Raw genomic sequence first — 215,105 nt, 5'->3', positions numbered from 1 at the left:
TGGTAACGGGCACAACTATTAGAACAAAGCCAGAAAGTTATGCTCACAGTTTATACTCTTATAGGTTAAGGTTTAGTAGTGTAGTAAACCATAAGAAATAATCTTGCTGCTTCTGCAATAACGCAAACGCACTGCATAGCATCCACAGTGCTTAGTCTAAAAATAAACATGTACAAATTAAACAGGACATACATCAAACATATATATGTATCCACGATTCATTTATGAAAAGCAGTTATTTGTTCTGAGAAGAGCAAAAGTCTAGTTTTGAGCTACTCAAGAATAAAGACAAAACAACTTAAGCTTAATTATTATTATTTTAACATGTTAAAAATACAGTCACATCAAAATAGGATACACAGTTATAAAACTGTTGCAGATGACATAAGAAAATAGGGTGTATATATTTTTATATATAAAAATCTACAGTATTTACTAATGCTGATACATGTTTTGGAGCCTTGTGTTGCTTGCACAAATAAATTGTACAGCTTTGTTATGAATTACAGAACCATTAAACATTGAGATTATTACACTTAGCCACAATATTATATACATACATTTCTAAGCTGTTGTAACCAATTAGAACTAAGGTAAGCCCAAGTCATATTTTCTTCACAATTTTAGTTTAGAGTTTCATTGTAGTGCTTTGCTACTGTTACTTTGCTGCAGTTTGCAATTTTTAAAATATAAAATTGCCCAGTTCATTAAAAATTACATCAGACACATTATATACAGAAAAAAAGGTTTTGAAATATACTAAGTAAATGTTACTTCCATTTGTAAAAATTGTTTTACTTCTGTACCTTAAAACTTAGAGCCAACCTGCAGCAATAATAGGCACTAAAGCTCATTCTTTAAAGGGAAAAAAAAAAAAAATCTATGTTTCAGTTAACAAATCTTACAAAACAAAAGATACAGGACAACCTTCCAAACCATCCAAAACTGGTGTTGATACCAATATTTGGTACTTCAGTATTAGAAAAATCTCTGTTAAGCACTCCAAGGACCTCTTCTGGTGAGATCCTCATCCGTCTCAACTCCCACTGGTTTCAACAAGAGGTCGGTGCATTCAGCACTTACTACGTGGCACCCAGCAGCTCGCAGGACTGCATCCCACATGTGCCACTTAACCTGCTTTTTTTTTTTTTTTTTCCACCCCCATTTCACAGTCAAGGAAAGGAAAACACGAAGTAGAAAAGGCTGCAAAGACCAATTAAAAATACTTACATTACCAGGAGTTTAAGCTTCCTATTAACAGTCATTTTATTAGTGTAAAACACCGCATGGTCTTTCAGCAGCCTGATAGCACAGCAGCACATGTCCAATCACAGACATGAACCTACCAGCTCTTCGGGGTAAAAAAGGGCAAAACAAAATGGAATTGACACGACAAAACTTAAGAGAAGGGACACTGCATACTCACACAGCTCAGGGAATATCAAGCCTTGACCAAATCTCAGACTCCTGCATGTACTTTACAGGAGTGTCAAGGAGCTGGTCATTCTCTGATACCTGTGAGATTTGGCCCTGCAACTAGTTTATTTAGTTTGACAGCACAGCACAGCAAAAAGTGAAGGGTGCAGCACCATTTCTGTATCTGGCATGACTCTCACTGTGCTCCAATATTTTGCATATAGGACGACATTCTGAAGGTAGATTTGGGTGAGAAGGTAAAAATTCTCCATTTCGATGCACCTAAAAAATAAAACACTGCCCTGAATTTTAAGCACCATTTCTTAGCCAGATTAGAGAGACATTTTTGGCTTTCCGTTTTTGCCTGCCTGCTCCTTCTTGCTGAGGAAAGTGACAACAGTAGTCAAAGGAGAGGAAATTAACTCTCACATAAGATTAAATTAACAATCCCAAAGCATCTCTCCTGCCCAGAACAGATACTGGGATGCTGAGGCAGCTGTATAAAAATGACAGAAATCCCACTCAAAATGAATGGCTTCTCAAATAAATTAAAAAAAAAAGAAAAAGAAAAAAAAAAAGTTCTTCACAAGCTTTGCCCAAAGTTAAATGAATTTACATTTAAACTCTTTAGCTCTTTACCATACGCGTTTGTGTATTACAAGTGCACACTCACACGCACGCATACACGCATCTATACAGTGCATTAACAATGTCAGTCAAAATAAAACTGGTAAGTGTGTTACAGGTTTTAGGCAGAAAGATTGTAACACGAGTTATTTAAATGTAAGGAACAATGACAGTATTAACCACATTGCGTATATGATCTTATTGCTATGTCTGTGTGCATCAGATCACTTCCAATAGCTTCAATGCAAGTCTAAGAACTCAGCTAGCCTCCAATGAAAGTCTGAAACATCTTTGAAATAGTGTTGTTGCTTTTGAGACTCATGTGAAGTGTCCGCATTTCACAGAAGAACTGAGGTGGACTACTACTAACATAGTAATGTTTAACTGGTTTTGGTTCTTGCCATTTTACTTAGATTCTCAGAGAAGCACGGATTCATGCATAGACAATCCATCATTTCTATTTCGATAGTGTTGGGCTTGAGCTGATGGGCTTGAATATTGGTATTGTGGTGAACCATGATCTTCAAAGGTTGGTGAAGTCCTGTATCTTATTGGACTATCCACAGAAACAGCAGGAAGACTATGGTCTTGAAAAGGTGTTGACTGAAAATGCTGGTGTTTCTGGAAATTATCCATGTGGCCTTTGTTAACATCTTGGCTCCAGGGCTGCCTGTAGGGTTCATGTCTGTAAATATATGCAGCATCTGGCCACTTTCTATCTTCTGGTAAATAATCCACTGGAGTGATTATGAATTTGACACCTGTGGGGGACCTTGAGTTGCTGGTATAAGCATCAACAGGGGCTACTTCTATCTGACCAGGGGCTGGTGAAAGAGGATTTTGGCGACTGACAGGATAGGAATTCATTTGTAGTTTATCTGGAGAATAATCCACTGACATAAAAGAACCATATGGCCTACCAGAAGGGCTGGTTCGATTCCCGTGATAATGCAGAGGTACAGAACTTGTATTGCCTATACTGGAAACATGCTTTGGAGAATTTCCATGGTAAGTAGGTGGATTACTATAACATGGCAGTGGCTGTTTTACATTCAGTCCATGAGGTGGTCCCTCAGATTGTGATGAATACTTTGGGGATCTGGGTTGTGAAGTGAAGGTGTAATTACTGGGTATTTTTAACGGAGTTGGTATTTTTTCAGTTTGCTTTCTTGGACTATTAGAATATGCTACATGCCTAGGACTCTGCGGATGAGCTCTCTCAAGCATCTCTTCAACAAGACTCTCATTTTCATTCTCAACTTCTGGAACATTGTCATACTGAGATGCATTAGACCCCCTCTTACCTTCATCAGCATCCAAAACCCTCATCTTTTGCTTTACATTCAAAGGCTGCGTTTCTCCAGGACTTGGTGGTGGGCCCAAAACTGAATGGTTTATTGGCCTTCCTTTTACCTCTGCAGTAAGCTTCATTGTCTTTTCAATCATTTTGATATCAGATGGCTTATTCCACTTAGGTACAAATTCCCTTCTTGTATTTGAAGTAGCATTTGAATTTTGATTAGCAGCTGCATTATTATACTGTCTCGAGTTGTCTTGCTCTGTTGGATGAGGCTTTCTTCTAGTATCTACCTCATTCTTAGACATACTACTCTGTGTCTCTATTGGTCGAGTTTTCTGCTGTTTTAAGGAAGGTTTCTTTTCCAGTGAATTAATTCTTTTTCTGTTATTTGGTGAACTTTCTGGTTCTTCTCCTGGGGACGGCCTCCTCTCTGTCCTTCTTGTCTGTGTACCAGTGCTGTTCTGTCCATTAAGCACTGGAGTGGAGTTAAGTATAGCAGGCTGAGGTCCTGATGGAATCTGCCCCAATGGCTTCTTTGGAAATTCATCTTCTTTACCTAAAACAAGAACAGTAATAACATAAATTCACCTTTGTACAGAAGTCTTCTTTGATCTGTTGGTCATGAAAGCAAAACCAGCTACAAACTCTATTCCCTGGGCCTCTCTCTGAGTCACCATTCTGCTAAACACCTCAAAGGTTTTTCTTTATACTGACATGGAACAAAGATTTTGTTTAGACTCTCATCTCAACCAGTTACTCTAGTCTTCCTTTCTACACGTCTTGCAATCTTGCCAAACTCTTGCTCATTCATGACACTGCTGCAAAAAATCATTTACCTAGAGGACATTTTGGTTACAGTACCTACTCTGTATATAACCCTCCTCACAACCTCCTCGTCACATTAAGTAATCTACTTTTTCCACTTTAAAAATCCTTCCCAATATCCCCCTCCAAATTACTGTCTTCCGTTCATTCACCTTTAAACGTTCACCTCTGGTAAGCTATACTATTAGCTGTTCACTCACATGCACAAGCTTCCTAGCAGACATCTTTGAACTTTATCTGACTTCTTATTCTGGGTGGAGCTCCTCGTGAGCATCTGCACAGTTAAGTCCTTAGTTCCCTCTCAGCCTCTGCCTAGAAATTTAAACTTTAGCATTAAAAGGCTACAGTATAACTAAAAGGCTCTATGCAGAATCATATTTTTTTCAATTCTTTTTTTTTTTATCAGTTATAGAACAACGGAAGTAGCTACTACTAATACTGGCTACGTCATGACTTGTACTGAGTGTTCAATGGATGAGTTTTGCTGAACACAAGGACATCATTTACAGAACTAGGATACAAATGGAAAGTTCTCCCAGACTGCAGCTCAACACATTGCAACAACCAGTGCTAAACATCACTTATGCGGGGACCCAGAACAATCCACACTGTCACTACAGAAGAATAAGGAAGTGTTTCATTGTTTGATGCCGCTCATAGAACAGTTTACATCGAATTTTCCACTGCAGTCTTTCTCCTTAGCAGTCAACACCCTTCATATTCTCAGCCAAAGTCTTATCATATCCACTTGCACATAACTTATTTGTGTAATACATTACTTTCCCATTATAAGCAGAAAAGGTCACATACTTCTCATTAAATATATTAATCTAAATTTAATTTATGTGATGTTCAGTATTTCCCAAAAAATAAAAAAACTTTTGAAGTCATCATAACCAAACAAATCCTACTCACTCTGTATCTATTTATTAAACAAAAGCTCTGCTCTCAGGGAAAAAAAAAAAAAAAAAAAGAAAAAGAAATGGCTACCCTTGCTTCAATGTTATGCAAAATAAATTATATAAAATAGCTGTTAGTAAAATAATTTAATCACTGCTTCTTCCTAAGACAAGAACTATAGAAAATTTCACCATCATCAAAGATCATAAAATTAGCACCTCACCCTTTCTAGCTATATGTAATTAGAATTCCTTTTCTGTGTGTATATGGGTTCACAGGAGCGAATACATACAAATGTCTCTATCCCTGACACGAGTGCTAAGTGAGCTATGTTCATTTTTACAGTCAATAGTATGAGTTCAATCTTTGATGTCTGGTTCATGATAGAGATACAGAGAGGAAAGCCAGCAGCCAAGGTCAGTATTATTTATTATAACAGAATAACAAACTACCATCACGGATCAGTTGCTATATAAACTAAATGAAAACTTACAGTTTGTGCCAGCTAGGACAGAGCAGGAGGACAGCAGAGAAGAATACAATGACACCATGTGCCATGACAAAATAACTAAGTAGAAGTACTGAACAGAAACAGTCTGGTTTTGCCAATCAATTAAACTAGACTTTTCTTGATTTTCAAAGTCTTGCTGAGGCCAAAGGTCATGCAGAAACCTACTCTTTCCTTTAGAAATACATAACTTCACAAACCTCGGATTACCTATAATAAACACAGCCTACTCAGGCTTTCTGTAGAAAAACCCTCCACTTAATTTTCCCCTAGTTATACTCTGCTCAATTATGACACTATAATTATTTAGATACACAAACCTATGCTTTTACACTGAAGGTACTCACTGTCTACCTTGCTATGACTTGGCAAAGGAAGATACTCATGCTGAGCTCTCTCCTCAACTCCTTGTCCCCAAAGGGGAGATTCCACATATTAAATCATTTTACAGGATTATACACTTGGCACACTATACTCCGTGATGGAGAACACCTACACACATGGTTGTGAGACGGTGCAGCTGGTTACATGTGGGGTAGGTCCTCAGCACTGGGCTCCAACAAGTGTCTCTTGGAATTACAAGTCTTGTGGTTTGCTCTCTTTCACTATGGGGCCACGCTATTCACAGACTGGGCTAAAATCTGGAGCATGGATTTGTAAACTTGCACTCCCCAGCAGCGTGCCATTGGAAGAACAGATGAGGGGACAGAGGAATGAGTTGCATGGATGCTGTATACTAAAGATTTAACAGCTCTGCAATGTGCTGTCTGCTGCACCAGTCTCTTCAAAATTGTTCTTTATTCTTTATGAAGAAGAGTTCACTTTCTGAACTTGCTTCAGTTTGGCAAAAGGCATTTGTACTGCTTAATTCCATTTGCAGCGTCAAACAGTGTCAGGCAAAGCTGAAGATCTTGTCTTCTAAATAAAAGTGAATTTTGCCCATAATAAATATTCCTGATACTGGAACCATGTATCACAGTGCTTTCAATCTGACTAATTTTGAATGTTAAAATAGCACGAACTCTGAATGAAGAAACAGTATTCAGAGTACAGACCAAAGACTTGTCATCTAAATCATACAGAACTAGTCTTTATATGCTACTAACCCATTTAATAACCTTCATGTGATCCATAGTAGTTATGGGGTAGCATAATAAAATGGCTCCTCGACATCTATAAATTATTTAATTTCTGTCCTTGTATGCAATAAATGTTTTAGAAAAACCATTTATTTTCTTTCATGCTTGAAATTAAACTATTTAAGCTCTCTATATAAAAAACCTGAAGTTCCTCTAGTAGCTACAATGCTTCCTTCATTTGTACAAATATGTTAAAAGCATGAACTGATTTCCTTTCTTCCAGCTTTTACTCTAAGAAATGCACACAGAGCAATACGAGATCCTTTGAAATATACTTGGTTGTACAATAAAGGTGGGGTTTGTGTGGGTTTTTTGTTTTTTAATTTCACACACTTAAGGTTTCTTAATTACCATTAAGCTCTAATAAAACCCAAGTGAGAATACTACAGACATTTTTATTGAATTCTATCTAGACTGCTTTGAAGATTACTTTCTGTCATCTTTCCTTCACATTTCAAGGTAAAAAACACACTAAAACTAGGCATATGTGGGCTGCACTGTCTAGATGATGTATGCTATAACATGAATTACAGCTGTAAAATTAATATCAGAGAAGTCTTACCATGTCTGCTGTGAAACTGTTAAAACTCAACATTAATTCACGTACTGAGTAACAAGCGAAGTGTTCCGAGAGAATAGCTCATTTAGAAGAAAACCTCTGCATTCTAACAGCACGATACCATGTTTATAGGCTGGTAATACCGGAGCTTAGTGCTTTCAGGGAAAACAAAAATATGGAAGAATGAGTATGAGTGGAAGGAGGGTCAGTGGGGAAAAGAAGAAATACAGCTTTAAATCTTAGCCACAGGGCTTCCACAGAACTTGGTTTAACTTGACCTCAGACAGAAACAACAAACACAGCTTGCTTCATCAACCACATCTGCATGTGAAACTTTAAGAAAGGCCACATTACTGAGTTGAGTACCTCTAGAAATCAAAGCTACAAAGCACAGGCCTTGTTCTGGTTCAAAAATGCTTGAGCTCTCATCACCTGCTGCCATAAAAAGCACTGGAAGGAAAGGAGTTATATAAGGATCTACAGTGCTGCAGCACAAAGACATCCTGCAAACCGGTCACCTTCTACAGGAAAACCAATTCGTTTTAAACTGTAAAACAGGATTTAATTCTGATTTAAGTATACAGAACATACATACATATACACATACACACAGAGCTGACACTTCCAGTGGAACTACGAAGTACTTTAAAAACAAATTAAAACCTCCCAAAAAAGTCCACAGAATTAAACAAGTAGAGGATAACCAAATCCATCACCATGCACATTAATACAATGAGACATTCCTCAAATGCACAAAATAGCATGCAAACTACGTCCGTGAATGCTTTAAGCAGTCCACAATCAGCAAGCACAGTGAGAAAACCGTGATGCTGCATGCTGGCAAGAAAGAAAGAAATTAATAAAAGCAGAAAGCTGAGGAAAAGAAACCACAATGCAAAAGCAAACAAAAGAAACCAAGTCACAACAAACATCTCTATGGTTAAGAGGCACACAAAGAGCTCACCTGAGAAGCATGCAAGAGCATCAATTCTTACAAGCCACGTATCTTTTTTCTACTAATTTTCCACTCCAGATCTGCCTAAAGCCTCACACACAGCCATCATCTCAACCACCATCTTTACTACTTCAACAAATCTCACTATTCAAACTCCTCAGATCTGAGCATGCAGAAATTTTATTTGGATGTTTTCAAGGACATTCAATTTAGTATCTGTTTGTGCTGTTGATCCAAAGTCTGAGTTAATTCACTTTCTGGATCTTCCTGCCTGACTGAGGAACGGAGAAACTTTTGAATTCTACAAGTATTTCTGGGACAAGTGCTTTTCTATACAATCTATGACGTTTACACACAAGATTTAAAAGCATTTTAAAACTAGGAGTTAAGACAAAGCTGTCCAGTTCAGCTGTGATTTTTTTTGGCAGCATCCTCTACAGTCATCGAATATGCCTTTGTCTTCTGAAGCAAACTAGGCAATCAGATTTTTCCTAGATTGCCAGTATTTGCATGAGATGCAGAACTGGGTAACTCTGATCCTTCTCTCCCACTCTTCCTTCAACAGAACTGGTTCATAGACAGAGTTTAGTTACTGGCTTTTCCCAAAGACAAACATAATAGCTTACGTCAGAATTTACAAAGCAGGGACTATAGGATTTCCTATTTTTCCTTTAAAAGAAAGGTAGGTATTTATTGGCTTGTATGTAGTATAGCATAAAATAAACAAAAAACAAAGGAAAATACGGTGAAAAATGGGAGAGAACAGAGAGAAATGGAAGTAGAGGGAGACAATTTAAGCAAAACAAGAACAATCAGGTGCTTTTTTGCTGCTGACAAGCACATTACCTCATATGAAAAGGAGAAAAACAAGTATGAGCTGATCTGATTCTTCCCAAAGAGATCAAAATTCAAGTCATATTTAAGAAAGTTTTAGTCTACTGACTTCTTCCTGCTCTAACAAGTCTTGGTCACCACCCAGTGGAAGTCGATTTCAACTACAAGACCTTTACAGATAATTGCTTCAGGAGGCACTAACAGCCTCATGCATTGAATAGCAGACATATAATTGGAGTAAAGTGCTTTAAGTGCTCTCTCCGGTGAATAACAGTCTAGTCCTTAATTTCAGCACCAGAATTCATGCACTTTGACTGTTCTAACACAATTTTCAAGGATGGTAATGGTCAGAAAAACAACTCTTAAAATGACATCTTGATATTTTGTGTTTATTTTCCACCGGTGATGTCCCATCTTACTTGTTCAGTTTATAAGTCCAACAGAATTTTAAAGAAATTTAAGTGCCTGCACTAGAAGCTCAAGCTGCTGTCTGAAAGTCAACCTCTGCTCCTCCTCTTTTATATGCCATCATCGGCAAAGGTGTTACTAAAATTAAATCTTGTCTGACAACTTAAGGGTAGAACAAAATACACCATTTGCCTTTCTGCTGCTATGTCACTTTAGTAGTACTGACAGTAAGGAAAACTTACTTTATAAACATCTGCATTTAGATAAAAAATAAAAAAGTTAACACATTTGGCCATCAACAGAAGATACAGGTGGCCAGATGTAAGTCTGTAAGATGCCTTTGTAAAAAAAAATGTCTAAAATTAACCATTTTGCTTTACATCCCTAATTCCACAGTTCTTCCAGAAAACACACTTTCTTGAAAAGTCAGTTTAAAATAGGAATATGAACAATGACCAACGTAACTATCTGGTTCATATTTTTAAAAAGCATGCGTTTTAAACATTAAAGATTTTTAAATGATGCAAAGCCAATGTCTAAAACTGCTGAAAATAATTATTACATTAATATAATTCCATATATTAATTTCCTTCATAACACCTCAAAGTAGTTGTATCACACAAGAAACAAGGCAGAAAAATTAGTTTAGCTGATTAAAATATGAAGTGCATTGTATGAAATAGCTACTTGTGTATTCTTCAAGCACAAGTGAAAAATCCAAAATGTCTCTGAAACAAAACACAACCAAAAGAGAGACACCATCAGAAACAGGAAAGTCAAGCTGATTTACATATTTCTATTGTTTTGGCTGTCAAAAGGTGCATTAACAGCAGAGAATTGACATTATTTAATAGATTATCAAAGCAGTAGAGACTTCTGCACTGTCACTAATGAGTATTTAAAATAGATATTTGAATCATTGATAATCAATTTAATAAAATACACCTTTAGAGATAAACAGCAGATAAACATTTAAGAATCTGTGGTAAATGCAAGATTCAGATTTTGCTAGGTTTCCTTGAATACAGAAAACTGGGAGAACTAGAACTGAGTTGGAGTTTAAAGTTGCTGTTATGGCACACAAATATAGTTAAGATGGCCCAAAGGGCAAGGGCAGATTCCAAATTTGCCAATGCTGCTTTAAAATGAAGGTACAAGACATTTGATTTAAGGCCTTCTCAGCTGCTGTAAAGTTCCAGTCCGAAAAAAACTCCAACCTATTATAGAACCACTCCGCCCTCCCTTTTCAGGACACCCTATATCAAAACGCAGGTGAGAAACTGTCTCGAGTACAGACCTGAGAGCCTTCCGCCTTGAAGGTGAGCCTGTCTTGTTTATGAAGCACTAGATGAATAAACTATTTCCCACCACATATTTTTAAGTAGAATATGAAACTTTGGTTTATTAAAGTCACTACTAAAAAAAGTATTAATATATAAATATTGCTTATTAAGTGTTGCATTATTTATGCAGTCCTACAGGAATAACTTATAGCAAAGCTCGAAATTCTATCCATACCTTGTGAGCATTAAAAGAATTTGGCTGCTGTTTAAATAACAGCCAAGGAAAGAATCTGCATCAAGAAATTTTGGAATTCAGTGATGTATAACAAGAAAATTCCTTTCACTATGCTCTAGACACCATCCTTGAATCAAGGAAGAGACTGTCGCTCTGTGTCAGATCCAGCTCCTTGAGAAGATGTAAACAGGAGTCATACAGCTTTAGAGGAGTGTGCTGTTCAAGAACCTGCTGGGTGTGGACACCCTTCATAATGTTCCATGCAATCCAGAAAATACCAACTGACTTTTCTACTAAATTTGCTTGAGGATATGTCAGAGAAGTACTTTAAAGGACAGTTTCTACTGTACAGCTGTACCAGCCTTCCTCTCTGAGGGCTTGATAACCAAGCAGCTTGACAGTAAGAAGTGTGCTTATCCATACATAGTCACTGGAATAGGGATGTCTACCTGGGGGTTTTGAGAACAACACTTACGTTGCAAACACATCCTCTGAAGGTTGTAGTTGCTAAGTACAGGCTATCCTACACTGGCCAGCTGTTAAGACTAGAAATTACCACAAAGAGGAATGCAAATCCGTAGTCTGCTTTATGGAAAATAGCCCTAGCATTGGCAAAAGCATTTCACTGACATCCGAAATTAGCATGATCCCCTTAATGTCCATGTTCTGGCTGAGCATTTTAAGGGTTTTATCACTGAGAAAGTGTTAAACGAAGTCCCTTCCTTTCTCTCTGCTCTGAAGGGAACAAGGAGCTCCTTAATCCAGTGGGAGAAGACATAGAGGAAGCAAGCCAGAGAAAGCTACATCATACATAAACAGACATCCTCTTTAAAGCAATGCAAGTTACTACCTCTTTTAATATCCTACTGCAGCTTACCCTACTAGGGCAGAAAAATCTGTACAACCTAACAAAGGATGCCAGATGGAAAATTCCACTGAGCTTAATTAGCTCACTGTTATTCCTAGATGATTGATACTGATGCAACTGTAAAATGAAGATTTTCTTTTTCTTTTTCCTAACATGCATTTTTACTTAAGTTCTTAAAGGTGTAACTGTTGCTCAATGAAAAAAAGAAAGTACAAGATAGAAAATAGTGCTTTGATTTCAGCTGAGAAAACTAAAATAAACACTACTTTCTCAATGGACACTTAAATGAACAGTCTGGTATTTTCTGTGTGTTATTACTGCATGACATACAATGGTTTCATAAATTTTACATGAAAATAGAAGAAAAATACTAAAGAGAGACTGAAGGTAGCAAAGACAGAGTCAGACAGACATGCATATTGGTTTGCATGGCAAGGTTTTGGTAGCAGGGGGGCCACAGTGGTGGCTTCTATGAGAAGCTGCTAGAAGCTTCCCCTATGTCCAGCAGAGCCAAGGCCAACTGGCTCCAAGACAGACCCACTGCTGGCCAGGGCTGAGCCCATCAGAGACAGTGGCAGCACCTCTGGGATAACATATTTAAGAATCATAGAACAGTTTGGTTTGGAAGGGACCTTAAAGATCACCCAGTCCCAACCCCCCTGCCATGGGCAGGGCCACCGTCCACCAGCCCAGGTTGCCCAAAGCCCCGTCCAACCTGGCCTTGAACCCTTCCAGGGAGGGGGCAGCCACAGCTTCTCTGGGAAACCTGTTCCTGTGTCTCACCACCCTCACAGTAAAGAATTTCTTCCTTATATCTAATCTAAATCTGCCCTGTCTCAGTTTAAAATTATTACACCTCATCCTATCACTGCACCCCTGATAAAGAGTCCCTCACAGGTTTCCTGTACCCCCTTTAAGATATGGGAGAGCTGCTCTAAGGTCCCCCCAGAGCCTCCTCCAGGCTGAACACCCCCAAGCCTCTCAGCCTGTCCTCACAGGGGTGGTGCTCCAGCCCCTGATCATCTTCAGGTCCATGTCCTTCTGATGTTGTGGGCCCCAGAGCTGAACACAGCACTGCAGGGGGGTCTCCCAAGAGCGGAGCAGAGGGGAAGAATCCCCCCCCCCCTTGCCCTGCTGGCCACACTTCTCTTGATGCAGCCCAGGATAGAGCTGGCTTTCTGGGCTGCAAGTACACGTTGCTGGCTCATAGCCTGATTTTCATCCACTACTACCAGGAGGTCCTTCTCTGCAGGGCTGTTCTCAATCCATTCCTCACCCAGCCTGTATTTGTGCCTGGGACAGCCTCAACCAATGTGCAGGACCTTGCACTTGGCCTTGTTGAACTTCATGAGTTTTGAATGGGCAAAGGGAAAAAGTTGCTGTGCAACAGCAATTGCAGCCAGAGAGAGTGAGAATATGTGAGCGAAAGAACCCTGCAGCCGCCAGGTGAGCGCAGCAGGAGGGGCAGGAGGTGCTCCAGGCCCGGAGCAGAGGTTCCCCCGCAGCCCGCGGGCAGCCCATGGGGAGGCAGCTGTGCCCTGCGCCCAGGGAGGGGAACGGAGGAGCAGATCTCCACCTGCAGCCCGGGGAGGGCCCCGCGCTGGAGCAGGGGGTGCCCGAGGGAGGCCGTGACTGTGGGAAGCCCACGCTGGAGCAGGCTCCTGGCAGCACCTGTGGCCCCGTGGGGAGAGGAGCCCACGCTGGAGCAGGTTTCTGGCAGGACTTGTGGCCCCGCGGGGGACCCACGCTGGAGCAGCTGTGCCTGAAGGGCTGCACCCCCTGGCAGGGACCCACGCTGGGGCAGTTCGTGAAGAGCTGCAGCCCCCGGGAAGGACTCACGTTGGAGAAGTTCATGGAGGACTGTCTGCTGGGGGGGGGAACCCCAGGCTGGGACAGGGCAGGAGTGTGAGGAGTCCTCCCCTGAGGAGGAAGGAGCGACAGAGACAGCACATGGTGAACTGACCACAGCCCCCATTCCCCGTCCCCCTGTGCCGCTTGAGGGGAAGAGTTAGAGAATTTGGGAATAAAGATAAGCCTAGGAAAAAGGGAGGGGTGGGGGGAAGATGTTTTAAAATTTGGGTTTATTTCTCATTATCCTGCTCTGTCTTGACTGGTAGTAAATGAGGCGAATTTCCCCAAGTTGAGTCTGTTTTGCCTGTGATGGCAATTGATGAATAATCTCCCTGTCCTCATCTCGACCCACAAGCCTTTCATTGTATTTTCTCTCCCCTGTCCAGCTGAGTTGGGAAGTGACAGAGCACCTTTGGTGGTCACCTGGCATCCAGCCAGGGTCAACCCACCACAATACATGAGCAAAGCTGAATGTCTAGAGAATGCTGAGAACCTGTAGAAAAATATTATTGCCTGAAGACAGTGATTAGTAAAACCAAAATGAACATCAGAGTGGGAAAAGAAGAAAAAAAAAAAAAAAAAATCAAAGGCTTGTGAAATTCATATGAAGAACAAATGAGGCAGTCTCACTCAACTACAGATAGCAGCAGACAAATCCGCTAGATTCCCAAGGATTAGGATGAATGCATTTTATATTTATTTTGTGAAAGGTTAAGTAGTGTTCCCATTTACCCCTGGCAAAAATATACCACACAGAGAGGCTTTCCCAGGCTACTTTGAAATTAAAAAGAAAAAAGCTCAGTTCCTCATCCAGCACCAAAATATACTTCACTTTGGTTTCACTTTTTCTATTTTAATATTAAACCTCCCTTATTCACATTGAAACAAAAAACAACACACATTTTACTGTCGTTAATGTTGCTTTAACTACCCAAAAGAAGGAACCAATATGTTTCAGAACAATTACTATTCTGTCAGCCAGTCATATTGAAAGTTACACTTAAGTGTACAAAGTACAAAACCAAACAACTTGCATTCCGTTGCCAAACTGTCCTGGCAAGAAGATACATTTACTACCTGTTGTTGCTGGTCTCCACAAGAAGACTTCTTGTTTCTCACACTTTCTGTTACTGCACTGCAAGGTAGATGGCTCTTATGTCACCTTAAACTTCCTTAATTTTCTGTGAAAATCCAGAGTATTCTTAAATGAAATTTCACTTGAAGGCATTTTACATTCTTCCAAAAGAAAAGCCTTAAAACATAAATAAGTTAGGAACAGACTTTCTGCCTTCATTATTTCCCATCAAGAAAATTTCCAGTAAATTCTGTATTTTCTGCAGAAACTCTCAAAACGAGTTACATGCATGTGATTTTCTAGGCTGGAAGATATATTAACTCCATCATGTAGCAAACTACAAAAGTCTTTCCCAACTTTTCAGCTACCACAGTTTCAAGTAGAAATAACGAACTTCTCACTGATGAAATTTATTATACCATATCCAGGAAAAATCTACCTCATCTACAAACAAAGTTTTTTGGGATAGCCCCCTCACCATTCAAACATAATCACAGAGAACTCTAAATTTAACAGAAAGCATTCCCATGATCTATCTTCCTGTAGCTCAATGGAGTGGATTGATGCTAAAAGACAGAGTTGAGTTGCTCACTGACATATTTGCTCACATCTAGTCACCATGACCAAGCACCTGCGACAAGATGTCTGACAAAGTGCACAGCTGAAGAGTAGTGCTGAAGAGCAACTTGCTCTGAAGAAAAAATCAAGACTGAAACCTGTCTTATGGAAAAAGGATGGAGAGAAGGCAGGATGGGAAGGCTGCGGTTAGAAGATGGAAGCAGCAGCGCACACAGTAACACAGGGAAAAACTGCAGACTCACAGAATACAGTCTGTAGATGAGAAGGACCAAGAACACTGAGCAGATGAGAAGAAAAGAGTGGAAACTAGGCGTAGACCTATTGTGGGTGGAAAAAAGCATGCTGGAGAGATGTTATAGAAAGTCAGAAAGAGGGCAAAAACCAGAAGTACAGAGCAAGAGAAATGGGAAATTCTGACAAGAAGCCAAGATGATTGATAACAAATGTACAGAAAATGTTTGTACACCAGAGGGGCAAATCTGCTGAAGAAACAGATGAAACAAGAATCTATTTGTGATGTGTAGTCCTGAAACAGCCCAGAACTGCATGCTGTAAATAAGGTCTACAGAAACAGAAAAATGAAGTTCATTAATGAAAGATCTTCAGGAACAAATTATCACAACAGTGCCACATAGACAACCTTTATTCTCACACTTCTTAACTTCTGAAAGCTAACCACAGCAACTTAGTAAGGTTATTTTAAAGTAATTTCTGCCATATTTTTTTGTAAATTTTTAAAAACATCTATTGTTTTCACATACTACTTTACATTAGCAAGGATAAAGAAAAAGGACTCTGAATAATCACAAGAAAAATTCTAATTAAAGATTGTGGAAGTAAGGATAGAAAAGATAACAGAATCTTAATACAGGAAGAAGAAATCCTATACACATTTCCTAAGCAGTGCTCTATGAAACAACCATCTCTGCTCTGCAACCAAAAAGCAAAAACAAAGACTGAGAAGAAACAAAATAATTCAGAAGGTCCACAACCTGCGAAAAATTAAAACCCTGGATTTGACTAACAGAAGAAACTATTTGACCTGAAGTTTGTTCCACAGCTAATCAAGATACAGTCTGGATTCTCAGATAACGCCATTGCTTCAAATAATTTGAAACCTTGGTATTTAATCGTCTATCTTAAAGATTTTATTAATGCAAGTTAATAAAATTATCAGAACATGAGATGTTTTAAAGTGCTTTGCCATTAGCTTACAATCAGTAAACAAAACATCAAAAAAGAGCAAATTCATGAAAAGAAAGGTGTTGATTTTAAACCGTAAAATATTTTTTTGAAAAAAACAACCCAAAACCTACGCAGTGATGGAGACGTAAATATTTGCACAATTTTTAACAGCATGAATAAACACTTTAGAAATGGACAATACATTAATAGCTTCAAATATCGAAATCTGCATATGTACAAGTTTCTTACCAGCTACTGGTAAATCCAGCTTTGCTCGTTTCAATTCTGATATAGAATTTTGGAGCTGGTCTATTACAAAGTCATCTTCATAGAAGAAATCCTTGGCTAAAGACTCCTGCAGAAATTCTACAAGCTCTTCCATTTGTAATTTCATCAGATGCTCTACATAAGAAGAAAGTATTATACATTAAAATATCTTTATTATGAACATTGGAAAAGGTACTTAAGACATTAGATGCTTTTTTTTTTTTCCCAAAGTAGAATGCAAAACACATTAATTAAGTAGATAACAGAATTCTAAACCAGAAATTTATAAAATGCATTAAAAATTCATTTGCAAATCAGCATGGAAATGCTTTCTACTTATCATTTTCTACTTAGGACAATGTTTTCCAAGAAGAGGCATCTTCAGAAAACTAACTGTAAGTCACACTCCTTCAGCCTTCTTACATCCAGCAGTTTCAGGTCTTTATTTTCCAGCCTGCATCCTCAACTTATAAAACAATGCTGTAGATCTGTACAACACATATCATCTCTCTTACTAAGAGCTTTGAAAAGCAGTAGAACATTTTTTTAAATTGATATTTACAGTATCCTCATTCACAACTGAATTAACTTCTAATGAAATTACGACAGTTCACACTTCAGAACCATTGCTTCAGGCGCTCTGAAAATTCAGGTACTTTTTGCTACTTCTATCAAATTCAGGTCATATTTTGAAAGTCATTTTACAGTTATCAGATTATTTTTCTTTCCATTTTTACACAGCAGTAAGGCCATGTTTCCCACACAAACCTATTTGGGCTTGCAAGGCTCTAACTGCATACCTATGGAGCTTCAAGCATATGTATGCCATCAGAAATTCCAGAACGTACAATTTATATACAGAAACCATAAACAATGGTTTTGTACTGTAAGAAAATTGCTCTTAGCACAATGCCACTTTGACTGGATAGCTACACCATCAATGTTTTTAAGGGTAGACAAGAGACTGGAAAACAAATCAGAATCCACCTTCTCTGCCGGTCCTCTAATGTTTCCTCTCTTGCCATAAGGTACTTTTGTGTTTTGATTGTGCAGAAAGGTGCTACATACTTGCTAAGTAAGCAAACCTGCACTCGGACTTTTTCCTCAGGTCTTCACATCAAGAGTGGTGAATAAAAAAATTTTCAAGCAGATGTCTACTTGCAAATAAAGAAGAGAAACCAAAATGCTAAGCCTAATGATTTCCCTCTAAATGTTCACCTTTCTTAAGTACAGTAATTAAAAAAAGGTCATCTTTTTTTCATCTTTTGAAGCAGTTTATGAACAAATCAATGAACACACCCCAGTGAGACAGTGAGGTAGTATCACCACAGTTCAAGGAGGCAAATTAAGACATCAATTCTGCAGGCTCCATGAAGACCTCTGAATTTACATAAGAGTTAAATAACTTCACTAAGAAAGCCAAAGTTCCACAGTTAAGACTGTATCAAATTTGAGCTACAAGGTATCATTCTGAGAAATGCTCAAGTATATTTAAAAGCTAACATCCATTCTCAAAAACTTTTTGGATCCTTTGGAACTTAAGGTGCTAAATCCCATTTCCCACTGTCCTCCTGAGGAGGGGGGTGCTAGAGCAGCATGGTGGGCACCTGGCATCCAGCGAAGGTCAACCCACCACACACACACACACATTAATAAAGCAAAGACTTTGACCTTTTTGTGCATAAGGAAAGAAATATACCTGTCAGAAATAGCATAAGGCAAATGGGAAACTCAGATCTTCATACACGGTCAGGCTACACAAAATAAGAACAAAACCAGCTGAATCTCTGTTTAGCATTCAAATGTCTGAGAGATTTCTTACTTCTGTGCAGTTTCAGAATTGTGTAAGACATAGCAGTGAGAATCCGCTCTCCTTCAAGTATGTAGATATCCCATATCCTGAGGCTTAATGTAAAGGGAGTCTGCAATGACAGAATCAGGCAACACCATGAAAACAGTCTGTCCCAAGTCACAACTGAAAACAGAATTAGAAAATGGAAAAACATACTCACACGATCAAGGAAACACTGGAAAAACCACTTCGTTGTGTAAAAGCTAGTAGACATATCCTGGGAGTCCTGTGAAAAACACAGAAGTTAAAAAATACAAAAATCAAGTAATGCCTTGAACTGTCCATGAAAAAACATTTTCACCTTGAAATCGTGTTCCATCCACATCAGTGTACTCAATATTCACCATAAAGAATTAATTTAACTACATGAGACACTGTTATACTTCAACAAATAGAATTTCTGTCTTTTATAGTTTTTCTTCATCAACTTCACTACCCAAAGAAACATGCATTCGAAGGTGCAGAGGTATTAACACATCTTAGACCTCCATCTTATTCCTGGGACAGAGGTAGCAGAGGATTAAATCCTCTCTCAAGAAAATAAATCAATATTCTGGAGCAACCAAAGTTAAGGCACTGGGTCTATTTAGTCTTTCATTTCTCTATAGCAAGGCTGACAATACATGCCAAAGGTTGAAAATATTTTGTGACAAGAATACCGGTCTACCAGAAACAAGCCTGAAACAATCAAATTCTTCAAACACAGGACCTCAAAACAGCACTTAAGACAGATAAGGAATTTCATCCCTTAATTAAGGGGCCTAATTTCCCATACAGCATAGAGGGTCTATCTGGTACTCCACCCCATTCAAAGATGGCTAAAGCTTCTTTGCAGTTTCATGGAACTCTTCAACATTCTTTGCACAGTTAAAGGAAAAGCCAAAGTAAAAGCTAGAAAGTTAAGAAATTCAAAATTTAAACTTTAGGATAACGTCATATTCTATGCTTGCCACATTCAGCTTTTCTAAAAATTTCAAGTATACAAACAGTGAATATGCAATGGACCAAATCCCTCTGGTTTATCTGCAGGCTTTACCTTCATCTTTCAGCATGCTAAAATGGGCTCATCTTAGTGATACACTCACAGAAAGAAATGAAAAAAAGTGATTAATATAATTTAAATAATCTTTATCATATTTTCATTTTGACAGTCTTTAAAAAAAGCAGACAGAATGAAAAACACCTTATTTTGAGATTTTTCTAACCTATAAGAGTGGCCATCAGCCTACTGAAAGGCAGATATAATGGACCACACCCTTCTCTGATAAAAAACCCCAATTGCTGTTAAATTTAATGCCACGAAACTAATTCACACAAAAATAGAACCAAGTTTTGATTTAAAACTGAAAATAAAAATATATAATAGAGATGAAGTGAATGTTTTCTCTGGATCCCTCTAATCAGCTGGCCAAGAGCTCTCTCAAAAGGGACCTATTGATCCATTATATTTAAATAAGCTTTTTCAGTTACTAAAGCAACTTTCTGCACTTTTCTGAAACTTTCTTTTTCAAGTGACCCAAGGTACAGGAGGAGGGGGGGAGATGGGGGATGGAATGACAAAAAAAAATTCTTGGTTATTAAATGCAATAATAATATGTATATAAGTCATATACAAAATTTAATAACGTGCCAGCCTCCAGCAGTATCACCTCAATCGTGTATAATTATTTTTGGATTTTTAGAAACTATAAGGGCCTTTTACCACTGACTGTTAAAACCATCCAATCTTCTTGGGATTATTCTGTATTTTGTTCCTGAAACATGACAACCTCAAAAATGAGAATAAGACTAATAAGACTATTTCTAAACAAGAATCATCATCTTGCATGTACTGTAAAAACTAAATCCACAACTTTCATTTCAGAGTCAGGTTAGTTACAGAATTGGTCTTGATGTATTTCTTTTTTTTTTTTTAATACGAGAAGATCATCTTGCATGATGAATTTTGACTTGACCTTTTAACAGAAGAATGGGTTTTTTTCCTAACCAGATCTGCCTAATTCCATGTTATGAGCAGGTCTTACAGCACGTTGTTAAAAAAAGACATTAAATTCTGTTTTATAATACAACAGGCACACATTAGATGCAATTCATCATTGCCAAGGTGCTAGTCTGCTCCCAAATTGCTTTTTTTTTCTTTTCCCAAGGTGATAAACATACTAAACAGAAAATAATATAATCCTGGGAAGGTAATGTTTGTAAGCAGCTATCACACTTTAAAAGATGTTGCTGCAACTGAACATCTCTTACACTACCTTTTAAGACTTGTAGATGGATTCTGGCAGAACCAATGTAATTGTAAAAGAAAATTCTTGGTAACTATTGGAAGGGCATTTTTCTCCCATTAGAAAAATAAATTGTTCCTTAGAATAAATACAGTCACTATTAGCAAAAAAAATAAAGAGCATATTACTTCCTGTTTAAGAGCATTAGAAGTGGTAACACTCAACATTTAGCTTCACGAAAATGCTACCGAGTATGTGCAAATTTTAAAAGGACCATTAACTCCTCATATAAAGGTTATTTTTTAAACAGAGATTAAAACTGGTTGGTTGCAAAGTCACCTCTGTCCAGAGATAAGCCACAAAGCTCTACATACAATAAGTTCTTGATAAAGTGTTTTAACATCAGCTTGCTATACAGCAGTTTGCACGAGGCCAGGTAGAAGGACCACATATTTTCTTTAACTCAGAGCTCAAAAGTGAGACAGACACCCAATGTAATTACTCATAGGAACAAATTTTATCATAACTCTGCCAAGGTGCACCACAGCTTTGTCTGTAATGAAAACAACAGCACTTCTGCCTCTTAGAGCTTTGCTTTTTTTTCTGAGGTTTGAAGTATTCTTAACCTATTGGGTTAACCTGAACTGAAACAAGGTAGCAAGCTCTAAATTAGTGGTTTTATTGCAGTATAAATACTTACCAAATGCTGCTTAAGTTTGGACAAAAATTTTTTCAGTATTTTGTCATGATGTTCTTGAAACCTCAACAGTTTTGGAAAACCCGGAATAAAAAAACCTGAGAAAAGAAGTTAACCATGTAACAGGTGCATGTACTATAAAAATGATATAAAAAAGGCATTCAGAGCTCTGAGAGCATTATCCTTCTATAAGACCACTGGATCTGAACAGATATTCATAGCAGTATTATGATGTCCACATATGGATATGCACATACTCCTGCCTAAATGACTACAGCAAAACTTCAGTATGTTACCTTAGTGACTATTATTAGATTAGTAATGGTAGATGACAGCAGATCCATCAGTCCTACATTAGTCTACTCATTATAAGACCATGGGGAAACTAAATTTATAACTGTTCTTAAAAAAAAGAACAAAAAAAAAAATCACAACCCATACCAACTAAAACTTTTTAAAGCACAAAGACAGAAATTGGGATTATGCATAGCAAATTCATGACAGAAGGACAAACAGCATAGGCAGCTACTAGAACTGAAGAAAAGACCATAAAAAAAGACAAGAAGGATATTCTACCAAGACAAATATGAATATATAGTACAAAGTAAAGACTATGAGCTCACACAACTGAAAGTAACGGCATATTAAAAACCTTGAATAGTTTTAGTGATCATATACTAGAAAAGGAAAGCATTAAGATCCCCTTCCAATTGAGCTAGCAGAGTTAAAAATAGGCTCAGAGCAAGCATGTAATACTAGTCAAAAAACTTGAAATGTAAAGGAAAACTAGCCCAGCTACCCAGCAGGAAAAGAAGCCATTCAAAGAGGATCCTTCAAAAAGCTGAAGCTGTCTTCAGATCAGAAAAACACAGATGATCAAACACTGGCAGTATAAAAATGTGAAAAACAAGCCTCACAAAAAAAAAAAAAAAAAACCAACTCACAAAAGACATTAAAAAAATACTAATAGACATTAAAAAAAAATACTAATAGACCTATTTTCAAACACCTTGGAAGCAGAAAGCCTGACAGAGAATTTTTAGGTTCAACAGTCTGAAGATTTTTAGAACTGCTCAGAGAAGATAAAGTCAAGACTAATAACAAGTTAAATTTTTGCATGGAAGACACCAGTGAGGTGTCAGAGTCCTGAACAGCTCCAAAAGAATTCAAAGATCACCTAGCTGAAATACTGATTCTGTGAAACTTCTTACGTAAAATACTAGGAGTCCAGAAAGTGGCTGACATGATGTCAGCTTTTCTTAAACTGTTTTTTCAGTACAATATCTGTCCAATATTCAGGACAATCTTCTAAGAAACCAAGAGAAACCATAATAAATAAAGTTGGGGTAGGTGGACATCCAGATGGATGCAATGCAGAGGAGAATCAACGTGGTTTTTACAGAGACATCATGTCTCTTAAATCTACTGAGGTTCCTTGAAGAAATCAGTGAGCATGTAGGCACAGAGAGCAGTGGATATTGCCTCTTTGATTTTCTAAAGATGCTAATAGGTTCTACCACCAAAGTAGCTTCATCTCTTCAGTCCATCTCCTAAAGCAGCTAATCCAATGAGTTAAAAGACAGTAAAATAAAGAAGATAAAAAGGTTACACTCTAGAAGTTGCATAGGAGTTTGTGCTGGGACCTAAGCTATTTAACATGTGCCATGTGTCCACACTGTGAACAATCAGTCAAGTCCTAGTCATCCTGAAAGAGCATGGGAAAAGCTGGAAAAAGCAAGAATTCACAGAGTTAATCAAGTAGCAAGTGGTAGGACAAGAGGGAATGGCCTCAAGTTGCACCACGGAAGGTTTAGACTGGATATCAGGAAGCATTTCTTTCCAGAAGGGGTTGTTAGGGGTTGGGATGGGCTGCCCAGGGAGGTGGTGGAGTCCCCATCCCTGGAGGGGTTTAAGAGTCGGGCTGACAGCACTGAGGGATCTGGTGTGGTTGGGAACTGTCAGTGCAACGTTAATGGCTGGACTGGATGATCTTCAAGGTCTTTTCTCTGAAAATATCACAGTATACAACCATCTGTGTCAAGAACAGATAAAAATGCCATGTCTGATCAGTCTGCAGTAAAGAAACAGCTGATGGGAAATACCACCAAGATATGAGAGATGACTTGTAAAAATAGGTCCTGAAAGAAACAAAGACTGAGAAAAACAGCCTGAGAAAGAGATAAAGGATTGTGGGGGGAGTGAAGGCCCTCCAAAATAAGGAATGTCTCAAACAGTCGCCAGTAACGAAACTATAGTCATGGGGTGGTTAGTGTGGAGGTCGAAGCTGATAAGGCTGCCCGAAAAACACAGGATGCAGCTGGAGGGGGGAGCCCTGTGGAGACAGGTCAGTTCTGCTCTGGGCCAGCTGGTCAGATTTCAAGGGCCATCTGTCTGGTGAATGACCTTTGCTTTATTATCCATAAAATGCATATTAAAGTTAACACCCCTGAATGTGCTAATGAAGACTAACAAGATCACGCTAATTACATCATGCCATGAAACCTTATCCCTCCCCATATATGGGATACGTAGGTATGTGGTGTAAGGAACTGAAGGAAGAAATGCCTCAAACATTCATGGACACAGAAAACCTCATTTCTTTGTATCCTTTTCCCAGTTTAAATTGTTCTCTACCTCAAGTAAAACATTTTAACAGGTCATTCAGTGTCGTTTCACCTTTATTTAACCCGAGGGGATCACAGAACCATTGTGATTGTCTGGGCTTCCAGTCTGGGTCATGACACATGGGTCAACCTAGGGGACAGACCCAAAGAAAGTGTGTATAAGGGGGGTGGGGGTGGGGGGGGTGGTCCAGAGAGTTAAGTGAGGTTGACAGAAGCCTCCTTGAACCCTCACTGGCAGGATCGACACAGGAACCCAGACAGGTGATCTCTATTCCTCTATTCTCTCCCTCTCCCTCCTTTCCTTTTTCTGCTTTTCCTTCACTACCATTAGATAATGCAAGGCATACAGTATTGCTTGCAACAAGTTGTTATATACTTAGCCAATTATTGTGTATCCAATTAGTACAGTTAATAAATGTTTAGACTTGGAGACTTGTCTCACCACTGTCCACTCTGTTGGGGATTTACGAATCTGAGTCACTTGTCTCTCTCATTGAGCGGGACATGACACAAGTGCCAGCAGTGAACAGGTTATGAACATCCACTCAAAATCTAGAGGGCATCACTGTGAAATCATAGTGTGGCAGACCAAAACAAAAATGGAAGAAGACAGTCCATAGTCAAACACAATCAATTATTTAAGGAAGAAAAGTCTACTGGAGACTATTAAAGGCAAAACAAATTTTCATCTCAAGAAGATCCTCCAGAAATTCTTTCAGCCTCTAATACATTTTTCAGGAGGTGTTGATCTTTGGTTGCCTTATTCTCAGACACCACGCTGATCATCTGTTGTTGGTCACTGTCAGAGACAGGACACTGGGTTAAATAGGTCTAGTACGGCAATTCCATAGTCTTAGGATTAAAAAAGGCTACAAAAAACCCCAACAGTTTTAACTTGTAAATGATAGGCAGTATGGAAACTGGAACAAGTATGGACCCACAGAACACATCACTTTAAACAAAACAAAATAATCAGTGAATAAAGTCCCAAACCGAAACCAAAACTCAGTCTATTTATTAATTACATAATTTGGTGCATGGACACTAAGCTGCAAGATTTACTATCTCAGATTCACACAATTCTAGTATTTCATAGGTACAAGTGCATATTCTATCATACTTGTCAGGTTGTCAGACTGCATATTAGGAAAGGCTGTCAGGTTGCATATTAGGAAATTTTGCTAATATAGGCAAGGTGTTGGGGTTTTTTCTTAATGTAAACAGTGAATGACTACATCAAAGTTAATTAGCCATCATTAATAACATTCAGAGGTGTTTTTTCCATAGAAAGTTGCTCTTTCAATTTATATATACCAACTCATTAACTTGAATTTTTAAGACTATAAAAAACCCAACAGAAAGAGCTTTAAAAAACCTATATCATTTTGAGGGTGAAATACCTGTATCTTATTGTTAAGATACTTCACATCATCTATACAATATGAGACATCATATTAATTAATCCCTTGTTTTCAAGTGGTGTTATGCTAGAAATTAGTCTGGCTATGTATCTGAGCACAGGGGTTACACCCAAAAAGCATTCCAGGTTCTAGATCACAGGTAGAAGAGAAAAACAAATGAAAAATCTTGTCTATAGGGGGGAACTTTTAAGCATCCTACTCTTGCCAATATAATTCTGATTGACTTACTCAGCCCACCCCTATAATTTGCATAGAGAGATTCCATTTCAGAGAACTGTCTGATGGTCAGTGGCATCAGGTATAATTATAAAGGTTTTCCTTCACGTGTATTGGCAATTTAGAAGAGAATCATAGAATCACAGAATCATCAAGGTTGGAAAAGACCTCGAAGATCACCTAGTCCAACCATTAACCAGACACTGACTGTTCCCAACTACACCAGATCCCTCAGCACTATGTCGACCCGACTCTTAAACCCCTCCAGGGATGGGGACTCCACCACCTCCCTGGGCAGCCCATTCCAACACCCAACAACCCCTTCTGGAAAGAAATGCTTCCTGATATCCAGTCTAAACCTTCCCTGGCGCAACTTGAGGCCATTCCCTCTTGTCCTGTCGCTTGTTACTTGGTTAAAAAGACTCATCCCCAGCTCTCTGCACCCTCCTGTCAGGGAGCTGTAGAGGGCGATGAGGTCTCCCCTCAGCCTCCTCTTCTCCAGACTAAACCCCCCAGTTCCCTCAGCCGCTCCCCGTACGACCTGTGCTCCAGACCCTGCACCAGCTCCGTTGCCCTTCTCTGGACACGCTCGAGTCATTCAATGTCCTTTTTGTAGTGAGGGGCCCAAAACTGAACACAGGAATCGAGGGGCGGCCTCACCAGTGCCGAGTACAGGGCTCAGATCCCCTCCCTGTCCCTGCTGGCCACGCTATTGCTGACACAAGCCAGGATGCCATTGGCCTTCTTGGCCACCTGGGCACACTGCTGGCTCCTGTCCAGCCAGCTGTCAATCAACCCCCCCAGGTCCCTCTCTGCCTGGCAGCTCTCCAGCCACTCCTCCCCAAGCCTGTAGCGCTGCTGGGGGTTGTTGTGGCCCAAGGGCAGCCCCCGGCATTTGCCCTTATTGAAACTCCCCCAGTTGGGCTCAGCCCATGGCTCCAGCCTGTCCAGGTCTCTCTGCAGAGCCCCCCTACCCTCGAGCACATCAACACTCCCACCCAACTGGGTGTCATCTGCAAACTGACTGAGTGAGGATGCACTCAATCTCCTCATCTAGATCATCAACAGATGATCTAGAAATAGAATGAATAAAAATTATTTAGGCTTTAAACTGTTGGCAAACAGTGCTTGAAACTACTTTCCCCAAAGAAGGACACAGAAAAAGTGCAGTTATATGACATCGGTTAAATCAGTTTTAAAGTTTCTGTTATAGAATCTACAGTGATATTTACAGTAATGCTGCACGGTGGGATACACTCACTTAAAACATGTACATTTAAAGAATCATAGGAAAACTAGGTTAAGAAGGGACTTCTAGAGATCATCTGGTCCAATATAAATGATAAACTGGGAACATTTGAGGTTCTGTCAAAGTATCTATAAATGTAAGCTTCCTTAATAGATGTTGCCAAGACAGCTTCAATGCGTGTATAAACCTGTGGCACGATGGTTCATATGCTGCGTGGAAGAACTCATCAAGCCTTGGGCTACTGAAAGCTCCCTCCTTCCCTCTCTAATCACTTGACAGGTGTGTGCCCTGTAACTGGGGGTGGAAGGAATGAAGGAGGGAGAGAGGAAGATCCAAATGGGGTACTCAGTAAGTTGCACAGGCAGAGCGCTGACTCCCATACATACACAAGCAACATGTCTGCCTGTGTAAGTCCATCACCGAAGATAAATCCTCCTGTTCATCACAGCAAGTTCAAATGATGACTACAAAAATCAGTCTGAGAAATTCATGTTAAGAGTTCTCCGTTAGCATCACTTTCCAAGATTACAACTCTTTCTCATTTTAAAAAAAGTGCTCTGGACAAAACACCAAGACATAAAACTTGGAAAAAGTTTTAAAATCCTGTTTAACAGTTTACAGCATCTTTAAAAGGCAACTACATCCACATGAATCTCCCATGTATCAAAACCACATCAATTGATTTGTTATATTATGAGTTGATTTAGACTTACTCCCCAAAACACCTACAATTTTCTGTGACCTTTGAGGAGCTCCACATTCTGCACAGTTGTATTTGCATAGCTCTTGATTATTATTAAATCTATAGATTTTTTTGTAAGATGCTTTTAGTCTGTGTTAACATTGTGTAAAGCTCCAAGCAAGTCTTTGACTTTTGATGAATTACAAATGTCACTTATGACATTGATCCTCACGTCAGACTGCACTTTTTTTTTTTAAGGCAATGCTTTTGCACAAATATAAACAGAAAAATAACCAACTAACACCTTGTTTTGGTGATGGAGAACAGCCAGGGAAGGAAGATAATCACAGTATGAGAAAGACTTAAGCAGGGAAAAGGAGCTAGAGCTTGTTAGAAATTTGCTAAAAAGCCCACGTTCTAGATAATATTTACTTTTTCAGGCTTCCAAGAACTACATCTTTTCTGAATCACTACATCACTAACATCTAAAAATTATGCTGGAATTCCTGGAGTTGTTCCATACCAGTAGCCCTAGAATATGCATTGATTATACTAAATTAGGCATGGAAAGAGAGAACTAACAATAACATAAAAGTAACAAGACAGAGTGAGAAATGCTGTGCGAGGCAAAGACACAACTAAGAAACCTGAAGTTAACGCCTTGATACAAGTCCATTTTTAACTATAGATTCCTGTCCTGACAACTGACAGCACAGCCACAGTATTTTTTAACATATTCTGTATTAGTTTTCCACTACTATTTTATTGTCATATAGATGTCTATGTAGCCAGTTTTCAAATGGTTACATTCCCTAAGAGATCAAAAGGAAAGGAAACCATTTGATCTTCATTAAGAATTATTTGAAAGATATCACATGTAACAACAGTTACTTACCATTATGGGTGAGAGCTCTAGTAACATCCAATAGCCTCCCAGTATAAAGCTCCCATTTTGACTATACAGACAGTACAGCATAGCCCCATTTTCAAACAATTTACAGCTTAAATAGGGCAGGTTGAAATCTAATATATACCAAGTGACATGAAACTCCATACCATGCATAGCATGCTTTGGACCAGAGAGAAGTTTCACCAAGGCCCAGAAGGCATCTTCTTCATTCATGTACATAAGAAGTAAAGCTGTGATCTGGCTCATTCCCTGACAGTATCCAACTTCCTGAAAATCAGACAGTTAAAATGTTAAAACACTGAAAACAAAGGCCTCACAACCCTGAGCTCTTAGTTTTAAATTGAGCTAGTGGAGGAAAGAGGTGTAAGTTCCCTTATTATGTGACCACCAAATAATATTTAAACATTTAAAATATTGATAGATAGAAGGGATGATGCACAACCCTCCAATTGGAAAGTAAACTGGAAGCCTTGATTGTTCATTAGAACTCTCTGCTGATGCACAAAATCCATGTTGGTACTAATAATTTCAAGTAACTTTATCTTCTTATTCTGTGAATGGATGTGTTTTCCATTTAGTTGTAATTTGGGATTTTTTGGGGGAGGGGAAGGGGTCTTGCTTTGCTTTGATTTACAGTCAGGGCACCATCTGATAAACACAGGACTTTTCAAGAGTGACCTGTAACTATAAACACGCCCATGTTTAAGCAGCCCATAACAAGCAGATACAACAGCCCATAACAAACACAAAGAAAAAAAATTTATTGTTCCAAAACTGAACTTAAGTATTTCCTCTGCTATTAATTTTGACTTTTATGGCAGGAACCAACTGTCATTATCATTTAGCTGCTCAGATAACCCCACTGATAAAGTATTTCTAAGGACAATGACTTAATTGTTGAGTAAATTTTTCAGGTTTACAAGTTCTTAGCAGAAGATAAAACCAAAAGCATAAGAATTGCTATGCATAAAGAGGAAAAATGCAACAAAATAAAAATAAAAACCTCACTGCAGTATTCCCATCACTACAGTTTAACAGTTGATTTTAAATATTATTTTTCATCCAACTTGAAAATACTAGTCCAGTCTTCCATAAGAGAAATATATATATAGGTCCTTCCAGACTTATTTCTCAGTGTGTTAAAGCTGTTTACAAAGAAAAGCTTAAGACAACATAACAAGTAAAAGACAACAAATTCCAGCAACGTAAGTTCTTTTACAGGCCAACAATTGTGAGGAGACAGAAAGTGAAACAGGACAGAAAGGTTACATATTTCCTAGGACTTTGAAAAATGAAACAAAGTGGGATTTAGAGTCACTGCTTGATTTCACTTTCTTCTTCTTAGCTTTACATATTTTGACACTGAATTCTAGGGAGCTGGTGATAGATATAAAATGAAAGATGTACAAAAATGATCAAAATGGGCACAAGAAATGAGAGGATAGTGCATTAAAACCACAGTTAAATGTGCACACGATAGCATTTCTATTTCTTCTATTTTTAGCATGCAGCCAAAAGACATTTCAAAATACACAAGTTTCTAGCTGTTATGATATAGTCTCGAAACCCCACTCTAACAAGTCCTTATCCAGGACTGCAGCCAAGACCAGGGGCTTAAGTAAAGAAGATGCAACCTTTAAAACCATGTTCCATTTGTTAGAATCCTCCAGGTTATGAAATACACCTGTTTACTCCAACATGCATCTTTCTGCAGTGCGTTTTCCTTTCCATCATACAAATATGGAAGGCATACAATATAATGAGGGGGAAAATATCGGTAGTATAAAATTCCAGCACTGCACAAATTCATTATTATTAGACACAATACTTAGTTTCAGTTGAACCGTATATGCACGGTCTGTCCAGTAAGTTACTCATAATCAGGATGATTTATTTTAACTTCAGTTCAAAACATGTCAACAAACAATTTATTTCTATGTACTTTCAAAGGTCTCTGACATTGGTTTTTTGTTTGTTTGTTTGTTTTTAGGGAGAAAGAAGATATAGAATTGCAATTTATTATCAGATTATATGTTCAGAGAAACCCTATTTAAGAGTGACGGTACACAACTTACCGTATTGTATATGGAATATGCAGCTAAAACATGGAATAAAGACTGTTGCCTGGAAAAAATAAGAGTAGAAAAGGAAAGTACTATAATATTATCTTTGGTAAAAACAGAAAAACTTGTAAGTAGTGAACTAAGTTTTGGAGACCTGTTTCCCCAGTTTAACTCATCTAGCACTAAAGAACAGGATTAACCACTCTTTACAATGATATGCACTTCTGATTTCAAACCAACATTATATTTAGCACTTTTCTGATGTTTTACATGTTGAAAGCTCTCAAAAAGTACCTATAATACTTTAAGAAGGCAATGATGTCACACCATAATTTTTACAGACAGGTAAAGTGAAACATAGAATGGGCTACAGTTCAAACATCAATTTATTCTGAATGCCAAACTTTAAACACCTCAGACCTGATTTCTGCGCTTGCAGAACAGTAACAGCTGTTACTAATTTCAAACAGAGACGTAGAAGAGTTGAAATACACAAAGCAGCCACAAAGGTGTCTTAATCTTGGCACCCAAATTAAAGGCCGCTTTAGTGACTGCTACTGTCAAACTTAAGAAAAACAATACCAGCTCTGATTTGGCATCCTATGCTCAGTCCTCCAGAGTGTACTGATCTCCATGTACTTCAGAGCTAGGATTACAACAAAGAGCTTTGTATAGGACCTTCGCTTTCTGTAAAAACAATCTTACTTGTGAAGGTAGTAAGACCAAAAAAAAAAAAAATCAACAAAAAAACCCCCTACTCAACCAAAACATCCCCCTTAGAAAAGATCAGAGTTATATCGAAATAATGGTGGAGAGCTCTTGTAATTAATTTTAAACTCACACCCACTTTTTGTGATTTGTTGGGGAGATAATTTGGAAATCTGAATGTCTACTTTCATCTACAAGTAAAACTGCTAAAATTTAACTGCTGAGTTTTGCATATTGTCCTTTTTCTGTCCAGCAAAATTCTCTCTTGACTGTCACTACTCAAATGTATAGAAACAGATACTAGCAGGTTAAAATAAGAAAGTATAAGCAAAAAGTTTTCTCTTGGGAAGAGGATGCACACTTGGAGAATTTTACCAAAACATCTAGATTATGATACTTTTGTTTGCCCTCTTGCAGAACTGAAGCTTAGCCATTCTCCAGTAAGCAAAGTAAAGTGTACACCCTGAAGGAGCAGATAATATTAACCTGGAGTCTTATTTCACAAGGACAGACTAAAAGGTCCCAAATGTACACAAGAACCTTCTAAATCTTCAGCTGACCATATGAAACTGAACATAAGAGCTCAATCTCATTCACAGTAAGATACATAAAATAATGGTAATTTTAGTGCTATTTACACTAGATGATACCACCAAAGACCTGTAAAAGAACCAACCTCCAAACACATACAGTCTACTTTAAAGTCAAACAAGCTATTGATTTACCCAGGGGACTTTATTTCATTGCTATGTGAAATGATTTCTGAATTTTTCATCGAGGCATCACTGGAAATGCATAATATATCTACAGTAATTCCAAGATCTATTCCAAGTGTGAAATTGCTTTATGCAGCCAAAGGCTTTCTTGTGGACTCTGAGGGCATGCTTACAATGCAGCTACAGAGACTGGAGCTGGCTCTGCCTGCGTTAACCCCAAACTGATGATGTAGCAAGCTTCTGCTAACATCTAAAATGTGTGCATAAAAACTAACTGAGGCCCAGAAGCACCACAGTGATTTTTGCATGGCACTGTGTCAGTACTACCGAGGGGCATGGCACAGCAGCTCAAGCACGGATAGCACTGCACAAATGTATCTAAACTACAGTGGCTGCACAGAATAGCTCTCAGCTTGGGAATCTCCCCTTTGTACTCCACAGTGTGTTGCAGCCATCAGAGAAATTCCCCATATTTAGAATTTGTCCACAAAATACCTGGAATAACAATATACGAAAATTTTTGGTTTGTTATCACATGAAAGTCTCTTTGAGTATTGCTTTTTGAAAATAGCAGACTACCGTAGAATCCACCTTGGAAAGAAAAGGAGATTTAAAAACTGAACTAATACAGTCAGAGAAGGGAAAAAAATACCCTCTTCATCTCAGCAGGGTGCTGATGCTGCAAGCTAGCAACAATACTGGTGTTTGTACTGCTACTTATTTCACTATTAAGCATTTTTTAAAGATGACAGCTGCCTAATTTTCCTCATCTAGTAAGAGTAAAGAAAACCCAACATTTTGAAGAAATCCAAAAGCATTAAGGCCTACATTTGTAAAACATTCAATGCTCACATGTGAAATACTGCTTTATTTGGTTCTGAATTTAGATACCAGGAGAAGAGGAATATAAAAATCCAGAGGAAGGCTAAAATCTCTGGGAAGATAAAAGTTATCAGAGATGCAAAAATTGATTTTGGTTTTGAAAATACACAGTTAAATAAAATGATTGCGTAATCAATCTTAATTTATTAGCTTGAAATTCCTATGCTTTTGCATTTACAATATCTGAGACTATTAAATATGAAACAAGGTGAGAACAGTTTAGAAATGGTTTCCTTCGGAATGCTACTGACCACCTCACAGCGAGGGAAAACTAGTTCATTGGAAGCAACCGTCTGGCTTTGTGGTACTAATGGTAACTACGGCTTTGCACACAGACAACCCTGCTTTTAAAGTCTGGAGTTTGCATTCAATATGCTCGTATAGGTCAAAGAGGCTTGAGGCAGATCAGAAGCCAGTTTTAAGACAAGCAAAACAAAATTTTGCTATTTACTTACTTAACACCGTATCTGTCTCGAAACATGATATGATCTCTGTATGTTCGATTTACATCAAGATCAATTTGCCTAATATCTGGCGAAGACCCTCGTGCTTGACACTTCAATTTCTGGGAAAACAGTAAAGGACAGAAATTAAGTTTAAAATTGTGAACTCTTAAAAGAGCAGAATCTGCCTGACTGTACACATATATTGAAGTATTTGACATCTTACGATTTAAAACACTTAATATAGAATAGCCACTCACAGGACAACACTTCTAACTTCCAAAATAGGCATATACATATATAAATTCTACAGAGTCAGACCAAGTCCATAATACACATTTTTGTGACACACCATTCACTACCCATATTCAAAGCTATGTTTCAGCATTTCAAATTTCTAATTGCCATTTTGCAGACAGGCATATCACTAGAGAAAGACAGAAAATGAATTTTACTACTCAAGAACAAGAACCAAGACGCAAGTGCTCCAGACTGGACTTTCAGTAAACGATTTAATGTAGTTTTCATCATTTTCCTGCCTTTTTCTCTAAGCAGAATAGCTACAGAGCTGCCAGTGGAGAATGATGGATTTTTCTCTAGTCATTTCCTCTGTCTTTCTGTTCTAATCTAATTTAGTTGTAGATACTTCTACTTTAGCACTTGCTCTAATGTTTTATAATTAAATCCAATTTTGCAATTGAATACTTTTTTTGTTGAATTGAATATTTAGGAAGTCCGCACAGGTTAGATTGCCACCTTATTTTTTTGTACTTACAATAATTTTCTCCTGATATTCATTCCTTCATTTTCACTTCTGTCTCTAAAATTTGAGTTTGCAAGAGATTTCTAACTGCATTCAACATGGTATTTTCAAAACATTACATCTGAGTAGGCATTATTAGAGAATACCACAGACAATTAAAAGGCAGAACTCTACAGATTCTGGTTGCAAGGTAAAAAAGGTGCAAAGACAACAATAAGAAAAACAAAGGGATCAAACAGGGAACATAACATCCATACGGTCTGTTGAATATAACCACAAACTTCAGGCACTTTGGGAATGACCTGGAAGTCACTGAACCAACTGGTAGCAGCCATTAACCACATTAACACTAACCTCAGCCTCAGCTTCATGCACCTTTCAGTATAATTTAAAGTACTAACATCCAGAATGATCTGTCCCCCAAGCAGACAGAAAAGTGAGGAGAAAATTTATAGTTTTAAGGTGGCACGAGGACCCAGAGCGTAATATTTGTGGGAATATAGGAAAAGAATCACCCGGAGTCCTTAGAGTTTGAGAAACAAAAAAGGACAGAAGATTAAGAACTGGTAATTGCCCTGCACAAGAAGCTGTTTGACCTACAGCAAATGTGCATATTTTCCTTCTAATTTTAAGTTGTGCAATTTGTAAGTGATACTTGCAATGAGGAGTGTTAATATCACTTCAGGAAATGGGAAAAATGCAGAGCAGTAAAATGAGCTTATCACAAATAAACAAGCTAGGATAATGACGGAAGAAACTCTTTCTACTTCTGTATCTGAACTACAAACACTTTTTTGTTTTGCATTGAGCACTAGATGGCATTAATTATTTCTGAAGATAAATTCACCTATTTTTAAATGCTTCTAGTTTTACTCAGTATTCTTTCCCACAACTACATTATTCAGCATGAACTCTGTTTTATCCCTTTGGATCTGCCACTAGTCTTACTCATGAAGTTAAACAAAATATAACAGTCAGAAAGAGCAGCCTGTCAACTAAAGAGCGATAAATAATTTAAGAGGAAGATCACAGACACCAAAATTTAGACATCAATGCCAACATTGATCTTCTTTCATGATCTTACAAGATTCCTTGTCTACTCAGACCCAAAGTCTCAGCTATTAGAAAATGCCAAAATCAAACAAGCAATGCATTTCCTTGAAACTCCGGACATTATTTCTTTAAAAGGCAGTGAACATTTAAAGTCCTGTAGGGAAAAAATCAAAAACTCTACAGTACTAAATTGCATTTCTGTTAGTTAAATTCTTCCTATAATCCTTTAGCAGAAAGAAAGAGAGACAGAGAGGAGAAGGTAGAATTTTAAAGGATTTGATTCCCCTTTTGCCTAACTTACTAGCCTGCACATGAACCTTACTCTCCACTCTTGGGTCTGAAGTTTAGCTCTGATGGCCATCAGCTGTATTCACACCCATAGGAAAAAGTAGATTTAGTAGGGAAAAATTTAGCAGAACGTAACCACAATAATTCAAAGGTTGCTTTAACTTCTACCCACAGTGAGGACGGGGGCTGGGGGGGTAACACATAGTTATTTTCTTTATATTCTATGTAGGAGATATGCTTAATTGGTCAATGTATGCCTGCAGAATTTTGTGGGGTTAACATCCTGTCATCAGTTGCATCTCTGAGAATACAATCAAGTAACCAGACAGTGCTTTGTAAAGGATATCTAAGCTTCACTTGGAGGTGAGATGGCAGAAATATAGCCACCTTGTTCTGGCTTTTACAAGATTAAGGCACCAACCTTCATCCCCTCCAGAATACCGAAACTCCTCTTATTGATATTCAGCTTAACAGACATTTCTCAGAGAGCTGTAGTTTCAGAGGTTTATGTCTTCTTATTGGAACAGGGTATTTTTTTTTCTGTTTTACTTTGTTTTTAGAAGGGCTTTTGCAAGTATTCACAGATGGGAAAAGAAATGGAAAGAAGATCCAATTCATTACATGAATTACAGAATCAAACAGTAAGCTGAAAAAGTGCTTCTCAATACATATCATTTCTCCTACCTAGAACAAGCAGTAGAGTTCAATGCAATTTCAGATTTTTTTTTTTTTTAAATAATGTATAACAAAAAAAGCCTGTAGTCTTATTGTCTGAAATTTTTTAATTAATAGTAAGTGGAAATTCTAGAAACTCACGTTATAAAAGTCTTTCATTTCTTCTTTCATCTTAGGGACATCAAGTAGTAAAGACCAGACTTGCCCTCTGAACTGCAGTGGGATTCCTTTATAAATTCTCCTGTGAAACTGTAAAAATACAATAAAATATAAATGCAGTAAAATCTACAGCATTCTGAACAAAAGGAACATTAACACACAACATGCTAAAGACAAAAATGCAATTATATCAATTGTCCTAGCAAAAGGATGACCAGCTGGGGTCAAAGTGTTCCAGTGTCTTTTGAAGGACTGGAAGTGTCCAGTGACATCATCTGGGACATCTGTTGACAGAATCAGAAGAGGCACAGGGAACTAAATGGACACACAGGACAAAACACCACTCTATGCAGGTGATGCTTACAAGCCAGGACTTCATCATGGAGGAATGCTTGGCAAAATTGTATCACCTCTGCTGAGAAGCACTTATTCTACCAATATTGGAAAGACTCCAAATTTTGTAATTTACACTCAAAAAAGTTAGATTCTTAGCAACACAGTATTTCAGGACAAGCCACAAATAACTCACTATAATTATAAACTATAAATGGGAATGGTGAAAGGCAATTAGCAATATCAAAAAGCTTTAAAGACTATCAGTTTAAAAAAAAAAAAAAAGCAAAAATGATTTTTGAATTCTTATAAAACTGCAAGTGATGAAATGTATGTATGTATATCAAACAAACACGTGAGATCACCAAAAGAAACAGGACGTGCCGTTTCTAAAACTAACAGATTTCAGACCATATTTCTAAACTAACAAGCAGTTTCCTAAATGTATATTAAAACATTCGCACAAAAAAGACGTATGAAAGATATTCTACCTACAGTTTCTAAGAACACGGAACAACCTACCAAAACTGCTGCAATTCTTAGCTGCAAAACAGAAAATTAAATTCCCCATTCCTGGCACATTCTGTTCTGACACATAAAGCCTGTATTAGAAATGAGTCAGAAGGAGATAACTCAGCACCCGTGTGTAACTAGAGTTGTTATATAAACCATTTACCAGTCTTGCCTCTGACATGTCCCTGCTCTTGCACTCTTATTCAGTGGTTTGGTTCTTACTGGGCTTATTTGAAAAAAATCAAGAGCACTGACAACTGTCTTCCTCAGTTCTCTTCTGATTTGTGTCTCTTTATGCAGCAGCATTTAGGAGCATGAAAAGCCCCTAAACAGGGAAAGATGGACTAGCTGTCTAAAGTCTTGGCTTTACACAGCCAGGAGAGACTCAGGATAAACAAAGCCTCAGAGCAACCGAATCCTAGTAATTCTAAAAACATAGAAAAATTTTAAAATCTTGCAGAAGACATGTCTAAGAAAAGGAAAACCAGAGAAGTCTAACAGAGAAAACAAACCTTTCTGAACTCCTGTTTTTACCATTATTTTAAAGACGGCACAGGGAGACAATCAGATTTAAAAGAGAATAAAACACACACAACCCCTCCCCAAACAATTTATTTTTTGCATTTAACCTACAATGACTGTTAGACCTTAAAAATTTCAATTGACAAAGTTATCACTTCCTTGAAACATTTATAAATAAGTTATGTTTGTAACTTAAATAGTATTTTAAAAGAAATGTCCTCCTCAAAGAGAGAATCCTTTTTTCTTTTTCACATATTTCACGTCTCCAGTTTTGGAAGATTAATGAACTCCTCATTGCAGTATATTTGCAAATATCCTGCTGTTCGGGATATATCAGATCTTTGAAGATGTCTTTAACGCTAACAAGGATTCATGTCTGGGTTTTAGAATGCATAGGTCTTATACAAGTAAGGTTATGACTTTATTTGCTGTCTCCCCTTTTCAACTGAAAATTTTGAACTTGTATAAGATGTAACAGCAATCCTGGAGGCTGTCCACAAAGAAAACGTTGTGCTTTTTAAAGAAACTTTTGCTGCTTTAATATTATTAAGAATGTTAAAACAGCAACACTTCTAGTGTGAGCACAGTTATGACAGTACGGTTTCTTCTGTGAGGATAAAGACCAAGATACAGTGCTACAAAGAACTCCTCTCTATAGATGTATACCCAGACTTCAGCTCACACAGAGAACTTCAGTATGTGTCCACCCAGGAACAAGGATAACTGCTTGTGAGAGAGGGGATAATTCAGTCTTCTGAAAGCCAAGCAAAACCAATTGCAGTGGTCATCCTAAAAAGAGATTAGCCTGTCTACCAGAAAGCAGAATAAGCCAAATGTGCGAATCTTTTCTGGGAACTTGAAAGAAATTTTTTTTTTAAAAAAAAAGCAGTGTTATATGTCCCCAGTGACACATAGATGTTTTCCTGAGACCCATGATACATTAACAGCATACCCTGATAACAAACATTTTTGCCAATTAATTATCATTTTGTAACCTGTTTTCAAAGGCTTCCAACAACCATAAGGCTACTAATGAAGAGAGTTTGTTGAAGAATACGTTGTCAAGGCTACTGTTGACCTAAATGAATATTTTCGGGAAAGGTCAGGCAGACATCAAAGGCCAAAAATAAGCCTTTGTAATAATAGTTTCTTACTGAAATAGAATTAAAACAAATTCAAACCCTCAAAAGTGCGGGGCTATCTTTTTTCAGGAGATTAAACTGAAGAAGAACAACCAGTTTCAGAGGAGTCTATAGTATATACAGTTTTCCCATCTCCTGCACTTCCCAGACAGCCAAACAATAGAAAAGCCTCTGAAGTAGTAAGTAAAAACTGAGATAAAGAATTATGAATGTACTTTTAAAAGAAAAGTCTGAAAAATGAGCTGGCAAATACAACTTTAAAAAGAGTGGAAAGGACGGAGAGATCAGCAGTTTCATTAGCCCACCACAGTTACGTCAAAAAAAAACCAGAAGGAAAGCAAACATTTTCAGTAGCTAAGATCTGAATTATTGCACTACCTGACAGAATAAACCCAAATAACATTCAAAGCTTCTTGCAAACCATTTTAGATCTGTATCCAGCTGACTCTGCTGTTCCAACTATTCTTTTATTTAGGCAGACAAAAAAAAACTTCCAGTCATCCCCAAGTCATTACAAGATCCTGCCTACAGACTCAGCAGAACATGAGACCAAAGACTCACTGTCTACCAGGTACTTGAGAGAGAAATGTTAACTCAAGAACAGAACCTTTCATGGCACAGGCTCCATTACACGAACAATAATGTGGAAACAAGTGTGAATAATTTTATATACAATGGAAAACTGAGAGGAGTGGCTGATATGCCAGAGGGTCATGCTACCACCCAGAAGGACCTCAACAGGCTGGAAAAATGGGATGACAGGAAGTTCATGAAGTTCAACAAGAAGTGTCAAATCTGGCACCTGGGAGGGAACAACTCCATGCACCAGTACATGCTGGGCACACCCAGCTGGAAAGCAGCTTGGCAGAAAAGGATCTGGGGATCCTGGCAAACACTAAGTTGAACTGGAACCGGCAGTGGGCCCTTGAAGTAAAAGACTAATGATATCCTGGGCTGTGTTAGACAAAAATATTGCCAACAGGTTGAGGGAGCTGATTCTTCCCTGTGCTCGTCAGTGGTAAGGCCACACCTGGAGGTCTGTGTCCAGTTCTGGGCTCCTCAGTACAAGACAGATGTGGACATACTGGAGAGAATCCAATGAAGGAGCACGGACATGATGAAGGGACTGGCACACCTCACGTATGAGGAAAGGCTGAGAGAGCTGGGGCTGTTCAGCTGGAGGAGAGAAGGCTCAGGAGAACCTTCTCAATGTATATAAATACCTGAAGGGAGGTGCAAAGAGGGGGCAGGGAGGGCAGGGGGAACCCACACACACCTCCTGGCAAAACTAATTTCTGATAATCAGTCACCAAACAGTTACAGAAAATACAAATGAGCAAACTGATTATTAGATAACTGAATATCTTTACCATAAGTACCACACTACTGCCCTCTGCTGTCTTTTATTTCCTCATGTACTATGAAGTTGAAAATATGTTGAGAAACACTGGGTTGGGTCTATATATTTGCAAAACCCTACTCTTCTGTTCTCTCTGAATTAATAATTAAAACAAAAAGTAGAAAATTCATCTATTAACTTTTTCTTCTAATTGTGGGGAGATGAAATAACGTGTCAATGTTCAACAATTCTTAAGACAATAGCTGAAAATAAAACACAAGTATATAAACACAGAGCTCAAATAATCGTATGAAAACATGCATCTTTCAAAGAATGGTGTTACGGAATCCAGGATGTTTCCATCAGCATAAGACATAGAAAGAAGAAAAAAGAAAACTCATCCTCGGTAGATATATAAGCATAACTTAAATAAAAATACAGGTTCAAGTTCTGTATCACATCTTAGCTGATATTCAGCCAAGGCTAGTTGTCACAAACTCTTGCAGTTATTACTAATTTTGTTGATCCTGTAGAAAGGACAAGTGGACACTAGATGAGGCCCTACCACCTGGGAATTCAAAAGGAGCTTCTCATGCAAAAGGAAATTAGACCTGTAAACTGGACCTTCCCATTGTGACACAAGAGAATATATAATATGAACTAAAAAGCTTACAAAGCAAGAAGAAACAAAAAACTCTCAGATTTGGAATATTCCAATTTAGCTATCATCTCAAATAATGAAGTCCATAACATCCAACATTCAATGTTGCCTCCGTGTAAAAAAATCTAGAAAACATACAACCTCCCTTTCCTTCCCCTGCCCCAATCTCTCCAGCTCATAAACCAAATTAGTTCCTGGACAAGAAACGAGGCCACTATCACGCAGCACTAGTCTGAAGAATGGGAACTGGCATTCTTGCTGCTGCAAGATATAAAACTGGTTTCCTTGAAAATAAAACCACTTTCTCAGTTATGTCAGGAAGAGCTGCACAAGCAGCAGAGGGACTCTGCCACCTCAAAAAGAATCAGTGATGAGAAGCATAAGAATTAAAATCTGAAGTCTCACAAGAAAGTATATCTATAATGAAAAGAAAGTATATTTATAAAGGCTGCTGCCTTTAGAGTTTCTTCAACTTCTGTGGGTTGCATAAAAGGAAGAAAAAGTAAAAATACAAGAGCTGCTCAACCTCATTCAAAAAATCTCAGGAATGCAAAAAGGGTTCTTCATTAAGGTTCTGTGTTCAGACTCTAAACTAAGCAGAAACTTGATTATTATATTCTGTGTGAATGCCAGACAGCTAAAAATTGCCAGCTACCCTGATTGTTTCTCTTCTTCCTTTCCCTCTCAATTTAGGCAACTTCAATCACAGGCAGATGAAGGTAGACAGTGAAAGGCAGAAACACTTTGGTGGAAATACTCAAATGGGAATATAACATATAACAGTTTTATTTAATCTTTCCTGAAAGTTATGATCATACTAAGCCAGGAAGGATTTACTATCTGTGGTGGTTGATTGTACCCTGGATTATTAAGCAGCAGAATACAAATAGGAAATAAAAGCATAAGCTAGAAAAAGACCACACTGAAACACAAAGTTTGCTGCTCTATGACACTGCCTGCATAAGAAATGACTAATGGGGAGATGAAAGCTTTGTTTTGACAAATATCAATCACTCAAAGACACAAGGGCAGTTACACACTTCAGAGACTGGTGTCTGCAAGAATCACGATGCCTCCACTGAAAGAAAGCCTAAATAATCATATAGGAATCAAGGAGTTTTATACACAAAGAGGAAGTCAGGCAAAAAATGCCAGGAGGCCTGCATGGGTGAACAAGGTGCCCCTGGACAAACTCAAACACAAAAACAAAGCCTACAGAGGGTGGAAGCCAGGACAGGTAGCCTGGGAGGAATACAGAGAAATCGTTCAAGCAGCCAGGAATCAGGTTAGCAAAGTGAAAGCCTTGATAGAATTAAAACTGGCCAGGGACGTCAAGGGCAACCAGAAAAGCTTCTATAGATACGTCAGCAATTAAAGGAAGACTAGGGAAAATGTGGGCCCTCCCTAGTACAAAACATGAGACCTGGTTACCCAGGACATGGAGAAGGCTGAAGTACTGAATGACTTTTTGCCTCTGTCTTCACCAGCAAGGACTCCAGGCACACCACCCAAGAGGCAGAAAGCAAAGGCAGGGACTGGGAGAAGGAAGAACTGACCACTGTGGGAGAAGATCAGGTTCAAGACCCTCTAAGGAACCTCAAGATGCACAAGTCCATGGGACCTGATGAGATGTGTCCCTGGGTCCTGAGGGAACTGGCAGATGAAGTTGCTAAGTGACTATCCATCATATTTGAGGAGTCATGGCAGCCCAGTGAAGTTCCCACTGACCAGAAAAGGGGAAACATTATCCCCATTTTTAAAAAGGTAAAAAAGGAAGATCCAGGGATTTACAGGCCAGTCAGTCTCCCCTCTGTGCCCACGTGGATCTTCCTGGAAACTATGCTAGGGCACATGGAAAATAAGGAGGTGATTGGTGACAGTCAGCATGGATTCACTAAGGGCAAATCATGCCTGACAAGTCTGTTGGCCTTCTACGACAGGGTTACAGCACTGGTGGATTAAGGAAGATCAACTGACATCATCTACCTGGGCTTTTGCAAAGCATCTGACACCGTCCCGCATGACATCCTTGTCTCTAAGTTGGAGAGACATGGGTTTGATGGATGGACCATTCAGTGGATAAGGGATTGGCTGGATGGTCACACTCAAAGAGCTGTGGTCAACAGCTCAATGTCCAAGTGGAGACCAGTGACAAGTGGTGTCCTCAGGGGTCGATGTTGGGACTGGTGCTGTTCAACATCTTTGTCAGTGACATGGACAGGGGGATCGAGTGCACCCTCAGCAAGTTTGCCAACAATACCAAGCTGTGTGGTGCAGTTGATACGCTGGAGGGAAGGGATGTGCCATCCAGAGGGACCTTGACAGGCTTGAGAGGTTCAACAAGGCAAAATGCAAGGTCCTGCACATGGACTGGGGCAATGCCAAGCAGAAACTCAGGCTGGGCAGAGAATGGATTGAGAGCAGCCCTGCAGAGAAGAACCTGGGAAGCTGAACATGACCCAGCAATGTGCAATTGCAGCCCAGAAAGCCAACCCTGTCCTGAGCTGCATCGAGAGGTGTGGCCAGAATGTCAAGGGATGGGATTCTTCCCCTTTATTCCACTCTCATGAGACCCCTCCTGGAATACTGTGGCACCACCTTCTTATGTAGAAGGACATGGCCTGTTTGAGTAGGTCCAGAGGAAGCCACAAAGATGATCAGGGGGCTGGAGCACCTCCCCTGGGAGGACAGACAGAGAGTTGGGATTGTTCAGCCTGGAGAAGAGAAGGCTCTGAAGCAACCTTCCAGTGGCCTTCCAGTACTTAAAGGGGGCTACAGGAAAGATGGGGGGACTCTTTATCAGGGAGTGTAGGGATACGATGAGGTGTAAGGGTTTTAAACTGGAAGAGGGTAGATTTAGATTAGGTATTAGGAAGAAATTCTTTAATGTGAGGGTGGTGAGACACAGGAACAGGTTTCCCAGAGAAGCTGTGGCTGCTCCCTCCCTGGAAGGGTTCAAGGCCAGGTTGGACGGGGCTTTGGGCAACCTGATCTTAGGGTAAGGTGTCCCTGCCCATGGCAAGGGGACTGGAACTAGATGATCTTTAAGGTCCCTTCCAACTGAAATAATCCTGCGATTCTACACAGTTATGGAGTTGTACATGGGTTCGGTTTATTGTGTCATCCTTTATTACCTGTAAATTGTGGCGGGCGGAGGAAGCAAGCAGCCGATTCAATGTGAATGATAGAGCAAGCTTCAACTTTATTGAAAGAAATCACACCTTATATAAGCACTCTACAATAATCATGCATACTACTCACAAATCTATTGGATACACGTAAAAGGCTACATTATAATATCCCAGCCCCTTGTGGCATTTCAGATATGTCACAACATCTTCCCTCTTCTGGCCTGCCTTTTCTTTCCCAAGGTTGTTTTTACCATCAAGGCCATTGTGTACCTCAGTTTCTCTCTTTGTTAACATAACAGTCCTTTGTTAGCATAACTGTACCCTGGGTTTTTTCCTTTGTTTACCTCCGATGGCTGCAATCAGCTCCTGCAGAGACCCATGGCCTTGCTCTCTGCAAGCCGTTCTCCAACAGTAAATCATTACCCAAATATTGTAGAGACTGGCACATTTCTAATCTCAATGTGACAACTCTTCCATCTCTTTCCAGTTCCTCATGGTCACATATTGCTTCCCTCCACTCCCCCTCTTCCCCACCCTTTTTGGTTTTAATTAGGTTTAAGTACAGAAGTTCTAATGGGAAAACAGTGTGAATTTCCCAGAGCCCCATCTCTCTCTTGAGATATTCATCTGCAATAAAGATCGGGGAAAGATGTAAATTGAAGCACCTCGCGCACACACACACACACACATCAGTGTTTTAATGTTTTCTCATTAATTCTCCTTGTGAAGTTATGACAGATAAAGATAGGAAGCAGCCTATAGGCAGCTCTGCAAGGGTATTAAATGAAAACTGTATTTTGCAATTAAGCATATGACAATTTTGGATAATGTAATCAAATATATGGATTCATTTACAGTATGTGTACAGTATGAACAGATTTCTTCCAGTCAAAACTCTTTCAGCTGTACATTATGAAGGCTCATTACAAATGGGCTGTCTAAAATCCTGTATTTTGTACATACCTGTTCTATCCCTGAGACCATCACCTTTTCTGACTCTCCCTTGCTCTCTCTTTTTAAGAACACAAGCATCTCTCAAGTATGTCATTTTCCAAAACCAAGCCACTACTACAATTATAATCTATAAGCCTACAACATTATTACTGTTGTTGCTGCAATGTTCCCTTCATTGTTGTTTCTGAACAACACTGATTTTGGGAGCAGCCTGACTGCACTGAAACCATGAGAGTGTCAGGTGAAGTGAGTCTTTTAAAATTCAGGCTGTTCATTTTCCTCACCAATTTGTTTCTCCAATGTTAACCACTTTATCCAATCAAGCAAAGACAGAAAGCAAGAGTCAGGATTTGTACTTGCAACTACTGCTACCGTGCTTTACGAAGGTGAGCATGGAAAGCTGGTGCCTTCTTCCAACACACTTTCAGATAAAAACTGTCTTTATTCGTGAGTTTTGTTCAACCTTAAGAACATCGCCAGGCTTTCCATAAAGAGCAGTGACAAATAATGTCTGACTTTCCACTGCATGCTCAGGGGTGTAGGGTGGAGGGAGGGAGAGGCCGATTCTTTATTCTTCATGTTCTGGTTCACTTACCACATAAGATACAAGAAAGAATAAGGAAAACACCCTTGTTTTTATAGCCTTATGTGCTGTGCCAGGGTTCAACAATCAGTGAAAATTCTTCCTAGCCTCAAGCAAAGTTCATTCCCTTTATGAACATGCTGAATTATTCCCACTACTATTTATAGTTCAGCCTATAATTTGTTTCATGAACTGAAACTCTTTCTGTTCAGCTGATCTGCTATACCTTCTGCATGCTTAGTGAATAGAGGATTATTCAAGTTAAGTCAGTGTATCATGGACTGACGTTATCCGTGGCTGAAGAGGAAAACCACTGCTGCTTAGACAACACGTAGCAATTGTGTTACCTGAAAGGTCATATTCAACATTCTCTTTGCAAATGAAGTAGCTGTAACACAGGTTTTTTGATCATCCCTTTGACTTGGGAACACACTTGACCTTCAAATCACCCAACTGCCACAGTAAAGAAACAAAGCCACAAGTGTTATGACCTCTAGCTTCTCCTTCCAGAAAAGATGACAGGACAGAAAGTAGGATTATAAGAAAAATTTGGGAAACAAATTATTACTTTTTCATGCATTCACTTCATATTTTAAGAAAATGGATTTGCTATCTTCTTAGTTATACCCTGAAAAACATGAACCACTGGCTTTGGTATTTTTAACAAAAGCAAAGTGCAAGACATGGCTGCTAGTCTCAAAACCAAAGGCAGTAAGCAGACATAATGAGTAGAGAACACCCTGAGTAAATTTTTCCCTCTACTTGAATTGTAGTAGAGCAGAGATCTGAGAATCAGGCTAACAAGTATTCTGGTCTCAATCTCTCCCTTTAAAATTTTCCACTTTGCACAGAATAATTTACTAAAACAGAAGTCTAGTAAGGGAGTGAGCTAATGCTGCAGGCAGTTATCCTGGCAGTAACCTGGTATGCATAACAGCTGTCCCCTAGTCCTCAGTGAAATACAGGTGGATCAGCAGCATCAGAAAATACCAACAGAATCCCCAATAGAAAAGGCAAGTTTTAAGCCCTACTGAGGAGAAGAAGGAATTTTAATTGTGGAACCTCATATTCTGTGCATTATTCATAAACAGTCACAGGAACAGTTATGAAAACCTCCCCAGAACACAGTGTTGAGAACATACCATCTCCAGCAAGTTTTTTTCCAGCTGAAATTCTTCCATAATTTTAAGATGACCAAGACTACAATTCCAGCAAATAAACTACTCACATAGAAATCCCTATCTATCTTTTAAAGCAAGTAAAAGCACTTAGCACTTAATGGCATACCTAACATAACCCACTTTCTGTCATTACCCCAAGACGATTATTTGTTGTCTGAGTAGGATAAAAAGAAATCTGTAACTAAAAATCCTGAAAGCAATTTAAAGATTATTAATGGGCAATTCACTTCCTTAAAATTCACCTGCAACTTCACATAGAAAATAATTTTACTTTTTTTTTTCCCCCCCAAGTCAAGAACTGTTGTAGCACCGCTGAGCACTGTTAAGTAGCTGCCAGCAAATTTCAGTTCTTGCATATTGACTCCAAAACAAAAGAGCCCATCAAGGTATAAAGTATTCTATTCAAAAGTAGATCCCATTCATACCATCAAAAAAATGCACTTCTCTTGAGGATTATGAATGCTGCGTTTCATATTATTCACAGAAGCAAACAGACTTATCCCAAGGGGAACAGGGCACTGAATGGTTTCCTATACTTTTTACCTTCTAACTTACAGAGTGCAACTCTCCTTTTAACAAAGCAGCCAGGCATCTTGGGATATCCTAAGATATCTGTGCTGGCAAGTGTGATAATTTAAACATCAAACTATGTGTCCCATGTTATGACTAATCAGTTTCCTTGGAGAGTTTATTCAAGGTCGTTTTCACTGATCCATGACTGTAAGCTATCCTAGGCCCTTCAGTAAACCTGGGCTGCAAAAAGGGGGGCGGAAACCATAGAAAGAAAATCCATAAAAAAACCCTCATAGGTCTCAGTAAGGTGCTACCAGTAACTCGAAAGAGTAACTTTAAATTTAACTATTGATTAATACAATATCCAGCTTACAAAGGAATAAAAAAAGTTAAAATTCATAACCCTTGAAAGAAGATTGACGGTTCCTGAAGAATTCAGCTATACCCATTTAAAGGTGTCTCCTCTTTACAAGTTTATAAAGATTTTTCTTTGTTTCATCCTTTGCATTCTCAAAGCCTAAATAAAACCCAACCTCTAGCTCTCTGCAAGACAAGACAAGCAGGTCTGATGCTTCAGCGCTCCAGAGATTATTTTGTAGACATGAACAGGCTGTGTGGTCCTAGTTCCAATCCCACAGTACAAGTGCAAAGCAGTACAGCACACAATTGTTACTATGAATACATTAGAGAGCCCTCTCGCAGTATTGCCCTTAGAAATTCCTTGCATTTGACCACCAGTTTTGCTGGGTTGTTATCATTATTGGGTTATTATGTATTATTGCATTTTTGAAGAATAAAAAGTCTTTTTCTTTCACTGTGGGGTTTTGGGGTTTGTCTCAGATCTCATAAACAGAAACAATCAAATTTAAGGTTATACATTCATTCCGTAAGTGATAGCTAATGAAAAAAGCATGCATAACTTTTACCTTTTCACTATTCTTGTATTTTTCCCAGCTTTTCAGCATCTTAAGCCATTTTGTAGTTCTTTCAATTTCAATATGCTTTTGCTGAAAAGAAATAAGAATTTTTTAGTCTTTAAAAATTAACACATTCTAAATTCTTTGTTTTCTAAAAAAAATGAGAAAAAGTTTAAACATAGCATCATCAACATTTTATCACTTATGTGAGAAGAGCAACAAAGAGGAACTTAAAACATCCAAAAAACCAGCCAACCAAAAACTGAACAGAAACCCATGTTTTCAGCACTACATAAAGAATTGTATGTTGTAACAGGAGTTTAAGCACAAGATTTATAAAAATTTCTTCTCTACACATTGTTGGCAAGGACAAAAAAACTTGGGTTTGTTTTAACACTTAGTAAATTTTCAGGCAAATAATTCCTGCTGCAAGCTTCTTAAAAGTCAGTTGACTTGGCAGTAATGACTTGCCCTAAACATAATTAAGCTACTTGATCACACAAACCATCCCTTCCTAAAAGGAACAAATTACATGAACAAAAACAAGTGCATGCAAGTGCAACAGTGCAGTAGCAAAAGTGGGAATAAATTCTAACTCTGGACATTATAAACTAGAAAGCCTTGCTATAATTCTTATCCTTGGCTTGGTACATTTTTACCTAAATGGCCCTATATCTTAACTTCAAGGATTTCTTCTGAAAGTAAGACCTACTTGCTTAAATTATATTACTGACACGAATATTTCGGTAACAAGGTGATGAGAATTCAAAACAAACTTCATCTTCTCAATATAAATACTTAAGTAGTAGTATAACATGTAACATAATAAATATGTGAATTCCACACATTATTTATCTTATGTATGGCTTTAAAAACATTGGACAACCCTACTACCTTAAAGATTGCCATACTGTCTATGAAAACCTTGCTACAGTTGCCATCGCCTTCTTGAATTTGGGAACCAAACAAGCAAGTGGAATTAGTCCCCGAAATTTCAAGACACTAGCTCTTCACAGCCAATAATCTGTATTTTGCTGGCTCCAGTGATAAGATTTTTAGCATGTATTTTTACAGCCCATTTTTACATGCTGTAAAGTAGGCAAGGTGTCTCTGATTATGCTAAAAAATTAACTATATATTTTTAGACTTAACACTATTTCAACTCCTTCATAATGCTTTGGAGCTGAGGATGAACACTGGAAACGCTAAAGCAGAAAAACGTATCTGTGTGGCTGTTGCTTTCTCTTCAAAGATGAATATAAACAAATACTTAGGATTTCTTGTAAAGGACAGCTCCTCTACCTCCAACTTCAAATCTAGGGCTTAATAAAAACAGGAAGAACATTCTGTTTCATATGGTTAGTGATGCAACCTGGTAACAATGTAAGAGTTTAATTTCAAAGCTCTGCAGGATACTGAAAACTTATTAATACTTTCATTAAGTATTCATTAAGTCAACTTGCATCTGAAATGTTGGAAGAAAATATAAAATAAAATTATTACTTATTATCTCAATAGAATTCTAATTTTAATTCTAGCTTCTACTCATCAGAATTCATGCTTTTTTTTTCTTGGCTATCAATGCAACAAAATGGGCAAAGCACTTCTTTAATCCAGGAGCCCAAAGCCTTGCACTTGCATAATTACAACCTGATGACTGTTTAGGTCCTCTCCAACCACAATTCAGTCCATGAAGTATCCTGGGAATAAGTTAGGTTTGGTTTTTTAAGTTATTTTTATTTGAATGCAACTGACATAAACCTGACAAAAGTATAAGAAAGTTATGGGGAAAGAAGTACCTCCACTCTTTCAACCTTAACATATCTAACTATTTATGTTGCAATCAACTGCCCACATTCTTGTTCAGGTTCCATGCTGTATTTGGCAATACCCCAACCACTTTCTTTTTTTAAAAAATTATTACAACCAGTTAAGAGTTAGACTAGAGGGGAACAGTAGAAAAAACTACCACTTCCTAGATTTCATAGGTTTCACAACACTGTTTCTGATTCTCCACAATCGCAATCCCATTAAGAAATAAGCATTTTTAACATCTCTTAAAGCAGATGTTCTCTGGACATAGTTTAGATTGCAGGAATAACATTGCTATCAAGTCAGGAAAGGTCTCTGACCTCAACAGTTTGTTCAGATAATTGGTAAGAAAAATAAACCCCTATCTGCTCCCACCATCTCTTTGTATGTTTGATCTACTTTCAAGATTCTTGGTCTTTTGAGCCAGAAGCTCATTTCAACTGTATGTTTGTTCAAGCTTTTATGTCTTCTGTATCAATTTATCCCAGTTCTCAAGCGATGCTACTGTAGTCAAAATAGCAATTATTTCTGTATTCTGCTGTTGAAAACTTTTAGCTATTTTTTCCAAGTCTGAATTATGTTCACTTTCATGTCTAACAGGTGCAACACTGAAAACATGGATAGATCTGATGCAGCCCATTGCAGAGCAGAGGGATACTGCTGCTGCTCTTTTAGGCAAGTTCCATGTAGTTGTCACCAAAAAAGAAAGAAAAAAAAAAAATCCTTTTATCTGTCTTCTGAGTACATTTTACACTTTGAAGCATTTTTGCCATTGGGAATAAACAGAATCCTTAACTGAAGCAGAGAAGGTTTCATACTCTCATGTCAGTAAATAACACACTACCAAACGCAAAAAAAACATGCAGTTGCCAGCATCCATCTTTTGTGCAGCACCCTACCTTCCTGGAGAGCAAGTGTGCTAGAGCTGAGGCATAAAGCAAAGCTTTAGCAGAAGCCTCAGACAAAGCCAGAACTCACTGAGCTGTTCCCTGGAGAATTTATAATCAAGTAAACTAAAGACAAAACCAAACAAAATGAAAATTACTTCATTTTCCGGAAAAAAAAAAAAAAAAAAAAAAAAAAGTCAGACACAGACTCTAGATTTCCTAAGGTCAGTTCTCTGTCTACCTTTCTCCTCTAGATTATTTTACCTCTCCTAGTTTTATCTCAAATGTGCTGGATGATTCATCTGAAGCTTAAGTAGTTCATAATGCAGGACAATGATTCAATGCATTTAAGTCACCAAATTGCCCAGCAAGTTAATAAAGCATCAAAATTACTCTGCATTCACAGCAGTAACAGCCATTCTGAAAGTATTATGCACATGAACACAGACACAGAAAACCCAGCTTAGGCTTTACACTAGAATGTATATGAAGAATGGAGATTCAAAAGTCACAAGGATACGCAACCTTTTACATAAATTGCAAGCGAAATGAAAACATGACTTGGGAATAGTTTTAAAATCTCTAAGGCAGAACTTAACTTTAAGCTACATTAATAAGACACATTAATTATCCTATAAATGTTATCTTGAAAATCTTAAAGATTCAAACACCACTGACAGAAGACAGATAAACCTTAAACCAGCAGAGGTCAGGATATCATCAGGAGTATAACCAGGAGTCTAATACAGGAGCATTATTGTATGGTTATAAAAAGACACTATATTTACAATTTAACATTGATCTAATAAATACAGTTTCTATGCTGACATTTTGTCTGAGACAGCATGAATACAATATGGGACAGAGAACTGAGACACTATTTTCCCAAAATAATTTAAGGCTAACTACAAAGCCACAGTGAATCAGAGCTTCAAAATACATATACCACAACATTGCAAGCTCCCTAATATTTATTCTCACAGACTCAACACCCTGCTGTGTCCTTCTGATGGAAATGAAATTATATATACACTCACTACATTATTAAATGTTATGAAATATGGCAGGAAAATGCACCTACTTCAGGCTGTGTACACAGAAACACACATGAATGCCAAACAAAAGGGACTCAGAAGTTTCCTTCTTTTATGAAAAATGTTTCTTACTAGCCCTACACCGAGGCTCAGAATAACCCATTTTCAGAAGCACTGCCACTCTTAACACTCAGGGAGCTGAACTGCCTTAGAACAAGTCACTCCATCCCTTTTCCATGCACTCTACTGATTTATGCAGCCAAGAGGGCTAACTTTAAATTTACAGCTTTAAATATCTTGAGTCTTCTGATGATACAGAAGATCAATATGGACAACCAAGAAGGATCTGGTCTTGGAGATAACAACAGGCCTCACAGACCAAGGGGAAATACCAACAGTAAGCAGGCCCAGACAAGTAGAAATTTAGTTCCCAATGATTTTAACAGAAGCCTTCCACTTTCCCAAAGCATCAGTTCCCAAACTTCTCCTCCAGGACCCTCCAGCAGCAGGATTTTTGGACTAGGGCCTACACCAGCTGCTGGCAGGGCCTGCATGTCCAGAATATACTTGGCTGGTCCACTCAACATTACAAGGGAGGTCATCACGGTTCAGTGGCAGCCCGGATATCTGTGACCATTTACCAAACTACATTCCTCAGGGGACAGTAACATACACCTCAGCATCAAAGCCACCACCTCACTTGGACAATCCATCCATCTAGCACAGCCGATAACAGCTCATGAGACAGACAATAGTTCTCGCTCATTCAGGGCAGAGCCGGGTGTGATCTCTTAAATAGGTGTTTTCTTTACTAGGCCATGTAATAGGTGACGAAAATTCATGTCTCACTGCAACTAGTAAATGTAAGATCTTGTGGGCCCCAAGGGATCTGTGGGCGAGTTAACATGGCCTCAAGGACCACAAGTCTCTATGGGACTTAGAACGTGTTTCTTAGGGAATCCAAATCATTAAAATGCTTCACCTCCTCATTTCACAATGATTTATATTTTAAAAGTCTTAAATCTGTAAACATTTACTTCCTAGTCAAAAAAACTGGAAGACACGAGACTTACCTTTTCTATTGCTGCATCATGGACAGGAAGCTCCTCTGGACTGAAAACAAAGACAAAGTTCATATTACTCTTAGTTAATCTTGGCACCAAATCATTTCTGTATTATGATGTGAATTCTTACAAGTAATCATTTACAGCAGCAGTATGTAGTAACAAGTAAACAAGAATTCTGCACTTTAGAGAACTAAGAAAACGACACACAAGAACCTTTTTTAAACACAGTAAAACTCAATATTTTAAGTACAGAACTAAATTTTTTTCAGTCTTAAACCTTCTAAATGAAAGTAGCTGCATAGCTTCAAAAGACAAGCACTTAACAGAAAGTTTATTTTTTCTTTACTAAAAGAACCCTGTGCTGTACTACTGGATTGAAACCTAAGTGAACTGTTTGTTTTGTTTATTAGATCATGCTACTGCTAGCTGAAAAACACCTATTCAAGGTTTTCCTCCTTTACTACTCTGTCCTGTGAAAAACACTGAGGCTTTGCTTGACATGGGAGAGTTCACTTCCATTTTCTCAAAACTCTACAAAACTCACTCTGAGCAAGAAGGAGTAGGTGGTAGGGAAAAAGAAACAACAAAAATCAGTTTTATTACTAGGTATTTAAATAATATTAAAAAATACAGTCCTTTCACTTCTTCACCAAACTCTAAAAAGGCAGGTTATGAATTGAAAGTTTGAAAAGCAGCCTTTGAAAAGACACATTTTCAGACTTCATATTATTTTAGTTTCATTCTGAGGGCTCTAACTTCTGTTTTTCTTATCAAAGAAACTTGTGTTTTGCTTATCAAAAGTAACTGGACCACTTTGATGCCAAATGAGCCTCTCTTCCTTTGCCTGCATCATCTGCAGCTCCTGAAAACATAGCAGCTCGTCTGTAAGTAGCAAGGCTCCCTTTTTCTGCTCTACAAATCAGATAAATAACACACCCAACAAAGGCCTGTTTAAAAAGGACTAAAAAGCAGGCACTATGTGAAATCCTTTTTAAAAAAAAAAAAATCCTACTGAGTCTTGATTTTGTGAAAAAAATTCCTACCCACATCGTTACAGCTTTCTATAGTGAGGACATTAAAACCCAGTATTTCAGACCTGTATCAAATCTGTGCAAGGGCAAAAAAACACTGGGGAAGGCTACAAAAGTAGTTGTCACTGCAGTGAATGTAAAAAGAGTGCGATGGAAAATGCTTGAATTATATTTCATCTCGTTTATTTCTTTTAAAAGACGCAGTTTCAGATTCAGAAGTTATATCTGAATAAAGAAATACATTTGAATTACTTCATCTAATGGAAAAGCTTGCTCCAATCAACACCTTCTCAGAGACCACACACACAAGTCAAAGTTTCCAGTACACAGCCTAGAAACCAATTTAAAAACCAAGAGTGTTCCATTTGAACAGCATTGCAAAAAGCACAATCCATTCATTTAGAAGCACTTTCCAGGTATCTGAAAGTTTTCTTGATGAACAACATCAAAATGGGGAAAAGAAAAAATGTGATTAACACCTAACACACTAGAAACAGCCACATTCAGTGCTACCTGAGGTTGTAAAGCTACAAAATTATTGTACACATTGCCATATAACTAAATTAACAAACTGAAAGGAGGCCCTTTGTATGCCAAGTATCACCTAGAAATTAATCTTATTTGAACCGATGTGGAAAAATTAAGCAACGAGGAAGAAAAAATTCAATTTAATAATCTACTTGGGAAGTTTTGTTGTTTGGTTTGAAGGACAAAGACTGGTAAGCCTTTCAAACGTCACTTAAGATTTTCAATTCTTTAATGACATTTGCAGGCACTGTCTATCTCCACCAGAAGCATCAGTTTCACAGAGCAAACCTCATTCTTCATGGCCCTACAAGATCACACCAGCAGCTGGCTGCACACACAAGAAACTCTTTTTTTCCTCCAGTGCTGCCAGCAGCACACAAGAAACCACCGATGTGATGGCTCCGCATCCCTGTGGACTCACACCAGACACAGCAACTCCTCTGCTGAACTGGTACCACTTGACACCTTCTCATTTGCTGATCTGGCATGGAAGTTAATCACATGAGAGATTAATCAAATCTTATTTTGTTACAAAGGAAGAATGAATTGCAACGATTTATTAAGGAATCACTCTTTGCTAATTTTGCAAGTTATCATCGACATGTAAACAAAAGGCACAGCTGAACCTACTGAGCAGTGAAAGAAGGCTCTTTTGTCCTGGGAAGCAGACATCATACTCCCTCACTAAATTAATCCAGCAGCAAATTTATGACCGCAATCCTCGTTATTTCTTTAGCTGCACGGCTATGCACTAATACCACATACCTATACATTTTAAGCACTGAAATTCCACAGAAGCACATTAAGCCATCCCAATATTTTTATTCCCCAAGATGCTGCTGGCCACTGAGTACCAAGAAAACAGCGCAGGAGCTGAGCAAAATGCCCCGAGCTGCACAGTAACTCACTGGACTGGAACGAAGAAGTTCCTGGAGATCTTCCTCTCAATTAATTAGATTGCACTAACTACGCCCACATAGTCACATACATAATATTCAAATCTATCCTGCAAGGACTGAAAGACACAGTGGGCAAACAAGCTTTCTCAAGCCCCTAAAGATATTTTAAACAAATAGATTTCAATTCAGTGTATCTGTTTTCTGTGCATACGCACCTTATGACTTTTTTTTTTTTTTACTAAAAAGGATTAGGTGGAATCAGACACAAAATCAATTAGTCTATTAATCAACATAATTTTATTGTTCCTTTTTTCTTTATAATGATGAATCTTCCCCTTCCTTCCCCAGCCTAGCCAATCTAATGCTGTTATACCTTCATTCTTTCTTTTAGTGTTGAATCTTCTCCCACTGTCCCCAGCCTAGTTAAACTTGTATTTTTCAATGTTCTTTATCTGTGTACTTCACCAAATAATAATGTGAAGTAGTAAACAATATTAACATAATATAGCCACATCTTGCTTTAAGATGACTGTTTTCCTTTTAGTAATGCAAGTAATACTCATTTAGGGGATACAGAGAAGAACAGGACTGACTAATGTATGGTTCCGAGCTAATTACAATACTTGATATCCAAAAGAAGAGTTACAGAGACAGTTTTTAACTGAACTCATGTAAACAAGGTCTCACTTAGCAGAAATGAAATCTTAACACTACTGTCCATAAAGAAGGATCCAAACTTGGTATATTCATCTGTTTAATCATACAGGCATCAAGAATCATTACAGCTGGTATGTGCCTTTGCCCCAGGCATAAAGACTAGATTTTCCCACCTGCAGGCTGGGCGGTGCGCACATTAACCACCTAACAGCAGCCCAAGGGCTCTGGGTGTCACTGCCAAGCAGGTCTGGTGTTACAGCATTAAGAGTCTGAAGATGTTTGTCTACAGGTTTGGGAACTGCAAAACGCTGGGACCAAATCCTAACTCCAATAAGGAGCAGGGTCCATATGAAGGCGTGCTGGGTTTCCTACTAGAAGGCTCCTCAAGACACTTCACTGGGAGGAAGTACTAGACTCTCAAGATGTGACTGGAACTCAAGACTTCTACCTGTGGTCCTCACTCGTGGAGATCTGCAGCACTGGCCCAAAATCTTCTTCCTATCTTTCAATCTGGACTATAACACCTTATACTGAGGATTATAAAGCCTATAAATTCAAAGAAACGGGATTTCATTTTGAAGAACAAGGATTTGATTAAAAATGCTTTTTTTATTAGATAGTAAGTGACGAATCAATTTTACGTTTTTAAATCCACCGTGGTGGCTAACACAGGTTTTCATTAATTTTTCAAGGTAACTTAAAGAAATATTAATCTTAAATCATAAATATCTGACTCTTCAGAACATTAAATACGCCTCTCTGGTTTTGACCACTGAGCTATGTGTTGTAACTAGCCTCCTCAAGTAACAGTGGTAGTTTAAACAAATTGAAAAGTCTCAGACTTAACAAGCTTACAGCCACCTACCCACTGCTGCTGTTTAAATCAGTCTTCTTTAAACAGCACTTTGATACATTTGTTCCATATAAACACAAGGAAAGTCTTTCTCATATTAATCACTCAGATTTATTATTTTCCTATATTTGTATTTAAATCCCAAATATGTTACCTGGTGGCTCAAATCACAGCGTTTTCCTGCTTCTAGTTTGACTTCAATAGATTTAAGATATGTAAAAGCTCCTCTATCATTTGCAGCTTCAGTTGAGGATGGAAGATGTTTAGCGCAATAATCAGCAGCCTTGATATGTTGATAACCCCAGAACTGTAAATTCCAGAGGATCAATTCAATTCTTCACAGTTCCAAGCTGTACAAACCCTGACACTCAATATTTCATTGGAAAAACAAGTGGCAAAAATTGACCATAATGGACTAAAAATCTTTACCACAAAATTTACTTGTCCACAGAGTTGTTACTTTCGAAATTTCATTGTAAGCTGTACTTTCATTTCTCAGAACTTCTATTTCAAAACATACCACTTGCCTAAAAACCCACTGTACTTGCTGTATTCTTTCTTATTCCAGAGAGGATTAGCCAGTGCACCATGAAGAACCTTGGGGTCCTTCATCCTGAAACATGTTGCAGGAATAACCGTGATATGTGCAAGTCATTATTTAATTTTAAAAGTCAATTAAATTCAATATCCCTGTATTACTGAATTCACTATAACATGACTCAAATTCTCATAAAACCTGTGGTGCAGTCCCTATGCAATAGAGTTTCTCAAACTATTTCTCAATTTTCTCACGCTCTTCTCAAAGTTCTACTACATGCAGTAGCATCACCTTGTATCACTGCATGCATATTTTAACTAAAAAGTATTTTGAAATCGTATTTGGTATCACATATTAAATACAATGTGGGAAAGTTTCTTGCAGAACACTTATCTTCATGGTCTCACCAACTTAATAATGAAGAAATAGATGCTGTGTGATCAGTTTTTCATTTGTGATGCAATCTTAAGTGTTTAAATCCATGAAAACACTTGCTACTACCCAGGAGAATTATTTTGAAGGACTTCTTTAAAACAAAAAAACAAACAAACAAGCCAACCCACCAAAAAAAATCAATCATTTGTATCATTTTGAAGCTTCTATGACCAAGGAATTTGTGAGTGAAGCATCCAGAAAACATAAGCATAAAACTCAAAAGCAAAAGTATCATAAAATAAATTTATGAAGAGTGATCATGCACAGGTAAGATATGAGAAGGGAGGGAAGAATTCAGTTGACATATCTGAACAAGAAAACTTTAGTATAAATGGAGTTGTTTTGCTCCACAATATAGAGCTCCCATTGTAACAAGTGACATTTCAGTACTCAGATGTACTAGAAATAAGTAAATCTTCCCAAGTATGAACAGTTTTTAGGCTGTGTAATTTGTCAGAAGCGAGTTGTAGGAGTCTATAGCTTTACTAGGCAAAAAATTAGTATCTTCACACTGGGAAACCAATTCTACAACAATAACACTAGGTGTTCTCTTAGGTCTGCCTCCCTTTCAGTGTTCCAGGCAGGGCACATGAAACTGCCAAAGCAATACACACTATTATGGATAGTTACAAAAGCACTTTGCCACAGAATGACACCTTATTTTTTATATATATATACATACTCTTTCCAGGTATATATATACACATACACACAAAGTCTTTCCAGGAAACTTTTTTTCTCATGTCATAATACACATACTGATCTTTGTTCTAAAGTTAGCTGAAAAGTGCTTCCCATCTTATAGGAGGGAAGATAAATAAAACTAATTGTTTAATTCACAGGACACACAGCATTGCTATTTATTACTATTTTTATGTCTGCATTATGTCACAAGGTGGGCTACAAAGCAAACTGTTTTCTGAAGTCAGCTGAAAGAACCTCATTAACCATTATAAGTAGAAACAATACCTATGATCAAGTTATTCTACTCTTTACAGCACAAATCTAAAGCAGAACTTAGTGTTGAATTCAGATCATTCAGTCCAAAGAAGTTCATTTTCCGAAGAACTCTGTTTATGGATGATTGCTTTAATCTTCCAACCTTTAAATGGAAATTAAAGGCAACAGTGTCATTTCCAAAACCAATTAATACAAAGAAAAGATTTCTGAAAATATCAAGGAGAAAGAAAGCAAGCTGTGTTTTAAACTAAATGATGGATTTTCCACTGATAAAATTCTACGGATCACTTCTTTCTTTCCATTATACGTTTTACTTATGTTAACTCACAGTTTTGATGGTGTGTGTCTGTCAAAATAATTGGAGCTCTGCTACTGTAATCATCCATTTTGAGTTTTCACCAAATAACCTCTGCACAGTATGGGGGTGGTGACTACAGCAGATTAAGAAACAGCTTTCATAAGTTTTGTTAAAATTCACAAGCAAGCCAAAGCAATTAATTAACATACGGGATAAGCTAATGTGATATTCCACAATATAATTATCAGGAAATATGCTGCAAGAAAGAATTTAATGCTGGCAGAAGATTGGATTGCATGTGATTTTGTGACTAGGTTTTAGTTACAATTATTATTTGCGGATTCTGTGGATGTTGCTGCCAATACGCACAGCACAGTGCCATGCACATATAGCTCCTGTCCAGAAAATCTCCAAGAATGTGCATTACTTGAGATAAAATAAAATCAAAAGATTTATCAAATTCAATTGTCTCAAAATGGTGATTTTTTAGTAAAGTCCTTTCCTGCTTGAGAAAAGATATCTTTATTGTAAAGTTTTTATTGCCAATATAAAAAATGATTGAGAAATTCATAGCGAGAAAGATACCCATATTTTCACTGCCACATGTTAAAATATATGCTTTCTTGTGTCTTTAGTAAAAGACATGTTCTACATGCAAACTTTAAAGTTTTCCCAGCTTGCAATCAGAAAACCTTTGAGAAAACCTATAATCTGCTTAATTGAGCACAGCAGCATTTCTAGTGATTTCTGATGTCACTTTAATTGAACATAAACAAACATAGAGGTTAAGAACGAGTTCTCAGAATCACATTCCAAGCGTTTCTTTAAAAAGATAAAAATTAGTCTAAGCTACCTTAAAACTCTCAAGAGGCTAAAAGATGAATGAAAAAGAAGGAATCTCTGCCTTGCTTCTAATTTACATTTGATATATAAATGTCTAAAACACCTAGGATTTTTTTTCTTTGAACACATAGATATATATATATTTTGCTTTTAAGTAAAACCTTGCTTGAAGGTTAATTATTGTACACATCACTTACACAATCTATTAATAGCGATCCAGGACTTACGTGTTGGCAGCTTCATCTGTATTAAAATTCATGTGCTATGCAAAGCTTATTCCAACATAAATTAACTAAGATGGTAGTGTTCCAGCAATATGTATTTGTTCACTGCTGAAGCTCAGTGCTTTATATGTACCTACGCTTGCTTCTTTTATGAAATAATCTTTTGCAGTCTAAAATTCCATTCTGGAGGGTCTTTCACTTGGCTTGAGAGTAGCAGCATCTTTGCACTTCGAAAAACTGTCGCCCCAGACCTCTTTTAGCACTCTTAATCAGTGCCAGTGAAGCAAACTGGCCATTCTCTATATTCAGTTACTTCAACCTTCTGTAAATGCTAAATATAGTAGGAAATACATGTGGTAATAATGATTATGTTAAATCCTTACATTTTACAGCTTAAGCAGTAACTTGAAACCAATGCGTTATGTATGTTGTATAAATTAAATCATATATTACCATATTCAATCATTTTTTGAGTTCTGCTACCTAATAGCTCTTTTCATAAAAGGAAGTAATTCATGAATTCCTAGTACACAGTGGGTGATCTTTTACTCAAATCAAGTAGCAGCAGCTGTTAACACAAACACACTATTTGTCCCTAGTTGGCAGAATTATCCTGCAGCTTACTTTTGTGTTTGCAATCAAATCTGCAGGATTGCATTCACCTCATTTCTTTCTGTATCTGCAGAGGATTGTTGAACTGACAGCCTGGACTAACTCAGCTAAAAGAATGGATTTAAAATTCAAATTTCAACTCTAGTCCTAAGAATAAGCTAAAGAAATGTGTACAAGTGTGACAGAGTTTTAGGAAAAAAAAAAAATCCATTCTATTCTGAATGATAGAAAATAACAGACTATTCCTTTCTTTCATGGGAAGCACCTGCATGAAAAGGGTAGGATCAGTATATGCTAGATCATCATGAGAATACAAGAGGAAAAAGAAGACATTTTTAAAAAAATCAAAACCTCTTTCAAATTATTCTTAAAAAAACCCAACTTTCATTAAGATGAACAAAACTAAATTAAAGAGAAGGATCTTCTAAATGCTTTTGTAAATGAACTGAAATTATCAGTCCAAATTACAGAAAAATTTATTAGTGACTTCTAGACACACAGATATTAAGAAATTATTGCAACTATGAGAGAACAGCACATGGGCAAAGCTGCTTATTTACCAATGGAAACCAAAATTAACTAGACAACAAAAACATGGCTGAGAAACACCTAAAATCCTAGTACTCTCCGGCTATAAATACTAATACAGGAGGTAGGTTCTTCAGCTATTGTTCGAATTACAGGTGGTTGGCTGCTTCTCTTCAAACAGGTCCAAAATAAGTGACTTCAAGCCTTGCATAAAATGAGCTGATTCTGGGTTGAAATAGCCTCCTTAGCTTACAAGGTTCTAAAGCAAGCCTGTCTCAGACAATGATGTAGTCAAATCCAGAAGTAAAGCAGTTCCTCCTTCTCCCAGTGAAGTTCTACCACCAAGAACACCAGTGGTGTACAAATACTGTAAGATCCTATACGTTGTGAAACTCACAGGTGATCTGGTTCCTCTCCCTTCCGCTAGGTCTGTTTTAGACAATTTCCATGGAACAGCTTTGAAATAAATGACCACTTCTGCCATCAGGCTAGCAAAAAAAGACTTCTTTAAACAGCAAGTGAGGAAAAGCAAACAGCAAAAGCACCGAAGAATTCCTCAGAGCAACTAAAACACATTCTGAAGCAACATTTCTGACCACATGCTATTGCAAAATGAGACAGCGATTTAAGGAAGCGATTACTGCAAATTGCCATAAACATCTCGTGTTTTTAGAAATAAGTTCAAATGCATCAAATGCAAAGAAAAGGATTGCAATTCAACCACCACCATAACTGGAGACAGAGATCAAAGTTCATTGCCCGGTGGAAGCAGAGCTGTAAACTAAAACAGTCAGAATGGATGATAACGAAGTAAAATTTACAGCGAGTCCAATGTACTCTTCCACTGTCAGTGATGTTTAAATAAAACTGCCTGTTTACCTTGGTCTCTGAAAGGTCTGTCTCTGAAACTTAGCCCCATCACTTCACAATTGCACAGTAAGCAGAGATTCATTTCAACTTATCAGGAGTTCGGTAATTGATAAATAATAAAATTTGTAAAACCTCTTCATTCATTATTATGATCCATCACTGCTGTGTTTCCAAACCAGGCTTTGTCATACAGAAATGCAAGTAAAATATTCTTTTAGAAGGAGTTTCCTGTGAAAGTGTGCAAAGCAAAAAAAATGTTTTTTGCATTCTGAATCTCAATTACTAACCCAGGAAATCTTCCATGTCTCTCCTTAAATAAAAATAATATCCTCAGTGTACATTAGAGCAAAAGGAAAAAAATGTTAAATAGAGCTGAAATTTGTGGGGGTTTTTTTAAGCAGCCGTTCCTCAGTACGTTGATTAGCAATGAATATTTCGGAGCAAATTTAGTCCAGGGAAATATCACATATGAGAGGGCAGAATCCATTGCACACAATGGAAGACTACAGCGGAGTTTTCACAGTAAACCTTTATAATGTCACATGAAAAACTCTAGAGTCAAAATGTGGCATATTCATATAAAAAAGAGAATTAAGAGAAACACAACTTTTCTTTAGCAACCGAGATCTGAATTTATATTTTTTTTTAATAAAGATTTGTCTTCGGCAGCTGAAAGAAGCTGAACTTTGCACAATTTTTTCCCCAAGGGAGGCAAGAGTTAAGCCACTCTCCTGACAAGTAGGTCTGACCCTGTCTCACAAAGCTGAGAAGAAAAGAGGAGTAGAGGAAAATGACAGCAAGTCCCTACTGAATGACCAAGATATATGAAATGCAGTAAGATTTACATTTATAATTGAACTGTTAAGAATAAACATTTCATTGCTCTTTCAGCCCATCACTGTATCACTTAGTGTCTTTGGCAATACTTACTGTGCCTAGAAAATTAAGGATAGTGGCTGTGTGTCACTATGAACAATAACTTTGCAACTCTCTTAGTAAGCTCTTTCCTTAAGCTTTGATGTGCAGACATTTCTACTAAAAATTCAAAATTAAAATTATATTAAAATCCCTATTTTTTGAATACTAATTTGATTATTACCAAATTACACTATGCTTGCTTCTTCAATTTCTGTTACCCAAAACTCTTGTTGGCATCTCAGCATAACTACTTTTGCTGCCAAGGACAATCAGAGACCAGTCCTTAACGTCTCTTGTCTGGAAAGACTTCACCTGTGTACCTACCAACCAGCAGGGTTAGGTGTGTAAGAGTTACTGTTCGTGGACATGTGGTTCAACAGGCACATCATAGAAATTATTAGGGAAGGTGCAAAGAATATTTTAGAGACAAGGACTATTTCCAGCAAGGCTATGTAAAAATTGTCAAGAAACAAAATGAGAGAGTTTAACTAGTTGTTCATCATATTGCTTCCTATTAAAAAGTTAGGGGGAAAATAATCCTGAAAGGAAAAAAAAAAAAATCAATACCTTCATTTGGAGACATTTAATGGAGTATCTCACAATTCTTGATTGAGCTCTCCATTTCTTTGCTCTCCTTATTCATTTTTGCATCATACTGCAGAAATGCATTACAGAACTAATGAAAATAAAGTTTGATGAAGAAGAGCAGGTAGGCCTCCATTTTAGCAAAAGAAAGAATAATGAACTCTGCTATTTGAAAAATGCCTCTGGCAACGCAATAATCTCCAGCATTAGCGAACTATTCTAAAGTCATGTTCACTGTTTTAATAGACTCATGGGATAAAGAATAAGAGTATGAGTCAGATTCTCAGCTGCTGTAAATTGGTACAATTCCATCAAAATCAGCACAGAGCTAGTATAAGAGTGGTACAAGAATCTAACCCAATTTTTTAAGAGAGCTTCATTAATGGGGGGGGGGGGGGGAATCCACATCTGTATTTTTTACCATTAGTACTTTTACTGTACATGTTTGCCTTCACGAGGGGGAAAAAATCAACATCAAACCAAACCAAGCTTGCAGAATAAACTTTCAATCTGCCCAACTTCACTATGCTGATCCCTGGATGTTTATCATCAGAAGAGCATCTGCCACAGTGCACATGCATCCCCAGTTTCCATTTATTGAACAGGTAGGAAAAGAAAAACATGTTTAAGCTGAATCACCCAAGTTAGACCACAAAACCTGTCAATACTAGTTATTGCTATAATAATTATTAATACAAGTTAACACAGACCTTAATAATGGGACCTGAAAATAATTCATATTGTGTAGATTGGAGAAATGAAAGTCTTTAAAATAACTGCTGCAGTTTTTAAATGGTATCATGGCAGTTTACGATTTTCACAGCTCATTATCAAAAGTTAACAGGACAATTCAGCTGATGGCTTTCATCAATGACTAATGGAAAGAAAAACATTGCAAAGTTGCCTTAAGTAAACTGTAGTTTCTTCTGTTATTTCTACTTTGTATCTATTAAGACCCGAACAATTGTAACACTTTCCACTATATATTAGTCAGCATATTTTAGTCATAATCTGTGTTTCCCAATTCAGAGTAGTAAAATTTGGCCTTGAGCTGTTACCTGCCCCAAATTCCAAAAAGCAATGTTATTTTCTTCTTTCTTAGAAAAGTACAGCTGTGGTCTTACAAAGTTATTCTTATAAAAGAAAATTGAACACCTCCCTCACAGCTGAGTGATGCACAGAAATAGATAAATAAATCAAACAAAAGACCTAGCAATCCTACTTGCTAGCTAAAAAGGAAAGGTGCACTATTATTTTTTTAAAATACTTTTTGCTTGGTCACTCTCTGATAAAGGACTGAAATCACTAGTTCCAACAGGTACCAAACGAATGATCCTGCCTGATGTCTCATCCCCGAGAGGCCTGGCAGTATGTTGAATAGGGGCATATTGGTGCGGAGACCTAAGTAAAGGAAAATGCCTTCTAACTGTTCGGATTTTCTCACATTTTAGTTTTCCGTGCCATCCTAGGAAGACGCTGAGGCGTTTTCGCTTATCCTGCTCTCTGACGTTTGTCCTGGTGCTGAAAGACTCGCTCTTTAAACATGAAATTGGTGTTGACCTTCAGAGTTGCAAAACGCTGCTTTCAGCTTCTACCCCAATTTAGGAGCACAAACAAAGCTTAGGATGTTTTGCAAACCTCAGTCACCCAATGCTCTTGTGACCATTCAACTTTTAACACTATCTGGGGCAGGGAGGAAGGGAAGGAATAAAGCTATTTTGTCCTTGTAGCTAGCTGGAGAGTTTCACAAAAAATAAATACAAGAATACATTCACAAAAATATATCTTGAAGTAATGTGCTTTGGTGATCTTCAGTTAAAGCTTAAATTCTTACTTATTTACAAAACACTGACTATCATTAGGATTTTCTTTTGTTGCTTTAAGATCTTTAATTTTTTAACTATAAAAATCATTCATATAATTGACACTTCTAAATAGACCAAACAAATATTATTATTTAAACTGTAGGCTTGAAAAAGAAATTAGATACCTTTTAGAACATTCCTAGGAGTGGTAGGGAACTTGCCACCACTCAAGGAATAACATAGTAAATCTAGTAGCTTTTTTAACTACCCCAAAGCAGTAACAAATCAACTGAAGAATTCAAGGAGGGGGAAGGGGGGAATCCCAGGTCCCAAGGCATTACTGGAATGCCTGCTATGTGCTTCAAGACACTCAGAAATGCCTTTAGGTTTTTTCCCCTGAAGTCATTCCCTTATCAATGATTGCTGATATAAAAACTACAAATAAAAGTATCTACAAGGTAAAGTTTCTATGAAAGAACAGTCCACAGTGAGAAGATTAAGAACATCTACTTTAAAATCTAGCCAGGCTCCAAGACAAGACAGAAAGGAACTGGGTTTTTTTGTTTTTTGTTTTTTGTTTTTTTTTTGGGGGGGGGGGGGGGGGGGTGAAGGGTGTTTGGAGTTCGGTTTTCTGGGGTAGGGGGGGTATTTTTCTGTTCTACTTGTTTGTTTGGGTTTTTTTTTTTTTTTTAATTGCAACATTCTGGTGCTTTTTTTCTGCGTGCGTATTCTGAGCATAAAATTAGAACTTTTGATTAAATCTGGAGAAAAAGAATGAGATAGTCTAACAAAATGACCAAAAAGGCATATCAAAGGGGGGGGGGAGGGGGAGGAAAAAAAAAACACCAAACAAAAATTTTGTTTTTTATGAATACCAAACACATTCCATCTTTTTCAATGCCAAAACCAGCTGAAACAGTTTTTGTTATGACTATCTGTGAAGAGATCTGAGGCATTTCTCCCATTCCTAAAATATCTGATTGAAAAAGCCATGTACTATAGACTAAGGTTTAACTGAGCACTGCGGTAGTCCTCTGAGATGATCTGCTAGACTTCTGTCAAGTACAGGTATAGAACAAAGTATCCATCAGATAGAGTTTCAAGCACCCATTTTCTAGAAAAGAGTATTTGATCTTATCACACTGGTAGACTGTGCATACAAACACTGGTGCTAGATTTCCTGAAGGAAAAAATGTTTCTTTTAAAAATGAATGGTGTTTTTCACATGAGCCCTACTCTTCAGCATTCCCACACTACAATGTGAAATCAGGAGTCCAGCAGGATTTTTATTGGAAAATAAACTGTACTGAATACGGACTATGCCTGAAGTTATTCGTGTAGGGATGTTGCCACCTTTTTTAAAAAAAAAAGTTTTTAGGATTACATGTAACCACAGAGCTGGTCTGTTCTCTCACGTCTCTTGTGATCATGACTAAGACTACTTCCCTGACATGGGCTTCTCCTAGACAAAAATAAGTCTCCTAGACTTATTATATACATGAAGAGTAAAGTTTTAATAGGCACTACTCCATGTACACCAGGTGGCACTGAGGAAGAACAACAGTACTTGACAGAAACAAGTCTTTATTACTTAAAATGAACCATGCTAATGAAATTAATACTGTATGAAATGTTATTGAGATGAACCAAAACTACTTCATCGTTCTTGTATTGATTTTCAAATTGAGATTAACATAACAGGGTTGGAAATACGGCACTGGAAAAAAAATGAACAGCTATCAACTGGGTCCAGGTGGCATACATGCAGCATAATCTCAGCTATAAGAAGGCACATCAGCATCCAAAGCATAGAACCCTCAGAACTGCTCTGTGTCCTCCAAGTCATTTGGAACCTCTGGACTCTGAAATGGCCTTGCATCCCTTGGAAAACAGTGAACTGAAAGCATCTCTCTCCAAATACATCCTCAGTCTTACAGAAGGAAGCAAACAGAGTCAAGTTGTACAACAGAATCTAATAACTGCAGTCATGTTTACAGTGTTCTGGTATCAACACATCCAGAAAACATTGGCTCCCTTGGCCAGCATCTCAGTTACCTTCTTCGTGCCTGTGAGTTTCCAGTGCTGGACTCCATACCCATGGTTGACAGTTCTTATCACTACATGTACTGGGCCGAACTGGCAGGTTTCAGTAGCCAGGGACTGCAGGGGTGACCTGTGTGGGAGGAGGCCATGACCTGCCCTGTGCCAGTCATGGCTGCTCCAGCCAGCTCTGAAACCGCCACCATGTGCCAAATCTTCAGTCAGTTGGAGGAACACATGATGCCTCTACTAAAAACATATTTTTAAAAGCATAGGAGATGCTAGGGGCAGGAGAAATAGAGATGTGGGGAGAAGAAGAGACCAAGTGGAAGGAGATATGCTCTCAGAAGGAGGCACGCCATGCCAGGGTTGCTGGGGCAGACATCTCCGAGGGGACCGCAGCCCATGGGAGATCCACGCTGGAGCAGCAGAAAATGCATAAGACACAAGCAGCAGTAGATGAAAACAAGTAAGAAACCAGGAGCAGCAGAAAGCAGCTATTACATGAAGGACCTCAACCCCTTGCACTGCCTGTCGCCTCACCAAAGCAACTGGGATGAGCCAAGGGTAACCCACCGTAAAACACAGGGGAAATTAGCCCTGCAGGCAGAGGGAAGAAAGGTGTTTCCCCTAGGTGTCTGTTAAAGTTTTCTGTTTTGGGGTTCCCCTCCCCATATCCAAATCAGTAATCAGAATGTTGTGTTATTTGGCAATAAAATAAATTACATAAAAAATTCCCCAAACTGAGGAGATGCCCGCAACACTCTATGGCTTAAGTAAACCATGTCCACCACCACTTCCTGACAGTCTCACCTAACAGTAATTGATAAGGCCACGTTTTCTACATTTTAGCCTATAATGAGATTTTAATTCTTTCTGGTTCATGCATGACTCTCATATACAATGCTACTGAAAGCATACCCATTACAATTCAGTCATTCCTACTGACAAAACTCCTCATAGGTGCATTTTGTTTTGTACAATCTGGTCTTAAACATCTCAAGGGACAGACCCCTTTGGCTCAAAATAACCCCCCGGGGTTATTTTTCAGCTTAGCGTGTTTGCTGAAAACCTTCTTCTCATTAAACTTCCCTTTGTTCTTTTTGAACGTCTCATTATTATAATGCTTTGGTACTTCTCACTGAACTTACTTTCTTATTCCCAAAATTCATTAGGTATTAACTCAGCTTTTTTTTTTTTTTTTTTAAATAGCTGTTTTAATAACCTGTCTACAGCAATTTCCTTTGAATATCCAAAGTCAACTAGAACTTCCATATTCATTTGCAGAATTGCAAAATTAAAAAAAAAAAAAAGCACTACAGCAAGTAGATTAAATTGTGTTCTTAAGGCAACAGCTACTAAAAATTTAAGACAGTGCTAGGTAAAGATGGTCCTAACTATTGCATCAATAAATACTAAAACAACAATTAAAATCGACCAGAGCTGACAGATATTTCAACTGTGGGTCTTAAATGATGGTTAGCCTTAAGGTGAGATATTTCACCTGAAGGGAAATGTCATACATGTTTCCAGTCACCAGCCATTTCCACATCATTACATAAAAAGGCACCTTCCCTCTGCTACTCAGTATGTTCATGGAAAAAACCAGTTTTACCCATTTCTAATGGTATGAAAGAAAGACAATAGAAGTGTAATTGTCTTCAGGTTCCCCAAGTTTATTAATTCCAGTTTGATACACAAATAAGGACACTGGGACACCAGAAGAATCATAGATTCTAGTCTTTATTTCTCAGTGGCAAGTGACACAGGCAGCATGAGTGCTTCTTAGCTTTTCTGCTCTACCAGCAATCAACTGAACTTTGAATGCACCTTCACAGAGCCAAGGAAAGCTGCAGACAGGACACAGCCAAGAAGAAACAGAAGTTTATAAACTGCTGATAGTAATCAAGGCCTATTGTACTTGAGAAAACAAGCCCTAATTTTCCCTCAGGTTTCCCGCATCCAGCAGCCTTCTGACACAAATGACATTTTTCAGCTGCTTCATATTTTAAGATGTCAAGCTAAACAAGATTACAAATCATTGCAGATCTCAATTAGAGTACAGTAAGTTTGATACGATCCCCAGATTTTCAGTGTTCAGAGTGCATCAGCGTGTTTGTTAATTTACACTACAAACACCTGACAGAGAATGTCCAGGGAATTATGGCTCTCATGGATAATAACCACCTGAGGCTTTTGGTACATACTGCTTAATTTCTAATTCTCATAGGAACAGGAGTTTCTTCCAGAAACGGTAGATTGCACAGGCTCGGTATCGCAGTCATAGATTAACCCAGACCATAGTTAAAACCTATAGTACAATATGAATTGTCTTTTCAGGGAAAGACAGTTGATATGTTTATCCTAATTATATTTCTCCTATTAGGAGAGATTTTATTTCTCAAGAAAATAAAAACATCATTTGCAATAAATTTGCTTTTAAAGATTCATGAAGCAGCCTTGATAGCACACTCAGGTGAACTATGCCTTATAACAAGACAGCAGTTAGCATACAAGCAGCAAGTTCTGCACAATTAGTGAAGAGACAGAGTGTCTGCATATATTGTTAAATTGTGCTGTCTTCATGTTTTATAAATATTTCAGATTTCATTCCTTTAAGCTGACTATACAGAGAATGAGTTCTGTACTGGTGACAAAGACATTACTAGAGAGGAAGTATGGTCTAATGAGTAAGGTTCACCTACCGTGCCACATCTCAAGAATGACAGCAGTGTGATGTAAGGGTGCCCACAGTAGCTTTAAGTAACAGTTACAGCAGCACGAAAACTGGCACACGGTGATTTGCCAGTCTGCACCTCCATAACTGCATCCCAAATATACCATGGCATTGGAGCCATGACATGCAAGACTCCAGAAAACTGACTTCAGCAGCAACGGTAGCAGACACCAATGACCTTCCATGCCTAAAACATTTAAAGGCAAATACTACAAGTAACAGGAGAGGTTCAGGAGTTCATAAGGACACTAAAATCAAGAATCCACTCGCAAATCTGAAGGTGTCCGACTCAATTCCCATTGGAGTCAGCAGTGAACTTAGCAGTGACTTCAATTACTTTTGCACAAGAAATCATTCTGACATCCATTCTCCACTAAGAATGCCTGCAACTGCAGCTACAATTCCAGACACATAGTGTTTCAGCTGTGGTTTACCAACACAAAGACCTCTCTGTGTAAAATAGAGCTGTTTGCAGGTCCTACACCAAATTAACTCACCCTGATGAAACAAAGGCAGTCTACAGGTGAAAATTACTCTTAACTGACAGTTTATAAAAACAATGACATTACAAAAGAGAAGAAAGAGAGAGGAAAAATCCCACCAAAACCAAACCCCCCACACACCCTCCTATACTATAAAAGTACATAGTTATTACTATATCTTTCCACTGATCATTATTTTTCTGGATTTTAACTGTATTTCATGTATTCAAACATAAATGCCAAACACCAAGAATGGCAGAGAATCTTGCCTGGATATTATCAGAAGTAGCAAGGCAGCTTGTGTTCAGTTTCTGCAAGCTGGATACTTATATTTGCCAACCACAAAAGTCCTAATACAGTTTAATACCCTCATCTTATATTTGCCAAAAAGACAGAGATTATTTGTTACAAAGGAGATACCTACATGGTAATTGGATCTGGATTCTGGTATTTTCTCACTTGGCTTTAAGATGCAACATTAGGTTCCAAATCAACAGAGACTTCAGTAAGGATACTAAATACATAAAGTTAAATGATACTTATCTTTGAAGGATTGGGATACACAGTTGTTCATATGCAATCATTAAGTTAACGTTAAATGTGTTGGGGTGTTTTTTTTTAAAGATCAACATTATAATAAAATTTTTAAAAATCCTTCCAAGAACTTCAAGTTTGTTCACATATAACACAGGTACTTAAACCCAAAATTTATCTGCAATTTAATCCAGCTTGAAATACCTTTTTTGTAGACTAATCAGTTTTCATTTCCAAATAAAATATTCAAAAACATTTCACTCCCTATGCAGGATCAAATTACAGAACTAAAAAATAAGGTAGAAATAGAATTGAAAAGCACAGTGAAAGATTACCCCAAACTTACACAGCAGTTTCCAGATCTATTAAAAGACATAATACTTTTACCAAATAGGCAATAAAGTAAAAAGCGTGAATACTAATAGTATCAAACTCTTAATCTTATTTTCTTTTCAAGCTTGCTACTTACTGTAGAAACCCAAATCTATCTGTGACTTTGTAAAGACGGTAGTCAGCATCTTCCCATGGTTCAATCTGCGCACCCTCCCGTCCCTAAAGGGAAAGGAAAAAAAAGAGCCCAATTAAGTTTTATGACACAATAAGCTAAAACACAAAAGACAGGATTCAACCACTCAAAGCATAATCTTTGGGACACACTGGTAGTAGGGTAGAGGAGGGGGAGGAGAACACAAGGAAAAGGAGAGTAGGACACGTCTCCCAGCCCCAAAAAAGCCTTTTCATCAAGATTTTCATCAAAGGAAGTCTCTTTCAGTCACTGCTATACCAGAATAAATTTCAACCACAGACTCATTATAATCTCACACCTGTCGTTAACTTCCACAATAGTCCATCAAGGCCCCCACAGAGTGCCTTCTACTCATTTTATTTCCATAGTCCATCTTTCCTGAACCATCACCATTGACAGGAGCACATACTGCAGACAGCCTTGAGCTAACATCCATGCTGACTTCTAGCAACTGTCAAACAGAATGCAGCACCGAGTTTTTCTTCAATGAAGCATTCATTCATGTTCCTGTCTTCTACTCCAATTGCCAATTTTACAAAGACTTGCAGAAATTGCAGCTATATATTGTGCCAGTGTGTGCTATGCACAGGTAACTGGGTATGAAGAGAGGCCACAGCTCAGAATACGGGATGTATTCAGTTTAAATGGCAAGGTTTTGGTAGCGGGGGGGGTCACAGGGCTGGCTTCAGAAAGAAGCTCCTCAGTTTCCTCCGTATCTGGCAGAGCCAATGTCAGCTGGCTCCAAGATGGACCCACTGCTGACCAAGGCCAAGCTCATCAACAACAGTGGCAGCATCTCTGGGATAACATATTTAAGAAGGTGGCGAGGGGGGAGGCACAATTGGGCAATTGTAGCCAGAGAGAGCAGTGAGAATATGTGAGTGCAACAGCCCTGCAGCCGCCAGGTGAGTGCAGCAGGAGGGGCAGGAGGTGCTCCAGGCCCGGAGCAGAGGTTCCCCCGCAGCCCGCGGGCAGCCCATGGGGAGGCAGCTGTGCCCTGCGCCCAGGGAGGGAACGGAGGAGCAGATCTCCACCTGCAGCCCGGGGAGGGCCCCGCGCTGGAGCAGGGGGTGCCCGAAGGAGGCCGTGACTGTGGGAAGCCCACGCTGGAGCAGGCTCCTGGCAGCACCTGTGGCCCCATGGGGAGAGGAGCCCACGCTGGAGCAGGTTTCTGGCAGGACTTGTGGCCCCGCGGGGGACCCACGCTGGAGCAGCTGTGCCTGAAGGGCTGCACCCCCTGGCAGGGACCCACGCTGGGGCAGTTCGTGAAGAGCTGCAGCCCCCGGGACGGACTCACAATGGAGAAGTTCATGGAGGACTGTCTGCTGGGGGGGGGACCCCAGGCTGGGGCAGGGCAGGAGTGTGAGGAGTCCTCCCCTGAGGAGGAAGGAGCGGCAGAGACAGCGTGTGATGAACTGACCACAGCCCCCATTCCTCGTCCCCCTGTGCCGCCTGGGGTGGGGGAAGGAGGTAGAGGAAACTGGGAATGAAGTTGAGCCCAAGAAGAAGGGAGGGGTGGGGGGAAGGTGTTTTAAGATTTCAGTTTTATTTTCTCATTATCCTACTCTGATTTTGATTGGTAATAAATTAATTTCCCCAAGTCGAGTCTGTTTTCCCAGTAATTGCTGGGTGATCTCCCTGTCCTCCCTCCCTGTTGACCATGAGCCTCTTGTTATATTTTCTCTCCCCTGTTCTGCAGAGGAGAAGTTCATAGAGTGGCTTTGGTGGGCACGTGGCACCCTGCCAGGGTCAAACCACCACACACATGCATGTTTTTCTTACTAAAAAAACAAAACCAAACAAACAAAAAAACACCAACACCACCACCCCACCCCCCCAAGCAAAAAAAACCCAACACAGCCATTCACTTAAGTGCACGCTGTGCAAACCACCACTAAGTCTAGCATGTAAAATGTTTCATGAACACTACAAACAAGTCTATTGCTCTGTGTTCCAGAGACACTTTCAAAGTTGGTAAGTGTTACAAGAATATGTGAATATGATGTAGGCATTCTGGCATACTCTGTGCCAGGCTTTTACTTGACAAGTAGTTCAAGAAAAAAAGGGTATGACTAGGGTATTTCTTCAATTCCTCACATGCATCTACCAAACAATGCGGTTCACACATCTTTTAATTTATCTTCATGATGATTTAAATGTTTCTATCACCATAACCAAAAATTAAGTAAATAGAAAGTAAAATAAGAGTCCTTCTGATCTCATCGATATACTGAGCATCCTCAAACACCCCAGTTTCATTAACTCTAATACATTACACTACCTTAAAAGAGCCCCAAAGCAACTTGCCATGCACCTGAAAAATGAGTTGATTGAGTCATTATCCAGAATATCCCCTGTGGAGGGAGAATTTAATTCACCCAGAGCCAGTGTATCATGAAACCATCAGATTAGTGCTACAAAGTGTATTTGAAAAAAAGCTAGTGGGAACCATGATTCATTTTTTTAAACAGACATATTATTAAGATTAATTATAAAATGTCTTTTAAATTATTATCAAGCTCACTTACTCTGTCATACTTGGCAACTATCTCTGCTCGTTCTTGGGCAAGTTTGATAGCAGCATCCTGCTCAGCATCTGCACCTGTAGAGAATTAAAATAGCATTGTTCAGATTCTTTCCCTTGTGAACAAAGAACTGCAGCTAAATACTTGGAAAATAAACTTCAGATAGACTACTTGGATGGAAAAATGCCAAAACAATTGTATCAAAGCAAAATATGACCTTGGTGCATGTCTTGAATACTGTTCAGAGTAAAATACAATTATTGGATGGTATCCCAATTGCTGAGTTTAGAATCTTCTCGATTTTCCACCAAAGCAGATATTAAAGGTAAAAATGTAATACCCTACAAACCACTAACTGAAAGAGTAAAGAAGGTAGTAAAACCTACTAGTTGCCAATTCCACAAATATACACATAGTCAACGAAAGTCGAAACATACACTAGTGGTTTAAAAGAAAAGTGTGAATTATTTACAAGATTTGTAGATAGGGATTAGAAATACTGCATGACTTCATCTGAGAAACTGCCTAAGACTTATTTCTCAGAACACAAGGAAGGACATCGTTACAGCATCAGAATTGCAACATGGGCAACCCAGAGTTGGAATAAGCATAAGGATATGACAACAGGAAGGTTGACAGGCAAGAAAAAACGGATGGGTAAGCATTGGACATCAGTACACTGCAGATGCAGCAGAGTTTACTAGAGCAGTGGAGTTAAGAAAGTTTAGATAAATCTGGTTTGATCGAGACAAGGTGAAGCAGGCTGCGTGTGTAATTGAATTAGGTTCCTTGGCATTGTTCCCTTAGCAGAAACCATCTCTAGAACACGGACAGGAATGTAAAGAGGGCACCAAAAAAGGAGAAGTAAGAAAGATGCTGCTTTGAATATTCAACAACATGATGCACTTTAATATCCCAAATGTGATTATGATTTCAAAGCAATGAGACAAATCAGTTTTAATCAATGATAAGTCTATGAAAGAGTCAAGAGTTCATTTGTTTCGATTATTAAAAAGCAATAAACTCTAGGTAAAGCAATGCTTTAAAAATGTTTGAAATCGTTTTCAAGCACATTGTTATAAAAATAACTCCAGGCACGTGTTTCTTCTTCACTAGTTCATGGCAACATAATGAACTCCAGGAATTGTACATTATCAACCATCTGGACCATGAAAGAGAAAAACAGATCAGATATTACAGTTTTCTATCATATGACCTTAATACATCTATTTGTTCAAATCAGTATTTCTTTAATAAAATTTACCTACACATTTCTCAGATATTTAAATAAGAAATTATGCCAAGGTGGCCTTCTAAGCCATCTGTTAGAGATTTATCATAGTCTCTGCACGTCTTCTCTTTATGTTTCTTTAGGAGAATGCAGAGAGAACCTCAGTGTTCCCCATCACAGACACAAGCACCAGCATTCAGGCAACAGCGATGCTTGTCCCAGACTTCCCCTAATGGAAAATCTGACTACTACTTTAAAGCTTTCACTTGTGCTCTCCGGAAGTTACACTTTTGTTATCCTCACTCTGGCCCTCTTCTGCTTGTCACCATCAATTGTCAATCAGATTATGCTCATTTATTAGCAAGGACATTGAGCTCTGCCATTTTTGTCCAGTGTGCACCAGAACCAGCACACGTGTTTACACAATTATTTGGGGGGGGGGGGGGGGAAGGAATTACATTTGCTATATTTAAAAATGATCTCTGCCACAACACTGATAAATAATTTCCTCCCTTTAAGGATAAAGGTGAGTAGACTCATTTCATATTGCTCAGCCTTTGGCGATGTCCAAGCAGCTGTGCTCTTTCTCCTTCTCCTTCAGGTGCTGGATGCACCTTTATCCCTAAGCTTAAAGAGGACTGCAAGACAGAAAGCACTTTGGTTTCAGGTTTGTTTTTCTCCGACACAGTTTTATTGTGATTGCAGGACTCTATTATCCCAGCTACCTATGTGAATGCTGACCAAGATACAACTCTAAGAAGGCATCTGCAGGCCCTTCTGGAACCCCTTCCCAACACTGTCACCACACAAGACTGAGTTCTACACTACTCTGAATGCATTCAAGCACTTATATATTCTCTAATACAATTATAACAATCTGGTTTTTATCCTTTACTAGTTGACGTACTATGCCTACTAAACTGACGACAACATCCCCTAAAGCTACCAAATTCACACTGACAGAAAGTAGTAGATGAAGTCTAGTATTACTTTCAAAGTGAGAAGCTAAAGGAACCATAATCAAAATTAAATTGCATTTTCTTCTGTAAGACACAAAGAAATTTGTGCTTACAGTAAATCTTTACAGAAGGCCAATTATGGGGTTTTAAAAAGTAAACTTTATGCTTGCTTAGAAAACTGACATTCATTCAGAGAATTCAAGTACTGAGCAATCCTAATCTTCACTTCTCCAATGGACAGATGCGGGAGAAAAGCTTACTTGTTTTAAGTGCAACCACTGCTGGTGCTTCAAGCAAAAAAAAAATCCTATCACTATTTTCCCAGTAAGAGAGAGGTTAGACTTGATTTGAAGAAGAGTGTGGCTGTATAGTAAGTACTCAATATTGTAATACCTAGTAGTTGACACATTCAGATAGTCGGTGGTCGATACATTTTTTATTATCAGAATTAAAAAATTGATTACTGCTTGTATTTTAAAATGTGCTTGAAAGGACATGCACAGCTTTTCAACAACACGGATAAAGTAAGTGGACGAAGTTGAAACAAAGTTTAAACCTTTGCTTAAAAGAATGCAAAACTGTATTTGCACCAGAAACCGAGTCCTGATTTATTCTGAAAACGTGGCCTTGTCTTACCTTGCTTTCCTCTGCATAAGTAACATATGAATCAAAGTTTGGCATGTTCTATGCCTCATGACAATTCAATTACATTTAGTGTGGAAATTAACATATTCATTGCCTTTAAAGTAATCCTCTTCACTTTCTGCCAGAATCATCTTAACCTAGCTGCACTGAGATAGTTTAGTATTACGTTAATCCATTCACAGCGAAACTCAGAAAACAGCTTGAGACAGGGACAAGAGGTTATATTTTGGGAGATAAGCATAAAATATTATTTTTCCTATGAGAGGAATTATTTAAATATCTCCAAGTTAGAAATTACACAATGATTCCTGATAAAGTAAAAGCTAAATATGGGAACAAGAAAAATTCTTTATGAAATATCTTCCTAGGTACAAAAATACATCACTACAAAATTAAAGACAAATAACTAGTATTCTAAAGTCTTACCAGTTTTATTCAGTAAATCTTATCTCACTGAAAGCAGTTAAATATGTGAAACAAGCATGATTAAATTTTCTAATTAAAAATTACCATTACAGACGATCAACATCACCTTACAGAGGAAACAATGCAATCTCAGATGAGGCTGACATTAACATAGAGTCAGTTAAATAGTACAGACAACTGATTTTGACTAAACACTTGAGGAAATATCAACAACCTGGTGATAAAATCTACCAACGGTGGCATGCTAAATAGTGCATTTAAGTGTCCCTCCCAATTGATCAGTCTTACAAGGTACAACAAGCATGCTTAAAACTTTACCAAGCAGCAGCATCACGCAGCTAGCTTTTGAAAAAGGTAAATGATAAAAAGAAAGGCGGGGGGGGGGGGGGGGGGGGGGGGCGAAATCTTCTGAACAGTTAGCTTGATATACATAACACTCCCCAGCAGAGAGTATTTTTCTCTCAGCACTGTCACATTAAACTGTCAGAAAATTATACAGAAAAATCCCCATCTATGATGACATGAAAAAGGACAGGCATAACAGTCAGATTACTACTTTCCTGCTACACTTGGAAATCAGATTATCCTGAGGTGACTTGTAACCTGCTGGATTTAAACTTTCAAAAGGATATTTAAGGAAGGCACTACAATTGGTCTAATTTTGCAGCTCCCTGACTTTAAACTGCTGAAGTCAGGCCTGCTAAATTAGACACCCAAGGGCTGCCATCAGCCCTACAAAACGAGAGGAAAGCACTGCCTAGGATCAGTACAAGCTTTCTTCCTCTGCCACTCTAATAAGAGTCTCTCCTTACCTCACCATTTATCACCAATTATCAAAGACTTGAAAGAGACACAATTTCTTCAGGAACAGAAAGTGGTGAGAAATGTAAGTGGCACAGGCAAAAAATTAAACTAGTCCTACACAATCCTAATTAGTCTCCAGTAATAAGTGACCTGGAGATGCCAGCATTACTTAATAGCAACAAATTTACATACAAATTCTGGGTGTTACCCTGCTAGGTGCGCATCATAATCGCACTGAACATTTTTAAAGCTGGAAGTTTTTTAAAATTTCAAAACTCCTGTCCAGTTCAGTCAATTGATCTAAAAATTGAAAAACTTCACACTCAATTAAAATAAATTCCTAAAACTCATAACAAACAGGCTTCTTACACAAACATAAGAACTAAACGGAAACTCCCAGTTCCTACTAAGCACCTGCGATTCTAAGTATCTTGCAGCTTGCAAAGAATATTGGGGAGAACAGTTTACTTTTCCAGAATTCTCAATGCTTCCAATACGAAGGATGAATGGCAAGTGCAATAAATTTAGGCGAAGAAGAACTAATAATATCAACAGGCATAATGCAAACAAAAAATATGCAATGTTCTGCTCTATAATGAATGCAAGACTAACTGGAAAGGACCAACTGCTGTAAGTGACATTTAACAGAAAAACAACAGATCCAAATAAAAACAAACACTGTTAAAGAGAAAATAAGGATATGCCCTACAAATAGATATAGAAACAAAATTCTGACTATTAGTCAAAATTTTCTCAAGGATAGACATTTTTGCAAGAAACCAGGTACTGATAGAGAGCTAGTTTGACAGATCCGATCCAACTAAAAAATAAATAATCCTGCCTTACTCTTGCCTTCGTGCCATCCTCCCCCTTCTGTTTCACAGGGAAAAACAGTAGCTGTGGATGTAGGCACCTACAGACACTTTTGATCCACCCACCTAAAATATATCTTTTAAGGGGGTGTGGGGAAAGGCAAATAGAGGAAAAAGTAAAATTGGCAAGAATGTATTTTTCTATTAATTTAAATTAGCAAGCTAAACACTGAGGATCCTTCTTGCAACCCCAGCAGTAACTCAGTTTTCCAAAATAAAGGCAGGGGAACTGGTAGCACTACCCCTTGAGTTTCCAGCGGCCAAGGAGCAGCAGAACAGCCTGTGACAGCCTGGCAGCAGCTCGGCTGCTCCTGGATGGGGTGTCTAACACCAACAGCCCACAGTTACTCATGGTTTTCATCTCATGGCCTGACAGAACTGAGCTGCTGCTGAGTAAGGAATTGCCAGGAGACAGTAAAACTCTCGTCGTTCCCACAAGAAAAAAAGCTGCTGCTCTTCAAGGTTTACTAAGTACCTTTAGTTTGAACTCTGCCTAATCCTGCATGGCTTCTAATCCTGTTCAGCTACAGAACTGCAAAACAGTAAGGCACAGCATTTTAAAAAGGGATTTTTGTCTCCAATCCACTGCGCATGCATCTCTAGGCCATGCAAAAGTAGTCACAAGACTTATGGGAATGATCTTTGGGGTGACTCAAACTCACCAGTAATATTCTCCCTGAAAGAGCCTAAAAATGGCTAGTTAGATACAGCACATCAGCTGGAGAAGGTAAAAACAGGGGAGTGCTAGCTCCCTCATCAAGGGAGAACAAAATAAGAACCACCAAGAGCCTCAACGTGTTCTTTATGTGTATCAAAGGAGTGTGCAGGTACAGGGTACATTATAGTGCTTATACTTATCAGCAGCATAATAAATAGCCTCTTACAGATGTGCCATAAATTTAAGTAGAATCATAAAATTATTTTGGTCAGGAAAGACCTTTAAGATCACTGAGAAAAACCACGAACATAACACTGCCATTTTTACCACTTAAACCATGTCTCCATGTACTATATCTACACATCTCTTAAATATGTCCAGGGGTGGTGACTCAACCCCTTCCCTGGGCAGCCTGTTCCAGTGCTTGACAACCCTTTCAGTGAAGATGTGCTTCCTAATATCCAATCTAAACCTCCCCTGGTGCACTTTGAGGCCGTTTCCTCTCATCACTTGTTACCTGGGGAATTAGATCAGCCCCCCCCCCTCACTACAGCCTCCTTTCAGGTAATTGTAGAGAGCAATAAGGTCTCCCCTGAGCCTTCTTGTCTCCAGGCTAATCAACCCCAGTTCCCTCAGGCACTCCCCGTAAGACTTGTGCTCCAGACCTTTCACCAGCTTTGTTGCTCTTCTCTGGACACTCACCAGCACCTCAATGTCTTTCTTGTAGTGAGGGGCCCAAAACTGAACAAGGTATTCAAGGTGCAGCCTCACCAGTGCTGAGTACAAAGGGACAACCCCTTCCCTGTCCCTGCTGGCTATGCTATTGCTGACACAAGCCAGGATGCCATTGGCCTTCTTGGCCACCTGGGCACACTGCCGGCTCACATTCAGCTGGCTGTTGACCAGAAGTAATGCTTCTTTCCATGGGGCTGAGGATCAGTATACTAACAGCATTCTGTGTAATCTTATCCCAAATTCTGAAAAGAAGATTTCACCCTTTTTTGTTCTTTGACCCATCATCACTGCTTCCTCAACTGCAGAGCTGTCTAAAAAGCCCAAAAGACTTGGAACATGCTAATTTGTTTTCCATTACTTCACCCAAATTCTTGCTTGTTTGCACATTACACATTCCACTGCACAAAGAGCTGCACTTGCACAAATTCCTGTCTGCAGGCACTACCACCAGCTGCTACGCATCTACACATTCAAAGCACATATCAGAGCAATAAACAGAGCATTTTGTAAGTTTCTGGTCATATCAGAAAGTCCCTTTAATACCCAGGCTGTTTATTTTCCTTCCACACCATTCCCACAATTAAATAAAAGCCATGACACACACTTAATAGTATTTTCTTGAGGGTAGACGACGTTCCAAAGGAAAAATCTTGGTAAATACCTGCACATAGATACTAAACCTGCTCTAAAGAAAAAGGATTAAGCATCATTTATTATACTTTATTTTTCTCTTCAAGCAGAAAAGAGAGCTTTTAACATAAAGTGAAATAGTTAGAAATGCAATCCCTTTTACATAGCAACACTTCCTTGGGAAAACAGTATTTCCAGAAGTTAACTGAGCTAGATTTCTTCCACCATTAAACATAATTATCTACCTTAATAGTATAAAGTATTTAAAACTCAGAGTTATCACTAATCTGAAATAAGTAAAACAGCACAGGATATAAATAATTAAAGACCAGTACATAAAATAAAATGACATTTTACCAGTCTTCAGATTGTGATTTTCTGCCCAGTCCTTGTAAAGCTCTGTTTTAGTCTTCATGAAGTAAACTTGTTTGTTTCTAGACCATATTATAAATCACGTTATCAAAAATGAATGGGGGAAAGTTCTCCTCCTCCACTTGCAGCATTTGCTCCACAAAACTGAGCCACTTGACACGTGCTCCTTCTTTTTCATGACATGACCCCTCTACAGTTACACGAGCTGCAGATATTCAAACAAAGATGCCATTTGTTAGCAAGAAGTGTCATGCAGGCACCATGCTAGTGTTCTCCACCGCAGCCCACAGCCCTGCGTTCCAGCTAATAATAAACAAGAGGATTTGAACAAACAGCCTCAGAGGACACAGCTCCTGTAACACATCACTGTTACGCTCTTGGTTAAGAATTCTTACTGGTATTTACCAAGTGCTGCATGAAAAGCATCTTAGTTAAAGGACTTACTAGAAATGGGGCTTGAAGTGCCCTATTTCTGGCTTATTACTTAAGAAACCATGAAATTAAGTAACTCTAAAAAATACAGTTTAGATTTCTGTAACTGTTTGGCATTCTCTACTTACAGGATGGAGCTTTTACATATTTTCTGTTTAAAACTCCTTTGTTGTTCAGGATATCTTGGGGACCTGAAATACCTAGGATGTCAGGAGTTGACAAGAACTTTTTCACTGATGAAAAGTATAAAAACTGAAGATTTAATATTGGTAGAATTCATCTGCATCCTCAAAACCTGAAAAACAAATCTCCATGCCAAATATTCAAAGACACACACACACTAAGATACTGTCCTGCATAAATATTAGTCCTTGCATGTGGAAACTGCTATGTGATTCTTACAGCCAGGAGCCAACCAATTCCATTTCTTAACCTAACCAAGTCAGAGCACACATGCTACCAGACCAGGCTGGAGAACTTGAGTGAGCTTCCAGCTCTTTGTGAAGCCAGCAAAAAGATGATCAGTGGGACTGTTCAGCCTGGAGAAGAGCACACTCAGGAAAATCTTATCAATAGACACAATTATCTGAAGGGAAGTAAACAGAGAACAACAGAGCTGGGCTCTTTTTAGCGGTGCCCAGTGACAGGACCAGAGGCAATGGCCACAATCTGAAACACAGGAGGTTCCCTCTGAACATCAGGAAATACTTTGTCACTGTGGGGGTGACCAAGCACTGGCACAGGTTAGTCAGGGAGGTTTTGGAGTCTCCACCCTTGGAGACACTCAAAAGCTGTCCAGGGCAGCTGGCTGCAGGTGGCCCTGCCTGAGCAGGGGGGTTGGACCAGGTGACCTCCAGATGTCCCTTCCAACCTCAACCATTCTGTGGTTTCCTTGCACCCTGAAAAGTGTTAAAGCGCTGAGAACAGGAGAGCTGATCAAGTGTGTTGGACTATTCTTTTTTTCCCCCAAGGGACTGAAAATAAAAAAAAGTTCCTTCAATTGTTTTATTCTTCCCCCCCATAATTGCCTGGCAGAGCACTGAACCTAGAAATGAGCAGCAGCTCCTTTGTCTTTACCACTGGTTACTACTCATGGATCCTATCCAAACCCAGGTGTCAATAGTTTAGTCTATGGATTCAGTATGAGTTTAGACTGAGCTAGTGGGATATCTACCACTAGGCATATTTCCCTCCAAAGCACCATTTTCTTTCTGCTGACATTTGTACGCACACGGTAGTAATCTTCTAGCTACACAAAAATCTTCCATTCTTCTCATGATAGAAGTACTGAACTGGTTTTGTAAAAACAGCTTTCTGTTTCCTTATCTGAGAGCATATTTGTGGGGAAGACATAAAGAATTCACACGCAATGAACACAAGCACTCGTTCCAGCTTAACTCAAGAGATACCTTCACCACCTGAAAACAACTTGCTTTTTAATATCACAGGTACTCCTCTACCACACACTACCTCAGGCAGCAATAAGTTAAGAGCTACATTACACATATTTTTCTTAATTGGTTTTCAAGTTTAGCATGTCTATTTTTATGGATGTTTTCAAGTAAAGACTCAGAGAAACGGGAAGATTTTCACTTAATTGAAATTATTCTCTATTTGGAAGCAAAACAAAAAAAGATGAACTTGGAGTAAAACTATTTGTAAAAATCAATATATTCCACTATGCTCTGCATCAGAAAGAAAACACATTCTAACAGCACCTGCAAAACACATGCACCCCTCCCCCTCTTACTAACCAGCATTTCTTCAGAGTAGAACTTGTAGTTTTACTGCATGAGGAGTAATGGGTGGAAAATATGAAAGTAAGGATTTACCTCTCTAAAGAAACATGGCTGAATTCTCATCTTAATGAAAAATTAAGTTTTACTACAGCAGAGTATTTGCAGTTCTGCAACATCCCCTATGAGACGCTGCAGAGTCACCAGTGGAAAATGGTCACTTTGGAAATTAGTAGAATTAACTGCTGCTAAAAACTATCTCAAAGCAATTTTAAAATTATCCCCAAAGGATTCAAATCAAGATCAGGGAAACCAATGCAGCCACAGTAAGCAATATTTTACAGAAGAAGCCTGTGTCAAAACATGAAATTCAAATTATTACAAAGAATTTAAATCAACTACTCTTACTATCTCGCTTATAAGCGACAATTGACTAAAGGACTTACAGGAACTCTGCTAATATTAATCAGTTATTGCAATATGTCTATGACTTCATTTTTAATAACACAACCTCGCTAATACGCATTAGCTAATACAGAACTGAAGGAACAAAACTCAGAATAAACCAGCAATAAACCAGGAAAATAACATTATCTAATAAAACACAACTTGGCCATTTATTTAGTTTTGATTCGCAATTTTTATATGTTTCACACAAATAAGTACACCTTAAAATTAAATCATCTCCATGAGCTATGCCTACAACTAACCCAGCTGATAGCTGCACTTCAAACGCTCATGTCATCACCTCACTATTAAGCCCTATGAATGTTACCACAAGGGTTACAAAGTGGAGTGACAAGAACTGGCAGCATTCTACTGTAATTCCATTTTACGAAGTGTTGTGTGTGCAGTCATGAGCCAGAAGATAATTAATTTGTTGAAGGTTAACATAATCAGTTGCAAAGCCAGAAGAAACCATAATTGCTAATTTGTGACAAGCTACACTGAAAAGAGTAAACCCAATTTTGAACAATGCTCCTTTCTTGAAAGAAAAAGAGAAAAAAGCCCACAACACACAGCCCACCCTTTTACCCAGGATTCTGTCAACACAATCCAAAACATTTATGGCAACTCTTAATAGACTTAAATGTAAAGACTTGGGCTGGGTATAATTTGGGGCTTGCCAGTATGTAAAGACTTGTCTGACTTGTGCAACAACTAGCTAATGTCTTACACCTAAACTTAAGTCATCCTTTGTTCTCCTTCTTCCCAAGGGTGTAGTTGGCATGTGGCCTTTTCACTAGTTTATTAGTATTTTTCCTCATTCCTCACTGCTATGAAAGGGCAGCATTATGACCATTACTAAGTGTTCATTCACCTATGCATTTCATCTTTAAGTAGATGTAGACTCTATGCTGACTTAAGTAATGTCAGCACTACAAACAGCTGTTCAAGTGGTGATCAGAGCAGATTTGCATTCTTACTGTTCAACGAGATAGAGAAAGCCTTGTTTCTGCAACACATTATAACCCAGCAGCAAAGAAACGACAACGATACAGTCTTCATGGAAAAACACAGGAGGTTTTCTCCTACATGGAAATCATTTTACAGTCTTCCACCAAAGATCAGATTTCCTGGAACTCCTACTGTGGCTAGAACTGATCCCGCTGTAACATGTAATCTGTTCCATCTACAGCCCATGAGTATGACTCCCACACTTCCCTTGAAATCCATGACCTTTCCCAGTACTAGTCTTAGCCTTTACAATTAATGCCTTAATAAAATATGCTGCAAATCAGCTGCTGTGTTATATGGTAAAATCAGACACTTGACCACAGAAGCAGTATTAGCAGATAAAAAATGGGAATATTTCAGGAATTTTACCCTCAACCTAATGTAAGTCAAGTCGTCCTCTTCCACACTAGCACCTTTTTACGTATTGGTTATGACTTTATAAGCAAATTTATCTGAAAATGCCATTTTTCAATCCCTTGTCCTTTAAAAGTACATTGTATCTGCAGTCCCCAGAGGCCTTTGAACACTAAAGTATCCCTTCTGAACACTGATGCTACTCATACTTTTAACCCTGACAGGCTACTAAACATACAAGCAAAACTATCTTTCAGCAAGATTGAACATAATAGTCCTCTGCAGTAAATTTCCTCTTCATTTTCCCAATGCCATACTTCAGGATGACATATAAAAATATTTTTTCCCAGCAGCATAAAGCAAAAGAACATTTTAAAATAACTATCTGAAATTTTGACGTAATTTCAGATTTCCTGTATTGTACATCTTCATTAGTAGTAGACTGTGAATGTTTTCACAACACTAAGATTTGCAGTATCGATTTAAACAGTAAAATGGTTCTAGTATTTTAGATTCTGACACAAGCCAGATCATTTCGTAAGAGGAGTTATGCTTCCCACATTATCAGACGTGTACTTAAGTAGTCAGATGCCACACTGCACTAATTATGTTAAGTCTCCTGATTAATCATTTTTATCTCAGCATTAGTCAAAATTAATGGAGCAAACAATAATTATATTTTTAAATTCAGCATTAATGATGTGAAGTCTATTCCCGGCTTAAAGCATCACAAAACAACGCTCATGCATGCCCTGAAAGAAGTTTTTGAAAGGGGCTTTTCACTTTTGAGGAAGTTGTTTTATTTCTTTGCTAGAGCTAGAGAAGTTACACAAGTTCTCTAGTTACAAAAGCTTCATCTATATTTGTATCATTTTACTGTCTAAAATGAAAGGGTTTATTCCTCTACACAGCCTTTGAATACTGACATACACACAGACCAACTCATCATTTAATTACACAGTCAATTTAACTGATTAAAACAGGAAGAAAAGGAAGGTTTGTTTTTGTGGTACATGTTATTCTGCCAGATCATGAAACTAAAAAGCTCCAAGACAGCTCAGAAAAACACCAGCACTGACTCAAGGTGGCAGGAGTAAAACCTTACCAGCATCACTGGGGAAGAAGAAACTCCCCTCGACCTGCCCAGTGACCACAAGCTATTACTTAACAGCTGACACTGTTCTTGCTCGGTTACAGAGCCTGCTGAAACCTCGCTGCACCTTGCGTGGTACGGGAGGGGAAGCGTTCACAAACAAGCAACAGAGGAGCAGTTGCTGGCAGTACTTGCCTTCAGTTACCAGCTACAAAGATACCACCCCTCTTTCATTTTTCTGCTTTCTCCTGGAAGAGACATCATGACATACCCAGGGATTAGCCCTTCCCCAAAACCAGACTTCAGCCTCTGTTCAGACCTTCAACTTGAGTCTCCCAGATGCCCAGTGAGTGTTCTGCCTATCTGGGTGCAGCCTCTGCGCGGGGGCACCTCAGGATTTGATATTTTAAACTCAGTTTCACCCCGATATGCATCAGGAAAATAAAATCTTAAATATTGCAAAAGTTCTGGCAGGATAAAAAAGCATTTCTTGCTTTGTCCAGCAAAAACACGTTACGCTAGTTACTACAGGCTCCCAGACAGGCTGCTGTGATCCACACACCATACTGAAGGCAGGACCAGTAATGGCAGGACCAGTCACAGAGGAGCTGCAAGCCCCATCCAGTCAACTTTAATTATAATCTTAACATATTAAAAGCGTTTCCACAAAAAAAAAATACTGAGTTACATGCTATAGCTCTGTTCACTGTAGCTGAACAGCTTTCTTCAGTGACTGTCTCTGAGCTATTCATCTTTGAGCAGATAAACACTTTAACTGCAGTAATACCGTAAGTACAAATAGGATCCTCTAAGTAAATCCTATGAAAAGTCTGGATGGCACCAAGAAGCTCCTATGACATTAAACCCACTCTTGGTGACTCTACGATAAGTTTGCGTAAGTCCACAAAAAGACATCGAGGCAAATGTAGATACCTGCCTGCTTATAATATCAGTCATGTCTACACAGCATGAAGTAGAGTTGTTCTGAAAAATCTGAGTAATCAGCTACTTAAAATATGTGTCATTCATGTTACTAAAAACTAAAATAAAATTTGGGAGAGGAAAAGAAAAAAAAAAAGACTGAAATCCCCTCACAACATTTGAAATTATCTTTAGTGTCATGCAGCACTATATTGATGTTTTTTCATGTTTATAAAGTGGTATAGGAAGGGCTGGAGGAATAAGACAGCCAAATGAAGGGTAAACAAGTCTGTTCAGCAGCAGAAACTGGAGAAGAAAATACTATCAGTTTCTTCATCCTTGCTAGGAAAAAAGGAAGTTAGAGATAGACAAGAAAGTTCTGTTGTTTTCAGTTTCACTGATTGCGAACTCTTAAACAAAACAAAGTAAACAGCTATGGCATTTCCCATGCGAAACAGGAATTAGGGCCTCAAAAGCTGTCCTATGTTCTTTGGGTTCCAAGCTCAAGGTGAGGGAAAACACAGCAGAGTGGCTGCAATAAAGCCCAATGGCACATCCCTGAAGTTGAAATCAGGTTACATTTATACTGGTATTTAGCAATACCAGCACAATTTTTTTTTTTTGCAAAAAATTATTTTGCATCAGCTAAAACATTTATTAATATAAAACAACTCCAGAGTTTGGTTAAAATATCACAAAGAAAACAAAAAATATTTAAAAAAAATAAAAATCAATCCCTCAAATTTTGTGGCTGCTTATCCACAAAATGCTGTACCAGTAAGATAAACCTTCTAGCTCCACTATATCCATCACCTTTATTTCAGTTAATTTTTGCTAGATGTAACACCTGGTTAGTATTTAGATTTAATCTAACCATAAAACTTAGAACTGTCTGTCAAAAAAGTCTTTTTTTCCCCAACCTCTGCTAGGGAGATGGGAGACATCAGTTAAGCACAGACAACACTGAGATACCATTATCAGTGAGAGGCAAGCACAAAGCTGCAGCAGTATAGGACCATAAAACAAAAATGAAAAGGCATTTGTTTGAATATTTGATTTTAAAGGATAACACAGGTTAATCAGAACTGAATTCTCCACAGAGGTTAACCATCTCCTTCAAGTAAGAGATCACAGTGAGAGGTACAATTTGGCTCATTCTTTGGTCACTCTAAATATGTTTTACAAATATCTGGTGTTCATATAAGATGACAATTGTATATTCTGCTGTGGCACAGAAACAATGATTTCAGTAATCAGTGCATTAACAGATATACCATTAATACTTTCTTTTTACTGGCTTACCATCAAGTTTTCAATGCTACTTCTCTCAAAATCAATACTTTTATTTCAGTTCTGATGCAAGATGAAGAGCTAAAAGCACATGCTGCAAAGACCCTAAGAAGTTTCTCTTACAAGACAAACACAAGGTTCATTCTAGTCTAGGCCTTGTGCACAGACATCAAGCAAAAAATCCATTTATTTGTTAATGATGAAGTCAATGATGCAGTAAACATGCTAATGAAGATCCACTCTTTTTTTACCACTACACTCTATTAAAAAGCAACAAAAAACCCAAACAAAAACAAAACAAAAAAATCCAGAAAAATCTGACCATTTGTCATAGATTCTTGTATCTCAGCAAAAAATGACCTGAAACAGCTAAAAAGCATTTTTGAACTCGGGACACAGAAGAAAACCTACTTCATCTAATCTAAACACTGACACAATGTTTCAGCAACACCTATTTCAAATTACAAGGATTAGCTCTAGAATCATACACAAATAAAGCCTTTTATGGATTTCAGTCCTGCTTAATAACCTACTCCATTCCAAACAGATTGCCCTCAGCCTCTGCAAATTTCATACGCCTTACAGAATCCAAATCCACAGTAATAGTCAAGACTTGGTTGAGCCCGTCGAACTGCATCCAGCAAACAAGCATCCTGTAAGCTTGTAAAAGCAGACTAACTGCAGAATCCTCCCAAAGAAAGGCAGACACAAGCTGTCCTCTTTATTAGAGAGCAAGGGGAACAGCACGTCCCTACTCACCGAAGCACAAATCGAGATTTAAACAGCTCCATCCACTGTCTGCACTGTGCTTGTATACAAGCAAAGGGGATATTCAGCATTTTGGGGAGGGTTGAAGTTTTCATTTGTGCAGGTTGGACAGACCAGGAGCAACAGGGCTGACTGATTACCCAGACATCAACAAAATATCTGAGCTCAACTCTTCACAAGACAGCTTTGAGCATTAACTACAGGCAGCAACTGCAGAGAGAAAACTTACTTCTCAAAGCACTTGGTACGCCTAAATTGCCTTTAAACTCTCTTTTTGACTTACAGATGTAGCCACAGTGCTCAGACAGAAAACCTTCCCATGAGGTGCAACACATTCTAAAATTCATCAATTTCACATAAAGCTGAGCAAGTTCAAGTCTGAAATTTTCATCAATGAAGTTAAACCCAAACTAACTTCCGAGGGGAAAACGTATCTTGATTATGAACTTTGGTTCCCTCTTACCTTACCAAAGACATTTCTTCAATGCAAATTAAAAACCCAACTTTGCATTTCTCATGTTACTATAAACAAAGCATCTCCCTGAAACAAGGAACAGTAATGCAGTAAACCAAGGAATCACCTCTGCAAAGGTAATCCCAAAAGGTCTAGTGATAAGATAGGAAATGAAGAGGTTGAACGTAACAAGTGTTGCTTCAGTTACTGCATTTTGGAAGGATTAAGAGTTATCACTCCAGTGCCTTCAAATGATGAAAATACAATAGCTTTTCACCAACTCTTTCCTCTTTAGCAAAAATACAGTTGACATCTGCCATCACTGTCTGACTGTGAGTTAAAATTATCAAATGTTTCTCCTGTTCTAGAATATTTTCTGAAATTGGTTGATTTAACAGCAAACAGCTTGTTATGACAGCAAGTTCTTGAAAGAATTTACAGAGAACTTGGCCTATCCTAAGGCTGGAAGAAAAGAAAGATAATTTTGGATTTAAATTTATTTTAATATAATCCACACTAAAGACAACAACCTTTGATGTGTGTTAGCCATCAGTACAAACTTCACTGTACTTAGTCTAGAAATTCTTCTCACTTTTCTTCCTCTTTTCCTACCTCACTTTCTTCATCGGCATAGAAAAAACAAGGGGTGTAACTACCAAACACTATAAAATTACTCACAGATACTCTTCATTTGCCAACACCTGCTGTTTTGGAAAAGCACATGAAACCTAAAAATTAACAATAGGGACCAACACTTCACATTAGTGTGATAATGTGTGCTATAAAAATGTAGAAAAACAAAAGCCTCAGAGAGTACTTTGTACCTGACGTACAACAGGCTGTTTAATCCCAGGGTAACATTCAAGCCATTTCAGACACACGCTGTTGACAGGTTTCTCTGAAAAATGAGTCAGATGCACGTCCTGGGGGAAGTTCTCTCTCTGATTAAAACACTATCACAAACAGCCATTATTCTTCAGGTGCCGTTGAGCTGAGGTGGCGTTTCACTGAATCACAGGCTCCAACACAAACTAAGTCACGTTTTTTTCAGAAAAAGACAGACCTTCAAGGAGTTTTAAGTGAAAGTGCAAGACAAATACATGGATTTAATAAATCAAAAATCTTCAGTGGGAATGTAATGAAAGGCTACTGCTGTTTTGAGAGGTGTCAATCTGTTCAGAGGCTGTGGATGCAAGTGAAGGCTGTAACACATGGCTATAGCAGCTGATGGAAGTACAGCCTAACTGACGTGGCTTAGCTCCAGTCACTGCAACCTGTACCCTGACACACAACACACTGGAAAGAGGCAGTGACCTGTATAATTGCTTTCTGGCAATATAACACCCTCTGAGACTAGAAAAGCCGAAGACTGACGATTTTACAAGTCAAACCTAAGGAAAAGTACAAATGCGAACAATATGAAAAGGGGGGGTGGGGGGCTGGAGAGCGATGTGTTATTTAGGGAATGGTATTTTATGAGGATGATGTACAAAACTGCCAGAATAAAATTAGCTGTGAAGTTAAAGCATACAGGGGTCATCATCAGTAAGCGGTAAGGGACTTAAAGCCAACAGAAAGGGATTTTAAAACTATACCTTGCATCATAGGTATTTTCATGCACAAATGTATGAGCAACCCAAGAATTAAATAAATGAAAAAATTATTGAGCTGCTCTAAGTTTCTACTGCCTTGTTATACAACTAATTCCATCAGATCTGAGTACCAATTTTCTCACTGCCTTGCACCTGTTCATCCTTCACACCTGTACATAAGATCAGCAGTAGTTTCTATCTGTCTGCATACACAAACAGTGCTGAATTGAAAAAAAAATAAAATCAAACGCCTAAAGGAAAACTCATGGAAATTTCATTTGGAATATGGAGCCAGAACAACTGCACAGACTTAGAAAGATAGAGAAGAAACAGGATACACAAGGTTGTGCCAGAAGTTAGTGTAAAGGGGTCCACTGAACTATAAGTAACTTTATGAATGACAAAAACAAAACAAAACAAAACCATAAGCAGAGAGAAAAGCACAACTATTCTCCAAAGCCCACACAACTGAGACCTGTGAAAAAGCTTATCAGCAGGAAAAGGATACAAATAAGGTGACTCTAAATTGATTTCATTTTAAAAACGTTATAGCTGCCTTTTAGGTGGCTCCAAGTTGATCAATAAGGGTATCATACAAATAGAGAGCTACCATATTTATAAACTACTGCGCTGGTCTGACTGCCAGATCCAACTGCTGTGTGGCCACTTCACCGCGAGCAAGACAATTTTCATATTCTTAGACCTCAGAAGTAAATATTTCTCAGAGAAATTCGTATGCCATTCCTACTCCAACTACAAGCAGTTCCCTGATAGATCAATGATCAGTATTTTAAATTCAAGCCTGGTATTCTATATAAACTTATGAACAGGTACAGCCTTTCACATGGGGCTACAGAATTCAGACCAAATTTTAACTGAAAGACTTTTCAGATTTGTCTCAGAATGAAGAAGAATGATTTGGAAACAAACTCATCTGATGATGTTTTAATTGTGGAGGAAAAAAAATATTCAACAGTCAAAGTAATAAAAGAGAACTGGAATAGTTTTCATGTTACAGCAATTTTGTAACATCTTTGTATGAAAATAAATTATTCTCAAATCTGAAGCTGAAAGAGTTATAATTTTTTTTTTAGTTCTTAATTGGAAACAACTGTTTTCCCACTAATAAGAAATCTATGGACTCAATGAAAGCTGCATGACAGATAAAAGGCAGGCAAAAACAGGTTGGAGAGGGGAAGCACATACAAAATACTGCAAAAAGCTGTTTTAAATTAAAAAGAAATCACAAATAGTCAAAACAGGCAGCTTACTCAAATAAACAAAGCCCAAACCAAATCACTATTAAATAACAATTCTACATCAGCAGGAACGTTTAAGATATGTCAAGTAAATGTTGTATGTCCCTCGTCCACCTGCCCCCCCAAATCCACTTCACATTCATGTGTATCCCCATTAATCCCAATTAGATTATCCCTTCTACAGGCTTTCCATATTATGCCATTTCTGTAGCTAGGATGCAAGAGAGATAATTTGTTGAGTTTTCCTAATGACAGTAATTACTTCAGTAGTTTTAACACTTACTAGCTAAAATTGCACACACACACAAAAAAAATCCACTGGCATACCAATAAATACTGTTTCAAAACCAATTACTAGAGACTGGTAGTTGGAAATAAATGTTAAGGTGGTTTTTTGGACAAGCTTATTCATTTTTTTAACATGGACAGATTATATCTAGTAATATATTAAGAGAGCATAAAGAAAAATGTAGGAGGACATCATTCAGACATCCTATCCAGGATTTACAATGCTTGTTGAACGTGTCATTGCTCCTTGTCTTCAGCTCTGCTGGAAGTTACTGCTCTGTGCTGTGCTGGTAAACAGGATCACGTGAGCGCACTGCAATCCCCAACAAGAAAAACAAAACTGCGGAATGAGCTCATGCTACCATCACTGGCAGCTTAAGGGAACTTGGGCTGGAGGAAACTTGCGGGAACACACGCTGTCAAAGTTTGTCTGCATCCTGGCATAGCTGTTACCCTTGGCTGGCTGCCCGATGCCCACTGAGTTGCCCCTACTCCTTAGAATAGGATGAAAAAGTTCACTGGTCGAGACAGACAGGGAGATTGTTTACCAACTACCTTCATGAGCAAAACTGACTTGGCTTGGGGAAATTAATTTATTGGCAATTAGAGTAGGAAGGTGAGAAGCAAAGACTTCTTCCCAGGGCCAACTTCACTCCTTTGGTCCCGATTTTTCTATCTACTTCCCAGCCTGGAGGGCACAGGGGGATGGGGAATGGGGTTTATGGTCAGTCCATAACAGTTTGTCATCGCTGCTCCTTCCTCCTCACGCTCTTCCCCGCACTTCAGCATGGGGCCCCTCTCACAGGATACAATCCTTCACGAACTGTTCCAGTGTGGGTCCTTCCCACGAGCTGCTGTTCCTGCCAGAAAACCTGCTCCTGTGTGGGCTCCTCCCCGGGGGCTAGAGCTCCTGCCAGGAGCCTGCTCCAGCACGGGCTCTCCACAGGCTGCAGCTTCTTTCAGGGCACATCTACCTGCTCCCCTGCGGGTCCTCCACAGGCTGCGGGGTGGGCACCTGCTCCAAGTGCAAGGTCCTGCCCATGGGTCGGGGCAATCCCAAGCACAAATACAGAAGGGGCAAGGAGTGGATTAAGAGCAGCCCTAAGGAGAAGGACTTGGGGGTATGAGTGGATGGAAAACTGACTGTGAGCCAGCACTGTGCTCTCACAGCCCAGAAAGCCAACCCTGTCCTGGCCTGCATCAAGAGAAGTGTGGCCAGCAGGTCCAGGGAGGGGATTACCCCCCTCTACTCCACTCTCACACCCCCCCCCCCCCCGGAGTGCTGTGCCCAGCTCTGGGGCACCAACATCAGAAGGATACAGACCTGTTCCAGTGGGTCCACAGGAGGCCACGCAGATGATCAGGGGCTGGAGCACCTCCCCTGTGAGGTCAGGCTGAGTGAGTTGGGGGTGTTCAGCCTGGAGAAGAGAAGGCTCCAGGGAGACCTTATAGTGGCCTTCCAGTACTTAAAGGGGCTACAGGAAAGATGGGGAGGGACTCTTTAGCAGTGAGTGTAGGGATAGGATGAGGGGTAACAGTTTAAAACTAAAAGAGGGTAGATTTAGATTAGATATTAGGAAGAAATTCTTTACTGTGAGGGTGGTGAGACACAGGAACAGGTTTCCCAGAGATACTGTGGCTGCCCCCTCCCTGGAAGGGTTCAAGGCCAGGTTGGACGGGGCTTTGGGCAACCTGGGCTGGTGGAAGGTGTCCCTGCCCATGGCAGGGGGGTTGGGACTAGATGGTCTTTAAAATACCTTCCAACTCAAACTGTTCTATGATTCTGTGATTCCACCATGGTCCTGAATGAGCTGCAGGGGTACAACCTGCTTCACTATGGTCTTCTCCATGGGTTGCAAAGGAACCTCTCGCATCTCCTTCCCCTCCTTCTTCACCGACCTTGGTGTCTGCAGAGTTGATTTCTACACATTTTTCTCACTTTCCTCTCTCAAAACTACTGCACTATGTCTGTTATAATTTCTTAAGTGTAAGAGAGATGACAGCAGCTTCACTACAGAGCCCAGCTTTGGCCAATGGTGTTTCTGTTCTGGAGCAAACTGGAACTGGATGTGTCCAACCCAGTAGGGCAGCCCCTGGCCTCGTCTCGCACAGGCCACCTCTGCAGCCCCTGCTACCAAAACCTTGCCATGTAAGCCCAACACAGTGGCCAACCCGAAACTTTCCCATGCATTTAGCACCTTATCTTGAGAGGCAGAGCATCTACAAACACAAGTCATAAATGTCAGTCTTCAATACATTAATGCATAATCTCTTGATCCCCTTTCTGCCCTTGAAATATCAACCTTACTAGATATTCCACTTATTCCTAAAGAAAACTCAGTTACTCTATCAAATGGTGAGATCTTAAATCTGGGGTAAAAGACTACTGATGTTCCATGCAATTCTATAAGTAGCATTTTGGTTTAGATTGGGAGAGTGCTTTTGGAGCCAATCCCCAGAGCATCCCTATTTACTGTTCTTCAGTTTGCGCTGGGAAGCAACATGGACGTATGCAAAACTGGATTCCTTCCAGGTTAAACTATCTGCAAGATGTGCTCCTAATTCTAAATTATGTTCCACCCAGAGAATAAGGCCACAGTTTGATCTAGCCTGAAAAACCTGCTGAAACACAGAGAGATGTCAGACCCTCAGTTTTCCTCTCTACATCCATTACTACAGTGCCATGCTACTTGCTGACACGGACACAGTCTATAAGCTGCCGTTACGTTAAATACACAGCATGAGCTCCAGCACCACCAGTCACCCTTTGATTTGCCTAACCATATTTGCTCATTTTTTCCCTTTAGAGCCTATCCGAGCTATTTATAGAATGGCTTTACATTCTTATTAGTTACCAGACAATTATTGTTAATACATGTTCCATCACTACAAATACTCTTCTGTGAAGCTTTATACATTATGTAAAATAGGCAATTATCACTGCACAGTTTAGAAGGTCATTCCAACGCCTATAAACTAAATAGCAATGGGAACTGAAGTCTGCATAGCTTTTTTTATTTTTCATCTATAGATTTGGCAAACTCCAAACTAGCATTCATCCCACACATTTTAAAACCTAACTAGGGTACTAACTTACAGCACAGAATTGACAAAAACATTTTTATTGATCTGTGTATCTTTGATTTGTGTAACGCGTGCTCCACACAACAGTCTGCGAACATAACATTTTCTTTTACTGGGTGATGAGACATGGTGGCTCCAGGACTCAGTGCAGCTGCAGCATAGATAAGGAAATTTTTCAAAACACGTTAAAAGTCTTTTCAATGTACAGCTGTCGTCAGAAAAAGGGAAGAATTAGTCTTTTTTTTTTTTTCTTTTTAGAAGGAGAAAAATTAGGACACAGCGCAAGGGTGCAGCCATTTATCCATCACACAGCGAAGTGCCACGCCTGAAATCAGCAGTGTACCACACACTGGGGAGCCCTGGAAGCATCCCAAAAACACCCAACACTTGAAAATGATGACGAATTGTTCCACTAATCCAAACAATGTGCCTTTAGATGAAACAAAATATTTCTCTGTGAAAGATCACAGCATATTCATGTTACCGAAGTCCTTTCATTAGTACAAACAGTACTTCCTTTTCTAGCAGAAAGAGGAAGTCTCAGATCAAGGCAACTTCTCACATTCCAGTTGAGACCTGTGAACTGTACTATAACTATCTCCTTCAGACTACTGCTATTTCCCACTCAAAAATTAGGTTTAACAACAAAAGCTACACTTCCATTCTAACTGTGATAGGAATCAGTGAACCAAAATTATTTAAATTATAATTCTGAAGGATATATTTCTAAAAAACAAGCCTCAAACTTAGCCTTAGCCTCTGGAAAATACTCCTGACAAAAGGGAGATAAAAAATGGCATGGAAAAGAGTGCCCTTTAGTCAAAATATTTTGGGGGAAAATCTAGCACATAGTGTAGACTAACACACATGGTGAAACTTGTCTATTCACAACGAGGTTCCCCCCCAGACATTTACGTATTAATCTTGTCTGGAACATTAGATAAATCCCCCCCAAAATATATATCTAATCTAAAAACAAGGAAAAGAATAAAACAAACATTTTTCCCCTTCAATTTCCAGGGAATAAAAATATTTCCCAGTCAATAAAGGCAGAAAGTTTTGTGCAACCTGATTAACCTGTATCTTAAAGGCCTCTGCCACTTGCTTCTGGAGAAATAATGGACAGAAAGATTACATTCTGAATGCTTCATGTTCAGATATAACTGGTGCCTGCGTTGGTGCAAGGAGAGGAAGGTGCAGATATCATTTAAACCATGATGACATAAATGCTGAGAAAAAAATTGATTTTTATATTCTTAAATAGAAACCTATTTTTCAATGAAGAATTAAAACAAAGGGAAATAGATTTCTTTTACTACCATCTCGCTTATATTTCACTAATATCTGCATTAGACTACTATCATGTAAAGACTACCTGATAATGTGCCATAGGAATGCAGCATCTGTTACTGTGGCAAGGTGGCGTTCTGAGAGCAGAACAGAACAGTACAAAGAACAGCTATGTTGGGGGGGGGGGCACCGGGGGAAAAAAAAAAAAAAAAAAAAAAACAACAAACCATACCACACACAGTGGGATGAAAGAAATATGCACCAAACTTTCACTCCCCAAGGACAAGTGGTTTCAAGTGCATGCATCAAGATCATACCTGGCTTTAAAACTACAAAATGCCCCAAATCTTCAGAACACCCTGAGACTAAAGGCACAATTAAATCCTATATGACTCTTCAAATAACTCTTGTAGATTTGGTGCTCAAACTGCAAATTTCATGTAAAGTATGCACTCAAGCTATTTCCAAGTGGCAGTAGAAAACACCTGCAATCCAGCAGCAGTACTGCAGTGATACTTGGCAAACGAGGATCAAAAGAAGTCTACAACCTGAATATCAATGAGCTTCTCCATATGGACAGAACCTGCTCACAAGAGCTGCGGTCAGCGAGCCCGGATTCGTTTTACAACAAAGTCCACTGCACACACAGAGCCCTCGTAGCTGACAGGTTACAAGATTTATATCGCACTCATCAGCGTGGCCTGGGGTGAAGACTTAAGTGACCGTGACCAACAACCATGAGACCCACTACACTCTTCTCCTGGAGAGAAGTGTGTGCAAATCAAGTGTCTTCATATCTATTTTCTTCTAGTTGTTTGAGTATGTTGCCATGTAATAATGCTACAGAGATAACAGTAGGAAAAAGAAACCTACATCACCTGCAATGTGATGCGGAAGGTAGCAGGGTTTGTTCCTTGAGGAAATCATTCCCACAAAGGACCTGCACCCTCCAGGTACAGCCAGAAAACGCTTCGTTAGCTGCTTTATTAACAAAGAGACAGCAGCAGTCTCCGGCATCTGTGTACTTATTTTCTCATTTTCACCAAGCATTTAATTAACTGACATTAATTAAGTTTGCTGTTTGATCTGGAAATTCAGTTCAAATTAACATTTTTATGGATAGTTTAATACTAATGCTGACAGATAATTTCTTCTAAAAGAAGCTGCTTGGACTTGCAGCAAGGACAAAAGAGGGGAACCTATTCCACTGAGAAAACAATATTTTTATTTCCTGTTAGACATGACTAACTAAAAAATTGGATATGTCATCTGATTCGAGAAGTCTGGGTGTTTTGCTTACAAGCTATACCAAAAGATCTAGAAGCTCAGCAGGACATAAAAGTACTTTGGAGAAGCCAGATAAGATGTCTAGGGAAGTTGTAAACTGTCAATATACACCAAAACACTATCTAAACCACCAGATTGCTATAATTACCTGTTGTAGAAAATATCCGGCTGAGACCCTATCACTTTGGTTTTAATCATTTAAAATGTGAGTATTTCAACAGGCAAACTTATTAGCATCTATCTCTGCACTGTTGCTTTTTCCTATCCCCTGCAATTTAACAAATTAAATTGTTACCTTTTTAAGCTGTAAGCGTATTAAATAAATTCTCCACAAGCTTCACAACCAATAGTCATGGATGCTAGCATTCATATTCCAAATTTCATAAGCATGAAGATAAAATACTGGAAAATCAAGAACTTAAGACAAAAACAAAGTAGACGATCCCTCATTGCTGTAAGCATGCATATCTCAACAGCACAAGTTCTTCTTTAAGAAAAAAACCATGCTTTGTAGTGTCAAATAATGTCAACATGACACTTGGAAAGTCCACAAGAAGAAAGAAGTTGTCCATACTTGAAAACAGCATATGCAAAATTGCCACAATCTTAACAAAATCAAGGTCAGAAACATAGGTTCACCTGAACTATGAAAATGCAAGACAGAGAATGAAGCTTGTTTTTCTAGATCCTTCATGCAGAGCTTCCCAGCCTTTTGTCAAGTGTCTCCAAATGCAAAACTAAAATGTCTGGGCTTAGTTATAAAATTCATATCATGGTAAAACTACAAGAGCAGCTACAGAAGTAAAGGTACACGACACAAACACCTTTTTGCCATGTTCAGATCCAGGCTCAAGATCTTGTCTCTATTCCAAACATATCGGACAAATGCTCGGGGCAAAACAGAATCCTTGTCTTAGTTGCAGTATCACTGAAACCAGAAATCCAAATACATTCATCCTACCAGCTTAAGCTCAAAACTATGTAACCCATTAACCTTCTGAAACATTAAGCAAATACTTGAATGAATCGCTAACTCCCCACACACAGCTGTCCTATTCTTTCAAGAAACCCAAAAGACACCTTGTTTTCAGTCAGTCTTTCCACCCAGCTGCCAGGTTCCCTCTGCTACAGTGAAATCATAAGGGCAAGTTAGACAGGTCAGCAAGTCCCATGCTTTACACAAAGTCCAGACAGATTTAACAGCATACGTCCACAGCTAAAGATTAAACTGATCCTCAATACCACAAGTTTCAAAAAGATATTTAACACGAGGCTTTGTTTCTCCTGTTTCTATTTAGCCAGAAGCTAGGACCAAACCAATGAATTGCAATTGTAAAAAGCTCTGAAGGCCACAGCTGGGCATCCCACCACCTGCGGGATTTAAAACCACAAGACAGCTTATTACCAGCAGAGGATAAGCAGCAACTTGCAATCATATACATCATCATGCAGTCTTTCTAGCTTGCATATTGCTTGCTTCCACTTCTTACTATTTTGGGTCAATAAAAAATTTTAACCAAAGCTATACTTATATTTGAGATTTCTTACATTAGTTGAAGAGAGGCTTGTTTAGGTTCCTAGAACATCAGTGGAACCATTCCAGGGTTTGCAGCTCACTATCACTTTACATTTGACTATCCTTGGACGCATTGAAAACAACTAAGGCAGTCAGCAATCCTAACAAGTGAACAAAAAAAAAAAAAAAGAAAAGCCGCCACCCAAACAACTTCTTTCTAGTATTTTTTTAAATGTGCGATTTCATCTACAGGACAGGAATTGTGAACTCTGGAGCTATGTAAAAACACACACACCCCTAAAGAAACAATAGATTTTTTCTTGAAGATACTTTATTGTGGGTGGGGTTTAAAAAAAAAAACAAAACAAAACAAAACACACACACAAAGCAAGTCGGATCAGCTTCACTGATGCCAACACAGCTGTGCTGATTTATGCCAAACGAAATTTCTGTCCGATCTAGCAGAAACACCACTGTGAACCTGTTGTGTTTTTCCCCATTACATTACTGCACTATTCCTTACTCTTCACTCTTTTTCAAACCTACTTTTTCGTAAGAAAATTTTACGTTAAGCTGCCAAATTTCTCATATGCTACAAAAAAGAAAACTGAAGTTGTACTTCAGGATTATTGAGAATATTACATCTGACAATTCATGGGTTTAGGGTCCCACCCCCCCAAAAAAAAACCCCAACACATACTGGAATAACAAATCATGGTATGCAGCTGGAGATTGCTTCTCTTTGCTGTGCCTTCCTTGTAAATTAGCTCATTTTAGTTGACTAACATTATCGCATAAAGAAAGAACAAGTAGTACTTAATTTTTTCTGTAGCTCCTCTACAGCTAAATCAGTTTTACATAATCATAGGATGGTTTTGGTTGGAAGGCACTTTAAAGATCATCTAGTCCCAACCCCCCTGCCATGGGCAGGGACACCTTACCCTAAGATCAGGTTGCCCAAAGCCCCGTCCAACCTGGCCTTGAACCCTTCCAGGGAGGGGGCAGCCACAGCTTCTCTGGGAAACCTGTTCCTGTGTCTGATCACCCTCAGTAAAGAATTTCTTTCTAATATCTAATCTAAATCTACCCTCTGTCAGTTTAAAACTGTTACCCCTCATCCTATCCCTACACTCACTGCTAAAGAGTCCCCCCATCTTTCCTGTAGCCCCTTTAAGTCCTGGAAGGACACTATAAGGTTTACCCAGAGCCTTCTCTTCGCCAGGCTGAACACCCCCCAACTCTCTCAGCCTGTCCTCACAGGGGGGTGCTCCAGCCCCTGATCATCTGCGTGGCCTCCCCTGGACCCGCTGGAGCAGGTCCGTGTCCTTCTGATGTTGGGGACCTCAGAGCTGGACACAGCACTGCGGGGGGGGGGGTGGGGGTGTCTCATGAGAGTGGAGTAGAGGGGGGTAATCCCCTCCCTCACCCTGCTGGCCACACTTGTCTTGATGCAGGCCAGGACACAGTTGGCTTTCTGGGCTGTGAGAGCACAGTGCTGGCTCATAGTCAGTTTTCCATCCACTCATACCCCCAAGTCCTTCTCCACAGGGCTGCTCTCAATCCACTCCTCACCCAGCCCTGGGATTGCCCCGACCCACATGCAGGACCTTGCCCTTGGCCTTGTTGAACTCCATGAGGTTTGCAGGGGCCCACCTCTCCAGCCTGTCCAGGTCCCTCTGGATGCTGACCCTCCCGTCCGGCACATTAACCACACCACACATTTAAGTTGTCTGTATTAATGTTGTTTAAGCCGTAGATCAATTCCCAAGATACAATATCTAACTACTTTGGTAAATGATGCCGCCTACCTAATAATCAAGGACCAAATAAACAGACAATAAAGTCATTAACAGCTGCATATGGCTAAGCAGCACTGCGACCTTTCTTAATCATTGCATCTTGCATCACACAAACGAGAAAAATTAAATCGTTTAAGCATGTTTATGTTTTTATTAAATAAAGAAAAAAGGCAATACATCGTCAGGATAAGAAATGCAATAGAAAAAACATGTTTGTATATCCCATGGAAGTTATTACTATTCAAAGTGAGAGCTAGTGGATGGCAGCCACAGAAATGGAACATTTCAGCTGAAAATCCTCTAGATGAGTCATCGTGTGTCCAGTTGTCCAGTGATCCAACTGTCGATTACTTGCTTGTGTTTGTATCATCCTGAGGTGGAATTCCTCCCACTCTTGCAGTAGCACGTCTCAGAGGCACTTCACGAAGGAAGGACACCCCCACTCCCACGTATTTATTCACAGCCCACTGCGGGCTCCTCTCTTCAGCTGGCATGTTTCTGAACCTGCATCAGTAACCGGATTGGTTAAACTGATCGAGATTAAAACTAGCTCAACAAGAAAGTGAAGTGTAGTTTAATTGAGATCAGCTTCCCAATTCAAATCAGTATATGGCTATAGGAATGCTTGTGAAGCTCTACAGGAATTTGAATTGGGATGAGGAAACAAAACAAGCAGCAGAGGCAAGGCAGAAGTGCATCTTTAAGAGGAGTCATTTATGCTAGCATTAATTATCTGTGAAACCACAGCCAAAAGGCCTATACTTTAATACAAATATAATAATGTCAGTAGAGCCTGTTGAAATACAGTTAAATTTTGTCATATTGGTAGAACCTTAGCCATAGTAAATAATGAATTGAAGCTGCATATATGTACTGATGAGCTGTAGAATACAATAAATTATCCTGACTGCCATGGGCAGAATTTCATATTTAATGACACACAAAAAAAGATTTAACTCCCTGCTGTCAGACTTGGCAGCTCACTGAAGAACTTGCTGAGTTCATTTTTATTTTAATTAATAAATAAATAAAATTTACTCTTCGCCCATATTCTGGCCTTACAAGAAAAAGATCGCTCTTCTCCCATGTCCATTCTACCTCCAGAAAAAAAATTTAAGAACAGGTATACACGTCTATAAAACCTTTACTTCTATCCAGCATTTCTCAGTTAAAATATCCAATGCAGATTATAATAGTATTCCTTCAACAATAAAATACCCATGACTACCCAACTTTAATTTGTATTCACATGAACTGTAGTAACTGTTGTACAGAGAGAGGAATAGCTATAGTCAGTAGTCCACCTTCAAGAAAGAGGTCACACTAGATTGTGATAATCTCATCCACCCTTTAAATATACCATTTTTTCACATCAGCATTTCTAGGTACACTTGAATGAGAAGACTTATTTTCTACCTCCTAGACACACAGTCCAAGGAAGCTGAAGGGTTTTTTAGGGTTATTTCAACCTAAAATACCATTAAATTATGGTTTTGTCAACCAGAAGACACTGAAGGGTATGAGGTGATTGTTTTTGAAAGAAAAGATCAAGGAAAACTCCACATATAATGAAAACACATGAACTGGAAAAATTCTTGAAGCAGCTCTGGAGCAGCGGTGGGAAGTCTGAATTCCTTTTTTTTTCCCCCTATACATTAGAATAAGCTATCTCCATCTACCCATTTTATGCAGAACACCATTTGGGTTTCATTAACAACTTGAAAACAAAAAAGTCTCCAGAAGGTATCCAGTCCTGCTGCATTCCTTGTCTATGTTCAGCTTCCCTGGAAGGTAACAGATGAGTCTGTGAGGAAAGGTGCAAGATCAGGACCACAAGAAAAAATTCTGATACAGGAAGTTGGCACCAAAGAGATACAGGCAAAAAGCCAGTGTAATTTTTTTTTTTTTTTTTTTTTTTTAATACTCCTGAAAAAATCTAAGCAATCTTTGAAAGCATTACTGATTTGTTCAATATTTTGGTTCTGGCTCAGGGGGTGGAAGAGCTTTCTTCAGAAAAATAATCTTACTATTATTGGTTTGCATCAGAAAGCATGCATATGCTTTCATAATGTCACTTGCTCAATCCAATTACACAAAAAATACCAGTTATCATGACAGTTCTTGCATACAACAACCCTTCGGGCAACTAATCCAGAGCTCAGCAAAAAGAACACAAGGTTCTCCTGTGACTGAAAAGGAATCAGGATCTTCTATCATCCTGATTGAAGGAAGAATCACAGAAGATGCACATAAGGCTATGAAGTATGCCAGAAACTTTAAAAATTGGTCCAAGCTTCGCACAAATGAGATGCTGGTAAATGATGGTTAAAGAACTTGTCCCAGGAATTCCTCAAGAACTTTTTCAAGCTTTAGGCTGCATGCTACATTCAGTCAGCTCACGTGCATGCTTGTGGAACCTTGCCTGAAAGCAAACTGCCAGTAACATACAGCTCTGCTCCTAAGAGAGGCCAGAGCAAAAATCAGGAAGTCCTAAGATTTTTATTTTAAATATTTCTTACACAGTGTTCACTGCAGAGTATTTAAGCGGGGCGATTTTCAAGTAATGAAGCAAACTGAAAAATTTAAAAAAAAACACATTAGAGAAAGAGCAAAAAACAGCTTCTCACATATATAAAACAGAAATCGCTTAAGAATAAAATACTACATTTTAAAAAATCCTAAGAGATAGAAAGGAAAAAAGTATGTAATCCTTTCTGAAGGAAAGCAGGAAGTTAAAAAATAAATTTAAAAAAGTAATTCAGGTAACCCTGAAACTTCCCATATGAGGCAAAATTCTCAACCTCCTGTTCAAAGATGTTGTAAGAAATAACAAAACAAAACAAAAAAAAAAAAAAAATCAAGAGACTGAAGAGTTTCCCTAGTTGCCTTGAGGGAATGCATTTGATTATACCTTTCCTCTACTATCATCAAAAAGTAACAACAGCTGCTTGATGTGGGATCTTTATTTTATTTTCTCCATCTTGCAACTCATCAACTTAGTCCATTCCAAAAAAAAAACCTAAAAAAATACGGCAGGTTATTTGCCAAGTCTCAGTCTGAAATACAAGGTTCTACCACAGTAAGTGAATTCAGGCAGTAACTTCTGAAGCGCGAGCTATTACTGGCACATTTAAACATGATTATTCTTGTCTGACCCAACGTTTACATACCTCGTAGGCCCACATTTCCAAAATGAAAACTATCTTTGAAACTGAAGATATCCATAAGCTTTGTCTGAAACCTCAAAGGCTGCAATAAGATACATTGCCTAAAGAAACACAGGGGATTCCTGATGAGCATGGTTATCTTTGGCTTACAGCCCAAATACTGCAGTGACCAATCTTATGTCTCCTCTTGCAATCCATAAAAACCTCAAACCAAAGTTTTCTCTCAGTTATCCATCTCTTACACTAGATCACTGCATGCCTTTTTAATCTTATGATTTTGATTTAGTTGTCCCATCTGCTAGAAATATTTTAATAAAATATCTCTTTTTGTATCCTAACATCAAGGTAGCGCTGCCAATTAAGTTCTGCTGTGGCTATCTGTAAAAGGAAGAAGGGAAGAAAGAAGCAAACATAAATATTTCCTTATTAATTTTCAACAACTTGGATTTCAGCGATGGGAAAAATAATTAATAGGTTTATACTATACACGGATTTCTCTAGGAGAATTAACATTTGAATTATTTTTAAAAATAACTTTGAAATGTTTCAGATCTTGCAAAATGTTTGGCTTTGAATTAGAATGCTTATCAAGAGAATTTTAAACTGGTGTGATTTAGGACTTTATCCAAAGACAGACTTTTAATTTCCTAAATTGTTTAAGAAATTCAAGTCTTATTAAAATTATGGCAACCTCTTCAAATTCTTTATTTTCTCTACAGCTTCATGTTCACCTTCAAATTTACAGAGCATGTGAAGTGTTACTCCTTTGACAATAAATGGATTAGAGGTAATTTTTTTTCTTTAACTGACCTGTTATCTAAATATGGTAAGGGTCTGGGTTGGTTTTCCCAAAGGAAAAAACATAAAAAGCAAACAAAAAGCTCTACACACTCAGCATTCACTGCAATTGGAAGACTATGAAACACAATTAGAGGGTGGTTTTTTCCTAAAAATAATTTAAAAAAAAAAAAAAGGATTAAAGGATTCAAGTTTTAAGCAGCACAAGATTTAAAAAAGGATGGAAATGAGAGAAATTATAAACTGAAACTTACTGTTTAGTTCACTGCATGTATCACTAAGCAAGAACCTAAGAGGCCTACTGAAGGATTTTCTGATGTCAGCCTCAACAGTCAAAGATTAAAGAGAAAACCATAACCACAGGACTTGCAACTGGGAGACAAGATAAATACTCATATTCACAGTGCCTAACTGTTTGTAGGATTTAGTCTTGTCTTTGTAAACCATTTATTCATCACACTCATGATAGAGAAAATGAAATTTAATTTAACTAGGGGCACGGGTCACAGCCACAATGAAAACAGACTCTGGCCTGTAAAAACCAATTAGACTCAGCAACTTTGGCAGGCTGTTCAACTATTCCATTAGATCCACATCTCGACCCATGAAATGTTAATAATGGGTTTCTTTTACACAACATTCTGCAGGAATTTCTTCTTCAAGGATTGGATTTTCTTCTCCATAGTAGCTATGCCAGAGGCCTTATAACAAGCTTCTGTTGTTGAACCATGGATGCAAAAACTTGCCTAGTAACTGTGTTTCTAGGTCTCAGCCTGAAAATAAATGCTGGGAAAACTGGAGGCTGGAGGAATCCTTTCCTCCACAACCTTGCGTACTATTTATAAAAATAGTTATACATTTAGGACATTAATTCAATTTTAAACTATGTACAATACATGAAATACACAAATAATACATTATACTACTTCGTAACATTTGTCTCCTGAGTGCAAGTTAGGCCCCTAAGGACGGGTGTGCTCTTCCTCCACTCCCCACATGCAGTGACCCTTCTGCAAGTGTCTGCTCAGTTAGTTTCAATTTTGGTTTCTTGAGTTCCTATTTTTCATGAAAAGGGGCAGAGATTTTTAGGAAAATTTTCACACAAGTCAAAACCAATAAATTTCAGACTTCTACCCAGTAAATTACATTCTAATGGTAAACACTTTTTTTAAGGGGAAGAAAAGGATGCAGCTAAGGAGTAGGATTAAAAACATTTACCAACACCAATTTCAAAGCACATTGGTAAACACATATCATCCCTCATGCCTCAATGAATTCACCTCACATTCACACTGGGCTTCCTAGCAACTCTTCCTTTACAAATACATTTTTCCATTTACTGAAAACAATAATGAGTCATTTCTGTAGAATACAGTCCTTCACATACACCAGATGCCTAATGTTGCATGCTGTGAAAAAAAAAAAACAAACCAAAACCAACAAACCAACAACCTAATGCCTACTCAAATTGCTGTATTTATCACAGAAGTCTGTCAGCATTTTGCATCTTTTGTAAACGTTTTCTTCAGAATGTTTGATTTTTTTTTTTAATTATAAGATCTTAATATTGCTTGTCAAAATGTACTACCAAGTTCTGTAAGATCTAATATCTAATTAGCTCGGTTACTACCAGTTTACAAATACCGCCCAAACAACGACCCGAAATTAGTGTCTTTTAACAACAGAGTAAACCAGTGGAGAGCAAATAAAACTCAATGCTTTAGAACTGAGAAAATGAGCATTTCCTTATGTTTTTCAAGGCTTTCCCTTCCAATTCCTTTGTATCTGTTGCAATAAGCAATTTTTTAAAAATATTTTTGATGGTGTCTTTTTAAACTAGTTCTTACACTACTATAAAAATCAAGCCTGACTAGCAGAACAAACAAGGGGAACTGTCCCCTTCATTCTTCTCTGTAACTAGTGGAGCAAATCAGAAAATGAACATTAAGAGAACTGAAATCAAATAATTCACTCTGATGAAATTACAAAACTGTTGTGTGGGATGTTCAACCAATCACTGCAAAATCTAAAGAATTAGGAAGCTTGGTTTTATGAGAAGTATGTCTTTTTTTCAGGACAAGAAGATAACAGCAGAGTACAGTTCTACCTTTACTGATTTTTTTTTCCTTACAGAGGTGTTTCATTAAACTAACTCATTAGAATCACAGCAGCCTGATGTTATTAGATGACTGACTTAAAATAAAAGTACTTGCCTATAGCCACACATTACATGTAAGGGCAGAACAGAACAATGACACGGTAACAGGCACACACAGATGCTGTAGATCCTAAATTATTCATGACTTATTCGATACAAAATAAAGCAGTCCTAGAAAATTAATTCTAGTAAGAAAAAGAATGCAATTTCTAAGACATCTCCACAAATTATTTAGTTCCTCTACAAACTATATATTCAGCAATGGCAAATAATTAAGATGTAGAAGTACAGATGAAAAAAATCCTTGTTTAATCAGTTCCTAATTAGATAAGTATGCCAGATAACACAAAGGATGGCACTACATTAGCGAAGAAAAAAAACAAACATTCAACATGCTGAAGAGAACAAGAAAAGCATTTAACATCAATTAATTTCAAACAATAATTGAGTATTTCAAGTAATAGTTTGTACACTTGCAAGAGCCATTTCGGATTTTGAAGTTAGTTGTAATCTAGAAATGAACTCACTGTAAAACCTAAGCAGCAGTGCAGCTGTGTACTTTCAGTCTCATTTCCATAAACACTGAAGAAGCCTATTTTTGCTCTTATTCTCATTTAGAATATTAAGGCTCTAGAAACTATTCTGATGGGTTTTCACGAAATACGGTTGTTGTTTTCACAGCCTGAGCTATCCAGACAAGAAAAACAGTTTTACCACAGAAAAATAAGGAAAAGATCTTTAGAACAACAGTAGCAGATACAAATGCTGACATAAACTCCATCTTCAGCATAATAAACGTCATCGGGATTCTCTTTGGGAAAACTGCAGTTGCAAAACGATAATAATTAGGCTTAATGTAGTTCTAAGCCAAATTATGGCAGCTGTACATGCCACAACAAAGAACATTTTTAAGTATCGAGTATACACTTGGTTTGACTACAACTAAACTCCAAAATATTTCTGATTTATAGTAAATTACTCAGAACACTGAATTATATCCCAGTGCTGCTCTTACCTTTCTTAGTAGCATCTGTTCTCCGTCTTGCTGGCGACACCAGATCCTTTACAATCTGTAGCACTTGAATCATTGCTTGTTAGCAAGATCAAAGAGACTAGATGCTCCTCTAAAATTCCAACAGGTTTCATTACTACATGTTATTACATGGCTGTCTTCAGCATGCTCAAGCAAAACTGATGCAGGAACAACTCATCTACCTTCACAGAAAGATTTCTGCCTGACGACTCTACAGGCTGGGGTGATGGATTTAAGGTGACTTCAGCACAAGGAGACAAAAAACTGCAACCACTCCTAAATGTATTTCTACAGAACATTTTAAAATTATTTACTGCAGAGAATGCATACTGATTTCTCTAAATAAAGTTTAAAGGAAACATTCACACCACAAAGAAACTAAAGAAAACACCACTTGAAATGAATGCCGACAGATGCAATGTACTCCCCTAGGCTCAGTATTTAAGGAGCATATCTGCATCCTCTTTTAAAGTCTGTCTCAATTCATGAAATTTCATGTAATGCTTTAAGAGAGCTAACCAGTGCAGTGTAGAGCCAGCATCAGACCTACTAACAGAATTAAAATTAAATCTAGCTTGCTTGCTAAACTCCATCAGGCACAAGCTAGCACCTGCTAAAGAGAGCCATTCGGTTCCTTTTCTCCCCCCTTGAACACACACCTCTGACACCCGTGTACGTGACGGGAATTCTTGCACACCGGGAGGAGGCAATGCTGGAAATCCTGGGGAGTATCTCAGGCGTTCTTCTCTCTCCCACCACCAGAGGCCCAGAGAGCTGTCTCAGCTAAGGTATTATCATTACTTCTGTCAGGTAATTTAAAGCAAACAAATTGCAGTATGTGCCCCACAACATTTTTAACGCCATTTGGAAAATGTACAAAGGCACTTCAGAAACGCCTTCAGTCAAAGCCTCTACAGAGTGGAAAAAAAAAAAAAAATCATGAGAAATCATGTTTTATATGGTTCTGTTAAATAACTGTCAGCCCTGAAGAGGCTCTGTGAACACTTCAGGAAACTAAATTCTTACACAGCATCGTGAAGTCTTGCCTACACAAAGAGAGCGATTTAGGAAGCCAACTACACTTTCCAAAAGTCCTAACATTATAACAAACCAAAGGCCACAACTGAGGCACAGCAAGACCCATTCTCTGGCCTTTAGACCTTCTGTTCCCATTGCTTAAGTGTTAGATGGTGGGGGGGAGAGGTCATCTCTTTCCATTTCCAGCTGCTGATCACAGGCGTTACAAATTTTTAGATTTGCTGGTGTATTTATCCACATGCATGTCAGTCTCTTGAAACACACAGAGCATAGGCACAACAAACTGTTTCTGTTATGTCAGTCTTATTTACAGCCTGCCCATTAATCCACCTCTGCCAGAAGTAACAGCAACCCGAAGTACTAGGGTATTTGTCTTGGCAAAACAAAGACAACTAAAATCATTCTCTCCGACAAGCTGTCCCATTTCTTCTCCCACTCCACAAGTATTCAAGTGTCCACTCAATAGGAAGTTTGTAGACATAGTGTGCAACTGTAATTTATCTCTTCCTGAAAGAGGATTCTTCAGACCATTAAAAACAGAACTCCTAGGTTTCAGACAAATTACTTTATATGTAGAGAGATAAGTAAAATATTACTCTAAGTACATGTTTCCAGAACAACTACTCTTTCAAAACATTAAATAAGATGTAGAATGCAGTGTTGCCTGGTAAAGTTTACCTTAAGGTCCTTTACTTAATAATCCAGTCCTCAAAATTCCTGCTGTAAGAACTTTCGCACCATTACCTTGCCATGATGTGTTTGTTCTTTATTTAGTTGGGCTGTCAAACAACTTGTCTTCAAGTTAAAGACATGAACTCAAAAGAACATCATTACTTAGAGCTACATTACATCGCAAATTTTCTCTGAAAAGCTGACGTCTGAGTTTATGGTTCACAGATGAACACAACTACTCTACAGCACCAGTAAACTTTTGATGTTCTTCATATAAACATACTTAGAAAAGAAAACAGGATTTAAAAAAAAAAAAAAAAAAAAAAAGAGTAAGGTAGAATAAAATCACCAGTAACAACATCTGCCCACCCACCTAACGCATATACCTTGCGGATCCTCAAGGAGATTTTTAACTGAACTAGATTATCTCATTTCTACAGCAAGGTTCTCAAGTACTAGAATGAGGAGAAGACAGCGGACTGACAGAGAAGAACAGTGGGGAAGGGGGACCAGAAGAAGAGAGAAAGGAATAGAAAGCATGCTTTGTACTTGCTTTTGTGTCATATTTACTAAATAATAGAAATGGGACACTCCAGTAGCTGGGAATTAACACCCAGAAAAGGGTTATTCCTAGCTGCAAAAAGGAAAGTTGCTCCGTTTTCTTCAGAACTGTCCCTTGTGCTGCTGATAACAAAGACCACTAACTGGGAAAGGACTCTGAGATGATTTGCAGGTCTAGTGGGCTGTGGTGAGAATACAAAACCAGTACCTAGTGAAGTCAGCAGAATAGCCATTAGAAAGTCTTTCATCCCATGGTCACCAGTATTTCTCTCTCCACCAGTGGTAGGTGTATTTTAAACAGTCAAAGTCTGCTCTGAGCTTTTAAGAGACATATCCAAGAACTTCAGGACTAGAAACCATTTTCACACACATCTGCCCCCCTTGACATGAAATGATCTCCAAAGATAGCATGCACAGTAGTTTCCCTCTCTTCTTTGTCAGGGAAAATGTCACGTAGAAAGAAACTAAACAGAAAAACCCAAAGCTTTAAAATTAATATAGGAAAATATAAACAAGTTCACTATACATCCTGTGTGCAACAGTAAAGAAAGAAAATGGTGCAAGTCCAAAACAGGACCATGGTGTTCATGACAAACAATGTAACAAGACAAATCACTCAAACTTTGAAGAATTACGCAAGAAGCTTTGTGGCTGCTATTTCTCTTTCCTCAAACCGATTCGTACACCTACTAAGACAATAATATTAAACCATGACATCTTCTTTAGAAGAGTGGCAATATCAAAAAGACCTGAAGAAACAAGACACAACTAACACAATTAACTAGCCAAATCATGTCATTTCAACTGTTACTCATGAGTTATAACTTCGTTATGGTTCACTCTTACCTTTGAATCATGAAACTGAACTGATATTTATGCAGATCTGTCACTACAACTGCTGTCTCTCAGACCACATGCTAACAAACACAAACCGTGGGCAAGGATATTCACCAACCAAAAGCTCGCAGCAATTCTGACACAGATACACAGGGTAAACTGAAAAGAAACCAAGTGTCATAAATTTAGCGTAACAACTTAAGTGGATTCTGTTTGACGAAAAAAATAGCATTACACATTCAGTGCATATCACGTGAATTTCTGCTGAGCATTTTTTCATTGTCAACAGCGAGTTTGTTAAGCAGTATGTGTTTGCTGATGATGTTTGTGCATTTTGCTTTTCTTCCCTACTTCAAAATCATAGGGAATACAGAAATCATGCACATGTTATAATCAGCCTGATGAAATACATTGGTGTGAGAAGAAGCAGTTAACCAGGATGGGATTTTATGGATTATGGTGTGCAGCCCTTGACCTCTCCTAACCATAATAAAAAGAACGACCTGCATCCTGATTCGTCAGCTGTCATCACCCAAAATAAAAATGGTGCCATTAACGCAATTATAATTAGCTGGTCTTTGAAAGCAGTTCTTTTTCATAAAGCACATTACCAGGAGGTAACATATTTACAGCACAAAAGATGCTGCAGAAGTATAGCTGAGTATTTGTCAAAGAACACTTGGGAAAAAAAAAAAAAATCAGAATTAAAGATTGAGGAAAATTTTGTGTTTTCTTCTTCACTCTCTTCTTATAATCTGTAATGTCTATATATTCATGGCATTCTGTCTAGGCTTTTAAAAAACCATCAAGAACTCTTAGGGTAACCCCAGGCAGCACTAGAGCTACCCAAAAAAGAGCCTGCTTGTTGTGGGCTCATTTACAGAAAGAAAGATGTACAAGCTACTATTAAAAAAAAAAAAACAGCCATCAAACCCCACTAAAAGGGCTTGAGGGCATGCATTCATATGAACAATAGATCTGCACATATTTTATTTGAGATGGAAAAAGAAAGGTCACAATAACTTTGCATCTCACATCAACCTGAACTGGCCAGAACCCAGGATGCATACAGATTACTCTACCACATCTCTGCAGAAACCTATGCAAATCTGTTTTCATAATCTTATGCTTCTCATAACCAGACTTATTGATGTCCTTTTCTCTACCTGGTAGACTCTATAAACATGTTCAGGCCCAACACACCCAAAGCAATGGCCAGCCCATAACGCAATGGCCAGTAAAGTACCAGCCTGAGATCCAGTCCTGTTGCTACCTGTTCCAATACAATTGGGATCAAGCCTTAAATCTTGCCGTTATCATCTAAAAAGCAGATAAATATACATACACAAAACACTCCTTCTGCTATCTCTTTCATTCTGTGAAAGAACAAACCCTGGCGTAACAGGCAGGAGATGGGGATTTACAAGAGCAGAGGTCCACACACTCTCTGGACCCTTCCTTCTACATCTGTGAAAAACAGACGGCCCTTCAGTATGTTACAAAGTCAGTGGGACTATTCAAAACAAGGGCTATAACAAGTCAAGTACCAGCAAAAGTGAGGGCAGCTGGTCTTAATGACCAATCTGAATGTTTGCTTTAAAAAAAAAAATGGAGTTTCAGAAACCACACATGGCAGAACAGCTTCATCATCTTCTCTCCCACCTTAACAAAGGGGTCAGAAAATGAAGCAGATTTTATCAGGAGCAACATCTATTTCATAAGCAGGAGAAAAGTTTTCAACACTAGATTAGTTTAAAGGATTAAGGAAATACAAGGCAGACACATTAGCCAGGAAAAGATTCTTTAAATATCAAACAGAAGGAACAGCATATTGTAAAAACATTTGCAGAGTGAGTTCACAGTAAAAACTGCGTATTTCTTGCAAAAAAAAGAATAAATTCAAATAAAGTCTACCTAGCAACTAATTCCCAGCAACACCTTAAGTATCAATAGAAACATTTTTGGTTTATGATACTCCTCCTGGACTTTTCTTGTCGCAATTGGTCTTCAAATTAATATCTCAAAATAAATAGGCATTGAGCTCTAAGATGGGCAATATATCATGATACAAATGATTACTAAAGCAGCTATAAAAGTAGGTTATCTATCCTTTCTCACCAATAATTTGAATTAATTTTCCACTCCATGAACTGAAGCCCACAGTTTTTATTAAGTTTTAAATAATCTACTGTAGTTGGAGTAGGAGAACTCTAGAGTTCCAGATCAATAACTAAACCTTCCCATAAATCTCCGAAACTTTAAATTTTGATCTTCATTATTTTCTACAAATTATTCTTTGACAGTAATGCACTAAAATGAAAAATATTAAAAAAAAAAAAGAAACCCTAATGCTCTCAAGAAATCATATATGAAATTCTGGTAGCCTTTCCTGTGAAAAATGTTTGCATTAGTAATATGACTCTATTTATTATTCGGGGCATTCATTTTTCAAAGACAACTGCTTTTAGCTATGCATTTTGCAAATCATCCATAAAAATAAATAAATAAATGTCCCTAGTCTTCTGAATGGTCCTACAGAGTCAGTAAATGTCAATAACTGCTTAAATCAACAGAATTTGCATTCACTTTGGAATATATTTATTTTTTCTTCATTTTTGGCACTTTTGCTACAATTTTTAAAGCATGAAAGTATGGCTGCAGTTTTTAAACTGATGTAGATATATGATCCTCTTTTGGAAGAAACCTTCTTGGGAGCAGAAAGAAGCTTGATCTAGAGGCTGAAGAAATACTAAATAATTGTAACAGAAAGCTATCTAAGTGAACAGTGATTAACAAGGATGAGAGGCATTTGTTCACTTTTTTTTTTTTTAAAGTCGGTTTTTCCTTCTACTCTAAACATACAAGAAAGCTGTTCATTAAATTCAGGATGATTGAGAACTTCAATAAAGGGTCAATGAAATTAATTCTTCCTGTTCCAGGGAAAAACTTACCAACTCAAAAAGGAAAAATAAATGCTAAAAGAGAGGAAAGGGGAAGAGAACACATATAGCTACATTCAGCAGCCATTATTGCACACTTTGAAGTTTTAAGGAAAGAAACTACACATTGCAAAATCCTGTCACTGCACAATACCCTTACTGTTATCCTTCTAACTCAATTTACGTTATTTTTTACCCACTTAGCTCTTGGTACAACACATTCTGCAAGTGCACCTAGAGGACAGCAAGATAGACAGCAACTTTCCCAGAGAGGCACATTGAAGAAAAGGGAACTGCCCGTGTAGATCACTTTTATCATCCTCCTGATAACAGATACTAATGAAGATCAGTATCAGAAGTTTGTGTTCAAATATGTCTTGATATACTACTCAAAAAAAAGTATGTTTTATTTTTTCCTCCTGATAAATGTTTTATAGCTATCACCTCCATGTGCAAAGGGCACTGCTTAGTCTTTGCTCATATATTTACTGTAAAAGTGTACCATCAGATTTAGACATACAAGGGCATCTAAACTACACAGTTTCGCAACTGTTTAAAAGGCTTCCAAAAGCTCATGGATATTTAACCTGTAAAGATTTGTCAAAAGGGACAGCTTAGGCTACAGTGCAGAACTCCTTAGATAAAACAGAGAGATAGTACATGTCTTTTGGCACTACGTGATTACCTTTGTGTTAAGCAAGCTACATAGATATTACAATAAAAAGGAACTACAGAACCACAGATTCTTACGGATCTTCAAATCTATCCTATTTCTTTCTCCTCTCCCTCACACCCATGCCCTTTAAAGGACAAAAGGCCACTTTATAAGGCACACTAGCTAGTAAATAAAGTACCAACAAAGCAAATGGCATTTTCCCCAAGAAAAGTTGTATCTAAGCAGCCCATTTTAAATATGACAAAACGTGCTTTTTTAAAACAGAAGGATGAAAAAAGTGTTAGTACAAGATCTCATCTCAGTGAATGCACACACCCCACAATTTCTGTCTCCCTCATATTAACTATACCTTTATATAGTTTTAGCTGCAATTTATAATTATTTTGAGAAAAAAGTTCCATAGTGAAAGTCTCAAAAAGAAAACAAACATTTATGAAGTTGTAATTATGACAACAGAAAAGTTTTTAAACACCTTTCCAAACAATATGCAGCATTTCCTGCATGTGCAGCATTCCAAACAGAATATGCAGCAATTATGCATTTCCTGGATTTGGGTCATGGCTGTAGTATTAATTGACAGATATCTTCAAACTAAAGGATATTATTAAATATTCTCTCAAACCTAAGCGCACAGAAAGAAGCCATACTAGTCATTAAAATACTTTTTTCTTTTTTGCAATATTAAACAAAAATCAAAACTATTACTCGTACATGTGTCAATACTGAAGTCAAAGTAAATTTATTAGTTTAATCCGGCAAAGATTGATAAAAGTGAATGTGTGTTCCATTCAAAGAAAAGATAAAAACGTTGCTTTTAATTTAAACCCTTACTTGGTTTCCTGTTGAAAAGGATATGAATGAGACTAATCATGTCTTACCTCCTTGAAGGCAAAGAAAAACTACAAAATTCTGTGCATCACTATCTGTTAGCATGATTAAATCCTTCACTGCATGTAACATTTCTGCGTTGATATTTAATCCAAGTAATAAAATGCAGCTGTCCACATCCACCAGGAAGAACATCAAACCTTATTAGTCCACTGCAAAATACACAGTACTTTTATTAAACCCATGTATTTGCAGGCTTAATTTGTGTAGCAAATAGTCTATGGTATGGCTTTCTCTCTGCAATAAAATCAAAATTTTTAAAACAAGTTTTTTAATACTTTGTAATAGGCTAATCTAACACTAAAGAAGTGTCTATTTCCACAAACATAGATTACCTATTGATAAAAAAAAAAAAATGTTAACGAGACACATGCTAGGGAAGAAAGAATTTAACGCTTCAAAAGTAACTGAAGAAAATTAGCCTGAAGGTCACACGGAGCAGGGTGATCCACCCTCCTTTGAAAGGAACTGTACCTGGGTCAGTTCGCTTACTGCAGTTGTGTCTCCAACGGGAGACACCATTAACTGTTCACTTCCAGACTTCTGTCTCCTGCTCTCCTTGCCCATACACTCCAAATGTATTTTAAAAGACTATTTTCTAACTCATGTATTTAAAAAATCCAAGCTTAGTACTTGAATATGACAATCATGTTAACTGCGACTACTTAAGGTTAATGCTAGACTCGTATACCAGATAAGAATTCTGGTTAAATGGCTGGTTGTGGCTATCTTTGCGTTTATCTGTTTTGCCTCTGTTCTTACAAAAGGATTTATGTAGTAATGTGCTGCAACTAGCACATCACACTTGCTTCATATCTAATCCTATTTCCCCGTAAAGCATCTACATGCCTCAGCTACTAACCAGGAGTTCTATTTCCTCATCAATGAGAAAACGGGGAAACATCTGGGCACCTTAGCAACACTGCTTGTAGATAAACTATGCTAGACAGTAGCAGGAAGCAGCACTGTGAAACAGGCTTCTTGATTCAGCTTCACTTTAAGACAATAAAACTCTCCAAATGAAGAACTTACCTACCTATTACAAGAGCAAAGAAAGAGAAATGGTACATGCCCTCGTGACTCAGTCCCAGTTTTGGCAGACAGAAGACTGCAGTGCATTTACTGTCCTCCATGCTCTCTCTGTAGATGGAGAGAATTTTAAATCATGCCAAGTTTCAGCCAACAATTGCCCATGGTCTGGACAAGAAGGGACTGAACTGCATCACTCTACCCAATACTACAGTCAGGCATTTTATTCCACTACTACCAGTAGTAATACACCAGTGCTAAAGAAACAGAAAAAGAAGGGCCATCATCCTCCATTTGCAGTAGATTTATCCTTGATCTGTTAGGTTTTACTGGACAACACACAGGTAACCTGGCCTTACTGTACCATCTTGTAGGACCACTGAATATACAGCATCAAACAAAAACACAAGTTAAGAGCTAGTTCTTCAAAATGGATGTTCCAGTTAATGACTGATACATCTCAACAAAAAACAAAACAAAACGGAAAAGAAAAAACACCATCACCACTCAAGTGTCTTACAGTGAGCTTCACAAAAATATTATGTCTTTTAGTTTGTTTTAATGCACGGGGAATAAATAAATATTGAAATATCACTAGAAGTGACTCATTAGCCTTTGGCCTAGAAAGAAGTATTTTCCTACCACATACTTAAAAGTAAAAACTACAGACATTTTTGTCACTACTTGCGGCATAGAAAAGAGTATGGTGGGGGGAGCAAGTGGGAGGAAAGAAAAAGCAAAATCAACACTCTTCAGTTTGTATCTAATGTTTTCAAGGCAAACTATAAACCTGATTTTTCCTCTCCTATCCTCCAAGACCAGCCCCGATGCCCTTCAAACACTCTTACAGTAACTTGCTGTAACTGGAGGGGGTGGGGCGGGGAAGAGGAAGCTAAAAGCTGGTCTGTTTTTTACAGCCAGATATAAAGTAAGATGAAATATAACCACTCTGAAGCATGCAAGACAAGCCGGGTCTGCAGACCAGCCTGGACACAAAGTATGGCTGTAGCACAGCGTCACTGGCAAGAACAGAGAGCTGCAGCTAAGTGTCACCTCCAAAAAGTAAGTTTGGGGGAGGGCAGGGAAGGAGGGTTACGTCATTATAGTGTTTGTACAACTCGGAAATATTAGCATCATAAAATAAAACTCCTCATATAATCCTGTGCAAAATTCTAGTACAAAAAAAAAGCTTTCTATTGAATGCAAGAGAACACATTCTGGTGAGAGACTTATTTCCCTATGTCTCTAAAAATTCTGGGAAGTCTGACTACTGCTCAGAAGAGCTCTGAGTGAGCCTTTCAGCACTCTACATGGAATTAGGCAAGTCTTCAAAGAGCTTTTCAAGGGTAAAACAGAAAGACTGCATTCAAGAACCCTCTCCTATGGCAAACTGAAGTGCTTTATTAAAACAAAGTGCCCTTTTACATTAGTGATCTATTATATTAATCACTGCACTGAAGATTCTACAGCATGTTAGTATGCCTTCCATTTCAGACAATAATTATGTTACACAAAGGAAAACAAGGGGAGAAGAAAAAAAAAAAAAAAAAACACTCAACACACCAGCTTCCCAGAACAGCCTATAAATCCTGCACAGCCTCCTGCTTACTTCAGAAATCTTGAGCAGGATAGGAACAGGCATACCAATACCTTGAAAAAAATCCCAGTGCTATCTTGTCAGTCTCCCACATAATTTTAAGAATTAAAATCTCTTAATTACGGGGGGCTCTTTTGCAATGAGAGAGTAAACGAACCTTATAATCAGCTGACTGATAAGATATCACCTAAAAGCAGCTACTTTGTTTACACAAACATCTGCAACCATCCTTCAGACACTGAAAGGACAACATATTGGATAGTTTAAGTAAAGAAAAGATCTTAAATTTAAACAAACAAAGAGCCAGTCACGGAGCCAGTAATCCTGCTGGGATGACTTGCATAACCCCATTTATGGCAACAACCCCAAGTATTTTCCATCTGTGCTACAAATCAAAGAGTTGTTTCCCATCAAAAATTGGGTAAAGAATGTCAGAGTAGTTTTTCCTGAAATACAGTCACAATTTAGCTTAAAATAACCACACACCTTGTAAATCTGGTGTTTTGTTTCTTGACTATGAACATAATATAACATACAATGAGGTTGCAGGTCACTTATTTTTCTTATCTGTGGTAAAGTTCCACTAATGAGCAGCAATAGCTTCACTTTTCCAACACAGTGGTGCATATTATTCCATCATTTGTACAGAAAGGGAGAACAACATGACTCAACAGGCAAGGAAAGTCCTCTAAACATCTCACTTGACCCTGCTGTTGGAAAAGTTCTTCAGCCCATTTCTAATCCTTCATCTGACTCAGCTGTTGTTTTGTGAATTCTCTAACTCAATCGGAAATTATAACGCCACTTGGGAGCTTATTACTGCAGCCTCTAGAAGTCCTCCCTGCAGTAACTAGAACACTGTTCTACCTCCACAGTGCCTTACGCAAAAAAGAGGGTGCCTGCCCAAACACCTACATTTATAGCTCTTGCTTTTCATCTGTATTTTAGCTGTGAGTTTCTGTATCCCTCCCTCTTTGGAATGTACTTAAACACCACCCTCAACTTATCACAGGATGAATAGGATCCCAGAAATATGAATTGCTTACATAGTAGCAGATACTTAATACTCACTCAAGAGAACAAGGTTACAGTGTTCTTTCGCTACTTACTCCTTCTGCTGCAGGAGTACCAAAGACCCACAATAAAGGCATTATTGTGCAATGTTCTATATAAGGAGTACAGAGACAGGTCCAAAGACTAAGATTTAAATAAAAATAAAAAACTGTCACGGGAGAGCATTATCATGCCAAAGGCATGTACTTCTGTGAACACCAATTAGTTGTAATAATTTAGTGGTACTTACTGGCCATCAATCAAAACAGTGAGAAGCAGACAAATTTAGAAAGATTGCTCTCCCCCTCTGCATATACACACGCAAATAAAAGAATTTTTATATATTTCATGTAAGTATATAATTTATACTATAAATAGAAAATAATTATATCAAAATATATGACAAAGGTTACATGTAATGAATGTTGAAATTTATTTTAATTATTATTATAAACATATTTATATCACCTCTGCTATTTTGAATACACACAGAGTTAGTGTGTCATAAAGTAAATAATTTATAAATAATCCAACCTTAATTTTCACTGCAAATGTGACAAAATAAATATGAAGTATAAGTGTCTTAAAAAGGACATATTCAGGGAGCAGTAAGTGTGTATAGTGTATACAAACAGACTGGTCCTCCAATAACATTCATGATGGTAATTTTCCTGCCACAACTGTCTGTCAGTTCAAAACTAACAATAGTTTCCTGCCAGTGCCAACATCTTGGTTTACAAACAAAAGTCATGTGGCTTTAAATGTAGGTGTCACGTTGCACTAACTTATTTAGAGAAGCCCCATCAATCCAACCATCAATTTAAACTTCCAGGGAGAAAGCCCAGCTGAAGGTAGATAGCTTTGAAATTCCCTTTATGTCAAAAAAAAATATTAAAAAATAACCACTTCTTTCTAATGTTCAATAAATGTATTTGAAATATATGCAAAGAGTTTTTAGAAATATTTAGCTTTATTATACATTATTAACTAATTTAAATGAAACAGTAAATACTATGGAATAGCTGTTGATTGACAAAGCCTTATAGAAAGTGAGACTATTGAACATATCACCTGGAAGCACGGTTTCTGAATGGGATAAATGTGGTTTTGCTAGCTGCAACCTCCTGCAAAGCTTAGGAAAAGCAAGTGACTTCATTTAAGTCTACAGAGATTGAAGACTTACTTTGTTCAGTCAAAAAATGTACAGAACAAAAATATCAAAAATGTTTGTCTTCCTATTCAATCTAAAAATAAATTCTAAGTTCAAGTAGAGCCACAACTTACCAGTCCTAAGTATTCTAAAGTGAACAAAAATAAAGGAAGTATTATGAAAAAAAATAATCTAAAAAGTCTGTCTAAATATAGACAAACTTCAAAAAGCCTTCATTTGTGTTCTAATACATTTAAATAGCTGTACTATCAGCAATAAAGTCACAAGAAGTTGCATCGTTAAGTCTATTGAATAAATAAGAGGAAATCCAGCATCATAAAATGTGATAATAACAAAACAAGCAAGCTTTTACTAAGATGACAACATTTCCTCAAGGTGATGCATCAGTTCTGAGATGTAAAGTATTTGGTTTTATACTTTATTGCGCCGAATGCACCCTCTGCATTTGGAGGGGCATTTTAATTACAGCATTGGTGAGAAAATGGGTCATCTAAGATCTGATTAGCCCCCTGGAGATGCCTCTCCTCACTTAGCATCGAAGAAGCCTAGGATGACTACATTCCTAAACAACATAAACTACAGTTCCCTACACACTTCAAGCAAGGGAGAGACAGCATTACCAGTGGAGAGGACAGGCTCACGCACCAACCACTTACTCTCACCCCTGTGCACGTCTCCCTGCATTACAGCAGCACAACCATTTATACAGCTATGTAGTAACAGCTTAGGGAGCCCGCCCAATTCAGCTCAACCTCTGAATCCTCCTGCAACAAGGAAGAATGCAGGAATTCAGACAGTGAAAAGACACCACCCCCACTATGGACAAGGGCAACATTTTAAGTGGGTCACGAAATCTTAAAAGACCCTTGTTCAGCCTTGGCTCCTACAGGCCAGACCTTTCTAGTGAAACTCAGCTTCACTCAAAACTTTTCTGCAAGTCCATACAAGTTTCTGTAACTCACTAATTCTCAGCTCTGAATCTGCATTTCCAGTCAGAAAACTATCTCCAGCACGCTTGGACAGCCTCCCTGGGGTACTAGCTGCACTGTACAAAAGGGACAGCCAGCCAGTATAGCATTAACTACCAGCATCTGAAGAAAATAAAGTGAAAAGTGAAGATAGCCAGAAGAGTTAACAGTGAAGAAAGATCAAAAGTAGTATGCGCTTCTTCCTGACCACTAGGTTCAGCAGCCAAACAATTTTGTATACATGTATTTTTTCATGCTTGATCCTCCCCCTACAAAAAGAAGTTATGACACTACTATTTCTGATCCGAGCGCTCAGGTGTCACTGCAGTTACATGCAGTGGTGCGTTCCCCTGACAGTTTCAAATAGAGCAAAACAGAAGATAAATCCTGATGTTATCGGTGAAGTAATTTTTATGTGGTTGTTGAGATACAGTATCTTACTATTTTAACTATCTTGAGAGTTTCATCTTTTGCAGATAGCTGAACTGCAGAGGAGGTGATTATTATTTAGCTCTTAAAACATTTTAAACATATCCCAAGTCTTCAAACTAACTTTTTTCAAATGTGCATTATGGCTCTTTATCCCCTATGTCCTACAATTCTTTATCATTCGGATCTTCAGTTTCTCATAAAGAATTACTATTTCAAATTTCAGAAAAGATGACCTAGGAGACAATAGCTTCTGTATTTCTAAATTAAATTTCTAAATTAAATCTAAATGAAATCAAAACAACAATTGTTAAACATTTTACATATTGTATCTTCAAGTTTGTACTTCATGAATGGGTTTTCAGGGTTCATGGTTCAAAAATAAAAACTTAGCACATAATATAATAATCCAACATCTATTACTATTCTTCATTATAAAGATATTTTAGCTTACTTCTAAACTTTCCTTCCCCAGTATGCAGTTTTACATATGAATCTGAACTTACATCTTTTTCCCTCCTTTCAATCTCAGCTCACTGAAAAGAACTGGTGACTACAGAGCCTCTTAAACTACATCTATCAGCTTCATAGTTATATGCAACTTTTTACCCCAAAATACACAAAACGCACAGCCACCTTACACTTTGTGTAAGCCACAAAAAATTGTCCATTTCCCAGCATTTACTTTATGAAGAGTTTGACTTGGTCTTCAGTTCAATATAAATTCATTCCGGCATACAACAAGGGGAGATGGGAGGTAAAGCGTGAAAATTGAGACAGCCTTAACCAAACAGGCCTCTCTTAGCCTAGGAAGCTTTATAAAGGCCCAGAATGCACTTTCCTCAGTTGCAAGCATTGGAATAATAACGCACACTTGCTACAGCATTCTATCTTTAGCTATTGAGGCTGACCTTAACCTTTGTTTTAATTCCCAAGTTTATTGCTCATGAACAGAAATACTGTCAGCCAAGACTATTTCTTTACACACACTACCAAAAAAAAAGGGGAAAAAAAGACTTTTTTTTTTTTTTCAGAAATCACAAAACCCTAGGTTACCTCTGTGAACACCAACTAGAAAGCCAGCTTTAATGAGAAGTCAAGAGAAATAACCGACAATCAAACAGAAGCAGCCTTTAATCACACCACTGTGGTCTTGATTTGAACTGGTGAAGCAAAAAGTTTCCCACCTCATTACCAGGCCACACTGACCATTTTCAAAATATAAGATTACACTGCATAGCCTCTCTCCAAACACACAAATTGCACTCCTGCCCTCAGACTATCCCGAAGAAAACCTGAAGAGATGATACTGAAGCATGAAGAAATAGCAGGTTAACTTCCCAACTGCATGCAGTGTTATGTTTTTAGGGTGTGGGAAACAAAACTAAAAGCAGAAAGACAAAGCCAGGAAAGAATTATTCTCTACAATTTATTACGGCAGCAGAATAATAAATTTTTTTAAAAGTTGGCACTCCATCCTATACATTTAAGGGGAAAAAAACCAAAGATGTCAGCAGCTTGTTGCAACAGTATATACTAACCTTTAGTTTAATTGTTTGCAAACTGAGTTCACTGCAGCAGCTCAAGTAAGTTCACTGCACTGACCTTTCTTCAAAGGAGAAAGCACAGGAAAACTCGCAAACATAAAGAGCACAGCTTATAATCATCAGAATTTATCATGACACTACACACTCAGGCAGCCAAATGTCAACAATTGGAGAAAATGTGTAAGATTAAACCAGCTCTTTCTGTGGTGTGACATTCTGGGCAGGTTACATACAGCCAGATTTTCTCTGACAGGTTATCTTTAAATTCAAAATAAAACAAAATCAATTTAATTTAGCTACATTGTATAGTCTTACCCATCCTTTAAGCACGCGAACCACGCTGTCCTATGGGGCACACAATATTAAAGTATCATTTGAAATACAGAATTGTCTTATCCTGATTTATGAACACAGACATTTATAAAGGCATTCCACAAAAATAAAAGCCTTAATAGAGACTGCCTCAGTTTTAAGACCTTTTCAGATTCTCTGTATTGCCCAACAACTAAACGCAACTACCATGAATGGTGGACTTTGCAATTCTGCCAGTACTCTTCCTGAATACTAGAGAAGATTCAGCACAACAGGATCCAAAGTACTTGCCTACACACCTGATAACTTTTAATAGTTATACAACAGTAGTCCCCTATTGACTTTCCAAAAATTTTTAACTGATCATTTGCTTAAAAATAAGCTTGTGTGTGCTTCTTAAGTACCCAGATATTACAGATTCACATGTACAAGGCATTTCAATAAAATAATATGCTCTATGTCACAAAACACTAAAACAACAAATGTGATACAAGGTAAAAATTACTTTGTAAGTTAATGAATGAGGTCGGCAGAAAACCAAATATATATGAACTGCCTGTGAATAAATTTAGGACAGATACGAGAAAACTGATTTAATCATTTTAGGACTGAGATTCTGGAACAGTCCTTCACAAATAGCAATGGAAATATATATTACATCAAGGGTATCACAAGAAAATAACAAGAGGATTCTACAATGTAGCCTGCACATAACATCATCCTAAATTTTTTAACCAAGAAGTTATTAGCCTAAAGTCTGACATTCCCACATTTTAGATGATCATCTTAGATTTTCGGTTTGAACTACACTAGGTGGTGCACTAGTTAGAAATGCTAGTCTCCCATCACTTTTAATACATCTAGCTATCCTTGGTGCCCACAGATTTTGTGAGTAAGCCTACATGTACAGAAGTATGTAAATAAAGGGATCTTCATAAGATGAGAAGTGCCTTATAGACTGAGGTATTTAGTAGAGAGAAGCCTATAAAACTATGTAGACCATGCTTACAATTCAAGTTTCTCTGAAGTAAACCATAAACTAAGAAATCCAATACCAGCTGAACAAAACATGTAATCTTCTCTAAACCGTATTTTAAAAAAAAAGTGGCGTTTTATGTTGTGCCCTTAAAGCCCATCTTAGCATGGATTTAAACATCTCATCTACCACAAGAATGTGGTGTCCTGCAAAGGAGAGACTGTATTCTGAATAATAGTAACCACACAAAGTACTTCCCAAGTGTTATCATTTGAATAAGGGTCTTCATTCTTTCTAATATAAAGTTAAACTCTCCCGTTCAGAATCTTGTCAAAATCTCACCAAAACCACCAGTGTTTTGCTCAAGTCATGACAGTAATGTTGTGCTCAAACCAACAACATCACAGCAGCACCTTGGTGAATCACACTTAACACAGCAACTATGATTCAAAAGGTAAAAAGACTTACAGTTCTTTGTAATGTTTAAGACTATACATTAGGTAATGACAACACATGAGAAGCTCTATAAAACAAACGAAGATTAATATAGCAGCATTTGACAAATCAGGATATTCAGGTACTTGAATAATTGCCTGTAAAGTTGTCATCTATGCAAGACTTTAAATGTCAGAAAGCAAGCAAGTGTGAACAGCAATATAAAACCCAGATATAATTCCATATAAATACTAAAACAGTTCTATCTACACTAAGCATGAACGCTAAAGTTCAGCAATACATTCAGTCCTTTTTTTGATGTAGTCTTTTCTTTGCTGCATTTAGCGAGCACTTCCTTTACCATTCTTTTTTCTTCCAGATGTCAAGAACAGTCATTTTTCATTTAGTTTGACAAGAAATTTAACCAACAATTTTCTTTACTCACTTCCTCCCAGAAAATCAAATGATCTTATTTTGCTAACATAGGATATAATTATCCTATGAACTAGATACTCGTTCTTCAACAGATTCAGTACAGTTGCATTGAAACTAAGCTACATTATAAATACAGTTCCTGTGCATATGAAGTTATATCCTTATTTCCACACGATGTAAGGCTAGATAATGCTGCTGCCAAGAGTTATATTAATAAGTCTCACATCCTCAAAACTTATAAGTGACCTTTAAATATTCAAAACAGTTCACTAAAGAAGATTATCTTAGCCATCAGATATGGCCTAAAACAAAACTTCTGGTGTCTTTCATCTGTTTTTTTCCACGAAAACAGATCTTAAGTCACAGTTTTCTATGGCTCAGATCTTTCCAACACATGCCAAAATTCCTTTGGGATCAGACCTCTATACTGGAATTTGAGTAATATATTTATTTTTTTTCCCCCCATAAAATGAAGTCCATTCATTTTATGTTGGATTTTTACCAGCTATTTTAATTTGCTGGACAGTCACATATTTTGGAGTTCTTCGCAAAGACATTTTCCCCTCAGAGTTACATGTTTTATTTATACTGAAAAAAAACCCAAACATGAGCTTGTTACAGAACTCACCTTCTTGAGAATGACACCAGAGTATCAACATAGAAATCATACAGAACACACACTGATCAAAAATTTGAAGATTAAGAACAGACTCTGCCAAATCTCAAATTTCTGTGGCTATTTTTGAAAGGACTGAGGAGTCAAAACTCAGTATGAACATTTTTGAGGAAGAACCACCTTCTAAAACCCACTACAGAAGTATCTTTCTTCTAAACTGCAAACTAAGGGTTTCTTTATTCTTAAATAAAGAAATCTACTCACTCATGACTGAAAACTTCTTTGCATATAATCCAAGACGGGTCTTGAAGCAAGGTATCTTGTTGGAGAAGGTTTCTCAGAGGTATTCATGTCCTGATGATGGTAGGAAAATAAAGAGACAAATCATTTTTTCAACTTCAAATAACTAGAATAAATATTTATATATAAACTGTCTTTCCTACTACCTTTTCATCCTCCTTGTTAAAAAAAAAGGAACACAAGGATGTATTTGTTATGACTGAGGAACTTTACTGCTTATGGACATATTTTGAAGTTTATGAACTCAAAACATATACTTTCTTCTAACATTCATATTCTAAACTTGCACGCATACACTAGTTCATAAAATATAACTGCTCCCAAAAGATAAACATTCTTAAGAAGTTAAAAGTACGAGACTGCAATACTGATATAGTAACTGAAAATACCATCAAAATAGTATTTTCCTTCAGCAACTTCAGCTAGAAAGATGCAATATACTCTTCAAAACACAAGAGCTACAAGTAAGTTTACTATCCAACACTTTCTCCTCAGAAACAAAACCTGAAAAAGTTACCATTTCTAGCAACTGTAAATCATCAGATCAGTCGATTCATAATCAAAATGAAAAAAAAGATATCCAAGTAGGGTAGGTATGGATTCACTAACAATATGCCTGGCTCTCCCCAAAGCAAAACATAGAGGACAAGCTCCAAAAATGACAACACAGCAAGTACATTTTGGGAAAATTATTACATGTTCTCCATCCTGCTGCTAAAAAAAAGTTTATCTAAGTCTAATAGAACAGTTAAACAGAAATAACTTTGCCTCACAACTGAGATGAAAAGAAAAAAACAAACATACCTATTAAGCTATAAAGAATTTTCTTCTAATACCTGCACAAATGGAGTTTCTGTAAATTAAGGAATATTATGCAATTTATTTCCTCTTTCCAGAACCAATTAGAACTTGCTGAACCTGACCACCTGTGCTAATCCAGCCAGATAATATCTCGTGCTGACTCAGATTTCAAGTCTCAACTGTCCAGATCTCTTAATGTTTTAAGAAAATAAAACAAAAAGACAAAAGAAAAGATCTAACTTTTCGTAAAGTATAACTTCACATAACATTTACAGCACATGCCAGAGCAGTAGAGGAACTATCACAGGATTGGATTCACATCAGAATTCACATCCTGTATCAATTGCTAAAACCAGGTTTGTTAAAAAAACCCCACACAACCCCAAACAAAACACAAACCACCCACCAAACCAAACAAAACAAAAAAACACCACCAAAACCACCCACACACCACAAAAAAAATCCAAAAGGAAGCCTTTGGTAACACTGCAGACTGAAAATTACAACCAACTTCTTTTGCACTGAAAAAGTAATGCAGGGAAGAGACTTAATAGGGGAGGAAAATGGTATCATGCTGAAGAAATACATACGGAAACATTATAAAAAAAACACAGGTGAACACAAAGTCATTAGATAGTGCAGTCACCGCAGAACAGTTGGAATTGCAGGCCCTGCCAATTCTCTATGAATGGCTGCTGAATTAACGATCTAAGCACACACAGCCCAATCAAATATAAAGTGTCTGGTTAAAACATACCATTACAACTGCAGTCTTGTCAGCTTCCTTTTGATTACTCGTATCAAAACTAGCAAATATAACTTCCATGACATTTAATTATTTACTGGACTAATTACAGCTATTATGTTAAGAACATCAAATGAGTCATGCAGACGGCCCTTAACCCAGTTCCAAAGCACTTTTGACCAGAGCTCCATACTACCCTAGGACCCAAATTGTTCTTCAATCATATGCAAAATGAACTGGAAGACTAGAGTCTCCCATTCAACTTGATTTTTCAAAGGCGTAGTCTCACCTTAGTTTTCTAAATATGAACTAACAATACTTTGCCTCACAGGCATCAAGTTACGTGATATTTTATTGTGTGTATGTACAGGAAAAGGCTGTTCATTAGATAAAAACAAAGCATCACTTCTGAAAACCACTTAAGGCTAATAATAGCATAATTCTACACCATATCATTGATAAAAATCTATTCATGTAACACTAAGGAAAGAAGTAGGGGAGAATATAGCGGCTACATACTACCTAAAAGCATGTGTCATAACCATGAAAAGTGAGTGTTTCAGTACACCACAGCAACTTCAACTTCCAGCTATCAAATGTTACTTCTGTCTTGCCCCCTGTGTCTAAATATTTTGCTTAGCTATTGCTAATATCCGTTTCTTGGCCAATATAGACTTCTGGTTAAATTCGGGGTTTGTCTTTGTGATAACATTGTATATGTGCTTTATAAAATTTCCCTTGTTCACAGCTTCATCATTTTGCTGAAGGCCATTTACTTGGACTATTTGAAAGTGCTTAAGTCCCTAAAAAAGGAAAGTTTCATCTTTTATCTATAATTTCGAGTACAGCAATAGCAAGCAGCATTGAAAAGTAAGAAAAGTCAATATTACCAAGTATCAGAAAGTCAGTACTTTCTACTGCATTACAATACTGATACTTTTCCTAAGGATATGTGTTAGAAACTGAACAGTTACCACTTAGCTCTCTCAGCCAACACCCTGATATATTTCAATGCTTGTAGGGTTCTCTCCTGCACAGGAACACTACCAAATATTACGCAACAGAGAAAGAATATGACTTGTTAAGTGTCTTGCTGAAAGATACTATCTTGGAAAAACTGTCTTTTTAGCACCTGACATCCTTCATGCTCTCCCTTGCAATTAAAAAGGCTATAAAAAAAACCCACACACACATACCTTCAACCCGCTTTTCCTGAAGAGCTAACCCTTGTATTCCATCCCGTATTTCCTCTACTAACACACATCTTCTAGCCCTTGGTGGTATTCACCTTAAGTAGTTGTGAAACTATCAGCATTTTAACTTAGATTTGAAAGGAATACCTGAAGTGAGAGAAGCTCTTTACAACTTCAAATTCAAGCACACTAATTATACATTCAATTATCTGTTTCCACACCTAGTGCCAGGTCTTTTTTTACCCAATACTCTGTTTAACGATAACTGAGCCAGATTGCAAGTAAATCACAGCATATTATAATTCTATGCATTATGCCTCTATCCAGAGAAAATATTTTCCTTTAAATTGGCAATTAAAAATTCAGGTCTAGTCTGTGCGTATGTTATTGTAGTATCTGTTTAACTTAGATGCTAAGGAGTTAACATTAAGAATTTATATCCCCAGTTCCCAAGAACCAGAAATCACAGGAGCAGCATGCAACTGCACTGTTTAAACACACACACACACAAAGACAAAACAGTCTAAAGAGAGCCTGCCTGGCACAAATCAGTATTTTACTGTCATTTACTTTCTTCTTTAAACCCAAATGTTATGGCCCCTCAAAGAAAACAGATACAGAGATTTCAGAAGCACATGTTTTAAAGTTTTATAGATAGCTGGCTGGCAAAACATTAAGTCCAAAATGATTGGTTTCCATGCGGTATAATCAGAGGGCAAAAGAACAGCTGGTTAAAAGGCAGTTCTACTGAATACTTATTTTACACTGCATTCAAGTTAAATTAATTTCAAAGTTATAATCAGTAACAACAAGCAGAACGAAGTCACTTCAGAGCACGGCTATTAAAAAGCACATAATAAAAATTCCTAATGTAGCACCAAGCTTCTGAGCGTCCCAGCTCGAGACAACGCAAACGTAAAATTCACAACAAAGTAAGACTACTACTGTTGAAGAACGTACACAGAATCACTGACTGGCCACAGATGAGGAAGCGCATACAAGTACAAATGAAACAAGCACAATGACACACCCTCCTCTTTGTTCATAGCAGGAATATTTACACTACAAAGCGCTGAAGCAAATTGCTTTTAGTTTCAGGCACTGCCGATTGGCTGCCGTATTTAATACACACACGCCTAGCCGAGTTTGAGTTTCGACTGTCACACAACAGCTCTAGATCGCAGGGTACACCTCAGGCTAAATAACCATAGAGAACAATTATTTGATAGACTTAATTCTAATTGAACTGATCCTCCACAAAACAAATTTGGTGTGAACAAGGCAGATGCGCCCCTGCTTCATTCCACCGTAACTCAGTGAAAACGCCAAACTAGCTACACTCATAGCAGCTGCCTGCTCCAAACACAAAACGGCACAAAGAAAGTTATTCTCAAGTGTATGCGGGCAAACGACTGGTCCAGGAGTTTGGTGACAGTCTTTTAAGTCACCACTTGACTCTCATTCAGCTGGCAGTTCAAAGGCTTCGGTGGTTTCCTACAGGCAACCATCCATGCCACGGAACGAACCCAAACCATCTGATAATTGGCTCTTTTGCTGACAGTCCCAGCAGAGACCAAGGACTAAGAGAGGGGTTGTGGAGACTGGAGTCTGTTGGCAGCACCGCCTGTGGGAAGCACGCAGGACTGCGGACCCTCCTGTACAGGCCACGATGCTCAGCCTGGCACTTTTTCACCACCTGAAGTATTACAAAAGGCAGAGGAGGGAGCAGGTACACAAAGCAGTAGTGCCAGAAAGTCACGTTAAAACAAGGGTTCAGCCATCCAAAACCTCCCTGCTCCCGGCAAGGGTTGATATTCCAGCCTCCCACCCTCACAGAAAAGGGGGGGTCCTCAGGAAGGCCCCAAGGGGTGTCCGACCCACAGCCCTGCCCCCCCCCCCCCCCCCCCCCCCCCCCGAACTCCACTGCCTCAGCCCCATTCTGGCCGCAGAGGCCCAGGCCACCACAGCCCCCCGAGGGGAGCGCAGCCCTCACTCCCCAGCCTGGGGGTGCCTTCCCGCGGGGCGGCCCCCCCACCGCCGCCACACCTCACTCGAGCCTTACAATGGGACCCAGGGACATCTCCAACAGGGCTTCCCTCGGGCTCCCCCACACGCTCGGCTCAGCTCCCTCCCGCACAGCCCCGGCCCCCCGCAGCTCCCCACACGCTGCCCCCCTCCGCCCCCCGAAGAAAGCGTAAGGACCCAAGCACACACCCCCCACACACACACACCCCTTCGCTGGGAATGGAACAGTCGGAAGCACCCCAGTACCCTCCGGGAGCCGGCTCCCGCCTCTTCCATCTCCCCAGCCGCGCGGGTGGTGCGCGCCGCCCGGGCTCCCCCCGGGGGAGGATGGTACCGCCCGCCTCCCCTCAGCTCTCGAGGAACCGGGTCCCACCCCGCCCGCCTCGGCGGGGCGCTCCGGCGCGGCATCTCCCCCCCAGCACCACCCCGACCCCCGCGAGTGGAAGGGTCCCGCCGGCCACCCCGGGGGGCCGCACAATGGCCGGACGTCCCGGCTCGCCCGTACCTTTGCTCGGCTTCCTCCTCCTTCCGGGGCCTCCCTCCGCCTCCTCCCCAGCGGCACTTCCCTGCTCGCTGCCCCGGGACCGGCGGCCTCCAACCAGGAAGTGCCCCGGTGTGACACCGGCGGCCGCCGCTATGGAAACCCGCCCCGCCCCGCGCCCGCCGCCGCCCCACAGGGCTGACCCGCCGCCGCCATCTTGGGTTCGCAACGAGGCGCAGAGGTGCCCGACCTGGTCGCGCTCCCCGCTCCCGCCGCTGCCATCTTCGGCCCGTAAGGAGGCCCCGGCAGAGCCGGGAGCCGTCCCTCGCCGAGGCCGGGGCCGCTCCGGCAGCCGTAGGGACGGGCGCCCACCGGGACTCGCGTGTTGGGCCCCTGGGCCGAGCCCTGCTCCCACCAACACCCAGCGCAGGCATCTGCCTGGCCGGTCGCCCAGGAGCCACTGAGGCACCTGGCAGGAGTGGAGGGGGGGAAAAAAAAAAAAAAAGGGGGAGGGTGGGCAAAACACAAACCAGGCCTTATGCCCCTCAGATTTATTTTGGCTCCTAGGCTGTGCTGCGTGAGCTACCGAGATGCTCAGTTGGAAAAGCCCGTTCTGCTATTTTGGTTTGCTCTGGCAAACCCCCAGCAGTGGGGACTGGAGGGCTGAAGCACAGCTTTGCGGGTGGACGTCGCAGGTTTGTGTGTGAAAACGGATAAGGCGGGATAGGCCGGGTTGCCCATTCCAGCTCTCCTGGCACCCTGCACACATCGCAGAGGGATGACTTTGATCCCAGCCCTGCCTCTTCCTGAAGCAGAGTGCTCCCACTCCCTCTGCAAATTACTTGTGCATATACATCGCTGTGCTTTGCATGGGGCAGTAACTAAGTTACAAACAAAACTGGAAGGGAGGGAAGAGTAGAAATGCAACAAAGCAGCTGCCTGAGACTACTAGACATCTCAAATGCCACAGCAGTGTCAAGACCAGAAGGGTCGACTCTGGTTTAAAAAGAAAAACATTGTGGTTAAGAGGGAATTTAGAGTAGCAGTAAAATATGATGTTACATTAGAAGCAAGATTAAAATAAACAGTAGTTAAAATGTACTACCAAAAGACAACCAGTAATGATACGAAGAGAGCAATGTTCTGTAAATGTTTGGAGTGTTTTAAACAATCCTGTATTTGTGTAATACTTATACTTAAATACTTCCTATTCAAATAGTAACCAAGGTATTTAGCATAATCTACTAAAGATAAACTCTTTAAAATAAGCAGTTCCAGACAACTTGCACTATGAGTTGTGGGGCCCTCAACTTCCAATATTTTTACGAAATCTTGTAATACATTTCTGTGACAAATTTGTAGAAAGCACTGCTCCATTATTTCAGGGTAGATGAGATGAGTTGAATAATTATTGACTGGTCAGCCAGAGATCAGTAAATCTTCTCCACAGATATTTCCATTTTTAATACACTTTCTGTCCTCAGAGTCCTCCTTTTAGATGAAAAATAGCCTGAATAGTGTCACTTCTGGAAAAAATTGAAGTATCAACCCTGACGTAGGAAATACCCATGCCAGCACACCTCACTGTTTCTGAAAATCTAGGAAATCTACATAGCTGTGTCTGAACACGGTCGCAATGACATTCATTTCATGTGGGAGAAAGTGGCTAAAGGCAGTAAGACATAGCAGCTCAGATTGCTTCTGTCTAAATGTTTCCTCTCCTTGTGCAGAGGAAATGTAACAGAAAACAGAAATTATTTATGGCTTTGCAATACATTTCAGAAAGTAATTGTGATTAACTAGCCTGTCAGTATCCCATAAATCTCAAGAGGGACACTTGGTTGGATCTGACTCCTTCCAATTTCAAGTCTTAATTGTCTTTTTAAAAATTTTAGGTGTTGGAATATAAAAACATACTTAGCTTTCTTCCAGCTAGGGATTTGTTTCCTCCCAAAATGGCTAATTAGTTAAGATAAATGTCTTCCACAGGGAGCTCTCTACTTCATCTGAACCATCTCGTCTCTATTTCATACATTCTCAAACTATATATCATCATTTTTGTTTCCCCACATGCTTATTGTTTCCTGTTGCACTACCATAACTAGGACGTGGAACAGTTCTCAAATCACAGCTTTCCAAGTGGCTGACAGTGATATCATACTTGTTTTATCGCTACACCCACATAAAAATCCTGCAATATCGTTTCTACCAACACTTTATTTTTTTATTACAGTTCTTAGTCTAAGAAAGTCTATGCAATCATTATTACTTATAATGCTTAAAGTTCTGTACAGCATTGCAAGAATGTAGAAGAGACATTGCTTATGTCTCCGCTGTCTTTGCAGGAGCGTGTCCTGGGAAGCAGGCAAATCTCTGCATGGCTCTCCCCAGTCTTTGACCACTGTTTTATCTACACTGCCCTCAAAACTAGTCCTTTATGTAGCCTGCCAGCCAGCCCCATACTGCTTGGTTTCATGCGATTCCCAACGTGCTGATTTATCTTCCATATCTTGTAGGTAGGATGAGCGATGTGGGTTACATGGTAGGAAACTTGCCTCTGTCAAATCCATCTGCTTTCTAAACAGGAAAGCTGCAATTTGCTTGTTGAGTGTGAACTTGGACTAGAAAGATGTAAGGCACATTTGGATTTCTGTTGGGCATCACATTTATGATACGGTCTAGATATTTTCATTAAATTACATTCTGAACTTGTAATATCTGTTAATGTTTAGTGGTTACTTCAAAAGATGACCTGGTCTGTGTTTAAGCTGAGATATTGTAGCCTCCTACAGCTGTGACTGAGGCCATAGAAGTGAAGATACTGAACACCTTGCAGACTTAACACTTCATCTCGTCAAGCCTGCGCTCAGGATATACCGCATCAAGATGCTGAGCACTCAGCATAGCCACTGACATTATTGGGCAGCAACATTACAAAGCCAGAGCCAAAGAACAGAGTATTTTAAAGTATTCTATTCCCTGTAACATTGCAGTCCTTCCTACTGGACTTCAAAGGAATACAAGAATTTATACTGCAAAAATTATGAGATTTTCATCAGCAATTATTTCTCAATATGCTTTGCTCTGGTTTTGGTTTTTTTTGTAGCTGTGAAACTTTTGAAACCCATTCTGTTCAATAAAACAGCATTTTTTAAAATTAAACAGAACAGAAAGCATATGTGCAGAATTATATGAACTAACTGCAACATCTCTTGGACATAAATTTGCCTGTTTTGTTTACAGTCTGACCTTACTGTATCGATGGGTTTCCTAGCTGAGTCAACCCTGTGAGATTTGCAATGGGACAAGGGGAACTTCTGATGACCCCTCAAGATTCCATCTTGAGATTCTTTCTTCCTTCCTGCACTCCCCAAGTCTTCAGAGCACACTCAGCTCTGCAGGGCTGTGCTCATACCTGTGCATATGTCTTTTGCTGTCAACTGCCTCAACAAGTCATTGACAGAGCTGTAATCCCTGACAGAGCGAGGTTTCAGGATAACGACAGGTTTGAAAAGCAAAACCCAGGCTTTGAATTGACAGTGGTAGACTGGAAGTCCATGAAAGTTTGGGAGCACTTTGCTGTGGTGGCCTATCCCTGAGGCAGCCCATTGGGCTAAACACATAAATTCACATAAGGACACAGCTATGGCCCTGAAGAGCTCGACTTTGACTTCACAGGATTATGCGTTCTGTGAGCTGAAAAGGCAGCAGTTAGTAGAAGTTTGTTGGTCCTAAAATAATTTTTAAAACTGGTTTTGAACTGTTCCTTTTCAATTGTGTTTATGCTATAAGTTTGGCTTAGCTTCTGTGGTGTGTAGGATTTCAACATATTTTCTGTGGCATATGGCATTTCCACTTCTGCTTGCAGATCATTTTTAAGGCACGTGAGCTAATGTTGTTTTTTTCTGTGTCACTCAAAATACAAACCATTTATGCACAGGCATGTATCCGAGAGTGAGTGGCTCAGAAGATCCTGCAGGCATCTGAACAAATACAAGCCTTTCTATTAAATTCAAACAATTGCCTGTTCAACCTCTGAGGCTTGTCACATTTAAAACCTACTGTAATCATTACAAAGGATATCACTCAATATCTGATTTGATACGAAGCGTTTATAGGACTATGAACAATAGGTGGCAGATGGCAATTCTCTCCAGTATCATGAAGTACATACTTTGTAAGATTAAATGTACTCAGCTGCTATACTACCCCCTGGTTTTGCTTTTGTTTATTTTCCCCAGAATGAAGGTTGTGGGTGACTATGTTTCAGGTGTTACTTTCAGTCCATCACTTGCCTGATCATGTCATAGACATCTCCAGGAGCTTAGTATCAGCCAGTTTCTGCAGAACTGATGATTTAGGCAGAGGTTTGCCTCTACACACATGGTGGCATCAGCTCACCATTTTATATTGGAATAATGCATTATACTGCATAAGGGATGTGTTAAAAGCAGGGATGGGAGTGGGACTCCAAGCAGAAGCGTTTGCCCTTTGCTTCATTATAGACTGCTGACATAATTTTCTGGCTGCTTGAAAGACTGTATTCTCTTCCTTTTGGTTCTGACTGTACGCTCGCCCTCACTCAGTGCCATTGTCTACAGGCTCCCTTGGTCTGCTGAGGTTCAGGTTTCACTGATTCAGGCCTTCTTCCTGGTTTAGGTGGCTCCTGCCATGGGAATCGGGTTTGAATGTATGTAGTGCTTGCTGTTGCTGCCTGCTGAAAGGAGCTATTTCTGTCCCCTCTGTCAAGACAGATTTTCTTAATCTTCCTTTTTTCCCAAATTTTCTGTCTCCTATAGCATTTTCTTCCCTTTCCCATTCACCTCTGTCTGTTTTATTCCCTCCCTTACTTCACAGTTCTCTCATTTCTTTCTCTCTTCCCTTTCAAATGTTGATTCAGTTTTCAGTATTCTTTTATCTATGAAAAGTATGTAGAGAAGAAAATTTAATACACTCATACAGTACAACTTTCTAAAATGTCTCCTTAGTACCAAGTAGTTTTTCAGTGAATTGAAAAACATCACAGTACCAAAAATATGTCACTTACCTGTATATCCCATGTCATATAACTTCCTGGAGATTCCTTTTTACAGTGACTATCAGATAGATGATGCAAGATGGCTATGTGGAAAAAATGCAATAGTTAGAAAGCCTGACTGAAGAAGACACGTGTGACTGTATCAAAACCGAAGCATATGATGGTTATAAAACATGAAATCGGGGTGTTTTCCTGAATCTGAATTTTAGATTCTTGTTAACCAGATTTCATCCTGCTCCCACAGCAGAAGGGGAAATGATTTCATGAAAAAGAGCGAAAAGCTATAATTAAATCATACGGCTTGAAATCGTGGAAAAGTAGAATACAGAACAGAGAAAGAAAAGGAACAGGTAAAACAGAAGATTGAGTCTTGTTGGCAATGATGTACAACAAAACATTAGCTTCATCTTTTGTATGCCTTAGTGTGGTTTTCCAGGACAGTAGTTGGAAAATAGATTTTTGTAAAGTCTGAAGATCTGATACGGAGTTACAGTAAGACAAGGAACCTGGAAGCTCATTACAGTATTTTATAGAGTCAGTTTTCAGAGCACATTAAAGTTTATTATCACTCACCCGTAACCACCAGAATGTCAGAAGTAACTAAGTCAAAGTTAACAGAAATAGATTCATTTCTTAGATACCAACTAGTTTTTTTAACTCAAAGGGATAAATTTTCATGAAGTTACAAGCAAATGAAAACAGGAACCTATAATAAAATGTGTAGATGCTCCGTGCTGTAATAGTGTATCCTGCAAAAGGTGTAATTACTTGTTTAATGTAATGCAAAAGTTAAATCTTTATGACCTTTTCCCTTTGCTGCTGAAACAAGCAGACAGAGAAGTGTAATTGACTGATGGAGAAGAAATATATTCAGTTCACTGAGGTAAAGCTCCTTGTGGAAGAACAAAATTTTTTTTTCAGCAGCATGATATTTAGAGTCTTTTCCCGGCTCCACTTCATGTAGAATTTATATAGCACAGCACGAAATGGAGGATGAAAGTTGGGCTTTTAAGCACGTTCTTCCTCCTCTGCCTTGAGCCATCTGTGTTCGGTCAGCCTCCTGTTCGGGGTAAAGCAGTGTGAAGGTTTCCTGTGAAACCTTAACTTTAGAAATAGCTTGCCAGGGAAATGGAAGTCCTATCCATTTATCTTTTCCCTAACCAAGCCCATATGGCAACTGTGGAGTGAGACAAGCCAGCTAGAGGGTGGCCAAGCTCTCTCAAGCTGTTTCACACCAGTAGGCAATTGAGTTCATTTCCCACGGTAGGGCCATTGCACAAGTGGCAGTAAGACTGCCCAAATACGAGGACCGAGGGTAATTCACATTCCTGGCTGATGGAGAAGACGTGCTAACAGATACTGCTGAGGCTGGTGTTTACACCAGGCTTTACTAGGAACCGGTTACCCAATTTCATCCTGTAAGGAAGCCAGGGGACCTTGTAGGCAGCCACCATCGTTAATAAAGACACCCCTCACCTCTAGCAAACAAAACCAGCTTTAGGCTGTAAAGCAGTATGAAGCTTCCCAAACATTTGGCAGATACCTCTGGAGTGTAAACATGGTTTATTCTGTCACAAAATTTTTGTGCAAAGAAGAGCTTTCTGAAATGTGAGGCACCAACCACCAAATAACAAGGTTTTTTCCTCAAAGTTTCCTTATAATCCAATAATTTACTATCACATCTGGAGTTTTTTCCCCTTCCCTAACCTCAACATAATAAACAGGATTCAATCTGACCACAGTTCAGATCGATCAACATCGTGAAAGGTGGATTTTCTTAAATACTGGGTTGAGGGGAAAGTGAATTTGTGCAAGGACACACATACCTTGTGATATATGAGCCAGTCGGCTTAAAATGTTGTTTTGCCCTGACCTGACAAGGCTTGCTGTCTCTGGCAATGCATAATCTCTTTTAATATACTACCAGGAAGGTGATGGCTGTTTGAAAATGCTTCTAAACTGCAGTTTATCTCAAAGGCTGACACCTTAATAGAAACTATACCATCTCTTTGGGAACCCTGTTGCAAGCAGATATTAATAAGGGTTTGTGTTGATTCAGGAGAGAAATGGGTAAGGAAACACTCTGAATCAACTTGTTACAGGTTCTGTGCAGAAGTTCAAAAAAATTGCGTGTCAAGGATTTTAAAGCGGACACTGCCAATGGAGATGCCTAGTTCACTTGATAAAGTCATGAGTCTTTGTCCTGCACATCACTATGTTTTCCTAAGAGTGTGCTTCTCTTACTCATCACCGTCAGCATTATTTCAAGTTGTGCATTCAAGACTCAAGTGAGCTTCTCTGCAAACACTCTCGAGAACAGGATCAAAATGGGAAGAGATTACATGTAATGTAATTATGTTAGGTTCCATTTGAAATCATTCAGTGTAAAAATGAAAAGAATACGACACAGCTTTACAATATGCTATAGTGCACATGGAAATTATATGAGCATGTATAAATGAGGCAATGTGAGAAAACATTGTGTGTTGGGTATACATCAACATTTGCTTTAAAGAATCTAAATCTGAGGACTAGAATGGTTTGGTGAACTAAAAAAAAAAAATTCTAAGAACTTTACCACCTATGTCATTAATGTGAAGCTAGCCTTTGCTTCCTAATATTAGGCCATAGTTTATAAGAAAAAAATGGCAATCAAAGATGTTTTATCAAAAAATCAACACCAAACATGACATTGATCAGTGAGGTTGCAGCTGGAGCAGCACTGATGCTGAAGATTAACATCTGTTTACAGGACAGACAGTGACTCTGTACATTTACACCATAACACTCACTTTACATTAGGGGCTGTAAGGACATCCATAATCACTAGAGACTGTTTTGAGTAATTCTTCACTTTCATAGTCTTTTCAAAAACACGCAAGTGAATGAAATTAACTTTGACTGTAGGATAAGGAAAGGTACTTTCACTGAAATTGCACCATAATAGGATCCACACTGAATCAGGCCTCAGATTATGTATTAAATGTCTGATACTCATGTGTGCTTGGAGGGAGGAGCGAGAAAGCCCTGTAGTCTGACTTACTTTGTGCACTGAGTGCTTCAGATGATCTGGTGAGAGGCTCAGGTGCAGTACTTCCCCTCCACATCACCACCAACGCTCCTGATCCATGCATGATCAAATTCAGAACTGGACTATGCTTAATTTGTCACTTGGGCTTTGGAACGGAGGCTGTCCTTCCTAGACTTGGGTCTGGAGCACCATCCAACTTTCCAAACTGTTCTGGGAGATTCCTCAAAACTGGGATTGTAGAAAGCTCATGAAAGCTTCTTGTCCAGCTATATTTCAGTTATCCTGAGTTACATCAAAACTGAATTCAGAAAACAGATTCCTTTCTCATTTTTAATTTGATCTATGAGCTTAAGAAGTTTCTACAAAGTCCCCTTAAGAAGGAGGAGGTTGGATTTCTCTTCAGATATTTCTCTGATTTTAGAAAATGGATCAAGCTGCAAAATTCAGGCCTGCATTTTGCCCTCCCCCACAGAACTCACATTCTAATTCACTGTAAGACTACAGATCATTTGCCAAGGCTACTTCTAGTGCAGTTCCAAACATCTGGGCACATCTTGATCTCAGGTTGTAGTCTGGGTCTGTCTGATCACAGAAGAGCAGCCAGGGAATCCTCATGTTAGGTGCTCTACAACCAAAAGGAACAAATACCTTTAAAACAATGAAATAAGTTCTGTACCAGTTGCTAGCCAGATGGTATTGTGAATTGTTATAATTCATCAGCAAAACAGAGGAAGGAAGTGTTTTAAAGCAAGATTATATTATTTTCCTTAAGTTCTTATTATGAAATCTTCCTGAAGTGAACTTTCAAAACTTGAAAACCCTTCCAGAGGGAATGAATGGAACAGGGCAAACCGGAGACTCACTGGGGAGTAGTTAAAAACAAGGGAAAAATATAGCATTGCAGTGAAATAAAAGAAGAACCCATTACCAAGTTTTCAGTTTAGGAAGACAAATGAAGAAAAACACAACTAACAGAAAAAAGAAAAAAAAAAAAAAAAGAAGTTGTACATGAAAGTGGTGTTTCTGTCCTCTTAATAACCATAGGTTGGAAAGCACTGAGGGTCTTCCCTCCCACTGCAGGGAAATAAGCCTGGAAGCTGAGAAAGCAGATAAAAACAGTGACATATTCACTATATAGGAAGACTGCAAGATTTAGCAAATTACTGCTTTATGCCTTGAGATCCTTAAGACAAAATGCCGAGAAAAATGCATTTTAATTTTGCTGTAATTTAAGAAACAAAATGCATTTGAAAACTATGAGAAAAAATGTGTCTTAAATGAAAATGACCTCTGACCATTAAGTTCACTCCAGTCAAATAAAACACATCCTGTTTTTCTAACTTTTTTATACAAGGCAGATCCTGGTCTGTATACACTCTTTCCAGCCAAGGATTTGACCCACAGTTGAATTTTAGTTAGAAGCATGGGAGAAGATGGAAAATACAAGATGCTGCTTCCACTTCAGTTAAGATAAACGCTAAAATCTGCATTTGGGAAAATAGAGAAAACAGAGTAAGGTCATTGCACAGTCTCTCAACTAAAACTAGTTGGTACAAAGAGTTTAGAAATCCTCTGGCAGGGCCAGCATATCCACTGTATCAGTTAATGAAATGACACACAATTGGTCACTTGAAACACATCCTGGACTTGAATCATGAAAATCTGTTACACAAGCTTCATCAGCCTTTTCATGATAATTTTGTTCTGAAACATCTGCACTGAGATACAAAGGCATAATCATGTTGTGTCCTGCATCCATCACCCCCAAGTTTTTCCCATGGGAAGAAGGAATTGTTGGTGACAACCCCTCCCCTTATTGTGCATAAAGGAATCTTTTTTGTCCTTGCGTAGACTTTGTGGAAGAGGTTGGAAAAGGCTGGTATGTGCAGAGTCTCTGGGCAAGCCATAGGTGAGAGGGCTCACAAGTAGACCTAACCACTTTTTTTTTGTGAGGCTGCTTATCCAGCGGCTGCTGAACTCAGTTCTACAGCCTGTTTCATGCAAGAAGTCAGATGAGAGGATCTCATCATCTAGCAGCCACCTAGGGTAGGACTGATCTTACTTAACCTTAGGTGTCTACAATGTATGTGCCTGTATGTAAACTAGGTGTCTAGGCTCCCATTGTGGTTGCTGGAGAACTAGTCAAAGGAGTTTATGGCATGACTCAGCTCATAAAACAGACAGAGTTGATTGGATTAATGGCACCCTAAGCTCCACTAACCAGCTCTTTATTGATTATACCGGGACACTACTCAACAAGTACCTGCTCAGGTTTAGGTGTCGATCTCATGAACACCTGATATCGGGTCCAGGTTGCGGTTTGAGACACCTAACAGTACGTGTCTTCAAGATGTGAGGCAGGTGACTAAGCTGCCTTTACAGGTAACGGTGATCTGCTCAGCAGTCAGTGAATCTGAGCGCTAAGGAGCGAACCAGCCACAGGTGCCTGCGCTGACCGCGCTGGGAGCCACGACACCCCGCTCACATGTAAACACCTACGTGCAGACACCTAAATTTAGGTGTCTTAATCTGTGTGCTGAGTCTAACCTCGACATTAGGTAAATGAATCTGCTTCCAGTCAACTTTGTAGAAACACAGGTTTAAAATCCAGATTTGAATAACTTTGATGAACTAAATGAAGAGAAGTAAACTGTTCAGAAAATATAATCAGAACTTCATTTAGAGCTGAATATAAACCAGTATAAGAACCAAACAGGAATTTGCTCTCTGTGCGTGGTATCTTGTCTTTAAATATATACATACCTCCTACTCAGCTGTTCAGATGCCAGAATAGGATCTGCCTTCATAGAAATAGATCAGGATAATTTGTCCTCTCCATGATTATAAGATGATTATCTATTTTTTAGTAGATAAAACACATTTTGTCATCATTGATCCTTACTGACAAGAAAATGTTTACCTTGCATTGAAATCTGCTGCCTGGTTGATACTTACAGTCATTTCAACATCAAAATCCGTGTTGATACAATCTTAATGATTTTTGGTATTTTCGTTGCAAATGAAAATCGAGGATTTATAGGTTTTAGTGTTTTCAGGTGATGACATTGTGTGCCCATGTAGGTCTGAATACTTAGTATTTAATACAGCGTAAAAAACATGAGGCGCACAATCTATTTTTGCCATAGATGGTCTATGTAACTAAATGTTTTCAATGCTAATTAAAGCATTCTCATGTAATGACGATGAGTGTTAGACAAATACCTTGTAATCAGGCAGCACTCCAAATCTGCTCCTGTGTTCACACTGAATATTGCTGATAATTATCCTCTTCCCAATCATATTACCATAGAAAACATAAGTGGAAGGGACACTGAGGTGGGCTCATCCACTGCATTCTTCTACCCCCAGCTGGATCAGCTATGCCTAAAGTTTCTAAGTAAGTATACCTTTTTTAAAAATGCTTTAAAATAATATCTTGTTCTTTACTGTTTTTTGGTTTTGTTTTTTTTTTTTTTTCAGGATTGGGCATTGGTTTATTTCCTTTTGGGGGACAGAAATTGTTTGGATCAAAGAAATAGGTCAAAAAAAAATCCCACACTTTTTGGTTTATTCAGAATCTTGGACAGAATGCAGCTACAAATTACCTGTCTGTACAAAGAAAGGAGACTGTCTTTTTTGTCCCAGCTGCCATGTTTGGACATAACTGGAAGAAGTAGGAGGAAATGGAGAGGAGAATTATTCTTCATCAAAAGCCTACATCTTCCTACAAAGAGTAACAGAGTCTTCTAATGATAATAGCAGGCTTCCAAAAGCTAGAAAACTACTTCTGAGCAATATCAAGTCATGCAGGTCTAATAACAGGAACAAGATCAAATTATTCTCTTGGATGCTTGTCAGTCTTTTTTTACAAATGGGTGGAAACCGTAGGTGTACAGCTGAGCAGGATATAGTTCACAGCCTGCAACATTCCTTGTACCTGAACCCCTGCCCATGGTGAATCAGTGTGAAGCTATAAAAAGAAAATGGGAATTCCTCAAGACAAATTCTGATCCCTGCTCTAGCAGATAGGAGCAGATGGAAGAAACAAATAGACAGCTAAATGTGTTACAGGAGAGCTCCCTCAGCAGAGGACAAATCCCGAGGTGGCCTAGAGCTTGTGTAGTGAAGAAACAAAGGGGCAAGCATCAAAACATCTCTATGTCACGCGTGATCAATGAGGCTATGAGCAGCCAGATTTCATTTAAAACCAGCATTAGAGTTGCTCTAATTTAGCTTGCAGATACCTAGCTTTCATTCCTAAACTTGAAGATCTGGGCCAATATTTTCAACACATTACTGCAAACATTCCTCTGTGTATGCTGTGTGTTTCACTCCTTAAGTCTGCTTAAAAAGGAAGTTCAGAAAGAGAAAAAAAAAAAAACTATAGATGTTCTGGCTCACATCTAAAATGACAGCAGTCCCCATTTCTGGGGGAACCGGGTCTCAGGGAAAAAGCAAGCCATGAGAGCAGCTGCCAAGGCAGGAGTGACAACCACCCCCAGAGCCATTCTGCAGTTCTGGTTTGACTTTCACCCACGTTCACTGGCTGTTTGTTCCAGTCCCTGTGCTCAAAATCTCTTTTACATCAGCTTCATTTCACTCCTGTTACTGCTACGCCAACAATCCTCTTTTCAGTATTTCTTCCTCTTTTCTTTGCATTTGTACTCTCATAGCTAGTCTTACAGCACCAAAATACTACATAACCCACACGCTTGCTATCAAATTGCAACCCTCACTTTTACAGAAACATTAAGCTGCTTTTATCCAGCTCTGAGCTTTTTTGGAGCAGGGAGTACAGTGTCATGTTGGGGGGAGCTCCATACTTTCTCAGCCTTAGGCACTTGTGTAATAAATATTATTTACCTTCCTAATGTCCCTGTAATTTCACTTCTATAGATTGATCCAGACCTAGACAACTGATTAATGTTAATGTGCGCTGAAGAAAAGTAGTTGGTCTTCTACTATCAAAAAGCTTTTCAATTATGTACTTATTACGCTGCCCTGCAATTTTAGGAGCACCAGGGAGCCAAGGTGCTGTCTGAATTCCGTTTTGTGCTGTTGCGGCTCTGAGACTGCACAGACATTGTTAGCACTGCACATCCCAAAGCTGAAGGTAAGTCTTCATGAACCGTCATGAGTTGCCACAAGTGTCAGTGCTTGAGAATTACTGTGTATACCAACCTCACTGTGGAAAACCTGGTTCCAATGAAGTCCGTAAGAATCCAGACACCCACTTCAAACAGGACTGAGATTCAGCTGGCTTGCAAAGTCAAGACGCTCTTCCAACCTCAGCAGTTCAAATGAAACTTCATGCCACTGTCAACAACCAAATCTGTATGTTCATGAAAAACATGAAGAACTTGAAAAACTTCACAGCCACAATTAATTCATATAATCATGTTTCAGTTACCTCAGATGTCCAAATACATGCTGTTCGTCCTCCCTGAAGGTTCCTGCTGGGAATAGTATCAGCTGAGGTGCCCAGGTTCCTAGAGCCGAATGTGCAAAGCACAAAAGGTACTCCTGAAACAAGAAGAAATCAAGAAAAAAGGTGGAATTTAAATAAATTACTTAGCTCAAAATGGCCTTTTTTGGCCTCCTCCAGAACTAAGCACATAAATACTGCTGCAGAAGAAATTCAGGTGGCTGTGTTTTAAAGTGATACATTAAACTACATTATTTTAAAGAGACCCAGCCAAACCCTCATATTTTGCATACTGTACAGATCTAACTGGACAAATAAAGTACCCAGATTTAAGTAAATTAGCATCAGTGGGATTAAGTAGGATGTAAATTGGGGAAGCGTTTGATTTCCTTGCCTCTGATGAGAAGAGAGGGTGAAATTGGTGTACACACATATCTCCTGCTATCATGTGAAGCCCAAGCACAAGTTTCTCATACAAGTGGAATGAAAAAGTGAAAATAAAAACAAAGATAGTCAGTTAGCTGTTTAAAATAAATGGAACTCTAAAAATTCACTGATGTGATTAGTTTATTAAAATGTTCATTGATAATTAATAGGTCTGTTGCCATATTAAGAATCTTTCTAGTACTAATCAGCTCAGCTCTCAATAAAACAGTTACACAGCGATGAAAATCAAGTTTACTATAGCGTTGCTGTCGTGTAGGAGGCTAGTCTTCCTGAAAACAACAGTGTAATTTTAAATGTAGGAGATTAATGTTATCATGGAGGTTATTTTAGCCTGGTTTCCCTTGGAAATACGATCACACTCTGTTTCCTGTTACATTTGACAGCAGGTTGGGGATCTCGGTGATCTTAAGTATTCACGTCTCTTAAGAACACCAATGGCCAGACAGAGATTAGAGACCCAAATTATCACCTCTTATAAGAGAAAACCTGCAGAGTTCACTGGGCAGTCATCTGTCGTGTTTGACCTGCCAAAACCTTGCACCCTGCACACCACAGCACATCTGTGATTGGGATTGGATGATTGGGAGGACTGGAGGTATGGTGGGGGAGTGAGAGGGTGGGCGATGCAAGTGTTACAGATGTAGCAACACGAGTTATTTCTCCAACTACAGAACTAGTAAAAACTGTTTTCTACAAATTTTAATTCAGTCGTGCACTGTCACAGTAACCCGAAGTTCCCCTTATACATAATCCCCTCTCTTACCGTGTCTCTGCTTGGCACATGTACAACACAGTGTCTCCGCTTCCTTCCATAACGCCTCGTGGGGTGAGAGGGGAGGCTGGCTCCGGCTCCGAGCAATGCGTATGCAAAAGCAGGGAGGTGACAGTCCCCCTGTGCTCTGCACTGGTGAGGCCACACCTGGAGGTTGTGTCCAGGTTTGGGCACCTCAATCTGAGAGAGATCTGGAGGGGCTGGAGCGAGGGCAGAGGAGGGCAACGAGGCTGGGGAAGGGCCTGGAGAATAAATCCTGTGAGGAGCCATTGAGGGAGCTGGGAGTGTTCAGTGTGAGGAAGAGAAAGCTGAGGAGAGACCTCATCACTACAACTACCTGAAAGGACATTGTAGAGAGGTTGGTGCTGGTCTCTTCTCACAGATATTAGTGACAGAACAAGAGGGAATGGCTTTAAACTGCAACAGGGGAGGTTCAGACTGGGCATTAAGAAAAAAATTTCACAGAAAGAGTGGTCAGACAGTGGAACAGGCTGCCCAGGGAGGGGGTGGAGTCCCCATCCCTGGATGTGTTTAAGGGTCATTTGGATGAGATGTTGGGGGATAGGGTGTAGGGGAGAACTTTGTAGAGTCGGGCTGATGGTTGGGCTCGATGATCCCAGGGGTCTTTTCCAACCTGAATGATTCTGTGATTCTGTATTGATGGGCACATGCATGCCAATTAATTGGTTGGTAGGTCACACGAGATAGATGATCACTGAACTTGTGCTACAGCCTTTTCCTCATAGTAAGCATTCATTTCTTTTTGTTCTCCTCAGCAATAATTTTCCTGCAACTTTTAACATCCCTTCCAACCTCCTTGACAGATCTCAGTGACTGGCAGACATAATTCCCTGAACCTTTTTTTTTTCTTCTTTTAAAAACTAAATTAATCCTTATTATAAAAATGGCCCTTTTAATTTCTGGGTTAGTATTCCCTGAATACATATATTAATATTTCCTCTGCCTGGAAACAGGAACCACAAGCACTTTGACACAGAGAGTTACAGGATGTTTCTTCACAATATCAGACAGCTGTGCTGAATCAGACCATCGCCCCTTCCTTAGTGCCAACACATTGTGACTTTAACATGTGTGGCCTTGATAAGATAAAACAGTGCAGTGAGAGTACTGGGGCCATCTGGCTTATGGCCTGAGCCCAAACTCCTACCTGGCATTCCCTCCCCTATGAGGAAAGAAACTACACACGAGCAGTTGGCAACTTCACTGGTGACTCCCTGTCCTGCCTCATGGCTGCCACATTTGACAAAGCATGGGAGAGATAAGGTGTAAGACAAGGTAAGGCAAAATGTATGACATTAAGATACATAAGTCACTGACAGCTCGTTAGTGAGCAGCGTTCTGGATCAAGCCCCTCACAAGAAATGTTCCACCCGAGGACACTCGAAAGCATCCTTTGCCTCTTGCCCCAGTCTGGTCCCCCATGCCTGGCCGCAGCTCCTAACTGAACTAATTTTTTATGTCACTGTGTAAACTTTTCTACCCAAGGTGGATTTTATCTGTGTTATCCCTGTGGACCTTCTGACTCTGATGGTACCAAGGAACCATTAAGATTCTGTCATTCTCCTATTTCCCTATAAATCTCATGCTCACCTGTAAGATTCTGGTATCCTTACTGGATAAAAATCCTATTTAATCAAAAAGAAATTAGTCTTTTCCCCAGTTCTAATATGACACCTCTGGTGGTTGTTACAGGGCAAAAAGAAAAGGAATGAAAGAAAATGAAATGAGCTGAAAATTGGACAAAGGGCAGGAAACAGGTGAACGGGAAGAGTCCAGAAAACACATTTTGCTATGGAAAATAAGTTACTAGCAGAGGCGGGGACAAGGTTGGTAGAGGGTGGAATTTTGTGGTGAGAATTGTCATTTGCAGACGTGGCTTGGAGCAAAGCCACTCAACAACAGTGGCTGTTCCCAAGTACGGAGAACTTGTAGGCAAATTTTTGTTCTTGGCCCCAAACAGCAGCTATACAACTTCCTTCTTCTTTCACAGCAATATTTTTATCCGTAACCACGGCAGAGAGACACTGGCATCTGGAAGTGGATCCTGCGATACAGTCAGAGGGTCATCAGGCTGAGAGGGTTCTGGTACTCCATTCCTCCAGCGAGGTCCCTGGGCTGAGATCAGCATTTGTACTTTTTGTGTGGGTGAGGGGAACGTTCACACCATCTGCGAGAGGCATCTGACCGGTTTTCCTTGGTTTCCTACGCAATCAGTAGAGAGAAGCAGGCAGCCCGGAGAGACACTGGGAGCAGGCATCCAACTCGGACACTCTGACCAGCCCCGTGGAGGAGCACTCGTCTCTACTGATTGTGTGAGGAAGCCTTGCAGGATTCAGTAGCTGAACTGAGAACCTAAAGTTAGATACTCCGAGGGCAGGAATGAATACCACCTCTTATCCAAACCTGTTATAGCCTCCCATATATTTCATAATTCTGATCATTGTTCACATCTTAAGAATCTCATAACTGGAAAGCACATACGAAAAATCTAATGCTAAAGCCGGGGAAATATGAATCACTTGAAAACCTCTGAGGAAGTGAGGACAATGAAGGGTGAAAAATGAGTGTGGGAAGGATAGAGAAAACCATCAAATAAAGATGAACAGGGATGGGTCTAGTGACAAAAGGACTCTGATCATTCACCTGGTTCTCAAACTGAAGGGAAAATAAGTAGCATCCATTACGTGGAGCAGTGCTGCCACACAGTGACAGAGAAAAAGCTCTGAGCAATAACTGCAAAAAACCTGCAGCAATAATGACACTGGGAGCTTTATGTTTAATGTCAAAGCTAGACGGGACACTGGCTTGTTTGCCGAAGGAATGCTAAATGTAATTACAGGAGGCAGCAGTACTGCCAGGTAAGGATCTGAGCCTGACTGGAGTGGCAGGTGTCGAGCCTGCTTCACAGGTTATTACAAAATATCCATAGCAGCCATGGAGTTAAAACTGGATTCAAGTCCATCCTCTTAGCAGAATAATCAATATTTTTGTAAAAAAAATCACTTTCTGATAAAATTTTCTGATAGTCTGCTATACATTTATCCTATAACTGATTTTTAATTATTACTTCTAGTAATTAAAGCCTCTCTAAAGAGAAGGCTGATATACAATGCATCTTTCTGTGACTAAAGTAAGTAGAATAATATCTTTCAAAGAAAAAAAAAAGCAAGGCTAGGACTCTTGAAGGTCTAATCATATGAATTCTAGACATGGACAGAGTAAAGAGCCGTTACCTTCATGCCCTTAGAAAATCCCAGCCCAAGTTGAGTATTATCCTGAAGTTTCTGTGCTATTTCTATCTTACTACCAATACAGAAAACATAAATTGTCTATGGATACAGTAAAAAATGTTACACAGACAGCACCCATCGTGTGGTGCTGGGACTCAGCATGGAGTCCTGTCTAAATGGGAACAAAAATGCAAAATCTTTTTTCATCTTTTCTTCAGGCAGTCCTGGAGGGTTCCACATCAGGGAAACCGTAATGCACTAATCTATGTCTTTGCTAGCAGAATTCACAAAGCAGGAAAATAAATTATTTTTGTTGGCCTGGGTGCAGGAACAGGGGCCTGCTCTCCCTGTTATCCTGGAACTACTACACACCTGACCAGAATTAAGCAGTCCTTGAATTTCAAAGGTGCTGAACCCCTCTGGCTCCCGGTGGGATCTGAATGCCTTCAGCAGTGTTGAGAATCAGGTCACAAGATCCTCTGGGAATGCCAACGTTTCACAAGAAATAATTTGCATGAAATTCATCTAGGGATATGCTTGCCTCTTGTTCTGTAAAACAGTCCCAATTTTTCATCACAGCATCCCAGTTAATAGGTAGTAGTGTCTTTATGTATCTATTTACTCATTTACATGTGTGTGTGTATATGTGTTTTACATTTCAGCCTCATCCCAACATCTGCCTTCGCCCTGGGATGAGCTGCTCTTTATAGTGGCCACTGGGATGAAGCAGGTCCTCCTACATGGTGCATGTCCCGTCTGGGCTCATTGAAAGCCAAGGAAATAAAGACCCAAATAAATACTTGTGCTTTATAAAGAAGAGAATCCTGTATACTATCTTTGCTGTCCATGCATGCTCTCTAGCAATATTAGAACGGAGACCCTGGAGTGTTTTATAGCAGCTAAGCACACTTGAATTTCAAAACGTCTTTTCCTAGTACAGCACGATACCCTGAGAGTTTCTGTAATAATCTAATGATGAAGTTGCATTATGTCGCTTATCATCTCCCTTTTTGTTTTATATGAAGTATCAATACAGCTAAAGGTTAGAAAAGCCCTGTCTGGTACTTGCAATCCTGGCTCTTAGTTGTCTCCAGTTGGAAGTGTGAGCTCAGCCGGATACACAATGCTGCTAGCAAATGCTATAAAAAGGAAAGCTGCCTGAAATTGGAAAAGTTTTTTCAGCACTTTCTCAGAGAAGGCAGCAGCAGGTCTGTTTAATGCATTGGGGAAGCTGCAGCCAAAAAAAAATCTGTAATGGGGGTGGGTGTGAAAGGAAACATGAGGTTGTCAATCAAAGTGAAAAAGAACAGAATTTCCAGGGAGCTGGAAATTCTATATTAAAAAGAAGCTTTTTGGAGAAAAAAAAAAAATAAATAATTATTTCCTTGGAGATGTACAGAAAAAGGACAAGATGGAGAAAGGTAAGGAACTGGAAGAAAAAAATTAAGGTTGTATTCATAAGGCCTGCTTGAAAGAGGTCCCTGGTCAGAGCTGCAGGAGACTGAGAACTCCCAGAGCTAGCACACAACACATTGTGTTCTCTGTGTGCTGGCCTTTGCCACACCACGCAGGGACTTTGAAAACTGCTGTGATCTATTTAAGATTATCTCACTTTCTTTGAAATGGCCAGGGTTTTTCTACAGACTCCTACCAAAAGCAAATTTTAGAAGAACTTTTCGTGAATGACCATGAAGTACAAACAACCAGGAGAAAATGAAAATGGGCAAGTGGGGAAAGGCCAGTGCAGACCTAGCCCTCAGGCCTATCAGTGTCCTTCAACACTTTAAAGTGTACATAAACCCACTAGTGCCATTACAGTAGAGCCACAAAGCCCAATGATCTGACGAGCCATTGTTTTAGGCAATATAAAATCACCAAGCAGAAAGCACATCCCCACACTAGCTGTTACTATCTGTATAAGTAAATATTATTAAACACAAAATTTAAGTGGTTCTTTTATGAGGCTGATATTCAGTACTGAGAAGCCACAATTGCCACTACACTCAGAAGCAGCTGCAGGGGTTCAGCAGACACTGATGAAAACTAGAGACACCTTTGGGAACCTACAAGTACTTTGCAAGAACTCACAAGAATGGGGAGATCAGGAAGCAGCACAGATTTACATTTACAAGGAACATATCTATTTTATTATACGGTACCTACTGTTCTGCCAGAAAATAGAGCACAGACAGTGAAGACTTGCATGTGCATAAAACAGTTCAATTACTAATACTTTACCCTTGCATTTAGGAAAAGATACATGATGAGTAGGTGAGATAAGGAAGAGCAGGGAATCATTACTAGAACAGCCTGTATCTCCTGAAACAACACCACTTGGTCTTTGGGCCTGTCAGCATCTCATGGCAGATGAGACTGTTCACTAGCTGCCTCATCCACACCGCTGCTTCTTTCCCAGGAGACTGCCTGAGCCAGGTGTGAAGAAAGAGAGGTCATTGCTCTTGCAAGTAAACAGAGAACAGAAGAATGAAAGAAATGTGAGAGGTTATATTGCAAAGGGACGTTTTCTAGAAGAACTACTTTGAGTAATTGGGGTCTGCAGAGAGCTGTGCATATCTCAAATTAGAAAGACTTATTATGCATGATACCAGCAGCTGGCAAAGGAGAGCTTTGGGATTTGGCAGAAACACAAATGGAGAGGGACCCACTTCCCCAGATTCATCCCACTGGTAACCTAGGTAGAGACATCATATAACCCTTTTAGAAGCCTCCTGATCTCCCTCTTAACAAAAAAAAAAAAAAAAAAAAAGGCAGATTTTATCCCTGTGCTTCTATGGCAGGGCTGTTCCACAGTCTCACTCCTCGAATAGCAGTGTCTTCGCTCCTTCATTTCTGGCTCAGGTGTGTTAATGTTCAGCGTGTAGCCCTTTGCTACAGTGCCCGCGTAGCCCTCCATCTTACATAGCTTTCTGCCTCCTCGGATTGCAAAATGCCTGCCCTCTGGAGACAGCAGTCACAAGTTCTTTCCTACTTGCTTTGCTAGACTCAAGGAACAACACTCCTCTCATCACTCGGAACAGAGTCTCTGTTCTACGCCGCAACTACTCTCTCTGCCCCTCTTTTAGTTTGGCTTCTTGAACGTGGGTGACCAGAAGTATGAGCAATAATCAAGATGAGCTGGGAACGTACCTGTATGTCCCTAAAATACCTTAAATTTTAAAATCACCCCTTAAAATCACATGTCTTTTTTTTTTTTTTCTTGGGTGCATCATACAGACTACAGGCTGACTCTGTGGAACCAATTAAAACACCCAAGGTCTTCTCCACAACCATTTCCAGATGATAGCTCCCAGTGAATAAATGACGATTTTATTAATTCCCAGGTATACAACCCCAAACCCTGCAGTGCTGAGTTTCATCCTGTGACGGTTCCTCTCGGCCGGAGTGATCTCATTCTCTCTGCGTTACGGAATTGTCCTCTCAGGTGACGATACAACCGAAGTGCCACTCACGAGTTTTCTCAGGAGCGCCCTAATCCCCATCCCGTGGTCACAGACGCAAATGCTCAGCGGGATCTGAGGGAATTATCGCAAAAGTCACTATTCTGGTACCCCTCCCGCCTCCCCAAGATCCTCACTACTGAACGCCGCCCCTCCCCGAGCAGGAGGTCCCGGGAGGCCTCGCTGGTTCCGCACCCAACGCGTTGGGCAGGCCAGGCCCCGGACCGAGCCGACAGCGAGAGTCGGGGCCGGGTTACTGGGTGCCCGGGCTGCAGCCGCCGCCTCGGGACCCGCCCCGCGGGGCCTAGCGGCCGGCAGCGAGCGGCCCTTGGCGCTGCCCGCAGCCATGGCCGCCGCCCGCCTGGCCCGGCTCAGGGGGCCGCTGGCCGCCGCCTTCAGCAGCGCCGCGGCGGCGGGAGCCGGGGGGCCGCCCCGGCCCGGGTCGCTGCCCCCGCCCGGGAAGCTGACGGTCCGGCGGCAGGCGGGGGGCGTCCGGTGAGGCGGCGGGCGGGGGGGGAGAGGCACGGCTGCGCCCCTGAGGCTCTGATGGCGATTGTGACTTTTTTATATATACATAGTCACCCTCGTTGTTTTCAACGGCTTTTACAGGAACATTATCTTGAACAACCCGAGGAAGAGAAACGCCCTGTCCCTCTCCATGCTGCAGTCCCTCAGGGAGGACCTGCTGCACGACGTCAAAAGCAAAGACCTCCGAGTTATCATCATCTCAGGTACTTCCGTCATTTAGAGCCGACGGAAGAGAAGGGGAGGGCGAGGGAAGGAGGAGAAACGGGAGAATACAGAGTTTAAACCGAAATTTCTCACAGAATTCCCGAAAGTGGGACAGGGAGGGATTTGCATGTTGTTTTCCGGGACCGTGCAGAGTATCCTACAGGTGCCTTCACCCTTCAGACCCTGCTCTCATGCTGTTCTTTCATAATCCCTATTTCCACTCTCACGCACATAATTCCTCATTTTTGAACACAGTATTAACACTTGACTTGAGTCTTGTTACGTTTTTGTTTGTAGTTAACATGTCTAAGAAGAAACACTGTAGAAACACGTTTCAGCATGTCAGTTTTTCAGTCAGGTGATGCACTGTGTTTAGAGCCCATGAGCTTTTTCCTTATGTAAAAACAATCAGTAGATTAAATAACTCGTTTAAAATTTATGTGTAAATAATACTTTAAGCAGAACAAAAACCAGGTTCTAATGGTTATCAATCTAAAGAAATAACATTCCCAGATACAAGGTTTCATGCAGGAACAGGCTGAGCTGGTGTGACACTTGTCGTCTTCAGTGGCAGGTGTAGGTTGTAGTAAACAGGGCTCACAAAGTTTCTTCAAATCATCTGCTCAGTTTCCCCGCGCTAAGCCCGATCAGCCTCATTATCTGCCACTGGCTTGTCAAAACTGGTTTTAAAACTCTCCGATGAAGGACAGACCATAATAACGATACTGCAGTCACTTGTACCTGCAGATGTAAAACTTCTGCTTTTAGAGGCTGTTACAGTTTTCCTCCATTTAGGTATTAACATTTGTTAAAGATAATGAAACTTGAGCTGTTCTTAAGCCATCTTTTTCTCCTCTGCTGTTTTAAGACAATCTTGCCCTGTCCCCCTTCCAAATATCTTGGAGAAATCGGTTTATTAATGTAGGATGCTGCTGTTTCCTGTATGTAAAGGAAAAACTGTGTTAGTGCACACACACATGAGAGTGGAAGTAAGCTAACTTCACAGGGTGAGTTTAAATACATATATTCAATGTTTCAAACAGCAGCTGCAAATTTTGTGAATCAGTTCAGGTTCTTCTTTGGGAGTACAGTAGTCTGGGGGTTTGTGAACATGATTTCATTTGTTATTTTGTTTTAGTTTAAAAAAGAAATTGCATGTTCCTCTTTATTTCCAATTCCCTTGATGAATGGAGTGCAAAAGAAGAAATCTCAAGAAAATAAAAGACTTCTCAGGGAATGCTTTGAGTCTTTAACACAGACTTTGCAGTAGATTCTTCTTCAGTGAGGCACAAATGCAGATGGGATTAATTTCCAGATTTGTATTGCTGTTCCCATGAGCTGACTGATGTTAATTGTGTGGTTATTTCTGGATAGCCTGTGTTACAATCTGATCCCTAAGAAACGAATGCATAGGTAAGGTCCTGTCTGCGTAGTTGTAGCTGGAATTGTCACATCTGTACAAATACCTGAGAAATTCTGAAGGATTCAAAAGCCTCAAATTGGCTTATTCTTATGGCAGATATCCTCACCACAAAGGAAAACTCTTGTAAAGATAGTGTACCCCTAAAGGATGTTTTGATCTTAGATGCCGCTGGAGGCAAGCAAATCCAAAGCTTAAGTCCACAGAAACCTGCTCTTTTCCTGCCCAAAGCCTGGACATGCTTTTTGGGATTCTCTAGATGACAATTTTAGCAGTGGAGGAAGAGAGACCCCAACAAACCTTCTGGTTCTCCTCTGGCAGAACAACTTTTTTTTTTTTTTTTTACCAGTGTAGCCTTGAACGCCATTACACAAAAATCTCGAAGCTTATTTAGCAAAAGTTAATCATTAATGCTGGATACAATAAATAGGGACTAACTGTATATTAGTCTTGAGAGCAGAGCACTCCAACCATGCTCCAGCTGACGAGTTTACATTGTACCAAGGAGCTCTTTGGAACAGCATCCTCACAAGAAACTGGGCTCAGAGGTGTGAACTGCCTTGTTTTTAACTGAGTTAACTTGGAATGGAAGTAAAACTAGGCCTTTAAAAAATATTTATGGATGTCAGTGTGGTTAAATGTTGCATTGTGACAATTTAAAGTTGTTACAAAACCCAGCAGGCAATTATTTTGGAACCCTGTGTGAAAGTCCCTCCCCAAGCTCCTTTTTGACCATTTTGACCTTTAGCTGGGGCACTGATATGCTACTACCCCAGACTGACTTTTCCTGAAATTCTTTGTAGCTGAAGGACCTGTATTTTGTTCTGGCCATGATTTAAAGGAACTGTCAAGTGAAGATGATGTGAAGCATCATTCCCAAGTGTTTGAAATCTGTGCAGAGGTAAGCAGTTCTTCTTAAGTGCCACTCCTTTTGCCTGGAAAATTTCTTGCTTTAAGGACCAGAAGAATTTAAATTGTCCTGTATGTATATCTAGCACTGTGGCTATATTCAGGATTAATGAGTAGTATAACAAGTTTAACTTTGATTAATAAGGAGACATAGGAAAAAATAACAATGTCAGCATTTAGAGTTAAAAACATGCCTAGCTTTCTTTGTGAGAATGGTGCCCTACTGTGTAGTAAGTTTAGTAAGGGGCATTATTACAAATTAAAAATGGTATACCAGTTTCAGATGAATATTCCTGAGACCATGAAATTCAGAGATTGGGAGATATTCAAAACCCAACTAGACACAGTCCTGGAAAACCTGCTCCACCTGAGCCTGCTTGAGTAGGGGGGTAGGACACGATGATCTCAAGAGGTCACTGCCAACCTAAATGCTTCTGTGAAACTGGCAAAGCAAGTTCAGGAAGAAATTAAATCTAAGAGATGAAATGACACTTGAAGCGATCCCTTTTCTGATGTTCATGGTAGTTGTAAGTGCTTTAAACTCTACCTGAGCATCCTAAAGGGATTTAAGTTTCTTAAAAATCACAACTCACTGTTATCCCCATGGAGGAAGAAGGTCTTACTGGTTAATAATGGCACTTTACAGGTAAACAGAAATAGAGAAATTAATTCAGGCTTTATTTAGGATCCTAACTAATATTTAAATTTTAGTTGTGTGGTAGAATAATGGACTTTTGCTTCTTTTTGGTCAGTAGAGAGAGAAAGGTACTTTTGGGAGCTTCCAAAATGGAATCATATCTTCCTAAATTTTAATAAGTAGAATGGATCCTACCCTAAATGACATGCCTGCAGCATTGTGGAGCACTGGACTTTCAGGTTTTCAGGAACCTTGGGTTCTACATCTGGCTATGACTGGTGACCTTAAGCGGATCATCTGAGCTGCTACATCTGTTTCCCTATGCACATAACGGTGTTAGCAATACTGTGTAATGCAGTATCCAAGTACTTGCCACATACACGTTTGAGACATACACAGCTGAGAATATCACTTCTCAAGAGGCTTTTCAAATACAAAAGCGTAAGTACCAGGTGGTTTTTTTTTTCAGAGAAGCTGTTGACTTTGAATTTTTATAACCACAAGAGCGTTCTATAGTTATTTGTCAGTACACACGCAAGTATCATTACTCTTTTGTTGTCTGCTTCTCAAGATCCACTGAAAAACTGTTTTTATACAAAGATAGAAGAATGGAGACAGATTCATGAAATTCAACACTGAATGTACGTAATTTTACCTGAGGAACATAAAATTTATTGGACTTCACCTACTGGAAAAAATTGAGTTAACAAATGAAAATTTGTTATCTTGCTGCACTGTGCTAATACGAGACATTATTTTTTAATCCAGATAATTACTTTAGTCATTTAACTAGTGTTTTCTATCTTCAGGCATTAAAATTATGTGAGTTTATTGGTTCCCACTGTATGGAATCAAGACCTGAGTTAGAAAAGTTAAGACAAATTAATCTTTCTTAACTTAAGCTGTCTAAAGTTGGATGTCCAACCTTCAAGAATTATCTGAGAGATAAAATGAGTGCATTTTCCCATATTATGTCTAATGCAAGCAGCAAAAGTTGTTTTTTGCAGGCAAGTCCCTCCCTGGAACACAGAGTAAGCCTGGAAAGACATCCAGTGATTGTGTTTGGGTGAGATTAACCCAGACTCAAGATCATGCATAAACCATTGAGAGTCTGGTTTAATTTCTCAGGACAGAGATTTTTGTGAAGCCAATTTTCCATTATGGGGCAAATGAAGGTGGGGATGGTGTGTCTCCAGTGTGTCTCATCTTCCCACAACCAGGAACTCTAGACCCGCAGTGCAGAGGCACCCAAGCTCCATACAGATCCGATAACAAGTGTTTCTGCCTTTCTTTCCTGTGTTTTCCATTTCCACTGGCCTTTGCAGGACCAACTCGTGCTACGTAAACACAACTGAGCAGATACTGCAACAGCAGTGGTCTTGCGCGTGAGAACAGGTTTTGCAGAAAGCTTACTTCTTTTTCTAAACCCCAATTAATAAAGCTGAAAAATGCATACATCAGGTGTGTGAAGCAATTGGAAGTTTTAGAGCAGCCACTGGTTTAAGTTTCAGAGACTGACCACTTTCTTTTGTGCATGCAGGTTATGACTTTAATCCAGAAACTTCCAGTACCAGTGATTGCTAAAGTAAACGGCTTGGCTACAGCAGCCGGCTGTCAGCTTGTGGCAAGCTGTGACATTGCAGTGGCAAGTGAGAAATCTCAATTTGCTACTCCTGGAGTAAACATTGGACTGTTCTGCTCCACACCAGCTGTGGCCTTGGGCAGGTCTCTTCCAAGAAAGGTAGGCTCCATTCCCTGATACTCTTCGTCATTTTGCAAGAAGTAGGTTCTCATGTTTCAGTTCCATTGCCTGAACTTTATTTTCCTGCAATACAACATTCAAAATACTTCATTGCAAAAAACATTCTCATAACTCTTTGGACTGGGAAAAATATTAAAGGGTTGAACTCTGTTTAGGGAAAGCAGCTTCCTACTGATGCAGTCCCAACCAGCATGAACTCACACCAGCAGCACACCAGCTCAGCGATCCCCTTCCTTCCAACAGACAGCTCTGGACTTTAGACAGTGATGTTCTTCCCTGATGAGGAAACCCCTGCAAGTTCAGGATATCAATTCCACCACACTATCTGTTCTTGCCAGGCAGTGACATTTTGCTGCCAGCATGATCTGCCTGGGTGTAAATCAAGATGCTTTAAATAGCATCTAAAACCCTCCTGTACTTTCTTCCCACTTTATTTCCTACTGATTGTGACTACACATCTCTCACTGCATAAACAATAGTATGATCTGTAAAGCTTCTGTAACTGAGAAAAGAAGCTTTAAGTTCTGATCCAGTTGGATTCAGGACAGACTCTCTGAGCCCAGCAGGGCTCTGTTGGGATGCAGTGACTTAATTGCACAAGCCTAATTGCTGTAGAACAACTTAAAGTTTAAATGTCCCATCTGTAAATCATCCTGTTCAAATATAGTCTGCCTGTGGGGTATTTTTGCAAGTGTTCCATAGTGTACAGTTGTAGCTGTTTCTGAACTAGTATTTCTGGGGTTTATGACTACGTTTTTTAGACGTGTGTGACATGCTTTTCTCTGTGCCACTTTTCAAAGTAGCCAGAACATTCCCTGCAGTTCTCAGGATTACCGATTTAACCTTTTATCAAATGAACTGTTGCCACTGTTTGTAGCTACCAGAGCAAAGATACTAATGAGGATAATCAGCTCTTATGATTCAGTGCATTGGTCAGTTGCATCAGGAGTCATGGAAAAAAATTCTTATTGGTCTATAACATTGAATAGTCACTGCGTATTTGGGGGATTTTTTTAATCTGAAACCTCAAGTACAGGATGCTGGAAGCAGCAGGAGACTGAAACAGATGCGGCTATAAGAAGCGCATATTTAAAAACACCCTGACCAAACTTAAAACTAAGGCAAGTATTTTTAAAAACTACACATTGACATAGTAAGTCTTTATTTATTATTATATGCCCAGCTTAAAATACTGAGTTGACATTGTGGACCATCCACATCTCTCAATTCCTACTGCAATCACTAGAGACTGTGGGATACCCAGTAAAGTAGAAACCCAGAGGTGTCAGCCTGGGACAGCTGGCATCAGTGGGCAGGTTTGAAAAAAGGCCAGCTTTAGACCCAGTCCTCTTTGCTGAAACCTCATAACAATTCCTTGGCAAGTTTAAGAGGCCAAAAGATTAAAATCCTACATTTGTCAAAAGAGTAACTTGTACTTGAAGGAGGAGGCTGAAATTCCCCAAACAAATTAAAGCAATAAGGCAGTTGAATTGACTTAATACAGTATTTTTTTCTCGTTCAGGTGGCATTAGAGATGCTTTTCACGGGTGAACCTCTTTCTGCCCAAGAAGCATTAATGCACGGGCTTGTCAGCAAGGTGGTACCAGAAGACAAGCTGGAAGAAGAGACCATGAAAATCTCTCACAAGATATGCGAAAGCAGCAAATCTGTCCTGGCATTGGGGAAGGCCACCTTTTACAGACAAATGACACAGGACCTCGATACTGCTTACAGAATGACTACTCAGGTCATGGTAGACAATTTGACTTTGAGAGATGGACAGGAAGGTATTGAAGCCTTCATTCAGAAGCGTAAGCCTGTCTGGTCACATTCTCAGGATGAGAAGAAATGAATCTTGTTTCCTTAGCTGTGCTTTATGATTCTTCACGCAGTTGCCTTTGGGAACTATACTTTTGTTCTTCCTGCAAGTTAAATTTCTCTTCTTGCATATGCCAGACACAATAAATTTATTCTAAGTATAGCATAAATGTTAAGAAAATCAAACCAAAGGTTTTTTTCAGCAATGAATTAAGTCTAGGGTTTTAGAAGGAACTCTGTGCTGCAAAAATCAGTTTAGTACATCCCAGGTTACTTAGGGAATCACAGGGGCTGGGAAATTGCTCAGATGACCCTGTTCAGTGCCTCTCCCCATAGTTGTGGATGAGAATTTCCATTTACTGTTATTAATAGAGAAGTAAAAGGCTTGGAGACATGCCAGAGATGATGATAGTACATGTAATGGATTCCAGTACTGTTCATGTTAGAGACAAAAGCCTGTAACAGTAGTCTATTGCTCCTTATGAATAGATCTGCTTATGAACTGTATGTATTACTAGTTTGTCTCCTTCAGCAAATCCATCAGTTCAATCACTTGTCCCAGCTCTAGAGAATTTTGCTGTTGACTCCAGTGAGGCTGAGCATGGCTTGGGGGTGTTTAGTTTCACAAAGGGCACACCGCAAAAGCCACTGCCCGTGGGCTTCAGCAGAGATTCTCACCTGGCAGTGTGTTGACCCAGCTGTAATTTTCAGGCTGTACATCTTCAGTTTATCACAGAATCTGAGATGTGTTAGTTGGAATGTCCATCCTTGTGCTCAAACCTGGGCTTTTCCTGACACCAGAGCAGTTCAGGCATGGATTTATGGTCTTGAAAACCTCCAACAACAGAGATTCAGTTGCTCCCCTGGGTAATCTGTTACAGTGCTGTGCAACCCTCCTGGTGAAATAGTTTTTCTTGATGTTCAGTCTGAGCCTCAGAGGTGCATTTTTTTGGCCATTGCCCCTTGTTACATTATCTGACATTACTGAGAAAACTGCAGCTCTGTTATCTTTGTAACTCTCTTCAAGCAGTCACAGGCTGCAGTTAGACTCTCCTCTGTGCCACAGCAAACAAGTCCAGCTTCTCCCACTCTCCTCATGGGTCATGTTCTCTAGGTAACCAAATTGGTAGGGCTCCAGTGGACCAATTCCAGTTTCTCCACATCCCTTTTGCACTGGTTGTGCCCAGACTGGACTGTATTCCAAATAGGGTCTCACCAGTGCTGAGCAGAGGAGAATAAAATATTCCCTCCATCTGCTGGCCACTCTCAGCCAGTGAGTATTGCTCAGTGTGCGTTTTGTTTATTTGTGATGAGAGTGCACTGTTGGCTCGTATTCAGTTGGGCATCCACTGTAAGCCCGGTTTCAGCAGGACTGCTGCTCTGCTGCTCATCTCCCAGTCAGATACTGGTGCTTGGGGTTAGCAGAAACTTGCATTTCTCCTTAGATTATGGTTCTTCTGGATTGAGGCCAGGCCATTCGGTTGTCAGCCATTCCCCCAGTTTCGCATCATCTGCAGATTTGCTGAGGGTATATTATTGATGATGATGCTGAATGATACCAGCCTCGGTATCAATTCATAGTGATCAACATGGGATGGCCTCTCAGCAAAGACATTTTTTATTAAGTTCCACCTAGCCAAGGTGAAAGTGAAGGTGAAAAATTAAAATGAAGGTGAAGGCTCATCCATTTCATCCTTAAATAGGCATCTAAGAAAGGCCAGGTGAATCATTGGGCCTTTTTCTTTGCTGACAGTAAAAGTAGCCTAAAGTCCTAAACTCAGACTTATGTCTTAAGTTAGATCAGGTGAATCCTCCCTACAGCTACTAGAACGCCAAATGTAAAAGATCATGAACCAAAATGGATTTTTATAAGGTATGTTTGCTCCCATGTCCTTGGTTCCCTGTCTATATGAGTGTTAGTTCATTCTTCAGTTCTCCTCTGGAGTGATCAGATCACAGAATCACAGAATCATCAAGGTTGGAAAAGACCTCGAAGATCACCTAGTCCAACAATTAACCTAGCACTGACAGTTCTCAACTACACCAGATCCCTCAGCACTATGTCGACCCGACTCTTAAACCCCTCCAGGGATGGGGACTCCACCACCTCCCTGGGCAGCCCATTCCAACGCCCAACAACCCCTTCTGGAAAGAAATGCTTCCTGATATCCAGTCTAAACCTTCCCTGGTGCAACTTGAGGCCATTCCCTCTTGTCCTATTGCTTGTTACCTCATTAAAGAGACTCATCCCCAGCTCTCTGCACCCTCCTGTCAGGGAGCTGTAGAGGGCGATGAGGTCTCCCCTCAGCCTCCTCTTCTCCAGACTAAACCCCCCCAGTTCCCTCAGCCGCTCCTCGTACGACCTGTGCTCCAGACCCTGCACCAGCTCCGTTGCCCTTCTCTGGACACGCTCGAGTCATTCAATGGCCTTTTTGTGGTGAGGGGCCCAAAACTGAACAAAACAGATACCCAGTAAAGTCCTGAGACAGTTCTCTCCAGGGACCAATTACTCCTAGGCAATATGGACGAGCCAAGGCTCTCAGCACTTCACAGTGCCCTGATACTATCCCCACAGGCCTTGTCTAACTCTCCTGAGCACCCTCAGCATCATATTAAAAACCACCCTGCTGGCAGGCCTGCCTGTTATTTAGGGCACTTTGAACTGTAAAACTGCCACAATGAAAAGTCAGCACTTTTCTCTTTGGGCCTTTGGGCCATGAAGGTGCTGTATGGAGCTAGAGGAAGCCCAGGCCAAGTGCTGTGCAGTGCAGTTGCTGCAGGTCTACTGCAGAGTGACCTAAGCATGAGAGCCGCCTTGCAAAGGATGCTGCTGGTAGTGTCAGCCTTGTCGTTGGCCCCGTTATGAGAAGTGGTCTGGTTCAGCGAATCTGCCCCCCGTGTAGTAGCAATGGACTGTAGTCTGTCAGGTGCACCGCTGGGATCAAGGTGTTGAATGACACTTTGCTGCCTGAGTAGCAGAATTAAATTCTGTTATTTCTTATACTGGAGCAAAACCTGGATAGTTTGGAGCAAAAATCAGCCTATTTTCTTTCTAACTGGCCTACACATTTTCATTCAAACCAGTGATATAAATACTTGTATCATTTCTACGTATACAGCCCCGCAAAGCAATTCTCTTTTCCATCTACAATGCATACTCAGGATAAAGAGAAAGCAATTTCCAGTTCTGCTGCTATTTTTAATTTAAGGAATGGAAACTTGAACTTAAACGCAGCATTAAAAATAGTTTGTTTCTATAGGAATGTGAAAAACATGCATCATTTAGAAGTTTTTTAAAAAATATAAATCTGTATTGTTATCACTAGGAAAGATGGGTAAGTTTTATATAAACTCACACAGTTTATATAGGTTAGGAACTGTTATGAGCAGATAAGAGATAGAAGGGTTAAATCTGGAGCCCAATAACCTTCAACATGTCCTTTTTAATGCAGTAAGATGTTTCACTTAAGACTCTGTTCCCACATGCTGCTCTAAAAGCATTAGGAAAGAGTAAATTGTTTTTAAAAATATTTATATTTAATGGCTATCTTGCAACTACTCAGCAAATCTCTACTGGCTCTTTTGTTCCAGGCTTTTAGAAATAAGTACATTATCAGATTTTTGCAGAATAGTGCTCTTTCCAACTAACTGCAGTAATAAAATGGTTTCACTGGCCATCTTAAAACATGAGTGATAGTTTAGATGAGCACATTCTTTCAGATATTTAAAAATTCTCATTCTGCAATTGATTGTCATCTACACAAGTAGAGGCTTGGCATTAATTCCTCTTCATAATTTCTGAAGAAAGTAAAATTTCCATTTTTAAAGAATAATTGCTTCATTTGAAATAGTTACACTGCAATGGAATGACATTTTGGTCATGTTATTCCTGCACATGGATTCATTGAATTTGACTGGCCTTGTAAGACACTAACATTACAGAGACATATAGGTGTCCTTAGTATTATTCCCTGTGAGCAGACTGACATTAATGGAAGTGCCATGTAACGTTAAGAACAGGCATACCTTAGCAGACAAAATGGTGATGGGAGGGGAAGTTGACTATCAAAAATGGTGGTCTGGTTGTTTATTTGATAGGCAGAGGGTGGGAGTGTTACCTTATCCTTGGCTTTCTCTGTAAAAGATCAAACACCACAATGCCTCAAGCTCCTCCACAGTTCAAATCCATGGAAGTTGGGGAAGCACTGGATGACTGAGTTCAGATCCTTCAGAACACTGCTTTTCTAAGCTCGTGGTCTTTTTCAGTCTAATTCACAGCTATGACAAATGTCTGTGTTGTACTTTCAGATCTTGAAGAGAAAAAAATATTTATGTTTTAACTGCATTTTCACAGTATTTTTTTGTACTATTTCATGCAATAATTATGTAATTAGTAATCATCAGTTCTAAAAATGGTGGCATCCACAGGAACATTTCCCTCCTGCTTGAACCACTAGACAGAAAAGCTTCAGAAGGTTTTAGAACATTCCTGTACTGGCCCCTGTGGATTGACAAAGCAACATAGTTTTTCGTTGCTGACTTGTGTGGGATTTTAATTTTTGCCCACATCTGCCTTTATTGTTTAATTTAATGGATTTACAGGCTATTCCTGGGAAACAGACTGGTTCCAGAATTGTTAATTAAGTTCTACAGCCAAGAAAAAGCAAACCGAATGATAGATTGGAAGCCTTACTGCTGTGGCTATCTGCTGCCTGAGGAGAGAGTTTGTCCCAAAATAGCAAGCAGTCTATCCCTTGTCACCCCATTCATTTTTATTAAAGAATCTGCTCTGCAGCGATGTCTGCCAGGTAATTAGCCTAGTTTCAAGTGACCCTAATAGCATGTGGCATACACTCAGCCTTCTCCATAAACTAAGTACGACTCCATCTGTGTACAGCCTCTAGGATGCAGCTCATCACTGCAAATGACAGACAGGGACATGTTTTCTATTCATATACACAGGAACGGCTGGAAACTGGTCAAGAAAATGCAAGGAATTGCCAGTATGAATGGGATGAACTATCCAGCCACTGACCTCAGGGTCCGTGGAGGCTTTAGAAGAAAGGCTTTGAGCCCTTACCTGGAAATTCAAGCAAAGATACAGAGACAAAATCTGGAGGATATAATCTTATCATCACTTGTGATGTAACTTCAGTCTCCCCCCATGAACAAGGCAAACAATCAAGCTGGGGTGCAGCAGTAGCTACAGTAACACTCAGCACAAGATCATTCTTAATTCATGGACCAGGCAGCAAAGTGCCTCACCACATCATTTAGGGGACATATGCTGAAAACAGAGTTAAGCAGAGGACTCAGGTGATGGGCAAGGTATTTATACCTTCCACATTCCACAGAGCCAAAGAATAGAATGGGACTTTATATAAGATTTTATATAAACTTCATGTGGTTTTCTTAACCCAGAATTCAGCAGACCACATAGAAATTAGTTATGTGCTGGTTTGAAGTAATCTCCTGTAGCTGTGGAGGAGAGAGCTTGAAAGTGTGTACTACAAAGGCACAAAAAACTGGACGTAGTTAACATTAAAAATACATGACTAAGTCATCGGCAAAGGTCAGCAGCGTAGTTTTTACCATCTAGCTTGTGATTTCTGAGCATTTGGATGGCAACACTGTGCCCTTCACAGATTTGCCTTTGGGTAATTCCTATATTGTCATTCCTGTATTGCAGATGGGGAAATTGAGGCCAAATGTGCTCTGCCTGAGGTCTTGTGGTGAACCAATGGCACTGTAACAGTGGCATCCACGATGCTGACACCTGCTCCTTGGACTTCTGCAGCAACAAAGTTTGCAGTAAAATCAGCAGAAAAGCAGGATGATTGAATGCCCTGAAAAGACTGCAAAGGCTTCTGAACAGGAATTATGAGTTACTGCATCAAAGGCCCCATGCTTGACATTTATTGGCTTTTTTGATGAATGTTGAGGTAATTTTACTGTCAACAGTGTCTCATTAGGAGCCTGGCAATGTTCTTTCTGACCATTATCTTGCTCAGTATCACACTGGGTTGCTACAAAGAGCAGAGATTTTATGTAAAACCCATCTATCTCTGTAGCTGCAAAATTTTCTAATAATTCTACATTTAAATAATCTTGTGGAAATGCTGGATGCCTTTTCTAAGCAATAAGGGGAACAGACAAACAGTTATATTTCCCTGAAGACCTAAAGCTATGGGACGAATTTCATATTGCAATGAGTAGGATTAATTTGTCTTGATTTCACTGGCATTGCACCTTGATTATACTAATTCTGAATTTAGCCACTGAATAACACATCCCCATCCTGTTTTACACTTGCAAAAGAGGAAAAAAAAACATTAAAGCTATACTTTTCTCACTCTGTATTGCATGATGTACCATCTCCTGGCTCCTTGTTGTCAATATTAGGAATCGTTTTTGTCAAACCCATAGCTTTTTATAAAAGAAAACAGTGGAAATGTACCCCTACTACCGTTGTGTATTTTGAAAGGGGAAAATCATTCATTAAACTTTGATGTGGCCAACTAGTACTTTTCATTATATGACTTCTAAAAAGTTAATACTTGATTTAAATATTTGTATCCTGGAGTTGTGATAATGGGAGCATCACAGGGTTATTGTATATTTTATTGATTATGTTTGTTATAGAAAAAAAACCAAACAAACTAAACCAGATGATAAAATAACAATTTGGATTTGTACTGCTAAAATTTGAGCCAGATTAATGGGTTTGATTCATGACTGTTGTTCATAGTTACTTAATACAAGAGACTTTAATTTTCCCTCCTTAGGTAGGACAGTATTTTCAGCCTGCTGAAACCAAAACTTGTAATATTGTGAAGTTAACTGAAAATGAGAAACATTCCTGTAGCCTAGATCAAAACACAACCGACTCTTTAACTTTCATAGCAGTGCAAGTTAACCTCTTGGACTCAATGCGGTTATAGACGTTGATCTCATCCACTGATTCTGCTGGGGGAAAGTCACCTCCTGGAAAGGCAGAACAGGTATGGATGGCAACCTCCGAGGCTGTTCGCAGCTTGGCTCGTTAGAGCCGTATGTCAGTGAGGTCTGATGTAATGGGTCATGTCTAAGAGAGCGGAAGCTCCAACCGCAATCTGCTTTCTGAAGGAGTTTTTAAGGACAAATTAACTGCAATAAGAGAATGTTGACATTCAGGCTGCCTCAGCTGCTGATGACAGAGAAGGCGTTAAGTCTTCCAAAGTGGCACTCGGGTTTTATTCCAGACCTGTCCTCCTATAAACAATTACAGTGGATGAAATCATTATTGGAAAGATGAGCAATGTTTTCCCTGTCAACTCTACCCTGTCAACATCAAGGATAATGTGATATATACCAGCTCTGGTTTTCTCCACTTCCTGGCCCAAAATCATTCTCAGTGTAGACACTGAGTGATGCTTCTGGAAAGAAACAATAAAGAATTAGTAAAATGTATATAGAACATGGGGGGAAGGAGAAAGCAAATGAATGCATGCAGTCATTCTCCTGATGTGTTCTTCAGTCTAGATATGAGTATTTTGTTTCTTGTACTTGTTTATGAAAATTACCCTTCATGCCATTAAAACTTTACCATCTGTTGTTTAAGGGAGTTAATCCTATAATGAAAATTTCTATTCTGAGTGTTAGGATATTGTATAAATACAGACATGGTGAATACTTCTGAGTTAGTCTCCCTTATCTTTCAAGACCTCACTAGATTAGCTTAAGAAGATTTAGAAAATTAGTGCGCTTTCTCTTGCTTTTTTGTTTTTAAGTCCTTAGTGTGAAGTCAGAACTCTTATTCTATTTTTTTCTCTCCCTCCTTGGGGGTTAAATTTTTTTTTAAAATAAATTCTGAGATTCTTATATATAAGTACACAAATCTGGAAAGTACACAAATCTACAAAATACCTTTTAATACATTTTAACAACTGGTAGCACTGCCATAAATATTGGAGTGGGGGAAAGCATCAGGTTTTAATGCAAAACCTGTAAGAAATGAAAGAGACTTAAAAAATGAAAGAGCAGGGTAATGAGAGAATTTAGTTCTCTGAAAGAAGGCCCTGCAGGAGAAATACTGAGATGCTCTCCAGAGCACCACGCAGAGGACTAAAAAACTGATGCAGTTTACCCCTTTTTCATTGGGACCAGCAAGAATATTCATGAAAGAACAATCAGCCCCTTATTCACTAGTTTGAGATTATTAATTATCAGTATTATTATTTATTGGTATTATTCTTGCTATAACCTACTTAATATAGTGACACCACTACAGTTCAGTCTGCTCCCCATAGCTGGGCTTGGAAACTGGTCTTAATTGCTGAAATCAGAAGCTTCTGCTGCTTGAATTGGGGAATAGCATTTGTCTGGCACCAAGAGTAGACTTCTATTCTTTTACATCGCCTGTGAAAAAACACTTAGTATTTACCATGTACTCAGCATGGTAAAATGGAAGTTGTTGAAGGTAACAGTCCTTTTTGTCTGCTGTTTGTAGATATTCCTGTAAGCTTTTAGTCTTCTTCCATGTAAGCATTTATTCAGAGCAGCCAACCCAGGAATATTTCCATGGACAGCCTGAAATCTTTATGAGGCACTGGATGGCTGAAATGCAACACCACTTTATTCAGCACTCACAGCTACCAAACGAGTAAATCCAAGCAGTAAATTTACCACAGCAAAGGTCCTGGTGAAATATGTCCTAGACCTTTCTGTCCCATTCATCACTATAACATTTAAATACATTCCTATAAGCAGTTTGCTAGATAATTCTGAAATGTAAACAACAGGAAAAAAAGATTTTAAAGCCCTGGACAAAAGAAGAAAAAACCCAAACAACAACTGGATTCACTTCCTGGCTTTCTCACAAAACTACAGTGTGACCTTGGGCAAGCTGACAGAGGCAGAAAAGAAATGTGACTGTCCAGCCTCTTATTTATCATAGGTCATTGCTTCTTGGCCTGCTTACCCCAATACGGCATTTGACTGAATTGCAGCTTTGGAATTATCTAACTTTGTGAAGAAAAAAAGGAAAAAAAGGAAAAAAAAAAAAAATAAAAGAAGATGCCAACAATGTGATCCATTCCCCTTGTAAGTCAGAACTTGTGGCTTATTTTTGCTTTGAATTCATCTGACTACAGCTTCCAGGCAGGGCAATATAGCTGCCTTTCTGTGGGTCAGCTAGATCTTTCAGTATCTCAGCAGTTTATATGTAAAATGGGGCTGATCATTCCCCCCCCCCCCCCCCCCCCCCCCCTACCCTTTATCTGTCTCATCTCTGCAGACCACAAGCTCTCCAGGGGAAAACTGGCTCTTGCAATCTGTACACTCATTGCCTTGCTCAATAGCTTAGACTAGACTTATCTTTGATGTGAAATGATTGATACGTAACATCTAAGTTATAACAGTGAGAAAAGACATAAACAGATCAAGCAATAAACCCCAAAAATCTCTGAGGAAAGTTCCTTCAGTTTATTACAGAGCCTCAGAAATCCTTGTTTGCGCTACAACAAAAGGAGTGGCACTATATAGCAAACTGTCAGCAGAGGGCAATAACAGCTCACATCTTGAAGCAATTCCTGGTTAATGTGTTTAGGCCAGTTCTGCCACTGTTGTTTTTCTACTCGGCTGCTCGCAGGGAATGAGCTCCCGGTTTAATCAGGCAGCTCTCTGAACAGCATGTGTGAGAAAGTACTCCTGGGAGCCATGCAAGTCATGGGTCTAAACTCTCTTCTCCCATCTCTCCCTGCAGCCCTTCTCTTTGCATCCTCACTGATTATATTGGAGGACCAGTTGCAATCCTATAGTCAAGATGGGCGACTGTACCGAATTCTAGGAAGATCTTCGGAAGCAAGAGGAGACCCTGTTCTGCTCTAATACACCTGTGAGAAATAGAGATGTGTTTGGGGAGCTGGACCATTCAGCAGAGTGCAGCTTGGGAAAGCCTGGCTGTTCTGGCTTTCCTAGGAAGTTTTAATTTTAGATCCAAATGAGTTTGTGTAGATTGGTAAGAGGTTCTGGAGGGAAGAAGTGATTCAGAAAGATCTTTCAGGAGACTGGATCAGCAAGCCAGGCAGAAGAGGTCAGCAAAGTGTGACAATAATGCCTTCATGCCTCATATTTTCAGGAATAGGTAGCAATCCACAGAATGGGTCTCCCAGCCAGTGTTCAGCCAGCCAGGATCTCAGTGTCGCCTCTTCCACCCTCCTTAACAGGTGAACTAAGTGTCACCATCTCTTCTCTCCATGACTCAGTTTCCCCACCTGTAAAGGAAGTTGTAAGTTCTCTGTGACACACTAAAAGCAATGAGTGATAAAAACTAATCAACAGTGCTACTCACAGCTTGATGATGAACTAATGCACTTGTCACACTGCTGGCTCAGAGTCTGCTGGGTAGAGAAGAACTGCTGAAGGTGTTAGTCCAGATGGACTGTAAATGTCAAGGCCCAGCAGGAACTGTTGGAAAATAAAAATATTCTCTCAAGTCCTCTCCCAGCAGGAACAATATTCCAACTGTAATGCAGATATCCTGCCGAGTCATTCCATCCTTCAGGGCAGGTGAACGCTTTGCAAGAGTCTGCAATGGTAATCATTATACTATCGTAAATATTAAAGAATACAAATGCCAGGTGTTTCTTTATCTGAACTTCAGCTTTATGCCTGACTTCATGAAAAGTAAGAAAGCATGACCACCCATAAAGATACCATTAATAATATTTGGAATTTCAGGGAACACTGGTTGTCAGCCTGAATTAACCAATTATCCCCAAATTCCCATACTGTAGAAGAAGGATGGGGAGCAATTACGTTGTTCAAAGCCACCACGGTGAGGGAAGCCTGTAACTTCAAACATCAAAAGAGCCAGTATACCTGGCTGTGCTGAAGCTGCAGAGGAATTCAGATAAACAACATTCAGTGACCAGCTCTGGAATGCAGTGAACCCAGCTAGGTCAACAAGCACACTGATAAGCGTGCAAGGTGACAAGGGAGGTCCAGCCCAGGGTAAACCTCCAGGAACCTGTGGTAATGGGGTAGAGGTTATGTCAGCTTTGTGCTCGGCAGCTTCTGGACAACTCTCCCCGGCAGACTGAGCGGAAGATGTAATTTAACTGCTTCATCAGTTTTTACAGTGAAGGCTCCATTCAGCCCAGAGTCATCCCTGTCAGTCATGACTCAATGCCTTTTCCCCTAGACAGCCTCTGGTCCTGTTGTACAATTGTGCTCCCACACAGCTGAGACAGGGGTGATCTGTGCCCTCTGTTTCATTTTACTCTCTGCCACTTTTTATCTTCCTCTGGCTCAGGTGTGGAGGCTTAAGCTGGTTCACACAGAAGCCATCTGTAACCACAGAAATTAAGACATGGCTAGTAATAAAAACCAAGCAATTGAAATTTTGAAACAAAACCCAAATGTTACCTCAGAGCAACAAGCAGCCATGATAACAGACCTGGCAAGACAGTATTTTAAGCCCAAAATGTGCTAAAGAAATGTTTTCACAACCCTTTTTGAAATCTTTTCTTCAAAGAAGCTAAAATGTTGGTTCTAGGAAAAAGGTACTGAACGTCAGTTTTATTGCTTAATTTGAAAAATTTCTTCTTAATTAAAAAACATCTTTAAGGGTCTAAACAAAACTTCATGCAGGCATTTCCATATAGATGAAAAAAACCCAACCCACCATTCTTTTATGTGGACAGAGCTCCTGTTATAAGGCGGTGGTTACATAGAGGATACAAAAATAGCTGGTAACATCAAGTGCATACGGGTTGCCATTAAGAAATCAGGTGCTAATGAGCCTGCTCAGGTCTGAATCACGACTGCCCCGTGGCTATTCCATGACAGCTCTCCCAGGAGGTGTCTCCAGCAGCCGTGAGTCAGATCCCTGCCTCTGTGTCAATCCTTCTGCAGGAAATTCCCTACGGAAAAGCTGGCAGGTATGTCCTTAGAGGCAAAGGAACCAGGGCCTTCCCAGCTCTTCAACTGCACGGGCAGATCACAAAGGCAGCTTGGAGTGGGCACAGATAAAAGCAGCCTGAGGAATCAGATACAGAAGCACAGGCAGGAACCCATCACGGTGGTAAAGGTACAAATACGGCTGTGAGCCAGTTTTGCTCCTGTTGGTCCTTGAATTGATGTTGGCTCTGACTCTCATGATCTTGAACATTCTGACCTAGAGAACAGGCTCTTTATTGCCTGAATTAAAATCCTGCCCTCAGGTACCCTAGGCAAGGTTAATGACTATAATTTATTAAAAGGCCTATAATGGTTTGTTAAATGATGTTGAAAATGCTAGTTTCATGAAAACAAGTTACAAAGCATCCTGACAAACAAAAAGTTTGCACTCTACTTCCTTCTAAATGGAACAGTCACAAGCCATGCATTTGTCACCTCTTTTGGGCCAAGAACAATGCATTAACATGTACCTGCCATATACATACAGGTGCCCTACACCACACCATTTGCTGATGTGCCAAATGCCACTGTGTGGTTTCCTTCCCATCATCTGCACTCCATGGATGTCACAAGAATGACACCTATAGCAGCCTTAGCATGGAAAGCAACAAGTGAACTAGCTGTAATCCACCCCTCGTTGCTGTCTTCCTCTACGGCTTCAGCAAAACAGCACCTTTCCTTGTGAGAACCAGCAAAATATCTGTAGGCATTACCTCCCAAGAGGCAGGGCTGGCAAGAGAGGAAGGGATAAGTGCACAGGTGACATCACTTGTTCTGTTTGTACTGATGTTATTCATAAAACACTTTTAGAGCTCTTAGAGAAAAACCCGATATTAAAGACTGGCACTGTTACTCTGGTATTTAGCATTTGCAAGAGACCCTGCGTGGCTGGAACTCAAAAAAGCCTCCAGCATTCAAACCATTTTCTCCTGTTCCCAGGGTCATATTCTCTCTCCAGCCTATTGCAAAGATCCTGATATCCAGTGTCTAGTGTTTAGCTGCCCAGCCAAAAAGGATATCTAAGCCCAGAGCTAATTGTCTAAATTCCTGGTATAGTTATAAAGAGAAATAAATGCTTCAAAAGATCAAAACACCCAAAATACTGGAAGAGCTCCACAGGCTGGTAGGGAACTGATGTCTCTGAACACTTGACCTTCACAAGGGAACTCCTTAGGAGGGGGAGTTTGACACGTCCTGAGCATAGGGATATTTTTTCAGAGCAGAACAGGGCCCCTGTTTTCCTCTTGAAACCCACAGAAGATTTTAAAAATAAACTTTTTAAATGTTATTTTGCACTTACATACAGTGACTTTGCACTTATTTAAGGGCCTGAATATTGCTCTCATCTCGATATGAGCCTTTTTTGATATATCCTTTTTTAGTTGGGAATGCCTCACCCATTCCAGTTTTAGAGGTGCACATGATTCCAGTACCCTGATCTTAGAAACTGAGCTGTTAGTGCAAGATCTGGTACTAATTGCCACACTACCTCTTCCATCTGTCTTTGCACAGCACCAAGAGAAAAAGATGGGAGGGAGGGAAAAGCAGTAACAAATGTGCTTTCATTCCTCACTTTTAAGGGTGAGATTTCCTTTTATGGGGAGATCTCTCAAATTATTTACTATTGGAGCCTGATATCTTTAATGGTACCTTCTTTTACCAAGAGAACAAATTATTCTGTAAAAAAGCCAGTTCTTTGCTTGTTGCCACTGCCAGCTGCATGCAAGTACAAAATTACAAAGCACTCACTTAGATGAAGTGAATACTTCATTAAACAATTAAGCAATAAGGCAGAACAAAGGCTGTGGTTTCCAGGCCTTGTTCTGTAATTGTATCCTACAGCATTAGGAGAACCAAGGCTCAAGCATAGGGCTGCAATTTAGGCTAGGATTATCCTCTAATAGCTTTGTCCTGTGAGATTAGAGGATTGCCACCATGGGGAATTTTATCCATCAATGACAATGTAAAATACATGATTTGTCCTTGAAGGGCTGGAGGTGAAGATTTTCATACCTCTTTCCTCCTTTCATCTTCTTGCTGTAACACCTTGATTAGAAGCTTTTATCTCTGCTTTCACTTTCTGAACCATGAAGGTTATCCACTAGCCCAGCTTCTATGAAGGTACATAGAAACCCATAGAAACCCAGTTCATAAGCAAATATTGCAGAATCTCCCCAAAGACACTGTGGACACTTTGAGCCTGAGTGACACTTGAGGATGAAAAATGTATAAGCCACTATGCTGAACAAGGTTAAGTTTGTGCTGAAATTTTCTGTTCACTTTATACAGCATGTGCTGCTAGTTGAACTTTCAGGTCAAGCTGAGAGGCAACTACAGAGATAAGGCAGATACAGGTTTAGATGACTGTTAAGAAGAGATTGTTTGGATTGCAGATGAAATGTAAATGTCTGAAGTCCATTTACATTCTGCTACAGAAGTCTAAACCCCTTTCTTGATATAGTAAAGGCCTGACTGAGCTCCTAATGAAATTACAAGTATTTGTTCCACTGACTTGAAGCTGACCCTGGACAGAGCCCACAGCCCTACCAGAATCCCTTTCCAGAACAGTTACAGAACAACAGAACTGGATGACAGTGGCAAATCCTTCCCCCAAACATGATATATAAGGAATCCCTCCATGCCACTCTCCTTCTCCATAAACCATTCAGTTCTGCTGAAACAGAAAATACAGCTCAAATACAAAATACAGTTCACTGTATGACAGGACACCCTGTCCTTGGGAACTGGAAATAAGATCATTCAGACTTATATTATGGGCCAGTGGAAGACCATTAGAAGAATTAACTTTCAGTTCTAAAAGGAATCAAACCAGAAATTTTTAAAAAAAGAAAAAAAAAGCCTAAACCATTAAAACACACAACAATTTAAAGAGACACGTTTATTTCTGAACATATGTATTTTATGCTCTTAGAATAAATAATCATCTACATTCCTTTGATTCTCCTTGCACTCCTCCCCTTTGGAAAGAACATGATTAATATTTAATTCCATTCAGTGACATATGTCTCCATTCCCCACAGGAAAATAAGTTGCATTCATTTCAGACTCATTGACACTGAAAAGTAACTATCTGTCTATATTCGCTGGGATGTATGGGAGAACAAATTATCATTCGGTGTCTGAAAACTTATGCTTTAAATACTAGAAGCCAAGGAATATCTATTAGGCATACTTTTGTATTGCATTAATGCTACAGGAGCATGCTAAAATTGGGCCACTTTCAACCAGATACTGCAAAAACAGTAGAAGGCTGTCCCACCCCCTCTAAAAGGACCAAACATGGGAAAAGGGAAATACCTGCTCTAAGAGCAGGATCTGCTGAAGGAAAAGATGAAGGACTAGATCTAATAAAGGATTTAGGAGTCAAAACTAGAATTTAAGTGAAACTGAGGTACTGAATGCCAAAAATACACCACAGTTCTCCTTTCTCTCCCCCCAGCTGAACTGCAGACAAACCCTGAAGACAGCACAACTCATTAGGCAACTTCTTATTCTGCAGAGTTCTCCTCATACCTGCAAATCTTGTCTCAGCAGTGAGGTGCACAAACATCAAAAGTGAGGAGAGAAATTAGATCCAATTTACTAGACAGCTCACTAGTATGCCTACCAGATCAGGCTCTGGGGCCACCAACAAGGAAAAGGGACATGGCTTGATGGAGAGAGAAGGCAGTAGGAAGCCAGAAAGGCGAGATGGAGAGTTCTGGAGAAAGAGGATGGGTCAAGAAGCATTGGTGGGGTGGAGGTGATGGTGGAAGAGGCTGAAGAAATGGCTTGGGGGCAGTGAGATGACCTCAGCAATATAGGAAGGAGATAAGGTACTGAAGAAAGAAGGGGGCAGAGGTGAATCCGGAGATCCAGAAGACAAAAGGAAAACTGTGAAGGCTTGCTGGAAAAAAATAACCACAGCCCTTGATGCCCTCAGCTCTGCTTCTGTACAAGTACAGAACAGCACTGGCCACAGCAGCCTCACTGATATTTCTCAATTAAGTTAGAACATAACCTGGAAATTAGATATGCTTCTGGCTTAATCACAAATAGAACTAAATGCTAAAGGCATTTCTATAGAGTGCCAAATAAATGCTGACAGACTCTGCTCTCCACAGATCCTATCTTGGCCATTTTTTTACAGCAAGTGATGGTATCTCAAATGCTTGTCTAGAAAGCGTCAGTCTAGAAGACTCAGTTGTCTCTGAACCATCAGACCATTCAAACTCATGTCTCATTTTCCACATATTCACCCTAATCACAGCACCCTAATCACCCAGGGGAGGAATGGAAGTTGCTCTCTGCAGCTCAAAGGACAGGATTTTAAACCTCCCATCTTCTCTTATGAGAAAGTTAATGTTTTTAGGTCTTTTGGAGTTTGGGTCACCATTTTTGGAGTTCCATATTCCTGTCCCTGTGGCAACAGATCTAGTTTCAGAGGTTGCAGTCTCCCTCAACCTCCAGTTTGGTTTTGTCCCATGACACTCTGAACCAAATGCAAAATTATCTGGGTTAAAAAAAAGATACAATCTCCTTCCAAAAATGCTCATGGAATCATAGAACAGCCCAGGCTGGAAGTGACTTCACAAGATCACCTGGTCCAGACTTTCCTGGGAAAGGGAGTCTACAGGAGATTATCTAACACCCTGTCCAGTCACATCTTGAAAATCTCCAGCAATGGGGACTCTACCATGTCTCTGGGGAGGTTGTTCCAGTGAGTGATTGTTCTCACTGTAAAAAATGTCTTTCTCATATCAAGATGAAACCTCTCCCAGTGCAACTTGTACCCATTGCCCCTTGTCTCCTCCATGTGGCTCCTTGTGAAGGCAGAGCATCCGCCCTCTTTGTAGCAGCCCTTTAAGTACTGGAATACTGTGATGAGGTCCCTCCCGAGTCTTCTCCAGGAAGAAAAGACCCAACTCCTTCAGTCTTTCCTCACAGGGCAGGTTCTCCAGCCCTTTGATCATCTCAGTGGCCCTCCTCTGAACCCTCTCCAGTCTGTCTGGGTCTTTTTTGAATTGCAGAGACCAGAACTGGACATAGTACTAAAGGTGTGGCCTGACAAGTGTTGAGTAGAATGGGATGATCATGTTTCTATCTCTGCTAGTAATGCCCCTGAGGATGCAGCCCAGGATCTGATTTGCCTTCATTGCTGCAGTGGTGCACTGATGACTTGCATTCAACTTGTCCACCAGGACCCCCAGATCCCTCTCAGCAAGGCTGCTCCCCAGCCACACAGATCCTGGCCTGTATTGGGCTCTTGGGTTATGTTGTCCCAGGTGGGACAATGTCCCAAGGTCTGTCCCAGACCTTGTGTTTGTCTTTGTTAAGCTTCATATAGTTCTTTGCTAGCCCACTCTTCCAGCCTGTCCAGGTGTCTCTGTAAGACGGTTCTCCCTGCTGACACATCCACCTCACAGAATCACAGAATCATCAAGGTTGGAAAAGACCTTGAAGATCACCTAGTCCAACCATTAACCAGACACTGACTGTTCCCAACTACACCAGATCCCTCAGCACTATGTCAACCCGACTATTAAACCCCTCCAGGGATGGGGACTCCACCACCTCCCTGGGCAGCCCATTCCAATGCCCAACAACCCCTTCTGGAAAGAAATGCTTCCTGATATCCAGTCTAAACCTTCCCTGGTGCAACTTGAGGCCATTCCCTCTTGTCCTATTGCTTGTTACCTCATTAGAGACTCATCCCCAGCTCTCTGCACCCTCCTGTCAGGGAGCTGTAGAGGGCGATGAGGTCTCCCCTCAGCCTCCTCTTCTCCAGACTAAACCCACCCAGTTCCCTCAGCCGCTCCTCGTACGACCTGTGCTCCAGACCCTGCACCAGCTCCGTTGCCCTTCTCTGGACACGCTCGAGTCATTCAATGGCCTTTTTGTGGTGAGGGGCCCAAAACTGAACACAGGAATCGAGGGGCGGCCTCACCAGTGCCGAGTACAGGGATCAGATCCCTTCCCTGTCCCTGCTGGCCATGCTATTGCTGACACAAGCCAGGATGCCATTGGCCTTCTTGGCCACCTGGGCACACTGCTGGCTCCTGTTCAGCCGGCTGTCAATCAAAACCCCCAGGTCCCTCTCTGACTGGCAGCTCTCCAGCCACAAAGTTTAGTGTCACCACCCAGTTTAGTGTCATGAACAAATTTGGTGAGGGTGCTTTCAGCCCCATCATCCAGTGCTGAACAGTGTGGGGCCCAGTATCAATCCCTGGGAGACCCCCCTTGTGACAGACTGCCAGCCTAACACCACTGATCACAACCCTCTGAGTGCAGCCTGTGAGCCTATTTCTTACCCATCTCAGAGACCACCCTCCCAGTCTGTATCTTGTCAGTTTGTCTTGTTTGTTTTAATCTGGATCACTACACAGACCTGACTGACAGCCCCCCAAAAGCCAGTGAGTTGGCATGAGAGAGGCAGCAGGGACATCTTGGCTGGGATGTCAGTCTGCTGCTGAGTCACAGACAAATCCCAAAGTTTTGATTAGTGTAAGTTTATCTCACTGTTTGGAAATCCATTCTGCCAGCTAGGCACTGAAAAGCAAGGTGTGCTGCGACACCAAAGCCTTTCATTGGCTCTAGCTGCAAGTCCCTTGCCAAAAAAAGGACATGGTCAGTCATGAGGAAAAGTTGTATAAATGAGTCATGAGGCATATTTTGTGTGGGATTACTGATTGTAAACAAGAATAACAGTGACTGTACACTACCTGGTATTTGTACAATGCTTTGTACAATAAACCATGGTCTTGTCTTGAGGTTTCCAATGACCACTCTTATACAAATAACAAATCATAATATTATGTTTATCACAAGAGTAAGTAAACTATAATGACCATAAACGTGATGCAGCCTTCACTTTGTCTAAACCGTTCCCTTCACTGTTATCTCTCAGTGCACATTTATTTCCTATTTTGTCTATCTGTTGTCTTATGTTCAAAATGAAAATTACCAGCTTTCTAAAATGGGATTTTTTTTCCCCACTTTATCCACACTACCTTGCACAAGGGAGCTCTGAATTTTAACTGTTGAGATTTCTAAACCTATGGAAACTCAAAAAAATAACAGAGAGCTTTCTATCATTCTATATTTTTTCCCAACTGCTCAGTTCTACCAATTACTTATCAAGTCCAGGCCCAAAAAATACCCAAAATGAAAACTACTTGCGAGGAAAGTTCTAAACAGGTGAATAAGGTTCTCTTTGACCACAGTTGCTTAGTTTAATGTCTCTAGTCTCAGCTATTTGCAGTAATAAGTATAACAAGCATATTCTGTGAGAAGAAACTTGAATTTTGGCCTGTAACACAAGGAAAATGAGTCTGATTGCCAAGAGGAGTTTTGTAAACATGGGCTTGTTCTAGTGGCTCTGGTTTGGGCAGCATTGCCAGGGGGGCTTGCAGAATGGGCTTCCCGTACATAAGACTGACACTGACAGTTGAGTATGTCGTGACATCGATGTTGGAGTATGGTAGAAGTTAGAAAATCACATAAAATACTGTTTTGCGTTATTAAGTAGCCACCAGAAATGTCAGTATCACATGTTAATTAATGATTAATGTTAGAGGAAGGAGGTGCATGCCTGACATATTTTTAAACTGGTATAACAAGTTTTCACAGCGCAGAGGGAAGTTCTCTGTAATACATAGTAATGGGCTGTGTACTTGGAACTGTGCACTATAAATTTCCCCACCTTCAGGACAGAATGTGTCAACACACAGTTGCTCTCCTAGAATAAAGTCAGTGCCCAGATCAGCAGTCGGCAATGTTGAAGAACAAGGAAAGAAAAAACCAAAGAAATGATGATCAAAAGGACAAAAAACTTTCAGACACACACCTGGGGTAGAAAAATGTTGACCAAGCACATTTTTAATGTAAGACTAAACCTGATATTACAAGGTGCTGAGAGTGAATCAAGAAATAAAGAAAATATGACTGTGTGGAGCTGACAAAGCCATGGAACTGTAAGATCTTCCTCAAGGTGATATTCTACTTAGCAAGGAGAGCTTTAGCTCAGGCAGGGTGAGTTAGCATATACTTACACATAATGCTGTAAGAATAATACATTGAAATTATCTAACACCCCACATTGATGAATCTCAAATCACTCTAGATCTGCGCATTGATGTTCCCACACTAAAAAATTAGTAAAGTACATGCTTACCTTTCAGTATATTCTTGAATTAAATATGTTTCCCAAAGAAAGATGTTCTCCTTAACCAGGGTCTATGTGCTGTATGTAGTAGATACCACACCCACTTTGCTCCTTAATGAAATAAGGCACTTTCCCCTCTTGTACTGTTGTGTAACAGATGTTACACAGGACAGTCTTACGATACTGTACCAAGTTGTTGGCAGAGCCAAGAATAAAAAAATAGGGGTGAGATTCATATAGCCTAACATTAGCAAGCTATAAGATAGGCCTCCAGTCAAGAGAGACACATAGGTCAGGCATCACCATTCTACAACCACTGGAGACACATTTCCTCACGTGATTTGTCCAACCTGTCTCAAGCCAGTGGAGATACCCTATCTCTCTTGACTGTAGAATGACCAAACAGCTAAGATTAGACATCAGCTTTAAAATAACCAAAAATTACCTAAGGTAAATCTCTTTCTGGGATCTCAATCATTTGCTCTCCTCCTAGACACCACTCTGGAGGACACTCAGGAGAAAGCTGCAGATTGGGGATGGTCTCACCATTTCCCAGCCCTTGTTGACCCACACTGCACAGCTCTCCCTTCCTGGTTCTGTTACACCATTTATTTTGGGTAGGGTCACATCTTTTTGAAACATCTCCATCTTCCATACTTTGAGGTACTTCCAGCTCTAGGAATATTTCTGCCACCATGGCACAGGTGAGAAATAATGATTTCTGATAGTGGCTTGAAATTTTTACAGTGTCATATACGTCACAATCATTAATCTGATGGCTGCCACGGCCTTGCACAACGAAGGAGGGAGGGAACATGATTACTTGATAAATACCAGCAAGTATGATGACATATTAGCAATAAATAAGAGTACAAATAAGCAATATTTGTTACTGAGCTGTTGAATATATGGGTGGCACAGATTAACAAGGCACACCAACACCTTTCTTTTCCTCACACAGGCTCAGGCAGGGAGCATGTGGCCCAACAGGGAGGCAGGGGCTTGGGCCTGTCATTTTTGACCCTCTTTTTTCACCTTTTACGCTCAACATTTCCCAGTAGCTCAGTGGAGAACCAAGCCCCATGGACAGCAGATCCATCACAATTTATCCCTCATGATTGGGGCCATTCCTACCGCCCTGAGATACCAAGGCTGGTTACGGTTTTACTTCAAGGTTCTCAAAGCCAAAGGTTTCAGCCATCACTGCCCTCCTCACCCTCCACAGGCTGTCATGGGGCCCAGTTTGCCTCAACTCTCTGCCCTCACGGGGTGGCTGTGGAGACCCACATCGCCTGGGGGGACACTGGGGACCGCTCCTCAGCGGAGCCATCTCAGGCAGCGCTTCAGCAAAGGGGACGTGGATTTAAACTGCTGACCGCGGGGTTACATGGCGGCACAGCGAAGCCTCTCAGGCTAGAGCGTGCCTCAGGCCAGGCTAGAGCGTGCCTCAGGCCAGGCTAGAGCGTGCCTCAGGCCAGGCTAGAGCGTGCCTCAGGCCAGGCTAGAGCGTGCCTCAGGCCAGGCTAGAGCGTGCCTCAGGCCAGGCTAGAGCGTGCCTCAGGCCGCCGCCCGGGAGCAGGAGCACCGCCCTTCTGCCCTGCCCAGGCGCAGCCGTACGAGGCGCCGCTCCCACACGGGTGAGCAGCCCCACCCCGGCCCAGCCTGGCTCGGCGCCTGCCGCTTTAACCGCCCGCCGTGGGTGGCGGCCGGGCGCAGTGCGCATGAGTTCGGGGCCGGCGGGTGGCGGAGCCCGCGCCTGGCCGGAGGTGCTGCCCCGGCCACCTGCCCGCTGCCGCTCTCCCTCTGGGCTCGCTCCGCCGGGAGAGGTGCGGACCGTTCCTCGCAGCCGGTGAGTGCAGCCTCCCCGCAGCGGGCTCCCCCCGCCCTGCGCGGAGCCGAGGGGAATCTTCTCTTCCCCCCCGGGAGCGGGGCTGGCGGCGCGGGGAGCCGCTGCCGTGAGGCGATGAGCTCCCGCCGCCCCGCCTGCCCCTGCCTCGGGCTCGCGGAGAGGCGGCGGAGTGCTCCGCGTGTTTGCCAGCCTTGATAGGGATGGTTCAATATTGCTCTTACTACTCGCTAATTGAGTTGTGGGTTGTTTTTTGGTTTTTTTGGTTTTTTTTCTCCCGCTTCACGCCCGCCGCCGCGGTTCCAGACGCGGCGTTGTCGGCGGGGAAGGCGGACTGGCACAGCCCCGGAGGGTGCGTTGGACCTGGCTTAGTTCTGTGTACGGGGAAGGGGAGGAAAAAAAACTCTTCGTGAACTCCTTCCCTGCTCTATGTAAGGCTTAGTTTCTCAGTATTGAGCTGTGTTAAGGTTTAGGTTTTTTTTTTCTTTTCTTTTCCCCTTGGATTTGTTGTTCTTCCTCATCATATCCTGTCTAAAAGAAATTTTGTGTATGCTAATTGGCAACTTCAAAAAAGAGTTTAGGAAACGATTCATGCCTGTGCATTGTTAAACTTTGGTGGTATTACTGACTGACTAAGACTGATGGGAAGGAGCTCCTTTATTCCTCCTCATTGTTTTCTGGCTCTGCAATTTAACGTTACCATTGGAAAAACTGTTGGCTTAAACAGTAGCAGATTCTAGTTCAAAATACTCTCCCCCCCCCCCCCCCCCCCTACTCTCTGTTAGGTGCGTTTTCCATTGGGAGATGGTAAGCATGAGATGGATGGTGCTTCTTAAGGTTGTAATCTTAGGTAGTTCGGGTGAGGTTTGGTATGTGTAAGAGAAACCACAGCCTTATAAACACTCTTGGGATTTTTAGTAATCCAGGATCTCAAGGGCATGTTTCCTGAATAGTTTTTGGTTTAGCATGGAGAGGAGGTAGCTGAAAGTGGAGCTCTGTTGTGCTTGGTCCTGTGCATGGGTGTAGCAAGAAATGATTCCTGCAGTAACGAGCATGCAGATGAAATAGAGAAATTGGGAGGAGAGGTTGTTTATCTTCCTAAAAATTTTGCAAGGATTTTAAACTGTAACAAGTATCAGAAATGTAAGTAACAATTACTTCAGTTGCCTTTTATGAAGAGTGCAGAAGGAAAGACATTTCCAAACCCTAAAGCATAAGTTTTAGTTTTAAAAGTCTGCAATTTCTGGCTTAGGCTAATGAAAAGGCATTATTTTAAGACTCTTCTACGGATCCTTGACTAATGCAGCATTGCAGATGGACCTCCTTGTACAGGTACTACTATAAAGAATAACGATTGTGGCTTTTCTCCTTCCTTTGCAGTAATTACTGCTATATAAGGGGGGAGCTGGTGTTTAAACAGTAAAAGGAAAAAAAAAGTTACTCTCAGGTCTCCAAGAAATGAAGATATTAATTATTTTTCAGGCATAGAATAGATTTTTTTTCCAGCTGTGTCTGTCTTGTCAAGGATTTTTTGGGGTTTTTTACAACAGGCTGAATGATAAAATGAAGTTTTGTGACTAGAAGTACAAGTAAGGCCTGATACTGGAAAGGAACTGGGAGATTCTATATTACATCTCTCTTTTGTCAATAGTAAAACTCCTGTTGGTCATAGCTGTTTTTTCTCTGCATGCCTCTGAGAGAAATATTAACCAAGAATGTTGGCAGAGGGGCTTGCTGGTTGGATATAGTAACTGGAACAATTTAACTCCTGAGCAGTTGACAAGTCTCAGGCTGACTGACCTTCTAAAATACTGGAGCATGAAAATAAATGAGCATATGAATGTGGCTTTCAAAGCCAGCCAGACAGGCTGTGTCAAATACTGTTACCAAGTCCTCCCTCCTCCCTTTTTTTTTTAATTAAAAAATAAAAGCAAGGAATTTTAATATCCAGTGTAACTAACTGCCTAAAGATACCCTTTTCTATTAGGTGCATATTGATTATCCCTGTACCAAGGGAAGTCCAGAGCAAGACTTTACTGCTCTGTTACGCCAATGCTCTTTTCAGCTCTGTTTGCCTTGGGCAGGCAGACCTTTATGTACTGACTTAGGAATGAAATGTGCATTAAATCAGCTGCTTTTTAAAGTAAACACCTCTGCTTTGTGCTTCAGATGTCTTCTGTCCTTCTCCCTATGCCAGCACAGCAGCTGCAAAAAGAAACATAGGAAAGCAACCGAAGATCCAGCTGTGAGACTGTGACACAGCTGTACTGGGGCTGAAAATTACCTTTCTGTCCTAAATACTTTGTAAAACAGGATTTGGTTTGCCTTTGCTATGAGTGCAGCAGTAGTTATATAATGAAACCCTAAACCCCAGTGATGTTACACCTGTGACAAGACAGAAGTTGACTAATTACAGAGGAGTCTGTACCTGAAATTGTTTATGTACATTTCATGTTTCTAAAGTGTTGGCTGTCATAGATAGCACCACCCTGATGTTAACAGGGGAGATTTAAAAAGGGTAACTTTTAAAGAATTTGATGCTTTCCTTGTTGAAATATGCATAAGGAAATCTGAAGTCAGAGGAGACCTCAGCCATCACCTGGGTGTGTTTAAAGCCCTCTGTAATACTGGACTTGACAGCTCTTGGCTGTCACATTGTAGTTTTCCCACTGAGCAGGTACTGGTCATCAAATCTAAACTGGAGAGTACCAGTGAGAGCCTTATTGTTATCCTTTAGTAGTATGTTAATCTAAAGAAAAGTAACTACTTGTCCCTGGCTGTAGTTTTATTTTTATTTGGGGCAGGGAGGGATTCTGTCATGGTAAACGCGTGGGAAATGTGAGCACTTCAGGGATCTTTCTCTGGTGGTTTAATCCATATTGTTGTGTATGAACCTTAGCCACTGGCCTTCACTTGAGGCAACTGGATTCAGCTGAAGCTGTTATTGTAGTGAACCGGGAACAGAGTTTACTTGCAAGGGATAAAGACACGTGAGAACATGCTTCATGTTTTTTTTCCTAGATAAATTCTGTCTTGAGGGTGGACCAGTGTGCTTAGCATTATCACATCCTGCATTGATACTACACTGTCTCTTTTAAAAGATGCAGCATTTCCCAGACACTGCAGAGAGGATGATGAGGTAATGACGGTCTAGGCTTTTGCCAGAGGTCTCTTGGCTTGTGTTGGCTTGGTTGTCTTCAGTAGGTAACAAAGTTTCTAAAGTACAGGGTCTCAAAAAACTAAAAAGGCTGTTCTTGAAAATCCAGAAAGACCAGTTAAGAATGAAGCATAGTGTCAAACCCTCTTTTTCTGGTATCTCGAGGCTTGGATTAGCATGGTCAAAGGTGTGACCTTAAGCTTTGTTTCTGAGCAAAACATGATTTGGGGAATTCAGTGTAGCAGTTGAATTATTACTTTGGTGATGTAAATGTTGTTTTGTGATTGTTTCTTTTCGTTTTAAGTGGTTGCTACATTTAATTTGTGATCCAATTCACCAAACCATTTAAGTGTGTGATGAAATATCCTAGTGAAGTCAGCTGGATTTAAGTTTCACTGAATTGGTGCCTTACCCATCTAGTTCTGTTAAGAACTTATGTACACAGGATTAGTTATTTCACTGTTGGCAGCTCTCACAAATTCTAGTGCAAGTTGTATGAATGACATTCAGTGTGTTTTTTGAGGCTCCAGCTTCCAGATTCAGAGGACTGAGAGAATCTTTGTTTTTAGTTTTAAAACTAATGGATTTTTGTAGTTCTCCAGCCTGTAGAGGAAAGTTTGAATTGTCACAAATGCACCACAGAAACCAGAAAGTTTAAACCAAAATATTTGGGTTACTTGCATTAAATTCCCTTGAATTCTAACTGTCTCGCATGATTGCTAGCACTCTAATTATTTTGGTTGTAGCTGCATGTCTGTCCTGGGCTGCCATGCTACTGTGGGAGTACCCCAAGTTCCCACTTTGCTAAACATTGTTTGGACTTACTTGACACATGTCACCCATTCTGAAAATCTCCATCAGAATTTATATCCAAGGAAGTGTCTATAAAAATGTTGTCGGCTTGGTTCTTCTTTAGAGGACCGTACTGTCACAGATTGGGTGGGTGGGGTGTATTTTTTATTCTTTTTTTTTTTAATGGTCACTATTTCTATTTGGCTGGCTGTACTGTGGTGACAGTCCCTCTCTGAACAAGGGCAGGAACATTTCCTGGTTACTGGATGTTAAATATCCATGACTGTTTCAGACAGGCTTTTTCATGAGCAGATAAGGAATGTGCATCATGGTAAAATGCATTAGCACATTATCATAAGCATCTACACTTATGATATGGAAAAGGAAAATCACATCTTAACTGCGTTGGCCAGTTTTTGTTTACCTTAGTTTGTGAACATCAAGCATTGTCAGTTGTTACTTCAAGGTTTTTTTGACTTTTTCTGTAAGAACAACTTGCAGATTTACTGTCTGATTCTGGCGGTTTTATGTGCTCAAAGCAATACCTCTTCAGCCATCCTGTGTGTCTCTTAGAGTTAGTCAACTTGCCTGTGAGGTTTGTCCTTTGTAGGACAAACATTGTCCTTTGCAGTACTGGCAGTCTATTCTTCTACCAGAAAGCTTAAATCTTACTGTATATCACAAGAGTAGAACATGGATTACCTCTAAAGCTCAAGGATTTACTCAGTATTTCATACACTGAAGGAGGTGAAAAGAATTCAGTTGTCAATAGCTCTGCTCATAAGGAGGAAAGATGTCCACTGTACTGGATCGGTTAGTTATGAGGAGTCTGTACCAGCAGTGGCTCAGTGAAGACATGTCACAGGCCAGTTGGTTGGTTTGCTGTGATCTTGCACAAGCAGGTTCAAAGGTATGTTGCAGGAGCACTTAATACAAGGATAAATTAATCAGGTTATTAGACACAAATACCTGGCCTGTTTTGGGAAGCCCTGTGGTCTCCTGACCATAATGTGCATGAATCTGAATTAATTCCTGTTCTCTGCTTGCCTTGTTTTACAAACTTTTCCCTCAGCATCAGCATCTGTCAGAGGCTCATAGAGGTACAGGTCTCTAGTCTGCCCCAGTACTATCATTTTTATAAAACCTATCCCCCAATAACAGTTCGAATTACCTCAGAGTACTTTCAGATGTTTTTTTCAGATGCTTAAGTCTCCAAACTCAAGCACCACCATGGAGTGCAAATGACTAACAATGTGCGCAGAGCTGAGTGTGGGCATTGGTATGTCTGTATACAGCTGATGGATTGATTAAACCTTGAAGTTCACTGGCCAGTTTTTCTGTTTCTGTTCATCACTGAACTGTTCAAGGACAGGCAAAGGGTGTGTGATGCTCAGAGTACACCCTAGGCTTAGAAATCGAACTTAAGAAATGGTTCAGGGAGAGAGCATTCTAGAAATTGTATAGGTAGTGAAGGGAGGGAGAGACTGATATTGTGCCCTTTTAAAAATGCATAAATACTTTCTAAAAATTGTTGACTCTACTTACCTTAAATACATTGTGCAGTAAATGGCATGATGCTGTCTGTTTGCTGGCTTTCAGCTCCTGGCTTATGCAGTGGTTGACTTTTAGCCTCTAAATGTCTTCCATTTTTGTAGGATTGATCTTTTTGCCTATTGAGCTAGTCTTCAGATAGGATTGTTAAACAATTTTCTCAATCTCCTGCTATTACAGAAACAGTTGCTTGTAAATGCTAACATTGAACTTCAGTGGAAAAGTAATCTGAGTCAGCAAAACTATAAAAACATCCTTCTTAAAAGGCCAGACTGCACCATATCTTTGATGACAACTTAATACAGTCTCTCTGAATTACGTGTCTCTGTCAAAGCAAAATTAAATCTTTGGAAGTGAAATTCCATGTTAACTTCAAAATATTTCAATTTCCTCTTACTGCCCTCTGACAAACATGCATGATATGTGAATTGTGTTGTTTTAAATATCTTGGGAAGGCTAGCTCTGGTGTAACCAAGAAGTGATCATTTCAGCTGATACAATCACATCTGCCCTAAGATGCCTTTTTGATTTAATATTTGGGATCTTCTCTCCAAATAGTACTGTTCCTGTCACACTTCTGCATTCTTGTATCATGGTCTGCTTTTTTTATTAATCCCTAATGGTACAGGCACACATCTCTTAAAGCAAAAAAAAAAAAAAAAAACAAAACAAACCACAAAAAACAACCTACTGCAATGCATTGAGCAGACCAAGCAACAAATCCTGTTGCGAGCAACTTTCATATTTAATGCATCTCTGAAGGTCAGGAGGAACAGCTGCCTGTCGTCCTGCTGTTCTTGTTCTCTCTGAGGATGGTTACCTTATTTTTGAACCCTTGCTTGTTACCTAGGCAATCCTACTGAAACAGGCAGTGGGGTGGTCTTGAGATTCATTAGGTTCATGGCTATTTCTATCTTAAATTCACAAAGTCTTTCACTTAATAGAGGGGACATAAAACAAGTGAAGGGACCTCTGTGTTATCCATGGTTAGGAGGGGAATTTGTCTGTAAAGCATTCCGTCTGTATTGCGGCAGTGCCGGGCAACCTCACATCAGCTGTAGCTGCACTAGGCACTGTACAAATATGTAGGAGTTTCTCCCTTAAAGCATAAAAAAACCCAAGCAAAGGGGAGAAGTAATAATGTATATGAATGGGTTATGATCTTATTCATCTGTACCCTTGAAGTGATAAAGATGATGTGAAAGATAGAAGGGAAAATCATCTTTTCCCCCCCACCTTTCTGCAGGCTCATAGGCTCTATCCCACAGCTCCCGAGCTTTTCTGAAATGAGTAAAACCGCCAAAGAAATCATGGCTTACAACACAAAGCTGAACCAGCGCCATAATGCTTGCTACTGGATCTTGTGTGGGTGGCTCTCTTAACCAGTTGCAGTCACTGCCTTTATTCTTTGTTCAGGAGCTTTGTGAAACGTCTGCACTCCAAAATGAGTAACAGGAGCTTGATGGAAGCAGAGTTATTTGTTGTTATTTAGTACTTGTGGCTGTCATGTTTATTGCTACTGAATCTGGGTGTTCTCCTTGTCCTGGATGTGGATAGCCCGCTATGAAGCTTAGACCTGGGTAGACTAAGGTTTTGCTCCTAGCAAAACAGTAGTATTAAATATTTTCTTCTCCCTCAGAGTTTTGGCCCACTGATTGGTTTCTTGGTAACTTGGATTAATAACTTCATGTGGTTAGTCTTTAAATGTGGGTCTTGTCTCTGATATCTGTTGTAATCTGGAGCTATGACCTCTCATAATGTAGTCTATAAAATGTTCACAAACAGTTTTGAGATTAGTTCTAGAAATCTGTTAGCTAATATATCACTAAGGAACTGAACAAACGTGATCCAGTTTATACTGGGGACACCTGGATAAAAATTGATGCTGCACCTGATAAGAAATGACACTCACCTTATGCTGGACGTCAGTAGGAGCACTTGCCTCTTGCTGGTCTCTCCTTAGAAAAATACTCTTTTCCATCTGAACATCACCTTGAAAGTCATGGGATGAAATGTGAAGTCAGTGGGAGTTTTCTGTGAATTTCAGGGGTGTCAAGATACTTTCTCATAGTCTTGCCTTCTAAAAACCATATATATTTTCTTGTTTGTGTGTGGCTATTCAGTGCCACAGGGTTTGTCGTAGATGGAGCTGCTGTTGCAGGGTGTGTTCTAGACTCGGGCTGCTCTTTTCTAGTTAGACCTTCTGCAGCAGAGCTTTTTGGTTTGAGCCTGGGTATGCGGCAACCAAAGGTAGAGCTGCTGCTGCAGTGCTCTCACGGCTGTCTGAAAATCAGGACCAAGAGCATGTTTCTACCTCTGTGGTATCACTTAAAAACCATTATCATGAGGGTGCATTGTATTTATTTATAGCTAATGCTATTAATAGAAGAAAGGAAGAATGTTCTTTTTATGTAAAAGCAAGGCTAAATCTTAATCGTTAGACCTAATGTTCCTAAGAAAGGCTATCAGATGCTTTTAGTGTGCAGTTCAGTTCTCTGTTGATGTGGATTGTGCTTCCAAGACTCGCTGGACTGCAGCCTGGCTACATTGTGTGGGAGCCTTCCCACAGAACACATTGGTGCTAGAGCGTAGAGGAGGGAGTGTTTGTACGTACCTGTGGTAATGTCATAGCCCCCTTCTGGGAGGAAACGATCAGCAGGATGGAATTGTTGCTCAGTATTGGCAGATGTTATCTCTCTGCTATGAAACACTAATCAGCTTACCAGGAGGCTCTGGTTTCTCAGCCCTCGGCTGACAGGGGTAGGGAGGAAGGAGAAGTAATCCAATTGAATTGGAAATGCAGACGTGACTTTGCTTCTCATGTCACCTCTTGAACCATAATAAAGGGAGAAGCACTTGGGAAGCAGGACCATCTCATTTCATTTGTACACCATCAGGGTAATGGTATCTGTTCCCAGCTGGTTGCATATAATGTGGTAACTCAGAGCCAACTGTTTTGAGGAATGTGTCACAGCTGCTTCCTGGTCACAGGCAGGGTGGGTGAAAAGATGGACTGTTAAAGAACAAGGCAATTTCTTGTTGCCAAGAATGTTTTAACATACTGAAGAGAGAAATGAGCTAGGTTCTGCGTTTTACCCACCCTCTGTTTGTGCTGTTAGTGCATAAGGGTGACTTTCATATTTGTGATACTTTGAGAATAAAGGAAGAAATTCTGCCAGAGTGTTTTGGGAGATGATGACGATTCAGAGAGATATTACAGAACCAAGCACTAGGGTAGCTTAAACTGGGGACTTTTGCTCCAGTAAGTGCTGGTGCATACGTCTGCTTCAGTAAGCATCTTCCAAATGTACAAGCGGTGTTTCTTATGGCTGAGTGAAATAAAGTCTCTGTAAGCTTTAAAACTCAATTTTTCTCTGTGACGTGATGGTGCAAAACCAGCATTAAGTTCTGTTCATGGATCTTCCCCCAGAAGTAGTTGGCATAGAGCTGCTTCAGTAACACTCAAGTTAACTGCAGCAGTTTTAGGAAATAAACTGGATTCTGTTTTCCTCATGTGATCTGATAAATAGAATTCTTGTCTAAAAGCCTATAAAAGATGAAGATATTTGAACTGGGTCAGTTGATATCTCAGCTGAGGGGTTTTTGTTAACTGTGTCAAATCTGTAGGACAGGTATGTGTACCCAGTCGATGCTTGTAATTGTAGACATCTGGTGTGGAAGCACACAAGATGGGGATACAGAACCTTGCTATGCTGCATTTTTAAAGTCACCTTTCAGAATAAGACCAATCTTTTAAAAGATGCCCATGGTAGACGTGTTCTAGAATATAAAGATAGGCCTTTTATTAACTTGTGTAGGAATTTTTTTTACTATTTATTTTCCACTCCTTTTCAAACATTTTAAAAGCCAGATTTAAATGTACCGTGTTATTCTCTGTTTTCAGAAATGAATAAAGCTAACAGCCCTACATAATACGCTGATGACGTTCTACACTGCATCAGGATCGATAAGTCAAGAGAGTGTGATGCCTAGAAATCTCATCTTGGATTCTCCTGAAATGGCATCTGAAATCTCCCCAAAGCACGCACGTGGGAGCGTGGAGAGGGATGGCAGTGTGGAGAATCACGGCAGCCAAGCTAGGTGCAGGAATCTTGCCTTGGTAAGTGTTTAATGAGCCTCATGTGTAGTGATACAAATTACATTAGTAGCTTTGACATCACAGGACTTTTTTTTTTTTTCATTAAGCATTGAATTTTGCCATTTCTAGTCCTAAATGGTTGCTTGTGATCTTGGTGGTTAACAAACTGAAAGGTCAGAAATAACTACTCTGGTTTGGTATAAGAGCTTGTTCTTCTGGTCTGACTGTCTCCGAGAGCTTGGAGCGTGCTTCTCTCTGGCCATTCCTCCCTGAGATCTGGGAACAGCAGTAAGGAGCACGTCTTATGCTGGGCTACTCTGCGCAACCACCTGCATGTAGTACACAGTTTGATGCACATCTCTGCCCTCACTTTCTTAAGTAGTTCATGAAGGAACTTGAGGATAGCGTTGGTTCTGTATGCTGTTTCTTGATTAAGCTCTTTGTTGACACTACTGAATGAAGGTCTCGGCTTATTCTACCTTCATATAATTAGGTGAGTAACAAATACGTCACCGTAAACAAAGCTGTCTTCACATTAGTGAATATGAGTGTGTGGCCATTTAAATAGTATGTGAGTAACTGAGGGAGTAGGATGAACTTCAGCATTTTTCCAATTAGCAGGATGATTCAGGCAGTGAACTCAACAGTACTGTTTGTACTGTTGTACTGTGACAGGCTAAGCCTAGAAAGCAGGTATGGTTCCTTGCATATTTTTTTTTTATCATCACAACCATTTGAAAAGCATCCTTTTTTTAATCGAGGAAAGAGCATTCCAGTAAACATGCTTTTCCTGAATGGAAGTCTACATCTCTGTCTTGCCTTTAAACATAGAATTACGCTTTCTTTATTTTTCCCTCTGCTCTCCCTTCCAGCTACCTTTTAGTGAAGTAGTTTTCTGTGAAAGAATAAGTGGTGAAAATAAGTTGGCAGGTTGATACCTGTATTTATATATACCTCAGAAATGCTGTGGTTTTGTGCTACTCTGTGGGCTTTTCGGCAGCTGGAAGTAATTCTAAAGATGTTCTTTCTTGGTTGTTTCTAATGAAAATACAACTCTGTTAATATTATGCTGTATCCTTCAGCTTGTGTTGCTAGTTAAAACACAAAACAAATATTACTAAATTTAGTCCCCTATTTGTTTTTGATCTGTGCTAGAAAAAAGTTGTGAAGGGTCAGGGTGGGGGAGGTTGAAATCGCAGCCAAATACACCATTTGGACTCAGGTATTTAGAGTATGTTGTTTATTATATGAAAACTGTTTGGGTCTTGGAGAATTACAGTGGGAGTTACACTTTGTTAAAGGATTACAACTTGATTTTATGCAGAATTACAAGTTAATTCTACGCATTACTCTGATAACCTGGAAAACTAGAGTCAAACTAGTAACCAATCATGTTTCCATGGGTTTTATTCTTAGCTGTGGTAGCAAGCATGAGACTAGTAATTTGAAAAAATCAGTATTGAATAATGAGGCTATGTGTAAATTGGTATGTTTATACAATCTCAACCTGAGTCTGCTGTGTCAGAAAATGACATAGATTCCCTTAGTCTAACTAGTTCTTACCATGTGATAATCCATATGATGATGCATCAGCTAGAATTGGAATCCATTCCTACTCTATAATGCAGTAATTTATAGATGGAGTAGAAGCTGGCTGCAGGTTTAGGCAATTCCCATCAGACCTGTGCATTGGCAAAGGAAGTTCCCAAAGCCTTTAGTTTGTCTTATTTGAGTTTGTGCATGAAGAAAGTGAAGCATGTACCAACAAGTTTAATTCTGGTGTCACAGATCCCCTTCCATGACTGCTCTTCCAGCAGTATAGTAGGTGGCATGTCTGATAAGGCTAACAGCTAGTATGTGTGGAATAACAGGTGGGGGAATGGAAAATCTTTTCAATGAAGGCACAATTTCAGTTTCTAAACTTCCAATTGTGATTGAGTAAATAGATCTTCCTTTTTGTGATCTGATGTAAGAAAACAGTATTGTTCCCCTGGCTGATACCTTTTTGTTTGTTCAGCACTGAAACAGGCTTTAGAAATCCTCAAAATAAAGAACAGTATTCTTCAAATATTTCTTTTTCTATGTCCTTGTGTAACTGTGTATTAAAAGCACGATTTTTATAGTCCACTAAGCAGATCAGGGGATTTGTAAGAGGAAGAGTTAGTTGCTGGAACATGCTCCTCAAGGCCTTAACTTCTTGCTTCAGTAGTTTTGTTATAAAAGTTCAGAAGATAGAGAAACTTTGATGGCCTAATGAGAAGGAAGGGATAGATAACTTTGTGTAGACAAATAATGTCTTATTAAACCAGTTCTGAGAAAGGAAGGGGCAGATTTTCAGGCACATTGGACCTTCGTAGCACTGAAACAGAATCAACTACAGACTTACCTGCCTCTTCTCTTATCACTTTGCTGGGTCTGTTCACCTAGAGATACAACAAGGAAGATCAGGGTTGACTTTGAAATTTTTTTTTTTAATGGCCTTGCAAAGGAAACAAGCGTAGCAGTGCTTTTTTATGATAGGCCTGTACTGCTGCATGTTTCTTCCTACTTGATTACAAAAAAGAGGCTCTCAAGCTTCTCAGTGTCAAACTACATTAGTCACTAAATATAACCTTTGTATTACATCTGTGGAATTCAAACACACTGAAGGATGTGATAATAGAGACAAACCCTTGGACCAGCTTTAGCCTGTGCTGACTGCATAGAGCTGGTTTGGCTGACTGTTGGCTGTTCTTGCATACTGTGTGTCTGTGCTGGCATTACTTGCTGTGGAACTGGTTGTCGGTTTAGAAATGACTTGGAGATGGACATGGATTGCCATGTGCCAAAAAGGTCTTAAAATTCTGTGGGTATGATTCTTACCAGTCAGCTGTTGTCAGTTCAGTTTAATTTTGTGAGATTTCTCAGCTTCTTACCTACACAGTGGTGCTTTTAGTTAGTCTTTGACAATTGCAATCCTTAAAGCCAGATTTATTTTTTTAAATGGAAAGCAAAGTGCTGATGTCCTATCTTGTTTGCAGTAGAATTTTCCATATAAATGATAGACACTCAGGTCTGAATTTACGCTGCCAAATCTCTCACAGCAGCTGAAGACAAGTACAAGAGCCTACGTTTAGATGGGAGAAATGTTTGCCTTGTTATTTTCATCTCACAAACTTTTACAAACATGAAAGCTCTTATATATGAGGACACGAATTTGCACATATATTCTGGTTTCTTTTTGACGAAGGTGGTGTCCATACATACGCTTGGCAAAAGCGTGAGGCAAGTGTACCTTCTCAATACAAGCAACCAGTTGCACTATCCAAAGGGGAAGGGAAACAAAAACACTCTGTTCTGCCTGGCAGTTCTGACTTCCAAAACCCAGTCTTGAATGATGCTCCCTGATATGTGGTACAAGAATTAACTTGCAGTAAAATGTGGCTGCAGCAATTTAAGGACACTTAATTTGGAGATAAAGCTAGGTCTTAGCTTTTTTGAAGCAATTTGTCTTGTTCCATTGACCAAACAGGCACAGACTGACTTCTTGAAGCCAAGCCTTTTTCAGTGCTTCATGCTGGTAATTGTACTGTGTGTCTGTTCTCAGCCATGAGTAACTGCTTTAGTTTCTAGGTGTGAATAACATGCTAGGATAATAGTATCATCTGTGAAAATTATACCAGAAGGTGCTGGTTGTACCTAAAGTGATCTGTGTTACTTGGAACTGCAGTAGTAATAAGGTGTGTCAGTGCCTTGGATCTGTTGATGCAACTTCAGTACTACACTTATGTATCTGAACATGTCTGAGGGATAGTGAGTTTTTGTCACTCTCAATGGATCATGCTGTGGTTTTAAAATTTTTATTTTATTTTTGCCTTTGGTTCTGACAGATCCTCAGTTAATGTCGCAGTTCTTCACCACTCTTTTTGGGGCAGTGGTGACCTCCGGAATCTGGTCAAGTGACTATTTCTTTTGGTCACTAATCAAGTGGCTTAAATTGGCTTCCTCTGTGGCTCTAACAAGACTTAATACCCAGTCACTGAAGATGTTTTGTCACTGTCAGACACCTTGTATAGTACAGGTGACATTTTGCACTTTGGTTACATAGACAAGAATAGCAAGTATCTTGTGAGTAGACGGAGCTAGCTCAGTATCTTATTTCATACACTCAGCCATTTAACTTGGGGTTGACCTGGTTGTTTTGTAGTTATGATGTCTCTTGGAGACTAAAAACTAGTTGCTCTGACCTTTATCCTTTTTGGATCAGTACAGATAATTCAAATGCAACAGATGTTGTTCTCTTAAGTGCATCACATTGTTATCTCTTTGCCCCAGCCTCTCTGATGGAGGTCCTGGGATTCCAGTGTGGTTTTAGGAGTTACTGAAAAAGGATGGACTGTGTGTCTGTTAGCCCACTGCCACCTTAGTTTCTTGCAATTTGAGTGTGCAGAGTCTTGTGATGCTGAGCTGCACTTCAGGTACATTCAAGGGAAAGGTCTGAGAGACTCCTTTCATAAAATTAATATGTTTTTCCCCCTTGATACTGATACTGTGCAGGCTTTCCTGTACTACAAGGTCTCACCATGTCCAAGCACTTTGCAAAATAATAAACAAATGAGAAGAATTTTTATGTCTGTTTGATACTTTCTATGGATACAGCTGTCTCTGGGCAGGTGGAAGCCATTCCTTACAGGGTGTGGAGGGAGCTGTGCTATGCTTTACCCACTTTAAATTGATATTAGTATGACTTGGAAGCAGTATGCCTTGGAAAAATAAGTCATTGTCCCTAGCAGCAGGGTAAGAAGGGATGGAGGACCAGTTGTTTTGGACTATGAGTATAGAACTAGGGTAAAGGGCCTGATTCCTAGCAAGGAATGACCTTGCTGTAAAATGTGCATAGAGCACAAATTGCCTTCAGGATCCATGTTCTCACTAGCACAAGCTGCATCATCCTGCTTCAAAGCAGGATCTGGTCGATAAAGATTATTGCAGCAGGTGGGCAACTCTGCTCTTTAACCCTCACTGATAGGTGTTCCTGAACTTCCAAAGCAGTTTCTTTGTACTCGACTACTTTCAAGGAATACTTGGATTAGAGTTTCTGCATTGTGAAAGCCGATTTCCACTTGTCTTGCCTTCAGTGCATGAAGAGAAGATTTGTTGTAATGATATGAGTGATCAACTTTATATATATAAAAATACATACAGGGCTGCATTTGCCTACCACCCATTTATTCTTCCCTCTTTTTAAAGCATAACATGCTTCATTCTTCCAGCCTTCCTGTGCAGCGAAAGTCTCAGCACTCCTCATTTTGTTCTGGACCCTGTCCAGCGTGGCTGCATGCTTTCCAAAGTTCAGTGACTGAATCTGAACTCCGTGTTCCAAATGAGGATGTGGTGTTATTTCATCACCCTGGTTAATATATCCCAGGATGACATTCGCATACCTGAACAGCACTCTTTTTCCTCTTTATGGCACTTAAATTGACCTGCAACTCCTTCTGTCTTGTGTTGCCAGACATTTTTCATCACTCTATATTCATGTGTTTTTCAACTGAACTTCATCAGTTGATTTCATCATGGACTACCGGCACACTTACATGGCTCATGAAGGTCTCATTCTGTCATACCTAGTTCTTGCAGCAACATCTTCTGGCATAAGGGGATTAACAAATACTGTCTACTGTTGTTAGTGAAGTATCGAAAGTTTAGAGGTATAAGGATAAATTTGTTCAGGACTTGTCTTCTTTCATTATACAACTTCTCAAAAATAGCAATCTCCCCCCTGCCCCCCGGTTACATAGGTACCCTGCAGTAGCTTCATCTAGGCAGTTTCCTTACTTTTCTATGAGTATATTTGGGGGGAGCCATGTCAAAGGCTTCACATCAAGGTATACGATGTCTTCTGTTTATACCTATTAGCCAAGTCAGTAACCCTCTTGTGAGAAATGAGATTGGTGTGAAATTACTTGATTTTGTAAAAACTGAATTAGTGGCTTTTGCCTGAAACATCTCCCAGTTTTACTCAATGTCGTTCTAAAATAGAAATTAAAGGAAGGAATTCTAAGCTGATCAGCCTTTGATAACCAGAGATGTCTTCAGAGTTTATATAGATCTTGCACTGCTTTAGCTTGCTTTTTTAAAAAAGTAGGTTAGAATTAATCTAATTGGTTTATGACTTCGGTTCATCTAGTTTATTTTTTAAATACTTCTAGACAACTTGTTTCCTCACTTATGACCTATTGATTATATGCTTTGCTAACTATTACGAAGCACACAAGTACAATTATATTAATAAACTGAAGAAAACAAGATTCAGTATTATAGTCTTCTTCACCAAATGAAATGGTATTATCGAAATCATCAGATAGTGGGTTGTAAAGGAAGTACTTTTTGACACAGCACACAATTAAACTATGGAACTCATTACCACAGAATGCTGTGAATGCCAGCCATTTAAATGGGCTTAAACAATAAGATGAATTCATGCTAGAAAAGCTCATTAAGGGCTATTAAATACACCGATGCGGATGCAACTGGGAAGTCCTTTAGCCACGTATTGCTGGAAACTGGAAGGATGCAGGGGAGAAAAATATAAATCCATCCAATTTACAGCAATATTCCTTTTCCAGCCTCGTTCCCCTGTCCCTATGCATTACTGGTGGCTGAAGGCAGGCTACTGAATTAAGTGGACTTTTTGGTCTGATTCTGTACGGTAGTTCTTGTTCTTATCTGTAATATACTTGCTTCCAATTTAAGCAGCATGGGGGTATGATCCATTCCGTTTCCCTTTCTGTAAATATGATCAGAGGTACTTGCCTTTTTCTTCTGTGCTGAGGCTTTTGTACCTGTTCTGATACTGTTCCTGCTTACAGGGCTTTCTTCCCCCACCCCTGTTCTTTTTACAGGTAGAAGTGCCTGCCTTGTTATTAACAGACTAAGGCCTGAGTGGTGCTATATGGGTCTCTTTCTACTACAAATTAGAACAGTTTGCTCCCTTCATGTTTTTTTGAGAAGCATCCAGTCACTTCTCTCCCATGGAACTGTGCCTCTTAATTCTTTGGCACTGTCAAGTGATTGATGATAAATCACTTGAATCTGGTGTTCTCCTGGTATTTTGCTAATTGAAGTTTGGTTCTCTAGCAGTTTTCAGAAAAATGTTTTGCCTTTTTTTTTTTTTTACCACTGCGGATGTCTTGGGATTTCCCCTGCTGTTCAGTTTCTGTCAAAACTCTGCTGGTCTTAGGGATTCTAGGTCTGGATGTGACACTGAGAATTTTGTCAGATGCACGTGAAAAATTGTGGGCCTTTTGAAATTAATCCTATTTTGGACAGGTAGGAAAGGGATCTTTTCTATTAAACAGATTCTGTTACTCTTTTATTTTCTCCTTTCTTTTTTCCTCTTTTATACCAAACACTGTCATAACAGACCATTTCCTATTTGGCATAAGCAGGAACTGTTTGGCTGCACAGAAATCTAAAATATTAATGCCAGCAGAGCATACTCAGCTATTTCATCTGTTTGCATCCCAAATTTCTTCTGTCCAAGCAGTTATTTTAATCTTCAGCTAAGGCACAATTTTTAAGTTTCAAATTTAGACTGTTTTTTTGACAGTAGCTTTAAAGTCAGTAGTGTTAGGTGTATGTGAGTCAGGCAGAGCTCTGCTGACCAATCCTCCTGCAAATCTTACCTGGCATGGGAAAGCGCTCAGTCCTGCAGCACAGAAACAGGTGGAAGCAAGGGCTTCTGAAAGTCTTTGCTTCAATTCACGTGCTGTTTTGCTCATCTCTTGATCAAATGAGTTAAGCTCATGTGAGAGCAGTTGTTCTTTTACATGAACATTGTGGTGCAATCATTTCTGTACTGCCCCACTGTCTGGATCTGCTGCCACTATGAACTTCTTAAACACAACCTGCTTTTTTTTTTTAGTTTTGCCTGCGGAAGTCTGGCTCATACAGTGAGCTCACCCACAACAAAAGCTTCTTGGAGTCCTGTTCAGCCCCAGCTAGGGCCTACCTAACAACAGCTCCTTTCCTGTCATTCTCTCCCCTACGAGCCAAGCAGCCATATGAGTATTTGGGTGGGGAAGGAAGGAGATTGCAACATCCATTAAGGAAAAAAAGGAAGGCTTGTCTGTCTCTCACTTCTCAAGTGCAGCTGTAAAACTTTCCTTGGCCTTTGAAAGCAGAGTCCTGCCATGTGGTGGGTGCAAGCTGTGGAATACGTCAGTCAGCCTTTGAAGTTAGTCCTTTAAATAGGCAATTGTAAATGGCATCCAAATTTAAACTTTTATAGCAGTTTTGCTGCAAGCTGGAATAAGTTACTTATTCTGACAGTACCCTGTGGATGGTAGGACTAAGTTACAAATACCCACACTTCTGTGTGCATCTCGCAGCCATCAAACTATATTCATCCTGATGACAATAAATCTGATCTCTAGGAATGTAGTTATAGCATGTAGTTGTTGAAACCACCTTTATATTTGCCTCTAAGACTTCAGTCTTCAGTTTTAACAGAAAACTGTGCCAACTGTGACTGAAGCCTGCTGTGTTCACATGATTGCAGCCACAGATAAGCAAACCTGTCTTGAAGTGTCTGGACTAGGAGTGGCTGAAAGGCAGTGTGACTGTCTTCTGTATGTCATTCATTTATTACAGGGAAAATGTTCTACAGGCCACATGGGAGAAGCCAACTATGCATTCATTTTCCCATTTGTAGTGTTTTGAGCACTTAGAGACTAACTGCGACTTGGTACAGTGCAGCACTTCATAGTTCTTAATCTATAGGCATGACTTTTTTACTGAGGTACATTGTTCTTGTTTTTAATGCTGGGGATGGGGATAAAAGCTTTGTTTGTGGAAGGAGTTAATAGGTAGAGCTGCACACAGCTTCTTCTAATCTATTGTAAGGTGATCTGAACAGGCACGGTGAGCTTGAAGCAAGTTGTGCTGCCCTAGCAAGAACATGTCTACCTCTTGGATATTTGCACTGCATACCTTTTATGTATTTACCTACATTTCCCCAATCCACCATTGAGAAGCAGCCTTATTACCTTACCTGCATGCACAGTCCATGTCCTTGGAGAAAAGTAGAGATGAGAAAGGAAACTCTCCTTTGCTGGTGCCTTCTTGTTAAGTTACTAATGGCGAGGTTTCCAGTATATGCCTGGTGGGAGAGAAATTCAATCCAGAAAAGGGAAAACCTCACTTACTTTTTCAACAATACTTAGTTATGTTCCAGAATTTACACAGCTCTCTTGGGAAGTTTTTTTCCTGTATCCATTGTCTTTATGTAGTGCCTTTCCTAATCATTCTTTGTCATCTCCAAGCTTCTGGAAAAGTGTTTCCCAGGGTGTAGGTGGAGGGAAAAGAGTTTGCACATTGCAGCCTGGCTTCTCACAGTGATATGGTGTTAATCAAGAACAGTGACTCATAGAAAATGAAGACTGGATAATCCAGGTGATTATTTATTACTCCTGTGGTCTACAGGATTGTTTCCTGCTGGAGAAAATAGCCTAAGGCACTTTACTGCTAGGGAACAATCTTACTTTTCCTACCTTTCCTACTTCTAAACTTTTCCTTTCTGTAACTCAGAGGTAAAATCCTTAGAAACCCTCTCCATCCTTATTATTACTTCATTGTAACGTACCGTGTAACTCTGGGTAATAGAGATTTGTGGTGGTAGAGCCAGATTTCAGCTCCAGCTCTGTCTCTAGAAGCCAAGTCCTACTTTGATCTAGAGCAAAAGGCCCATTTGCTGGCCTGTCCTGAATGCACCCTGTCCCTCCCATGCTGCTCCCCAAGCCTTGTCCCTGAACCTGACACAGCAACTGAAACAGCTTACTCAAGTTTGGAGCCTGAAGAAGTTATCTTAACCCTTGTAAAAGCACAGGTGTAGAGTTTTTTTGCTTTTGTCTTTTTTTTTTGTCTTAGCAATTTGTCTGACTCAAATAGAGACTTGTCTGCTAAACTGAAGTTAGGTACTTTAAAGGATTGTCCTGGTTTTGGCTGGGATAGAGCTAATTGGTTGGATTTTTGTCTCCCTGTCTTCTTAGTAGCTAGAATAGTGCTGTGTTTTGGATTCAGTATGGGATTTGATAGGAGAAGAATGTTGATAAAGTACTAATGTTTATAGTTGTTGCTAAGAAATGAAGGACTTTTCAACTTCTCATGTCCTGCTAGTGCGCAGGTATGCAAGAAGCTGGGGGGAGCACAGCCAGGGCAACAGACCCAAATTTGCCAGTGGAATATTCCATATCATATAACAGCATGCTCAGTACATAGGTGAGGGCTGATTTGGGAAGCTCCACTCGTGTTTTCAGGATGGTGGTTTCAGGATTCTCTCTTTTCTGGAGTCTGCTATCTGGGAACAGGCTGGACATCAGTCAGAGGGTGTTGAGCAGTCATCACCTGCTGTTTGTATTTTCTATTACTATATCATGATTATTATTTTTATCTTAATTATTAAATTGTTTTTATCTCAACCTATGAGTCTCCTTACCCCTCCAACTCTCTCCATTGCCTGGGGGGTGGGGGATTATGAGCTGCTGGTGTTTGGCTCCCAGCTGGGTTTAAACCACAACAAGGGTGAAGTGCTAGTTATTGTTCTTCAGTCAAAATGAATGCCCTGTAAACTCCTGACTTTTTTTTTCCCTCTTGCATTGTAGTGGCTGAATGCCTCTTTGGGAAGGGATGAAACTGGAAGCAGGAGTTGCTTCTGATGTGACTGCTGCCTGTTTCATCCTTCTTTCTGTGTTCAAAAAGGGGTGCTGTGCTTGCTGTCAGTGTACCTACCAGTACTCACCTGTAGGGCGTTAATGTTTCTGGGGGTTTTTTCATTGTTTTGTTTTTTTTTTTTCTTTTCCCCCCACAGGATGATGAAAGTCTGAAGTACTTAACTCATGAAGAGCAGGATGTTCTCATGTTTTTTGAGGAAACTATAGATGCCTTAGAAGATGACTTGGAGGAGCCAGTCCTACATGATAGTGGCATCCACTGTCAGTCTCCAAGGTCAACAGAAGAAAATGTGTCCAGTCATTCAGAGACTGAAGATATCATCGACTTAGTACAGTCAACGCCTGAGAGTAGCGACCATGAAGGCCCCCCTAGCAGAGATACAGAACCAGGTAGTGGTATTTCTTGAAAGTGTGGGTTTTTTTCCCTTTGTCCTAGCCCTGACACGTTCCAGTTCTCATTAGAAACAGATAAAGAATTTCTGTACCTTCCTTACTACCTCAAGATTAATCTGTTACACATCATGACCTTTAAGGACCATGATTTTAATTTGATGTGAGATTTCTGAAATTCTTGCTGTCACTAGAACTCTTTCTATTTCTTGGTTTTCCCCTCATGGAGGTTATGCATATGATTGAGTTGTTGGACTGCTATCTCAGTCCCCTACCTAGTGACTGAGTTGTAACAGAACTGAATATTATGTAGAGTCATCACAGCATGGCAGGCTAGTATTCATCAATGTGTTCATGCTCAGCTCCTCTCCAAGACCTCTTAACACTTTCTCTAAGAGTTTTAAGATAGCGGATTGTTTGTAGTGTTACTTCATGTGGCACTGAAAGGCACACGATTCTATCAATGAGTTTGTGACAAAAGAGTGTATGGCATGTTGTCTTCTTCACCCTGTAGACTTTGCTCTCTCCGTTTTTGAAGAATGGATTTATCAGCTAGTACATACAGTGGGACATAATGTGTCCTTTCCTGGCTGTTACAATAAAAAATAAGGATTGCAAAACTCTTACAAAAGAAGCAGCCATTGAAACACAGTGAAGCTAACGTGAGACTGTGAATGAATGTTAGAAAGAGGGCTTCTAGTGAATGCATTGTAATTATGGTGATTTGAACTTATAGCATTGCCTACAAGATGTCATTGCTAGTAGTTCTGTTATAGTTTCTTCTGGGAATATGGGCTGAGTTTGAGTTAGAAAGCTGGGGGGAGGGGAGCACTGATGCTTACTAAAACCAGGTGAAAAAAAGCCTTGTGTTCTGCTCTGTGTGAAGACTTAATGACATTATTGATGCTTTGTCTTTTAAGTGTTGGATGCTACCTGGAGAACTGAGAGCCCTAAGCCAGCTGTACCTGCTGACCTTCCCCCACATCCCCCTACGCCACCGCCAGCGATGTCTGAGACTCTTCCTCTTCCTCCTCTACCCCCTCCTCCAGTGCAGCATCCAAAATTACTTCGTTCTATCCCTACTCCACTCATCATGGCTCAGAAGATGTCTGAGCAGCAGACGGAGAGCAGGGTGCGCTTCCCCAGTGCCCTCAAGGAAGGGAATTTGGACAAGAAGAAGATCCCAGTAGTCAACGGTGATTATTCTGCAGCTCCAAAGCACCCTCCTGCACCTGCACCCAAACTGTACCGGTTCCCGAGCAACATCAACATAACAAATGTCAGTGGCAAAGAATTCAGTGAGACTATTTCAAAAGCAGCAGTTAATGTCCAAGAGCGGAGAGCTCAGGTGCTGGCCAACATCAATGGAGGAGCTTTTCTGGCAGCTGAACTGGAGGAGAAGCTGCAGAAAAGTGATTTCTTGTCACGTAACAGAAGTTCTTCCTTAAGAGATCTCTCCTCTGAGCAAACACGATATGAGGCCCTGACAAAACTTGGCCTAGTTAAGGGGAAGCCAGCTCAGGACCAAGTGGACCATGCCCCAAACGCTCAACAGCCTGATGTGCAGCCCAAACAGGCAGACGCTGTTCCCAATGGATATCAAAACATCCATGAGATTTTAAAAAGTGAGCCCAGCCCTTTCCTTCCTATGGGCAAAACGGTAACAATCAAACCAGAGGTAGCTCTTGCTGCTAACAAGGTCAGCAGCGTGCAGCAGAACACAGCAAAAAGTTTTAATGATTATAAACAACCTAGTCTGAACCTGGATATGAGGAGGAGATCAGGTTCACTGCCTAGACCTTCAGGATTTCGATCCCAGGGGATAACAGTAAAGTTTTCTGGCCGTGGCTCAACAGAAGAAGCAAGGAGAGAGGCACTTCGGAAACTGGGACTACTGAAAGAGACTGTGTAATTCTGATGGGAATGTTGTGGCAACAGGGGGGAAAGTCGTAGCATGGCTTTGTGCTAGAATAGTCCCAAGAGGGTTGGGATCAAACGGATTGGAAGAAGAAAGGGGAAGTTCTCTGCTTCAGGCAAGCTAAGGAGGCACTAGACCCTGTGGAATGACTGCTTATGTTTATCTCAGAAGGACTGGCACCACGTACGGTCATGCATGGCAGTGGGTTTTAGCTCTCCTTCCTACAGAGATACTCATCTGTTGCTCTTTGATTCAGAGGAATTCTATTTAAGTAATGCTGGACTATAGCAGACAGCATCTCGTTAATGAAGTGTACAGTGCAGTATTGTTGTACATAGCAAACCAAATGGCTCTGATCTTCCTTTTGCTTTTAAGCCAAAACAGAGCGCAGTTTGTCTTGCCCACGTGCATATGTCTGTTTGTGGGAGCTCGAGATAATGTCAAAACTGAAATTTCTGACCAGCATGGCACACTTTTGTGACTCTTTGTTGTCTATGTTATCTGGCTTGGCTTTGTTCCCTACCAGTGGTGGAGTCTTCTGCTTCCTTGCTCTGTGCCCACTTGGTTCAAGACTGTACAGAGGGTGGTTTCTGTTTTGACCTTCTCCTTGACAGAGCAGCCCAAGCTTTGAGCGGGTGACTGCATCACTCTGCTGCTTCACTTGAAGTCTTGCCTTTCTTCCCAGCCACCTGCTTCTTGGTCATGCTCTAAAACCTACGTGTCCAGTGAAAGGCACCAGATAAGCCTCAAGGATATGCACCGTGCACTGGTTTTCACACTGACAGCCAAAGAGACTTCTGACAATCTGTGACCCCAACTGTTCTGTACCAGTGACAATCTCATAGCAGAGAAGCCATAGGAACAAGTTAACTTTGAACCAAATGCGAGAACCGCATGTCAAAAGTCTTACGTTAGGGTTCCCCTGAAGAAACTGTTACACTTTGAACAATAGCTGTGCTACACTGAATAGTTGTAAGTTCTGTTACTTCTAAACTCTTCCCGTAGTTTGACAGCCCTCATAATCCTCTGTTCACAGCCTTATTTGATTCTGCCCTGCCAATGCATAACAGAAGTTACAGCCAAAATTCTTGCAGGCTAAGTGGAGTTACAGGAGAGAGCTGTATGTAAAAGCACGTTGCTCCTGAATGGTCCAAGTTGGCGTTATTTTGCCTTTGTTCAATGCTTTTAAAGAACGGTCCCAAAATGTATTTGTGTGTTGGTATAATTTTTTTTAATACAGCAAAGCTGCTCTTCCACATTAAAACTCCCTTCCCTTTTTGTACACCTGAAAACATCAAGAATAGCCATTTTAAAATCAAATGCCAAACTTCAGACCCTCTCAATTTCTTGTTATTCCTGCACGCTTAAGAGTTCTCAGTGTTTTGTTTTTTTCTAAAGGGAAAATCTCACTTATTCTCTGCACTTTCTAAAGCCTCAAGCAATCCCCTCTTTTTCCCAAGCAGCTGAGTAATAAACCTTGGAGAAGAGGAGGGGAGTGGCTATAATAGAAACTGACACACCCTTCAGTGAGGAGCTCTGACATAACTGTGATAAACACGTCTGTAGTTCTTGTGATAAAGTATTTCAGACTTGCTGAGCTATACTTGTAAATGAAGCTGTTGTGAAGGAAGAATCTTTGGGTCATTCTTAACCTGCCTCATAAGTTAAAGTTTTTTGGGTTTGGGTGTTTTTTGTTGTGGGTTTTTTTTTTTTTTTTAAATTATCTGCTTGCTGCTTAAATTTTTAATTGTGTTGTTATGGTATCTGGCTGGTTCTGTTATGTAGTTATTCTTTTCAGCCTTTTCACTGGGTAAGTGATCATGTTGCTCATTGTGACAGGCATACTATACATAAGCAATCAGTAATTAAAAGATGTGGCCATTCCTCAGTCTGGCAAAGCACTTACGCATGCATAATCAAATGTGAGAAGTGCTGCTGGAACAAAAAAGGCTGCTTGTATGCCGAGAGTAAAGCGCATACTTATTTTGCTGGGCCCTGAGTCTGTAGTCCTAAATCAGAAAGACAAGGAAGCACATAAAATATATCCAAGCACCTGCTTCAGGGCAGCCTGGAGTGGAGTACTACATGTGGATAATTTATTAACATAACCTGCTAAGTTAATTTAAATGTTTCATGACATTTGTGCTTTTAAATCCTGTTAAAGCATATTCATTATAAATGTGAAGTGTGTTCAAAGCAATCTTCACATCTAATCATTTCTTGCCAGTTGTTCTTTGCGTTGTATACAGTTTGAGTCCATACTAAGCAAATAGGGGAAAAGAAAAACCCAACCCTGGCACGAATTGCTTCATTGAAATTCAGTCCTATTCAAGAACTCTGTAACATAACCCTATTTAAAAAAAATATAGATGTTTAATATCTAAAGTATAGAGTTGCAGTATGCTGAATTAGCTGGATCATGTTTTTTCATCCTTTGTGCAGGGCTGCGTCCTCAACCTGTGGGAAGTGACAGTTAGATCTTCATTAGGTAAAACCAGTTTCTGCCCAGTGAGGACTTGGAACGAGGTATTCATTGTGGCCCTTCATTATAGCAAATAGCCTACTGGTGAATTCTTCTCTGTGCCTAAAACTGTAGTAAGTAAAGCCATGTACTAAATGAAGTTAAGAGTCTAGCTGCTAATAACCAGTATATAAATTTAGCTCTATTTTGTGTATCTTGTTTTGTGTGTATATGTTGCTGTGATTTTTATTTTTTCCTCCCCTTTGTGTTAGAGGTAACTGTCTTGCACAAATCTGATAAATTGTCTATTAAACTGGGATAAAACCAATGAAATGGTGGCTGATGGGAGATGCAGTTTTGTTCTTTGTGTCTCAGTAGCATGCATCCTCCTTGGAGGAGGGAAGTGACTTTTAAAATGGCTAATACCAATTTAATAACTTTTTGCAACTGTGGATGTGTGTGTGAGCCAGAGCTCAATCTGGCCACACCATGGGTGAAGGAGAACAAAGGAAAAAAAAAAAAGAGGTTTGTCTGTCTTCTGACAAGAGATGTGTATTCTCACTTCTGGGTTTCAGGAACTGTGACCAGGGTCCTTGCAAGAATTAAATTCATCATGAGCAGTGTTTGAAGTAGACAAAAGCCCTCCTCTCCCAATGTTTTACAATATTAAAATGACTTTTCCAAGAGGAATATTGTATATGTGAAAGAATAGTAACTCCTCCTTGTGTTTCCATGTCTTCCTTCCATGGGTGTTCCTGTAAGTCAGTGTGATCCTGCTGAGGGTAGAGGTCTGTCTTGTTGCACAGGACAAAAGTTCTCCTTTAGAGAATATTCCTATCCATCCCTTCTGAGCATGTGTGCTTGCTGCCTTTCTGTCTTTGGATACTTGCATATCAGGATTGCTAGGACACTTCCAACCCAGAATCAGTGCTGACTCTGTGTTACTAAAGTTACTGCTGCAAAGTAGAGTGTAGAGGTGAAGATTTCCAAAAGAAATACTACATAGCTGAGGTGGTGGCTAAATCATCTGCTGCTGAGACTTGTCTCGCTTAAGTAGGGAATGGTTTAGAGCCAAAACTAACAAACTTTGACTTAGTAACAATGATGACAAAACCCTCAGAAGAACCAGGTGTTCAGGAATGAGTGGCTGCATTCAGTGGCCTTACAAGGCAGGGGCTGCAGTCAGTGGCCTCTGCCCGTAGTGCTTCATGCAGGCTGCCCCTACCATCCCAGCTTGTACCTGGGAGGAACCCTTGAATCAATTCTACTGTTTTGAAGATGGATTTCAAGGTGGTGTTGAGCATTTGTCCAAATGTAATGTATCATAGAATGGAAATCACTCTAGAAAAACCTCATTTGCATGAGCTACTTTTTTATCCCCCAGGCAGGATGTTGGTGGTAGCCAAAAAGAATCAGCAGGTCTAGCAGCGTGTCCCTAAACTTTCCAGGGCTGCCTCAGGGCTCGGGTACATGTCCCAGCCAGGATAGGGCAGGTGGCTTCAGATAACTGTGTCCAGCTTGGAGCCAGTGTGAGAGAATAACTTGGCTCAATCTATAGTGAAACTTAAACGAAGTTGTAAGTTACAGTGCCTCACCTTTGCTGTAGGGTAAAACCTCACACAGCTGCTCGGTCTTTCAAGTGGCTGCAGATTTGGGAATAAGCTTTTGATGTTTTGATTCCTCCTGTGCTTGTTTTATACACACACACACACAAAAAGTGGCTTCTCCCTTAAAAATAAACAGCTTCAGAAAGTGATATCCATAACTGGTCAGGGAAGGCGTGAGGCTAAATGTGTAGATGGTAGTTTTAGCTCAGCAGCTGGGACTGGTTTTCTGTACTGCTGGAGGCACCAACAGGGCTGGAATTTACAGTGCTCCTGAATGCACTCAGGTTGTTTTGTAACTGAACCCACAAAGGTAAAAATTACAGAACACATTCTTTCGCTGCCTGGTTGGTCATCGTTATTCCTGGCAGAGTGGGAGCCAAGGGTAGCACAACTCAAAAGCAGTGGTGAGCGCAGCAATGGTGTGGGATTGTTCAGACAGCACTGGAGGCAGCTACCAAAGCCAAGCCCTGATGGTTCAGTTTTCAGGTGTATCCCCTACTGCTACAGCACCCAGAACTCCAGCTAACTTGTTCTTGATGACTTGTACCCTCAACAAGTCATTTGATGTGTTTAATAGGTCAGCACTGAAAGATGAGGGGAGTGAATGTGAAGGGAGTGGAAAAACTTGAAAGTCTGTTTACCTTCCTTAAACATATTTACCTCTAAAAGTTACCCTCTTTCTTCTGCTCCAAGAATCTGACAGCAAGTTGGTCTGGCATCATCCTACCAGTATACTTTTTATATTTTGAGAGGTTATGAGGTTATGAGCTTACATCTGTGCTGGAATAGCACTGGCTGCAGCTACATTGGCAGCAGTCACGCAGAGGGTGGTTTGAGTGGTGTCCTGGGGCCTGTGTTCAGAGGTTGCACGACTGCAGTGGTGATGGCAAAGCCAGGAGGACGGGCCTTGGAGCGGGAAGGCAGCAATGGGACTGCTCAGCCCAGCGAGAAGGGAGCATGGCCCCTGCCCGCATGGTGAAGCAGTTCTGCTCTCCCCTCAGCTCTTCATTTAGCACTGCTTGGCCACTAGCCGAAGAGCGAGTTATGTTAGATAGATACCTGTTTTGTACATAATTTTGTCCGACACTCCTGTTAACTTGCCAGAACAAGCTATACCAGTGTACACTCATGTACTGGCACTAGTAATTGAGTTTAGCAAGGTGATTTTAAAACAGATGTGTGTGTAAGACGGATGCTCCCTTTAGACATGGACCTTAAAGGAGAGGAAGTCTTTAGTTCATCCCTTCTTGCACGCAACCCTCCATCTGCACAAGGTCTTGCTTTCAAATAATCCCTGTCTCATGTAGACACAAAAGCAGAGGAGTCTTCATCATGGCACTGTCTCCCAAACTATAAATATCTTTTCCCCTGAGGTAAGGAGGGTCCTTAGACTAGATGGAGCCAAACCATTCCAAGGGAACACACCCTTCTCTTGTGTGTTTGGTTGTTTTTTTTTCCTTTCAGAATGGGGCTTTCTTTTCCTATATGAGGTGACCCCTCCCAAATTAGGAAATGCCTTCCTTGACAAGTTTTCAGTGCATCCCTGACTACATCAAAGGGTCAGATGTGTTCTTACCTCAGGGGAGCTGCAAGGAAAAATTATTTTTGTTAGTAGGGCTAGTCATTGCTTCTCAGCCTTTGGATTTGCCTGCTGTTACTTGCAACTAGCACAATAAAGAAAACCAGAAGAGGTGTCAATAACTTTAGGATTAAACTGAGCAGGCATGAGGAATGATAGAGGAAGCAGCTGGCAGGCTTGAAGGAGCAAATCAGCTTCAATTTGTCTTTGCACCTGCCCTGGAGCTTTAATGAATGTTTCACAGAGCCTCAGGAATCAAACTAATTCTGAGAAGTTCCCCAAAGCTTCTGAGGCAGTGTTAGCCTGGGGGTCACTGTATCACAAAGAAATGTGGCTGTTAGGTGAGGACAGAGTGAGGCCAAGTTTTTTAGGCTTGAGGGGGGGATTTCCCCATGATTTAAAAAAATATATATAAAAATCAGGGTGTACAGTTAAGGTTTGAATTTAAAAGAAAATACATAAAATTCTTTGCATAACCATTGAAGTAGGGTGCAGCTCCAGTTTCCAAAGCCTGCAAGATTGAATGTCCCCCCTGTCCCTGTACTAGCCAAGGATGCTTGAGGTCTGTCACAGCTGCTTGCCTTCGTCCCTTCACGGGCAATTGCTGCACCCAGGACAGTGTCTCCACTGATCTCACAGGGGTGTCACCCTAGCTGCCCTGCTCTCAAACCAGCCCTTCCTGCCATCTCAGCCCCTGCCAAGTGCTACAGCAGCCACCTGAGCGGCAAAACACTGCATGGAGCAGAAGGCAACAATTGTCTCAACTTATCTGTTGTGAAACTCTACAGTAATTCCCCTTATTTGTTAGCAAACAGCCCCAGGTGGAGCTGAGTAACCTGGGGCAGGTTGGGTTAGGAAGTGTGGCTACACCATGGCTTTCATCATGTAGGAAAGCTTAGTCACCTTCCATGACCAACCCCCAGGTGCTGCCAGGACATCCTTCCTCTCAATTTCCCGGTTTGTAAGCTAAAATGTTATTACAGAAAAAACATCTGAGAGACTAATGCAACAGGGCTGGCAATGGTCAAGTGATGTGTTGCCCAGAGATGAGCCAGACCTGGTGGGGAAGATGGGCTTAGTGGTTACTGCTGAGCAGCACACTTGTATTTGCAAATCGATGACAAAACCGCATCCAAGCTCTCCCAGTAAGCACACCTCTACCTCCCAGTGTCACCACACTCCCCGTCAAAGCCTCACACAGACCCTAGGGCAGGTTCCAGCTCCTTGAGCTGGGGCTTGTTGAGCCCAGGAGTGAATGGATGCAGCTGTGGGACAGGGTCCAAGGGTCCTTTGTGAAGGGGAGGGCTAGCCCCCAGCTGCCCTGGAGACCCAGCTCCTGCTGGGTGTAGCGCACACGTGTGCTTCGTGGCAGTTATCACAGCACTCTGCCCCTATTGCTGATAGTGCCTTCCCCTGCAAGTCACTTCCCTCTCTGATTCAGCCTCTGAGTGCTCTGTTATAATGGCATCACTCATTTCCTCAAAGGTTTTGGGAGGTCAACTTTGCCATCAAATGTTCATGATGTATTTTTTTCCCATAATTTCAACGGAAGCTCCCTACTCTTTGAGCTTTTGCTATTGTAAGCATCTGAAAGTTGTGTAGTTTTTCTGTCCTCTGCTTGCTTACCCATCCCTGTGAGAAGGGGCAAGAGCTGCATTTCCCAGCTGGGAAATGAGGGCAGTGATGTTAAGCCAAGGAAAAAAAAGCAGAGATGAGCTTGACCTTCAGTTGCCAGGCTTACACACTGATCCTGAACCACCCTTCCTCTCCCACCACCACACCTACCCCTTCGGTACCATTTACTTGCCAGCCCAGGAGAAAAACCAGAAGTGTGGAAGCTTAGACTCTTGTGTTCAATGAGTTGCTCATACTCTGATTAATGAAGATAAGCCACCCATTGTACTGATGCTCAGGGGGTGGAATGACACCAGAAGAAAAAGTATTTGTAGAAGCTCTCATGGCAGGAGGGAGATTATTTCTTCATATTTAAACATCTATTAGGAACCAGTTGTCAGCGCATTTCTATTCCCAGTATAGGAGCCAGCACAAGGGTAGAGGATCAACAGGATCTTCAGGCTTCAAGACACAAACTTCATTACTGGGGAACATTTCCTGCCTCCTAAATGGATTTAGTTTGCCTGATTAGGTTTAATTTTTATTTATGGCATGAGTTTCCCAGCGCATTCATGCTCAGGAAATAGGCACAGTCTGCCTGGCGCGGCAGTTCCTCGTACATCCTATAATAAACCCCTGGGCTCTGTGCCGGCCAGGCCGAGCGTGGAGACTTTCCTCTGCGGCATGTCACCCTGCAGGTAACAGTGATGCTTTCTCTGAAGCCAGAGGCTGGTTTGATTTTACATTAGGTGAGACTCACAGCTGGTAATAAACCCCTGGTTTCACAGGGCGTTGGATTTGGGACCAACCTGAGTAATAAGCCACAGACAATTAAGCCTCTTGGGGGTTACAATGAGAAAGGGAGAGTTTGTCTAAGTCCTGCTGTTGCGTCCATCTTTCCACTGGAAAAGAAAGGCTGCTGCAGGAGGGATGAGGAAGCTTCAGGACGGATGAGGAACCCGTATCTGCCTGGAGCAGCTCGGCTGAATTCCTGGAGAGAAGCGGACTGCTCCTCCCCGAGCAGGCTGACGGCCAGTTCCTCCTCCCAGGAGAGGGCTCTTCCCACCACCAGCCCCAGGAGGAAGCCAGAGCCCCCGGCTCCGTGTGAAAAGCTTCTCAGAGCAGAGATAAGAAAAGCCAAAGCGTCTCTCAGTTCCCTCAGGCTGCTCAATTACCTGGGCTTCGTTTCCATCACTCCAGGGATGCAACTTCCAACAACTCGTAGCCATTTAATCCACTTACTGGATTAATAGGACACCAAACCTCTCTTCAGGTGGGTTATGAG

At 39.9% G+C, this 215,105-nt stretch overlaps 3 protein-coding genes across 9 annotated transcripts; 2 read left to right on the top strand and 1 right to left on the bottom strand.

Annotated features, from left to right (window-relative positions):
* Nucleotides 1–310: 310 nt before the first annotated feature.
* USP6NL (USP6 N-terminal like) lies at nt 311–133,405 on the bottom strand. 5 transcript variants are annotated; one of them, XM_074903503.1, is made up of 15 exons: nt 133,315–133,405; nt 128,010–128,099; nt 74,461–74,534; nt 71,876–71,958; nt 53,036–53,075; nt 48,239–48,319; nt 36,423–36,530; nt 33,515–33,624; nt 30,766–30,814; nt 28,837–28,957; nt 21,592–21,686; nt 18,827–18,892; nt 18,637–18,736; nt 16,797–16,949; nt 311–3,899 (listed from the first exon to the last, which is right to left on the bottom strand). In XM_074903503.1, exons 2-15 carry the CDS (start codon nt 128,011–128,013, stop codon nt 2,461–2,463), a joined length of 2,523 nt encoding a protein of 840 aa, XP_074759604.1. In that variant the 5' UTR covers nt 128,014–128,099; nt 133,315–133,405; the 3' UTR covers nt 311–2,460. The 5 variants fall into 5 exon arrangements, with proteins under 5 accessions (XP_074759604.1, XP_074759605.1, XP_074759606.1 ...); XM_074903504.1 differs by lacking the exon at nt 133,315–133,405 and adding an exon at nt 133,016–133,209; XM_074903505.1 differs by lacking the exon at nt 133,315–133,405 and adding an exon at nt 128,850–128,955.
* A 21,477-nt stretch (nt 133,406–154,882) lies between these two features.
* Nucleotides 154,883–162,509, top strand: ECHDC3 (enoyl-CoA hydratase domain containing 3). Its single transcript, XM_074901628.1, has 5 exons — nt 154,883–155,207; nt 155,322–155,443; nt 157,668–157,765; nt 159,951–160,151; nt 161,695–162,509. Exons 1-5 carry the CDS (start codon nt 155,059–155,061, stop codon nt 162,022–162,024), a joined length of 900 nt encoding a protein of 299 aa, XP_074757729.1. The 5' UTR covers nt 154,883–155,058; the 3' UTR covers nt 162,025–162,509.
* Nucleotides 162,510–183,813: 21,304 nt separating this feature from the next.
* On the top strand, nt 183,814–209,604 carry PROSER2 (proline and serine rich 2). 3 transcript variants are annotated; one of them, XR_012633440.1, is made up of 5 exons: nt 183,814–183,943; nt 193,345–193,560; nt 204,389–204,644; nt 205,562–207,531; nt 209,002–209,604. XR_012633440.1 is itself a non-coding variant. In XM_074903499.1 (4 exons), the coding sequence occupies exons 2-4, from the start codon at nt 193,381–193,383 to the stop codon at nt 206,551–206,553; spliced, it is 1,428 nt and encodes a 475-aa protein (XP_074759600.1). In that variant the 5' UTR covers nt 183,814–183,943; nt 193,345–193,380; the 3' UTR covers nt 206,554–209,601. The 3 variants fall into 3 exon arrangements, 2 of the variants coding, with proteins under 2 accessions (XP_074759600.1, XP_074759601.1); XM_074903499.1 differs by having other exon boundaries at nt 205,562–209,601; XM_074903500.1 differs by having other exon boundaries at nt 204,389–204,641; nt 205,562–209,600.
* Nucleotides 209,605–215,105: the final 5,501 nt, after the last annotated feature.

Source organism: Athene noctua, chromosome 3, assembly GCF_965140245.1.
Source record: "Athene noctua chromosome 3, bAthNoc1.hap1.1, whole genome shotgun sequence".
NCBI lineage: Eukaryota > Metazoa > Chordata > Aves > Strigiformes > Strigidae > Athene > Athene noctua.
The sequence above is the reverse complement of the archived record's forward strand: the minus strand, read 5'-3'. Positions and strand labels throughout refer to the sequence as shown.

Bases quoted from the DNA above. Each gene is read 5' to 3' on its own strand.
- USP6NL (XM_074903502.1), bottom strand. From the start codon at position 109,621: ATGATTCAAGTGCTACAGATTGTAAAGGATCTGGTGTCGCCAGCAAGA. The intron at 28,958-30,765 runs GTAAGTTGTGTA...TCTGATTTTCAG, and splicing joins CATATTCCATATACAATACG to GAAGTTGGATACTGTCAGGG. The intron at 16,950-18,636 runs GTAAGAAATCTC...CTTCTTATGTAG, and splicing joins AATTCTGAAACTGCACAGAA to AGCATCTGATGAAATTACAA.
- ECHDC3 (XM_074901628.1), top strand. From the start codon at position 155,059: ATGGCCGCCGCCCGCCTGGCCCGGCTCAGGGGGCCGCTGGCCGCCGCC. The intron at 155,208-155,321 runs GTGAGGCGGCGG...CGGCTTTTACAG, and splicing joins CGGCAGGCGGGGGGCGTCCG to GAACATTATCTTGAACAACC. The intron at 160,152-161,694 runs GTAGGCTCCATT...TTTCTCGTTCAG, and splicing joins GCAGGTCTCTTCCAAGAAAG to GTGGCATTAGAGATGCTTTT.
- PROSER2 (XM_074903499.1), top strand. From the start codon at position 193,381: ATGACGTTCTACACTGCATCAGGATCGATAAGTCAAGAGAGTGTGATG. The intron at 193,561-204,388 runs GTAAGTGTTTAA...TTCCCCCCACAG, and splicing joins GGTGCAGGAATCTTGCCTTG to GATGATGAAAGTCTGAAGTA. The intron at 204,645-205,561 runs GTGGTATTTCTT...TTGTCTTTTAAG, and splicing joins CAGAGATACAGAACCAGGTA to TGTTGGATGCTACCTGGAGA.